Raw genomic sequence first — 263,921 nt, forward strand, 5'->3', positions numbered from 1 at the left:
GAGTTGGACGCGACTGAGCGACTTCACTTTCACTTTTTACTTCCATAAATTGGAGAAGGAAATGGCAATCCACTCCAGTGTTCTTGCCTGGAGAAAACCCCAGGGACGGGGGAGCCTGGTGGGCTGCCATCTATGGGGTCACACAAAGTCGGACACGAATGAAGCGACTTAGCAGCAGCAGCAGCAGCAGCAGCAGCAGCTGGGTCTTAGCTGTGGCATACAAACTCTTAGTTGAGGCATATGAGATTTAGTTCCCCGACCAAGGATCCAACCAGGCTTCCTGCATCGGAAGCACAGAGTCTCAGCCACTGGACCACCAGGGAAGTCCCCTAGCTCCACACTTTTCAAGATAATACAGTCACATGACGGGCAGTGGGATGGGTATCCTCACTAGAAAGCTAGGTGTAGGGAAGGGTGGAATTTGCCCACAGTCATGCAGTAGGTTTGCATTAGAGATAGCAAATGTGGTACCCCTTCCAGCCTCTAGACCCAACACTCTCTTAGTCCCAGTGAGTGATCCCTTAATTGTCCTATATATTTGGGTCCAGCTTGGGTTGTGTGCTAAGTCACTTCAGTTGTGTCCAACTCTTTGAGACCCTTTGAACTGTAGCCTGCCCGGTTCCTCTTTCCATGGGATTAACAAGCAAGAACACTGGAGTGGGTTGCCATGTCCTCTTCCAGGGGATCTTCCTGACCCAGGGATCAAACCCGTGTCTCCTGCATTTCAGGCAGATTCTTTACTATTAATGTCACCTGGGAAGCCCCCCAGTTTGGGTTAGAGCAGGCTTTTTATTTATTTCAAATGATCTAGAAGAAGCAAGTATGTGGGTTATGCTGGGCACTGTGTACTGAGTGCAGGAAAGGGAAAGACCACTAGATAACCTTCATTGATTGATGGGGTCCCATGTGTGAGCCCCCAGAGGATGAAGTCGCCGGGATCATCTTCCAGGCTAACACAGCACATGTACGCCTGTGACCTCATTTTAATCCTCTAGGGTCTGTATTATTATCTTCCCCATTTAGAAAAGAGGAAAGTTAAGCACAGAATGGTGACTATGTGACATAACTCATAGTGGTAGAGCCAGGACTGGGGACTTGTCTTTCAAACACACCTATATTACTACTGGAATACACATATATATTCTCTGGTGAAGGACAAGGAAGCCTGGAGAGCCGCAGTCCATGGGGTCGAAAAGAGTCGGACGTGATGGAGTGGCTCAACAACAACAACAAAATATTACTACTACTGAAAGGTAAAATAGCATTGCTGAAAGTGTGAAAAACGGAAATTATAACTACAAAAACAAAATGGCAACAAAAAGTTGCTGGGTTTTTTTTAAGATTTTTTTTTTAACGTGGACCATTTTTAAAGTCTTTATTGAATTTGTTACTTCAATAATATTGCCTCCGTTTTATGTTTTGGTTTGTTTGGCAACAAGGCAGGTGAGATCTTAGCTCCCCAGCCAGGGATCGAATCTGCACCCTCTGCCCTGAAATGTGAAGACTTAACCACTGGACCACTAAGGAAGTCCCCAATATGGCAGCAGAAAGTGTGAAAAGAAAAACTTGGGTGTCAAAAATAAAATCCTAAAAACAATCTTGTTAGGTGACCAAGGGCACATCATATCTCTCTGAAACTTAGTTGTTTCATTCTTACAGAAAGAGAATTGTAATAACAATAAGAATCAGCACAGCAACAGCAGCTAATGTATACTATACACCACCCTAACCTAACAACCATTTCCAAGTCTGAGCTTCCCCTGTGGGCTTGCATTCAAATATACATATTTAATATGACTATAATCAAAGGAAACATACAATTTTATTTCTTGATTTTTCACCTGACATTGTCTCATAAGCTTTTCCCACGTGGTTACATACATGCACTCAGCAATCACTTTTTCTGTGACTGCCTTCACCCATGTTAATTAACTCCTTTCACGGGTACTGGACATTTACTGCCACCAACTTTTCACTATTTTGGTTAAAAGGCAGGCCTCTTTCAGCTTCATGGAGATTCCCCAAAGTCAGAGACTGTCCAAGGACTTCAGACTCTGATCTCCTACCCTTCTAAGCTCTTCACTCAGCCCCCCTGCCTTCTGTTCTGGTGCCTGGCTCTGCCCTGGCCTCTCTCAAGGCCTGAGGCAGAGCTGAGGCCCTGCTCAACAATGTTCTGTAAAGGCTTTGAGCCTCTAAGTGGCCTCAGAACAGGCTCAGAGAGGCTCAGAGGAAAAGGGACTGAAGAGTGCTTCCTTGATGACACCCCAGCTCTCCCTGAGAATACATGCATTTATATTGCAAACCTCTAACTCAGAAAATTCTTCTAAAATCTAAGCCAAAGTCCCCTTTGTCTTCTTTCTTCATAGGACATAAACTGTTTTTGACCACAGACCTATGAGAATTTTTCCAAAAAGCCAAAAAGACATAACACTGTCTTTACAATTTCACAAGCTTAAGGGTTCTTGAACTCCTTAAGCTTGTGTGTGTCAGGTTAAGGCTACAGCTTGTGTGCACACTCACTCAGTCATGCCCAGCTCTTTGTGAGTCCATGGACTACAGCCCGCCTACAGCTCCTCTGTCCATAGGATTTCCCAGGCAAGAATACTGGAGTGGGTTGCCATTTGCTATTCCAGGGGATCATCCCCACCCGAGGATTGAACCCAAGTCTCCTGTGTCTCTTGCATTGGCAGGCAGATTCTCTACCACTGAGGCACCAAGGATACAGCTTAGGGTGACATTGTCTTTCCACCTCTCTTGGCTGCCTTCCATTGCCTTCACTGGATACAGTGAGACCTTGGGTCAGTCATGTAAACTCCCTGAGCCTCAGTTTCCTCATCAGAAAAATGGGAGAGATTATAACCTGTACTTAGCAGGAGTATTGGGAGATGCCCTTTGTGAAAGAGTGGGATAGGCTATAAGGCACCTGGAAGGACTTTCGAAAACAATCGAATTGTCCCCCTGGATTCCGATTTTCAATGCTTTTCCTATTCATGTGGGGTGGGATTTGTCCCACTCTGCCTCCATCAGGACCCTCAGATCTAACTTCATCCACCAGCACCAGGCCAGGTGAGACTCCTACGGCACTCACTGCGGACACACGAGGCCCCTCCTCTCTTCTGCACCCCTCAGCCTCCCACCCAGAATCAAGGGCGCCCACCCACCCAGCCAGCCTGCCTTCTCCCATGCCCCAGCGTGCGCGCGCAGCGGGGCACCCACCAGGCGGCCCCCCGCACAGCACCTCGCGCGGGCGCCGCAGCTGGAACTCCCGGTCCCAGCGCAGCCGGGAGGGTCTGGCCTCCCGCCGCCCCCCGGGGGCCGCAGGTAGCGGAGCAGGGAGGTGGGGGTGGGGGCGCGGGAGCGCCGGCGGGGCGGGGCCCGCGGGGTGGGGGCGGGGGCCTGGCTACAGGGGACAGAGCGCGCGAGGCGCGTGGAGCCAGCTGCAGCCGCAGCCGGAGCCGGAGCCCGAGCCCGAGCCGGCGCCGCCATGCCCCTGGCCTTCTGCGGCAGCGAGAACCACTCGGCCGCCTACCGGGTGGACCAGGGCGTCCTCAACAACGGTTGCTTCGTGGACGCGCTCAACGTGGTGCCGCACGTCTTCCTGCTCTTCATCACCTTCCCCATCCTGTTCATCGGTGAGCGCTCTGGGCGAGCGGCGGAGGAGGGGAGGGCGGAGGCCGGGAGGGAGGCGGAGGCGCTGCGTCCTGCCGCTGTCGGTGTCCCCTTGCGGGCGGGCGATCGCCGCTCGCCTCCCTCCGGGTGCTCTGTACGATGCCCCTCGGTCCCTGCGCTCGCATACCCGCGCAGCCCTCACTACTGGGATGTCCCTGAAACCGCGCCAACCACAACGGACGCTCCTGACCCAGGGGACCCCCAAGTTTTGCCACCGCGGGGCTAGAGCCGGAATGGAGAAAGGGGAAGGCAGGGGGTCTCTTTCCGTGCTGGAAAGGTCGGGAGGGGGTCGGGCTATACTCTCAGAGGAGCTATGCAGGGAGCCGGGTCACCCCTCCCCCAGGGCACCCTCCTCGTCAGCCGCCACTGGGGCCAGGGAGGAGAGCAGCCTGCGCCTCGGAGGCTGGGATGGAGGCCCTGCGAGCCCTCGGGCTGAGCCGGACAGTGGTGGTCAGCAGCCTCCGGAGATCCTGGGATCCCACTCGCCCTGAGCGAGAAGAGGCTCTGCTTCCCCAGCCAACCCCATCCGGGCGCGCGTGTGCCTAGAGTGCAACTTCTCAGGCTCCGTGCAGAGCCCATCCGACTTAGCAGCGACCCGGGAGGCCCCCGGCGGCCTGTTTGAAAACCCCCTGCAGAGCTGGGTGGAACCTCCCGGGAGGTTTTCAGTGCCTCTTTCCTGAGGTTCCTTAATGTCTCTCCAAGACCTCGAGTTTCTCAAACTGGCTAGCTCTGTCAACTCACTCTGTCAACCCTGCTTCCCCCCTAAACCTGTTAATTCCTTCTAATTAAGAAAAAAATAAAGCAAATCTTAACATTCATACACAACTTTTGGGAAGAAAGGAATAATTGTCACAGAATTAAAAAGAGGATGCTGCAGAAGCAAAAAGTTGTTAGTTACTGACAAAGACAATTAGGAAGGAAGCTATGCTCACAGATACATCAACAATTGTACCAGCATTTACACTGTTGCTCTCATCCAGATGGTTTATTTACGCTGTAGTTTGTCACATGAAAAGCCAGATATAAAATGGGTACCTACACATGTGGGCCTCCATGGGTCTGGGCTTCATGCAAAGACATTTAGTTCAAGTGAACAGACTAGGGCATTGTCCTGGGTACACCCCTCATCCCCACCATGGGCCCAGTGCCTAAGCACCTTCCTGGGGTTCCTGAAACCTCCTCCAGGTGAGCCAGGCTTCCCGCCTCTTCTTGTGTCTCCTTGCAGGATGGGGCAGTCAGAGTTCCAAGGTGCACATTCACCACAGCACATGGCTCCACTTCCCTGGGCACAACCTGCGCTGGATCCTGACCTTCATGCTGCTCTTTGTCCTGGTGTGTGAGATCGCAGAGGGCATCCTGTCTGATGGGTGAGTGACTTGCAGAGAACCGAAGAGAGCGGGTCTCTTCCAGGGTGCCTCCCGAAAGGCCCAAGGAGACCCCAGCTCACCTGTATTCCATGAGCTGATACGGTTTCATTTGCTAATAAATTCAACAACTGTTTACCTAACATATGTGTGCCGGGCTCTCTGTGCCAGGCACTGGGCACTGAGAGTCATGCCCTACCCATATCTGCACACCAAGACCCAGTGAAATAATCCTAGAATTTATTAGAGTACCGTAGCTCCTGTAGTTATACTCAGCCTCTCCCACAGACTGCTGGAGTTACCTTCTCAGGGCAAAAAATCACTCTTGCTTGAGATCTTTCCTTGGCTCCCAGTTGTTTTCAAGGTCCCAAGTGCTTAGCCTGGCACCCAGGTTCCTCACAGTTGGCCCTCCCTGTCTCGAGCCTCATTCCCAAAGGCCTTCTCCCCATGCCCACCTTTCCCAGGGCCTCACAGCATACTCTCCACACCTCTGCCACTGCACAGGTCATACTCTATGTTCTCATCTGTATCTATTTGCAAACTCTTTCCCCCTTAGCTAGAAAGGCCTCAGAGTTGGAAGCTGCGTTTTACTCATCTTTGTATTCACCGTGCAAGGCACATGAGAAAGTTCCATAGACTCTTAGTGACTCCTTAAGAGAATAAATGAAATAATCTTGCAAGTACTCTGGGAGGATAAAGGAAGGCAGATTGGGCAAGCTTCATGGTTGAGGGGCCTTCTGAGCCGAATCTGGAAGGATGACTAGGGTTCTGAGGAGCAGAGGAATTCCAGAGAGGGTGGGAACAGTGAGGCAGTGCAGCGGGGCTAGTGTGAAACACCAGAGCTGTGAAGGCTGAGGCTTGGACACTGAGGGCATCTCCAGGAAGGTTTCCAATGCCAGGCTGAGTGTTTGAGTTGAATTTTGCAGGCAGTTTAGAAGCGATGTAATCAGCACAGCACTTGGAGGTGAGAACTTGAGGGCAGGGTGGCAGCAGTGAGTAGCTGGAGGTAGAAACAGCACCTAGGAGGTGACGGCGGTAGTCTAGGTGAGAGATGACTGCAGCTGAAAGTGGTGTGTCAGCAGTGGGGGGTGCAGACAAGGAGGAGGTGAGCAGCCATTGCATTAAGGAAGAAAGACTCCCTGGGTGAAGTGGTGGTGGAAGGTGGTGAGCATTTGGCTTAAATAGCTGAGGTCCAACCCTTCTGAGCTGGGGTTAGACTATGCCCAGATTCCGCTCCTGCCAACCCTGGCTCCTGGAGTTGGATGGCAGGGGGAGGGGATCGGGGATCCCCACCCTCATCGATACACATACTCTCTCACCCTCTGTTCCCACTGCATCCTGGCTTCAGAGATAATCTCTGTGATAACTGCTTGCCTTGGGCTTCCTCCGAAGCCCAAGGGATGAGCAGGACAAGAATGCATACTGCCACATAACTAGCAGGTGAAAAGTCTGCCTCCTGCCTTCCATCCCAGCACCCTTTCCAAAACAGTGCAAATGCCAGAGAGGGGAGGGCTGCCTTGTGAGCCCTGGGGCCAGAAGATACTCACTGGGCTATAATGAACAAAGCAATGGAAAGGAAAACATCATTTCTGTAGAGAAGGTAGACTTCGGTCTTCACCAGCATATCTGCTATGCCATGTACCAACTGTGGGGCTTTGGACGAGCCACTCAGCCTTCCTGGGCCTCACTTTCTCTACCTGTGAAATGAGCTTCATGATCCTTGCCTGACCTGCTTCATAGGAGAGTCCAGGATGATATTAGAGCATGGAGAGGGTGCAGAGTGCAGAGTGGCAGAGCCCTGGGCAGAGAGCGCACTCCCAGGATGTGGGAGACTGGAAAGAATCAGGCTGGGGACTCCTTCCTGCTGGCTGTTCAGCAGTCCCTCCTGTGTGGGCAGCACCTGTATCCCAAACCTCTCTATGCTCAGTGCAAATCGCCATCAGCTCCCCAAAGGGTGGGTCAGCTCCTCAGATGGGCACTTGTCGCCTGGTGTCTACTGGCTTCCATCTGTAGCCTCCACCCCTGGGCAGGCAAGCATGAAAGAGGGACATGGGAAGGGAGTCAGACTGGAGGAGAAGCCACAGTCCCTGCCTTCTGACACCCCCAATCCACCCACCCTGGGTTTACAGACTTGCTGGGAAGTCTACAGGGCAGATAAGAGAGGGGGTGTTAAAGCAGTGGTCTTCAAGTATAAGCCTCTTTTGGGCTTCCCAGGTGGTGTTAGTGGTAAAGAACCTGCCTGCTAATGCAGGAGACACAAGAAACATGGGTTCGATCCCTGGGTAGGGAAGATCCCCTGAAGGAGGGCATGGCAACCCATTCCAGTATGCTTGCCTGGAAAATCTCATGGACAGAGAAGCCTGGCAGACCACAGTCCATGGGGATACAAAGAGCCAGACATGAATGAAGTGGCTTAGCACATATGCAAGGCCTCTTATACTGATGAATTAAGGTATAGGGCTAACCTATAGGGCTTCTTGTCTTCCTTTAAGGATTATTTCTCTGTGGTGCTCTGAATTTAGAACAGCCAAAGGTTTTTAGGTTATTTAGAAAAATTTTTTCTTAACATAGAATGTTTTCCCAGACCAGCATAAACTGGAAAAAGCCCTGTAGAAACTTTTACCTAATTTGTTACCTAAGTCAGTATGTATTATTCAATAAAGCAGCCAAAAATCTGTTTAAGTCATGTCATAAAATACTTATTTCAATTATGGTTATTCATTCTCATTTTATCTTATAAAATATTTATTATTTCTACCTTCTGCAAATAGAAGACTGTATTTAAACTTATGAAATAACATTTTAGATGTCACTTAAAATCTATGCAGGAGTACAGAGTTTTTAAAAATTCTTTCTTTTTAAAAAATGTTCTATGTATTTCTTTTAAAAATATTTATTTGATATATATTTGTCTGTGCTGGGTCTTAGTTGCAGCATGGGGTCTCTAGTTCCCTGACCAGGGATCAAGCCCAGGCTCCCTGCACTGGGAGTGTGGTGTTTAGCCACTGAGCTGCCAAGGAAGTCACTTCAGAGTTATTTCAAGGAGTACAGAGGCAAGAGTTTTGAAGGCCCCCTGGGCAGAGTGTTGACTGTTCCCAGCGTCCCCACTAGTGACTGCCTTGTACCTCCTATAACAGTGTGAGGACCTTGTGCTGAGACTATCCACTAATCAAGGCTTGAAGAATCTCAACATTTACAGTCTCATTTACCAAGAAATTCAGAGGCCACTTTTTTTAGTTGGTGTGGTGGCTTAGTGGTGGCATCAGGACCCCAGCTTCTCTGCATTCTGGTTTCAGGGTAGACGCTTTGCAGCTGTGACTGCCAAGGCCAGCTTCCCTCTGCCAGATTCTGTAAGCATGAACCCAGGGAGAGAAGACCATGAATTTCAGAGCCTGGACACCAAACCCTCGTAGCATCTCCGTGTGATCGCCTGGGCCCCTTATTTGATAGACGTGTTTGGGGTACTGCCAACATATAGCGGCCAACATATAGCGGCCACGCGTGTGTTCTGGAGGCCACACTGCATGCTGCGCCCTAAACACGAGACCTGGGCTGCTCTGTCAGGGTATGGCGCAGCTCACCCGCATCTCCTCTCTCCTTCTCTCTTGCCCTCCCCTCAGGGTGACCGAGTCCCGCCATCTCCACCTGTACATGCCGGCCGGGATGGCGTTCATGGCTGCCGTTACCTCTGTGGTCTACTATCACAACATCGAGACCTCCAACTTCCCCAAGCTGCTGATCGGTAGGGGAGCGGGAGGGGTGAGAGGGGGAGGGAGTAGGGACTTCCATTTGTTCCTGAGCCAGGCGCTGTTCTAGGTGCTAGAGGTTCAGAAGTGGAGAAAAATCCCTGCCATTGTGGAGCCTCCAGTCTGGTGGACGAGACCTACAAAGACAGTAGACAGACAAGTAGTGATGATGCTAAGAAGAACACAAAGTATGCTAAGGGGCAGAGAGGGAAGGCCATGTTGCTGTCTGTATAGGATGCTTGGAGGAGGCCTCTGGCAAGAGTGGGCACGCAGACTTTGGGGGGTAGATGTTTGCCGAGGTCCAGCCCCGGTGGATCCAGGGAATTCGAAGCGGAGACTGCGTCGGTGTCTGAGGAATTAATTGCTTAATTAAAGATATGGAGGGAGATTAGAAAGAAATAGTGTAGTAGGAAAATAAGTAGAGAAAAGAGGCTGAATAACTTGGTTTATGCGGAGAACCAATAAAACTCTGAGACAAGGAGTTTGCACCACCTACGTAGGCCACCAGCGCCCGCTTGAATAGCGGAGGGTGCCCTGCCTTGGGCTCTCTCTTGCGTGGGTCTTAGAAGCCAGGGCAAGTAAGTAGACATGGCAAGCCTCCACACTCCAGATGGGAATTCAGCCAGAAAAGAAGAGAACAAGAAAGAACAACACGGGGGAAACCAGTCTTTCCAGGAACTGGTCCATTTCTTTATTTTGCAGGTCCACTTTTATACTTTTAGTTATACATAGAGATAAATGCAAGAAACAGAGTCACACAGGGTCAGCTGCTCTGACCCTTATCAGCATATCTTTGTTCTTACAAGGGTCTTACATTTGTTCACGATATCTTCTGGTCTGGAAACCGATCAACATTTTATGGCCCCACCTGTCTTTCTATGGATAAAGGTTAATCGATCAGAAAACTTGTTTCCCCTTAAGATCTATTTAGTCTTAAGATAGTGATAAAGTTACATTTTTACAAAGCAAGGACGCAATGATTTATAACAAAGAAAGAGGAGTACAGTGATCTATTACAAAAGAGAAAATTCATTAACTCAAAAAGTCTAGTATTGCTAATATCAAAACTACTATATTTCTTTTTCCACATTCCAATTACATTGATTAACATACTCCCAGGTGCCTAAGGATATGGAGGCCTGGCGGCAATCATTAACTCAGCAGTGAAACCCCCCACCAACATAATTTCTAACTAACTCGCTAATACTATACTAATAATTTTCTAACTTCTCAAAAGAATCTGTTTTTAGAAAGTTTAAAGCATCTCGTGCCTCTCACAGTTGGGAGGCTGTAAACAATCACGTGTGGCCGGATAATCCTGTCAGGCAGGCTAGAGAGCCATCAGAGGAGTTTTTGGACCATGCCCAGGAGATTTATTAACTGGAGTCCTAAGTTAACTCCTTTACAGAGAGAGGTGGTGGGGGATAGCCCCCCATAATGTCAGAAGTATAGGTGAAAGGCATAATGCAGCAAGGCAGGCAAACTCTGGTTTTTGGGGCAGACGCATGAGCAGATTTAGCGAGGCTCCCTTGAGGCCTGACTCACCTTTGCCTGTTTGGCCCCTTAACCTCATGACCTTTGCCACAGGAGGGACTCCTCATGCCGGCTCCCAGCAGATGTTACATACAAATGGTAAAGCAAGTTCAAAGCCCTTCTGATGGGAGCACACTTGGCAAAGAAGCTGGTGTGGGCCAAGGCAAACGCGGGGAGAATGGTTGAAGGTTAGGTCGGGGGCCAGGAGAGAAACAGAAGACTCCAGGCTCTGGGCCCGGGCACCTGCGTGAGCAGTGTGTTAGTGACCACCATGGCAAAGGAGCAGGAATTGGGGTGTTTAAGCCACACTGAGTTGAAACAGCCAGCTCAGGTATCAGGCAGGCAGATAAACAAGTTGGGCACTCAGGGGAGGTCCAGGGCAGTCATGGCTTTGTAGGTGGCATGTAAAACTTGAGCCCAGATGTGGTAAGCTTTAGCAAAGAGAAGGGCCCCAGGACCAGAGCCTGCAGTTTGCCAACACTTAGGAGTGCCCGCTTAGACCTTCTGACACCGTGTGGCTGGGGTCCCAGGCAGAAACAACAGTGATGACTGTTGACCTTTACTGAGGCTGCACTGTGTGCCAGGCTCAATGCTGGGCTTCCTCCATGCATCATCTCACTTAACCCTCACTTCACTCTCCCTCTTGTACTGTTGCTATCCCCATTTTACAGATGTGAACACTGAACTCAGAGAGGTTACACATAATGACAGCGAACACTCATTTAGCACCTTCTATGTGTCAGGCACAATCCTATCCATTTTACATGTGTTAACGCCATTAAATCCTTACAACAACTCTATGAGGGAGGTACCATTATTACTCTTTTGCAGATCAGGAGACCAAGACTCAGAATAATTTAAGTGGTTTGCTCTAGTCTCCCCAGCTAGTCAAGGGGTAAAACCCAGGTTAGAACCCAGGAGTCTGGGACCCAAGCAGGCTGTTAAAAAGAATGAAGCTGTGTGTCTAAAAGTCCTCAGACTGTGTTGGACCCGAGGTATAAATCCACAGATCTTCCTCTGTGTGGGGCTCCATCTGCATGTCTAAGGCCGGGCTGTACATCTTACTGTTAAGCTGTGGTCAGACTGTGTGTCATTAAGTCAGACCATGAGTTTCAGAAGTCACAGCATTAATTGACATCTGGAGTCTGGAACCCGCTATGATAAGCCAAAGACAGCCTGGTGTCATGAGTGGGAAGGGGGTGCTTCCCAAGCCTGGCTCAGGCCTACCTTCCTGGTAAGGTGGGAGCTGCACTCCCATCAGGATCGTCCAAGAGACGTCCTCACCCCAGCGGCCCCCGTGTGAGTGTGGTTGGGGGACTGAGGGGCAGCAGGTGGAGAGATGTTAAACACAAGCTTCAGAGAGCCTCCCACACCAGTGTCTGAAGCAGCTTCTCATGCACAGAGACCCCTCCTTAATCGCCAGGCCTGGCTGACCAGCGACCTGGAAACACCCTATCTGGGCATCTGGCAAGTTCATTTTGTCATTCTCCAGAAAGCATATAATATTCTCTCCCTAAAGCACAAATTGGGCTTCCCCTGGCTCAGCAGTAAAGAATCTGCCCGCCCGTGCAGGAGACAGTTTCAGTGTCTGGGTTGAGAAGATCCCCTGGAGAAGGGACTGGCAACCCACTCCAGTATTCTCCCCTGGGAAATTCCATGGACAGAGGGGCCTGGCAGGCTACAGTCCACGGGGTCGAAAGAGTCGAATACGACTTAGTGTCTCAACAACAACAATGAAGCACAAATTACCACCCTTGGACGGACCAGTCCTTCTCCAAGGAACAAGGACTAACTCCCTCCATTCCCCTTAGGTAGAGTTTTGCTCTCCGCGGAGCTGGAAGTTCTAGAACAGGGGAAAGTGAAGAGGATGCACCCATGGGCTGCAGGGCAGTGAGTATTAGAGAAAGAACTGTCCTTCTGTGGAGGCTACTGTCTGGTTACAGGTCTGGAGTCCTGCAGAAAGTGAACCGTGATGCAGCTTACAGTGTCCCGAGAAGTAACCTTGTTCATGGACCTGGGTGAGATCAGGAGGTGTTCTATGAGAAAGTCATGTTTGAGTTGAAAACCGAAGGATAGGTAGGACCTAGTTGGGGAAAGGGACAGGGAAATGCTTCAGACAGAAGGCGTGGCATGTGCAAAGGCCCAGAGGCAGAAGAAAGAAAGCACATTAGGAAATCTGGGGTGGGGGAGGGAAGGAGTGCCGGAGTGCAGAGGGCGGAAGGGAGCTGAGCTGTGAAGGCTAGAGTGGCAGGTGGGGCAGGACCTTGAAGGCCACAGCACAGGCGTTAGTCTTTATCTCAAGGTCAATGGGAAGCCGTTGAGGATATGTATCATAAAACTTACCTTAATCACTTTTCAATGTATACTTCAGTGGCAATCAATACATTCACCTTGTTGGGTAACTATCACCACCATCCATCTCCAAAACTCTTTCATTTTCCCATTAAGCAATAACTGTGCACATTAAACAATAACTACCCTCAACCCTTCAAAGCTGGCATTCTACTTTCTGTCTCTGTGAATCTGACTACTTTAAGCTCCTCATTTAAGTTAAATCGTACACTATTTTGTCCATTCGTGACTGGTTCATTTAACTTTGTTTTATATTCTCAAGATTCACTCATTTGTAGCACATGTCAGAAAGTTCTTCCTTTTTAAGGCTGAATGACATTCCATTGTGTGTGTGTGTGTGTGTGTGTGTGTGTATATGTTCCATTGTGTATATATACATCCTGTTGTATATATATATTATATATATACCATATTTTGTTAATACATTCATCCATAAGCAGTTGGGTTGCTTCCACCTTTTGGCTACTACAAATTATGCTGTTATGAGCATGGGTGGGTTGAGATCATATTTCATTAAATGTATTGGTCTGTGGAGGGCGAGAGGGGAAGTGGGGAAGCCCTGAGAAAGCTCTAAAGGTAGTCCAGGGGAGACACGATGGTGGCAACCCAGGTGGCCACCCGGATGGACAGAAGTGGGTGGATTCAAGACAATTAGAAAGTAAAATAGAGTTTGGTAATAGGTAGGATGTGGGGGAGAGGGAGCGGAGAGAGAAGGAAGGAGCGGAGGTAATGAGAATTCAGAGGGTTTCTTTTATTATTTTACTTTTTAAACTTTTTATTTTCTATTGGAGTATAGTTGATTAACAGTGTTGTGGTAGGTTCCGGGGAATTCAGAATTTAAAGCTCAGCAGCAGCCCCCATGCTGTTTTTTCCCCTCTCCCGTTCTCTCAGACAAGCCCTAAGCTTTCACCGAGCGCTGCTGTATCTGGCCACAGGCTGAGGGCTCAGCACTGTAGGGTAGGGTTGTGGGCTTAGTCCTGGGTCCACCACTAACTCCCTGTGTGACCTTGGACAAGACGCTCAGGCTCTCTGAGCCTCAGTCTCCCCATCTGGACAGGAATAGTAAGTCCCTGGCTAAGTCCTAGGGTTCTTATAAAGATCAAATCAGTTCATATCTGTTAAGCATTAGAGGCTAGACCAATCTGAGATGTATTTACAAGTCTGGTCCCAGTAGGAAACCCTCACGAAGGCCTCCAGAGCTTCTGGTGCCTGGGATAGAGCTGTTGGGAGAGTATGGGTGTGGAGGAAGAGGTATGGCATCCAGCTAGGGGATTCCTTGTGACCCAGAGACCAGACTAAGCTGAGAGACACCATCCAGACTTGAGAGCTGGGACCAGAAGCAGACGCTCCTGCCCCCTATCCTGATGTTCTCACTCGGGGACCTGAGACAGGTGGCATTCGCCCCTCCCCAATTCAGTGTCTTAACCTAGTTCCCAGCACAGAGCCAGGCTGAGACAGACTGCAGCTTTTGTCCCCAAGAGATGCCCTGGCATTCATGTCCAGGCCCACCCAGGGATGAAAGGCAGGGTGATGGTCTTCTTCCCTCTCTGTGATTCCTCTAGAGAAGAGCTCTAGGTATTCAGGCTGACCTTATATCATATGTAAGATCCCATATGTCATATATTGTAAACCATATGACTCTAGGGACTAAGGGGGAAGGACTTCCTGTGCTAAAGCACTCCCTAAAGGGGGACTTAATTACTGCTCTCTTTTGTCATCACCAGTAAGCCAAAACTGGCTGGTTTATTGGTGGATTTGAATGGGGTAGATAGGAATTTAGAGGATAGACTCCACCGATGGCTTCTGATTATTTGTGGTCCCAGGTCTGAAGTCTGGAGATAATAAACATATTAACACCTGATATCCAAAGAGCACCCAGTGTGTGCCAGGCTCACTGTGCTAAATGCTTTCCATACGTTGCTCACAACAGCCTTTGAGGTAGTAATATTATTATTCCCATTTGTGGATGAGGAAACTGAAGCCTAGATGAGTTAAATGACTTTCCCAGGATCATGTAGCTATTAAGTCACAGAATCTGAGCCCAAGCATATCTGGCTGCAGGCCCAGCTCTAACCACAATACGCACTGCCTCACAGGACTGTGACTCACTTTTTTGTATCCCCTACTCCCCAGGCTCCCTGAGGAGCATCACTGTGCCCTACTGGGCTCTGGGCAAGGTGGGCCAGGGACCTAGGCCTCCACCTTCCCTCTGTCATTAGCTTACAGTGAGCTTGGGCAGGTCCCCTCCTCTCTCTCGGCCTCAGCTTTCTCATCTGTAAAATTAAAGGACTAGATTGAAGGACCTTTAAGATATTCCCAGACTGGGGATTCCACAAGGAAGCCATTATAAGGTGGAGCCTACATGTATTAGGCATTAGGCTAGCCCACTTATGCCACTTAATGTCTGTGTGACCTTAGATGAGTTACTAAACCTTTCTGATTCCTATATCTGTTTAATTGAGGGTGATGGCAGGACTTTGCTCACACGGCTTTTGTAGAAATAAATGAGATAAATATGTTTAAAGTGCTTATTTGACACAGTGCCTATAACTTAGCTAAATTCAAGAAATAGTTTCACTATTTTTCTTCTTCTTTATTATAAAGGAAAATTTGGCTGACCACCTTGACTTGTAGGATTATAATTATTTCTGAACATGCCTGTCATGAATGTTTTAATGTAGGCACATTGCTTCTCTGGTAGCTCAGAAAGTAAATAATCTACCTGCCATGCAAGAGACCTGGGTTCAATCCCTGGGTGAGGATGATCCCCTGGAGCAGGGCATGGCAACCCGCTCCAGTGTTCTTGCCTGGAGAATTCCATGGACAGAGGAGCCTGGTGGGCCACAGTCCATAGGGTCACAAAGAGTCAGACATGAATGAATGACTAACACCTTCACTTTCGCTGTCTCAAAATTGTATACTCTTATATTCATGCACACAGACATCTCTCACACTGAGTGTGCTTGGCCACAGGCACACCTCCTCCCTGACACACTTTTCTGTCCTCTTGCACACACTTGTGCACACGTGAGTGCACACGCATGCACGTACGTGCACACACACCCTCCGTGCTCTCTCGCCTCTCCCTGGCAGCCCTGCTAGTCTACTGGACGCTGGCCTTCATCACCAAGACCATCAAGTTTGCCAAGTTCTACGACCACGACATCGGCTTCTCGCAGCTGCGCTTCTGCCTCACGGGGCTGCTGGTGATCCTCTACGGGATGCTTCTCCTCGTGGAGATCAACGTCATCAGGGTGAGGGTAAGCAGGCCCCCCTGGGCTGCCACCCACCTGCCAACACACCTGGGCCAGGGCGGTGCTGCTGACCAGGGTCCTGCCCCTGGATGTGGGCCACCACCTTGCTTCTTAGACAGGTCCTAGAAGGAGTCAGCTTCTTTTACCTGTCCTCAAAAGGAGAGTTGAGGCCAGTGAGGGATGTTTCAGGAGGAACGTTCCATCCAGCCCAGCAGCCCTCCACCCCAGGCTCTCAGGGGGAGAGGAGGTGACAGCCAAGGCTATAGGGTTCTGGGTTTAACAGAGAGGAAATGAAACTTCAGGTTCTGGCTTCTCTGAGTTTGATTTTTTTTTCTTTTTGAGGTGGCTGGGGGGGGGCTTGTTTTATTTTAATGTATTCATATAATTACACATGAATTAGTAAATGTGGTAAGTGTGGCTGTATACATATCTTTTGAGTTTTGGGGTTTTTGTTTTTGTTTTTTTATCATTTCGGCTTGCTCCCTTTCCCCCTCTGTGATTCACACCTTCCCCTCTCTCAACCCGTCCCTCCCCAGGTAACCCAGATTAACATTCTAGTATGTGTCCTTCCATTCTTTTTATTAATATATTGTGCTACATACTTGCATCTGTTAAGGATATCTCCTTAACATAAAGAGGTATTGTTTCTTTCGATGTTTGTTTTATAAAAATGGGATCATATTATATATAGTTTTTACATCTTGCTTTTCTCATCTATCAGGTATCTCTTAGGACTCCCTCCAAGTCTAGTACAGTTAATTTAGTTTTCTTAATGGCTGCCTAATATTCCATCATGTAACTGAGCCATTACCTATTGATGAGCATTCACTTTGTTGCCAAATTTTTGCCATCGCAAATAATGGCATATTAAACATACTTGTATCTATGTAAAGCTGCTTCTGTTTCTATGGGAGGGAATCCAGGGAGCAGAGTTGCTGGCTCCGAGGGCCTGAGTATTTGAAATTGTAATTGATGTTGCAGATTGCCTTTCAGGAATGCTGTGATCTACCAGCAATGAATTAGGAAGCCCTGTCCCTTCCTCCAACCAGCAATGGGCTACAGCCATGTCTAACTTGGGCCAGTCTGAAGAGTGTAAAGTGCTACTTTAATTCGCATTTCTCTGACTCCTCTGCTTTTAGTTGGTGATTTGCAGGGTACACAGGCTTTCATATTCTCTGCCTTCACTGACCCTCGCAGCATCGCCATGGTACAAGTAAAATCCCCTTTTAAGATGAGACGTTAGATGAGGTTTGTCCAAAGATACCTTGCTAGTAAGTGGGGGGGGGGGGTGCAGAATTCGAACCCAGGTCTGCATGGCTCCACATTCTGCAAACCCTAATGAACATGGTGGTTTCTTCAGGTTTGTAGGAGAGAGAAGATGGCATGTGGCAGACTCCTGCTCTTGCCCAACCCAACCCAGCCCAGGGGATTCAAAGTAGGACCTCGGCAAAGAGTTATGAGTCAGGAGGCCCTGGCACTGGTGGTCAAGAGGGGTTTGGGGGGTCTTTTTCCCTGGAAGAGGCAAATGATGGCCCGGCCTGTTAGAAGTCAAGGTGGGATGACACAACCCCAGGTCTCTGCTGGGACAAAGTAGAGGTGATGAGAAGTTGCACTTACCCTTCCCTGGTGTCCCGTGTGCCCACAGAGGTACATCTTCTTCAAGACACCAAGGGAGGTGAAGCCCCCAGAGGACCTGCAGGACCTGGGGGTGCGCTTCCTACAGCCCTTTGTGAACCTGCTGTCCAAAGGCACCTACTGGTGGATGAACGCCTTCATCAAGACTGCCCACAAGAAGCCCATCGATCTCCGAGCCATTGGGAAGCTGCCCATCGCCATGCGGGCCCTCACTAACTACCAGCGGCTCTGCGAGGCCTTTGATGCCCAGGCGGTCAGTGGGGGCATGGTTACACTGTCCGTTCCCTGCCCTCTGGTTTAGCGTCACAGACAGGGAGCTCAGAAAGCATCAGGTCAAACCCCTGATGGGACAGTGGGGAAACTGAGTACCGTGAGGGAAAGAGGCTTGCCCTAAGTCACACAGGGAACCAGGGAGAAGTCCAAGACCAAAGACCCATAGGACAGTTGCAGCTGGAATGGTCCTCATGGTTTAGATCACCCAGTCTAACACTTTCATTTTTCATGTGGGGAAATTGAGGCTCTAAAGGGAGGTAACCCTACTGGATTTCTCATGTCTTGTGGTCTTTCTTTTGGAGTTCAGTGACTATACAGCTGGGGATGGTCACCCATTTGGAAAGCAAGGGCATCAGTGACCTAATCCTTGCAGTAACTCTGTGTTAGGCCAGAAGGCATCTCCTCAAACCACTGATGAGGAAACTGAGGCCCTGAGAAAGGCCATGACCTCCCCAGAGCTAGCCTACCTCTGGCCAGTGGCAGAGCCGGTCGCCTGACTCCCAGTCCGGTGCTTGTTCACTGCCTCTGCCCTAGCATTTCAGAGGAAAACACCAGGACAGACACGGTGGCATTGGACTGACATATGCCATGCCCTCGTCAGAGCACTATGCTCACCGCACAGTCCCTGCCCAGCCACGTGACCTTGATCCATCACCTGGCCTCAGATTCCCTATCTGGACCACGTTAGGTCTCTATTTGGACCCACACAACCATGCACTTGGTGGCTCCATAATTTCTTCCCTGAGTCCACCTTTTTGCAGCAGATGTGTCCACTGGGTTTCTCTAGGCAGCAGGAGCCAGGGGTTCCCTGGGAGGCTGGGCCCTGCTGTGAATGGGCCCTCAGCCACTCTGACTCTGTCTCTCTGGGCAGCGGAAGGACATGCAAAGCACACAAGGTGCCCGGGCCATCTGGCAGGCCCTCTGTTGTGCCTTCGGGAGGTGCCTGGTCCTCAGCAGCACGTTCCGCATCTTGGCTGACCTGCTGGGCTTCGCTGGGCCACTGTGCATCTTTGGAATCGTGGACCACCTTGGGAAGGAGAATGGTGTCTTCCAGCCCAAGGTAGGCTCCCAGGGGGAGAGCAGGGCGCCCTCGGCAAGGTTTTCACTCACTAGTGAGAACAGGCAAGAGGTTGATGAGTGTGAGAGTGGCTGCACAGGGCAGTTCCTCACCATGCAGAGCGCTTAGCAATATCTGTCTCTAGGAGATGTCTGCACCTGGTCAGCAGAAATGCTAGAAGGTAAGCTTGTGCCTCTAGAGAATGTATGGTGCCCTACGCTTTTGACTTAGCAACTAAACAGCAGCATACCGTAATCACCATAATACTTCTCTCGGTTATGTCATCATTCAGAAAGTTGCAGGAGGTATCTAAAGCTTTTAATTTGTTAGTTTTTAATTCATGCTGTCTTAAGACTCTTGATGACTTTAATGGGATCTCTCTTCTCCGGTTTTATATGCGCACAGAACTTGAGGCTCTGCAGGACCACTTTGGTGGCTGCTGTTGTGGGGAGAATAGGAAACCTCCATCTGTGGGGCTTTTTCTCCCTCCACTCCAAATTTTGTTAAAAGCTGCCCCAGTTTTATTAACATGTTAGAACTTCCCATTAAAATTTCTTTTAAAAAAAAGAATCCCGTGTCTTAAAAGTAATTGAAACCCACTGGACTAGATGATACCCAATGGCCTTTCCGGCTCTAAAGATGCTACAAACTGAAATTTGTCAGGCAACAGAGACAGAAAATGTTTCTGGGGTTTGCTTCCCTTCTTTGGGGCAATAGCACTCACTCTGGGGGTAAGGGTGGAGGGCCTAACTCTTTCATGTTTCTTTGCGGCTGCTGAGCTTTGTTGTTGTTCAGTTGCTCAGTCACGTCCAACTCTTTGGGACCCCCACAGACTGCAGCACGCTGGTACTTCCCTGTCCTTCACTATCTCCCAGAGTCTGCTCAAACTCATGTCCATTGAGTCGATGATGCCAGGTTTAGATGGCCACAAAATGGAAAACTTTTCGCCTCTAATAAGATTCAGAGTCTTATTTCCCCAGCAGGAACATCATTATAACCTTTTAACCACAAATAGACAGTCCAAAAATGATGCAGGTAATTACTGGTTAGGAATCTGATTACTAATTTACGACTTCCCCTTGTGTAGTATTATCCATCTCGTGGCTTCCAAAACTGCAGATACCATTTAATTCCCAGGAGGTGCATATGAATTTTTTTCCAGAGACATAATTAATCAGCTGAGCACTTTTGGCCAGGAATATGAGACACTCTTAAGTCTGTCTGATTTACTCAGCAAACAATTATTGAGCCGTACCATGTGCCAGACCTGGGTAAGACTGTGAGAGTATAGAGACAATGGTTATGATGAGGAAGATTAATAATAACAACCACTGACTGAGTGCTTAATACATATCCGTGTGTTATCTCTTTGAATCCCTAAAACAGCCTTTAAGGGTAAGTTATTTTTTTTGTTTGTAACAGCATTTTGAGATATAATTGACAAACCATACAACTTATAAGGTAGGTATCTTTAATCCCCATTTTATAGATGAAGAACTTGGGACTCAAAGAGGTTAAGTAACTTTCCCTAGGGTCTCTCAGCTAGTTAGTGACAGAGTTAGGATTTGAAATCAAGTGTCTTTTACTCCGTAGTCTGGGCACTTACAATCATGATGTTAAATTGTTATCAAGTCTTCATCTCTGGCCTCAAGGAATAAGGAACCAAATGGAAGAGAGAGAAATCTAAATAAAATATTTTAAGTGTGCTAAGTCACTTCAGTCATATCCAACTCTTTGCGACCCTGTGGACTGTAGACCACCAGGCTCCTCTGTCCATGGGATTCTCCGGGCCAAGAATACTGGAGTGGGTTGCCATGCCCTCCTCCAGGGGATCTTCCCAACCCAGGATCTAACCTGTGTCTCTTTTGTCTCCTGCACTGGCAGGCCAGTTCTTTACCACTAGTGCCACTTGTGTGTTAAATACTGCTACTTGGAAGTAGACACAAGGAACTATGGGAAAAGGAGTAATTAACTCAGCCAGTGATCATGACAGCTTCGAAAAGGAGAAGATATTTGAATGGGGCCTTGACAGATGAGTAGGAGTTACCTAGGCTGAGATGGGTAGATTTCTTATTCATTTAAGGATGTGAGAACTATTAACTTGGAAATAAATTTCATGAAAACTTTACAGTACTTCACAATTTTTTCACTTTTAAAAATGTTTATATAATGCATCAATTTCTTTAAAAGACTAACATGAGAAAGCCTTAAAAAAAAAGAAAAAAGATTATTAGGACTCTTTTTGCTTATATAGACTTCAGGGGCTCTTGAGACCTTCTCTGGCTTTTGAGCTGCTGAACTTTATTTGGCCCAAATGGCGGGGAAGAGACTGTTTCTTTTGTAAAAAAAAAAAAAAAAAAGTGTCACCTTCAGCTTCAGTCTAACCATAAATGAAAAAAAAAAAAAATGAAATGTTACTTACTCAGTCGTGTCTGACTCTTTGTAATCCCATGGATTGTAGCCCGCCAGGCTCCTCTGTCCATGGGATTCTCCAGGCAAGAATACTGGAGTGGGTAGCCATGTCCTTCTCCAGGAGATCTTCCTGACCCAGGGATCAAACCCAGGTCTCCTGCAGTGCAGGCAGATTCTTTATATCTGAGCCACCAGGGAAGCCCATGGGGGATTCCCAGATACTCCACCCTGATAAGCGTGCAGCAGTATGGAGCCGGTTGTTAGCACTAGGGGACAGTGACACCAGCCAGAGCCCTTATCAGCTTGCCCACATCTTCTTCATCCTGTGTTTCCCTGAACTCTTACACCAGTCCCCTAAGAACTCTGGGGCCAGATGTATCAGAGAAATGGTAAGAACAACACTTAGAATACTAGTTCATTTGAGCGTTAGCTTTGCCTTCTCTCTCTGTTTGTACACAATCCCTGGGATTTGCTGCCCTCTCATTGGAATGCTCTTGTCTCAGTTACTTGCCAGCACATAAATCGCCGAGACAGATGGCCCTGCCTCAGTGGCAGCAGATCTTATCAAATTTAATGTTTGTTCCCGGCAGCCCAAATGCAATCAGCAAATTACAGACTTAGAAACGAGAGTTGAAAGTAAATATCGTCTCCAGTGTCAGCAACAGAGAGTCCTCAGTCGTGTGGTTGCCTGGGATATGCCTTAACTCTCATGTAGTGGGGGAAAGTGAAGTGAAATTGCTCAGTCGTGTCCAGCTCTTTGCGACCCCATGGACTGTAGCCTACCAGGTTCCTCCGTCCATGGGATTTTCCAGGCAAGAATACTGGAGTGGGTTGCCATTTCCTTCTTCAGGAGGTCTTCCCGACCCAGGGATGGAACTCGGGTCTCCCGCATTGTAGGCAGACGCTTTACTGTCTGAGCCACCAGGGAAGGTATAGTGGGGGAAAGGGGTCATTTATTGAAGTTATTTGGTTCACCACCACCCCCTGCCTCCCAGTGGCTCTCACCCAGAGAGACAGGTGCTATCCTGGTCTTCATGAACAGAGGAGGAAGCTCCCTAGCTGTGTTTAACAACCCTCTCCCTGAGAGAGCCCTTCTTCCCGTTCAGCCTGGATCCATCCTGCTGCAGTCGGCGCAGCCGGGCACTCACTGTTTACTCTGTTATCAGTGGCTGGCCTGTCATCTCTTCCCTTGCCAGGATACTCACAGTTGGCAACAAATCTTGCCGCCCTTGGCATCCTCAAGGACAGGCATTTCTTATTTCTTCTTTTATTACTGAAGTGTCATATGGCCTGCTAGGTCCTCAACACTCCTGTCCCCACTGTCACTCCCCAGGGAGCGCTGAGACCTAGGCCCTGCAAAACCCCTGGTGGATCTCTTTCCAGCCCCCTCTCTCACCCAGCCCCCACCCACAATCTGTCACCTGCCATGGATGCCTCTGATCTGGCTGGAGGGCAAGGGAATTGGATTCATAAAGCATTGCTGGCATCTGAAACCAGCCAGCACTGCTCTAGGCTGTCAGCTGAGCAGAGGAAGAAAGAACAGTTTGGGTTTGATCTCAGGGCCAAAGCTCCACACGGCCTCTAAACCTCCACACGGCCTCTAAACCTCCGTGGGGATCGTGTGTAGGTTAGCGTGTGTTTGTTTCTGAATGAGTTCTCTTGGGACCTGCTTATGAGTCTTTGTGTGTGTCTTTCTGTTGTCCCGGTGTCTCTTGGTATGCCTGCTTCTGTGTGTATCTGGGTCCCCATCTGGACACCCATATTTGTGGCTGTCACTCTGGGTACTTTGAGAACTTATACACATTTCTGTGACTGTGATGGGCTGGTCTCTTTATGACAGTGTCCATGTGGCTGCTCTGGTCTGGCATGCCTCACTAACTCCCTCTGAACTGCGAAGACATGTCTTTGATGTCACCTCCTCCAGGAAGCCTTCCTCTGATTGAATTAGATGCTCCTCTTCTGTGCTCATGTAATATCCTATGTTTGCACCATCAAAACACCCATTTTCTTTTTCTTCAACTTGACCCTGAGTCCCCTAAGACAAGATCTGCATTGGCTGACCTCTGTGTGCCCAGCCCCATGCCTGATACCCCAGAAGCACAAGAGAAATTATTTTTCAATGAAAAATGCAGACATTACCATATACTGAGTGCTTATAGTTACTACAACCCACTCCAGCGTTCTTGCGTGGAGAATCCCAGGGATGGGGGAACCTGGTGGGCTGCCGTCTATGGGGTCGCACAGAGTCAGACACGACTAGAGTGACTTAGCAGCAGCAGCAGCAGCATACTTACTACAAATCTTTATTTTTCCACACCATGTAGCATATGGGATCTTAGTTCCCCAGCCAAGGATCAAGGCAATGCTCCCTGCGTTGGGAGTGTGGAGTGTTAATACTGAACCGCTGGGGGAAGTCCTAAGAAAAATTTTTTACTTACATTGTTACACTGAATTGTCATAACATCTCTCTGAAGTAGAAACCCTTAATAGCTTCATCTTACATGTAAATAAACTGAAGCTCTGAGAGGTTGAGGAACTTACTAAAAACACAGTCACTAACATAATGAGTCAGAACTTGAACTCAGATATGGGCTAACATCAAACTCTAAACCACCGTGTCAAATGGTTGTGGATGGATGGGTGGGTGTCTTGGTCTATAAGGGGTCAAAGACAGTTATCAACATTTTCACCAGGGCCTTCCAGAGCTGGAACCTTACATTCTGCATGCCTTGATTGGCTCAACTGTAAAATAGGGAAATGGATAGCTTCTATAAAAATTAGATGGGAGATAAAGATCATATGCATCGATTACTTTAAAATATATTTATTGAGTGCTACTATGAAAATCCCTGGAAACAAACACAATTTCTTCCCTGAGAGCGTGTGAAAATGTGAGACAAGGGCATCTGATCTTCCAAAGCATTTTCCACTCATCAAATGTCAAGCTGTAAGTCCTCGGCCTTTCTCTCCAGCTGTCAAGGTGCTGGGCAATGCCAGTGCCCTGACAGCCATCTGAAGCTTCCCTGGGCTTGCCATCCACGAGCAGTATCCCTGGCCTCTTTGGCTAGTCTAGTACCTACTTCTTAATCAAAAGGTAGCTACTCTGGCCTCTATCTCTTTTATTCTGTCTCTTTGAAGAGAGATTAAAAAAAATGACCCAATGACTTACACCTGCAGGCAGATTTTCATTTTAACAGGTCACAAAACTCTTGACCCAAATAAATATGATTTCTGACCCTAGGGGGTGTGCATTTTGGGGAAAGGGAGCAAGGCTTTAGCTTTAGACCAAAAATTCCAACAAATTGTAAAAAGAGAATTTGTTGCTTTGTGGAAAATGTACAGATATTGATGAGTGCATTTAACAAAGAACACACACGCATCAGTAGCCTAAACAATGAGATCGGTTGATTTTTCTAGCCCTCATTCTGCAGCCTATGTGCTTTCTGATCATTGTGATATAGAGAATGTGAGCCGTTCCATGCTGCTTAAGAGCTTTCATATTGATTGGTGTTCTTGGGTACATACTGTTTCCCATGAGTATTGTTATATACTTACCCACCCCTTGTGGTTACACATTTACATGGATTTTTGCCTGTTCTAACCCAGAGACAGTACATCTTTGCACATACAGCTATTTCATTATGTTAAATTATTTCCTTTGGGATAAATCCCCACCATGTCCTTTGTGGCTTTAAAATAATGGACTCCATTCTCCAGAGCTGGGTCTCTACAGAGGCTGGTAGAACAGAAGAATTCCAAGGCATGTTAAACAGGACCAGGTTTTCCCCTAGAGCAGATGCCTTCATTTTGGACCCAGAACGAGCCAAGTGGCCAGGTTTCAGTCCCTGCAAGGCCACAAGCTTGCAGCTGACAGTAGGAGACTCAGAGTTAACAGGTTGGATGGTGCTCAGGCAGTGGGTCTATGGGAGCGTTTTTGGCATCACGTGGTTTCATGTTCACATCTTTTCCTTTATCAGCATGTGACCCTGGGCCAGCCACTTAACCATGATGACGCTTCATTTCCTCATGCATAAAACTGGTCTAATAATGGTGTGCTTCTCATTGGGTGTTGTGAGCATTGCACCTGGTGAACCAGGGCGCTGCCCCTTGCTTCCCTGTAAGATCAGGTCTCAAACTCCGCAGCCCAATTTTAAGGTCCATTTTGCTGCTCCCAACAACCCCCTTCCTTCTCCCTCCCCCTCTGCCTTTCCCCCTTGTGCTTTAACAAGTGAGCCAGAATCAGGGCTTCAGGTTTCAGCAGGACCCTCTTTCTAAGAGGCCTCCGTTTTCTCTATGATTGTTTCCTGCTGACCCCACAAGGGAGCAACCCTGTCCCACAGAGGAAGGGCAATATAGTTGTAACCAGAACTAGCTCCATGGGCCTGTGAGAGCTGGTGGAAGGGCACTGTTAAACCAAGACACACAATCTTTCCTACTGCCAGAAAGGTCTGTGTCCAGGATGCAGGGATTTCTGACTCTAGAAAAGGCCTCCGCTTAGAATCTTGACCCTTTCAGCCTGATCCTGGTGTGGACACGCCCTCAGGCTCCTTCTCATCATTTTGTTCCCACCGCTCTTTACCCTGCAGCAGCAGCTCCCACAACCTTCCAAATCACTTGCAGAGTTCAGGGCAGAGTCTCAGAAAGGGGTGAGCTGTGTCTTCATGGAAACATTGATGTGGAACAATGGACTTAATCAAGATCAAAGTTTTCCTGGGAGCTGTTGACGCTGAATTTAGAAACAGACATGCTGTTGTTCTCTGGTATCTTTAGCAACAAAATCAAACCATTTGGTTTTTTTCCCCCACTGCTTATCATCTGAGATCTTGCTGGAGGTTCAGAAAGACTTCCATTTGAAAGGAGGTCCCAGGAGCCCACAAGACTGGGGTGCTTGGGTCTGAAATGGTCCATTACAGGCGATGTGGTCCCATTCCTCCCTGGGAGCACTCCTCCCATGTTTTCTGCTGGTCTTTCTGCCCAGAAATTTCTACAGTGCAGGCTGTTGGTGAGTGTGAGACAAAACCTCAGCTGATTCCACTTTTGTAGCAGAGCATACATCTTGTGCGATCTGTTTTAGTGGTTCTAGTTTTGACTGCTTTATGATTTGCTCTATTTATTCTTGCCCCCATTCAGAGTGAAATCCCCTGGCCTCATGTCCACAAAGCTGAGAATCATATTTATGGACATAAGGTTAGAACTGGGTCACATTCTGTTTACCTAAGTGGGTTGATGGAGAGAGTATAGGCAACCCTCCCTATAGTTACGAGAATGTTTAGCCTGATTTTTCCACTCATAAACAGTTGCACAAGGCTCACAAGCATGGAGAGTCCTGTCACAATGGCCTCTGTGGCCCATAACAGGTATTAATGGCAGTCATTTTGCTGGCAATGACAGCTACCTCTGAATTTCTCTTTCCAACAGACACGGTTTCTCGGAGTTTACTTTGTCTCATCCCAAGAGTTCCTTGCTAATGCCTATGTCTTAGCTGTGCTCCTGTTCCTTGCCCTGCTACTGCAAAGGACATTTCTGCAAGCATCTTACTATGTCGCCATTGAAACTGGAATTAACTTGAGAGGAGCAATACAGGTACTTGAATGTTTATCTTTTCACTATGCAATAAGGACCACATTATGTGTCCTCATGAACACTCAAGAATGATTTTGCTGTGAATGTGTTGTTTTGTTGCCTTTTGACAGTGTTTTGAAACTAACCATTGACAAGGCAGTGTGACATGGTGGAAAAGTGCCTTGGGCTGGCTGTGGAACTGTTGTAGTTCCAGCCCTTGTTCTGCCTTGGACTAGATCTGAGATGTCAGCTGCCTAGCCTTGAAGTGGGACAGACATCACTAATCAATCACAGAACTTTTTCCTGCTGAATGCAAGTGAGGCCTCATAATCCTTCTATAAATACTGTTTCAGGGCTCTGCTACTGGACAGTCTTCTTTGGCTACAAAAAAAGCATCTTTGACATACCAGGATTAGACAGACTGAGTAGCTCAGATGGTAAGGAATCTGCTTGCAATGCAGGAGACCCAGGTTTCAATCCCTGGATTGGGAAGATCCCCTGGAGAAGGGAGTGACAATCCACTCCAGTATTCTTGCCTGGAGAATTCCATGGACATAAGAGCCTGGTGGGCTACAGTCCATGGGGTCACAAAGAGCTGGACACAACTGAGCGATTTCAGACCAGACCAAGATCAATTTGAGCTCTTAAGTCTCAGGCCATGATGAGAGGGACATATCTGGCCTGGTAGATCCCTGGGTCTAGGTTCTTGCTACTGCCTGCTGTGACTTCCTCCTCAGAGTCTGTTGGAAGGCTGATCAAGGTCAGGAAGGATTCAGGGACCCTTTAGGCAAGGTAGTGATGAGCCACAGTGTTTTCATTAGAATTTTAGTTCCACTGTTAGAATGGAGAGACCCAGTGTGATAGTTGCTTAAACAGGATGGAAGTTTGTCTTTCCCGTTTGGTCAGGACTGATACAGTCATCAGAGATCTTGGCTCCTTCTGTACTGGTGTGCTGCCAGCCTTCTCACATGACTGTCCCATGGTTTAATGTGACTATGGATATCGCCACTATTGTGTCTCCATTTAAACCAACAATAATAAAGGTGGGACAATAGGAGGGAAGGCTGCCTTCTTTTCAAATCATGATGCAGAGATCTTCACCCATCCCGTTGGGGAGCAGTTGGCCCCATGGCTATACCTAGAGAGGCTAGAAACTGTGGCTGTATTCTTGACAGGCATTTATACCCTGCTACAAATTCTTATAAAAGAAGAGAATGGATAATGAGGGACAGCTAGCAGATTCTGCCATACCCAGCAATTCCTATGAAGTCAGTAGAACACTAAGAGGTTGTGGCTAAATCCCAAAGCTGCCTCATTCTTCAGAAATGTTCCTCAAAGTCATTTACATCGACTGGTCCTCTGGGAGCCAGGATAAGAAGCACTGCCGAAAAGGCACTAAGGAGAAGGGTATAGCCTCGGCTGGGGACAGTGTCAAGGTCCAAACTCTGGTGTTCTTGGTATAGTCCATGTGGATGGCGCCCCCTGGAGTTGTGCAGTACACAACTTGTGAAGCTATTCATGACGACACTCCATCTCCAATGCTTTTTTGTTGAAAAGCAGAGCCATTTCCTCATGAAGGTCTCCATGTGAAAATAATGGAAAGATCCCAGAAAAATCCAAGACCCCTAAGACTCATAGGGGTTCAGATCTAGGAGAACCAAGCTATTGCAAGTTCAGAAAACCTTTCTAAAATCCCAACCTCTGTTCAGAGCCTTCCAGTGATAAGCAGGCACATACCACTACAAACAACAGCCAGTTTTGTAGCCGAGCAGTTTTGTAATTAAATCTACTTTCTATTTCTGTCATAAATCGCACTCTAACCTAATATTTTCCAATTATGCTAAAAGAGCCAAATATGGCTTTTTAATGTATTAGCATGTAATTGTTTTTATTATACTGTCTGAATATTTTGCATGAATAAGAAAGATTAATTCATTATGTCCCCCAAAGAAAATGCTGGCATTAATTATGGGAACAGATCAGAAAAAAATTCTTCCTTTGAAAGATTTACAGAAATCATAGATAAAGATTTATGTCTTCGTGAGTTTGAGAACAACCACAGTTCTTGCACAGAAGGTTATAAAGCAAAATTCCTGTATTATATATAATTTTTGACATATATCAGGTTTTCATTGTGTAATTCTGTGGATGCTTGTCTTTACTTAATAATGCTTTCTTTGTTAGTTTGCTTATGCTCCTACTTCACTGAAACTAGATTTATTATTATTCTTTAAAAATCGATTGCATATAACTTAAGATAAGCCTAGATCTGCCAAAAAATGTCATCGCCATTATTTTAACCCTCAACCATGGTGTACATAAACTCAAAAAAGACAGAAGAAGTTCATGCTTTAAGCAGACCTGTCCCATGAAAAAGCCTGGCTTTACACAAAAGATGAATTAAGGGCTGGGAATCCACCTTACAACAGAATGCACAATAGAATTTCCTTCAAGAGCAGACATCCCCAGGTCATGAAGACAGAAATGCATTTTTCCTTGTTTCAGGACACATAGCCTGAAAATTGCCATCTTTCTGGGAGGCACAATTGCTCTGCACATAGAGCTTTTAGGTTCAGAGCTCATGGGAAGCCATTACCGTGGCAGTTCCTCATGTGCCCTGGAGAGACAGAACAAGGTCCTCGGGCGTGGCTGGACTCGAGATAGTGCTGGGCTGATCGACATACACATTTGTCTCACATAAGACCTTCCCAGGCTGAACCCTTGTGTTTATTTTAAGGCTCAATTAAGACAGGATTTAGCTCCAGAGCAAACCCCTTTCCCCATTGGAGAAACCACATTAAAACAGATGGCTGCCACCTTTCATCATTTTTATGGCTCTCAAGTATGTTCTCCACTGGCCTCCAGTAAATCAAGAATACAACTGGGCATGAAAATCTGCTTTTAAGATTTAAAAGCCAGTTAAGTCCTGTCTCCAAGGGAAAGGTCTTGCTTGCTGGGGATTCCTCATGGGAATGCTGCCTCTCTGACTTGCTTGGACTGTAGTCAAAGCCCTTTACCTCTCTGAGCCTTAGCTTCTCCACTTATAAAACTGGAACAGTCTCACGGTGCCCTTTACAGGGCTGCTCTGGGGCTCCATGGGGGGATGCCTGAAAAGCCCCTGGCACTTTAGAGACACCTGGCATCTGGAGAGGTGATTAGGGGGTTGGTGATGACAAATGTGAAACACCCTACTCTCATTTCCAGACCAAGATTTACAATAAAATTATGCACCTGTCCACCTCCAACCTATCCATGGGGGAAATGACAGCCGGGCAGATCTGTAACCTGGTAGCCATCGACACCAACCAGCTCATGTGGTTTTTCTTCTTGTGCCCAAACCTCTGGGCCATGCCAGTACAGGTAAGCGATATGTGCTTTGTTGGGAGTTGGGAGACACAAAATTGGAGTCTGCTGGTGCATGCCCGGTGGCTAAGAGCCTGCCATTCCATTCCATGTTTGCCTATACCTTTCACCTCCTTGGGATCTGCATGGGTGTATCCATGTATCCTGGGTGTCTACACTGCCTCACACTCTCCAAGGGGTCTAGGTGTCTCTCTTGATAATCAAAGAAGGCAATGGTTACTAAGACTTTAAAAGTGCAGCCAACCTTAAAAAAAAAAAAACTGAAGGATAATCATGTGTAGAGCACTTTCACATTAAAGTTGTGTTATAGCAAAGTACTTACTTACATTGAAAAGTGTTCATGATGTGTTTTTAAGTGTGTTTTAGTCATGTATCTAAAAGCATGATGTGTTTTTAGTATTCACAGTGTGCTTCCTGCTAAATTGGAATACACATATGTATGCGTTTGCACAGATCCACACAGGAAAAAAAGAACTAAAGGGCCTTGTGGGGGCTTACAAATGATTTTTTAAAGAAATGAATTCTTTTTATTTTTTTCACTTAAATTTATTTATTTTTTATTTTGCAATATTGTATTGGTTTTGCCATACATCAACATGAATCCGCCACAGGTATACACGTGTTCCCCATCCTGAACCCCCCTTCCACCTCCCTCCCCGTACCATCCCTCTGGGTCATCTCAGTGCACCAGCCTCAAGCATCCAGTATCATGCATCGAACCTGGACTGGCGATTCATTTCATATATGATATTATACATGTTTCAATGCCATTCTCCCAAATTCTTTGTAAAATCTTATTTATTTTTAGCTGTGCTGAGTCTTTGTTGCTGAGCGGGCTTTTCTCTAGTTGCGGTGAGTGAGGCCTACTGTTCACTGCATTGCACAGGCTTCTTATTCTGATGGCTTCTCTTGTGGGCTATCGTAGTTGTGGCGTGAGGGTTTGGTGGTTGCAGCTCCCCGGGCCTAGAGCGCAGGCTCAATAGTTGTGGTGCACGGGCTTAGTTGCTCCACAGCACGTGGGATCTTCCCAGATCAGTGATTGAACCCATGTCTCCTACATTGGCAGGTGTGTTCTTTATCACTGAGACACCAGGGAAGCCCTGCAAATTTTTAATTTATTCATTTATAAATTCTCCAATAAGCCTGTTTTAATTTTGGAAATCTTAAACATGGCATTTTCTAAAGCGAGACAACTTTTGAGATTGGCTCTGCAGGAGGCGCACTCTCCTCCAATAGAATGAGTCCTTGGCGTGATTTACTGACTCCTGGCCTCATCTGCTCCTTCTCCCATCCTGAGCTCTTCCACCACAGAGTCTGTGACCCCTGTCCTGTGCCTGGGGGTGAATCTTCATTCTGGCGCTCAGGTCAAAAGCCAAAATCCCAGATCCATTCCCAGAGAGTCTGCAGGCCCCCTGGGTTCAAGACACATAACCTATCCTGAACCTTAGTTTCTTCATCTGCGAAAAAGGGGACAATTCCTACTCTCTGGAGTTGCTCTGATGATTCAGTTAGATAATGTAAGCAAAGCAGCAAGCAGGGAGCCCGACATAGAGTGTTGTTTAGTCGCTCACTCATGTCCAGCTCCTTTGCAACCCCATGGACTGTAGCTCGCCAGGCTCCTATCTGTGGAATTTCCCAGGCAAGAATATTAGCATGGGTTGCTGTTTCTTTCTCCAGGGAATCTTCCTGACCCAGGGATCGAACCCACGTCTCCTGCTTAGCAGGTGGATTCTTTATCACTGAGCCACCTGGGAAACTCAAAGTTTTCATTTAAGAGACACTAAAGGAAAATAGAAGAGGCTTGTATAGGGAGGCAGCTAGACAAGACTGGAAGAAGTGTGTTAGTCACTCAGTCATGTGACCCCATGGACTCTATCCCACCAGGCTCCTCTGTCCATGGAATTCTCCAGGCAAGAATACTGGAGTGGGTTGCCATTTCCTTCTAGACAAGATTGGATGTAGGGCAGAAAATCTGATGGTCCTTTTTATGGTAACAGGCTTATATGCTATCCCCCACTTACTCATTCCCAGACCCCTGTGCACCCTCTGCTCTGCTAAGATTTACAATTTTGTCTCTTCTCATTTTACTTGTTTTCCCTTGAACAGCTCATTTCAGGAGATTTTGTCCACTGCTACAAACTGCTACAAACTGCTACAAACCTGTTACTATTAGTAATAGTTTTTATTGCATATGGACCATTGCTAACAATACTAATACTAACTAACAGCTAATAACCCCTGTGCCTGGCCTGTCCAGCCTCTCTCACTTGTGTAACTAACCCTCACAACATAGTGGGAGGAAAGTTAGGTAGGAATCTTTACCTCCACTGATTACTTGCTGCTGCTGCTGCTGTTTAGTTGCATCAGGCGTGTCCGACTCTGTGTGACCCTATGGACTGTAGCCTGGCAGGCTTCACTGTCCATGGAGGAGTGGGTTGCCATGTCCTTCCTCCTCCAGGGGATCGTCCCAATCCAGGGATTGAACCCAAGTCTCCTGCATTGCAGGCAGAGTCTTTACTGTTGAGCCACCAAGGAAGGCCCCACTGATTACTTATCTATACTTATTTATCATGAAGTATCATTTGATTTTCTAGGTTTTTTACATTTATTATCTAACATTTATTTATTCATTTGGCTGCACTGGGTCTTAATTGCGGCACATGGGATCTTCAGTATTCATTGTAGCATGCAAACCCTTAGTTACAACCTATGGGCTGTAGTCCCCAAACCAGAGATAAAACCCAGGCCCCCTGCATTTATCTTAGCCACCAGACCACCAAGGAAGACCTTGATTTTTTTTTTTAATTCCTCAAAGACTGTACCTTTGCACTTAGAGCTTTGACCAGCCCTCCAGACCCAGTATTACCACCAGAACTAATATAATCCCTTCAACCAGCTCAGGATTCCATATGCAGCCTGGTTATCCACAGGGCACACGAGGCTTTTGATGGTGTTGAAGAGAGCTCAGGAGCCCCATTCCTTCATCCCCAAAGGCTCTCCCTGATTGGAATCTTTTTTTGATTACATATGCCTTTTAAATATCACTTTCATTGAGATATCATTCACCCATTTAAAGTGCACAGTTCAGTGGGTTTTAGCATGTTCACAGAATTATGCAACATCATCATAATTTTAGAACACTTTCATTACCCCAAAAAAGAAACCCATACCCATTGGATGAGTCACTCTTCATGCTTGCCCCCAGCTCTACACCGTCACTGATCTACGTATACTTCTTTTATATAATTTTTATTGGTGTATAGTTGATGTACAATGTTGTGTTAGTTTCAAGCATACAGCAAAGTGAATCAGTTATATGTACACCTATATCCACGCTTTTTTAGATTCTTTTCCCATATAGGTCATTACTTTTGAAAACGTAATGAAACTTCTCCTCAGAAAAACGAAAGTCCATTCACATGTTTTGCCTACAATTTCGGGGGCTTTGTGGGCCCCCTGAAGCTTATGGACAACTATGTTAAGGAACTTGCCCATAGTGGGGACCTCTGTGCCACCTCATTGCATGAGCATTGGAAACCCGGAGAGGGCAAGGGCCTTACCTTGGGCAACCCAGCAAGCTGGTAGCAACACCATACCCAGGTATATCCTTTCTATGGTTCCCTAGTGACAGGGTTCCCATGAGGCTTGTTTGTTTATTTTAATAAGGAGGATCAGCCACCTTTTCTCCAGCTGTATGCCAGGTATTATATATGTGCTTATCATATATGCTCATTTAATCTTCACAACCTGGAGAAGGGCCTGGTAACCCACTCCAGAATTCTTGCCTGGAGAATCCCGTGGACAGAGCAGCCTGGAGAGCTTCAGTCCATAGGGTTACAAGGAGTCGGACGTGACTAAAGTGACTTAGCATGCAATCTTCCCAACAGTTCTGCTAAGTGGGCAGTTAAAATCACCACTTTAAAAATGAAGAAGCTGAGACTCAAGATTTCACAGCCAGTAAGTGCTGGGACTGCATTCAAACTCAGGGCTCCCGACTCTTGGACTGTGATCGCCCCACTACTACACGAGATTGCTCTCCTGGCCTGTGGCTAGGAGATAAAATAGTCTTTTTATTCCCCACACTCACTTTGCGCACTCCAAATTCCTGATTTCTGGTGTGTTCTTCCACGTGGTCCATTCAGACCCCTGCAGAAGAACAGAGCAGACAGAGGGTCTGGGGAGCATGACATGGGGTGGGCGAAGTATGAGGATGAGCCCGGCGGCAGCAGTGGTCACATCCCCAGCAGCTGCCAGCCTTGGAGGTGGTGGTGGGTACAGATACCTACACCCAGCTGGGGCCCTGGGAGTGCTCTGGGAGTGCCCTAAGAGCTTTTGTGGTGTCCATCTTTAACCCAAGCTGCTGAACGACACCCTGATTGCCTCCAAATGAGGATGCCAAGGATAATTTTCCAGAATGATGTTGGAAGTGGGTTCTAGCAAGAGTAGGAATGTTCCCTAATGTGCTCCTCTGCCCGCCTGTGCCAGCACTTAACATCAGTTAAACACTGGGAGGTAGGTGGTGAAGGGGTCATTTACTAGCCCCTAAGAACCTGCTAATGGAGGAGGCTTTCTGTAATTAATAGATATTACAGGATCAGCCACCCACTCCTCTGTCCTTGAGATGGTGCAGGAGCTTTGTGCCAATTTGATGAGGGCTCAGGCAGTGCAGGGCCAACCTAACCTTTTTTTTTCTTTTTAATTAAGGAAGACAGCACATCTGTTCTTCTAGAATAAGCCCTGAATTTAGAAGTGTCTGCCTTTGAAGGCAACCTGCGAAATTGTCATCTTGAGGCTTTGGGGGCTGGCAAGAGTAATTTACACTTCTCATCCATATTCAGAAGCCGGCTGTCACTTACATAAAGCGAGAAGCAGAATGAATTCTCTTTTTAGAGAATACCTACCAGATTCATTAAAGATTAAAGACAGCAGGAACATTAGACTAAAAAGTAAACTCTCAGACCCTGGACTGGTCTTGTCGGGCATGGATGCAGTTCTTTTCCCCTTTCCTCAGGTATCACTTTTTTCCAATAGCATGAAATATCAACTTGATAAGCAGCAAACTGCACAAAAGGTACCGTCACTCTTTGTGCAGCCTCAGCTCTGAGACGGACTTGCATCTGGAAGGTAGACCTGGAGAGAGTGAACGCCTCAGTCAAGCTTATAGATAAATGTAGTTAGTTGCCAGTCCAGAGACTCTCTGATTGTGTGCGAACCCATCATATTAATCCCTCCTTCTGAAATCACACTGTCACACCTCCTCTTCTTTCTCCCAGGAAACTTTGGAAGGCTGGACACCAAGGCATGTCCCACTTTAGGGTAGTGGGGTTGGGGAGGGTGGAGTGCAGACTTTGTCAGTACCCCCTGGCAGGGGCTTCCCTGGTGACTCAGTGATAAAGAATCTGCCTGTCAGTGTAGGAGATGCAGGTTCCATCCCTGGGTTGGGAAGAGTCTCTAGAGAAGGAAATGGCACCCCACTCCAGTATTCTTGCCTGGAAAATTCCATGGACAAGGGAGCTTGGCGGGCTACGGTCCACGGGGTCGCAAAGAGTCAGACATGACTTAGTGACTGAATAACAGCAACATGACCTGGCAGGGCAGCCCTCAGGTCAAAGGGAACTCATCTCCATGACCCTCCCTCAGATCATCGTGGGTGTGATTCTCCTTTACTATATCCTCGGGATCAGTGCCTTAATTGGAGCGGCTGTCATCATCGTGCTGGCCCCTGTCCAGTACTTCGTGGCCACCAAGCTCTCCCAGGCCCAGCGGAGCACGCTGGTAAGTATCCACAGTGTGCATGTGGCCGCCTCCCCATCCTTCCTCCACTCGTCTCCCCTCGTGTTGGTGGGTCTCCTCACTCTTCCCCCGCGTGCCGCCAAACAGCCCCTCACACATCCACACTGTGACTGGCCTTAAGCAGGTCACGTCAGCTGTCCAGACTTCAGTTTCTTTGTGAAATAGGGTTCATGCAGGGACATTCCTGTGGGGACAGAAGCGGGGCATCGTCTGTAAGACGGCGAGGGCATTGACTCAGCTCCTTCCTCTTGGGTGGGATGGGGGCAAAGGAAACCCTCCTCTGACTTGGGGACTTCTGGCAGGAGTACTCCAATGAGAGGCTGAAGCAGACCAACGAGATGCTCCGTGGCATCAAGCTGCTCAAGCTGTATGCCTGGGAGAACATCTTCCGCACGCGGGTCGAGATGACCCGCAAGAAGGAGATGACCAGCCTCAGGGCCTTTGCCGTCTGCACCTCCGTCTCCAGTGAGTACCCTCCGCCTCTGCCAACCAGCCAGCACTGTGTGCTGCTGCCTACATGCCAGGATAGGGTGTCAGGGCTGGAAGAGGAAGTAGGGGTGCAGAAGCAGGAGACTTTGGGACCATCCCATCCAGGGATGATCAAACTGTCTCTTAGAGCTGCCAGAAAGCAGTGTTCTCAGCCATTGATCCAGCAACTGTATTGATAGCCTGCCACGTGCAGGACACTGGGCTGGCCCTCAAGATACAGTGATGAGAAAGACAGATGTGGTCTTTGATGTCTTACTAAGCTGATATGTTATTGAGAGGCATCAATAAGTGAATAAATAACAGCAGTTTTGAATTCTTCCAAGTGTGAGGACTTTTTTTCAATAAGTCAGGCTGAACTGCCACTGCCCTAAGGGAGCTACAAGGAAGCTTTTGTCTCCCTGGAGCCATAGGAGTGAGAAGTTTTCTCTTTAAAGAACAAAAGCTCAAACTTGAGGTACTTACAGGTATAGGGACTGAATTTACATTAGCCAAGTGGTTTGGGAAGCCCAAATCCAGAAAATAGAGAAAAAAACCCAAAACGCATAAAACTGTTATGGTCCCAGAAGATAGACATATTAAAACCATTTTCCAGAGAACATAGGACTCCAGTGGCAAACATTCCTGTTAAATAATGAGTTAATAATAAAGAAATTAAAATCCACCAGAAAAGATGTACCATCAGAGTGAAAGTCAGCAAATGCAAAAAATAGAATTAGTTCTGCAGTACTTAGAGATGATAGAATAGTTTGAAAGAGATAATAAAATATATGTGTTAAAATAACTAAAGAGCTAAAGGAGGGCACAAGGCAAAACAGTGACAAGAAAGACAAAAGAACTTCTCAAAATTAGAAATTCACTTATTGAATTCAGATGGTCCCTTGTCAGAGTGAGCATATAGAGGTCAGGCAGTGGATGGAGTCCTGGCCTAAGTTTATCTCCACAGTTGGTCTGGTAGCTCCACGGACTCACCTCTTTGCAGTTACTGCCCAAGTACATAATCAGGATGTAGATACTTAGCAGCTAGAAGACCCCATACTGATTCCCTGATCTGCCCAGTTTAAGAGCCATTTTGGTAGGAAGGGCTGAGGGGAAGCCCCCAAAGAAAAAATTATAAGGGCAAGAACTCAGTGTACAGGTTAAATGAATTCACATAACTGAAGAGGGGATTTGTGAATAAAGATATATCTGTGGAAATTACACAGAATGTGGCAGGGATAAGTAAATGGGAAATGTTTTTGCAAGTTGGGAGAACCATTTTACAGATGGGAAATTGAGGCCCAGAGTGGGTATCTCCCTGAGGTCACTTCTGAGGTTAATAGCATGGCTCAGACTAGATTCTCTGGAATCTCTGAGACTCTCAGAGCTGAGCACCTAAATGAGGTGAAGAAAACTTAGGACACAATGGAACACCGTTTTCAGGCTGTGGTCTCTGAATGGAAGAGAAGCAACCTAGAATGGGCTTTGATGGGAATGGGAAACAAAGAAAGAAATTAGGAGAGAGAGACACTACCACCCCCTCCGCCAGCTGAAGCTGGTTCTTTTGGTGTGCCAGGAAGAGACATATGTGTGGGCATGCCAGCAGTGGGCAGCAGTGGAGGGTGCACTGTGTTTCCCAGAGAGGCACGGGGGAATGAGATGGGATTCGGGTCATCTGTGTGTTCCTGGCAGTCCACTGCCTAGAGAGAGGGTCTGGCGGGGCAAAGTGGCCTGCATTCAACCTGAAGGTTCTCACAGGGCAGGGCTTGCACTGACACCTCCTTGTGTCCGCCCAGACAGCACAGGACGGATGGTACCCTGGTCCATGCAGCAGTGACCAGGCCATCCACCATCATGGCACCAGCCATGGCATCTTTCTGCAGGAAATCCTAAGAGCTGATTTTCACAGAATGGAGAGATGAGCATGGCAGGCTTCCTGGACTCCTCACGAGACACTCCAGGTTCCTCTGCCATGACCCCGTGGCCTCCTCCTGGACTGAGCACTTGATCAGTTCAGTTCATTTGCTCAGTCATGTCCAACTCTTTGTAACCCCATGGACTGCAGCCCTCTAGGCTTCCCTGTCCATCACCAGCTCCCGGAGCTTACTCAAACTCATGTCCATCGAGTCAGTGATGCCATCTAGCCATCTCATCCTCTGTCGTCCCCTTCTCTTCCCGCCTTCAATCTTTCCCAACATCAGGGTCTTTTCAAATGAGTCAGTTCTTCTCATCAGGTGGCCAGAGTATTGGAGTTTCAGCTTCATCATCAGTCCTTCCAATGAATATTCAGGACTGATTTCCTTTAGGATGGACTGGTTGGATCTCCTTGCAGTCCAAGGGACTCTTGTGAGCACTTGATAGAACAGGAGAAATTGGGAAGAAGCCTCTGGAGAGCTCAGGGAAACCAGTGTCCACAACCCCAGGCCTTCTTCAGCCTGTCTATCAGCTCTGCCTACCCCTGGGCCTGGCCATGGTAACAGTAACCCACACTGTGTTCTGCTCCATGAGTTACAGACACCTGGCTTCCAGACACCCCATCGGGAGGAACAGCTGTTGAGGCAGAGGAGGGCTTCTCCCTCCAACAAGAATGTGGCAGGGTGGAGTGGGGCAGGCTCACTGTTGCTACAGTGGGAGAGAGAGAAGGGAAGCAGTAAGGAAACTGGGGGCACCAAGTCCCCAAGATTCCCGGCAGCAAGGTAGAGGCAGCCTCGTACTGTATAGACAGGGGCATGTGGGAGCTCCTTTGCATCTAGGAAATGTATGCTAATTTCCTGTGATCTGAACTGCATCATGCTGGGACATGGCTTCCTATGTAAACAGCATTATAAGATGCCTAGGTTTCCGGGCTAGCCCAATGAAGCCTGTCTAATAAATGCTCTTTGTCCTATGGGCCCCCTCAGGGCTTGGGGCAGGAGGACCTAGGGCAAGGAGACTGCTTATTGTCCAGAGCTGAGATGACTCTGGAAGGAATCAGGGGCTCTGGAGCTATGCAGGGGTCTGCCCAGGGCCCCTAGCCTGTCCAGTACTTGGTGACTTAGAAAGATAAACAGAGCAGCCGAGGCTGGTCCATGGGAGAAGGCAGAGAGGGGGACAGGAAAAGCCCTCGGAGAGAGAGAGCTTGGAAAGCCAAGTGCTGCTCGCTGGGTGCTCATCCTTCCTGGGATGGGTTTCTCTGTGTTGGTTGATGGTGGGATGGGGAGAGACAGGTTAGGGGCCCTGCCAGGCTGCAGTTATTGGCTTTGAGTGTGTTTTCATTTACGTCCTCCTGGACTTCCTGCCTTCTGCTCTCTGTCACCTGGAATTAGGACACAGGTGATTAGGCTTGAGGTAATGGGGCATCTTTCATTCTTGCTTCTGGCACCAACCATGGGGTCCTGGTGCCGCAACGGAGCCCTGGAGTCACATTTCCTGATGGGGCCCATCGGTGGTGCTGCCTGCTGGGTTTTCAGTCTGGTCATCGTACACCAGGCAGTCAGACTGTCAGGCAGACAAGGTTACCTCTGACACTCTATCTGATGGTCTCAATGTCAGCATCACTGAGATCTTCTGTGTGTGGAGCCCTGAGCTGGTGCAGGGCAGGTCAGCACAGGGGGGTGACAAGGAAATGAGTACCGTTTCCCTGCTATCAAAATCCAGAATGGGTATTTCCTCTTGAAGAAAAACAGGTGTGAGTTACTCAGATGGCACTGAGCGAGCCCTGCCCTGTGTTAAGCACCCAAGAGGCCAAAAGATGTGCTCTTCTCACGGAGTTTATACTCTGCTGAGAAGTCAGGGCTCACGTACATGAGACAGTGTGGCTGGGAGTTCTCAACCACAGGAGCTGCTCTGCACTGGCTGCTCAGCGAGCCTGACTGCACTAACCCTCACAACTCCGTGAGTTGTGTGCCCCTGTTGTCCCATTTTACAGCAGGAAAGACTGAGGCTCAGGAAAGTGAAAGGACTCTCTGAGGTCCTCAGCCAATAAATGGCAGAGAATAGAGAAGAAGGAAGCCCATGTGGACAGGGAGTGCACACAAAGCTTCATGTAGGAGGAGGTTTGGCTGCAGCTGGCACAGGCCAGTTTTTAGTAAGTAGAAGACCAAGTGAGGAAAAGCGGGGGTGAGTGCTGTGCCCACTCCTCTTAGAAGTCAGTCCCACCCTTGTTTTCTTGCAGTACCCACATAGCTCTAGGTGTCCAGTCCACCCATGAATTGGAGAACAAGCTCTGCAGAGGTGACAGAGGGTCCCAGGCCCTAACCATCATCCAGCTGACATGCTGCTCATTCATTCTGTCCTTTGTGCAGCTCTCATTCCAGAGCCTTCTCTCTCTTCCAGACTCTACTGAGGCCCTGGGCATTAGAGAGGAGCTGCCTGGCCTTTGCCCTCCGCGTCTTGTGGGAGACCATGACATGAACACGGGCCATGCCTGTGGTCAGTTCTAAATCCCCCGGGTTTGCTTTCATGGTGCTCTCCTGGCCCTGGCCTCGTTTATTTCGTTCCCATATCTAACAGATACTGACTGAGCACCTACTATGTGTCAGGGCCTGGAGGATGCCAGGTGGTGAGAAGGAGTACCAGTCCCTGCTGCAGGCTGCTAACAGTGTAGCAGGGAAGCCAGATGTGCAGCTGTGCCAGGAGTGACAGGAGCAGAAAGGGGAATCCATCGGAATGGCACCCAACCTAGTCTTAGGGGTGGTGCGTGTCAAGGAAGGCTTGCAGTAGGTGAAACCCACTGCTGATGCCCAAAGAATCGTATGTGAGCCGAGTAAGGGAAGAATGTTCCAGGCCCAAAGGCTGAAAAGTGAAAAGGATGACGGTGTGTTCAAGACTGAAATACACTGCCGTGAGCAAAGACCACAGGGCCAGATAGGGCTGCATCTTGTGCGCCGGGTTTCCTCCTGAGGCAGGGAGGCGTTGAAGGAGCTTAAACGAAAGGGGTTTGCTGTCTTTTCCAGTGTCTGTGGTCAGGGGCCTTCCCTCTTCCCACACTCAGGTGGTTCACGTTGGATAAATGTGACTGGCCTCATACTGTGTGCTGAAAAACAAAAAACCACCCCCGCCAAACCCAGCTCTGCCACTCACGGAGCACCCAGCACCTGCCCCTCCTGGAAACCCAGGGCCTGGCTATTCTTGGCAAGCCGTAAGCTCCCTCTTTCCCCCTGGGTGGAGGCCCCAGACAGCCCGTGTCTGGAGACAAGGTGACCTCCAGACTTCCGCAGCTTCTCAGGACTTCTTCAGCATCTGCTTTTCCTCTGCCAGCTGGTGCAGCCCCAGTGGGCTGCTGATGCATATCCTGGCCTGCCTGGGGAGGGGGGTGCTGGGTGGCCGGGGCGGGGGGGGGGGGGGGGGGGGGAGCGGTGTCCGGGGAGCTGGAGGCAGGACTCAGCTGGCTGTGAGCCTCCCGCCTCCCTTCCACCACCTCCAGCGCCGGACACACCGTGAACCTGCTTTCCTTCCCTCTCTTGTCTTCAGACTGGCTATCAGACTGAATAGCGCTCTTCCAGGTGCAGCCTGCTTCACTGTGAGCCGGCAGCTTCTCCCCTGGCCCTGGGGAGGGGGAGGGGGTGAACTTAACCAGAGGCACAAATGGCTCACTGTGACTCCCCGACGCGTGGCTTCTGAAATATTTATCAGTGCTTTGGAGATGAAAAGCTCCTGTTGTTACATTGTGGGGGCTGGCACCCGCGGGCCGGGCAGCATTCCTTGGCCAAAGCCAGCGGGGAGCGGGCTGTCCGAGCCCTGCTTTGTGTTCAGCGGATGTGTTATTTTGTTTTGTTTGAGGGTCGACACTGTTGTTCACTACTGTGCCCCTCAGTAGTGAGGGGTTGTGTTGGTTGCCTGGAATACAATGCCTGGAACAGAGGAGACCCTCAATTTCTGAATGAATATTTCTTAAAGGAGGAGGGGGTTATTAAAACAATATCTGTCCTTAACTCTGTGCTGTTACAGAAAGGCTTTCCCTTTTGAAGGTGGCCTTTCAGGCCTGCCTACACTCAACTAAACTTTTCCATAACAGCATCACACTCACACCTCGTTTCGTAATCTTCTGCTTTCACTTCGTGTTATTTAACAGTATTTCCTACTCCCCAACATTCAAGGTTTGAGCACTGTCATGTTTTTCTTCTTTAAATTTTTTCCTAGATCACATCAAAGTGAGTCAGCCCACCCCATGCCAAAGTCAGAGAGAAATCTATTGTTGGTCTTATTTCCCACTCCTCCTATAGGTCCTTATGTGGTTCAGGGAAATGGAGGCAAGGCCTCAGGTCTTCTAGCCATGACAGCTTGAAGGGATGCCCAGCTCCCTTCCCGCCCCACCCCATCATACCTTCATCCCAGGCCCAGGGGCTCTGCTGAGTGCAGAGAGATGCCAGACCTTGTAGCATGCCTGCAGCTAACACCTCCCAGTCTCTAGCACCGACACCCCTGGTTCCAGCTGTGTTCACCCCAGGTCCTAATGGGCTGATCTTGCAGCTGGTGAGTCTATTCACCCAACCCCCACCCCTGAGAGTGACCCAGAGCTCCCTGTAAGAAGACCATCCTTCCAAAAGAGAGTGAGGACAATGGGAAATGACATTTTCATTCTTAGCGTCTCTATACAATAGCCAGAATGGGACAGAAGCTAATTATATATCACTTGTGTTCTCTGTGTTGCTGCATCAGCTTTGGAATGCTGCTTTTCAGATTTATGTATAGCTGATCTCATTCCCGAAAGGAGTTCAGGCAGCTACAAGAATGAGGACAATAAAGTAGAAATATATATATGTAAATTAAAAAATCACGACCAAGGAAAACACGGAGTAGAACAAAATGTCAATTATCACACATTTCCTGACTGTAAAGTCTGCCTGGAGTTGCTGTCCCTTGTTTACTAAAACAGCCGCTCCTGTTAGATGTTTCCAGTTTACTTCGTTTCAGGGCTCTTTGCTGTGGTTGCGGTTTTCATTTTGCTGTGACAGATAGTGCTGCGGCTAACACCGTCTTACTGAGAGCTTTGTGCTTCTCTTGAGTGATTATTCGGGATAAATTCCCAGGAGAGAGATTACAGGATCAGAAGGTCTGAACTTCTGTGCAGTTCTAGCTACGAAGCACCAGAATGCTTTCTGAGCAAGCCATACCGGTTTATAATCTCACTTCCTGGCCTGTTCTTCAGCTGGGAGTTGGGCCCCCGCATGTGTGGGCGGGGTCTTGGCCTGGGGCAGGGTGGGGTGCACAAGTTCCTGTTGACAGGATGGGCAGGAGAGGAACAGAAGGTGCCGTCTGCCCTGAGGGAGCTCCGAGGGCGAGGCTACCTGTCTTTCGAGCTGTATGGTGATGGTCCAGGGCCCAGGCCCGATGGGCATCGTCCTCTCCCTCCCTCTCCCCAGCCAGTGATGACCGTGCTGTGTCCTGCGTGCCAGATCTGGGTTCCCTGTGCTGTGGGGAAACCAACACTGCTTATATCCTGCCCCCTGCAGTGTAAGAGGGCCATGGGGGAGGGCTGTGGCATTGTGGTGGGCACCAGGAGACCGTGGAGCCTTCATCCGGGAAGAGCAGTCAAAGCACCGTTATGTATGATATTAGTGTTGATACAAAGCCCTGTGGTCAAAGAGATGGGCAGTGCACCAAGGGCTCCAGTCTTATCTTCTCCATGAGACAGGGAGCCCTCCAATGGGCCCGTAGGTCAGGAATTCCCCAAAGATGGGAACAGTGTCTTTCCTATTTGCTTGAGAGCCCCACAGGGGCATGCTCCCTGTCTCCCACCCTATAAGGTGCCTCCTGGGAGCATAGTTCCGTACCTCCTTCCTCAGACGGGGAGCCCCGTGATGGCAGGGGCCACATTCTGCCTCTCCCTTGGGGTGCCACATCTCCAACACACACAGCGGATGTTCTCGCTGGTGCTGGACTCTTGGAGTAAGTAGACAGTCAGCTTGGAATGGTGTTGAACATCTGGAATTCTTCAGAGTGTCAGACGCGTTGCCATTCATTGAACAGGGGCCATGTGCATAGGCTTAGCCCTTGGCCTCTGGCTCCTGGCCCCTTCTGCTTTCATCTGGCTAATTGCAGCACCAGACTCTTGGCTGGTCTGGAAGAGGCTCCAGGAAGGAAGGGGGAGGAGGTGGGAAGATGGCAGCTAGAATGGGCATCTCTTACTCCAAGAGGGGTGCTCTCTCCGAAAGTTTGGGCCAGGGGTCAGGGATGCCTTGGGCATCTCACAGATTGGGCCAGAGGAGCAGGGCTAAGCTAGCCGCCTGGGGGGTGCAGTACTTAGGTAGCACTAAGGCTTCATGAAGCCTATTCCCTTCATTACATGCTATCACCTTGGAGAATGCCTGAGTGTGGGAACAAGTCGGTACAAGTTAACAAACTCAGGGGGAAGAAACTGAGGTCCAGGGAGGTAAACGATCAGCCCAGGATTACACAGGTTAGAAAAAAATGAGGACTCCACCCTTCTCTGACTTTAAGTCCAGACCACTTTGCTCTTTGGGGTCCCTGTGAAGAGTCTGAGGACTGCTCTATAAACAGAACAACAAAGGGGCCTCCGTTGCAGGAAACCTACTGCCCCACCTAGGCATGGACTCTCAGCCTTAGAGCTAAGGCAGTCCCTGCTTCGAGCTGGGAAAAGTCAAAGTGAAAGTGAAGTTGCTCAGTCGTGTCCGACTCTTTGCAACCCCATGGACTGTAGCCTATCAGGCTCCTCCGTCCATGGGATTTTCCAGGCAAGAGTGCTGGAGTGGAGTGCCATTTCCTTCTCCAGGGGATCTTCCCGACCCAGGAATCGAACCCGGGTCTCCTTCATTGAAGGCAGACGCTTTACCGTCTGAGCCTCCAGGGAAGCTTTGAGCTGTCCTCAGTCACTAATACCTCAGTGTGAACGAGTTTGAAATCCTTCCTAAGAGCTATGCGAGAGTGAAAGTGTTAGTTGCTCAGTCGTGTCCGACACTTTGCGACCCCATGGACAGTAGCCCATCAGGTTCCTCTGTCCATGAGGATTCTCCAAGCAAGAATATTGGCATGGGTTGCCATTTCCTCCTCCGGGGGATCTTCCTGACCCTGGGATTGTACCCAAGGTCTCTCACATTGCAGGCAGATTCCTTACCATCTGAGCCACCAGGGAAGTTCTAAGAGCCGTGGGAAACTGGGAATCCTCTAAGCCTCAGTCCAAGGAGGTTCAGGGACCAGAGACAGAGGAAGGAGAAGCAACTCGGTGCCCCCAGAAATGCATGCTGCTGACCTCACGTTTGACCACAGGCCGCCAACTCTCCAATCCTTCCCCTGCCATTTTCTCGTAAGGCTTTCTTTACACTGTCCACATGGAGCAAAGTAAGAGCATTTCATGCTTTCTTTAGAGGCTTATATGACTCAAGGACAGGGGATAAGCATCTTGAGGGCACATGGTAAGGAGCTAGAGGTGCCACAGGGCTAAGATTTCTGCCCTTCCCATGCCCCAGCTCCATCCTACTGACTGGGTAAGGACCTCCGGTCCAACCTGGGCAGCTTCACCTCCAGCTGCCTTCTTCATCCTGCTAAACTCCTTCTGTGCTTCTTTCGCAGTTTTCATGAACACGGCCATCCCCATTGCAGCTGTCCTCATCGTAAGTGGATCCTTTCTCCATCTCCCATTGTTGAGGGGAGGGCAGTGGAGATTTCTGGAGTGAGAGATTCCCAGGGTTTTGCCTTTCTGCACAGGGGCTTCAGAAGCTAGGTTCAGCAGGGGCACTGAGAATAGGGTCATGGATGGCAAGTCTGTCTGTATATGGAGCTGGTCCCTTCTCCACACCCCATCTAGGCAGACAAGACCTCTGCCTCCCAGCCTGGAAGACCTGATGCTTAGTCTCGAGAGCAATTAAACTTTCTTTAAAAAATTGCCACCAAACTTCTTCATTATAAAAGTGAGACACGTTTTTGTAGAAATGTTGGGGAACTCAGAAGGGAAAAGGCAAAGAGAACTTAAATCACCCATAATCCCACTGGCAACAACTTCAATGTGTTTCTTTCCAGTCTTTCCTTGAGTCACTGAATACAGCATTTTTACAAAAATAGGATTGTGCTTCACATGCAGTTTTGCAGCCTTTTTAAAATTTAAGACTATGACACGAACAATTCTCCATGTCATTAAATATCACAGTGGTGGTTTTCTAAAGCAATTTTGGCCAAAGCTGTGTGGGAGCTGAGTAGTGGGGGCCAGCAGCACGCCCCTCCAAAAAGGCCACACGCCCACAGAGCCTTCTCTCAGGACTCCCATCCTTGGCTTCTGTGACCGCTGCAGTTCTTTAAAAAGATGCATTTCTTTCCCCCGGGGCCGGAGTCCCTGAACTGTGTCAAGTTCACAGCCTGTCAGTCACGCTTGGGAATTCACTTTCAACATGATTTATTGGGCTGGTTCCCAGCCTGGCTCTTGAGGAACTCTGGGTAACAGAGGCTGCCGAGCCAAGCCAGGTAGCCAGAGGCTGGGGGGCACAGCTGAGGAGGTGGTTTTGTAATCGGCATGTTTACATTTTCCGGCTGAGGACTGTTGTCTGAGAGTGGGCAGAGCTGACCTAAACTGAGGGCTCCTGGTGTTCCTGGAATGAAGGAGGCAGGGCCAGGAGGGACGGTTCCATGAGATGACTCTGAGGATGACAGCATCTCCAGCCAGAAGTTCCTCTGGATCCCTTGCTCCCCGCTTCTGGTTTCCTTCCCTGGGGACTGAGGGCCGCCAGTGTGGGAGGGGCCTGTGCCCTGAACCCCACTCTGCTCCATCTCATTTGTGCCTCTGTCCACAGACCTTCGTGGGCCACGTCAGCTTCTTCAGAGAGGCCGACTTCTCCCCGTCGGTGGCCTTCGCCTCCCTCTCGCTCTTCCACATCCTGGTCACGCCGCTGTTCCTGCTGTCCAGCGTGGTCCGGTCCACAGTCAAGGCTCTGGTCAGGTGAGAGGAGGGGCCCGGCCAGGGCGACAGGCTGCTCACGTGTCGGGCCCAGGCTCGCTCCGGCGACCACGGCAACCATGGCTGTTTGGTCCCGGGACACACCTGCCCGTTGCTGTGGGCTTCGCTGAAGCTGGTTGTGGTTGCTCGGGGGACATTGTCCATGTGTAGCTCCCCTCTACACCATCCCCAAGGAGGACTAGCCAAATTTCTTATGTCCTCCAAGGAGAGGGAACTCAAGGTCACCTTCAAGACAACTCCATAAAAAAAAATCGACATTGAGCTGAACTTGGTATATCCTCATAAATCCTAACCATTGCTCCAAGTTCTGCCTTCCAGAGCCACTCAGAATGAACGTCATCCCTCTCCCACGTGATGACAGCCCCGCAGAAGTTAGAAGGCATCCCTGAAATCTTTGTCTTCCCCAAGCTGAACACCTGAGGTCTCTCCATGGGACTCAGCACCTTCACAGTCCCAGTCAGTGAAGAGGCTTTCCCCAAGCACCTGCACCCCCTGTCTCCAACTGGCCTGCACGCTGGGAGGCCCCACTTCAGGCTCAAGAGCCCAGTGGTGACTCTGCCACTCTCCCAGAGGCATCACCTTCTTGGAAGTGAAAGCCTGGAGGTAGAAGGCTGAGGCTCTGGCTGGGGAATGCCACAGCTGGAGTGTGAAGATCTCCCGAGGCCTCTGAACTAGCTTTGTAAAAGCAAGGGCCAGGCGTGCCTCTGGGGGGAGCTGGCTATGTCCTTCCTTATCACCAGTGGGACCAGACAGGAACAAACGTCCTCCGTACTCAAACCCCTCCAGCCTTGAGGGAAGTGACATCCCTCTCCTGGCAGGTCCGAGGCAGCTGGCAGGAGGGGTGGCTGTTGGAATGAAGTAGCTGATGGAAAGAGGGTTGAGGATGGAGGGGCATAAGACAGCAGAGCTGTGGTCATAGGAGAATCTCACTAGGGAGTAGCTGGCTGGAAAGGGATTAGCTCCCATTTCCAGGGTCAACTGTGTTGACTCACTTTTAGTGACATTGTGAAACTACTAACGGTCAACCCTCCTCCCCCACCCTTACCCCAGCCAATGATTCTGTGTAGAACCCATATATTCAAAGGTGTTATAGCTATGGGGAATCTCTTGCCTGACCCAGAAGCATTTCTATATAAATACTCCTCATCTCACCTTAGGATAGCTACAACCTTTTTAAAGAAGGAGACCAGACTCTGGGCTGAAAGTGGGAACATGACACAGCCTGAAGCTTTACCCTAAGTCAGCTCCATCTCCCACTCCTTGCCCCCGCACCACCCTACCAAGCTGTGTTGGAATGGGGACAGAAGGAGAAGCAGGCAGAGGCTGGCATTCTGCTCCTTGTATGGGGAGGGAGTGCATGCTCAGAACAGAAATAGGGGTGGGGTGGCCCCAGGCTACTGCAAATTTAAGCAAAAGTTGGGATTGTCTGAACAGTTCTCAAGATTCCCCAGACACCTTGCCCATCCCTAGGGATAAGAGAGAATGAATCAAGTGAAGCTTCTGGAACCTCCTCTGAGTTCATAAGGAAATCCTTGGGGTGGAGAATAACATTTTCTTCCTTGAGTTGGGAATAATACCTCTTATACACCTCCCCCAGCAAGATCAAATTATTTAATGGGGATTCAATTATGTGCTTATAAAGCATTTAACAGTGTCCACTGTGTAGCCTTCCAGGCTCCTCTGTCCATGGAATTCTCCAGGAAAGCGTACTGGAGTGGTTAGCCATTCCCTTCTCCAGTGGATCTTCCTGATCCCAGGATTGAACATGGGTCTCTTGCATTGCAAGCAGGTTCTCTACTGTCTGAGCCACCAGGGAAGCCCCAACTCAATGGTTAATAGCCAATCCTAATCCTAACTAACCTGTCAGAACTCTAATAGTAACCAATAAAGCCCAAAACCAACTATCCTTCAGTCTAATAACCAGACTAACCAACTAATGTTAAACTAACCCTAAAACTAGTCTGCTGCTGCTGCTAAGTCGCTTCAGTCGTGTCCGACTCTGTGCGACCCCATAGACGGCAGTCCATGAGGCTCCCCTGTCCCTGGGATTCTCCAGGCAAGAACACTGGAGTGGGTTGCCATTTCCCTCTCCAATGCATGAAAGTGAAAAGTGAAAGTGAAGTTGCTCAGTCATGTCCGATTCTTAGCGACCCCATGGACTGCGGCCCACCAGGCTCCTCCATCCATGGGATTTTCCAGGCAAGAGTGCTGGAGTGGGGTGCCATTGCCTTCTCCGTAAAACTAGTCAGTCCCTCCTAATCCACGCCCTAACCTACTCCAGCTGACTAGTCAACGCTAATAACCCTAGTAATTCCTATTGCCCCCACGGAATGGCCCTGGTCTGTCCCCTCCCGTGTGGGCTTTGTGGGGCCACAGCTGGAACCTGAAGTCTTCTCAGAACTGCCGTCTCAGGCCTCGCCCTCCTCCCTCTCCCCTCCCCTCTGCCCCCTCGGGCAGGGTGAGGGGTGTCTGCGCTTCCTCTGCAGCGTGCAAAAGCTGAGCGAGTTCCTGTCCAGTGCAGAGATCCGTGAGGAGCAGTGTGCTCCGCGAGAACCTGCGCCCCAGGGCCAGGTCAGCAAGTACCAGGCGGTGGTGAGTGCCCCCCTGCCCTGCACCCCCATCCCGGTGTATTTCTCCAACGCCTGCAGCTCGAGCCCTGCTGTTGTCCTGCCTCAGCTTCCTTGCACAGCTCCCAGCCCCTGGGCCCTCACCTCCTCTAATCAACTCCAGCCCCTCAAGGTTGTGAACCGCAAGCGTCCAGCCCGGGAGGATTGTAGGGGCCTCACGAACCCACTGCAGAGCCTGGCCCCTGGCACAGATGGGGATGCTGACAACTGCTGTGTCCAGGTGAGTCCTAGACCCTGCAACTCCATGCCCAGCCACCCAGCACCATCTCCACAAGGAAGCACAACATCTGAAGGACCAGACCCCGGTGTCCTGAGCCCTCTGCCCCGAATGGAGGTCACCCTGCAAGTCTGTAGTGTCCATAGGAGTCCTGAGACCGGGGCCAGTGCTTCAATCTCCACCAGCTGGGGGAACCTGTGGCCATCCTCTGGGGAGGGTGCCTCAGGTAGAGGTCTGCATGAGAAGGCCATGCCCCCACTCCCCTGCCTTGGAGGTGGACTGGAATCAGTGTGGTTTTCTTAATCTTTGCTTTCATGGGGGAGGGGAGGCAAGACTATTCACACCAAACTCAGCTGCCTTTCTGCTCTCTTCTGGTTGGTGGGGTGCCCCTCGTGAAGATCATTGGAGGCTTCTTCACGTGGACCCCTGATGGAATCCCCACACTGTCCAACATCACCATCCGCATCCCCCGAGGTATGGCCCAGCTCACCCTTCCATCATGATCTAGGCGTGTCCCCCTCCCCATGTTCCACTGAATGACAAGGAGAGAAAAAGAAAAATCAGGACCAATTGAGCAGCTGCTGTGTGTGTACTCTTGGTGGGTGCTCTGGGTATGAAGGCTAGAGAGGAGCTGGGCTCCTTCCTCGGGGAGTCCAGGTGCTTGGTGGGAGAGCAGCAAGGACAGGGCAAGACAGCGGGGCCTTGAGGTCAAACCATCTGTTGCAGACAGAGTGGGTGCTTCACAAAAGGAAAGGTGGTCCCCCGTAGCCAGGGAAGGCGTTGTGAAAGAGCTGGGGACTCCAAGAATGAGCAGGGTCCTTCAGGCTGTGGGCAGGGTGGACGGTCCGGCAGAAGCAGCAGCTTGAGCAAAGCATGGGAAGGGGAAGGATAGGGTGGACTTTGGGGGGGACCAGGAGGCACTGAGCTCACATTGGAGAGCACTGGAGAGAGACATAGGCCCTCAGGAAAGGGCAGGGAACTAGCAGTAGGAGGACGTGGGGAGCCAGAGATAGGGTGTGGGTTTCCAGAAGGAAAGGCTCAAAGGAGGAAAGGACTCCCTGGCGATTCTAGGTAGGAGAAGAGCAAGTGGGGGCCCCGGAGTTGGGTGTGTCTGTCTGTCTTTCTGGGTGGTAGTTGTTCAGACTCCCTCTGGCCTCTGCTCCCCCTGCTGCCCTCCCTCCCTGCAGGCCAGCTGACCATGATCGTGGGGCAGGTGGGCTGCGGCAAGTCCTCGCTCCTCCTCGCCACCCTGGGGGAGATGCAGAAGCTCTCGGGGGCCGTCTTCTGGAACAGGTACTGTGTGCACCTTCCGGGCTCAGACAGTGGAAAGACAGCGGGCAGGTGGGCAGCCCTCCTTGCAGCCGTTCTCAGTGCGGGGTGCGTCATGCCTGTGTTGAGTGTGTTCCACAAGCACTCAGTGAAACCAGTTACTTTCTACTCTTGTTACCATCATTAGCATTAGCCTTCACATTGTGCCAAGGACTTCCCTGGTGGCTCAGATGGCAACGAATCTGCCTGCAAAGCAGGCACCTGGGTTCGATCCCTGGGTCGGGAAGATCCCCTGGAGAAGGAAATGGCAACCCACTCCAGTGTTCTTGCCTGGGAAATACCATGGACAGAAGAGCTTGGCGGGCTACAGTCCCTGGGGTCTGAGTGATTAACACTTTCACTATGTGCCAGGTACTTTGCTAAGTCCTCTGCACACACTATTTATTTCATTTAATTCTTAACAAAAACCACAAAGGTGAGTACTGTTAACAGATCTCATTTTGGACAGAAGGGCCAAACTATTTGCCCTAATTCACCTACCCAATTAGTGGCAAAGCTGGAATTCAAACTCAGTTCTGTTTGACTCCAAACTCCATGTTCACTCAGCTGCACTGCCTCCCAGCGTGGGGATCCATAACACGAACGTTGGTTTCTGGCTTGGTCATCAGCAAAGCCGATACAGACCAGTCAGTGCGTATTTCAAAGAACCAGAGATAAATCAGGCAAATGTGGGATTCTGGGCAAAGATTACTATCTCAATTAAAGAGCTGAACCCCAGCCTGAGTCAATCGTGAATCTATTATTTATGGCTATCTATTTCCCAAAAGCACTTGAAACTAGTTGATTAAAGATACATATATGATAAAAGCTTTTTTAAAAGTAAGAAAAGAAGAGCCAAGAAATGAAGAGGGTGGGAAAGCTGTTCAGAAACCTGGGCAGAACATGGCTACGGCAGTCAACAGGTAACCTGGGTTGGAGTCTACCACCCTCTGCCCCCCAACATCTCCCTGCCCCTAAGTATCCAAGAGAAAGAGGGATCTGATCAAGGTTTCAGAAATAAAAGTCGAGACCAATTCAACAGAGGACAAACTTTCCCTAGCAATCATTTCTAGGGGCAAATTAGCATTCAAGATGTCAGGGTTTTTCACCAACTTGAGAGCAGGCTGAGCAGAGAGAAAGGCCTTGGAACAGGCACCCCCATTTCCTGCTTTTCCAAAATGCCCCTGAACAGTGCACCCAACAAATGGCAAGTTTCCTTCCTCAACAGGTCTATGGGCTGGCAATGAGCTCCTTGGGTTTCCTGTAACTTCAGTCTCAGGAACCTTAATTCCACTGGGAATGTGGTGTGTCTGGGGGCACAGGGTCTCTGCCTCCATTTCCCATCTTATTCAGGTGTTTCTCAACACAGCCTGACTGGAAAGGTCCAGGCATTGGATTGCCAGACCCTGGTGCCAACTGCCTCTCAGGACTTTGGAGGGAGGAGCCCTGCCATCGGCTGCCTGTGTATATCTGTGACAGGAAGACAGGAAACCCCAGTGAACTGTGAGCCAAACAAAACTACTGATGTCACTGCGCACCCGCCATGCGGAGGCCCTTTTCTAGGTGCACTGCACACACGAGCTCATTGGATCCTCCGGCTGGGTGCTATTACCCCATTTCACAGAAGTAAGAACTGAGGACAGCGAGGTGGGGTGACATGCTCAGCGTGTGGACCAGAGTCCCAAGCCTGGACTCTTTCCCTCAAGCCTGCCTGCTGCCTTGGGCTGGGGTCCCTTGGGTTTTAGCTCCAGAGATTATTCTCCAATTTCCATGTAGAGGGCAAGCTGGATCTAGGCCCTCTCTCAGGGCAGGGTGGGATTTCCTGGATGGGATTACACTGCTCAGAGACTGGGGTCACTCCTGGATTCCCATTTCTGCATCCGGCTCAGCCTCTGTGATCCTGTCCCCTTTGTCCCACTTTCTTCATCTCCTCCCCACCCACCTCACCCTCGCGTGCCCTTTTACACGAGCATCAGACCTCTCTCTCCTCTGCAGAGGCCTCAGCCTCAGCTCCCACCTCCTCTCCAAGCTCTCAGGGTCTGACTGCTCCTCCTTTCTCTTTGGAAGCCTCTGCCCCAGCCCTAGGGGGTCTCTCCAGGGAGTTGGAGCAGCTCTTTTGTGCAAGATTACTGCGTAAGGCACTTTATTTCCTTCATTGTCTTGGTCAGTCTTCACCAAACTCTATGAGGCAGGCGTTCTCAATATCCCGATCTAACAGATGAGAACACTGAGGAGAAGCAGGTTGCCCTGGGCCACCCAGCTCTTAAATGGCAGAAGTGGAATGCACACTTCAGTGCTCAAGTGCATGGGCTTTCCACTGTGTGCTGAGAGAGAAGGGGCTGGAGAGCAACATGAAGAAGCAGCCAGCCTGACGGTCAAGGCCAGCGGCTGCTCGGGCTGTGATGCCCTGCCCCCCGACCCCCGCAGAACCACCACATCTCTGCTCACAGCTCTGTCTGCATGGACACTCACTCTCCCCAGCAGGCAGCTTGGGCCCCACCTCCTGGTTCTGTTTGAGGCTCAGGGAGGATCTCGTGTCTCCAGAAGCTCCTTTGCCCTCTGCCATGGCTCGGTTTCCCTCCCAAGCACAGCGAGCACGTCAGGGTAGCCTGCAGCCCACCCTGAGAAGCTGTGAGAATTCGTTCATGACTCAGCTTGTGCTCTGGTTTCTCTGCGTTGGTCTATTTACTCGCCCCATACTTATCGAGGGCCTGCTGTACGCCAGACCCCAGGCACAGCAATAGGAATGCAAGGATCGTGAAGATGTGGCCCTGCTTCCAAAGGAGGGGAACAGATATCCAGTGCCATGGTGCCACCTCGTGCCACCATCAAGCACAGAGGAAGAGGTCAAGGAGAAAAGACTCATGTGGACATGGTGTCTGAGTTTTGAGGGACCCTTGTGGCTTCATCAGATGTAAGAGACAGGGTGGGAGGGGAAGGTGTTCCAGGCAGGGGTATCGGGGTGGGCAAAGGCATGCTGATGTGAGAGGATGTGGTTCTGGTGCCCAGAGCAGTGGGTGTGGGGGGCGCTGGTGAAGGTCAGAGCTGAAAATGTAGGCTGAGCTGAGGTCAGACACCCTGTGTACCAGGCCCAGGAAATAAGATTTAGTCTGAAGGCTGTAGAGGAAAGGTACTGATGATACAGGATGAGGGATGGGAGAGAGAGAGGCCACAGGAAGGGAGACCAGCCCCAAGCTCATTATAACTGGAAGAAGGAGTAGCCTGGCCAGACATGGCTCATTGGCTTCATATGCTCTCAGAATCCTGGCTTGTACACAGCTCTGCCTGGCCCACCTACCCTGGGCAGGGAGTTAAGTGTAGGGGCTGTATGTTGAGGGCCCTTCTCCATTACTTGCAGGAGCTCCATGCCTCAGACCTTGGGCCCTAGGTCTACAGGGAGATGATACACTTGCAAAATGAACCAAGAGCAAAATAGCATTTGATCCAGCAGCCCCTCCCAAGGGCCTGCATGTTTGCAGCCGGAGGTGAGGGCAATGCCAGGTTGCTCCCATATTTTTTTTTAATCCATACCAGGGCGGAGACCTGGTAACCAGGCAGCCAGAAAGAGTCCCAGGAGGCCCAAGGCAGGGATTTGGGGGAGTAGGAGGCACACAACAGAGAATGCTCTGGGAGAAGGGTTTGTGTGTGCACCATTCATTTATTCCTTCCTTGAAAATGATGAGCAGCACGGCTGAGCGCATAGGATCAAAAGTTCAGGAGGCAGGCTGCCCGAGTTCAAATCTGGACTCCATCCTTGGGGAAATTCTGTGACCTTTCTGCACCAGTTTCCCCTTATTACCCACGGAGTTAATGTGAGGCTTAACCTGGCACATACCAAGTGCCCTATAAATATTAGTGTAAATATTATTCTTTGACAATGTACTTCTGTGCCAGGAAAAAAATTCCCCTATTGCTCTTTAATTATACCCCAGCCTGTCTCCCAGGAGAGACTGCAGTGAGCTCCCTGGGGACAAAGATCATATCTTATTTGTCTCTCTGTATTTACAGTGCCTTTGCTAAATGAATTCATTTGCTAAATGAATGAACTGGGAACAGTTTATGACCTTTAGGAGACTGCCATTAAATACGTCTTTATGTCTCTCTCCTTCCCACACACCTTGGCCCAGGCTGTTTCCCTCACCCGTAATTCTACCACCCAACTTCTCCACCAACATTTAGAATGTACAAATCCTCTTTGTGTGGCCTCATATCGCATGCTTGTGTGTCTGCCTCCTCCAGGACACTGAGCTCCTTGGAGGTGGGGCCGGAGGGTTAGTCCAATGCGGTGCCCACATGGGATGTGTATTTTGTGAGCCACTCTGTGTAAGCTACAAAGGAGAAGACCTGGCCCCACCCTCAGGGGGCTCACCAGTCTTAGGTGGACAGAAGCCTGTGGGGCTTCTGTCAGGAGTTCAGGGGTAACTCCCTGAATTCCAGGCTGAAGAATTACTGTGGCCACCCTGAGCAGATCCCATACATCAGCTGTTGGGCTCCAGGTCTCTGGGAAAACTGTGCAATTTCAAAATTCTCTCTGATGATACTCACCTGCCCCAGCCCAGCTCTGTGCTCTGATGCACCATTAACCTGGAATTTGCAAACTCTCTCCTTGATCATTAAGAGGAAAACATTCTTTTTTTGTTTTTTTTAAAAGAGGAAAACATTCTGATAAGCGGTCGAAATTAGCAGATAGAGTCTAGTGAAGTTCTTTCCTTGGAAATACAGAAGAGGGCCATTAATGTCCACAGTAGATTGATTTTAGATGTCCCCTGGGAGCCAGCAGGAAGCAGGGATCCGAGAAAAACTTAGGGGTGGGAGAAAAATCCCAGCTCCCCACCAGGAACTGGCCTCACTGGAACTCCCTGCTGCTGCTGCCACCCGCTAGGGTGTGGGCCCAGGCCCTGCTTGCTCTCAGACACTCTCAGAACATTGCTGCCTTGTGGTGGTTGGGTGTGAAGGCTGCTTCCTGAGAAGCCTGATTCCCCAGGGGTGAAAAACAACTCCTCTTAGATTTCCCTGGTGGTCCAATGGTTAAGACTCTGTCTTCCAATACAGAGGGTGTGGGTTCAATCCCTGGTCAGGGAACTTAAGATCCTACATGCTGCAGGGTGTGGCCAAAATGCAAAAAAAAAAAAAAAAGGCTCCTCTCAGCATAGCCTTTGATCCATCTGTTCATACAGTCCCTGGAGACTTTGGGGAGTTGGGTCAGGAGCTCAAGGACACCCCAAGTTTCCTGGAGAAGGCAGTTGTGGAGAGACGGTGGGCAGACAGAAGGGGCGCTGTGTGAGCGTGACAAGCCTGCCTTGAGAACGGGATGATCTCTGGTTGTGGTTCTCCCTCTGCCGCTCAACAGCTGTGTGACGTTGAGCAGGCTATTTCTCTGGTCTGAGTCTTAGTTTCCTCATCTGAACAATAGCAAAAAACCCTTTCCTCCCTCAGAGATTTGGCATTAGGACCCAATGACCTCAATTGGAAAGGGCACTGTGGGTGAAAGGTTACATTTCAGAGCAGCAATACGTTTCTCTGAGGCAGGATGTATGGACCGTGAGTCCTAACTTGCCCTTCCAACCTCAGTCCCCACAGCTTTCCTCTTTGTTTATTGTTGGGGGTCTTAAATGAGTGTTGGGGCCTTTGGATTCCACCTCTGCCTGCACCTTTGAAACCAAGCACTGAGCTGAAAGGATGGTCTCCCCACACCCCTACTCCATCCCTCATTCTCAGACCCCATCCTCATCTTCCCCTCCAACCAACTCTGAGCTGTGTCGTTAATACATTCTCCCGGTGTCACAGTGAAGTTCCGACCATGAGCTCAATTTTATAGATAAGGAAACAAGGCTACCTTAGTAAAGGGACTTGCCTAAGATTTCACAACCGGTGGGTAGAGAAGCCCCTCGGATACAGACTTTATAGCCCGTGTTCCTTCCCTTTCTCCCACTGCCTGCACTCATGTCAGCTCCTCCTCCAGCCTGGGACTCCCTTCTTCCGCTCCCAGTCCCAATCCTTCTCTCTTTGAGGTTCCCTTCACCTGTAACTTCTATGAGCCCTTCCTCACTTTCTCAGATTTCTTCCTCCTCCAAACTACTTGCAAAATATGCATTTGGACTTACCTGGTGGTCCAGTGGTTAACACTTTGCCTTCCAATGCAGGGAGTCCTTGGTCCTTTGACCCTTGGTCAGGAAGCTAAGATCTCATGTGCCTCGCAGCCAAAAAGCCAAAACAGAAGCAATATTGTAACAAATTCAAAAAAAGACTTTAAAATAGCCCACATCAAAAAATAATCTTTTAAAAAATATATTTTTCTCTGATTCTAAAAGAAGGTACATTGAATATGAGAAGAAGCAAGTGTAAAGAGGGCAAAAACCACCTAATATGAACACATACAATATCCCACCTCCCAGAAGTTTCCAGTCTTTTTTCTGCATTATTTGCATATGTGTTTGTATACTTTTCTCCCAAAGCTCTATAGCACCTTCTTGCTCCTACTTTCCTTTTGGCCTCTATAGCTTTCTGACTTCTGTACGTGTCGGATTCACTCTGCCAGTCCATGAGCCTTTTGAGGGCAGGCTCTGTGCCATGATTCAGGTTGGTGTGCACACAGGGACCCAGCTCACAGCTCGTTGCAGAGAAGGAGGTGGGTCAGAGAACTGGAGAGATTATCTTCTTAGCTCAGTGTTTGGTCCTGAAATTGCAGGCAGAGGAGGAACACTCCTTTAAGAGCCCAGCGATCAATGGGAGGAAGTGCATGCCATGTGTATCCTTCTTTACTTTTCAGATTAAGACATATATATACAATGAGGAGGCTCATTCTAGGAAGGCTGGAACTATGCTGGAAAGAGGAGACGATGAACCTGGATTCACACCACAGCCTCCCTTCTCCCTAGCTCTGAACTTTGGGTACATTAGGCAAACTCTAAGCCTTGGTTTTTTTCTAAGATGGAAAACCTCTTTATAGAGTTGTTGTGAGGATGAAACCATGGATACAAACAACTGTACACAATGCCTCATGTTGAGTGCCAGCCCCCCTCCCTTCCTTCCTCCCAAATAATTAAAGATGTCTGTTATCAACCTCCATTTATAACAGATCTCCCATATGCTAAGCCCTGTGGGGGCTAAAAAAGATGCTCTTCCTGCCTTAAAATCCCACTGGGGATAAAGGACTTACACAGGAACTTATTAGAGGGGAAAGTAGTCCATTATAAGGGCTAATTGAGCAGCCCAGATAATGATGGCAAATTGAGTTAGAGCCGAAGGAGCTCCCTGTGTTCCCGGGGTCCTTGGGGAGGCCACAGATGTGCTTCCCTCTGGATAAATAACAGCGTTTGCAACTCTGAAAGCAGTCAAGGTGGAAGACTGCAGAGACAAGCTTCTCTGGGCTGTGGACGCAGAGTTGGAATTTGGAAGCTTGAGTTTTTTATCCGTTTCATGTTACCAGCTTGTCCATAAATCACAGCAATCTGATGATTAAGCAATACGAGTTAGGTTGAATTGAGAGAATGAAGTGAAACTAATAAAGATCAAAGAATAAGATCATAGGGAGTTGGTGATTATATATCCATCAAGGTCTCAATTAAGTTCTGCCTGCTGCTGCTGCTGCTGCTGCTAAGTTGCTTCAGTCGTGTCCGACTGTGCGACCCCATAGACGGCAGCCCACCAGGCTCCACCGTCCCTGGGACTCTCCAGGCAAGAACACTGGAGTGGGTTGCCATTTCCTTCTCCAATGCATGAAAAGAAAAGTGAAAGTGAAGTCGCTCAGTTGTGTCCGACTCTTAGCGACGCCATGGACTGCAGCCTACCAGGCTCCTCCGTCCATGGGATTTTCCAGGCAAGAGTACTGGAGTGGGGTGCCCCAGAAGACAAAAGAGAATTTCATCTGTCTTCTTCCCATCCCTGTTTCTATCCATCCTGATAGAGCTATGGCCTGGGTAGTCATAGTGAGGCAATATAACATAGACATTAACAGCATGGAGCTTTGGAACAGCATGGAGCTTTGGAATCAGACAGGTCTATTTCCTCTGCTATTTGCTGGATGTGTGACTTTGGACAAGTTACCCAGACTCTCAAAAGTCACCTTGCCTTTAAAGAGACATTCCTTGTCTATAAAGAGACCTCTTCCATATGGTTTTTTTGAACTTTAAAATAGATGATAGTATTGCAGTGCTAAATTCCAGTAGATGGTGAAGGCCAGGGAAGCCTGGTGTCTTGCAGTCCATGGGGTCACAAAGAGTCGGACACGACCGAGCAACTGAACTGAATTGATTGCAGGGTTTATCACTGTGCTTGTCAAGATTATAATAAATGTTAGCTGATTTTATTAAAGTAAGATCTGCATGAAAACAGGACAGATTGATTTTCCCCAAATGTGCATGTCAGATGTACACACTTCGTTGGCAGAAGGCTGCTTCTGGAAGGTTGAAAGGTGGCCTGGGGCAAGAGAAAGAGCACTAGTAAAGTTGGCACCAAAATTCAGGTCACTTCACACAGTGTTTTTCAAAAAAATTTTTTTACTATAACTCACAGTATGAAATGCATTTTATATCACAGTCTGCTACATTTATGCATTGATATGCAAGAAAAAATTTTACACAAAGAATATACAACTTGACCACATATGGTACAAACTGGTTTTGGGGTGGGGGAGTTGTATGTTTGTCTGTTTTAGCGCAGTTGCAGATTACTTATTTCAGACCCTATATTGGGTCCCAATCCACAGTTTGAAAACACTGTATGAAATGATTATGACCTTGGGAAAGTCACTTTCCCTCTCTGAGCTTTAGTTTTCCCAACTAAAAGCCCATCCTGACACCAAGCCAGCCTCGCTGCTGCTGGGAGTGGTGCCAGGAGCACTGATGAAGCCCTTGCTGCTTGGAGGAAGCCCATCCAGGGGCTGTGGGAGGGACAGAAATTGAGAAGCTGCTTGGGGACACTGAGGATGGGTGGGAGGGGTGGGGATTGTGGAGGCTGCTTCTCCCCAAAGACACAATGTGATCTAAATAAAGGTAGTGGGCAGGGGAGAAGTAACTGGTGGTGTTCTTTCCCATTTGTGCCCCAGCAGCCTTCCTGACAGCGAGACGGGAGAAGACCCCAGGTACAGCCTTGGGACTGGGTTGGAAGTGGGTCCCCAATAAAGGGAAGGGGCTTGGGGGGATTTCCTGGTGGTTCAGTGGCTAAGACTCCACGCTTCCACTGCAAGCGACACAGGTTCAACCCCTGATCAGGGAACGAAGATCCCAAATGCCATGCCATGTGACCAGTTTTACAAAAGGAAGAAGAGGGAATACAGGGGAGGAAAACCGTTTTTAAAAAAATGGGGAGGGGAAGGGCTAGGCAGGGTGTGTGGGGCAGGGAGGGGTGCTGAGTATAGATTCCGGGCTGTATAGTCCACATATACTTAGAGACATGAAGCCCTATAATACGTGAGGCATACATTCTCAAAGAGGGGAAAATCTGGTGCTGGAGAGGAAAAACTTAGATATTCCAGTGTTTTGTGGCTCTCCAAAGGGCCACAGTATATGAGCAGACATACACTAGATCTGTGGTTTTAAAACTTCATAGTGGATAGAGTCAGAAAGTGGATTAGTGGGAAGGGAGGAAGGTGATGACTGCTAATGGGTATGGCTTCTTTTAGGGGTGATGGAGATGTTGTCAATTTAGACAGCAACGGTGGTTGCACAGACTTGTGAATATAATTATTTTTTAAAATCCACTGAATTGGGAAATGAATGTGGCAGGGAAAGGACAATTAGAAAAAAAATATGTCTAAAATGGCCCTGGGGTGATCAAGAAAAAAAAAGTTGAGAAACAAAGCTATAAGGAGAGGAGGTGGTTATCCCCCAGGCCAGACAGAAGCTTCAGCCTTGTTGCTTTCTGTTCTGTGTGCTTTGTGTTCTGGTTGTCTGAAACATCCAAGTGAAATAGATTAATGTGGCCCTAAGACCTTCAGAGCCCTCCCTAAGCACACTTCTTTCAAGACAATCGAGACACACTGGAGGAGGTGGGAAGTCAGGACTGGGAAGGTTGACTTGACCTTGTAAGTCAGTGTAAGCGTCTGGCCTTCACTCTCCAACTCCACAGAGGTCTCACGTCCCCACTTTTTCTCCGCCGTGTCTCCTGCCTTGGTGAGTGCCAGGGACTGATGGCAGCCCAGCCTCTCTAGCCATAGTGACCGTAACTGTTGGGCCAAAAAGCCGACCTCACGGTATGTGGCAAGTGAGAACATGTGGACGAGAGCAACAGGACAGAATATTTGACCCGGAGCAGCTGGGGCCCGTCCAGGCCACATGGCCACCGCAGCTGACCCTGTCCCTCTGGGGGAATCTCCTAGGCCCCACGGCTGTCTTCTGGGAATCACACTTGGAGCCCTTCTCAGCCCTGCAGGTGCCACCCTGAGTTGCATCAGCTGTGGGTTCCCGCCCCCGGACTCGCAGGCACCCATGGTGGCCTGTCCCACCTGGGCTGGCCGCTGTCAGAGTGCACGCCCTGCGCCAGCTGTCTGTGCAGCCCTGTCAGCCCACGAGCTCGGCCAGTGCATCCGAGCCCTGACTCCGAGGCTGGGTCTGCAGGAGCCACGAGTTGGGCCTCAGACTCCCCTGACATAGGAAGATCCCCACCACCGTGAGCCTACACCCAAGGTGCCTTCCCTCCACTCTCCCTTGTAATTTCACACACCCTGATTGTATTCAGGCAGTGGAGGCTCCCCAGGAGGACCTGTGGCATTTGTGGCTGCAAACTCCGTCTCAGGGGTTATTAAGGCCCTTGCGCTGGGTCTGAAGGAGCTGAGAATGTCTATAGAGTGCTCGGTCCATGCGTGTGAACCCTGATTGTATGTTTTTCCCTCCCTGCTGCAGCCCCGAGCGGGAGACGGTGGCCGACGCGGACGTCAGGTACTGTGACCCCGAGCACTGCCCCCTGGGGCAGACTTCCTCAGAGGGGCTGTGAGGCCTGAGGAGCCACAGAGCTCAGGCAGGCAGCCCCTCAGGTCCAACCCAGCCGCAGAGGAGGCCAGGGAGGGGGCTGTGCTTCACAGGGTGGCTGGGAGAGCACTGCTGCTTCCAGGCATCAAGCCCTTCACACCAGATCATTTTTATCCCTGTGGTCATCTTTTCCTTTTCCTTTTTTTCTTTCTTTGTCTTCAGAAACCATACCACACTAAGCATGATTTCCTTAACAGTGCTCTTTTTAAAATTTCCATTTGAAGAGTTAGCTGCTAACATCAAAGTTGAGTGGTTTGAGGGCTACCCAAGGAAGGAGATCAGGGTTCAAGTGTTCACTTAGTTGGCTTCTCCCAGGCTCTGAGTAGACCTGGGAAAGGGAGCAAACTGCAGAGGTGGGACAGGGAGGGGTGAGGTCCCTTATCCCCCAGTCAGCTAAGGCCCAGCACCCAAGCCTGCCTCAGGCCTTGGGGGATGGAGAGGCCACCAGAAGCCACACACAGAGCAGATTTCAGCCAGCTGCACCTCCTCATCTTCGCGGCGCCCTCACCCCCTAGCCCCAGTTTTATCCATCAGCTTGATAACCACCTCTGACAGTGGCCCCCTGAGAATGCCTCCCCTCCTCCTGCCCTGCTTTTTCCAGGAAGAGAGGCCCAGTGGCCTATGCTTCTCAGAAGCCGTGGTTGCTAAATGCCACCGTGGAGGAGAACATCACCTTTGAGAGTCCCTTCAACAAGCAACGGTAAAAGCCTCCCAGAGGGAGTCAGGCTGAGGGAGGGGAGAAACTGGTGATGCTTTAGTCTCCCTCCCCAGCCCCTAAGCACAGCCAGCTGCCTGCTCCTCCGTCCATCTCCCTCACCCTGCCGTCCTGTTCTCCAGCCCGCTGATCGAGATTCCAGCCTGTTCCATATGGTCCATCTGGAAATGATCCAGATGTTCTGGACTTCGGGGCAGTCCACCTCCCATGGTTGAGAGGGTAGGAGGGGAGGGAGGTGCGGGCACACTGGTGCCCCCTCTTGAGGTTGGTGAAAAGGCTCCCCCAGCGCTCTGCCCTCTCCATTCTTATGATTCCCCGCCCCCAGCTCTGCAGCTCACACACAAATCCCTCCAGGGCTAATGACCGCTGACATCCATGGACCTCTTTCCAGAGGCTCTCGGTATTCATGATTTCTTCTAATGCTCACACCAGTCCCAGTAGGCAGGTACTATTATTATCCCCATTTTATAGACGAGGAAACCAAGACTCAGGAAGGCTAGGTAACTTGCCCAAGACCACCCAGCCAGGAAGTGACAGAAATGGGTTTCAAATCCATCTTCTAACGCCCAAGTGCCTGTCACCAAGACACTCTGATGCCTCCACGCACCCTGGCTGGCACCCACCCAGACTGAGAGCTGACCAGGGGAGTGTGAGGGGAGCAGGCTGGGCAAATATTTGAGCAGCCATCATCATTTGCTGCCTCAACAAAGCAGCAGTGATTTTTCCCTGGCAGTGCCCCAAGTGTGGGCTCTGGCTCTAGCTTTTCCCACCGCACAGGGGCCACAGGCCCTCTCTTGTCACTTACATGGCTATTTGCTCCCATCCAATTTCATCCTTCAAATATTTAACTTGCCCCAAGATGGTGTCAGATGCTGCCCTCAGCTCTTTTTGAGCTCACGTGGTGTTTGCTCACACCCATCAGGAGGCCCATTAAAGCCATCGCTCATCCTGGCACAGCTGCCCGGAGGGTAATGACCCTCTACAAAAGCTCAGGCCCACCTCCGGCCAGGCTGCTCAGCTGTGTCCCCACCCCGCCCCACTGCAGGTACAAGATGGTCATTGAAGCCTGCTCCCTACAGCCAGACATCGACATCTTGCCCCATGGAGACCAGACCCAGATTGGGGAACGGGTTAGTAGCAACCTCCAGGGGAGTTACTCAAAGCTGGGGCCCTTGGCCTCCCCTGCTCCTCACCCATCACCATCACCATGCCCCGAGATCATTAGGGAGAACAGGGAATGCGAAATGAAAGAGGGGTAAGGCTGCAGAGTGCCTGCCATGGGATCAAAATGATCTCCTTGAGCCCTAGACTGGTGGCTGTCGTGGACAAGTTTCCAGTCTTGCTGGGTGCAGAGGTCAGCTTAGTACTTTCTCAGGCTGGGGAGGACTTGACCTCTCTACAGACACCCCGAGTATGTACTGAGAGCCCACCCAGCACTGCACCGGGCTCAGGGTTATTCTTCCTGTTTCATCCTCAGATGGGGTCCCTCCTCCATAAGCTTAGATGAATAGGATTCTCCCATGGCTTTCCTCCTGCTGTGTGATTTAAATCCCCCCTTCCTACGGCTTCCCTGATAGCTCAGTTGGTAAAGAGTCCACCTACAATGCAGGAAACCCTGGTTCAATTCCTGGGTCAGGAAGATCCACTGGAGAAGGGATAGGCAACCCATACCATTTATTCTTGGGCTTCCCTTGTGGCTCAGCTGGTAAAGAATCCACCTGCAATGCAGGAGACCTGGTTTTGATCTCTGGGTTGGGAAGATCACTACCCACTCCAGTATTCTGGCCTGGAGAATTTCATGGTCTGTATAGTCGATGGGGTAGCAAAGAGTTGGGCATGACTGAGAGACTCACTTTCCTCTGTCCTGGTTTTCATGGGTCAGATGGTCCCTAGCACCTACATGGTGAATTGTCAAAGGCTGGGGATCATTCTCCCCACTTCTGAATGAATTCAGTGAACGTGCACAAGTTCCTCCTCCCTACCAGATGAGGAGGGTGCAAAGAGGTGATTGAAGCCAAACGCTCACATCAAGTAGGGGCCTGGACAGTCTCTGCTGAAGGGCTGTGCAGGCCTGACCTTTCCTCCCTTTTGGCGGCAGGGCATCAACCTGTCCGGTGGTCAGCGCCAGAGAATCAGCGTGGCCCGAGCCCTCTACCAACACACCAACGTCGTCTTCTTGGTGAGTGCATCAGCCCGCAACTTCCTTGAGGTACTTGTGTCTGGCTGCCCCCTTGGCTCAGACAGACAGACAGACAGGCAAACATACACACACACACCCCATCACCAAACAACATCCCTCTCCAGGAGCAAACTTCTTCTGCCATAGATATTACCTACTGATCTTTTTAAAATTTTTTATTTATTTATTTTAATTGAAGGCTAATTACTTTATAATACTGTAGTGGTTTTTGCCATACATTGACATGAATCAGCCATGGGTGTACATGTGTTCCCCATCCCGAACCCCCCTCCCACCTCCCTCCCTCCCTGCTGATCTTATTCATGGAAAAACTGAGACAAGATTAGTCCAACTGATCAATATGGACTTCACACAGCTCTGCAGTAGCCACGAGGGGAAATGAGGAGTAATTATAGGCCCCTGCTTTGTAGAACATCCCCAACCTATTAATACTTATTTAGCCCAAATATAAGAATCACAAATACATGGAAAGTGAGTTGCCATTTCCTGTTTCAAGCCCAGAGCAGACATTGCTAATTGATCTCAGTTTTCTCTCCCATGAAAACTTAACTTGGCCTCAGAATCCTTCTTAACACAGCACTCCAGGTAACCTCTAATAATCAAACTTGGCTGTACCCACCCTCCTTCATGCCAAGTTCTGTGTAGTGTGCCTTAGTTGATACTGAAGACTTCCAAGACATAGCCCTTGGCTTCAGAGGTTTAGAATCTAATTAGGGAAACAGAGCTCGCCAGTACTCAAGAGCCTCAGCCCACTGGAAAGCCAAGCTGTGTGACAGACTGTGAAGGGCCTCGTCTAGGGAGACAATTGTGAGGACAAGAGTAATCAGGGAGGGCTTCATAGAAGAGAGCATTAAAAGAGTGAGTCAGTCAAACAGAAGGAAAAAGGGAGCCATTTGGATAGACCGCTGGCAGAAGGACTCTCACTTCTCTGATCCTGGCTTTATTCTCCACCCCGCCACCTCCCCACTAAACTCACTGCATAATGGAAAGGTTCACACCGTTTGTTACCGTCTGACACAAGCATAGCATTTCACAAAGTACTAGCTTACTCATGATCCCTTGTGAGCTTTAAACAACCTTGTTAGAAATAAAGTGGATACTTTAATTTATTTCAGCTAACTTTTAAGCTCTACTCTGTACTAGGCACGGGCACAGGGGATATCAGTTCTTCAGGGCCCCACGGTCCAGGGTAGACAAATAGCTATCAGATCTGACTTCCTGCAGGGTATCACTGGAACAGAGGGAGGGAAGACTAGGCTCAGGCATCAGGAAAGGACACAGGAAGAGCTGGTGCTTAGGGGAAGTGCTGAAGGATGAAAGATAGTTCACCTGACAGACAAAAGGCAGATCAGCACTCCAGGCAGAGGGAAAAGCTTGGGCAAAGGCCTGGAATGGCAGACTCCCCAGAAATCAGAGCGTAGGGAGCTTTTACAAGACAGATAGGAAGTGAGGCTGGAAAGGAAGACTGAGCAGGTGGGAGAGGGTCTGGATTAGGGTGCTAAGGAATTCGGACCTAACAGACTATGGGGAGTCACTGGAGGTTCAGGAGTCAGGAAGTGCTTGTATTTAGACCTGTTTGAGAGTGATGACTGATGGCTGAAGTCCAGAGAGGTTAGGTATGCTGTCCAAGGCCACACAGTGAAGCGGTATCAGTCACTAAACCAGAGCAGGTACATCCACAGTTTTACATCCACTGCTACCCACCCCCACGCTCGCCCCTGTTTTCTCCCATCTACCCAGGACGACCCCTTCTCAGCTCTCGATGTCCATCTGAGTGACCATCTGATGCAGGCCGGGATCCTTGAGCTGCTCCGAGATGATAGGAGGACAGTGGTCCTAGTGACCCACAAGCTACAGTACCTACCGCATGCAGACTGGGTGAGGGGCCAGCAGCGGTCAAACTGTGGAGGGCTATGGTGGGAGAGGCAGTTGGGTGTCTCCAAAGGACTCCATCAGCTGTCTGAGCAGCAATTGCTGAGGGCCGCAGAGCAGAAGAGAGCAGCACTGGGTGGCTTCACTCAGGCTGGGCCCATCAGGGAGGCCTGGCATAGTCCACGTGTTGGGCGTCACCTAGAGTTGCATCCTGACCGGGGGCCCCGTGGGTGCACACAAGGTCAGCACCAAGAAGTCTCAGAAAGAAGTAGACACTCAGTTCCTACTTCCATTTCCTACCCAGTTTGATGACTCATTCCCCTGTCCTTGGGGAGTGCCCATGTGGACAGGAGAGCCATCTTCCTGCCCACTAGTGCATCAGATTCAAGTTAGGATCAAATGGGAAATATGGAAACAAACCTTGACAGTAGTAATAGAAACGTCACTGTTATCAGTAAAATGAAATATCACATCAGTTAAATCCCCATATTCCTCAACATGAAGACAGTAGTTATTTTTCAAATAATTGGAAAGCATTTAATTCTTAAAATGGAAATCATGTGACTTTTGAAACTGAGGCCTTGCCTGACTCGTACATAAAGTTGCCTGTGGAAATGAGGCCCTTCCTAAGCTTCAGGTCTGTGTTAAATGCCCCTGATAATTCCCCTCAAATAATTCTTCCTTCTTCATGTAGTAAGGTCTTCCCCTCTACTATGAATAAAAAGGAAAAAGATCCAGACTTTTCAGAAAAGCTATTAAAGCAGAAAAAATGCAGGGGGCAGGGGGTGAGGGGGAAGTTCCAGATTTTAAAAATAGCTATTAGAGGAGGTACAAGTTTGTGTCTGAGTTTCTGCAGTGACCCTGGTGAGACAATTCAGGACAATCCTTAGTCCAGAGAAGGCAAACACAGGAGTGCCTGGTTCCTTAAGTGAACAGGACTTCGGGGCATCAGCCCTTGAACCCCAGCATGGGGTGAGTGGGAGTGAGAAGAGCAGGTTGGGTTTCTGAATTAATGATGGGTCTACGTGAGTATAAAGCATTGAAGGTTTCAAATACATTTTATTGATCTCAGAGAGGCCTCACACATTTAGACCAACAGGTGCTTTGCCAAACACTGGTGGAACCTGTCAGGCCTGATGTGAGGAGGAGTTGAGGGTAATGAGCTGTTAGCCCATTAAGTGCATGCAAACAGCTGTCATTGCTGGAGTCCTTGGGGACAAGCAGACAACTTGACCAGGATGCATTAATTTGCTCTGCAAACCCTCCTATCAACCACGGGGCAACCATTGAGAACTACCCCTGAGATGTACCAGATTCTAAATCCTGGAGTGTCCTGCTGAGGGCAGTGGGTGAGCTGGAGCCATCTGTGGTGGGGAAGGGGTGTGTGCACATCTGTTGTGAGCACATCTGTTGTGAGCACATCCGTCTCCAACCCCTCGGTCAGGCAGGGGTATGACCTCCACTCCCCCACCTCAGCCAGCCCCCCACTGAGTTTGTTTCTGCCTTTTTAGATCATCGCAATGAAGGATGGCACCATCCAGAGGGAGGGCACCCTCAAGGACTTCCAGAGGTCTGAGTGCCAGCTCTTTGAGCACTGGAAGACCCTGATGAACCGGCAAGACCAAGAGCTGGAGAAGGTGGGTGTAGCCTGGGGGTCAGGCAGCCTGGCCCCTGAGGATAAGGTTCCACTAGAACCTGAATTCATAAAGGCCTTCCTGCCCTCATTGGCCCTAGGAAGCCCCCCACAAACACACACAAAGGACAGATGTGGGAGCTGGGCATGAAATTGCTCCGACTAGACAGCCACTACCTGTGCCAGCTACCCAAGGCAGAGTCAGGCCAATGCCTTCCCCATGTCCTGAAATAGGCAGATACCATCTAGTTACAAAGCTTCAGATAACCAACTCAGACCAGCTAAACAAAGAGAAAAAGGGGGTGAGGAGTTAGGGATTTACTGGCTCAGGAAACTAGAACGTCCAGTGATGCTATAGCTTCAGGTGGAGCTGGATCCAGGTGATCAAGCCATATCATCGGGAATCTAATTCTCCCCACCCCTTGGCTCTGCTTCTCTCACACAGGCTTCATTCCCATGGAGGCAGTGAGGGCCATCGGCATCTCAGGCTTCCATTCTTCCAGGTCAGCAGCTCTGCCAGAAAGACAGTGCCTGTTTTATGATAGTTCAGCAAAAGTCCCAGGGCTGACTCCTATTGGTCCCATCCTGAGCAAATCACTGTGGTCAGGGATGTGGAATGTGAAGACTGACCAATCCTGGGTCACATGCCCACTCTGGGAGTCAGAGAGAATGATTAGCCCACCTGAATCACAGAGGCAGAATAAGGGAGAGGTGGTCTCCCACAGGGATACTGGGATGCTAGTAGCTGATAAAGGGGAAGGAGTAAATTCTGGCAGGCAAACGTGTCCATCTGGACCGCCCTCCAGGCAGGGGCAGCTCGATAACTGCCAGTGGTCATTACCAGGGGCAGTTCCCCTCTACCCCCCTCCCTTTTCCCCTCTGCACACCCTGAGGACATTAGCCAGGCCCCATCTATCTTTCAGGAAACCGTCATGGAGAGAAAAGCTACGGAGCCACCCCAGGGCCTGCCCCGGGCCATGTCCTCAAGAGATGGGCTCCTGCAGGATGAGGAAGAGGAGGAAGGTACAGGCCACGGGACTGGAGTGGAATCATGGCCTGAGGTCTGCTCCACCACGAGGAGACTAAGAGTTGGGGTTCCGGGAGTGGGGAGATGGTGTGCCTCTGATGCACACCTTCCCCCCTGTGCACCTCAGTCTCCCCATCTGTAAGCGGGGCTGATCCAACCCCTGTTCTCTTCAGAGGGGTGTGCAAGGTGACTCCATAAGGGGGTTCTTCCACCTGCAGAGGAGGCGGCCGAGAGCGAGGAGGAGGACAACCTGTCATCGGTGCTGCACCAGCGCGCCAAGATCCCGTGGCGGGCCTGTGCCAACTACCTGTCCTCGGCCGGCACCCTGCTCCTCTCGCTGCTCGTCTTCTCCCAGCTGCTCAAGCACATGGTCCTGGTGGCCATCGACTACTGGCTGGCCAAGTGGACTGACAGTGCCCTGACCCTGAGCCCCATGGCCAGGAACTGCTCCCTCAGCCAGGTGGGTCCCGCAGCCCCAGAGCTGGGGCCAGGGGCCGGGGAGGGCTGAGCACGGGCCACCCCCACAGGATGCCAGCCTCATTCTCTGCCAGGCCCAGGAGTGTCCCCTCAACCAGACCGGCTACGCCATGGTGTTCACGGTGCTCTGCAGCCTGGGCATCGTGCTGTGCCTCATCACGTCTGTCACAGTGGAATGGACGGGGCTGAAGGTGGCCAAGAGGTTGCACCGCAGCCTGCTGAACCAGATCATCCTGGCTCCCATGAGGTAGCCCTCTCCCCTGGCTGTGCCTGGCTGTGGGCGAGTCATTGTTCTCTGGGCCTTAGCTCTCCCATCTGTAAAATGGGCATATATCAATACATACGATCTCTATTAATAGCAGGTCGCTAGATGTGACTCAAGGACATGGGATGGGAAAAGCCCCCTCCTTGGTGCAGAAAACAGGGTAACTGTTATCTACTCAGCTAGACAGGGTGCTAGAAATGTCACACAGCTCATCTAATTCTCACAACAGCCCTTCAAAGGGTCTGCAGGCGCTGCATGAATGCTTCCCCCTTCTAGGCAGGTACCACCCCCAGTTCAGCTCTCCCCTTCCCTGCCTCTCCTTCCTCATTCAGCCATCCTGCAGATTCTGACCCCAGGGACACACAGGGTAGTTATTCTAATCCTCTGTAATGGGATCAATCAAAACCCCAAAGGCTGCTTGGTGTGAAAGACAGTTAAAGCTGTCACAGCCCGATTGGCTGCCAACTCAGTTTACAAACCCAGCAGGCAAACCAGCTATCTGATCCCTCCTCATCATCCAGTCACAATCTCCTCTCTTCAGTTTCATGATCAGTCTGTGGCCCACAGACACAGCCTCCAAGTTTACTTATCCTCTGTTTGTCCCAGGTCTATGGTTCTGAAATTCTCTGGCTGGGGTTGGGCCGGTTCCGGGTCGCAGCCAGAGTGCTGACAGCTGGCGTGGCCTCGCAGGGTCAGCCAGCTGACAGGCTGTCCCCAGGGCCCATCCTCTGCCCTCCCTGCCCCATCCCCTCCCCTAGGAGAGTCTCTGGAGAGAACTCTACGACCCCAGGAGGACAGCTGCTGAGTGAGGCGGGCCCAGTGAGAAGCAGAGAAGGGTGGCAGTGGTCACACATGGGCTGGAGGGTCAGCGAGGCTGTGAAGGGGCCAGCACCCCTTTGGGCGGCCGCGGGAATTCTCAGGGACACAGGCCAGACACAGGCAATCGCCCTGGGAAGGCAGACCTGGGGATGACTCCAGAGATATGGAAACAAAAAAATAACTACCCTCTTTCAGTAAACAGGAAGGAAATCAATACACGGATGAGTAACTGCCCTCTGATCTCCTCTTAGGTTTTTCGAGACCACTCCCCTTGGAAGCATCCTGAACAGATTTTCGTCTGATTGTAACACCATCGACCAGGTACACAAGATTGCGATGATGTATGTCCCCAGTCCAAAGAGAAGCCAGGTCCCCAGGAGCTTCTCCTGTCTGACACTGGCTTCCCCAGATCAGCTGATCAGAGCCTTGGGCTAAGAACCTAGTGGGCTCCATCTGATTACAATGCTGCCTCAGGACCTGGGGCCTCCCCTGGGAGACTCTCCTAATGAGGCTGAAAGAAACCACATCCCTTTGGCTTCTGGCCAAGCCCACTCTGGCTCACAGGAAGGTTCCAGCATACTCTGCACCAAGGTGACTGATTTTCTGGAGAACAAACATTTTGATTCTGCCTATGTCCTTTATTCTTCATCGTACTAACTGGTGAAAAAGCAAAGTCCTAATGCCTGGCGTCAGGGAGCCCACAGTGTAGCTGCAGGGATAAGACATGAACCAGTAGTAAAGGAAGAGCAAAACCTGGCAGCAGGTAACACGCTGAAGATAACCAAATACCAAAACGCATGTCCCAGAACTTCCCTGGTCCAGTGGAAGAATTCGTCTTCCAATGCAGCAGCAGCTGCTGCTGCTGCTAAGTTGCTTCAGTCGTGTCCGATTCTGTGCGACCCCATAAACGGCAGCCCATCAGGCTCCACCATCCCCGGGATTCTTCAGGCAAGAACACTGGAGTGGGTTGCCATTTAATTCTCCAATGCATGAAAGTGAAAAGTGAAAGTGAAGTCGCTGAGTCTCAGCCCCATGGACTGCAGCCCACCAGGCTCCTCCATCCATGGGATTTTCCAGGCAAGAGTACTGGAGCAGATGAGGGTTCAATTCCTGGTGGGGGAGCTAAGATCCCACATGCTGCAAAGCAACTAAGCCCACGTGCCGCAACGGCTAAGCCCAGAGGGCCTCAGCTAGAGAGCCTGCATGCCACAAACTACAGAGCGCAAGAGCTCTGGAACCCGCGGGCTGCTCCCACATATAACCAAGATCCCACATGCCGCAACTAAGACTCAGTGCAGACATACATAAATAAATATATATTTTTTAAAAGCGTTAAAAAAAAAAATTCACCTCCCTTTCTCACCCTGCCTTCCTGCAGCACATCCCGTCCACGCTGGAGTGCCTGAGCCGCTCCACCCTGCTCTGTGTCTCAGCTCTGGCCGTCATCTCCTATGTCACCCCGGTGTTCCTCGTGGCCCTCCTGCCCCTGGCTGTCGTGTGCTACTTCATCCAGAAGTACTTCCGAGTGGCATCCAGGTGATGGCAGCACTTGCCAGGGGGGTGAGGGATAGGAGCTGCTTTGTAATAGTCACTTCAGCTCTGTTATCAGAATCATCATAGAAGTGGTAGAGTCATGTCCCCTTCCCCAAAATGAAAATAGAAATATTCATATTCCACTATCCTAATATAAGCATCTGGCAGCACACACACTGCAGTTACTATCTGCACTATTTCCTGGGGTGATATGCTCAGGAATGGGATTGCTAGCTCAGGGTGTATACATGCGACTATGCCCTTCATTCATTTTGCCAAAATGCTGCCCAGAAGGATTGTATGATTCTAGTGTCCAGGCTGATTGCTGATGCACATCAGAGGGCACTTGATGTGATGGGTCTGATGGCAATCAGATCTCCCAACTCACGTGGGTCCAGAGGAAGGATAGAAAAATCCTTGACTGGAGGGAGCCTCTCACCGCCTTTCTCATTGATCACATTCGCCTTCATGGGCCGTGGAACCATGCATGGCTCTTTCCTACTCAAAATTTTCTAAGAACATTTTCTAAGAAGTTCTTTCTGGGAGCGATTCTATTAAGCTCACAGATTCAAAGATTTGTAGGGGCAGTTTTTAAGAGCCTCTAGGCCAGTGTTTCTCAAACTGCCAACCACAACCTATCAGTGGGTCATGATATCAGTATCATAGATCATAACCAGTTTTTCAATGAAATAGAAAATATATAGAAAATATCAGACTGTATTCGCATATAGTAACAGTAAGCTTTGCTTGATGAAACCTTTGTTTTGGCTGTGTATGGGTGTGTGTGGGGGGGAGGTGTGCATGTGTGTGTACTGATTTGTAATATAAAATGTGTTTGTTACTGGGGTTGTGGTCAGAAAGGTTAAGGATGTCTCTCAAGTACACAGAGTTTGTTAGAAATGAGTCAAAATACTGATTGGGTATAATAATAATAATTAAATTTAGATACATTTTGGCTACAATTACCTTGCCCGCAAGGATCAAGATCTGTATAAATGGCTTTTTGCCTGGTTGATCTGGAATCCCTTGGTACCCACGAAGAACAAAGTGCATTGATATCCACAAAATTGCAGAGGCTTTTTAAACACTATACAAGCTGTTCTACAAAGTTCATTTCTTCTGCCAGAGACACCACCCTGTTCCACTGGCATCCACTCTGGCCGTGGGTGTGGTTTGTCCAGGAAAGCTGCTTCCTGCATTCCAACCTCGCCTCCAGGGCACTAATACACTTGTCAAGGTGCAGCTGTGGGGAGCAGGAGCAAATTCTGTTGCCATGGAAACCACTGGCCTTTCCCTCTCAAGGAGCTCTTTAGCTCCTGGCCTGTGATGTGCCAGCACCTGTGGTGGTTATTGGGGAGTTTGGTCCTCCTGTTCCCTTGCCTGGCTGTTAAGGTTGTTCACCTCTGAAAGGGAACCAACACTGCCTGCAGAGCCTCACCACGGAGTGAGGCGCTGCAGCAAAGCCAGCGGACAGATGCAGACATGAGGTGGATGACATGCAGGCTAATGGTAACCCTTCAACATGCTCTGCTTAAGCATCTGCATGAACGAGATGGGGTGGTACCCTCCTCTTCCCTCTTCACAGGTGAGAAACTGAGGCCCAGAGGGGTGAAGCCATTTGGCCCCACAATAGTAGGGGTGGAGCTACGATTCAGACCCAGGCTGAGCCCCGAGCTACCCTCTTAACCATTTGGCTCTGCTCCCCACTTCCCCCACAGGGACCTGCAGCAGCTGGACGACACCACCCAGCTCCCGCTGCTCTCTCACTTCGCTGAAACTGTGGAAGGCCTCACCACCATCCGGGCCTTCAGGTACCAGATTCACCCTGGAGGGTAGGGGGGTGGGGATGGACCCAGAGTCACGGGTCATGGGATTTGATTCTCAGGGCTCCGCTTAGGAAAGCCCAGAACACATGTCTGCCAGCCCCTCATCAGGCCCTGAGGCCGGTTCACACGAGGGGTCAGGTCCACTGGGCTCCAGCTGCATGATCCAGAGGGGAGACTCTCAGACCTGGAGCCAAGCCCAGGGCCTCTGTGAACTAAGGTAAAACGTGAAAAGAGACAAGGCCAAGACAGTTCCTCATAAATCTATGCTGGAAAGGCCCTCACAGGGTGTGGGCCAGCCCTGAGGCCATCTTTCATTGAGACACTACTGTGAGCCAAACACAGGTAGGCTGAGTACTTTCCATGCCAGTACTCATTCATTCTGCCCTGCAATCTGACATGGAAAGCTTGATGATTCCCATTTCTCAGGTTAGAAAATTGAGGTTCTCTGTAAGGTTCCACAAAGTCCAGATTTGAAGCTGGCTTGTTCATTCAACAAACATTTACTGAGTGTTCACCCAGCCCCTTGCCAGGCACTGAAAAGATGGAAATAATTCAGATGAGCCCATACCCTGGAGGCATTTACAGTCTAAGCTTTGAGCAGGCCAGGACAAACCCATGTGCCAAGTACTCTGAAAGAAAGGCTATGGTAGCATAGCAGGGAGGCAGTCATGGAAGCCTTCACTGAGGAAGTGGCATTAGTGCTGGGACTCAAAGAGTAAATAAGAGTTCACCAGGCTACAGAAACTCCCCTCAAACATCAGTGCCCTGCCATCCTCTTGATACTCTGAGTTGTGATGTTCAGCTTGACAGGGGCACCTGAGGCTCCCTCGGGAGTGGGGGTTAGGGCTGTTGCTCCCCACCTTAGTCTCTGTCTGAAAAATTAGAGCATCTCTCCTCTGGAGAGACATCTGACCCAGATTCTGGGCCCTGGTCTCTAAGCCTCAGAGAGTGACTCTAGGTTATTTTTAGAATGACACAGCTGCATGGGGCATGACAATAACCATGCGACACGGGCCTTGTGTCCAGGAATCCTAGGGCTCAAGGAGTGGGTCTGAGAAGGCTTGTATCTCCTCCCTCCAACCCCCAAAGTCCAGCTGCCCGGACTCCTGGTGCCACACCACAGCCCCAGTTCACTCCTTGGGGATCTGGGGCCAATGGGAAGTGCTCTTTGGGGTCTCATCCAAGTAAAGCAAAGCTGAACTCTGCCCTGGCCTTGGCCCTTCTCCCTGGACTTCCCCTGCCTCTGTGTGAGCCTGTGCTGTCTTCCCCACGGATATTCCCTGGAACCTGGCCTGACTCCAGGGTTTCCTCCCAGCTTTGTCCTCTTCTTCAGTCTGAACTCCCCAGTTCTTCCACCCTTTGGATCCCTCAACACTGCCAGGCCAACCTCTACTCTAACTTTTGGTGATGCTCCTCTTAGAATTGGTATCCTGGAGGCCTTCAGGCTGGGCCTGGGGCAGAGAGATTGTGACTTTCCTCGAGTGGACTAGACCCCCTCGACAGGATCTGCGTGGATGCCAGCATCCTGCAACTCACCTCAACCAAGCCTGTGGTCCGCTAGAGAAACTGCTCCCCCAGAGGCCTACTCCACCCTGCACTGACACAGTGGATGGTTTTTAAAATTGAATGAAGAACTTTTAAAAATCATCCCTGAAGGTGTTGAATTCATTGGCTTTTGCCCAGCAGCCTGCCCTGCCAAGAGCAAACTAGTGTTTATTTATTGATTGTACACTTCCTGTGTGCCAGGCATGTGTGTGGATTATAACATTTAATCCTCACAAGAACCTTGTGGCATAGGTCGGAGAAGCCCCGTTCTACAGATGAGGCTGAGTAACCAGCGCGAGGTCACACAGACAGTGAGAGCTGGTTCCGGGCTTGGGACCCAGGTCTGGCTGACCCTCTGGTTTTCCTAGAAGCCCTACTTTTTCTCCCCTCAAAAGTTTCAAGGATGCCCAACACTGAGTGATTGTTTCAGCTCACGAAGGAACTATTACTAGCCCCATGAGAAAAACTTAGTTTCAGTCCTGAAACATAGCCAGTAATAGTAATACTCAGACTCTAGCCTGGTTCTGCATGACCCCAAATCTGGGGCTCTTTCCACATTCTTTACATCATCACACACCTATCACAGAAGCCCCATCTCACTTGCACCTTCATGCACACCCACCCCTCAGGCCAGTCACACACGCTTCAGACTCTCCAGTTACACAAGCACTCACACGTACACATCTCCAACATGCACTCACTCACTCAAGCCCTCAGACATGTGGTTTCACAGTCCCGAAGGACACATCACCCCGCCACACACACATCTACCCTGTGGTTGGGCAATCACACCCTCTCACACCCCAGATATTCACTTTGCTCTCCTCTGACACATGGTTCTGATGCAGACCCTTCACCCAGAAATAATCAAAGCAGAACAAACATCTTCTGGGAGTGAAAAGCAAATGCCCACCAAGATCCATCTTGAGTCCCTCTGAGTCCCCTCAGTTGTTTCCCTGAGACCATGTTGAGATGGTTTTCCTTCATTCACCATCAAACAAGCACAGCTGGCCCCTCCTGTAGGCCTGGCCCAAGGTCTGAAGAGGTGGCCAAGGAGAGTGATACCAGGAGCCCAGGCTGGTCAGAGAGAAGAGGCAGGTCCATACAGAGTAACACAAGGGAGAATATGAGGAGGGCACGAGAACAGGGAAGAAGTCTCCAGAGTTCCTTGCACAGAAAGATCCCATCTGTCTTAGAGGGATAGGAGAAGGTTTGTTCATTCAACAAATATTTATTGACAGTGCCAGGTGCTGGGGATAGGGTTTCCCAGGTGGCTCTTGTGGAAAAGAACCTGCCTGCCAATGCAGGAGACATAAGAGATGTGGGTTTGATCCCTGGGTTGGGAAGATCCCTGGAGGAGGAAATGGCAACCCACTCCAGTATCTTTGCCTGGAGAATCCCACGGACAGGGGAGCCTTGAGGGCCACAGTTCATAGGGTCATGAAGAGTTAGACACGACTCAGCCACTGAGCACACACAAGTGCTGGAGATACATTTGTGACCAAAACAGACAAGGTCTCTATCCTCATGGAGTTTATAGTCTAGTGAGGGAGGTCGATGATAAACAGCTAGAGAAATTAATGAGCAGAGATTATGAAACAAACAGGCTGCAGAGATGGAGAACAACAGGCCAGGAAAGGCCACTCTGAAGAGATGTCATTTAAGGTAAAGCCTGAAGGTTGAGAGGAATCAGCCTTGGGTAGACCAGAGGAGAAAGCATTCCAGGCAAAAGGAACAGCATGATAAAAGGCCTTGGGTGGGGAGGAACTTGGCACTGTCACAAAACTGAAAAAAAGGCAAGCAATGTAATAAATTACTTTGCTGTCATTTCTGTGGCTGCAACACAGTGAGCAAGGGGATTTGTGGCATGGAAGCAGGCTGGTGAGGTTGGCAGGGGCTGGTTCCCATAGGCAAGGAGGAGGTTCTTTATCCTAAAAAGTCTTTCATATTCTTAGCATCGGAGAGGTAGGATGCGATTCATGATTTGGGAAGCTTATGCTGGCTGCTGTGTGGAGAGTGGACTGTAGAGAGATGGCAGGTAGACCTGTTAGGGAGCTGATGCTATAGTCCAGGTGAGTTTGTGGTGGGCAGGAAGCAGGCGAGAGGCAGGCAGAGAGGCAAGGGCAGTACTGGAGGTAGTCATAAGAGGACTGAGGGATTGGATGTGAATCAGATGATTGGATGTGAATCAGGTTTCTGGCCTGAGCAACGGGCTGGGTGGAGGAGCCCTTTAGTGTAAGAGGGAAGCCCTACAGAGGAGAACTGGTCTTGGAGTGAAAACAAGAGTCTGAAGGAGGTGGCGCTCTTGACAGGTATGAATAAGAAGGGAGCTGGGAAGGCATTCCAGAGAGGAGTGGCGTACATCAGGTGGCAGAGGTGGCATGTTTCAGGGCTGCAGGCCAGGAGGGCCCCAGGGGCTGCGTGGACCAAGATGATTCCCCCTCACCCTCCTGATGCTCCCTGCAGGTATGAGACCCGGTTCCAGCAGAAGCTCCTTGAATATACAGACTCCAACAACATCGCCTCCCTCTTCCTCACGGCCGCCAACAGGTGGCTAGAAGTCCGCATGGCAAGTGCCTCTCCCTACCCCCCAGCCTGGGACAGGGGGCTCTGATAGCGCTGTGCTGCCAGAGCAAGGGCCAAACAGAGGCCGGAGGGCAGGAAGGAAGGATGGATGCCGACTCAGGAGCACACCCGGGGGTGGGTGTCGAGCCTCCTGCGTCTCCCAACCCTGGGGGTCCTCCCTGTGTCTGCCCTTAGCCTCCTCTTCCCTCTCTCACTGCCTGGAGGCTTGTGTGTCTGAGAAAGAACAGTTGTGCATTGAGCTGTGACAGGTGTGTGTGTCTGCGGTGGGCCATATGGCACGTGGGGCCAGCTGGTGAGCTGTGCGTGTTGGGCAAGGGGGTGGGGGAGCACTGCTGCGTGCACACGATGTCTCCCGGGGCTCCAGCCCTCACGCCCTCCTGCGTGTCTGACTGTGTATGTGCAGTGTGGGGCTGGGGTTGAGTCTCAGCTGAGCTGCTCTCTGTCCTAAGGGAGCGAGTGTGGGTTGGGGCGGGGCATGCTGTGGCTGAAGCGCCCACCGAGGGCCCAGGCCAGCCCCGCTCCCTCTGCAGGAGTACATTGGTGCGTGTGTGGTCCTCATCGCGGCGGTGACCTCCATCTCCAACTCCCTGCACAAGGAGCTCTCTGCTGGCCTGGTGGGCCTGGGCCTCACCTATGCCCTAATGGTGAGTGGTGACAGGCGGGGCAGGAGAGGGGGTAGACAGCAGCAGACATCAGGGCACCCCCTCCCCCCAACTGAGACGCTCCTGGGCTTTCCCCCACCCCCTGGCTACACCGAGTCTGATGCCAGAGGGACCGTGTGGGTAGGAGGGCTCCCTGCAGGTCCCCACCCCTTCATCCAGGCCTGGGCTCCAGATGGGTGTTGGGTGAGGATCCACGTTCACTGTGACCCCCAGGGAAGGTACCCTGGGCTGTAAGAAGAGCCATCCCAGGGCCCAGGGACAGGGCCAGGGGATCACCAATGGGACCAGGTGACTGGCTTACTCCCCGCAGGTGTCCAACTACCTCAACTGGATGGTGAGGAACCTGGCGGACATGGAGCTCCAGCTGGGGGCCGTGAAACGCATCCACGGGCTGCTGAAAACCGAAGCGGAGAGCTACGAGGGACTGCTGGGTGAGGGGCGCGGGAGGACTCCCGGAGAAATGGCCCAGCGTGGATGTGTGTTTGGGTTGAGGAGGCACGAGGAACCTGGGGGTGGGGGGAGGCACTCCCAGATACCAGCTGTGGCCCATGCCTGGCAGCTGAGCCCCCCCACACTGGTCCCCAGCACCATCGCTGATCCCCAAGAACTGGCCGGACCAAGGCAAGATCCAGATCCAGAACCTGAGTGTACGCTATGACAGCTCCCTGAAGCCGGTGCTGAAGCACGTCAACGCCCTCATCTCCCCCGGACAGAAGGTAGGGGTGGGGAGAGCTGGACAGCACACCTAGGGTCACCTTCTGACCATCAGGGCCCTCCAGACCTCACACCCATCCAGACCCCCAGTCTCCCAGCCCTGGGCCTCTCCCCTTCTCCTCCTGCTGCCCCCACTCACCCACCACGGAGATGGACACCACAGACTCTGCGGGCTCAGAGGCGCTTTGTCAGGGCCCCCTGAAACGGCCAGGGGCTCTCCCAGGACACTGGTCCCCGAACTTCAGGGCAGAGTCCTGGGGCAGAGAGCGAGGGCCTGTCCTGGGGAGGGAGCCCCCCGTCTGGCACTCTGATCTGACTTTGATTGACCCCCTCCGCCTCTCCTCCTGTCTCTCTCACTCCATCATTGTCGGTGGCTGCCCGTCTTACTCTCCCTGACCTTTCAATATACTCTGTCCCTGCCTCTTGGGTCCTTCTGTATCGCCATCTCTGTCTCTGGGTTGGTCCCTGATGGTGCTTTCTGTAGGGATCCATGGGCAGGAAGCCATGGGGTAAGGGATGAGTCCAGTTTAAGGGGAGGCACACCTTGCACACCACACTCGGCCACCCCTGTGCCCTTCCGGCACACCCCGCTGAGAGTGCCCCCAACTCCCCTGAGGCCCTGTACCCAACACAGCCACAGCCACACGCAGCCAGGCAAGCTGGAGCCCCCTCTGGAGCCACTGCAGGAAACAAGCCCGAACCCGGGACCAGCCCTGGCTGAAGAGACACTCCCATGCCCGCACAGCCCAGAGCCAGCCCTCACGGCTCCCAGCCACCCCAGAGCCCACAGCATGGCCATTTCTCTCCTTCCAGATTGGCATCTGCGGCCGCACAGGCAGTGGGAAGTCCTCCTTCTCTCTCGCCTTCTTCCGCATGGTGGACATGTTCGAAGGTGAGCCATGTGACAGGCATCCCACAGCCACCAGGAGGCCCAGCCATCGCTACCTTCCTCTGCATCCTCATTGGGACCCATGTCCCAGGCGGACCCTGTCCGCAGCGCCATCATCTCCCCGCTCCCTGGTGCCCCGCCTGTGACACTGTCTGCACACAGGGCGAATCATCATCGATGGCATCGACATCGCCAAACTGCCGCTGCACACCCTGCGCTCGCGCCTCTCCATCATCCTGCAGGACCCCGTCCTCTTTAGCGGCACCATCCGGTGAGCCCCTACCCCACTGCCAGGCCCACCCCGGCCCCAGGCCCAGCTCCACTCCTCTAGATCTGGGCAGAGAGAGGAGGGAATGGCAAGGCCAGGGGCAGCCCTGCTCCAGCTCTGGCATGAAGGGTTGGCACTGGTTCTATAGAGCTGCACCTCCATGCCTTTCTCTTTCCTGCTGGGCCCAGGTAGGGGTCTCCCACTCCTCAGGCTTGGGATGCTTTCCTTCCCGCTCCCACAGCCAGCAGCTTGCTGCCCCCTCCCAGCCAAGCCCCCAAGTCAATCGGGTCCCTCACTGCTCCCTTTTCCAGCCTTGCCCACTGCACGTACCCTGGGAATGGAGCCAGGACCCTGCTCCCCTCCCAAAGGGTTTTGTGTGTCACTCTCCAGATTTAACCTGGACCCAGAGCGGAAGTGCTCCGACAGCACGCTGTGGGAGGCCCTGGAGATAGCCCAGCTGAAGCTGGTGGTGAAGGCGCTACCAGGAGGCCTTGGTAACTACTCCTGGCTGAGCACTGGCCAGGCACTCACGGACACCTGTAAGGGCTAGGGACGGACGACTCACACCCACATCTTAACTTCACCCAGAGTTTAGAGTCTAGGGTCTGGCAGGACCCCAGAAACCATTGAATTCTACCTGTTACCATACAGAAGCTCAGAGAGGTCATGTGACTTGTCCCAGGTCACACAACTGGTCAGTTCAGGATCTGGCCCCTCCTGCAGGGCACAGGGGGGACAGTAAGGGTCACTGTGACACAAAGCTTGCAAGTCCCTGATACCATGCCCTGCCCTCCCGACCCACCTGTTTGCTCTGTTCCACCCTGAGGAAGGAGAGACCGACTCAGGGATCACAGGCACAGCTTATTCATCAAGGCTACTGAGAAGAGTCTGTCCCCAACCCGGCGGGTGGGTGGAGGTGGGGGTGGGGCGGTCAGCAGAGCCTTGGTGTACCTGCTGCAACCCCTGGGGCAGTGGAGGCCGGCCAAGCCTTGGCTTCAGAAAACTACCCCACCATGGCCCACACATATGCCTGATGTACACACTCTGCTCACACCCCCTCCCAGTACTGCCCAGGGCCACAGCCACGCATAACTGCAGGGCATGCTCTTCTCTTTGTAACTCCTGGAATTCCCGTGTTGTGTAAAGTGCAGCCACCCTGCACACACCTCTACCCATGATAAACACCTACATGTTAGCCGCTGTACACACGTTCCCACACAAGCCACTCCATCCACTCAACTCACAACACAGGGTTAACTCAGAGTTCCCCGGGGCTATTTTCAGATGCCATCATCACGGAAGGCGGGGAGAACTTCAGCCAGGGCCAGAGGCAGCTGTTCTGCCTGGCCCGGGCCTTCGTGAGGAAGACCAGTATCTTCATCATGGATGAAGCCACGGCTTCCATCGACATGGCCACGGTCGGTGCTGGGCACACCCATGGGGCCAGGGCCTTGCAGAGGGTTTCCAGGGGGTGTTAGGAAGAAGTTCAGAAAGTAGTCCTGAAGTTCAGGTTGCCTTTAGCATCAAGGATCATTTGGGGCAGAAAAGGCAAAGACTGAGGGACCCTGATTTCAGCTAGTCTACAGTTCAGTCGCTCAGTCGTGTCCGACTCTTTGCGACCCCATGAATCGCAGCATGCCAGGCCTCCCTGTCCATCACCAACTCCTGGAGTTCACTCAAACTCAGGTCCATCGAGTCGGTGATGGCATCCAGCCATCTCATCCTCTGTCGTTCCCTTCTGCTCCTGCCCCCAATCCCTCCCAGCATCAGAGTCTTTTCCAATGAGTCAACTCTTCTCATGAGGTGGCCAAAGTACTGGAGTTTCAGCTTCAGCATCATTCCTTCCAAAGAAATCCCAGGGCTGATCTCCTTCAGAATGGACTGGTTGGATCTCCTTGCAGTTAGTCTTAGGGCATGTTTATAACACACATATTCACAAGCTGCACAGGGACCCACAGACTTCACACCGATCCCCCACCAGACAGCACACCCAGACACACTCATAGCCTGCATGTACGCACACATGCACACACACAGCTGAACTCCCAACAGGCAGAGCCCAGCCCCTGAATGCTGGGAAGCAGGTTGGTCCTGCAGGGACTAGAGCCCCAGGGAGCAGGCACGGCTGGGTTTGGGGTCACATGGGAACTGGGCCAGTAGCCAGGCCAGACCCCACCCCCTGGGCAGGTAAGCCAACAGCTGCTGCTCCCACCCGGCAGGAAAACATCCTCCAGAAAGTGGTGATGACGGCTTTCGCAGACCGCACCGTGGTCACCATCGCGGTAAGGGGCCCACTGATGGGGTGCAGGGGGGACACCCAGAGAGAGGGCTAGCCTCCTGAGGCTATCATCAGCGGGGCAGCCTCTGGGCTCACCTGCACCTGGTAATCAAAAGAGCGCCCTAGGCAGTGCAGGGCAAGCAGTCTGGCAGGCTTGCAAGGAGTCTGGATTGCAGGATTTGAAGTGTAGGAGGGTTTGCACCCACACTTCCCTTAGACTTGCCCTCTTTCTCCAGGTCCCAGGGTCCACCCCTGCCCCAAGGCCCTGTGAGCTAGGCTAGGGTTACTTCTCCAGAGCAAATGGGAGATGCAAGTGTTGGGGATCTCTGAGCAGATCTGAGACCTGGTGAGGGAGAAGGTGGCATTAGTGGATGGAGGGTTTGGAGTCCCACCTTGGGAAAGGGCAGTCACCATGGAGACAGGACATTCTGGCCACATGCCTGCTCCTCCAAGATGCAGGAGGGATGCCTCAGTGGCCCCAGCCCTGCCTGCACCACCCTGACAGCCCCTCCTGCCTCGCCCAGCACCGCGTGCACACCATCCTGAGTGCAGACCTGGTGATTGTCCTGAAGCGCGGTGCCATCCTTGAGTTCGACAAGCCAGAGAAGCTGCTCAGCCGGAAAGACAGTGTCTTTGCCTCTTTTGTCCATGCTGACAAGTGACCTACCACAGCCCAAGTGCCATCCCTGCCGCACCCTCCTGCCTGGGTTTTCTAACTGTAAATCACTTGTAAATAAAGAGATTGGTTATTTCCTACTGGAGGCCAGAGGTCGTGGGTCTGGCGGGCAGGGACTGGGGTGGGCCATGGGTCCCATGGATCCAGTCTGACTTTAGCATCAAGTAGACCTGAGGGAGCTGTGTGAGTGTGGCTGAAAGCACTTTCCTCATCTGTGAAATGAGGGCTGTCTTCATCTGCTAGGTTGTGTTCTGCCATAGTAAAACACCATAGCCCGGGTGGCTTAAACAGCAGAAATTTACTTTGACAGTGCTAGAGAGTGGAGGGGAAGGCAATGGCACCCCACTCCAGTACTCTTGCCTGGAAAATCCCATGGACAGTGGAGCCTGGTAGGCTGCAGCCCATGGGGTCGCTAAGAGTCGGATACGACTGAGCTACTTCACTTTCACTTTTCCTTTCATGCATTGGAGAAGGAAATGGCAACCCACTCCAGTGTTCTTACCTGGAGAATCACAGGGACAGGGGAGCCTGGTGGGCTGCCGTCTATGGAGTCGCACAGAGTTGGACACGACTGAAGCGACTTAGCAGCAGCAGCAGCAGCAGCAGAGAGTGGAAGTCCAAGATCAAAGTGTCACAGGCTTGGTTTCTCCCGAGGGCTCTCTCCTTCTAGCTGCATCTTCACATGGCCTTTCCTCTGTGTGCACACCCCTGGTCTCTCGTTCTTCTTATTAGGATACTAGACATATTGGATGAGGCTGTACTCCTGTGACTTCATTTAATCTGATTACCTCTTCACTGGCCCTACCACACTGGAGGCTCCAACATATGAATTTTGGGGGGATGTAAGTCAGTCCATAACAAGGTTATAGTATTTTTGTGATTATAACATCAGATAAAGTGGCAGATCTCCATACAGTCTGGTCCCTTTTCCTTCTTACTTTAATTCTTGGGTTAAAATTGTGGGTCCCCAGGTACCCTGGATCAGTGCATTTTGATTACAAATGACAAGAACCCAACTCAGAGTGGCTTTTAAAGAACTGGAATTTCTTATCCTATGTGACTGAGAAGACCAGGAGGTGTACTACTTCAAGCATGGCTGGATCCAGGTGTTTGCCACCAGGGCCGATGGATTCCGTCTTCCTGTCTCTCGCCCATGACGGATGGCTACTAGCACCTGCAGCGTACATCCTACCCCCTCTGAAAAGGAGAGGGGCCTGAATCACATGTCCCCCACTCCATCCCACACACAGGGACATTCAGAAGTTGGGGAAGGGTGGCCCATCAGAGGGAAAGCACAGTACCTATACCACAAGTCAGCCAGGTAGTGACTGGGAGATGCTGGGCCCAGACACTGGGGAGACTACAATAGTTGTCCTCAGACTCCACAGGCATCATGAGACAGGAGTGCACACCTGTTCCGGCATGAAGTGCCCATTTCCATATCGCTTTATTATCATTTTATGTTTCCTTTAGTACTAGCTGTACTGAGTCCTGGGGTGCAGACACAGGTGTCTTGGACCTGCAGCCTTGTCAGTTGCCAGGGGGTCAGTGTCAGACAATGTAAGGGAAACCCACCAGTCATTGGAGAGGGGCCCAGGACAGACTCTTCTGGCTGTTGTAGGAGCCAGAGGAGCTCAGAAGGAAGAGCTCTGTCAGGCCCGGCAGGGTGCCTGGGAGAGGCAGGATTGAAGTTGATCATGGGAAGGGTAGGAATTCTATGTAAGCAGAGAGTTAAAGCAAAAGGCCCAAGAGGGGAAGGGAGAACAAGATCAGAGAGCCTTGAATGCCAAGATCAACCCAAGGTCTGGGACAGGCCTATGCACAATAGGAAAATGAAGAAGGTTTCTGAGTGAGAAAGAGACCTGACAAATGCAGTGCTGGGGGGAGATAAGTATGAGGAGCTGAAGGATGGAGCACAGCAGGAGGCTGAGCCCTTCAGGTGGGGAGCAAGCCTTCCTGCAAAGGGAATAGCTGAGGCCTCGGGGCCACCCATGTGAGGCAAGTCCTAGCCTTTCCAGCTCTGAGATGACTTAGAGATACCTCTGGGGGCCCAGCAACTCCCTCCGCTGGGAAGGAGCAGAGTAGAGCCTGAGGAGGGAAAAAAGGGTTCCCAATCCTCGTGTCTATGACCTCCCCACCTCACCGAGGGATTAAAGGAAAGTAGCATAGACACGACTGAAGCGACTTAGCAGCAGCAGCAGCAGCATAGGCACCGGGGCACATCACAGCTCACACTGATGTCTTGCAGAGATGCCCAATGTCATCTTAACCTAAATCTCTCTATAGCACCCCTGATGGTCCACCAACCATGATATGGACACCCCACAGATGAGGGTCATCTCTGGTTATTAGAACTGACTTTTCCATACATGCATGATGATTCCCTGGTGGCTCAGACAGTAAAGAACCCGCCTGCAATGGGTTGGGAAGATCCCCTAGAGAAGGGAATGGCAACCCACTCCAGTATTCTTGCCTGGAAAATCTCATGGACAGAGAAGCCTTGTGGGCTACAGTCTATGGGGTCACAAAAGAGGTGGACATGACTGAGTGACTAACACTTTCTTTCACTTTCTTTTCCATACATGAAATCAAAGCCTGCCTCTGTTCCACTCCATGTCTATACCAATTCTATATTTTGAGCCACACAAAATAACTAGTCCATCCTCCTTGGACACCAGGGTTTTCTGCAATAGAACACAAACTCCCTGGGAAGGCTCTCCAAGTCTTCTTTTCTGATGGCTGAACAGCTGTAGTTGCCCCAGAGGATTCCTGTGTACCTCTGTCTCCTTGAGCTCCCCTCTCTGCTCATCCTGTTTTCCCCTCCCCATCCTAACCATTGCATCTCTGGTCAGTTCAGTCACTCAGTCATGTCTGACTTTGCAACCCCACGGACTGCAGCACACCAGGCCTCCCTGTCCATCACCAACTCCCGGAGCTTGCTCAAACTCATGTCCATCAAGTTCGTGATGCCATCCAACCATCTTATTCTCTGTTGTCCCCTTCTCCTCCTGCCTTCATCTGCATCTCTGGTAACACAGCCCAAATCATGCTTACCATGAGTAGTAGAGGGGGCCCAAGCCACAGAACAACCCGAGGTAGATGCCTGCAGTAGAAACACCATTCCTCTTCAGGCCAAGAGCTTGAGCCCTCCCTACACCCCACACACACAGTGCCCAAAACAGCCCTTTGACACAGCTCCTCAGACCTAGGTGCCTCCCATAACCTAACGCAGACAAAATCATGTACCTCAGGAGGTATAAAGCAAACACCAGTAGCTTAAGCCCGTGCGTGCTCAGCCGTGTCTTTACAACCCCATAACTGTGGCCCGCCAGGCTCCTCTGTCCATGAGATTTTCCAGATAAGGATACTGGAGTGGTTTGCCATTTCCTTCTCCAGGGGATCTTTCCGACTCAGGGATCGAATCTGCGTCTTCTGTATCTCCTGGATTGGCAGGCTGATTCTTTACTGCTGAGCCATCCGGGAAGGCACTGGTAGCTAAAACTCCCTTTAAAATGCAGGGGTGGTTTTACAAGGATGGGTCATGACTGAAGAAGATGCAACCACCCAGGCATCTGGGCTTAAGCATCCAGCATTCCCTTTAGTGGGTGTTAAACTGTGTTTCTACACCTACTAAGGTACTTTTTTTTTCTAAGGTACTTTTTTCCGGGGAGGAAATCCGTAGCTTTTATCAGATTCCCAAAGAATTCGTGACTCAGAAAATACTAAAAAGCATCGCCAAGGAGAAGTGGTCTGTCGAGAAGTCCTCTGGCCGCCTAATCTGCCCCCCGCCCCAGTACCAGGTTGGTGACACAGCTCCTGTATCTCCTATCCCGGGGAACCCACAAAGCCAGATACTGTGCCAGATACTGGCACAACCGAGGATGGGAAAATTGGAGTATGAGAGCCAGGACAACAGGGCATCTGTCCCCAGAATGGGAGATCGGGTCGCGACTCCCTTCACGCCCCTCACCCGGCCCTGATTTCATAGTGTGAGGGCTGGGAGGAACCTCTTCGGACCATCTGATTGGGCAAAGTCCCCAAGCCAGACCGCGAGCTCCGGAGAAGGCAGGCGGGGGAGGTGAATGGCGAGGGGCGGGGCCTGCGCCGTTGCCCGCCCGCCCTCCAGCCCAGGAATAGGTCGGGCTCCCCCTGGCGGCCCCCGGCCCCTACTCCAGGCCCCGGGCGCCCGGTGTCCTCAATCCTCTACCCCGCCTAGCACTGGTCAGTCTCCGCGGGCCGACTGACGGACAGACGGGCCGCAGAGCGACCCGCCGCGGGCGCCCGGGCAGCAGGAGGGGGCGGGGAGAGGACTGCGGCTTGAGGAGCAGGAGCAGGTGCCGTGGCGACGGGCGGGCGGGGCAGGGACGGAGCGGCGGGCGGGGGCGCGGCGCCGGCGTGCGTGCGGCGGGCGCGGGGCCGGGAGGCCGCGACTCCGAGTCGAGCCCCGCCGCGTCGCGCCGGGGCGAGGGGATCTGGAGTGGGGCCGGGTGGACTGGCGACTCTGGAGGGCGCGGGATCCCAAGGAGACAGAGAGGACGAGAGCTGGAGGGGGATCGCAAATTGGCGAGAGCGCTTCGTCGGGTTGGGTAGGAAAAGAGGGAGCGTACCTGGAGGGGAGACCGTGTGAAACTGGAGCTTGGAGGGGAGCCCAGGGCGGGCATGGGCGAGACGGGAGACACGGTGCAGGTTGTGTGAGGTCTGGTCAGTCGGTAAGATCCGGAGGTGTGACTTTCCCAGCTGGGAGAGGTGGGTTGAGAAGGAAGGCTCGGTGAGGAGAAGGGGCCCTAGGAAGACGCCTAGGGGTCGCCAGCGGGTGGAGGAGAGTTGGGATCCAGCGCCAGGTGGCGAACAGGCAGAGCGGAGGTGATTGAGTAGGCAGTGGGGCAGGTGGGCTGAGGTGAGAGGCTGGTATAAGGAAGTGAAGCAGGGGCTAGCTAGAGGTGAGGATGAGTCGAGTCTAGCTGGAGAGGCATCTCAGAAGTAAGACTAGTGCAGACAGAGTGGTCCCAGGGCGGGAACCCCACACTAGGGAGAAGGCTCAGTCAGGGGTTGTCTCCCTCCTCCATGGGGAAGGCCTCTACCTGGTGGTCCCTGGAGCCATGCTGTCCCGCAAAGGCATCATCCCCGAGGAGTATGTGCTCACGCGATTAGCGGAGGACCCCGCAGAGCCCCGGTACCGTGCCCGTGAGCGGAAAGCCCGCTTCGTGTCCAAGAACGGCAACTGCAACGTGGCCCACAAGAACATCCGGGAGCAAGGCCGCTTCCTACAGGACGTGTTCACTACGCTGGTGGATCTCAAGTGGCCATACACGCTGCTCATCTTCACCATGTCCTTCCTGTGCAGCTGGCTGCTCTTTGCCATGGTCTGGTGGCTCATCGCCTTCGCCCACGGTGACCTGGCCCCTGGCGAGGGTGCCACTGTGCCCTGCGTCACCAGCATCCACTCCTTTTCGTCTGCCTTCCTTTTCTCCATTGAGGTCCAGGTGACCATTGGTTTCGGCGGGCGCATGGTGACCGAGGAGTGCCCTCTGGCCATCCTGATCCTCATTGTGCAGAACATCGTGGGGCTCATGATCAACGCCATCATGCTGGGCTGCATCTTCATGAAGACGGCTCAGGCCCACCGGCGGGCCGAGACCCTCATCTTCAGCAAGCATGCAGTCATCGCCCTGCGCCACGGCCGCCTCTGCTTCATGCTGCGCGTGGGCGACCTCCGCAAGAGCATGATCATCAGTGCCACCATCCACATGCAGGTGGTGCGCAAGACCACCAGCCCTGAGGGTGAGGTGGTCCCCCTCCACCAGGTGGACATCCCCATGGAGAATGGTGTGGGGGGCAATAGCATCTTCCTGGTGGCCCCGCTCATCATCTATCACGTCATTGATGCCAACAGCCCGCTCTATGACCTGGCACCCTGCGACCTGCACCACCACCAGGACCTTGAGATCATCGTCATCCTAGAAGGTGTGGTGGAAACCACGGGCATCACCACCCAGGCCCGCACCTCCTACCTGGCTGATGAGATCCTGTGGGGCCAGCGCTTTGTACCCATTGTGGCCGAGGAGGATGGCCGCTACTCCGTGGACTACTCCAAGTTTGGCAACACTATCAAAGTGCCCACGCCACTCTGCACAGCCCGCCAGCTTGAGGAGGACCCCAGCCTGCTAGATGTCCTGACCCTCGCCCGCGGGCCCTTACGCAAGCGCAGCGTGGCCGTGGCCAAGGCCAAGCCCAAGTTCAGCATCTCTCCAGACTCTCTGTCCTGAGCTTTGCTCCCTTGGGCTCCCTCTTTATGTGTGCGCACGCCAGTGTGGCATGGTATGTAGAGCGGACATGGTGTGGGCCCCTCGGCCAGGCCAGGACCTGGTGTGAGGCCGGGCCCTCCAGCTCAGCCTCCCTGCCTGCTGCTCGCCCAGGGTGTTACAAAGCACTTGTCACTACTCTATTTCTGGCCTCAGCAGGAGCCTGCACTGGGTTATTTTTGTCCCTGCTCCTCCCAGCCCCAACTCAGGACTGGCTTGTCCCCTTCCCCTGCCCCAGACTGACAGCTGTGGAATGGGTCAGGCCCTAAAGTTGGGTCTTCATCTAGTCCTGGGCCGCCACGACTGACTGGCCGCAAGGTGGGCAAGGTGGCTGGGGAGAACAGGCGCCAAATTGGAGGCCTGCTGCCCTGTTTCTGTGGCCCCAAGAGATGCCTGTGGTGAGGCCCCAGCCCCTACTTGGTCCCTGAAAAAGTGATGGCTGAAAGGGTGGGCCTGGTCTGCTAGGGAGGGCAGGTGATGAGGGAGCACAGTCGAGCTGGAGGGTTGGAGATGTGGAGCCCCTGCCCCCCAGGCAGGCTCTGCAGAGAGGAGACGGCACCGAGGGGCTTAGCTTTCTGAGCCCTGCTCAGGCTCGGGGAGGAGCGATAGGCCTCTTGCCTCTGACCTCAAAGCTTCTTTAACGGGGCTCCATGGCCCAGGGCTGCTGCACCTGCCTGTTCCCATTCTGTCCCCCACCCTGGGAGGCTGTGGACTGAAAGAGGCTGAGAGAGACGGGGGTCCTGGGCCCACCACAGGCCTGGCTCCCCACCAGTGGCTGCCACTCACTTCGTCAAGAGGGTGGCCTTAGAGAGCCTTTGGATTGCTAGGAAAGGAAATGTTGGAAAGCACAGGATGGTGGGGGTGGGTGAGGTCCCTGAGGCAAAAAGGCCATTGATTGTGACCGGCTTGACCCCAAGCCAGACTCTTGGAGCAGTGCTACGCGTACTTGCCCAGAATTCTGCCTTCTTTGTCGTCAATAAAGCCTACCCCTTTGTGACCTAAACTCTGGGCTGTTCTTGCTGGTGGGCAGGGAGGGCAGGGGCTGGTCGCTGCCAGCCCACATTTCAGAGGCTCTGCTAGCTGGGAGGCCAGGAAAGGGACCTGGGGTTGGGCATCTTCTGCTGTTCAGGGACACTTCCCTTCTCTGCCTCCGGTAGCCCAGCCCTGCCAGCCTGTCTGACCATCTCGATTGGGGACTCATCAGGCTTACAGCCCTGAGCTCTGCCTCCACTCCCAGGGATCTGCTGGAAGGCTGAGGTGCTCAAGGAAAGAGGCGGGGATGTCATGGGCCTTAGTGGGGCGACTGGAGTATTAGCTCTCAAAACAAGTGCTTTCGTTCACACCCTGACATGAGTCCTCAGGCTTCACCTGACCTAACTTCTCTGTGCTTCAGTTGTTTCATCTATAAAGTGGGGCTACCAATAGTACCCACCTCATAGAATTGCTTTGGGAGTAAATGAAGAGCACATGTCAAATGCTTGAGTGCCTCGTCCATAGTAAGTGAAGTGAAGTGAAGTCGCTCAGTCATGTCCAACTCTTTGCGACCCCACAGACTGTACCCTACCAGGCTCCTCTGTCCGTGGGATTTTCCAGGCAATACTGGAGTGGATTGCCATTTCCTTCTCCAAGGGATCTTCCCAACCCAGGGATCGAACCCAGGTCTCCCGCATTGTAGACAGATGCTTTTACCGTCTGAGCCACCAGGGAAGTTCATAGTAAGTACTCAATAAGTGTAAACTGTTGAGACTGCTGGTTAATCAGCTACATGATGAGGCAACTGAGCAAGTGAACGCCATGAGAGAAGGTGCTATTATATGTCCCCTAGTGAGGAGTTTCTCTGCCTGGACTTACCTTCAACACTGTGTCCCCACCCAGCTCAGACCCTGATGACAGGGGCTGTGGCAGCACCTATTACCTGAGCTTCTTTCTCTATCTCAACCCTCTGGAGTCCATCTACCATGTGGTCACCAGAGTGGTCTTATTAAAAGACTTCATTCTCTCCAATGTCAAGTGCCTCCAGTTGTTCCCCATTCCCTTCTGGTCAAGGCTAGACCCATAACCAGTCATTTCAGGCTTTGCCTGACTTCTAGTCATTTCAGCCTACTGTTCTCTGGCCAGGACACTATGTAACCACCTACCACACTGGCAGCCTCAATATCCCCTCCCTGCATACAACATTGATCTTCCTACCTCTGAGCTTTAGATGATGTTATTCCCTTTGCCTGGACTGTCCAGGCCTCATCTCTCCCTGTGGAAATCTATAAAAGTCCAAGCCACCATGATGCCTCCTTGAAGCCTCCTGTGATTCCTCTAGAAAGTGATGGTCCTGTCCCTTCCTCTGTGCTTGTGGGCATTCTACTTTTGCCAGTGTTTGTGGGTCTGTCTCCGCATTCCCAAGTCCATGGCTCCTTGAGATCAGGGACTGTGCCTCACTGAGCACTGTGACTATCTCTGAGTAAGTGCTGAATGAGTGAATGATGAATAATGTACAGGACAAGTCAAGGTCAATGGTGCAGTGTGAGGCCCGTAGAGGGCTTTGGTTGCATCAGTGAGAGTTTGTCCCAGCTATTCCAGAGACAGGGCTGAAGGACTATGGAGCTGCTGGTTCAGGCTCTAAGATGCCCCATCCCTGCTGCTGCTGCTGCTAAGTCGCTTCAGTCGTGTCCGACTCTGTGGGATCCCATAGACGGCAGCCCACTAGGCTCCCCCGTCCCAGGGATTCTCCAGGCAAGAACACTGGAGTGGGTTGCCATTTCCTTCTCCAAGCCCCATCCCTGTACCCACAGAAACACACCTCGCCCCCCATCCGAAAGCTGATTTTTTGCGGTGCTGACTTGTTTCTGGCTTAGAGGAAGGAGATGAGAAAGCTGTTCAAAGTTGGCCCAGGGTTCTGGGGACAGTACCTGGTTCTTAGTCTAAAGACTCAGCTTACCTGTCTTTAAGACCAGAGGAGGAGGTGAGACTCACTAATGAGAAGCGTCTGGGCAGCACCTTCCTTGGGGACCATTCAGAGAAACCTTCCTCCACTCCATACACCTTTAAACAGCTGGCGATAGCGAAATGGCAGAACTGAGGGCTTAGCGCCACCTGCTGGCCACAGACAAGACCTCCTTGATCCCAGAAAATCAGAATCACTGCTGCTGCTAAGTCACTTCAGTCGTGTCCGACTCTGTACGACCCCATAGACGGCAGCCCACCAGGCTCCCTGTCCCTCGGATCCTCCAGGCAAGAACACTGGAGTGGGGTGCCATTGCCTTCTCCTAGTCCTAGGCTCTTCACCCTGTGAGATCCCTAGCATTTAGGCTTAACTCAGGGAAAAGCTGAAAAGCTCCAGGCATGGAAAGAGCATCTACAGCAGACCTCCTTTGACCACCCCACAGAGGTTCTTGTCCACCAACAGTGCTCCCATTCTTTGGGGCCACCCATCTCTTTAAGGCACTTGTCTAACTACAGACAGAAGAGCTCCCCTAACGTCCCCTCAGCCTAGCAGGAAATTCTGTGAGAATTGTTTCTGAGTTTCTGCCTCCCGGGCATCATGTGGAAACAGATGGAGCAGTCTAAGCTCGTCCACACCCCATGTGCAGATCCCCCAGAAAGGATGCGTCTCATGTCACTGTGGCCCAGGGCTGAGGAAGGCGCTCCTCTCCCAATTTGCAGATGAGGAAATGGGATTGGACTTGGGGGTCACTTGCTAAGATCATACAGCTAGTAAGTAAGACAGGCCCAAGATTTGGGCCTGAGTCTGTCTCACACCAAAGCTCTCTCCCTTCCCACCGCTGCACGATCCCAATGACCTGAGCATCACCTTTTACTAGGGGTGCCACCTTGTTCTCGGTTGTCAAAAACCACCACCGGCAGACAAGTGTCTCTAGACCAAGAACAAGAAGGAAAGCGTAACTCAGGAAGGTCCCAGATTTGAGACTGATGCCGACTCATCTGTGTCAGCCCAGATCATGTCCAAACACCAAAGGAGCCAGAGGGACTGCTACTGAGTCCAAGCTCATATTGCTCGCCACATGAGAGGCCAATAAATCAAGAGACGAGTTGTTGGGGCAAGGAATAGCGACTTTATTTAGAAAATCAGTAGCCCAGGAAGATGGTGGACTCATGCTCCTCAAAACCATCTTGCCTGAGTTAGAATTCAGGCAATGGGAGGAAGTAAAAATCAAACATCTTTACTGGTTCTGGTCATCCTCCAGAGGAGATGTGTTCATTGCTTCCTTTCTGCAGTCATTCACAGGTCATCAGGATGTTTCCTTTGAGCTAAACAAAGGTATTTTAGCTCAATACTTGTTACCTCGAAGGCAGGCTTCCCAGGGATGGGTCATTATGTATAATTCAACCTTATAGGCAACAGCCCTTTATTGGTTAATTTGTAATAGAATACAAAGTTTCTTCCCTATTGGTGGGGAAGAGACTTTTTCCCGCTGATGTCTATGAAGAACACTCCATCTTCTGCCTTCTTCATGTGGACTGGGGTCCCTACCTTGCAGGCTCCCCCAACTCCAGCCAGTCAGGTGGCAGTGCAGACTGACGCTGCACATCTCCCATCCCTGTCTCCAACTCACACAGGTGTGACATGTGTCCTGGGTCTCAGTCCTGAGCTCAGCAGAGAAGGGAAGCCAAGCCACCCTCTTCCAGTAGTGGAACTGAACTGCTAGGCTGGAGAAACTAGCCTGCTTAGACATTCTGAAAAACTGCTCAGGCCTAATGTCTCTGGGTTTGGTATCTCCAGCCAGTCACCACACAGCCCACCTGTGGCCCACCTAGGTGGCCCTCTGGTCTTTCTGCTGGGGAGGACTCAGCCAGTTTCTACGAACCCACTCTCCTCGTGTATCATCCTCTCAGCTCTGTCCTGCTCTTGAGTTCCTCTCCAACATCTTTTCTTAGGGAGAACTTTCCTAGAGTGCTTGCTGTAAAGAGTAGCTCTGGCTCCCCATTCATCTCTGGGTTCACCTCTGAGGTCACCCCAGGGCCAGTGTCAGACACCTTATTGTACAAAGACATGCAGAAGACCTGGAGGAAGAAGACATGATTGCTGCTGACCCCGGATTAGGGTAGGCTTGAATAACAACAGATCTGTTCCAACTTGAAAGGAGTTGGGGAAAGGCCAAACAATGGGGTTAGAGTCAGAACTGGGTTCCAGAGGGTGGGCTTATTGCATTAGAACCCAGAGTATTGGTGTCTCGCTGTATTCTGCTGACTATACCAGCTGTCCTGCTGTAACTCACTGTATGCATTGCTGAACCCAGAGTAGGGGAGGCGTGAACTAAGAGGCTGGAAGAAGACGCAAAGAGCCATAGGAACTGCAGTCACGTTTATTCTCTCCTGACTGGCACAGCACCCATGGCAGCAGCCATAACATAACTTTAGCATAGCTGTAATGTAACCTTAATGCAGGCTCCAGGGCTTTTCAGGCGGAGCTTATATATACTTACAGGACAAAGCAGCCTGTGGCCAAGAAGTACCTCGTGACATGCATGCACAGTGCTATAAGTGATCTCAGTTCTCACATAATCATTTACCAAACGTGGGGCAAGAGCGAGAGGCTGTGGAACAAGACAGAGCCTGACGACAGCCACCGCCAATTGCTCTTTCCCTACAATTGGCATCTTCTCTGCCAGGTACACCTGCCTGGGGCATTGTATATCTTCATCTACCTACACCCTACTCTATTTCTACTCTGGAGTGATGTGAAAGGCAGGCCACCTAAACTGGCCACCTTGGGTACAGGAGTGTAAACTTCTGTCTTTCCCCTGTCTTTAGGTCCTTCCAGGCATTGATGCCAATAATTGAAGCAGTGATACCAAGTGCATATGCAACCGCACAATTCATTACAGAACCCTGCTTCTACGTACTCTTACTTCACTTGACCAATTCCAGTTTTTCTCATTATGCCATTGTTATTGGGGAAGGGAAGATAAATAAATACAGGGAACTCCAGTACTTTGGCCACCTCATGAGAAGAGTTGACTCATTGGAAAAGACTGATGCTGGGAGGGATTGAGGGCAGGAGGAGAATGGGACGACAGAGGATGAGATGGCTGGATGGCATCACTGACTCAATGGACGTGAGTCTGAGTGAATTCCGGGAGTTGGTGATGGACAGGGAAGCCTGGCATGCTGCGATTCATGGGGTTGCAAAGAGTTGGACATGACTGAGTGACTGAACTGAACTGAACTGAAATCAGAGGGAAAGAAGTACAGTTCTGACTGAAACTTTGACACAGATCCGCTATCTGTGAAGGGAGGAAGAAGGGATAAGCGAGGGAGAGCATAGCTTTCAAGTAAGCTTGAAAACTATAGCAGATGCCTGAGATGCCATAGCTGGAACATGGTGGCTAAGTACCCTCTTCATAGCAGGCTCTCTCTTGAAGGGAGTCTCAACAGCACATCTCCATGGCAACTACACTTTTGGGTCAAAATCCAGCTTCCAGAAGAAATGTATCAGTCAGCTTTTGCTGTATAACAAGCCATTCTATTGCTTTATTTTTCAAGTGGCTTTGAAAAATAAGTCTCATGCACTCAAGAGTCAGTTCTGTTGGCACTGATGATCTTAGCTAGATTTGCTGATGCATTGAGGAAGCGGTCATCTGATCCAGTTCCAGCTTTGAGGGTCTCTTATCCTCCAGAAGTCTCTGATTACAGTGTCTCTCGCCCTCCAGCTTCCCCAGTGGCTCAAGCAGTAAAGAATCCACCTGGAATGCAGGAGACTTGGGTTCGATCTCTGAGTTGGGAAGAGCCCCTGGAGAAGAAAATGGCAACCCATTCCAGTGTTCTTGCTTGGAAAATTCCATGGACAGAGGAGCCTGGCAGTCTATAGAGCTGGACAACACGAGCACAGACCCTCTCTCCTCATCGTCCTGGCAGGCACCATTTCCAGCATTTTCCTGACCTAGGTTAAATCAGGAGAGGAAGTCCTATGAATCAGTCGGCCAGCTTTAGACAAACAGCCTTTTTCCTTGATGAATGGATTGGTCTGCTTTTCCAAAAGCGTTTATAATGAGATATACTAGCTATTGCACAGATTCTGCATTGGCAGGCCTGTAAATAATTGGGGGCAGTTTTATTACCCAAAAGCATTTAACTAATGCATTTAAACTGGCCTCAACCACAGTTTGAGTTGTTTTATTTGCTATATTGAGTTGTTTTATTCCCTATTTTGGACCATAGGGAATAACAGGTTTGGAAACATGTTTTAGATTGGAAACATCCTCACTAGGGTTGGAAATTCTTAGTTAAACCAGTATAATTTGGGTAGTAAGTTATCCCATTGAGTTATTAACAAAATATGCGGAAATGGTGGGGAAGGAAATCTCCTCTCTGAGCCAAGGACTCTATATGCGACAGCAATACTGCAGCTCATATATCATTCACGGGCCTGGTGTGAACAACGAGGTCAGGCCTGATTCAGTGAGCCGGTTCATCAGGAGGAGGCAGAGGGGCTTTACAGTGCATCTTCCCAGAGTCCCAGGCCACTACATGGAGACCAGATGAGACAGTTTGTCCCCAACACATCAAAAAGAGCCATACATCATAAACATACTTAGAACACCCCAGCATCAGTCCTGAGGGCTCTCCAACACCATGCGCTGGCCATGAGTTCTGAACTCCCAGAGCCTACTCCAAAACACAGGGCTAAACTTTGCTTTGGAGCCCCTTACCTTTTCTTAAGAAAAAAACATAAAAAAAGTATGCAGTGATCAGTCCAATGATTAATACACCCATTCCGATATAGAACCAGTCAGTTTTCTTCTCAGATTCTGCAGAAAGAAGGAAGAAAACGTTAAGAGGAAGCCTACTGGCAGGGGCCAAAGAGACCACATGGCTGCTTCTAGGCTCTGCATGGTTGCATGTCATCTTCTGTCAGAGACAGTACCACCAACCTTCTGCCACGTCTTTGCCCTCCTCCATCCTATCACTTACACCTCCAGACGTCAAACAGCCTGTTTAGCACTTATCAGAAATACAGCAATATCAAACACCACATACGGTATGCACATGCTGTGCACATGTTTAAAGCTTCCACACCACTATCCCATCCCGTATCACCTGTATACTGCTAGAGACGGGATGTCACTCTCCCCTCAAAATCTGAATGCTGAAATCTTAATGCCCAGTATGACAGCATTAGGAGACAGGGCTTTGGGGAGCTGATTAGGTCATGAGGGTGGGGCACTCAGGAGTGAGATCAGTGCCCTATAAAGGAGGATCCTGAGAGATCCCTCACCCCTTCCACCTTGTGAGGACAGGATGAGAAGTCTGAAACCTGCAAAAGGGCTCTCACCCAACCATGCTGGCCACTAATCTTGGGACTCCAGCCTCCAGAACTGTGAGAAATGAAGTTCTGTTGCTTATAAGCCGCCCGCATGCATGTGTGTGCATGCTCAGTCATGCTGAGCACTCCAGTCATGGCTGACTCTTTGCAATCCCATGCACTGTAGCCTGTCAGGCTCTTCTTGCCCATGAGATTTCCTAGGGAAAAATACTGAAGTGGGTTGCCATTTCCTTCTCCAGGGGATCTCCCCAACCCAGGGATTGAACCCGCATCTCCTTCTTTGGCAGGTGGATTCTTTACCACTGTACCACCTGAGGAGGCTCTTATAAGCCACCTAGTCTGTGGCAATTTGTTACAGCAGTCCACATGGACTAACAGGGCTTACCTGGTAACTGGTGATAATAAAGAATCTGCCTGCCAATCTACTTCCATATTCTTACCTAGGAAATCCCACGGACAGAAGAGCCTGGCGAGTTACAGTGCATGGGGTCACAAGGAGTTGGATACAACTTAGCGACTAACCAACAGCAATGGGCCAAGATATATATATATATCACCCAGCCCAGACAAATCCCTGATACCAAACACACAAAGCATATTTCAATTCCATATTCCCCTGTTTCTGAGATACCCTAAACACATCTGTGCACACACTACCCACACAATCCCTGGTCTTTACTTCCAAGAACAATTTTTCTCTCCCTTCAGGATCATCTCAAGCCCCACCTGGCACACCCCGACCACATCCCTCAGGGCCACCAGTCAGCCTCTGCCTTCATTACCTCTCTCAGCTCTATGCAGATGCATTGGAGGGTCATCCCCACCTAGGACCAGAGCCATGAGCATAGAGGCCAGGTCGCCTAGTGGACCATCTGTCCACCTATTAGACCATCTGTCCACCTATTAGACCATCTGTCCACCTAGTGGACCATCTGTCCACCTATTAGACCATCTGTCCACCTATTAGACCATCTGTCCACCTAGCGGACCATCTGTCCACCTATTAGATCATCAGTCTACCTATTAGATCATCAGTCTACCTATTAGACCATCTGTCCACCTATTGGACCATCTGTTCACCTATTAGACCATCTGTCCACCTATTAAACCATCTGTCCACCTATTAGATCATCAGTCTACCTATTAGATCATCAGTCTACCTATTAGACCATCTGTCCACCTATTGGACCATCTGTCCACCTATTAGACCATCTGTCCACCTACTGGACCATCTGTTCACCTATTAGACCATCTGTCCACCTATTAGATCATCAGTCCACTTATTAGACCATCTGTCCACCTATTAGACCATCTGTCCACCTATTGGACCATCTGTTCACCTATTGGACCATCTGTTCACCTATTAAACCATCTGTCCACCTATTAGATCATCAGTCCACTTATTAGACCATCTGTCCACCTATTAGACCATCTGTCCACCTATTGGACCATCTGTCCACCTAGTGGACCATCTGTCCTGGCTTAGGGACCTAATTTGGACTGCCGACTCTGGGGCTGAGCTAAATCAGACCAATCTTTCTCCCCCTCCCTATATAACCAAAGTTTATATGATACTCCCCTCAAGAGGAAGAGTAAGGGAGATGTCCAGGAAGATGCTTACCTGGATGTAGAATCAAGCGGAAGTTGAAACTCTGGATTGTGGGCAAGGATACATGCCATACCACACACTGATAGATGGTCCCATTGTCTTCCAGAGATGGCTTCAGCCTCAGGTGGCTAGTGATATTAAATGTACCATCCTCATTCTTGACCATGTGGTCAGTGGTGATGTTCTTAGAAAATTCCCGGAAGTGGGGATCACTCTGGGTCCACTTTTTCCACGTGATGTTAATATGCTCTGGGTAGAACCCACTTGATGTACATAAAATATGTTTGTCCCCGCTATCTTTCACCATGACTTGTTCAGACAAGTTGCTGACTGGCTGAGCTGCCAGGGGAGAGAAATCATTCTTTGAGGGTAGGTAGAGATTTGCTTATCATCAGCTCAATGTCAGACCCATGGCAAGCCTTCAAGAAAGCGAAGTAAACTGAATGGTATTCTGCTTAGACTAAGTGTTCTGGGTACGTTGGTCCCAGTGCCAGCGGGGGACTGATATGCTGTGACCCTGAATCTCAGGCAGTTTTATAAAGCAGAGTTTCTTAAGCCCCTCTGTGTCATAGATACCTTTGGGAATCTGAAGAATCCCTTGGAATAAACACTGATGTGGGCAGAGACTGCTAATTGCTGCCAGTCTCCATTCTTCCATGACACCTCCAAGTTAAAGCTGCTTCTCCCACCCTCCTCTGCAGCTGGGTATAGTCATGTGACCTAAGGGTCTGAAAGTTTGATTGTAATCAGAAGTGGTGAGAACAACTTCTAAGAAGTATCCTGAAATAACAAGGGTGTCTTAAAGAAAAGAACAGTGTCTCTCCCCCTCCCCTTCCTTCTTTCTACAGAATGGCTGGAATAGCATGTCATGGCTGGGGACAGAGAAGCTGTTTCTAAACACAAGGTGGAAATGCAGGTTGAGGACAGCAAAGTGACAAGATAAAAGGATCCTGGGTCCCAGATGATCAGAGCACTGCCATATCTGCCCTGGGTTGGCTACATTTTTGTGAAAGGAAAATAAGCCGCCTTCTTAAAAGCACTACTGACCTCTGGCTTCCCCTCTCACATGTAAAGATCTTGAAAGTCATCATTTCTATCCTTGCAACAGGAAAGAAAACTGAGCTGAACAAACTGAAAATCCACGGCTTTCTTTAGATTCATGGAAGAATTGAGGTGACAAGGCAAACCACCACCCTGTAAACCAGAGACACACACAGGCAGATTGAGAGAATCACAGCCAAGATCATAAAACCTTAGGCAGAATGTACTAGAGCAATAAACTGGTTGACATACATAAGCACTAACTCTGACAAAATGCTAAAGGATACATGTGGACTAGGTTGAGAGTAAAAATCTCCTAGAGGCCCAGCCTTAGAGGGGGCCATACACTTTCATGAGTTGTACCTCCAAGAATCGCACCAGGCTCTCACTGTGAAGATCCAAGAAAAATCCCCTCCTGTTTTGAGCAGGGAAGAGAAGAAAGGTAACTATTTCAAAATATACCCAGGACTCCCTGCTGGTCCAGGGTTTAAGAATCCACCTGCCAATGTAGGGGACACAGGCTTGATCCCTGGTCTGAGAAGATTCCACATGCTGCAGAGCAACTAAGCCCATGTTCCACAACTACTGCAGCCTGTGCGCCCTGGAGCCTGTGTTCTGCAGCAAGAGAAGCTGCCGTAATAAGCAGCCCGCACACCACAGCCTGGGAGTAGCCCCTACTTGCTGCAACTAGGGAAAGCCGGTGTACAGCAACAAAGACCCAGAGCAGTCAGAACTAAGTAATTAAATAAAATTAAATAAATACACACACACACACACACACACACACACACACACACACACACCCAGTGCATTCTCCACAATAAAGGATGCTCTCAAGGGAAAAGAATTTGCCAAAGTCTTATCTGGCTTCCCTGGTGGCTCAGAGGTTAAAGCGTCTGCCTCCAATGCGGGAGACCCGGGTTCAATCCCTGGGTTGGGAAGATCCTCTGGAGAAGCAAATGGCAATCCACTCCAGTATTCTTGCCTAGAGAATCCCATGGACTTCCGTCCATGGGGTCGCAAAGAGTCGGACACGACTGAGCAACTTCAACTTCACTTCAACTTATCTGACCTGGGATAGTGATGTTTAGCCAGCTCCAGCCCCCTCTAGCCTTCCTGTCTCACCTAGAAACACTTGTGAAGGTGAGACAGTCTAGGGCTCAGGCAACTCAAAGAATGAGATTTAATCAGAAAATTATCAACAGCTTCCCCTCTACGACACCTTACCACTACATCAACAGAGCCCTAGAATGATAACAGCAGATTACAGCTGAGAGAGCTGTTAAACACAGGCTCGATTTCAGAAGGAGTTCATGAGGAAACTCAAAGAAAACAAGGCAAGGGGCGGGAGGAAGACACCAGAAGGAACTGAAGTCTCTGACAGGCATAGCATTAACATTAAACAGAGTGCAACTCCTAGCCAAAGAAACCCAGATCCTCATACCAAAAGCCTATTCACCTCAGTTCCTATTATCTGATACGTAAGATCTAGTTTTCAACAAAAAATTACAAGGCATGCCAAAAAGTATGAAAAGACAAAGCAAGCATCAGACCCAAACTCTGGTATGACACAGATTTTGGAATTATCAGATAGGGACTTTTAAATAATGATTAGGCACATGTGCCCTAGAGCCCATGCTCCACACTGAGAGGCCACTGCAATGAGAGGCATCCCCTATTTGCCACAACTAGAGAGAAGTCCGTGGAGCGATGAAAACCAAGCACAGCCAAAAACAAATAATTAAATAAAACTATTTTTGAAAACATAGTAGCCTTCAGAGCAAAGAAAATTATCAGGAGGAAAAAACTAAGGAAATCTGAATAAACTATGTAAGTAAGTGTTAGTCACTCAGTCATGCCCTACTCTTTCCGACCCCATGGACTGCAGCCCACCAGGCTCCTGTGTCCATGAGATATTCCAGGCAAGGATACTGGAGTGGGTTGCCATTTCCTTCTCCAGCGGATCTTCCTGACCCAGGGATCCAACCCAGGTCTCCCACACTGCAGGTAGATTCTTTACCGACTGAGCTACAAGCGAATAAACTATGGACTTTAATAAATAATAATGTATCAATATTGGTTCATTAATTATACAAATACAGCATAAATGCAAGATGTTAATAGGGCAAGTGGGGTGCGGAGGCAAGAGTAATATGGGAACTCTGTACTATCTTTGCAATTTCTCCATAAATCTAAACCTCTTCTAAAAAAATAAAGTCTATTTATTTATTTAATTTTTGAAAGACAAAAAAATACTTTTATTTTAGGCTATCAGTTGCAGAGGAATTCTAATATATATCCCTACCTCCAAAATTGATATGTACAAAACATTCCAAGTCTTCAGTGAAATTGTGGAGGGCTCACAGATACTGTCCCCCAGTTATACTGAATTGTACCCCCTCCCAAATTCACGTGTTGAAGTTCTAAATCTATTCCCTCAGACTGTGACTATATTTAGAGATAGAGTTTTTTTTTAATTAATTGGAAGCTAATTACTTTACAATATTGTAGTGGTTTTTGCCATACAATAACATGAATCAGCCACGGGTGTACGTGTGTTTCCCATCCTAAACCCCCCTCCAACCTCCCTCCCCAATCCCATCCCTCAGGTTCATCCCAGTGCACCGGCCCTGAGCACCTTATCTCATGCATCAAACCTGGACTGGCGATCTATTTCACATGTGGTAATATACCTATTTCAATGCTATTCTCTCAAATCATCCCACCCTCGCCTTCTCCCAGAATCCAAAAGTCTGCTCTTTACATCTCTGACTCTTTTGCTGTCTCGTATATAGGGTCATTGTTACCATCTTTCTAAATTCCATATATATGCGTTAATATACTGTACTGGTGTTTTTCTTTCTGATTTACTTCACTCTGTATAATAGGCTCATTTCATCCATCTCATTAGAACTGGCTGAAATGCATTCTTTTTAACAGCTGAGTAATACTCCATTGTGTATATGTACCACAGCATTCTTATCCATTCGTCTGCTGATGGGCATCTAGGTTGCTTCCATGTCCTGGCTATTGTAAACAGTGCTGCGATGAACACTGGGGCACACGTGTCTCTTTCAGTTCTGGTTTCCTCAGTGTGCATGCCCAGCAGTGGGACTGCTGGGTCATATAAGCACATGCGCCGTGAGCTGGGGCAAACCCAGTGTGGTCCATACACTGCAAGCACTCCCCACACATGCCAGTGACATTTGTTTCCAGTGTTCCTCCCCACAGCACAACTGAACAAGTGAGCCTAAATAAGTGACCACCTTCACCCCTGTGTCAGGGCAGAAATTAGACACTAAAGAGACTTGCAAACAGAAGAAGCCAAAATAAACAAAGAAGAGGGAACCGTTTTGGAAGTGACAGGTGTAACAGATTAAAACCCTGTAGTGAGCATTGACTAAGCATTGGAAGGGGCCTATAAACCTTGAGAAGAAGTATAAGCTGGAACAAGGAACTATCTGAAACTGAACTGACCCCACACTGCCCTCAACAGCTCCAGAGAAATTCCTAGATATATTTTACTATTATCATTTTTTAATTTTTTATAAGTTCTTTATTACTCCTTTAATTTTCATTTTTATAATCTATTATTACCTTGCAAAAAAAGGACCCTATTTTAAAGCAAATTTCATATATATTTTTTATAATTTTTGTGATTTTGTTTTATATTTTTAATAATTGTATTTTTGAGAGTCTAACTTCTAGATTTTTAATATTTGCTTTTTGGTATTTGTTATCAATTTTGTACCTTTAAGAATCTAATCTTCAGTTCCCATTTTTACTTAGGCGTGTGATTACTGGCTTGATTGCTCTCTCCCCTTTTGACTCTTTTTTTCCTCCCCAGGTCACCTCTATCTCCTCCCTCCCTCTTCTCTTCTCTAGTTAACACTGTGAATCTCTTTGGGTGTTTCCGGCTGTGGAGAACACTTAGGGAACTGATCAGAGACTAGACTGGTCTCTCTCCTTTTGACTCCCTCTCCTCTCCTCCTGATCACCTCTGTCTCCTTCCTCCCTCTTCTCTTCTCTGTGTAACTCCATGAACCTCTGAGTGTTCCAGACTGTGGAGAGCAAACAGGGACTTGATTACTGGCTAGCTTGCTCTCTCCCCCTTTTGATACCCCCTCTTCTCCTCCTGGTCTCCTCTATCTCCCTCCTCCCTCTTCTCTCCTTCATGTAACTCTGTGAACCTCTCTGGGTATCCCCCACGGTGGAAAATCTTCTCACATTAACCTAGATGTTTATCATCGGTGCTGTATGGATGGAGAAGTCTTGAGGCTACTGTAAGAATAAGACTGAAAGCCAGAGGCAGGAGGCTTAAATCCAAAACCTGAGAACACCAGAAAACTCCTGACTCCAGGGAACATTAATCGACAAAAGCTCATCCAAAAGCCTCCATACCTACACTGAAACCAAGCTTCACCCTAGAGCCAACAAGTTTCAGAGCAAGACATACCAAGAAAATTCTCCAACAAAACAAAAAAATAACCCTGAGCACAAAAAAACAGGTGGCCAAAAGTCACACCAAACCCATAGACACCTCAAAACTCACTACTGGACATGTCATTGCACTCCAGAGAGAAGAGATCCATCTCCACCCACCAGAACATCGACGCAAGCTTCCCTAACCAGGAAACCTTGACAAGCCACTCATCCAGCCCCACCCTCAGGGAGGACCCTCCACAATAAAAAGGAACCACAAACTTTCAGCATACAGAAAGGCCACCCCAAACACAGCAATCTAAGCAAGATGAAAAGCCAGAGAAATATTCAGCAGGTAAAGGAACATAATAAATGCTCAGCAAACCAAACAAAAGAGGAGGAGACAGGGGGTCTACCTGAAAAAGAATTCAGAATAATGATAGTAAAGATGATCCAAAATCTCAAAAACAAAAATGGAGGTACAGATAAACAGACTGGAGACAAGGATTGAGAATATGCAAGAAAAGTTTAACAAGGACTTAGAAGATATAAAAAAGAGTCAATCAATAATGAATAATGCAATAACTGAGATCAAAAGCACTCTGGAGGAAACCAACAGTAGAATAACTGAGGCAGAAGATAGGATAAATGAGGTGGAAGATAGAAAGGTGGAAATAAATGAAGCAGAGAGGAAAAAAGAAAAAAGAATTAAAAGAAATGAGGACAACATGAGAGACCTCTGGAACAATGTTAAATGCCCCAACATTCAAATCATAGGAGTCCCAGAAGAAGACAAAAAGAAAAGGCCAAAAAAAAAAAAAGAAAAGGCCAAGAGAAAATACTTGAGGAGGTAATAGTTGAAAGCTTCCCTAAACTGGGGAAGGAAATAGCCATCCAAGTCCAAGAAACCAGAGCATCCCAAACAGGATAAAGCCAAGGTGAAACACCCCAAGACATATTAATCAAGTTAACGAAGATCAAACGCAAAGAGCAAATATTAAAAGCAGCAGGGGAAAAGCAACAAATAACACACAAGGGGATTCCCATAAGGATAACAGCTGATCTTTCAATAGAAACTCTTCAGGCTAGAAGGGAATGGCAGGACATCCTTAAAGTGATGAAAGAGAAAAACCTACAACCCAGATTACTGTACCCAGCAAGGATCTCATTCAAATATGAAGGAGAAATCAAAAGCTTTACAGACAAGCAAAAGCTGAGAGATAGGGTTTTTACTGAGGTTGTTGGTAAGTTGAAAGAGATCATTAGGTTGACCCCTAATCTGACTCATGTCTTTTTAGAAGATTAGGATGCACAAGCACAGGAAAAAGACAACCAGCTACAAGCCAAAGAAAGAGGCCTCGGAAGAAACCAACCCTGCTGTCGCCTTGACCTCAGACTTCTAGACTCCAGAATTGTGCGAAAATTAATTTCTGCTATATAAGCCACCCAGTCAGTAGTGTTTTGCTATGGCAGCCCCCAGCCCATCCACAGAGAATCCAACCTACTTATAATAGCAGAAAGAGGAGTTCAAAAAGGTGTTTAGGGAAGAATGTTGCTGTTGTTAAGTCTTGACTGAGCACCTGCCTTAAAACAGCACTGGCCGAGCATTTTCATACATGATCTTATGTAATCCTCGGAACACTGTGAGGCAGGTAAGACTTGTTACCTCATTTTGAGTGGGAAAATTCACAGGCAAAGATATTAAATGGCTGATCAGTCACTCAGTTTGGAAGCAGCAAAGTCAGACAGAACAGGATTCAGACCCATGAAACCAGAGTGCCTTCTCTCTCCTTCCCCAGCTACCTTTCAGAGGTATCTCTTCAGTGAAGGCTAACTCTAGACATACCAGGGAAATTATCTAATTACTGTGAATATCTTTTACTGCTACTTTAAATGGACCAAGCTCTATTCTGAGCATTTTACCTGCATTTAAAAATTTTTTTTAATTGGAGTATAATTGCTTTACAATAATTTCTGCCGCGTAACAGTGTGAATCAGCTCTAAGTACACATCTACTCCCTCCCTCTTGAGCCCCTTCATCCCACACCCCCATTCCACCCTTCTAGGGCATCTCGGAACACTGGGCTGAGCTCCCTCTGCTGCACAACAACTTCTTGCTAGCTATCTTACCTGCATTTTTCCGAGCCACTTCCCTACAGTCAATTCTCTCATAAAAAACACTATTACATGTGTTTATAGAGTTTCAGCGTGATTAGAAACTTGCCCAAAGTTGTTAAGAAGTCCATGGAAGTCCTGGACTCAAACCTATGCCTATTTGACTCCTAGGCCCATGCTCTAAATCTCTGCTCCACTCAGCCCACCCACATCTCCACCGCAAGCCCCATCACCATGAGAATCACAGGGCACTTCCCTCAGACACTCACCTACAACCTCCAGCCAGACAGTCCCCTGAGCCTTCTGAGGAGTAACCACCAGCTCACAGCGGTACTCCCCTGCATCCTCCAGCCGGACACCAGGCAGCTGCAGTGAGGCGTCTCCCATCTCCAGACTCCGTAGAGACACACAGGCTCCACGTTGGGATGCCTCCCTGTGGTTCCCGAAATACTCAAACAGTTTGGTGTAGGTTTCAGACTTTTGAGTCTTCTGAAACCAGGTGATACCCATACTTTTGATGTCCAGCTGTGCTGAACCAGCGATCTTGCAAAAGATAGTCACATTTTCATTCAAGAAAACCATCTGAGTCCTCTCTGCCATCTCCACTTGCAGTAAACCTGTGGCAACAAGAGAAGGTTATGGAAGACCCTTGAAAGAAACATAGTCCTGGTACTCTAAAACACAATCATGTGACTGGAAACATCTTCCCCTTTTGGGGGGGGGGCAGGTCCAGGGGGGTGGCAGGTCCAGGGGTGCATCCTCAGATACAAAACCCCTTAGTTCATGGCCCCTCACTAACCCACATAAAATCCTGGAACTTTGTTTTTTCCTTCCCCCAACCAACCCCACCCCCACCCCATCCACCCAGCCAATCCACCAAGATCCAAAATAAAGCAGTTTCCTTTCCACCAACCTGGCCTCTTCACTGGCTTTTGAGGGACCAACAGATGGAGCCCACTTTCGGTTACACCCATGCACTCCCAGTAAAGACTTTAGTGAAGTCAAGATATGCAGGTGGAGTCTATTTCCTTTTCTTTTTAAAGGGAATTTAAGGGACTCTCAGCTAGAATGATCCATGGCCCAATTCCTTCTCCCCTGTTGAAGAGGTTTCTGTTGAGTGTTTTCTGTTTTGGGGCACCACCGGTGGCATGCGGGATCTTAGTTCCCTCCCAACAGAAATTGAACCCCTGCCTCCTGCAGTGCAAGTAGAGTCTCAACCACTGGACAACCAGGAAAGTCCCGGAGTAGTCTCATTTCACATTTTTAATTTTTTTCCTCAGTTCCAGCAACTAGCATGATGCAAGGGAGAAAGAAGTTTACAGAACACCAGGGCACAAACTTGAGGAAACACTTGTTTTCGGGCTCCTACACGAGGGGACTCTGCACAAAGCAGGGATTCTGTATGTAATTGTTCAACAAATCAAGCAGCATTTTCCGAAAGCTACCTGGGGGTTATTCGCGCCCCTATATTGAAAAGCAGAGATACTACTTTGCCAACAAAGGTCCGTCTAGTCAAGGCTATGGTTTTTCCAGTGGTCGTGTATGGATGTGAGAGTTGGACTGTGAAGAAAGCCGAGCGCCAAAGAACTGATGCTTTTGAACTGTGGTGTTGGAGAAGACTCTTGAGAGTCCCTTGGACTACAAGGAGATCCAACCAGTCCATCCTAAGAGAGATCAGTCCCGGAGTGTTCATTGGAAGGACTGATGCTAAAGCTGAAACTCCAATACTTTGGCCACCTGATGCGAAGAGTTGACTCATTGGAAAAGACCCTGATGCTGGGAAAGATTGAGGGCAGGAGGAGAAGGGGACGACAGAGGATTAGATGGCTGGATGGCATCACCAATTCGATGGACATGAGTTTGAGTGAATTCCGGGAGTTGGTGATGGACAGGGGGGCCTGGCGTGCTGCGATTCACAGGATCTCAAAGAGTCGGACACGACTGAGCGACTGAACTGAACTGAACCCAGCCGACTCCGATCTCACGGCCTAGCGACCGCTACCCCTTCTCCCTCTTTCCTTCTCTCCCGCATCCTACCTGCGATGAGCTGGAAGTGCTCCAGCACCAACACCGACATCCGAACCCAGAGCAGCCACACGGAGCCCCACCGCACGCGTCCAGCAGCCCTCTTCGACATTGCAGTAGCCTAGCTTTACCGGCGGCCTCGAACTTCCTCTTTGTTCCTTTTTCCTCTTAAGAGTGAGCAGTGCCTAAGAAGTGGGTGGAAAGTGTATTCTCTCGCGTCCAGACCGAACTACAGGCGTATTTAACTAAGGGCGCACGTTCACCTCCTTAGGTCTCTGGGACCCTTCTGCAGAACTCTGCGATGTCTTCTTGGTCACGCCGGGGGGCGGGTGACGGGACCCGCCCGGGCCCCGCCCGCGCCCCGCCCGGGCCCCGCCCGCGCCCCGCCCGCGCCCCGCCCGCGCCCCGCCCGGGCCCCGCCCGCGCCCCGCCCGCGCCCCGCCCGCGCCCCGCCCGCGCCCCGCCCGCGCCCCGCCCGCGCCCCGCCCGCGCCCCGCCCGCGCCCCGCCCGCGCCCCGCCCGGGGGGCGGGGGGCGGGGGGCGGGACCCGCCCGGGCCCCGCTCGCGGCCGCCCGGGAGGGGGGGGGCGGGGCCCGCCCGGGCCCGCCCGCGGCCGCCCGGGAGGGGGGGGCGGGACCCGCCTGGGCCCCGCCCGCGGCCGCCCGGGAGGGGGGGCGGGGCCCGCCCGGGCCCGCCCTAGGGTGGCATGATAAACTTGCTGTTGCTTCTGAGTCACTTCAATTGTGTCCGACTCTGTGCGACCCCATATACGGCAGCCCACCAGGCTCCCCTGTCCCTGGGATTCTCCAGGCAAGAACACTGGAGTGGGTTGGTGTCCGACCCTCAGCGACCCCATGGACTGCAGCCTACCAGGCTCCTCCGTCCATGGGATTTTCCAGGCAAGAGTACTGGAGTGGGGTGCCATTGCCTTCTCCCTAGGGGATGCCATCTCTGGGGCCGAGTTCACCCCTTGCCTTCCAGCTCTGGCTGTTGCCCACCTGCCTCTGCCTCCGGTGGGGAATGGGCCTGTCAGCAGCCGGCTAACTCTCCTCTGGTGTTTGCTCAGTCCTTTGTTCTGTGAGCGGGCCTGTCAGTAGCTTATGTTAGAGCTTTTCACGGGAAAGTTCTCACTCTCTCTCTTTCCTCTTTTTTTTTTCCTCTCTGGCTATCCCTTGGTTTGGATTGCTATCTCATGTTAGCTCCCTCAGATTGCCCTCGCATTCAGGCCTGCTCCTTACCCTAAGCAATGTAGCCTGAGCCTCCCTATTCAGCCCCTCTTGCTGGTGGCGCACACGAGCGTCTGTGCTACTTCTCTGCTGGGAGTTGCAGTTAGGCCTGTAATCTGTGGGTTTTATTTATTTATTTTTTCCTCCTGGTTCTGATGCTCTCTGAGCTTCCAAAACTCCCCACAGACCCACCTGTGAGAGGGTGTCCTCGTGTTTGGAAACTTCACCTCTTTTATGACGCCCTCCCTGGGAGGGTCTCCATCCCTAACTCTTTTATCTCTGTTTTTATCTTTTATATTTTGTCCTACCTCCTTTTGAAGACAATGGGCTGCCTTTCTGGGTGCCTGGTGTCCTCCGCCAGCGTTCAGAAGTTTTTTGTGGTATTTGCACAGCGTTCAAATGAACTTTCAATGAATTTGTGGTAGAGAAAGTGGTCTCCCCTTCCTATTCCTCCGCCATCTTAGGACCGCTGCCTGCAATGTTGAGTTTTAAGTCAGCTTTTTCACTCTCCTCTTTCACCCTCATCAAGAGGCTCTTAAGTTCCTCTTTACTTCTTGCCATTAGAGTGGTATATCTGCGTATCTGAGGTTGCTATTTCTCCCAACAATCTTGATCCTGGTATTACTGACATCATTAAATAACATCCTCTATGGAAATGTATGATAAATCCCTATACCTACCCCAAATAATGCACACAGTTGTGACATATACATATCACCCTGTAGAAAATTGGAGAAATTGCCTCAAAAAGTAAACAGAATAAAATTGGCAGCTTTCACTATTTTTATTAGCATTTAAAGATTAATCAAATTTACATTAAATGTCTACTTATGTTATCATCTTCTCCAATTTCACATATTTTGAATTCCTGCAAACACACAAGAAAACATATCTTCTGTTTGCTAGTCTTTCATTCAACCCCAAAGCACACAGCAGACGCTTCACAAATGTTTCTAAAACAAATGAGTTTAACATCGTAAAAAAAATTATACTCCAATAAAAATAAAAGAATAAGGCATATTATACTATGCACGGATCCATTGATTATGAAAAGAAAGGGGAGAATGACTTTGTTCAGACCCCTTTGACAGAGCAGAGGCTGCGCATCCTCAACTCCTCTTGACAGCTAGGATTTGCCTCACTCAGCCTTCCTGAAGGGTTTTCTGATGACTGACTCACATAGCCTGGCCCCATTTTCTCCCACTTTCTCTCTCTGAAACCAGGTTTCCACTGGGAGAACTTGCTCTCTCTGCTGCTCCAAGCAGGGCCATTTGTGCAAAGATTTGTCTCTTATGCGGTAGTCCAGCACAGCTTGTAATGGGATGTATAAGGCTGTATATAATTCTGGAGTTTATTGTAAGAAATCTCAGTTTCTCATAAACCTAGCTTTTGCTAGTAATAAAGTTATTGTTTTATCATAAATAAATAAGTTAGTTTTATCATGAATAAATAAAAGAAATGAGCTTACATTCTTAGACATCTCATGTTGAGACATGGTCCTCAAATGCTGGTTAATATTGAGGCCATTTATATAAGACAATCCTGTCCAATGTGTTTTTGGAAGTCACATACAACTTGGAACCATATTTAAATTCAATAAAAACATCCAACAAGAAATAAAAACACTGAAGAAGAGACATGCATACGAGGACAAAATAACAGAGACTGCTATTTGTCAGTCCACTATTTTCTCCTTCTTCATTAAAAAAGTCACCAATTTTTTCCCTGAGTACTGGGATCACCAGAATAAAAGACTACATTTCCAAGCTTCTCTTGGAGCACACTGTGGCCATATGACAAAGTTCTGACCCAAGTAATATAAGTGGAAGTTCAGTTCAGTTCAGTCGCTCAGTCATGTCCGACTTTTTGCAACCCCACGGACTGCAGCATGCCAGGCTTCCCTGTCCATCACCAACTCCTGGAGCTTCCTCAAACTCATGCCCATTGAGTCGGTGATGCCATCCAACTATTTTATCCTCTGTCATCCCCTTCTCCTCCTGCCTTCAGTCTTTCCCAGCATCAGGGTCTTTTCCAATGAGTCAGTTCTTCACATCAGGTGGCCAAAGTATTGGAGTTTCAGCTTCAGCATCAGTCCTTCCAGTGAATATCCAGGACTGATTTCCTTTAGGATTGACTTGTTTGGTCTCATTGCAGTCCAAGGGACTCTCAAGAGTCTTCTCTAATACCACAGTTCAAAAGCATCAATTCTTTGGCCCTCAGCTTTCTTTATAGTCCAGCTCTCACAACCGTATATGACTACTGGAAAAACCATAGCTTTGACCAGATGGACCTTTTTCGGCAAAGTAATGTCTCTGCTATTCAATGTGCTGTCTACATGGTCATAGCTTTTCTTCCAAGGAGCAAGCGTCTTTTAATTTCATGGCTGCAGTCACCAACTGCAGTGATTTTGGAGCCGCAAAATATAAAGTCTCTTACTGTTTCCATTGGTTCCCCCATCTATTTGCCATGAAGTGATGGGACTGGATGCCATGATCTTAGTTTTCTGATTGTTGAGTTTTAAGCCAACTTTTTCACTCTCCTCTTTCACTTTCATCAAGAGGCTCTTTAGTTCTTCTTTACTTTCTGCCATAAGGGTGGTGTCATCTGCATATCTGAGGTTATTGATATTTTTCCCGGCAATCTTGATTTCAGCTTGTGCTTCATCCAGCCCAGCATTTCTCATAATGTACTCTGCATATAAGTTAAATAAGCAGGGTGACAATATATAGCCTTGACGTACTCCTTTTCCTGTTTGGAACCAGTCTGTTTTTCCATGTCCAGGTCTAACTGTTGCTTCCTGACCTGCATACAGGTTTCTCAAGAGGCAGGTCAGGTGATCTGGTATTCCCATCTCTTTCAGAACTTTCCACAGTTTATTGTGATCCACACAGCCAAAGGCTCTGGCATAGTCAATAAAGCAGAAATAGATGTTTTTCTGGAACTCTCTTGCTTTTTCGATGATCCAGCGGATGATGGCAATTTGATCTCTGGTTCCTCTGCCTTTTCTAAAACCAGCTTGAACATCTGGAAGTTCATGGTTCACATATTGCTGAAGCCTGGCTTGGAGAATTCTGAGTATTATTTTACTAACATGTGAGATGAGTGCAATAAATGGAAGTGTTTTGTGTTATTTTTGAGAAATGTCCTTAACGGGAGGGATATGCTCTTTACCCTTTCATCCCTCTGCTGGAAGGAATGCAGATGTAATAGCTAGAGCATAAGCAGACATCTTAGACCACAGCGTAGAAGTCACTCACTTGGGACAATGCGACAGCAAAACAGAGGGGTGCTGGGTCCCTCATGAATTGTGAAACTTCCCTACCAGACCTAGGATGACACCCCAGAAGGTGTTCTTATTTTCAGCAGAATTTAATCTTAATCACTACAAATGGTGGTGGAGTTACTTTTGTTTAAAGTAGACTGAGGCTTTAAGACGTGTCTCGGTTTTTTAAAATCTTCGAAAAGCTAACACCGAAGGATATACATAGACGTGTTATATGATGTTTTTCCAGGCAGAAGTAAAGTCCCTATGTAGAATTTATGGAGAGACAAATTTGAACTCAGCATAAGAAAAACTTCTCCAACAAAAGAACGGTCATTGTAAGTCACCCCACAGGCAACCATTCACTGAACTCTGACAGGTATGGTCTGAATGTAATGGATTCAGGTGACTGAAGCACAGTCCTTAGCCTCAAAAGGCTATTCTAGACACTGCCTGTCAAAATAACTGAGACATAGGACCTTTGTAAAAAAAAAAAAATTCAACCTAAAATATTGTATAGCATCCCTTATATGCAGAATCTTTTAAAAAAAAAATGATACAGATGAACTTATTTACAAAACAGAAACAGACTCACAGACTTAGAGAATGAACTTAATGGTTGCAGGGGTGAAGGATAGGGGAAGAAGGGATAGTTAGGGAATTTGGGATCAAGAAGTACACACTGCTATATTTAAAATGGATAACCAACAAGGACCTACAGTATAGCACAAGGAACTCTGCTCAGTGTTATGTGATAGGCTGAATGGGAAGGGAGTATGTGGGAGAACAGATACATGTATGTGTATAACTGAGTCCCTTTGATGACACATGAAACTATCACAACATTGTTAATTGGCTATACCCCAACGTAAAAGAAAAAGTTAAAAAGAACGAGAATATCCAACCTATTGAGGACTGATATTTTGTAAAATACAATAAAAATGAATTCTTAGAAAAATGAAATCAAAAGACATAAAAATTAAGCCTCCAATTTTTACTATAAAACAAATGTAAAATTATTTTCAAAGGCACAACTAATTTCAGTTTCTATGTTTACCCCTCATTGTTGGGTGACACTGGTGTATAGACAGCATCAGTTACAGAACATACTTTGAAAAATAATGGTCTAGACAAATGCAAGTTGAGGGCCATTCTATAAAAGAACTGGCCTGTACTTTCCAAAAGTGTCAACATCATGAAAGACAAAGAAAGGTTGAAGAGCTATTTTAGATTAAGGGAAATGAAAGAGATGTGAGAAGTAAATGCAAAGCTTGATTCTGGATTAAATCCTAGATTACCAAAAAAAAAAAAAAAAAAATTGACCATGAAGGACAGTATTGAGACAATTGGTGAAATCTGAATATGGACCAGATGTTAGATCAATACTTTGTAATGTCAACTGAAAAAAATACATAATCAAAAAATTGAGAATTGTGTTTTATTCATTGGTCTTACTGAGGACTAAAGCCCAGGAGAGAGCCTCTTGGAATAGCAAAAGATTCCCATTAACTAAAGAAAACCATACATCTCAAGTAATGAATTTAGAGCTTTTCTATGTATGGAAAGATTCAAGAGTCTGGGCTCTTTGAAATCAAGTCTTTGATAAGCACTCAACTCGCTAAGGCTGGTATCCTGTTTATCTCCTTCCTGAGTTCCTCGCGGGATACACAGCTGCACAGAGAGCAGCTATGGAGGCTGATGATGGTGGTAATGCAACATTCTTTATTTACAGAAGTGGCAGACCACATTCTTTGTCCACAGGAAATTTCCTGAATTTGAATAAGATGATAATTTGACCACTTTTAAAAGATGGTTATTATAAAAGAATGTCCTTGTTCTTAGGAGATGCTAACTCACAGATTTAGGGTAAAGGATCACAGTGTCTGAAACTTCTGAAATGCTTCAGTGAAAAATCAGAATTGTAGAGAAATAGAGAGCTTGACGGCAAATGTGGCAAGCTGCTAACAACTGGTATATCTAGGGGAAGGGCATTCTAGAATTAGCTGACCTATTGTTGCAACTTTTTTGGATAGGCTTTTTTTTTTTTTTCAAAGTTAACAGACACACCCATGTATACAACTAACTGCAATGTATGATCCTGAATTGGCTCTTTAGCCTAGCAAAAGTGTATTAGTGGGATAATTGGCAAAATTTAAGATTAGTTAATAAAATATTAATGTTGACTTCCTGATTTTACGAACTCTGTTTAAGGTGTTAACATTTGAAGAAGCTAGGTGAAGGGCATATAATATTTTTGCAAGTTTTTTGCCAAACCTGAAATGATTTCAAATGGAAAAGTTGGGAAATTTTAGTAAAATTAGTAAAATCTCATAATCTAAACTTTAGAGGTTTTTCTCAAGACTCTAGGAGGGGGAAAAAAATCATATAGTTGGAGAATAACAGAGCCAAAGTCCTAACACCCAGACCCCAGAACTTTCCACTACCCCATAATCAGAGATTCTTTGTCACTGTTCTTGAATTTAAGTGGAAATGTTTCCTACATGTTACAAGCACTAGTGTGTGCATGCAGGTAGCTGAAAGTGAAGGTTGCTCTGTCAAGTCCGACTCTTTGAGACCCATGGACTATACAGTCCATGGAATTCTCCAGGCCAGAATACTGGAGTAGGTAGCTGTTCCCTTCTCCAGGAGATCTTCCCAACCCAGGGATCTCCCACATTGCAGGCAGATTCTTTACCAGCTGAACCACCAGGGAAGCTGGTAACTGAAGTAACATTTAAATGCTTATAGAACCTTCATAACATCAGTCAGCCTTCCTCCCCAGCGTAGATTCTGTAATGTTGGTTGATTTCCACATAATTTACCAGCAGTTCCCAAACTGGTCTGCACATTAGAATCACCTGAAGATCTTTCAAAAATTTCAAAGCCCAGATCGCACTCCAGAAGAATGAAATCACAATCTCTGGAGATGAGACCCAGGATCAATCTTTTCTGAAGCTCTTAGGTGATTTCAATATTGAAGACAAGAGCCTAGAAACTACTGTGATTTTCACTTCAGTCCTGTCCCTGGAAGCATATATGTGAGTGGTAAGTCATTTCAGTCGTGTTTGATTCTTTACAATCCTGTGGACTATAGCCCACCAGGCTCCTCTGTCCATGGGATGCTCCAGACAAGAATGCTGGAGAGGGTTACCATGCCTTCCTCCAGGGGACTCTTCCCGATCCAGGAATCAAACCCACATCTCTTATGTCCCCTGCACTGGCAGGCAGACTCTTTACCACTAGTGCCCAGATGATGTCCACTTCCATCCTATCACTGGATAAAAGTCTACTAAGAAATATAGGAGAAGAGGTCCCCTCCAGGGAAACAATTTCTAAGACCCTGAGGTTCCATGACTCTGCAACTTTAATGTTTTGCAAATAATTCATTCTTTCAATGTTGTCAAATTTCTTTTTCCCCAGAAAATTACAACAAATACTACATATTTTTCTGATTTTACATTTAATATAATTAAATATAAACCTATACAAATGATGACAAGAATAATATTTTCTGACAAATATTTCTCTGGAAGAATTCTTACAACATATAGCCAAAAAACAAATTCAAATATAGCAAACTTTTATAAAGTCTCTGTGTCTTCCTAATTATCAAATTAAAATCAAAGTATTTATTTGTAGTCTTAAAAATAGCCCAAAATATCTAAATAAGCCAAGAAGAATTACATCTGAAGACACTTCAAACTAATAAAATTTCTTCCCAAAGTTTAAGATCAATAGAACATTTTTGGCCACATACTTATAAAAGGTTATTTTTTTAACAGTTAACTTTTCAAAACTTCAAAATCCCCCCAAATTAATTGTAACAAATAAAAGGTCTTTATAATCTTGACCTTAAATAGGATATATAAACCATTATTATTAAATGGTTTTTAGAATATAATAAATATTGATAAAATACAGGTTATACAATATTGGTCTCCTTCACGAGATGAAAAGGCAACAATGAAAAAAAATGTTTTTTTATGTTTTAATTCCAGAAGACAGTTTTTTTCAAAAGACACAAAGTAACTAATGGTCTTCTCTCCAGACCTGTTTTAGGCACAAGCTTACACATAAACACATATTCCTTCCAAAACTATGAACTTTCAGTTAGAGGCTATATAAATGAGTACACATACAGATACTTTGAAAATTGCAAGGGCTTGGAACTTTCATATGCTAATAGATCCTGGATTAACCACCTCAGAGAAAGAAATACCTTCAGTGGGAAGGGGGCTCCTTCAGCCTCCAGGGCCCATCCATTCTTAGGCCCTTAAACTGGATTGACAGGGGAAAACTGAACTACCTGTAAGTCACCAAAGCCATCGCAAATGAATGAAGGTCACTCTGGTCATTAACTGCCTTCAAACTGTTGTCCTTAAAAGATTTAGCCTCTATTTTATCTTTAATATAATTTTTTTGAAAATTAATCCTGTTTTAATAAAATCATCTCCAAATTTTAATTAGTGATACAACAGACTCCCTTAGAGAAAAGATTAATAGTTTGGAATTACAAGGGAAGAGGAGAATTTATTTGAAATACTGGATAATAAGTGCCATGCAGATGGTGGCCATGAAACCTCAAGATTTTAACAATGGTACTACAACTTTCTGTATCCCTCTAAGCTTTCTCTAATGATTAAGGAGGTGCATTGGAAATACAGTAGTGGAAAAGTCAACAAGCGTTAGCATTAGTTGCTCAGTCGTGCCCGACTCTTTGCGACCCCATGGACTATAGCCCACCACGCTCTTCTGTCCATGAGATTTTCCAGGCAAGGATACTGGAGTGGGTTGCCATTTCCTTCTCCAGGGGATCTTCCCAACCTGGGGATTGAACCCGGGTCTCCTGCACTGCAGGGAGATTCTTTACTGACTGAGCTACAAGGGAAGCCCGGAAAAGTCAATACAACAGCAGAGAAATGGTAGAGTACTTAGAGAGGCAAGAACTCAATTAAAACTCAGATTGTCCAGGCAAAAGTAATAATGAAACAATACACTATGCTACTTCTCATCTAATCAGTGAGTGCACGTGCTAAATCACTTCAGTTGTGTCCAACTCTTTGTGACCCTATGGACTGTAGCCCACCAGACTCCTCTGTCCATGGGATTCTCCAGACATGAATATTGGTTGCTGTGCCCTCCTCTAGGACATCTTCCCAACCCAGGGATCAAACCCATATCTCTTAAGTCTCCTGCACAGGCAGGTGGGCTCTACCACTAGCGCCACCTGGGAAGCCCCTCTCTTCATATCAGAGACTGTCAAATTTATGTCCCGGTCTTCCTGTTCCCCAAAATACTTATTTTCCTTTACTAACAACTGTAAGATGGAAAATGTCTGTTGGGATGCACAAAGTATTTTCATAAACACTATTATTATTTAAGGAGGGTATCAAAAAGCTAAAGAACTGGACAAGGGACATTTACAGTAGTCTGAACGGATGCTTTTGCTCCATAACCTGTTTCATTCTGTTAAAGGGAGGGAGTCAGGACATCTCTACTCATGAGTCAGAAACTTTCTTCAGAGTTAGAAGCACTCTCTGCAGTGCTCAGAAACCACTCTAGGAAGATTGCCTTGTTGCCTAATGAGCCCTAGAAAACCTGACTTTTCTGCAAACATGGTTTTCTTTTCCCCAAGATCAATTCTTGACTCTGAATGAAACAGAGATGTGTATGTGTTTTCAGAGAATGAAACACATCAAAGGAAACAAGAAATGAATACAGGATTAGGACTGAGTTTTAGTCAGGGAAAAAGTTAAAAATACACATTCTAAGATAACCTTACTCAGTGCTAGAGAACAAGAAGGAAAAAAATGCTTCAATACTACCATTAAAAATGTTTAAAACATCAAGGGACATGGCAAATATGTCTCAAAAAGGAAATAATCAGTAAAATATCACTATTCGAATAAGGAAATATTTATGAAGTAACAACACCAAGAAAAGAAAGGATAAAGTTCAAAAGTAAAGCAAACTTAAATCACTTTAACAAATGTAGTGTAACAGTGGACAGCACAATGGGTAAAGTCACATGGAACAAAACAAATATAGAATGGCAAAGGCTGAACACATGTTTCTTACTCCATACACAGGGAATCTAAAGTAAGGATAAGGATTTAATTAAAAGGCACATATTCTCATATCACTAAAAAAGAGCACTTTAAACGAACTAAAATTTAAAAGTAACATTTTAATACAATGATTCACGGGAGGTGGCAAAGAATACTAATAGATGGAATTTTACTTTTTCTCCCTTATTTTTAAAACACTCAGACAAGGAAACTTTAAAATTAGAACTTTAAAATCACATGAAAAATAAATTATTCATTAAAAATTTCAGAGTAGCAAAATTTTAAGAATTGTAAAATGAAATTTTTTTTTTGCAAGCGAATAGGATTTATTAAGAAGGAAAGTACAAAGCTCTCAACATAGATACTGAGAGGGGGTAAACAGTCCCTTAAAATGAAATATCTTAACAATTAATTGCAAGATATATTTTCATAATCCTGGACAGTCTTAGTAAACATACTCATCACTAAGGATAAAACAAAAGTAGGAGGAATTCCCTGATGGTCCAGTGGTTAGGACTCAACACTTTCAAGCTGTGAGCCTGGGTTTCATCCTGGTTGGGGAACTAATATGCCACAAATTGTGTGACATGGCCAAAAAAAAAACGGGAAGGAAGAAGATTTGCACAGCTAAAGTCATTATCTATTGCTTATAGTAGATTGTAAACAAATTATAAACAAAACAAATCTTATTTTTAAAGTTATTTAAAAACAAACAAACAAAGAAAACCCTTGTTTAAAGGCAGGCAGAGCTTGGAAGGCAGCTGGAACGGTGAGCCTGTAAGAAAAATACACAGTCAAGGGCTGGCTGACCAAGCTGGTACATGGCATTCGTCATCCAGACTATGACTAATGTCAATTGAAATACAAAATAAATTTGTGAACATTACAGACATCTGTAAGCATGAAAAGTTTTATTTGGAGGGGCTCCAAAATCACTGCAGATGGTGATTCCAGCCAAGAAATTAAAAGACGCTAGCTCCTTGGAAGAAAAGTTATGACCAACCTAGACAGCATATTAAAAGCCTCTGCTTTTTACTTTGACAACAAAGGTCTATCTAGTCAAAGCTATGGTTTTTCCAGTAGTCATGTATGGATGTGATAGCTGGACTATAAAGAAAGCTGAGCACCGAAGAATTGATGCTTTTGAACTGTGGTGTTGGAGAAAACTCTTGACAGTCCCTTGGACTGCAAGGAGATCAAGCCAGTCAATCCTAAAGGAAATCAGTCCTGAATATTCACTGGAAGGACTGATGCTAAAGCTGAAGCACCAATACTTTGGCCACCTGATGTGAAGAACTGACTCACTGGAAAAGACCCTAATGCTGGGAAAGACTGAAGGCAGGAGGAGAAGGGAACGACAGAGGATGAGATGGTTGGATGGTATCACTGACTCGATGGACATGAGTTTGAGCAAGTTCTGGGAGCTGGTGATGAACAGGAAAGCCTGGCATGCTGCAGTCCATGGGGTTGCAAAGAGTCAGACATGACTGAGCAACGGAACTGAACTGAACTGAAACATGAAATGTAAGTTTTTTCTACATAATTCTAATAGGAAATATTCGGGGGGAAATCCTAAATTTCTAAAATGTAATAAAAGGTTTTATTGGTTTTGCTTTGTATTTGTCTCAATAAACAGGTTGGTAGTGCTGGTAACCATAAGTCCAAATTTTCAATTTGGTGTCTTCACCACTTGCTGCTGCTGCTTGCTCTGGCTCAATTCTTGAATTCTTTAAGCATGGTTACTAATTCATAACAACTATACAATCATAAAAAAGAATGAAATAATGCCATTTGTAGCAACATGGAAGGACACGGAGATTGTCATACTGAGTGAAGTTAATCAGATAAAGACAAATGATGTCACTTATATGTGGAATCTAAAATAAACAAATAAACTTATTTATAAAACAGAAACAGACTAACAGACATAGAAAACAAACTTATGGTTACCAGGGGGTGAGTGCATAGGGAGATAAATTGGGAGGCTGAGATTGACATATACCCACTGCTGCTGCTGCTACTGCTGCTAAGTCGCTTCAGTCGTGTCTGACTCTGTGCGACTCCATAGACGGCAGCCCACCAGGGTCCCCCGTCCCTGGGATTCTCCAGGCAAGAACACTGGAGTGGGTTGCCATTGCCTTCTCCGATATACCCACTACTATACATAAAATAGATAACTAATAAGGACCTACTGTACAGTGCAGGGAACTCTACTCAACACTCTGTTATGGCCTATATGGGAAAATAATCTAAAAAAGAGTAGATACATATATAAGTATAACTGATTCACTTTGCTGTACACATGAAATTAACACAATATTATAAATTAATTATACTCCAACAAAAAAAATTTAATGGAAAACAACAAATAAATTATAGCAGCACTATTTATAATAGCCAAGCAATCCAAGTGTCCATTAACAAATGAATGGATAATGAAGATGTGGCATATGGAATGGAATGGAATATTACTCAGTCGTAAAAAAGAATGAAATATTGCCATTGGCAGCAACATGGATGAACCAGGAGATTATCATACTAAGTGAAATAAATCAGAGAAAGATAAATATATAACTCATATTTGGAATCTAAAAAATTATACAAATAAACTTATTTACAAAATAGAAACAGACTTACAGACAGAAAACAAACATGGTTATCAAAGGAGAATAGAGGAATGGAGGGATAAATCAGGAATATGGGTTAACAGATACATAACACTATATATAAAACAAATAAACAACAAGGATTTACTGTATACCACAGGGAATTATATTCAATATCTTGTGAAAACCTATAATGAAAAAGAATCTGAAAAAGCATATGTATATGTGTATATATATATACATATATATAAATCAGTTTGCTATATACTTGAAACTAACACAATACTGTAAATCAACTATAGTTCAACATAAAATTTAAAAAAACTAAAAGCTGGAAAAAATTGCCATTTATTAGATCTAAGTTGTTGGATTTTCATTAACTAATTGATTAATTAAAACAGTATGGAAAGACTGAAGTCCTGCTAATGATATTATTTTAAGAAAAAACAAAAAGCAAAGAAAAGATCTGATTTCCTTCAAATCTCATACCTTGAAAACAAGCTGTCCTTACAGTCTTCCATTTTATCATCTACAGGAACTCTGCATTTTACTGAATACACCTTAGTCTCTCAATTCCAACAAAACAAATGCATTAAAGTATCAAGTTGACGTACTTGGTTAAGGGTAAAGATGATCTTCTCTAGCAGCTTTTTCAGGAGACACAAATCTTGCATGAAAATTATAAAAGTCATCATCTAACTCTGCCTCTTTTTCAATTTCTTCTTTATTTACTGTACAGCTATAAAAGAGAAATTAAACTTTAGGCACTAACAAAAACTAGACTTGTCAATGTGCTTAGTCACTCAGTTGTGTCCGACTCTTTACAACCCATGGACTATAGCCCACCAGGCTCCTCTGGTTCATGGAATTCTCCAGGCAAGAATATTGGAGTGGGTTGCCATGGCCTTCTCCAGGGGATCTTCCTGACCCAGAGATTGAACCCATGTGTCCTGCGTTGCAGGCAGCTTCTTTACCATTGAGCCACCAGGACTCAGTGGTAGACTTGTCAATATTTCTCCCTAAAAAAACATTTTGGCCGTCCCTGATGGCTCAGTGGTAAAGAATTCATCTGCCAATGCAGGAGACATGGATTCCATCCCTGCCCAGGAAGATCCCACATGCTGCAGAGCAACTAAGCCCACAAACCACAACTATTGCGCCTGTGCTCCAGAGCCCAGAAACTACTGAGCCCATGTGCTGCCACCAGTGAAGCCCAGGCACCCTAGAGCCCACTGCTCAGCAACAAGAGAAGCCACCACAGTGAGAAGCCCACGGGCAGCGACTAGAGAGTGGCCTCCTTTGCTGCAACTAGAGAAAACCCAACACAGCAATGAGGACCCAAACTGGCCAAAGGATAAATAAATAAATATTTAAACACACACACATTTCTCATCACCTCTTTTATTAGCTTGACTATCTTAAAAAAAAGTCACATCATCACAAATTTTTTCTTTTTCTTTTTCCTCATGTGAAAAACAGACCTGCTCTTAGATTTACGGTAATACAAATATGTCCAATCAGCATGAAAAAATGCTGTTGTAAACAAATCTTGGTTAAACAAACAAACAAAAAAGAGCCATCTCTCAAAAAGATCTTTTACCACTACTTCTAAACTTCTAAATTTCAGTTTCCTTCAGGGAGAGTCAAATATTATAGAGGACTATTGTCTTTGAAAATATAGCTTTAATTATATATAGCTAAGTATGCTATAGGGCTTCCCAGTGGCTCAGTGGTACAGAATCCGTCTGCCAATGCAGGAGGCACAGGTTTGATCCCTGGGTCAGGAAGATTCTCCTAGAGAAGGAAATGGAAACCCACTCCAGTATTCTTGCCTGGTTAATTCCATAGACAGAGGAGAATAGTGGGTCACAGTCCATGGGATCGCAAAAGAGTTGGACATGATTTAACAACTAAATAAAAACAAGTATACTATAAAATGCTTCATGGAAATTCATATGTGAAACAAAATTCCAAATTACTTATACATACTACTAAGTCAACTAAGCCAAAGACTTTTTAATATCTAAAGAATATAAAAATGAATGGGGTAAATCGAACAGAGGACCAATACTTTGTAAGAGAGCTGGAAAGAATAGGATTAGCAACTCTTTAAGAAACAACCCTCAGTAATAAATGCCCAACACTCATATCAACTGGAATTCCTTATGTCCATAAATAATCTTAGGCTAACAATTCTATTTTTAATAAATTATAATTTATTGGAAACTAAGGTATGTCTACATTAACATCTGTCCCTTATCTACTCGTGCCAAAAAAGCATTTTGAAAAAGTTCTCTATGCTCTCCTCCAATTAATTTTATTTGAATATATTTGATATATGACATTGTGTAAATTTAAGATGTAGAACATGTTATTGTTTAGTTGCTAAGTCATGTCCAACTCTTTGCAACCCCATGGACTGTAGTCCACCAGACTACTCTGTCCATGGGATTCCACCAAAGTGGGTTGCCATTTTTCTTCTTCAGTAAAACGTGTTACTTTGATATATTTAATGTATTGCAATATGACTGCTAGGTTTCCCAGGTGGTGTTAGTGGTAAAGAACCTACATGCCAATGCAACCATAATAGACACGGTCTCCATCCCTGGTTCAGGAAGATCCCCTGGAGAAAGGCATGGCAACCCACTCCAATAGTTCTTGCCTGGAGCATCCTATGGACAGAGGAGCCTGGCAGGCTGCAGTCCATAGGGCTGCACAGAGTTGGACATGACTGAAGCGACTTGGCACATATGCAATACGACTGCTGTTGTATTGATATTTGTCACATAAAAGTACAATATCATTGTCTCCATTACTTTCTGATTTGACCCCAGTCCCCCATCTAAAAAGTTTTATTCTATGTGAATCCCTGTCTTATCACAATACCAGTTACATATAAAGTCATCAACAAAAGGATACCCCAGACCATTTAAAAATATTTCCTATAATTTAAACAATAGAGATAAGAATTCTTCACCATCTCTAGAAAAATAGCATTACTCTGCTGAGTGATTTTTGTGGGGTTTAAGATACATATAAGTAGAACTTTTCTAGATTGCTATAGTCAGTTCTAGGATCCATGATTTAAGGGGAAAAAATCTGAAGTGTTTGGAGGAGTATGCAATGATTATTTTAAAATTTATAAAATGAGAACTGTTTTTAAAATTATTATTAATGTTAAGAGAAGCAATTAAAATTTTGAAGTATTACTGTGGATTTGTTCACTTAGCAGCTGTAAGCATGCTACAATAGGGGTAGGAAATTAAATATTATTTCCCAACCTCCCTTGCAGCTAGGATTCCATATATGATTGGTTCAAATAATTGGTTGCACTCACTTGAAACTTTTACTCAGAGCTGAGTTCCATGGGGAGAGAAGCAGGACATGAAGTATCCACTTGTGCTGATCTAAAGTGTGTTAGTGGTGGTGTTCTGGAACTGGTAACTTCATGGCTTCCTAATCCAGTGGGTGGCTTCCTGATTTAGCAAACAGCTTCTCAATTGTTCCTAAAGCAGCAGCTTCTTCGGCAGCCTAGTCTTGTGATGCAGTTCCTAGAAGCTCAGCCTAAGTTCCATTCTTTCAGCCCTCCCAAAGATGCTGTGAGCTATCTATACACCCCTCCCACATTAATTCCATTCTGTTTGACAGCTGAAGAGGATTCAATGACCTGCAATGAACAATCTTAACCTATACAGAATTTGGTAACTAGACGTAAGGTATAGCAAGTAAAGAGATATTAAGAATAGAACTTGCTTAGTTGAGGAGGTCAGGTTTGGGGCAGTGATATCTCATGCAAACTCAGGATAAGGTATCAGAGAAAATGGTAATAGAATTTCAGAATGCTAGCACGTGTAGGCTCTTTCAGCAAAGTCCAACAAGACAGATGTGACTTAGGCTAAGGATGGTCAGGTCTAGAGAGATGGAAGGGAATGTAGCTTTGCTGAGAGAACTGCCATCTATCTACCAAATAAATTGATAAAGTCCCAAATCTGGAGCCCTGAAGAACTAAAAAAGGCAACTACTGTACTACCATACTCCAGACTGAAACAATTATAAATAAAGGTTCTGAGGAAGCTGCTAAAGCTTTCACAACCTTTCCAAGAACCTTCCCTTAAGGATTTTCTGCCAAGTAATGGGAACCATCCTAAAGAAAAACATCAGAGTAAGACTGTTATTATCCCACCCCAGCCTACAGTTCAAAACAATACTAAGTAGGTCCCACTCATTTAAGACCCAAAGGGAGAGAAAGAACATAGAGGCCAGCAAGTAAAAGATGAGGTTCTTTGTTAAAAGTAATCGTGATAAGATCTTTGTGCTTTCTCATGGTAATAATTAAAGAAAACTGACCAGAGACCTACTAAGTTTTTAGGGAACTGTTTTGCCAAAAAGTAGAAGAAAACAAAATACAAATAAAAACCCTAAGCCCAAGCTGAAACAGCTGTAACTTTCTAAAACAATTCCCAAGGCCCTAAACCCATAATAACAGGAAGAAAAGTGTGAAAGCTGTCCACTTTTCAAGAAGGGGACACTTTCCAAAGGCCACTTGTGTCCTTGAAGGTTACTGGGCAATAAAAACATCCTAGAGGGCAATGCCAAGGGCCCCTGAGGACATAAGATGAGGGAGTTCCTCCCAGAAAGGTGAAGCAGGGGTTGCCTGATAGAAAAGCCAAAGAATGTATTTATGGACAGAGCAGAGAGCTATTAGCACCTTGCTAGTTTTGCCACAGAGTATTTTTTTTTTTAATTTCCATGGATGTATGACTGCTATGTTTCCTGTTTTCCTCTTTTCTAAAAGGTTGATTTTGCTGCAGTTACCCTGTACCTATTTCATTATGCATATGGGGCTCAGGGGGCAGACAAGCTGCTTTTTAGTTTGCAAGTGGTGGGAACGTAAGAAACCACATTCTATCCTCATGAAGGGGACTATACTCAGATATCATACGCTTTGTGTTACAGTTATTAATGGATTCGATTTTGGTGGTTTCCTTTTGTGGTAGGGGAAGTCAGCGTTCTCTGTTTCAGAAGAATGTACACAGATATTTAGGTCACCAAAAGGCTGATTAAGTTTTCAGAGCTGTAGTTGCCCATCAAATATTCCCCTTTCCCTTCTGAAACAGAATTTTTCCCTACCTAAAGAATCCTAATTTTTAGCTGGCCTCACTTACACTGGATTTCTCAGCTTCCCTAGCAGCTAGATGGCAATGTGACACAGCTCTGGCCAACGAGATATAAATTCAAATGCTCTGGGAAAGCTGAATCCAGGACGCTGACTCAGCTGGGGAAATTTCCTTTGGTTGCCCTTTGCCCACTGCTTCCAAAAGCCACTTTGGACAATGAAAATGAAATAACTTGAGAATAAAAACCATGCAACGAGGAGAGCAGAGCAGAAAGATGGGAACCTGGACACTACCTACTTACAGATTTCTTATATATAAAAGGCAAAAACTCTTCTTTAGTTAAACCAGCATTCTCTTTGGCTTTTCTGTTACATGTAGCAAAACCTGATCTTCAATGATAGAGCATAATGCAAAAATATTGTAAATGAAAAATGACCTTAAGGGGTAGGAGAAGCTGTTTGTTAGAAGAATTTCTATCAGTTAGTATTGCTGAAAGTTAAAAGTTTCAGGAAAAAGTTACCAGCAAACACTGGGGAATACTATGGTATTCTCAGGAGAAGAATCATTAATATCAAAGAGACTTTTATTGAGAGAGGGGATGATAAGCACCCATAAGAGTATCTATCTTTATGAATAAGTGAAAGCAATTTATTTTAAAAGCAATGGATGTAACTTTCTCACTTAAATAGTTACTAATAATTTCATTAAATTATGGCATAGGCTGCTTAATTAAATAACTAAAGGAGAACAAGGGGAAAAGAAGGGAGGTATGAAAATGACAGCAGGTATTGAGTTTGTTTCCTTCCTGGTTCTGATAGGCTTCAATCCTTAAATATCTGTGTTAAAAGAAATATGTTCCCATTTAAAAAGTATCTTCCTTTATTCCACATATGCTTTAAAATATTTATTGAGCAGAGGAGAAGGAAGGGAGGCAAAAAGATGACACAGATGATGATTCAACAATTTTCTTCCAAGTTCTGGTGGACTTCAAACTTTAAATGTCTGTACAAAAGAAAAATATATGCCCTTATTTTAAAGGTATCTTCCTTTACTCTAAATATTATTTTATACACAGACATATTGAGTATTTGTTTCTTAACTATGCTTAACCACAGATCACAATCTAAAAACCTGTTCTCTGATAATATCAATAATTGATTAGGAAGAATTATGAGTAATATTGAAAAAAATCATTTTACCATGTATATGGCTATCAAATTACATAGCTTTTGAAATGTACTAGTATATAAAGATTTTAGAGGCATTTTCATTTTTCTATAATACAAATTGCTCTGTTTCTACACATAAAGAGAAAGTAACACAGATATTAGTGATTTGAATATGTATTTGTAACAAAAGTAAATTTCTATTTATTCCATTTTTTAAAATTTTCTCAAACAAACAAAATTACATACGTGGCTAAATCTTTGATTCTCCACCAGGTGCTGATGGGGAAATCTGTTGTAATTTTTTTTGTTCCATCTGCTGTACAACCTAGTGAATGGAAAAAGAATGTCTTAAAAGTAAGTATTATTTTCTCTGCTATGGATGACCTTTGCCAAAGGACAACTAACTAAAAATTGTTTTCCAAAATGAGATATTCACATTCTAAAATTTAGGGCAACTACTATCAGCAATTATATGCCAATAAAATGAACAACTTGGAAGAAATGGACAAATTCTTAGAAAAGTACAACTTTCCAAAACTGAACCAGGAAGAAATAGAAAATCTTAACAGACCCATCACAAGCACAGAAATTGAAACTGTAATCAGAAATCTTTCAGCAAACAAAAGCCCAGGTCCAGATAGCTTTACAGTTGAATTCTACCAAAAATTTAGAGAAGAGCTAACATCTATCCTACTCAAACTCTTCCCGAAAATTGCAGAGGAAGGTAAACTTCCAAACTCATTCTATGAGACCACCATCACCCTAATACCAAAACCTGACAAAGATGCCACAAAAAAAGAAAACTATAGGCCAATATCACTGATGAACATAGATGCAAAAATCCTTAACAAAATTCTAGCAATCAGAATCCAACAACACATTAAAAAGATCATACACCATGACCAAGTGGGCTTTATCCCAGGGATGCAAGGATTCTTCAATATCTGCAAATCAATCAATGTAATAAACCTCATTAACAAATTGAAAAATAAAAGCCATATGATCATCTCAATAGATACAGAGAAAGCCTTTGACAAAATCCAACATCCACTTATGATAAAAACTCTCCAGAAAGCAGGAATAGAAGGAACATACCTCAACATAATAAAAGCTATATATGACAAACCCACAGCAAATATTATCCTCACTAGTGAAAAACTGAAAGCATTTCCCCTAAAGTCAGGAATAAGACAAAGGTGCCCACTTTCACCACCACTATTCAAAACAGTTTTAAAAGTTTTGGCCACAGCAATCAGAGCAGAAAAAGAAATAAAAGGAATCCAAATTGGAAAAGAAGAATAAAACTCTCACTGTTTGCAGATGACATGATCCTCTACATAGAAAACCCTGAAGACTCCACCAGAAAATTACTAATCAATGAATATAGTAAAGTTGCAGGATATAAAATCAACACACAGATATCCCTTGCATTCCTATACACTAATAATGAGAAAATAGAAAGAAAAATTAAGGAAAAAATTCCATTCACCATTGCAATGAAAAGAATAAAATACTTAGGAATATATCTACCTAAAGAAATGAAAGACCTATATAACCTATAGTTATATAGAAAACTATAAAACACTGGTGAAAGAAATCAGAGAGGACACTAATAGATGGAGAAATATACCATGTTCATGGATCAGAAGAATCAGTATAGTGAAAATGAGTATACTACCCAAAGCAATCTATAGATTCAATGCAATCCCTATCAAGCTACCAACAGTATTTTTCAGAGAACTAGAGCAAATAATTTCACAGTTTGTATGGAAATACAAAAAACCTCGAATAGCCAAAGCAATCCTGAGAAAGAAGAATGGAACTGGAGGAATCAACCTGCCTGACTTCAGGCTCTACTGCAAAGCCAGTCATCAAGACAGTATGGTACTGGCACAAAGACAGACATATAGATCAATGGAACAAAATAGAAAGCCCAGAGATAAATCCACACACCTATGGACACCTTATCTTTGACAAAGGGACAAGAATATACAATGGAGAAAAGACAATCTCTTTAACAAGTGGTACTGGGAAAACTGGTCAACCACTTGTAAAAGAATGAAACTAGAACACTTTCTAACACCATACACAAAAACAAACTCAAAATAGATTAAAGATCTAAACATAAGACCAGAAACTATAAAACTCCTAGAGGAGAACATCGGCAAAACACTCTCCGACGTAAATCACAGCAGGATCCTCCGTGACCCACCTCCAAGAATATTGGAAATAAAAGCAAAAGTAAACAAATGGGACCTAATTAAAATTAAAAGCTTCTGCACAAAAAAGGAAACTATAAGTAAGGTGAAAAGACAGCCTTCAGAATGGGAGAAAATAATAGCAAATGAAGCAACTGACAAACAACTAATCTCAAAAATATGCAAGCAACTCCTGCAGCTCAATTTCAGAAAAATAAACGACCCAATCAAAAAATGGGCCAAAGAACTAAACAGACATTTCTCCAGAGAAGACATACAGATGGCTAACAAACACATGAAAAGATGCTCAACATCACTCATTATCAGAGAAATGCAAATCAAAACCACAATGAGGTACCATTTCACGCCAGTCAGAATGGCTGTTATCTAGAAGTCTACAAGCAATAAATGCTGGAGAGGGTATGGAGAAAAGGGAACCCTCTTACACTGTTGGTGGGAATGCAAACTAGTACAGCCACTATGGAGAACAGTGTGGAGATTCCTTAAAAAACTGGAAATTGCCTTATGACCCAGCAATCCCACTACTGGGCATACACACTGAGGAAACCAGAACTGAAAGAGACACGTGTACCCCAATGTTCATCGCAGCACTGTTTATAATAGCCAGGACATGGAAGCAACCTAGATGTCCATCAGCAGATGAATGGATAAGAAAGCTGTGGTACACTTCACACCAGTCAGAATGGCTGCGATCCAAAAATCTGCAAGCAATAAATGCTGGAGAGGGTGTGGAGAAAAGGGAACCCTCCTACACTGTTGGTGGGAATGCAAACTAGTACAGCCACTATGGAGAACAGTGTGGAGATTCCTTAAAAAATTGCAAATAGAACTACCTTATGACCCAGCAATCCCACTTCTGGGCATACACACCGAGGAAACCAGAATTGAAAGAGACACATGTACCCCAATGTTCATCGCAGCACTGTTTATAATAGCCAGGACATGGAAACAACCTAGATGTCCATCAGCAGATGAATGGATAAGAAAGCTGTGGTACATATACACAATGGAGTATTACTCAGCGGTTAAAAAGAATTCATTTGAATCAGTTCTGATGAGATGGATGAAACTGGAGCCGATTATACAGAGTGAAGTAAGCCAGAAAGAAAAACACCAATACAGTATACTAACACATATATATGGAATTTAGGAAGATGGCAATGACGACCCTGTATGCAAGACAGGGAAAGAGACACAGATGTGTATAACGGACTTTTGGACTCAGAGGGAGAGGGAGAGGGTGGGATGATTTGGGAGAATGACATTCTAACATGTATACTATCATGTGAATTGAATCGCCAGTCTATGTCTGACGCAGGATGCAGCATGCTTGGGGCTGGTGCATGGGGATGACCCAGAAAGATGTTATGGGGAGGGAGGTGGGAGGGGGGTTCATGTTTGGGAATGCATGTAAGAATTAAAGATTTTAAAATGTAAAAAATAAAAAACTAAAAAAAAAAAAAAAAAGAAAGCTGTGGTACATATACACAGTGGAGTATTACTCAGCCACTAAAAAGAATACATTTGAATCCATTCTAATGAGGTGGATGAAACTGGAGTCTATTATACAGAGTGAAGTAAGCCAGAAAGAAAAACACCAATACAGTATACTAACGTATATACAGGGAATTTAGAAAGATGGTAACGATAACCCTGTATGTGAGACAGCAAAAGAGATACAGATGTATAGAACAGTCTTTTGTACTCTATGGGAGAGGAAGAGGGTGGGATGATTTAGGAGAATGGCATTGAAACATGTATAATATCATATATGAAAAAAATCACCAGTCCAGGTTCAATGCAGGAGACAGGATGCTTGGGGCTGGTGTACTGGGATGACCCAGAGGGATGGTATGGGGAGGGAGGTGGGAGGGCGGTTCAGGATGGGGAATACGTGTACACCCGTGGCAGATTTGTGTTGCTGTATGGCAAAACCAATACAATATTGTAAAGTAATTAGTCTCCAATTAAAATAAATAAATTTATATTAAAAAAATAATAAAATTTAGGGCAGTCAACAATGCCATTTAAAAAATAATAAAATTTAAAATATAACATCTAATTTAAATATTATAGTACAAAAACAGAGGTATGTAGCAAAGACCCTAGAATCCTTTTTAATGCCACAATCCTTTTACAAAATACCACCTGATGGTATTCCAGCTTCTGAGCCTCAAGTTGTTCATGCTGACGTTGTAGGTCTTCTTTTTGTTTCTGAAGCTCATCTGCCTTTTCCTTAAGTTTACTTTCTTGTACAGAGATAAGATTTTCATATTCCTTCAGTTCTTCCTCTGTGAAGAACTGTTGCTGGTCCAATGTCTAAAAGACAAAAAAAATGAGAAAAGAATAACCTTAGAAATAAAACAAAAAGCTCTGATTCAGTTTTCAAATTCTGTCGTTAACAAAGTACAAAAGAATATCTATAGTATTATATCTTTGGGGTAAGAAAGAAGGGGAAAAAGAAAATATATACCTATATTTTATCTGGGCAAAAAGTATGACAGGAAGGAAAACTCCAGAAACTACTGAGACTGGTTATTGGTCCATGAATCAAGGTAAATTGGAAGTGGTCAAACAGGAGATGGCCAAAGGAGACATCGACATTTTAGGAATCAGTGAACTAAAATGGACTGGAATGGACAAATTTAATTCAGATGACCATTATATCTACTATTGTGGGCAAGAATCCTTTAGAAGAAATGGAGTATCCTCATTGTCAACAAAAGAGTTTGAAATGCAGTACTTGGGTGCAATCTCAAAAATGACAAGAATGATCTCTGTTCGTTTCCAAGGCAAACCATTCAATATCACGGTAATCTAAGTCTATCCCCCAAGCAGTAATGCTGAAGAAGCTGAAGTTGAATGATTCTATGAAGACCTACAAGACCTTCTAGAACTAACACCCAGAAAAGATGTCCTTCTCATCACAGGAGACTGGAATGCAAAAGTAGGAAGTCAAGAGATACCTGGAATAATAGGAATATTTGGCCTTGGAGTACAAAATGAAGCAGGGCAAAGGCTAACAGAGTTTTGCCAAGAGAATGCACTGGTCATAGCAAATACCCTCTTCCAACAGCATAAGAGAAGACTCTACATATGGACATTACCAGATGATCAATACCAAAATCAGATTGATTATATTCCTCAAAGCCAAAGATGGAGAAGTTCTATACACTCAGCAAAAACAAGACTGGGAGCTGACTGTGGCTCAGATTATGAACTCCTTATTGCCAAATTCAGACTGAAATTGAAGAAAGTAGGGAAAACCACTAGACCATTCAGGTATGACCTAAAGCAAATCCCTTATGATTATACAGTGGAAGTGGCAAATAGATTCAAGGGATTAGATTGCCTGAAAAACTATGGGCAGAGGTTTGTGACATTGTACAGGAGGCAGGGATCAAGACCATCTCCAAAAAAAGAAATGTAAAAAGGCAAAATGATTGTCTGAGGAGGCCTTACAAATAGCTGAGAAAAGAAGAGAACCTAAAGGCAAAGGAGAAAAGGAAAGATATACCCATTGGAATGCAGAGTTCCAAAGAACAGCAAGGACAGGTAAGAAAGCATTCCTCAGTGATCAGTGCAAAGAAATAGATGAAAACAATAGAATGTGAAAGACTAGAGATCTCTTCAAGAAAATTAGAGATACCAAGGGAACACTTCATGCAAAGATGGGCACAATAAAGGACAGAAATGGTATGGACCTAACATAAGGAGAAGATATTAAGACGAGGTGGCAACAATACACAAAACAACTATACAAAAAAGATCTTCATACCCCAGATAAACAAAATGGTGTGATCATTCACCTAGAGCCAGGCATCCTGAAATGCGAAGACAAGTGGGCCTTAAGAAGCATCACTACAAACAAAGCTAGTGGAGGTGATGGAATTCCAATTGAGCTATTTCAAATCCTAAAAGAGGATGCTGTTAAAGAGCCGCACTCAATATGTCAGCAAATTTGGAAAACTCAGCAGTGTCCACAGGACTGGAAAAGATCAGTTTTCATTCCAATCCCAAAGAAAGGCAATGCCAAGGAATGTTCAAATTATCACACAATTGCACTCATCTCACAGGCTAGCAAAGTAATGCTCAAAATTCTCCAAGTGAGGCTTCAACAGTATGTGAACTGTGAACTTCCAGATGTTCAAGCTAGATTTAGAAAAGGCAGAGGAACCAGAGATCAAATTGCCAACATCCACAGGATCATTGAAAAAGCAAGAGAGTTCCAGAAAAACATCTATTTCTGCTTTATTGATCATGCTAAAGCCTTTGACTATGTGGATCACAATAAACTGTGGAAAATTCTGAAAGAGATGGAAATACCAGACCAACTTACCTGCCTCCTGAGAAATCTGTATGCAGGTCAAGAAGCAACAGTTAGAACTGGACAGGGAACAACAGATGGGTTTCAAATTGGGAAAGGATTACATAAAGGCTGTATATTTTCACCCTGCTTATTTAACTTATATGCAGAGTACATTATGTGAAATACCAGGCTGGATGAAGCACAAGCTGGAATCAAGACTGACAGGAGAAATATCAATAACCTCAGATTTGCAGATGACACCAGTTTTATGGCAGAAAGTGAAGAACTAAAGAGCCTCTTGGTGAAAGTGAAAGAGGAGAGTGAGAAAGTTGGCTTAAAGCTCAACATTCAGAAAACTAAGATCATGGCATCCAGTCCTATCACTTCATGGCAAATAGATGGGTAAACAGTGGAAACAGTGGTTAACTTTATTTGGGGGGGGGGGGCTCCAAAATAACTGCAAATGGTGACTGCAGCCATGAAATTAAATGACGCTTACTCCTTGGAAGGAAAGTTATGATCAACCTAGACAGCATATTAAAAACAGAGACATTACTTTGCCAATAAAGGTCCATCTAGTCAAGGCTATGGTTTTTCCAGTAGTCATGTATGGATGTGAGAGTTGGACTATAAAGAAAGCTGAGGGCTGAAGAACTGATGTTTTTGAACTGTGGTGTTGGAGAAGACTCCTGAGAGTCCCTTGGACTGCAAGGAGATCCAACCAGTCAATCCTAAAGAAAATAGGTCCTGAACGTTCATTGGAAGGACTGATGCTGAAGTTGAAACTCCAATACTTTGGCCATCTGATGAGAAGAACTGACTCAGTGGAAAAGACTCTGATGCTGGGAAAGACCGAAGGCAGGAGGAGAAGGGGACAACAGAGGACAAGATCGCTGGATGGCATCACCAACTCGATGGACATGAGTCTGAGGAAGCTCCAGAAATTGGTGATGAACAGGGAAGCCTGGCATGCTGCAGTCCATGGGGCTGCAAAGAGTCGGATAGGACTGAGCAACTGAACTGAAGTGAATGAGATTGGTCACCTACAGAATAAACAGAGAACTGGGTGGTAAGGACAAAGAAAATGTGAGAAAGAAAATAATACTTCTTTGAATAAATCTTTTTTGCACAGATGTGATTGCTGGTAATATGTCAATGTTTCACATGTTCAATAAATAAATAAAATCCATAAAGACAGAAAACTTCTCCATATTGAATACAAATAGAAACAAATAAATAATACTTTTAAGTGAACAAAATACTTCACAGAATGGGGAGGGGAAAAAAAGAACTAATCCAAGAAACTTGTGATCACAGTATTTGGACTATATGCGCTTAGGCTAAAACCATGACAAAAAATGTAAACAAATATTAAAGTCTGGTTTTTCAGAGATATTGATTAGCAATTCTGAAACTTTTTGTAAATCCTATGATTGAAGAAATAAGTAAATATTATTCCCATCAAAATTTGAGGATCTATTTTATAAAATAAACCTGAACACAGAAAAACTTTATATAAAAATGTGTTAATAGCAGCACTATCTTTTTAAGTAACAATAAAAGACTGGAAATAACCTAAATGTCTAACCCTCAGAAAACCGTTAAGTACCTCCAAAGTTATTAAAACAGTGCTTACCAATGCTTTTGAAATGATGTTGAATGATTCTCTTTTAAGGATTCTGGCAGTGGATTAGACAAGTTACTTTTCATATTACCAAAGGTAAAATAGTAATTTTACATTGGTAAACTTGGATGACACCACCTTAACCAAATAATCAAAGTTAACCTAGCCAGTTATAGAAATAATCAGTAGCATATGCTTCTTGATGCACTTAACATCACTTCAGTGATATTCCTACCAAAAGTAGGAATCATAAAGAAACAGCAGACAAATTCAGACTGAGGGTCATTCCACATAATAACTGGTCCGCACTTTTAAAAAATATCAGTTACTTCATGCAAATAGAGGGAGAAAAAGAGGGAGATAGTGACAGATTTCCTCCTCTTGGGCTCTAAAATCACTACAGATAGTGAATGCAGCCATGAAATTGAAGACGTTTGCTTCTTGGCAGGAAGGTTATAACAAACCTAGATAGTGTGTTGAAAAGGATAGACATTACTCCTCTGACAAAGGTCTGTATAGTCAAGGCTATGGTCTTCCCGGTGGTCACATACGGCTGTGAGAGCTGGACCGTAAAGAAGGTGGAGCACCAAAGAATTGATACCTTTGAACTGTGGTGCTGGAGGAGACTCCTAAGAATCCCTTGGACAGCAAGGAGATCAAACTAGTCAATCTTAAGAGAAATCAACCCTGAATATTCGTTGGCAGAACTGATGCTGAAGCTGAAACTCCAGTATTTTGGTCATCTGATGGGAACAACTGACTCATTGGAAAAGTCCCTGATGCTTGGAAAGATTGAGGGCAGAAGGATAAGAGGATATTGGAGGATGAGATGGCTGGATGGCATCACCAATGCAATGAACATGAACTTGGGCAAACTTCGGGAGATGGTGAGGGACACAGAGGCCTGGCATGCTGCAGTCCATGGGGTCGCAAAGTCGGACACAACTGGGCGACTGAACAACTTTTTAGAAATATCAATGCTATGAGATACAGAGACTCAGAAACTTTCAGATTCACTAGAAAGACAGTACAACTAAATCCAATGCATGATCTTGGATTTTCCTTTGTAAAGGACAATAAGGGAAAATTGACAAAAATCTCAGTAAAATCTAGAGATGAGAGAATAGTATTGTGTGTAACACTGATAGTCTTACTGTGATCATATAAGATAAATCTTTGCAGAAAAAACACCCTCAAGTATTTAAGGTTAAAGCAGCATCATGTGTAACTCTCAAAAAAAAAAAAAGGTGTTCAGGAATTCCTTGTTTATTCTTGTAGATTTTTTTGTAAATCTGAAATTAAGTCAAAGTGGAAAAGGTATGTAATTATCTATTGATCCAGTTCACCACAAGCACTCAATCCCTTGAGTGCCTGTTGTTCAAATATCTGAGCATTCTTCTTCTTCACCAATGTCCAGAAATAGCTGAAATGTTAGATAAAAACTTAAAACAAAAAAGAAGCTGATTTATTTAATTTGAAACTAAAATGACCAATTGTCCCAATTTGTCTAAGACCATCCAGGTTAAAACACTGAAAAGTTACACATCCTGGGAAATTCCTCAATCCAACGCAAACCAGGACAGTTGGCCACCTTATTTCAAACTAACCAAAAAGGCAATTTTATTTTATATAGGAAAAGACAGTGTTCTCTTCTCAGTCTACTTTGGCTAGTACCTCTCAACCATTTTTTTCAAGACGTGTCTGCACTCACTTATACACAGTAAACTATGATATAAATTCAAATACCTTTGGTGGGGAGCAAATTGGCAGCTATGTTTAGAAACTAAAACCTTCTCATAAAACTTGAGAAAAATTCTATTCCTAGGAATTAATCTTAGGGAAATCATCACAGATGCCCCAAAATGCATGAACAAATGGATAGTTATCACAATTTTATTTATCACAGCAAAAAAAAAAATAGTCTAAACCTGGAAAAATGGCTATAAAAATTATGCTATCACACAACTGCATACTAAGTTGTCATTTTTTAAATGATGATTTTGAGACATGGCTTTGGAAATTTTTCATGAACTATCACTAAATTTTACAACATAGAATTTCACAAAGTCATTTATATAGTATAAAGCCATTTAAAACATATATAGATATGAATTTTTATATATATGTAAACTAAAAATGGGACAGACACTATTTATACACTGTATGCTATATATATGCATAATACTAAATACACAAAGGATTTCCAAACTTGCATAACACAATGCATAATTTGTGTCTACTTCTGGATGGTACAATTACATGTAACTTCCACTTCACTCTTCAAATGTATCCATATTTTTAATTTTCAAGAATGAACATTATTTTACACTTAAGTACAATTTTAAAAAGACTTCTAATTACATGCAATGTGATTACTAGTAGAGATCAGCTGCCACAGCTTTTCAAGAAATCGAGTTCATTATTTTACAGTGACATTTTATGTGAAAAGCCAAGATGGTAAAACTATCCATGCAAACATAATGGCAAATAAAAGTTAAAAGGGAATAAACTGATATAAATTTCTTGAACCATACATCCCATTTCAAGTAGGTTGTCTTACCTCCCAGCTATCTGGCTCTAAGAATTCCTTTTTTTCTGTAGCTTTTAAAAATTCCTCTAGTGTCACCAATCGGTCTTTGTTAGTATCAACCTGATTAAAGGAAAATGTATAGTAAAGTAAAATAACTCTTTCTCATTATTTAGACACTAGAAATTCTTCTAATAGATGCTGCTATATAAACATACAGCAATTAGCATTAGCCTAACATCCATAGAAGCTGAGGGAAAAAAAAACAAAGCAACACTCAATACCATACTAGAATCAGAAAATAGATAACTTTCTCTTCCTTATAATTCAAATTTGAAAATACCTGAAATCCCCAAAGATCACCAAGTTTGAGTCTGCAGATATGACTGATTAGACTAATATTATTTTCCTTCCTCTTTTTTCCTTTTGAAGCTAAGGGCTTGGGCAACAATCTTTCCAGCAAGAGGACTTTTTTAGGCAAGAATAAAGGAGTTTAAGTTAAATACTCACAGCATTTTTTTCCTAAAAACAAACAACTAGCTAAATCAAAGATGAAGTTGACAACCTTTCTAAATCCTTTTCAGTGGCTCTTATAGACTATGGCAAATTCAGTTACAAAATTGAACTCTATGATGGCCAAAGAAATTCATTTGTTATGTAAGATGCCAGCACTCAACAGAAATCCTAGTTTACCATGAAAAGCTCAAATATCAGGTGAAAATCACTGAAGCAATGCAGTGGGCTTGGGGAATTCCCTGGTGGTCTAGCAGTTAGGACTCCACACTTTCACTGCTAAGGGTCTGGGTTCAAGCCATGGTCAGGGAACTAAGATCCCACAAGCTAATCACACAAGCTGTGTAGTACAGACAAAAACAAAAACCGTGGGCTTAAGTTATCCTGTCTATGATGGCTCTTTCAGAGTTTTTAGCTTAATAACATGAACAAGAAATAAATATTTGTTGTTATAAACCATTAAGGCATTGAGTTTTTAATTTCTTAGCAAAAATTAATTTTTTACTTCTAAAGAATGTTTTATAGCATTCTTTTATATGCAGAGCATCTTAATCTTTAAACATTTTAAAGTAGTTACAAAATAATTTTATTTACACTAAGGGAATCTACTGACAATTATGAATCAATAATGCAAAGTACAATTGTATATCTATTCTGTATATTTGTTTTCCATTTAAAAATAAGATTTATTGCAAGAACTTGAATAATCCGCAGAAAGTAACAGGTAAACATTTCAAACATACCTCATTCATTACATGTTCCCTCATTCTAAGCCTTTCTTCCTCCATTTCTACCATATCATCCTCTTCATTTTTGGGGTCATATACTTTCTCCAACTAAAAAGAAAATTTTAAAACCAACATAAAAGAAAGGAAGGTAATAGAAGGAAAAAAGAGAGAGCAAAGCCACTGAATACTTAATGAACTCATTTACCTCTTTAGTAAATAGGGCTTCTAATTCTTGTTCATCTAGGAAGCCATCACTATTGACATCTAAAGTTTAAAAGTTACAAACGCAAAAACTGATTTTAATGCCTTAGAAAATAGACAGTTAAAGTATAACTAATTACAAATGGTTTGCAAAAATATTACTTCGATAAAGCATCAACATGCTACAGAAAAAGGTTTCTTTCTTTTTGTGAAGCCTCCGATCAGTCCAACTGATAACAATTCACTACTTACTCATAATTCACCATAGTTATTGAGAAAAATATATGTTAACCAATTTTTGCCAAAATATAAAGCAATGTACTTTAAGACTATATTTTAATATTACAGCCTAATGTCTGTTAGATGCCACCTAGCTAGTCACAGAAATACCTTCACTTTACAGAGAAACTTGCAGTAAGTCATATGATGATTCAAAAATAAAAGCAAGTATAAAGACAGCTACTGCTATTTTATACTGCAGACCAGTAATAAAGACTATAATACTACCCTTGAGAAAAACTCTAAATATTTACTACCAATAGGACTCAATTAGAAAAGTTTAGCAGAAATCAATTAAGACTAAAGCATCTATTATTTTTCAGACAGAAGCTATTAATATTAATATTTGTATCAACTCTGTTACCATGTAATTTGAAAAATGTCTTGGGGTCGAAGTCATTAGGATCCAATCCATCAGCCTCTTCCCACACTTCTTTAAGCTGGTCTTTGCTTCCCTGTGAATCAATTAAAAAAAACACACACATAAGACAAACTGTAATCCATATATAGAGACTCAGATGCAAAATTGAAAAACTATAAAAAATTAACTCAAGATTTTAAGAACTAATAACATGATAAAATTCTATCTGGCACAAAGAAGTATCTTCATTTAATTGTGATTTTATATATATTTTGTTTTGTTTTAACTAATTAATTTATTCTTAATTGAAGGATAATTGCTTTACAAAATTGTGTTGGTTTTTGCCATACATCAACATGAATCAGCCATAGGTAAATTCACAGTCCTTACTGGATGATTAACTTTAGGATGATTTTCATGCTTTTTCTTCATTTCTGCAAATTTCGATTCTTCTTCTTTTCTCTTTTCTTCACTCAGTGTTTTTAAATATTCTCTCCTTTCATGTTCCTTCATCATTTCATACTTTTTAAATTCTTCATGTCGAGCCTTATCATAGTGTTCCAGATCACTTGTAGCCTATAAAGCAATATTTAAATTAAATAAGAAGATGCGCTTAAAAATATAAATAAAAGCTTCTTCCATATAGCACACTGTCTAACAGAAGGTAACATAGGAGGGCTAAAACATACTCAACTTTTGTTTTAAATTCTACCCTTCTAATTTAGTCATTTATTGTCAGAGATGGGCTTCCCAGGCAGTTCAGTGGTAAAGAATCCATCTGCTGATGTAGGAGACGCAGGTTCATGCTCTGGGAAGATCCCCTGGAGAAGAAAACGTCAACCCACTCCAGTATTCTTGCCTGGGAAATCCCATGGACAGAGGAGACTGGAGGGCTACAGTCCATAGGCTCAAAAAGGAGTTGGACATGACTTAGCAACTAAAGCAATCAACACTATCAGAGGTGTAGGCATTCAAAGAAGCTAGAAGTTCAAAGCTAGTTTCAACCTTAGGAAGTTCCGCATAAGCAAGTAATATATAAACTTACTTTAAAAAGAAGAAAAAGGAAGAGACTGTATCAAATCTGTACCATATAGAGAACTAGAATCATTTCTAACAACTTAACTAAACGCAAGAATACCCAGACTAGAACATCTAGTCTGCTAACTCCATACAGTACAACACCGGAGGTCTATGAACTGCTATCTAAAATTCCTGAGGCCAGATGTATTTCAAAATCTTCAAGATTTTAGAAAAGATATATGGCATATATGCAATATTTTGTAACACCCTTGAAGAGTATAAATAGATTAGCACTTCCTTATCAAAATCTAGGAGTACTCATATTAAGTAAGCTAGGAAAAAAACTATAAATAGCCTTACTAGAATTCAAGCCAGGTTTCCATTTTTATAGTATGTTGGATTTTGGAATTGTTGGCAAGGGATTACAGATCTGTATGTCCACATTATTATCTGTCCTAATAAGAGTTACACTCTCTCCCTTTAAAGATATACAAAAGTTATACCACCATTTCATGGAATTTGTCAAATTACAAAATCTCAAATGTACAATAAAAATAATACATTTTGACAATTATTCTCACCGCTTTGATTAGCATATCTAAATCTGTAGATTCAAACTTGTTAGGATTCAGGTGGTTTAGATGATCAAATTGTTTGAGAAGAGCATGGTGGTCTATACCTGTATCTGAAAGAAAATGAGAAAACTGTAAACAATAAGTTACTAGAAGTTAGAATCATAAATTAATATAAATGATACATAAGAATAAAAATTCATATTTTATAAGAAAATTCCGCATTTTAGATTAAAGGTTAATTATTTTTTTAAGAATATTGTATACATTGTTATTCTAGGCAAAGATAATATCCTTGAATCTGGAATGGAATACAATTTAATGTGTGCATTTTAATGTTATTTCGAGAAAGACTAGTTGACTCAGTGTAACTTACAGTAAAAACTTTTTTCTTCTTAATTTATTTTTTATTGAAGGATAATTGCTTTATAGAATTTTGTTGTTTTCTGTCAAACTTCAACATGAATCAGACATAGGAATACATATATCCCCCCCTTTTGAACCTCCCTCCCGTCTCCCTTCCCATCCCACCTCTCTAGGTTGATACAGAGCCCCTGTTTGACTTTCCTGAGCCATACAGCAAATTCCCATTGGCTATCTATTTTACCTATGGTAATGTAAGTTTCCATGTTATACTTTCCATACATCTCACCCTCTCTTCCCCTCTCCCCATGTCCCAAATATCCATCAACAGGGTTCTGGTAAATAAATTTTATGATATATCTATATAATGGAAATATATGCAGCTGCTAAAAAAAAAAAAAGATGGTCTCTGCATATTAATACAGAAAGATCTCCAAAATTATTAAAGGAACAATACATGGCAGAAAATGTATATTGCATATATCTTTTGCATAAAATGAGAGGAAAAATGTGAACTTCTATTTGTATTTGCTTATGTATGAGTAAAGACACTCAGGAAGGATGGTATTAGGGGGCAGTGGAAACTAATAATGTACAAAACTATCCAGGAACTTTCTATACTCTTGTTTTAAGCCATATGAATCTATTGCCTACCTTAAAAATTACACCCCCTCCAATCCCTATGGCTCAGCTGGTAAAGAATTCACCCACAATGCAGGAGACTTGGGTTCGATCCCTGGGTTGGGAAGATCCCTGGAGAAGGGAAAGGCTACCCACTCAAGTATTCTGGCCTGGAGAACTCCATGGCTGGTATAGTCCATGGGTCACAAACAGTCAGAAACAATTGAGCAACTTTCATTTTCAAACTAAGCCCTTCTTCAAATTATCAGAAATTTTAACTCATAAATTGTGAATCAAGGAGAAAATATGTATAACTTTTCTAAGGATATAAGACAGTTTACTTTAGGTAATGAAATCTAGCCCCTGTTTTGGAATAAAGAAAACATTGCCAAGATTAAGGAGATGGAAGTTGTCTAAATGCAAAGAAATCTCAAACCACCTTAGGCCTGGCTTCAAGGACAGAACTGCCTCGTGTGTCTGACTACATGAAGTAGGATGGTATGAGTTAATTTACCTCTCACTGATGTCCTTAGGATAATGAGCAGAGAGTTCACCCTCTACACTGAAGTGAAGTGAAGAAGTGAAGTGAAGTCGCTCAGTCATGTCTGACTCTTTGCGACCCCATGGACTGTAGCCTACCAGGCTTCTCCATCCACGGGATTTTCCAGGCAAGAGTATTGGAGTGGGTTGCCATTTCCTTCCCCAGAGGATCTTCCTGACCCAGGCATCGAACCCGGTCTCCCACCTTGTAGGAAGATGCTTTACCACCTGAGCCACAAGGGGTCCCCAACCTCCAGGACATAATGCCTGATGATCTGAGGTGGAATGAACGAATGAATGAAAGCCGCTCAGTCCTGTCCAACTCTTTATAACCCCACGGACTATAGAGCCCATGGAATTCTCCAGGCCAGAATACTGGAGTGGGTAGCCTTTCATTTCTCCAGGGATCTGAGGTGGAGGCAATGTAATAATAACAGAAATATGGTATACAGTAAATGTAATGCACTTGAATCATCCTGAAACCATCCCCACCACCACCAGTCTATGGAAAAATTGTCTTCCACGAAACTGGTCCTTGGTACCAAAAAGTTTGGGAACCACTGCTCTACACAATTTCTCCAATATGATCCATTGACCAGAGGTACATGTTTAAAATGCATATTACTTATCCCCAGAATCAGCATATATAGAGGTGAGATTCAGTAATTTGTATTTTTAAACTAGCTCCCCAGGTGATTTTTATGCAACTGGAGTTTATACTCTGTCCTTAGTAAATATTCAGATATTTACTGATGACAATGAACCGCCCAGATAACCAACCTATACAGGCATATTATACAGGAGCCAGCTGGAAGGGTATCTCACTTGCCAAATCTGGCCCCTGGGTTTTGATTCATAATTAGAAAGGCCATTCCAAGACAATAAAGGAATTCACTTATGTTGTCAACTTTGCTTTTATGGTTTTATTTTCTACACTTAAACCTTTGATTTACATAAGCACTTATCCTGATATATATGAGATATAAATCCAACTATACCTTTTTCCAAATGGGTATCCAACTCTATTAAGACCACTTATCTCACTAATGAGATACCACCTTTAATACAAACTAAATTCCATATGCATTTAATTTTATTTCCGGAATTTTTATTTTGTTTCACTGGTCCTTCTACTTACATGACAAAATCATAGAGTTCTAATGTCTGATGTTCAGTGATATGTTTTGATATCTAATATATCAAGTTCTTCTTCTTTGTTCTTCCTAAGAGGCATATTGCTTTACTTGCTTGTTTCCCTTTTCATATGAATTTTAAAATTAACTTGGCCAGTACCAGGGGAAAAATGTACATCTTTTTTATTTGCTGCTGCTAAGTCGCTTCAGTCATGTCCAACTCTGTGCGACCCCACAGACGGCAGCCCAGCAGGCTCCACCATCCCTGGGATTCTCCAGGCAAGAACACTGGAGTGGGTTGCCATTTCCTTCTCCAATGCATGAAAGTGAAAAGTGAAAGTAAAGTCGCTCAGTCATGTCTGACTCTTAGCGACCCCATGGACTGCAGCCTACCAGGCTCCTCCGTCCATGGGATTTTCCAGGCAAGAGTACTGGAGTGGGGTGCCATTGCCTTCTCCGATCTTTTTTATTTGGATCATGTTAAATTTATAAATTAACCTAGGAAGAATTGACATGTTTATAATGCTGAGTTTTGTGTCAGAAAAATGCTATGTCTTCCTTGTTTTTTCAAGTCTACTTTTGTGTCTTTCAGAAACATTTTCAAGTTTTTATCTGTCTTTCACATCTCTTAATAGGTTTATTTTGGGTATTTTGTTTTTGTTGGTATTGTGAATAGTTTTCTCTTCCACTACATCTCCTAACTGGCTGTTGTTTGCACATACGAAAAAACATTGATTTCTATATATTGCTTGTGTGCATGCTAAGTTGTTTCAGTTGGATCTGACTCTTTGAGACCCTATGGACCATAGACCACCAGGCTTCTCTGTTCATGGGATTCTCCAGGCAAGAATACTGGACTGGGTTGCCATTTCTTCCTCCAGGGTATCTTCCCTACACAGGGATTAAATCTGTGTCTGTTACATCTCCTGCATTGGCAGGAGGGTTCTTTACAATTAGCACCACCTGGGAAGCCCTCTGTATATTGTTTACCTTGCTGAATTTTCCTGTTGTATATACTAAGTTTTTCAGACAGTTATTGAGTTTTCTAAGTGCCTATTATCTGCAAATAGAGATTATTTTATTGTCTACTTTCTATTTACTTTACCTCCAATTTTTTCATTTGTATAATTGCTTTGATTAGTACCTCCAAAACAATATTAATTAGTAGCTGACACAGCGAGCATTGTTTTGTTTCTGATTTTAGTTAAAATACATATTTGTGTTTCTCCAATAAGTATGTGTAGCTGAGCTGGACATATGTGATCATGTTACAGAAGTATCTATTGATTACTATTTTATGGCTTTAAAAAAATTAATTAGATGTGTTAATTCTTGTCAAATGCCTTTTCTGAATATATGGAGGTGATCGTATGAACTTTCTTTGAGATAGCTTCACATTTCAAAAACTCTGCTTCTTAGCTGTGTAATCTCCTCATAGTCTAAAATTAGAATATGGGAGGATAAATAGGCAGAGCCAGAGGAGTTTTAGGGCAGTGAAACTACTCTGTATGATACTATGATGGTAGATACATGTCATCATAAATTTACCTGGACCCATAAACTGTACAACACCAAGAGTGAAATATAAACTATGGATCTGGAGCTATCATGATGTGTCAGTGTAGGTTCATCAGTTGTTGGGAGATGTTGGTATTGGGGTAGGCTGTGAACGTTTGGGGACAGGGGGTATATGGGAAATATCCATATCTTCCCCTCAGTCTTGCTATGAACCTTATATTCTACCAAAAATAATTATCTTAATTTTTTTTAAAAAATTGAGGAGAATTCCCTAGTGGTCCAGTGTTTTAGAGTCCACACTTTCAATGCAGGGAGCCCAAGTTCGATCCTTGGTCAGGGAACTAGATCCCACGTGCCGCAATGAAATTCAAAGATACCCCATGCCACAACTGAGACCAGGCACAGCCAAAGAAATGCATAAATTGATAAATACAATTTTTTAAAAAATACAAACTTGAAAGATTTATCCCAATTAATTATTTGTCCTTTGACTTTGCAAGTTCTTTTGTCACCAAAAAATTTTTTCTTCCTGTATCTACACATATAATAATTTATAATATTAGATTTCCTAAAAAGTTAATCTTGCATTCCTAAAATAAATCCACTTGCTATGACAGAGTATTCTTTTAGTATCTAATAATTTTGGTTTTGGCATCAATACATGATAAGAGTGTGGAAGTTTCCTTCTTCATCTATGCTCTGGAATACTTTAAGTAGCACTGACAATCTGCCCTCTAATGGTTTAGTGGAATTGCCTTTGGTATTGTCTGAATCTGGTGTTTTTGTGGAGCTAGCTCTGACAATTTTTCTATTTCATCTATGGAAATTGTTCTAATTAGTTTCTCTCCCCTTCTTTCTTTTGGTCTTCTTTGATGTTATTTTTCCTCTTTAAAGCAATGGCTTAATTTATTATTTTTCATTCTTTCTTTTTTGATATAATTTTTTAAGGACAATCATTTTGATTTTTGAATGACATTTTAAAAATTAAGAGAAGCCAAATCAATTCTAACATTAAATTTTGACTAAAGGAACATGGTCTCTAAACTGACCTCAAAACCAAATGTTGGAATTTTCTGACCTTTTCTTTAGCACTTACCTTGAAAAGAATCTAATTTAGCTTTAATCAGCATTCTTAACCTTGCCACTTCTTGCCTTTTCAGTTCATCAAGTTTTGTCCTCACGTGGTGACTTACTAAATCCAGTTCTTTGCTTAGCCTCCCACTCTGTTAACAAAAATGATAAATTAATGTTATCTATTCCATTTCACTTTTAGATAAGATACAATATATCTAAAATAGGGTTATGATAACATAGTGATAAATGCTTTGACTAATTGAGATAAATTTGAAATGACAAACAACATTTCTTTCAGAAGAAATTCAGTTTGTAACTCTAAATTAAGGCATCTAAAAGCCATAATTAAAGCAAAAACAAGAAACTCAAAAAGTAACTTAAATTGTAAAATGGTACAGCCACTTTGGAAAACAATTTGATAATTCCTCAAAAAGTTAAACACTGAGTTACCATATGATCCTGCAAATCCATTCCTAGATATATACCTAAAGAATAGAAACATATGTTCACATAAAGTCTTAAATATGAATGTTCACAGCAGCATTTTTCACACTAGCCAAAAAAGTAGAAATAACCCAAATGTCCATCAACTGATAAACTGATAAAATATGGAATAGCCATATAATGGAATATACCAATACATGCTACAATATGCTGAACACTGAAACCACTATGCTAAGTCAAAGGAGCCAGGCAAAAAAGGCCAAATTTTGTATAATTCCACCTATATGAAATGTCCAGAACAGGCAAAACCACAGAGATAGAAAGTAGATTAATGTTGGCCAGGGGCTGAGGAGAGGAAAGAGGGAGAGGTTGCTTAATGGATACAGGGTTTCATTTTAGAGGAAACAAAATCGTTCTAAAATTAGATAGTAGTGATGGTTATATAACTCTGTACATATATCAAAACCACGGCATTGTACACTTTAAAGTGGAAAATTTTATGGCATGTTAATTATATTTTGATAAGCTTTTTAAAGTAATATAGCTTCTTTAAGCTTTAGTCATTCCATATATTAAAAACTTATTAGAATTCATCTTTTTTAGGTTGTCTCCTTTGATTACTTTTTTCATAGATGAATATATACATGCTTCAAAATTTAAGAAACAAAATAGTTAGTGGTTTACTTTCTCTTGTTATAAATGCATTTGCAATCATAAACTGCAAGTCTAACTAGCAATCAGGCACACAAACCCTTCAGGATTGAGTCAAGGGGGCCTGCTGAGGAAAGGAAGGTAAAGAAACTCCACAAGGGAGACCAAGAAAGAATGTTCAGCGTGGGGAAAGGGGACCAAGAGCATAGTCTGTTACAGAAGCAAAAAGAGTAGTATATATCAAGGAGAGACGGTCACTATTATTGATAAAACAATAGTTCTCAAGGAGAAGCACCAACGTCACTTGGGAACCTCAGAGCCGCAGGCCCTAGACTTACTGAATCATAAAGTCGGGAGGTGGGGCCCAGAAATCCGTTTTAACAATTTAAAATTTTGAGAACCACTGAGATAAAGTAAAGGAGTCCGGTAAGAAGAGGAATAGAATGTGTGCATTAGACCTGGCAATTAAGAAGTCATGACATCCTTCACAAAAGCACACTCAGGGAGGTGGCCCAGGCAATGTCATGATCCTCCCAGTTAGCAATGCTTGGTAAGGGAAGAAAGGTAGTATGAGTCTCCTTTCAAAACGCTTAGCTGAAAAGGAAAGGACAACTTCTAACTTTTTTTCCAGTTTTTCCTGAAAAAAGAGGAATTGCCTGGCTGTTTGTAATGATTCTGTTGGGTTGGGTTTTGTTGTCTAGTTTTACTCTTTTCTTTTTCATTAAATAACTGTTTAACTTACTCCATTTTGTCTCTGCCTCTTACCCGATATAACCCCATAAAGAAAAGGACCTGACTGTGAAAGGGAGACTGTTATAAAAGTATTCCCATACCAAATAAGACAAGCTAGTTGCCTTCTTTTCCCTGGTTATCTCTATATAGTAACTCCCATTATCCACATTTTTGTTAGCCCTCAAATAATGCTCTTAGTCCTAACTGAAGTATTATAGATAAGAGACACTGAAAGCTCTATATTAGATATCATTCATCCCAGGAAATTAGTTCCATAGCTCAAATAAATTTTTCAAGGAAACACAGGATTATTCAGGGAATTGTGGGTATTATCTAAGGGAAATAAGTCAGGCAGAGAAAGAAAAAATGCTGCCTGACATATGTGGAATCTAAAAAAACAGAACAAACCAACTAGACCCAACGAAAAACAGACATATACAGACAATAAATTGGTGGTTGCCAGAGTGGAGGGAGGTTGGGGAAGAAATGAAATGGGTGAAGGGGATCAAGAGGTACAAACTCCCAGATATAAAATAAATAAGCCATTATAGTATATAATATACTATATGGGGTGTGCAGTCAATAATATTGTATTAATTTTGTGTGGTGACAGATGGTTACTAGACCTATTGTGGTCATTATTTCCCAAAGTATACAAATGTCAAATCACCATGTCCTAAACATTAAACTAATATAATACCATATGTCAAATATATGTCCATTAAAAAAAAAAGTAATTCTAAAATAAAATAAAGATAATTCAAGGGAATTATTGGCATAAGGCTGTTACCATTCTCCCAGAAAAGTTCACAGCTTCCAAGAGGAAAGCTGTGAACTAAAAGCCACACACAGGCTCTGATAGTAGCCACAACCTTACGTAGGTCAGACTTTCAAAAGGGGCCCAGACCAGGGACAGAAACTAAAATAAGAAGGGTGCTTGATCCAGAATGTTTCCTTCAAATGAAGTTCTCTAATTCCGATTCTAGAAACAGCTGAGATAAATTTTTAGGAAAGTTAAAAACAGATAAAAAAATAACATTAAAAAGCCAATAAAACTATCTTGAGAGATATAACTGAAAGTTTAAAATTAAATCATTGGATTTTTTTTTTTTTTTTTTACTTCTGACTCTAAGATAAACCAAATTAAATGGATTCATTACCCTTCAAGGATGGGCTTCCCTAGTGGCTCAGATGGTAAAGAATCTCCCTGCAAGGCAAGAGACCTGGGTTCAGTCCCTGGATCAGGAAGATCCCGTGGAGAAGGAATGGCAATCCACTCCAGTATTCTTGCCTGGAGAGCCCCATGAACAGAGGAGTCTGGTGGGCTGTTGTCCATGGGGTCACAAAGAGTCGGACACAACTGAGAGACTACACTTTCACTTTCACCCTTCAAGGATGGGCTTGAAAAGAAATCTCTCATGTCAGATCTTGTTTTTTACAACCTCTTTTCTTTATTATGAGTACTAAGGAGAGGTCTAGGACTAAGATAATGTCTAATAAATGGGTTTCTTAGGACAGAGGCAAATTAAACCTCCCCTATTGAGATAAGATATGGGCCATTACATCTTCTATTAATCTGGATCTGATTAAACACCAGAACCAAACTTATTCTAAACCTTTGAATAGCTTCCTGCTGGCCTCCCATCATGTTTCGAGTCTCTTACCATGATGTACAAGACCCTCTGTCATCTAGCCCATGATTCCTTCCAACCTCATCTTTAGGCCAATCATGGCCTCCACTTCCCAGGCTAGCTTCCAGAAACATTTCCTACTCCTAGGTTCCTATATATCTCCTGCACCTTGGCCTGGAATGCCTCCCAGTCTTTCTCCTTTTCTCAGCCACATCTTTAAGCAATAGTCATAATCTCTAAGAAGATGATCCATCTTCCCTCACTGCTTTATACTGAATTAGGTGTCCAATCTTATATCTCCAAAATGCATTATACACTTATCGTATATTCATTGTAGTAATCTTTTTCTTGGTATTAGTCTCCCTTGAGTTCTTTAAGGGCTACAAATGAGACCTATCTTTGTAATCCCAATACTTAGCTCAGTGTCTGGCATGCTTAAATATTTCCCAAACAATTATTTAATTACATTTACCTTTATTTCCTCTATGTCTGCTTTCTGGAGCTTTTCTCTGAAATGACTATCTGTTTCCAGCACATCAATCACTTGCTTGAGGTATTCATCGTAATAAAGTCCAGTATCCTTCAAATTAAGAAACAAACAATAACTCTTCTGAAAGTTTTTCCTTCCCTGTATCTAAAGATCTCAATCCTAAAAAACAAAACAAACAAAAAAAGGTCTAGAAAAATGGTATTGAGACAAACCTACTTTGACAGTTTGGGCAGTCAAAGTTAAAAAACTATTTTTCAAATGAAGAACGTTGTATCAGAACCAATGTCAAGTTTTTCCTATGTAAAAGCCAATTTTCTATATTGCTTAGACAATGTAGACTTAACCAATAATATTAAAATTATTGACTTTACCCCATTGTCACCTGTCTCCTTCACTGTTATCTGTCTCTTCTCTGAATATAATGTTCTCTTGGCTGGTTATCTCCATCTTGGAAACGTATTATAGTTAATTCTCTTATATACTATCTAATATACTAGTTAGATATATATATCTAGTATAACTACATTAAATAAATTTTGTCTAATATTAAACAACAACATATACTTATTCATTATACTTTTTACTACTTTTTGAAAAATAGTTCCTAAATTTCCAATTTTATAAGTAATAAATTTATTTAAAATTCTTCCCACAAGGTTATCTTTGTCATTTCACTTACTGGTGGTTCTATCTTTGCACTGTCCACAGGCTGAGCAGCTTTTACTTTTGTCTTGTCTATGTCTATAGGCACAGCTTCAAGAGCAGTAAGTGCACATGTAACCAAGAAAAAACAACACTGTGGAAGGATAGTCCTCCACTTCATCTGAAATAAAGGTACAATTATATTAAGGTTCTGAAAAAACATTTCCAAACTATATATATATATATATATATATATATACCACATCACCACATTAATACCACATTAATAATACCACAATTAGTAATATAATATACTCAATTTTAGGGAACTTAATTCTAGGAATTCTAGAATTCTAAGAAAGGGGTTAAGAATAGATTATAACACCAAAAATAATGCTTAAAGTAGATCACTAAGGAAAATCAGGAAAGAAATGCTTTTCCACTAAGATTAAAACGACAAGTAAACAAAATTTTAAAGTTTAAACTGCTTATATAAGAAAACATTTGGTTAATTTAAAAAGCTTCAAATAAAGATGGTAATGAGGAACTCAATTAAAAAAAAAATAGCCCAAGTTTAAGAAAGGGAGAAGGGAAAACTATATATTTTTTCTCAATTAAAATACTAAAGAGCCAAAATTATTTCTGGATATGATATTTAAATTAGCTTTGATCTAATTTTGAAAGTAATTTGCTCTATGAACATAAATTGATTTAAAAAGACAAATAACTGGCTACAAATATTCTCTTAACCTTACCAGACATTATTTTATCATAGCCAATGTTGTTCATTATTCAGTCATTAAATCATATCCAACTCTTTGCGACCCCAGCAGCATGCCAGGTTTCCCTGTCCTTCACTATCTCCTGGAGTTTGATCAAACTCATGTCCATTAAGTCGGTGATGCCATCCAACCATCTCATCCTCTGTTGCCCTCTTCTCCTCCCACATATGACAAAGTTCTTTTTGGTCAACAATTTTTCAAATAAATAGGTCAATAAAATATCAAGCAGGATGCAACAGGGTTGAAGCAAAAGAGTAACAACTAGTGCTGGTCGCACAATATTATTCAAATCTTGGGGATCCCTGGTGTTCCAGTAGTTAAGAATCCGCCTTGCAAGGCAGGAGACATCAGTTCAATCCCTGGTCCAGGAAGATCCCACATGCCACTGGGCAACTAAGCCTATGTGCCACAACTACTGAGCCCAGGTGCTGCAACGACTGAAGCCTGTATGCCTAGAGCCTGTGCCCCGCAACCAGACAGCCGCAACAGTGAGAAGTCCAAGCACAGCTAGAGAGCAACCCCTGCCCTCCACAGACAGAGAAAGCCTGCACATAGCAACCAAGAGCCAGTGCAGCCAAAAATAGATAAAAAAATCTTTGAAAAAAAATTGTTCAAATCTTACTTATTAATTTTCTACTTCATAAGGATATTTGTAGCTCCAGAGGATCTACTATAAGAATTAGAATGAATGAAAAGCTCACACTTAATTTTTTGATATACACAGACTGATAATAGGATCCAAGTCAAAAATAATGGCCTGACCGTCAATCTGGAATATGCATTATTTAGTTCAGAGACTTCCAAACTTAGCTTTTTGGAATGGACTTTTTTTTTAAGTAACATGTCTTTATCCACAGAACACAGTTTGGAAGGATACACTGCCTCATTTTCACCACAACCCTAGGTAGTATATAGCAGTGACTCATTTTACAGATGAAATTTTTAATGGAAATGATTCACTCACACAGCATTGTCTTGAATTAACATAATCACTAGAATTCACATTTTAGTGCTATTTCTAGTATATCAGAATTTTTAGCATCATTATTGAGATACAATTCACTTGCCATAAAATTCTCCCATCTAAGGTACAGGATTTGTCTATTCTATAAAGATGCTACTCAAAGTTTAGTTCTCAAACTTAGAGGATAAAATCATCTGGGAGCTTGTTGGAAATGCAAATTCTCAGGTTGCATCCAAGACTTCTAGAGTCAGACTCTCTGGGGTAGGACCCTGGCATCTGATTTAACAAACATTCCAAGTGATCCTTACATATGTATCTCAAGTCCAAGACTCACTCTTCTCTAGGACACTAGTCCTTCAACAGGACTGTTGTGAGTAAATGTCACTTATAATGAAATGTTTGGGACATACTGGCTCAATGAAGTTTAATATGTTCCCATCTTCGTAAGACTTTGAGGATTTGTGACGGGCTACTCGGCATTAGGAATCTCTAACAGAAGGATGATTTGTTTTTCCACAGAATCTTTTCCTGGCCGTGAATCACCTCCTCTTCTCACAACGATTTTTTATGATAACAAAGGTTTATTTCTCATTCATGCTTCATGCCCACTATAGGTATATGTTTTGCCTTTGTTCTTTTGAGATATAATTTACATGCTATAAAACTTACCCTTTCCAATCACACAATTCAGTGGTTTTTAGTATATTCCCAAGGCTGTGCGATTATCAACATAATCCAATTTTAGAACATTTTCATCATGTCAGAAAGAAACCACATACCTATTAGCAGTCACTCCCATTTCCCCTATTCTCTCAGTCTGTGGCAACCGCAAATCTGCTTTCAGTCTATATAGATTTGCTACTCTGGACATTTTATATAAAGGGAATCATATAACATATGGCCTTTTCTATATCTGGCTTTTTTCGTTTAGCATTATGCTAAATGTTGTAACATGTTGTAACATGAATCAGCACTTCATTTTTTTTTTTTTTTACAGCTGAATAGATAGTCTACTGTATGGATATTCTACATTTTGTTTATCAGTCCATCAGTTGATGAAAATTTGGGTTATTTCTGCTTTCTTTTTTTTTTTACTAAAGATTACAATAAATGGTCTCCTTTTTTGTTGTTGCTTTAAAATTTTATTTATTTATTTATTGGTCACACTCAGTATTTGCTGCTACAAGTGGGCTTTCTCTAGTTGCAGGGAGTGGGGGCTACTCTTCATTGAGATGCACAGGCTTCTCATTGTGGTGGCTTCCCTTGCTGCAGGGCACAGGTTCTAGGCTCCAAGGCTCAGTAGTTGTGGCTCTCAGGCCCTAGAGCATGGGCTTAGTAGTTGTGGCACACAGGTTTAGCTGCTCCACAGCACGTGGAATCTTCCCAGACCAGGAATCAAGCTTGTATCTCCTGTACTGGCAGGCAGCTTCTTAGCTACTGCACCACCAGGGAAGTCCTACTTCTACTTTTTTTGGCTAGTATGAATGATACTACTATGAATATTTATGTTCCAGTTACTGTGTTTGACACAACAACTTGAATTCTTTTTGTTGTATATCTAGGAGGAGAATTGCTAGATCAATTCTGTAACTCCATTTATAATTTCTTGAGGAGCTGCCAAACTGTTTTCCATGGCAGCTATATCTTTTCCCACTACCACGAGTACTATACAAGGCCTCCAATTTCTACATCCTCGCGAACACATGCTATTTATTGTCTCTCTTTTATTACAGCCAACCTACTGGGTGTGAAGCAGTATCTTATTGTGAGTTTGATTTGCATTTTATTGGCTACTGATGTTGACCATCTTTTCAAGTATTTATTAGCTATACCTTTTACCTTTTAAAAAATTAATTTAAGAAGTTTGAGTTAGTTTTTTTTTAATTCTGAATTGAAATTTTTGTTTACCTTTGCAAGTCCCCTATGCCACTGTAAACAGGCTGACCAATCTAATGACTACTAGACAACACTAGAGTTTTAAGTGTAATCACGACTGAAAGCCCAAGTTAACTGCTCAAGTCAATTTTGATGTCTTCTACATATACTTCTGGGGCTTAATTGAGTCTCAATGGCCCCTAACATGGTACACATATAGTTAGAAAATGAACAATTGCTAAAATGATTTGGGCATGCGTGCTAAGTTGCTTCAGTCATGTCCGACTCTTTGTGACCCTATGGATTGTAGACCACTAGGCTCCTCTGTCCATGGGATTCTCCAGGCAAGAATACTGGAGTAGGTCGCAATGTCCTCCTCCAGGGACTCTTCCCAACCCAGTGATAGAACCTGCATCTCCTGCAGCCCCCGCACTGCAGCCAGATCCTTTACTGCTAAGCCATCAGGGAAGCTCCAAATGATTTGAATAGTCTCTACAATGTGCATGTGGAAAGTCAGCTCAGTGATATACCTCCATAACTTTATTTTGCAAACCCCACCAAGAACTGTGACTACTATCACTTGATACAGTCAATCCAGAGTTTAAAAGACCCTTTCACACAGACTCCTTCCTCCACCCTGGGTTCATCTCCAATGTTCCTCAGGCTCTCCTTTTCCCACCATATAACACATACATTAATAAACAGTTCTGCTTAGCAACTGGAAGCTATGTTGCATGCTGTTAAATATGCCCTTTTTTATAGTGTTCACCTTTACTTCAATACACAATAGAAGCCTGAGAGTAATAAAAATAAACCTTAGTTAAATACAGTCTTGGAAGTGGAATCGCTTCACCAATCTGTCATTTCTACTCTCTCACTCTTTTTTCAAGTCTATCATAAAATGAAGAGAGTCATGGAGGAACGTGTTTGTGTATATGAAAATGTCTGTGTGCATGCGTCCTGATAGCATCTCAAAGTGACAGTCTCTGAGCATCTGCTCTAAAATAGTGGATGAGTTTATGGTGCATAAACATTTAACTGAGTCCTATGCTTATTATAAATAACAACAGAAACCATCTATTGAGTGTCTACTACGTACTTCCCTGGTGACTCAGCTGGTAAAGAATCCTCCTGCAAAGTGGGAGACCTGGGTTTGATCCCTGGGTTGGGAAGCTCCCCTGGAGAAAGGAACGGCTACCCACTCCAGTATTCTGGCCTGGAGAATTTCATGGACTGTTATAGTCCATGGGGTCACAAAGAGTCAGACATGACTGAGCAAATTTCACACACACACACACACACACACACACACACTATGTACTAATCAGTATGCTAAATATTTTTATTACATTAATTCTTACAATGGCCCTGTGAAATAAATACTATTATTCTCATTTTAAAGTACAGGAATCTGAAACATATCAGTTAAAAAATTTGAACTGGGTCACATGGCAGCGAGTGGTAGATCCAGAGTTTGGACCTGGGAATGACTGACTCCAAAGCCTATGTCTGCTTTTAAGCAGTGATTCTCAAAGTGTGGTGGTCCCTGAGCTAGCAGCAGCAGCACCACTTGGGAATTTGTTAGAAATGCTAATTATCAGGGCTTACTCCAGATCATCTAAATCAAAGAATCTTTGAGGGAGGTGGGGGGGTGAGGGGTGCAAAGTCTATTTTAACAAGCTCTATAGGTGGTTCTGAAGCAGCTAACATTTGAAAACATACTGTTTCCCTTAGCTCTGTTATTCACAAACCTCCTCTGCAATGAGAGACAAAGAGAATGCTTATCTGAAAAGTAAATTTGGATCCTCAAGGAAAAGAAAAATGGATGATACTACCACGTGTAAAATAGACAGCTAGTGGGAAGATGCTCTCTAATACAGGGAGGTCAGCTTGGTGCTCTGTGATGATCTAGAGGGATGAGACGGGGGAGGTGGGAGGCTCAAGGGAAAGGGAATGCGTGCATGCTAAGTCACTTCAGTCGTGTCTCTTTGCAACCCCATGAATGATAGCCCACCAGGCTCCTCTGTCCATGGAATTTTCCAGGCAAGAATATTGGAGTGGTTTGCCATTTCCTTCTCCAGGGGATCTTCATGACCCAGGGATCAAACCCACATCTCTTAAGTCTCCTGCACTGGCAGGCAGGTTATTTACCACTAGCAGGAAGTAGAAGGCTCAAAAAGGAGGGGATATATGTATACGTATAACTGATCCACTTTGTAGTACAGCAGAAACTAACACAATATTATAAAGCAATTATACTCTAATTTTTTTAAAAGGTGTTATACCTAAGAAGAGTAAGGCAAATTAAATTTAGGGGTATACACTATCCACTTGCTATGTGATCATAGGTCGGTCAATTAATTTTCCCCGCTTGTTTCCTCATTTTTTAAAATAACGAATTTTTTAAAGGAGAATTCAACTAGACCTCAGTATTATTTACACTCTTAGATTCTATTATTAGTTAATTCCATTGAATAAAGTGTAGATCTTTTCTGCTACACTATCAGAAATATTAATAAAATTGTTTGTATTCACACCAATTGTAAGAAATGATTAAGCTATATGATTTATAAATGCCTTTAAACCAAACACTGCTTATTCAGCCAGCTGAAAATGACCTTGGTAGATCAAATAGATTTAGGTGGTGGGATACAAAGAACACAAAAATCAACTACCAATAAAATTTCCTGTCTAGATAGAGTAAAAATGAAGTAAAGCCAGGAAAGCCTCACACTATGGATAGAGTGTGAGACATTGTACACTTTTTAAAGAGTGAATTTTAAGATATGTGAATCATACTTCAACTTTTTTTAAAGTAATGAAAAATAGAGCAAAAAACCTGAGCTTATAAAAGAGATGTGAACATTAAAAAAGGAACAATTACAATTTGCAAGCATAATTTACTATAAAAGTATGTATGTTTTAAAATTAGCTAAGCTCTATAACTTTTCATAATTATCCAGTTTTTACATTCTTAATCACTTTTGTCTAGATAAAATGACTATTATCCTACTAGAAAAGTGAAAATCTTGCACTATAATTTTGGATTTATCTGTTTTTCCTTATAATTCTGTCCATTTTCCTTTAAATATTTTGAGGCTGTGTTTTTAAATGTACACAAACAAGATTGGACGTGAGTCTCAGTGAACTCTGGGAGTTGGTGATGGACAGGGAGGCCTGGCGTGCTGCGATTCATGGAGTCGCAGAGAGTCGGACACGACTGAGTGACTGAACTGAACTGAAACAAGATTTTCTAGGTTTCTGGTAGATTTAATCTTTTTCACACTTGAGTGACCTTTATATCCTAATTTGCCTTAAGGTCTATTTTGATAGTTTTTAAACCAGTTTTCTTTTGATTAGTGTATAGATACACATACATACCCCCACATACACATTCTCACATGCTTTCTTAAAATTCAGCCTAACAATCTTTCCAACTAGAATATTTTCTCTATTTATATTTAATCAAAGTACTGACAATGTACTTAATTCCTCAGTTTAACATCTCAGAAATCAGTGTTTTTCAGTTAATAGAACATTAAAAAGTGGTTGACTGAGTGGCAGTAGCGACATAATCTTTACTGCCAATACAGACATGAACTTTATTATAGCTATTCCTACCGCCATTACTTTAGACTGAGCTTTTGCATTTTTGGTCTCTCACAAATTGAATTTAATTGCCATTTAATACATCTTCAAAAGGACTAAATTATGATTTGGCATTAAAATGAAAGGCTATTTGGGGGAGTTCCCCGGTGGCCTGGTTTGACCAGTCAATCCTAAAAGAAATCAGTCCTGAATATCCTTTGGAAGGACTGATGCTAAAGCTGACGATCCAATTCTTTGGTCACTTGATGCAAAGAGTCAGCTCATGGGAAAAGACCCTGACGGTGCGAAAGATTGAAGGCAGGAGAAGAAGGGGACGACAGAGGATGAGATGGTTGGATGGCATCACCAATTCAATGGACATGAGTTTGAGCAAAATCTGGGAGATAGTGAAGGACAGGGAAGCCTGGCATGCTGCAGACCATGCCTTCACAAAGAGGACACGACTAAGCAACTGAACAACAACGACAACTGGTGGCCTAGTGGTTAGGATTTTGGGCTCTCACTGCCCAGCGTCAATCCCTGTTCAGGAAACAAGATGCCACAAGCCTTCTGGCCAAAAAAAAAAAAAGAAAGAAAGAAAGAAAAAGCTATTTTGTAAACATAGAAATGAAGTAGTTGATACTAGCAAAGCAAATATTTGATGTTAAAGGAATAACTGCAACTTTACACTTTCTTGTAAAGGAACATCTAAGTGTTTCACCTGACTACAGACAGGAAGATACCCACAAATAGACAAAACTACCTTACATTTTGAGATATAACAAGATTATTTATAAACAGCCAAACAACGCAAATGAAGGCAGCAGAAACTATGTATCCAACAAAAAAAATTATATAGAATATTAACACTGATTTGCTGGATTCATGAATCGCTAAGGCAAATGTCAACTTGTCAGAGACTTCCAACCAACACTGAACAGAAGCCACATAACTTCCAAGTAATTTTGAGGAAAAAACAACAAAGATGAATTCAGTCAACAGGAAATGCTGAAAAAATCCTGATGCTCTTTTACAGGCCTCAAAATGATACAGTAATGCTAAAAGTGCTAAAGAGACTGACACTCCAAGAATGAGCTGCACAGGAAATTGCATATTACTGTAACACTGGCATAGGCATCTATGGCCAAAAGTTCTTGCCATATTAAATTTTAAACTACAAAAGAATTTCTCAAAAATGTTACATGTGAAAGAGGGATTATGGCTAGGAAAGGAAGGTTAACTAAAGCTGGCTTGAATGTCCAAGAGCCTTTAGTAGCCTTTCAAGGGTGTGAATTTAGTTCTGGATGCATTCTGAGGCTGCATACCTGAATATTTGAAGAATAGGTTACCTGAAAGGTATCCCAACTGGATGTTATTTCTGATGCCATGTCTAGACAAACTGTAACCCATCAGTGGTAAATAAACCACTGATGGAGGGACTGGGGAAAGAAGATGAATCTGACAACTTCCCATCATCATCTTTTGAAAAGCGCCAGCATCAAAGCTTATAAGATGATGATCATCTTCAGGAATGCACTAGCATCAAAGCTTGCAAAATGAAGGTCAGAGGCTTGGAAGAAAATTCCAGGCAAATGGTTTTAAAGAAACTCCTAGAATTAAATCACCATCACTCTCCACAGTAGAGAGGAAAATGTCATGTGGGAAAACACAAACATTCACAATTCTGAATCAAGGAAGCATTTCAGAAGACTTAGGTTATGAATGTGAAAGAGTCTTAGAAATACCTTAACTGATTTATTTAGCTTCTTTAAATTTCTTAATGTGTCTGCAAATGCGATGTAAGAAAAATCTGTATGTTTAAATATATCTTAAAAAGCACTTTCGGTAAACACAGAATGAAATTCTAAGTGATAAAGAACTCGGTTTTATGGGCAATATGTATTTTCTATGGTATAAAATGGTGTGTCTTAATATCAGTGTGTTAGGGGAAGCACACTGACTGAAACTGCCCACCCTGGCCAGGCACCATAGTAACCATTTGCATGAGCTGTTTTAGGACAGGAGGTCCTAGTAACAAACACAAAACTAATAAGCCACCACCAATCAGAAGAGTTCAGGAAAGGTCAAAATGAGATACCACGTGTCCGACCACCTCCCAGAATCCTTCTTGCTGGCATCCATCTTGGCTAAGCAATGCGCGTGTCACCAAGGACTCTGAGTCAGAATGACCGGCCAAAGACAACCCGGAAACTAACCCCATCACCATAAAACCCAAGACTCAGAGCCATGTGGCAGAGCAGTTCTCCTGGGTTCCCTTACCCTACTACTCTCCCCTTGGGCTCCCTTTCCAATAAAATCTCTTGCTTTGTCAGCTCAAGTGTCTCCTCAGGCAATTCATTTCCGAGTGCTAGATAAGAGCCCACTTTCCGGCCCTGCAAGAGGTTCTCCTTCCTGCAACAAATGGAGTCTTAGAGTCAATGAAACACCACCTTTTGGGGGGCTTTCTATGTACCCTGCCTCTTTACTATTTATTTCCTTTCCTTTCTTGCCTGTATTTAAATTTTGTTTTTGACTGATGAAGAATTTTTTTAAATATACTTTTCCCTTCTATTAATTTTGAATCTTTTAGTGTTTATTTCATAAATAATTAGGACAATTAACTTACTGGAGCCTAAAGCTAATTAAAACATTTACTCCTTAATAAGGCCTCAATAAAAGTTAACTGTTGTCATAATAAAAGAAATGAACATTTTTCTAGCTCATTAGGTATAAAAGTAATGTTATAAAAATCTCTTTAAATGCCAAGATAATGTCAAATGTGTCAGAGACAAGTTTCCAGATTTTCGTGAATCCAGTAATATATAAATGTCCATACAAAAGAAGGAAAGATGAGTGATAAAGAGAGGCAATGGAGAAAAAGGGTAACTAATTTATTGATACTTTTCTTCCACTATCAGATCAGTAAGAATGGCCCTCTCCTTTCTTTTATCAACCTCTTTGTCCATAAGAACTGAGACCTAAAGAGAAAATACTGGGCTAAATGAGGTTGACACAGTAGACTGATCCAAACCAGGATAGGCTGAAATTAACACTCTAAAGAAGGATAATGTAAAATTCTAAATCAGGAAGTGATCTCAAGACAGCATGGAAAGCATGGATCCCAAAGGCATTAGAGACTTAAGCAAAAGCACAAAATAAACAAAGTTCTTAAGCCTCTCCTAACATTCAGTAGATACAAAATAATTCCCCTCAATTTCCAAGTCCTAAAAATAAGCTTCTCTATCCTTCCCTGTCTCCACCAAAATAAAATTCCCATTCATACACAAAGGCACATTTCTCAACTACTGATTCTTACCAGTAATTATCTGGATTAAGTCTACCTGGGGTGGGTGTGGGTGTGAGTGGGTAGGGGTGTGTATGTGTCTGTGTGTGTGTGTTTCCTGTTTTGCTTATAGGGACAAATATCCTGGTAGTGGTTAACAAGAATGGTCGTGGGTAAGAAGGGTGAAGAATACAGAAAACTGAAACTAGTTTGTCTTGCTTTCCTTTCAACAGTCTCTCTTCCTTCCTCATTTATTGGTTTCTCCCTCCAACCTGCTTCTTTTACTCCTATTGCTTTTAAATTTAAGACTGAATTGAAGTATGTTTTCTTTACTCTGTTATCTGTTATTTATTAATTTAACAAACACTTACTAAGTAGCTACTATATTCCAGATACTATGCTGGATACAAAGGTAAGTGAGATAGACACAGTCTCTACCCTCATAGGGTTTTCAATCCAATGTGGAAGGCAGCCTATTAAGTAAACAACTGCAATTTGAAAAAAAGCCGCTTACAAAACAACACATAGCATTATGCTTTCTATTAACTGAAAAAATTTTAAGGCATTAAAATTGTATTCAGCAAATAAGATATTTTCAGTGAGTTGACTTACAATGCTAAATGCTCCTTATAATCTTTCTAATATCCCTAAATGATGGACTGAATCTTTAAGTTCTTCCCTCACCAATTTCCAGTCCCTAAATTTCAGTTTCCTTTTCTCAAAATTTTATTTCAATTCACTTTCTTTACAGATAAAATGGCAATTGAATCATTTCATGTGACAAGTATAGGGCATATTTGGGCTTCCCTGGTGGCTCAGAGGGTAAAGTGTCTGATTGCAATGCAGGAGACCTGGGTTCAATCCCTGGGTCGGGAATATCCTCTGGAGGAAGAAATGGCAACCCACTCCAGTACTCTTGCCTGGAGAATTCTATGGACAGAGGAGCCTGGTGGGCGACAGTCCATGGGGTCGCAAAGAGTCAGACACAACTGAGAGATTTCGCTTCACTTCACTTCTATCCATAAACTTCTAGAAGGAAATAAAATATTGGTATACCTAAGTAAATTAGGCAAGGGAGAGCAGTTAAGTAAAAGGAAATTTCAAGACAGTTAACAGTTGAGTGGTTAAAAACACACACACACACAAAACCACAACATCTTTTAACCAACAAAGGCAACAATGTTCCTTGCATGACAACATTGAACTTAAAAGTATCTTAAGGTGGATAACAATTTTCAACATAAATTTACTTACTGATGACTTATTATGTGATACTCTTTGGATAACTTATCTGTCTTTTTAGTACTTTGCATTAAGCAAGTGGCTCAATAAATGTTAGCTATATAACAAACATCTACTATTGAATATTTATGGGTAATTTTTTTTAAATAACCAGAACAAATACCCAATTAAGACAGAAAGCCTTCTACAATGAATCCTGGGATAAACATAAAAAAAAGAAAAACAATTTGTTAGATGAAAGTTATTTCCTTCTGGAGATAATGGCCAGACTTAAAACTCTGACACGACAAATTACTGAAGCTTCTTTGAGTGCTTATCACAGCACACAGATCTCAGGGATGAAAGAGGAAAAGATTCATATTATGCAAACACTTCTACTTGCCAGTCAATATCCAAATCTTCCCTTCCTCTGCAATAACAAAAGCCCAATTTTATTCAAGGCAACCATGCATTCAGCTACATCTCCCTGCTTCCCTGGCTTGGGATAATCTTTTGGTTATTATTATAACCAAAGGATAACTCCTTTCATTCAGAATAATCTCCTTTAAGGGAGAGGTTGCATCTTTCTTTGTCTTTGTCTTGCTACCTGGAACTTTGCTTTGATGGATACAGCTCTGGCAGCTATTTTGGACTATGAGGACCAGGGCCACATTTTAGGGATAACAGATCAAAGAACTGGAAAAAGTTTAAGTCCCTGGCAACTTTATGAAGCTACCAGCCTAGATTGCCTACTTTAAGAATTACTTCACATAAGGAAATAAATATTTTATGTTTAAGCCACCACTAAGTCTGTTTTCATTTTTGCTTTCTTAACTGATCGTGCAAGTGTGCTAAGTTGCTTCAGTCGTGTCTGACTCTTTGCAACCCTATGGACTGTAGCCTGCCAGGCTCCTCTGTCCACGGGATTTTTCCAGGCAAGAATATTGGAGTGGGTTGCCATGCCCTCCTCCAGGGGATCTTCCCGACCTAGAGATCAAACCCATGTCTCTTACATCTCCTGCATTGGCAGGAGGGTTCTTTACCACTGAGCCACCTGGGAAGCCCTCTTAACTGATCACTTACCTTCAAACAGGTAAAGAATTTCTATCTCCCTTTTACAGATGAGGCAACTGAGATCCAGAGAGGTAAGATGACTTGCACAATATCAAATTAGTGAAGAGGTGGGTCTGGCTCCTGTCTCAATGCTTTTTCACTAAAAACTGACTCTTCGCAGGTTCTAAATATAAAAAAATAAATAAACATAAATATAAACATAAATTTAGGCTTATTACAGTGGTAGTGGCACATTATAGTGTATATATTTGTCAAATTCTGTGAAAATAAAAGGTGCCAACATTTCTATACTGTGGAAGGAGTCTATATCATATCCCTGTGGGGAAGGAAAAGAAATATATTATCCAAATAGAATCAAAGACCCAAATAAGCAAAGATATTTATTTATATGCCAAGGTTTTATCATATTTCTCTTCTTTTAAATAGTTAAGAAAAGTTCAAACTAAAAGCTTATTTTTTCCTCTTCAATGAGACTTCAATATACATTCTAAGTTTCCCCATTTACTCCTTAACTGGATTTTTTTCTTAAAATCTTTACCTAGAATCCTTTTTTACTCTTATTACCACTTTTAAAAATTAAGCTTGGCCTATGCCTTAAACACAGAGATCAGTAATAAAGCACAATATCTCAAATTCTTTTTTGAAACCCACCACCCAACTGTAAAATATAAGGCAGTTATATTGCAAACTCACCAGTGAATATAATCAATTATTTCTAAGCAGTATATAAAGAAAATAAGGAAATAAAATATCTTCAGATTTTAAGAACACATATTTATTTCTTTTCATGGTACTATAGTTAACATAAAATTATCTAAGCAGGAGAGTGATCATATGCAACTTATGTTGGAAAGGCACATGACTTTTATTAGATGGTAAAAATAAACTGCAGATTGAATCCTAACCCCTCCCATTTACTGCCAAGCTACTTGACTCTCTGAGTCTCGATTTTCCTATCCAAAAATCAGACTAATACTTCTTCATAAGCTTTTGACTGGATGAAAATAAGAATGGATACAGTGGAACTAGCACGGTACATGGCAACAGTAAATGCTTCATAAACAGTAATGCCCTTCCTGTCTTGAAAATTTAATATCTATATATTTAAATAATAAAAATCAGTGTTGTAAACACCCAAAGTCATTGAACTTAAACAGCAATAAGCTAGTTTGACATACAACCTTAAAATGTCATTTTTTTTGGAAAGGCCACCTTAGCGCTCTCCTTAGAGCATTGCCACAGCCAAAGTCTTGATGCAGGTCAATGAAAAAAATACAGCCCACAAAAGAAGAATATAATCTGTTCCTCTCTGACATTAAAATAAAGCTTCTGGAGGAGACCCAGGTTTCTTCCTTCAAGTCAGGAAACTTGGGTTGCTTCAACCTACTGTCAGTGTCAGAATTCCGACAGAGAAAAGGAGTGGGGTGGAGAAAAATAGATGGTTTCTAAATTTCTCCATGGCAGCAGTGAAAAGGGCAAAAGGCAGCCTACTGCTCAACTCCATTTTTCCATTTGAAGGTGACAGTCAATAGGAAAGTGAGATTCAGAATAAAATACCAGATGTATGACCAGCTGAGCTGTATTCTAACCCTTCCCTGTATCAAGATATCAGTATAGATCTTAGTGTCTTTGATGCTCGTATCTGTAGAAAAGGACACCAATCAAGAAAACCAGTATTTGCCTTTTTTCTCAATCTTAACAGATGGCTATTTAGTATTAATTTTTTTAAAATCAACTCTTTTTAAAAACTGAAGTATAACTAATTTACAATGTTGTGTTACTTTCAGGTACACAACAAAGTGATTCAGGTATACATATATATATATATTCTTTTCAGATTATTTTATATTATAGGTTATTAAGATATTAAATATAGTTCCCTGTGATATACAGCAGGTCCTTGCTGCTTATCTGTTTTATTATTAATAATGTGTGTATATTAATCTCAAACTCCTAATTTATCTCTCTCCAACCCCTACAGCATGCTTGATAATGAGTTTCTGAAGAGCAAATACCATTGCTCATATGTATATTCAATAAACATAAAAGCAACAGCAAAATTTTTAAATTTATTAAAATTATAGTGTCTTCATTATTTACACATACTGTACTTCAGAGCCTCTTGAAAGTGAAAGAGGAGACTGAAAAAGCTGGCTTAAAGTTCAACATTCAGAAAACAAAGATCATGGCATCCAGTCCCATCACTTCATGGCAAATAGATGGAGAAAGAGTGGAAACAGTAGCTGACTTTATTTTTGGGGGCTCCAAAATCACTGCAGATGGTGACTGCAGCCATGAAATTGAGATGCTTACTCCCTGGAAGAAAAGTTATGACCAACCTAGACAGCATATTAAAAAGCACAGACATTACTTTGCCAACAAAAGTCCATCTCATCAAGGCTATGGTTTTTCCAGTGGTCATGTATGGATGTGAGAATTGGACTGTAAAGAAAGCTGAGTACCAAAGAATTGATGCTTTTCAACTGTGGTGTTGGAGGAGACTCTTGAGAGTTCCTTGGACTGCAAGGAGATCCAACCAGTCCATCCTAAAGGAGATCAGTTCTGAGTGTTCATTGGAAGGACTGATGCTGAAGCTGAAACTCCAATACTTTGGCCACCTGATGCAAAGAGCTGACTCATTTGAAAAGACCCTGATGGTGGGAACGACTGAAGGTGGGAGGAGAAGGGGACAACAGAGGATGAGACGGTTGGATGGCATCACCAACTCATGGACATGAGTTTGAGTAAACTCCAGGAGTTGGTGATGGACAGGGAGGCCTGGTGTGCTACAGTCTACGAGGTGGCAGAGTCAGACACGACTGAGCGACTGAACTGAACTGAACTGTACTTCAGATAACTAAAATACAGTATGTCAAAAAGTTCTGCCAAAAAATAAAAGAAATGCAGCTGCTATTTAATTTTTCATTAGGTTGCTTTAGATTTTTAAAATCAGAGCATGCTGGAACCAGAAATGATCTTAGAAGTGGTTTGGTTCAGATCCTACTTTTATAAAAGGTTTAAGGCACAGGGAAGTTAACTGACTTGGCCAAGATCACCTGGCAGAGCCAGGATTGGAATCTGGCCTTTAGAATTAATTCTAATGAAATACACTTTTTACCAGATTGTGGTGATTTTAGAAAATTTAGATTAGTCATTAAAGTTATCAAGGTCTTTGCTTGAATAAATTATTTTAAATTGTTAGAAGCCTGTTTTTTAAAGTCTATAAACTAACTGCATGTCTTAAGCATAACAGTTTCCCCATTTTAGACCTTCAATTATTTTTTAAAAAGTTAATCATCTATCATGTCAAATATAGTCAACTCAATTACTCACAATACTTAGAGGATTATTTACTTTAAGAATTATTTTTGATACATTTTTAAATCTTACACTTGATTCCTCCAGCTAGCCAGTACTTAAAAGGGTATTTCGCACACTTCAGTCACCCAAACAGTCCTTAGAAAGTGGAAAACGCTTAGAAAGTGTGTATTCTAAATAACACAAAAATTAGTTTGGTATGTCTGCTGCTGCTGCTGCTGCTGCTAAGTCGCTTCAGTCGTGTCCAACTCTGTGCGACCCCATAGACAGCAGCCCACCAGGCTCCCCCATCCCTGGGATTCTCCAGGCAAGGACACTGCAGTGGGTTGCCATTTCCTTCTCCAATGCATGAAAGTGAAAAGTGAAAGTGAAGTCGCTCAGTCGTGTCCGACTCTTCGCGACTCCATGGACTGCAGCCCACCAGGCTCCTCCGTCCATGGGATTTTCCAGGCAAGAGTACTGAAGTGGGGTGCCACTGCCTTCTCCGTTGGTATGTCTAGGAGGTATATAATATGTCCCAAAATAAAAAGACACCGGTATTGAGCATGCTCATACTGATACTCTATATTAGTGCCCATAATCAATTACCACTGTTTTGAAGCGTACCTTTATTGTCTTAATTGTGCAAGTCATTTTAACTGGTATTTACAGAGCACAAACCAACTTGGCAAAAAGCATACTGAAAAGGTATATACAAAATGTGTGGTATAAACAATAAATACCTCGGGAAATGTAAATACAACATGGACTCCACCCTTGCAAAACAGATAAAACTAGAATAGATGGAGAACAACATGGATAACTACAAGGAGACAAACGAATTTTTCACTCATCTTGGAAAGCTGGAGCAGATCATGGGGAGTTTCAAGACCAAGATGAGAAACAGAAGTTCCTGTGTTCACCTTAATAACATGAGGGATATTATTTGATATTTCATTTCTAATTCTAAATTTCCATGTTTTTTCTTAAACTTTGGACTCTACTGAGGAAGAATTGTTGAAATATCTGTTTGTTCAACATTTGTTGAACTTAGTTTTCAAATTTTATAAAACAAGAAATACAACTTGGCTTAAACCTGAACGAATCCAAGGCACTATCTATGAGGGACAAGATGTAAGAATCTGGAGACTGCCTCACACTATTCAACCAAATTTATGAGGGAGGATCTTAAGAAACAAGTAATTTAAGTGGGCTGTTAAAAAAAAAATACTATAAGCTACCTGATCCAAATCTATTATACCATTAACCATGTTACTTTTCGTGCATTCCTTAAAGCAACCATCTCATCAATTCAGTTCTTATAAGGAAAGTCCACAATTTCCTTCAAACAAAATTGACAATCAGATATAACTGCATTTAACCTCTCTTCTCCCTCCTCCTCCCTTTTCTAACCAAAGTAATACATAGTTTGGTGTTCATATTCACCCATGGGTTTAATAGCTTTAATAAAAGGCTTAGATGGCAGCATTCTTATTCAATTGTGTAAATGGACACTATCCAGTTTAGGAGTTTAGTAGACACTTTGAGACTTTCAAGAGGTTTATGTCTCCAAGAAACGAGAATGGTTCAATGGTTCAAGTTCATATTTCCTCTCATGCTTAACTTTATAAAAATAACTGTCATCCAAAACCACTGCCCAGAACTATCCACAACAATAAACTAAACAAACGTTTAGTCACTCGGTTACCATTTAGCAGGTGCAACAAGAAAGTACCGTCTTTCTCAAACTCCATACCACCATCTCACATCTAAAGATTTGTCGCTTAGGGAAAACAATACCACCACTGGCACGAACTTTCTCCTTTCCTGATGTCAGCGGCTGCCAGCTTAACAGAACCGGCAGAAGAGCAGGATTCACCGGCCTAGCTCAGCTCGGCGTCGCGGGATGTGGTAAGCATCAGCTTGGAAGTGGTAGGTGTACCCTGTTCACCAGTGAGCACCTCCCTCGCCCATCGCCCTGCCAAGGCCAGGCTGGAGCCCACCCCGGGACTCGGTCCTGCACTTACCGCCCCTCGCCTGCTCTTCGCCAAAAGCCTGAAAGCACCAGTGCCCTGCAGCGGGTGGAACGGAGAAAAGGACCCCGCGCCTCCAGCTAGAGCTGGAACCTGCCCACTGTGCCCGTCCATAGTGGAGCTCCCACCATCCTCACTGCTGGGGCAAGGCAGGCGAACTGAGCTTTATCTCAGGACCCGCTCCAGCCTCCCGATCCTCACCCACCTCGAGGCCGCCAGCTTTACGAAGCCGGGTCTCCAAGAGCGAGGCTCCGCCTGCTGAATGCTTGCAGGGAACAGGCTGGCCTCTAAAGCCCCCAGCCGCCGGCTCTGCTCTGTACTTCTACCCACGGCGCGCTCCCGCCTCCTTGCTGCCATGGCGACAGCCCGAGTCCCCGGCAGCCGCTGATTGGTCCCACTGGGAGAGTGGAAGGCGCCGATTGGCTAGGGAGGAGACCAGGCTGCGCCGGAGGGCTAGGAGGCGGGCGGTGTGGAGCTCTAAGGCGTAGGAGCCTCGGGGAGGGTGAGCCAAGAGGGACGTGGCGCTCTGCGACGCGGACTAGGAAGCCGCGCCCCTTCCTTCTCGGGCTTTCATGGAGAATCCTGTGGAGCAGGATTTGGGTGGGTGAGGTGCTTACCCGGGACCAGGACCAAAAAACAGGTGTCTCCTCGCCCTCGGCCGCCGGTGCGCGCTGGCAGCTCCCAGACTGGTCAGGCGGTCAGGCGATTTTCGCCCGCAGGCCTTCTTTGGGTCTAATACCCCGGCCTCCTCCTTGGCGGGAATCTTACCCGTATTTGTAACCTCACCTACCCCGGTTTTGTTATGCCGTGGGCCACTGGGGCTTGATTGCTTTTTGTTTCACCTTCTCTCACACCCGCCTGCAGTATCTTTCTTTTCTCCACACCCTCCTTCTTATTGAACTGAGACATCTGCTCCACATCCATCATTTTAAAGATGGGGAAACTGATCCTCAAAGATACTCGTGGCTCGAGGATTAGAGAAACTTTTGGAGCCTCCAGGCTGGTTTCGATTGAGCCTGCTAAGTAATGGCATCTTTCTCTGAAGCTATTTTCTGGCTTGTGAAAATGGTGTTCATCTCAGAGTTGTTAGTGAAGATTAGATAAGATTCCAGAAAACCAGTATAGAACCTGCTGCATATGTTAGTAATGTTAGCTGCTTTTTATCAGGAAATGATACAGGATAGTAGCTAAATCACCTATTTGGAGCCCAACTGCCCACAAGAAACCAATTCCTTGACTCACTTAAGCGCTCTGTGCCTCACTTTCCTTGTCTGTAAAATGAGAATAATAATAGTATCCTCCTCTTTACAGCATAAGTAAATAGAAAAGTGACAGGCACATAGTAAGTGCTCAATAAATGTTAGTACTTCTCACTTTAGTGGCTGAGCCAGGACTGTAATTCAGCTCTCTAGATCCCAAGACCAACGATCTCTACTCTTACACAACTCTCATCTGTACACGAAGAACAGTGCCTAAAAATTCAGCTTTTTTTAAGGTTCAGGAGGAAGTGCTTGTCTCTTTTCTTAAAATCTCAAACTATCTCCCTTACTGTCATGAAAGTCCTAGTATGTTGTGACTGCCTCCACTGAAGTTTTAATAGCAGAGGCGAATGTAAGGAAAATAATCATAGTTCTGATGGAGAGATTGAAGAATGAAAGCACTAGAGTAAGAAAGGATGTTCAAGAAGTTATGGTGTAGGAACACTAAATCTCTATCTGAAAAATATAAATACTAATATGAGGGTATTGGTAATATTAATATATCATTAGTAACCAATGTTAGTGTTAGATTAGGAGACAAGCCACCTCCCATCTCTGTGGAAAATACTAAATTGTAAATACATCAAAAGCAGGAAGTATCTTCCACATTTTTATTACCCATTATCTACCACAGGGCCAAACACACTGTGCTTGATCTAAGCCCTAACATTTGAGATAAACCCTTTAAGGGAAAGCCCTGAAAGAGCTGGTAATTTTCTACACTATTATCAAGATAAATATTTATTATTATTATCTAGTAACCCAATGGAAAATAAGAAATTGGATTAGTCCAACAACACAATGGAAAGAGAAAGAACCATATCTGGGTAACTGAGATGTGAGCAATATTCTCAGCAATATTCTGGGGTGAAGGAAGAAGAAAATAGGAAGACAGGGCAAACAGATGAAACAGCAAGATTCAGGATTAGGAGAGATCACTAAGGAAGATATTTCAGTATGTCATGTGCCTGTAAAGCAGGCAACAGCATCTATACCAGTAAAGATGCTTTTGTGGTGGAGAAAAATAAGAACGTTAATCATGAACCCTGAAACTATGGGCTGAGGGACTTATAAGGAAATGTTACTTTATTTAATAGGTAAAACTCCAAACTTGGGGCTTTGGCACTAATGGAAAATCTCCTGTTGGGGAGGAGGATGGAAGAACACACTACTGCACTGTTCAAGGAAGAAAACAAGGCTTTGGAGTCAAAACTAGGTCCCAACCCTGCCTAAATTAAAAACCCGATTCTATCTTTATTAGTTGGGTGTCCTCTGCCAAGTGATTTAACCTCTGTCAATAGCATAGCTTCCTTATTTATAACATGGAGGCAATAATAGTTCCCACTTCATAAATGTGTGAGGATTAAATGAGCTCATATTTGTAAAGCAAAGGGGTGCTTGGCGCATAGTAAGTCCATAGCCCATATATTAATGTTGGATAAAATACTGATATCAGTTTCTCTATCTGCAACCTGGGATCATAATAGTGAACTTACTATAAGGGTTCAAATGATGTATGTAAACTGTTAGAGAAGAGCAGATCTTCTCTGCCCCTCCACCTCTACAAGCCTCCAACCTGTTACCTCTGAACTCCTTTCTGATTCACACTGCCACTGCCATCAAAGGGCTATTGCTCAACCTGGTCTAAGCAAGGATAAAATATCATTGCATGATTTTTCTTGACTCAGGTGAAAAGCCCAAAATGAGTTTACTGGAAGCCAGGAGAAAATGAAAGGGAAACAACTCCAGAGAACCAGCCGATGTGAAGCCTACCCCCCTACTTTGGGTCCTCCAGGAAAAACACAAAAACGAAAAGGTGTCAGGGGGATTCTGGCTTTTCAATACTTCTACTTTCCGCTTCTCACTTTTTCTAGGGTCCCACAGGGATATAACCTGGCCAAGTTCCTCACGGCGTTTAGAATGGAAGAGAGGGAGGCAGTAATACTTATAAGAGAAGGTAAGTAATCTGAAAGAAGAAAACAACAGTACACTCTACAAGGGCACCAAGACTTAGTAGTTTTTTGCGGTCTAGGTCAGTGATCAGCAAACTATGGCCCTTGGGCCAAATTACCCAACTGCCTGTAAGGTATAGTTCGGGCCTCAGCAGAAAAGAAGCAGAGACGACCTCAACGGAAGTAGGTTACCTTTATTCAGGCAAGGAGGAGTGACGGTCAGCCTAACGACCAGGCTGAGTGCAAGAGGGATCAGGGAGGCTTCATATTTAAAGGGAGGTTTGTGGAAGCGATAAGGGAAACGTTAGTCAGGTGGAATGTTTCGGGTATTCTTATTTGAGATGGCATTTGTAGTTGGGCAGGGGATGATCAGTCCCCTGGGCAGGGGATGATCAGTTAGATACAACCAGCCTGGAGCATCAGGGTGAGACCTAAAGTTTGGTTTTGTTTTCTCTAAAGTTAGATGATTCAGCAAGGGCCTTTGACACTGTTGTTTTCTTTTCTAGGCCCAAAGACTCCTTCATTCCAGACCCTGAAATCATAAAAAATGGGGGAAAGGGCGCCATATCTCTCTGGCTACTACCTGTTCGATAGGGGTGACAGTTTTGGGTCTGGAATGGAGGATCATCCTAGGGCCCAGGGTCTCCTTTTCCTGAGCTTGGGATGAAGCTCTTGAGAAGAATGGTCTTGACCTGGTCTCAAGAGATCGCCCGAGTCAGTTCTTGGAGAAACCTTTGAAAGAGATTGAAGAGACAGGGTCCAAATAAGAGGAATAAAATGATAGGTACTAATGGTCCCAGGAAAGGGAGCAACCAAGGGAGGGCCTGTTGGAACAGGTTTTGGGGACTGTAAAGGTTTTGTAACTCTTTTCTGTAGCATTCAATTCTGTCTCTAAGTTCTTTGACTCTTCTATGAACTATGCCCCTTTTCATTAACAAAATAGCAGCAGTCCTCTCCTAGGAAAAGGCAGGTCCCTCCCTTTTCTGCAGTGAGAAGGTCCAGGGCTCACCTATTTTGTAGGGCCATAGAAGCTAATGAATTAATTTGTCTTTGAATTGAAATGAAAGACTCCACTACCTTCTCCATGTCTTCATTAAGTTCTTGGGACAGCTTGTAGTAGAAATGGGCCGAGGTCGAGATGCCCCCAATCCCGGTGGCTAGGGCTGCTGCTGTACCAATCAGGAGGGAGGCTGTGACAGCGCGTCTTTTCCTGTGGGAAAGTTCCCCTTGGGGGTAGACTATTTGTTCTACCTCTTCTTCTTGAGGAATGTTAGACCCGGGGTCAGGAAGACCAAGATGCAAGGACCAAGGGGGTCCAGGGGGAGACATGAATATGATAGGTCCCTCAGAGAATGAAGACTCGGATCAGTGCAATTATTTGTGCTGTTCCAGAGAACCCAAGTGGAACAGAAAGAGGGACCAGAGTTTGTAAGACCAGTGTAGTTGGGACTAAAGTAGTTGATACAGGTTAGGTTTGAAGAGGCTGAGAGCAGGACATTGTCAGAGACTGGCCCAATGAGTTGTGTAGTTTTTTGTTGGGAAAGGGAGGTTGAGGTAAGGGAATTGCTGTGTGTGGTGAGGGAGACAGTGACATGCATATCCAACACTGGGATGTGTGTTATGTGTAAAAAGAAGAGTTGAGAAGGCGGGTAAGGTGTTGGTTGCCAGAGGGAGGTTTTAGGAGAGGCCATAATTGGGAAAGGAGGTCTAGGCATTTATAAGGTTCAAGGGTCACCTGTAACCAGGAAATTATGTTCTTTATGACTTGTTCTTGTTTCTTTTCCCGATCTTGGTCTAGTACCCCCCACACTGCCTGAGTACCCCCAGTGGGTAATGGGATAGAAGCATATGTTTCTTCCATTTGGCTTATGGCAGGTGCTCACGAAACTCCTCTTTTGTACTTTAGCAATGAGTAGGGATTTGGACATCCCCCCCACCGAGGTTCGTGGTGCATGGTCTTGGAGCCGTATTATACCATGAGGAGTGAACATAAGAATAAATGTGTGAGCAGGGGCAGGGAGTAGCCAGAAGCCTGGGGAGTGCAGAAGGATAAGGAACAAGGGGCTGTTAGTTAGGCAGAGCGGAGGAAGTAGCACCCTAGGGGCAGAACACGGCTAACAACGTAGGCGATACCGACAAAAAGATAAAGGATAGGTGACCAGTCCTGAGGCGAGACAGTTACTAGGCCTATAGCAAGGACTAAAATTAAGAGTGCAGTTATAGTTAGAGAGATGGAGAGAGGCCAGTCAGGGCGAGAGGCAGAAGACCCCAAGTTGGTGGTTGCTTGAATCTGAGGAGGAACAGTGTTCATTAGGATGTAGAATGATGTAGAGAATGAGAGTAAAGAAATCAGTTTCATCTGGAGTCAGGTTGTAGAAGGTTCCCTGAAGCCTTGAGACACCAGTTGAGACATCAGTTTGGTCAGGTCTTTGAAGGAGGTTCCTGTCGAGGCGCTGGCCCAGAGGTCTTGTAGTAGTTGGGTCAGGAACAGTTGTAGGTTGAAGAGAGTCCAGGTCATGCAGTGTCTTCTTGGATGGTTGAAAGGTTGTCGCCGGGTGAATTTTAAGGAGGTGGGTCCTGTGAGGGAGACCTGATAGGGGTCAATTAAGGAGGGCAGCACAGGATTGGAGGTAACCCATTTTAAGCGAGAGAGGTGTACCCAGGAGGTGACCTTTTCAAGTTTAGCTGCAGTTGGAGTAAGGGCAATGATTTTGAATAGTCCCTGCCACTTTGGGGTTAGGTCACCCTGGGGCTTATCAGACAGATAGACCATGTTCCCAGTTTGTAAAGGGGGCAGGGAGGCTTGGGGGTCAGGGGCAGGTAAGTTGTGGTTGATGTATTTCCAGAGGGCATTGAGGAGTTCCGCCAGCAGAGGGGAATGTAGGAAGCTCGGTATGGGTGGAGGTTCAGGGGACAGTGCAGAAGGGAGCATGGGGCTTCCATACATTACCGCAAAGGGGCTTGGCCCTAGGGGCTTTCTGGGCAAAGCCCGTACTCTTGAGGAGAACAATCGGCAAAAGTTTAGTCCAATCCAAATGTACCTTGAAGGTTAGTTTGGTAAGAGTTTCTTTGATTATTCCATTCATCCTTTCTACCTTTCCTGGGGACTGGGGATGACATGGAATGTGAAATTTCCAGGGTATCTGTAAGAATTGGAAAGTTGTTAGGTGACCTTGGATGTAAATTCCAGGCCATTATCAGACTGTAGGGATGAAGGCAGGCCAAATCTGGGGATAATTTCTGTAAGGAGTATTTGGGCCATGGTGTGGGCTCTTTTGTTTGTAGTGGGAATGCTTCTACCCATCCTGAAAAGGTATCCACAAGGACCAGGAGGTATCTGACTCTCCAAACGGGGGGCATATGAGTAAAGTCTCTCTGCCATTCCTATGCTGGGAGGCTGCCTCACATTTGATGGGTTGGAAAGGATGTTGCTTTAAGGTTGGAATTGGGATTAGTATGTTGACATGTTTGACAGGAGCAGGTAAGGTTATCTAAATATTGTTGGTCAGCAGTGGATATGGGGAAGTAGTTACAGAGGAACTGTTGGAGTGTCTTAGATGAGGAATGAAAGAGTGAGTATAGATAAGAGAGGATTTCTCTGGTGGTGGGAGGGTCGGGTGGAGTCAGGGCTAAGATGACAGGGTACTGGAGGGAAGGATGGGACAGGGCTATCTCCTTTGCCTTCTGGTCTGCAGCATTGTTGTAGGCTGATATGAGACTTCCCTTTTGATGTCCCCTACAGTGGAGGATGGCAGCTTTGTTTGGTAAGAGGTTTGCCTCTAGAAGTTTGTGGATCAGGTCTGAATTAATAATGGGGGATCCCTTTTGGGTTAGGAAACCTCTTTCTCTCCATATTAGGATGTTTGAATGAAGTATGTTATAGGCATATTTGGAGTCTGTGTGGATGTTAACCCTTCGATTTTTAGCCAGAGTCAAAGCTCTGGTGAGAACTATTGGTTCTGCCTGTTGGGAGGTGGTGTGCGGTGGCAGAGGTGAAGCTTCAATTGTCTGGGTCCCATGATTATGAGAAGTTCTCCTGGATGATGACATATCGTGCCACGAAGGGTGAGGATTTTTGAGAGCTGCCATCAACGAACCAGTGTGGGGTGTCTGGGTCTAGGATGGGCTGACCTGTTAAATGTTGGAAGGGGTTTTGGGTAAGATCTACTGTTAGGCTGCAGCTATGTAGAAGGGGGTCTGTTGTAGAGGATATGGGTAACAAGCTGGTGGGGTTAATGGGAAAGCAGGGGGAGAATGAGAGCTGAGGGTCAAGGAGAAAAGGCATGTTGGACCTGTGCCCTGGTAGGGGGAAGGGAGAGGAAAGCCGGATGTGATAGTAAGTCTTGGAAGGTGTGTGGCGAACAGACTGTTAAAGAGGCATGCCTAGAGAGTTTATTTGCTTCAGTACAAGGGCTGCAATAGCAGCCATGGCCTGTATACAAGGAGGCCACCCCTTGGTCACCATGTCCAGCTGTTTGGATAGATAGGCTATAGGAGCCCAGGTGTCTCCGGCCTGCTGACATAGAAGTCCCAGGGCCTGTCCTTGGTTGGAATGGGAAAAGAGAAAGAATGGTCTGGTGTGATCTTGCAGGTAGAGAGTTGGCACTCAGAGGAGGCTCGGGGTTAGCTGGCAAACAGGATTGGCCAGCAAGGAGGGCTTAAAGAGGGGCTCATCCAGATGTCCTTCAGTTGCTTCACAAAGTAGCTTTGTAAAGAGGGAGAAGTTAGGGATCCAGATATGGAAAAAGTTTAGGAGGCCAAGGATAGACAGGAGTTCCCTTTTTGTTTTTGGAAGTGGACAGTTAATTAAGGCCTGGATTCTATATGGGTGAATAGTTCTTTGTTGGTGGGATATGGAGAGCCCCAGGTAGGTGACTTTTGTCTGGGTTATTTGGGCTCTGGATTGGGACACCCAATAACCCCAGGATCCCAGGGCCCCAAGGAGTTTGCCAATATGTTGGAGGCAGAGTTTTTGGATTGGGCTACAAAGGAGGAGGTCATCTACATATTGGAGGAGATGACTCGGAGCTAGGTTGAGTGTCTGTAGGTCCTTTTGTAAAGCCTGTCCAAAAAAGTGGGGACTGTCTCTGAACCTCTGGGGGAGAACTGTCCATGTTAGTTGTTGGGAAACATGAGTCTCGGGGTCTTTCCAGGTGAAGGTGAAAAGGCGTTGGGAGAGAGCATGGAGGGAGATGGTGAAAAAGGTATCTTTGAGATCTAATACCGTGAAGTGGGTTGCAGTCAGAGGTATGGCAGACAGAAGGGTGTAAGGGTTAGGGACTGCTGGGAGTGTCGGTGTGATGGCCTCATTGATTTTTCACAGATCCTGGACCAGTCTCCAAGAGTTTGATCCCTTCCTTACTGCCAAAATAAGGGTGTTGTGTGGTGAATGGGTAGGAGTTAAGATACAGGCTTGAAGAAGATGGTCTATGATAAGCTTAAGTCCCTTGTGGACCTCAGGGGTGAGAGAGTACTGTTGTTGGGTGATTATAGTTGAGGGGTCCTAGGGTAATGTGGACTGGGGGATGATGTTTGGCTATAGATTGGTGATCAGTGTCCCAGATTTGGCGGTCTAAGGTGGGTAGATCCAAGGGAATGTCAGGGGTGAGGGATAGGGATGGTCCAGGTGCCATCTGCATGCAGAATATAGAGCCTGTATCGAAGTGGGGTATGGTAATAAAGACCCCCATTTTGGATAACAAATCTCTCCCTAGAAGTGCCATCAGGCACTGAGGCATTATGAGGAATGAGTGTATGAGGGTCAGTTTTCCAAATTGACAGAGTAATGGAGGGCTGATTTTTGGCCTTAAGGGAACTCCAGAGACCCCCTTGATTGTGAGTTCTGAGTCTTGAGTTGGGCCAGAGTAGGAAGTTAAGAGAGAGAAAGCAGCTCCAGTGTCTACTATAAAGGAGGTCTTTTTTCCGGCCACTACCCTATCTACCCGAAGTTCCGAGCTCATGTCTGGGACACAGGCTGGGGAACTGGAATCTGGGCCCTGTCATTGGAACAACTCTCATAGGGTTGGGCTGGGGTTTTGGGGAGAAGTGGGGGTCTCCCCAGGGATGCCAGGGTGACCCTGTGGACATTCCACTCTCCAGGTCTTGGAGGTGGGGACCTTCCCAGGGGTGTCAAGGCATCCCTGGGGACAGTCCATATTCCAATGTCTCCACTGACTACGGGTTGGGCATGCTTTTGTCGGGGGCTGTGGGTTTGGGCATGCCTTTGCCCAGTGTCCCAACTGGTTGCATCAGAACCAGGGGGGCATCTTAACCCCCGTTCTGGGATGACTTGGGCCAGGCTGATCTTTTCCCTTAATTGCTGCCGCCAAAAAGGCATATTTAGCTTTTCTTTCACGGTCTTTTTCTCTCTTAGGCTCCTCCTCTCTATTATTGAACACCTTGAAGGCTACTTCTAGAAGGTCTCTTTGGGGGGTCTCAGGGCCCTTCTCTAGTTGTTGAAGCTTGCATCTAATGTCAGGGGCTAACTGACTGATAAATTGAACAGAAAGGTAGAGGAACCCAGCAGGGGTGGTAACATCTAAGTTGGTATACTTCTGGACTGCCTCTGTGAGGCATGCCAAGAATAAGGCTGGATTTTTGTCTGCCCCTTGGGTGATTTCCTTGACTTTATCATAATTGACATGGATATGAGTATTTTTCTGCATTCCTTTTAGAAGGCAGGTGATCATATGATTGAGTCTCCTGAAACCTGGGTCACCGGGCTGGTGGGTCCAGTGGGGATCTAACTGAGGCATCACCTCATCAGCAACTGGGATATCCCAGTCTTGGCTTTGTAAGTGATCGGCATGGGCTTTCGCTGCTTGACAGATACGGTCTTTCTCATGTGGGGCGAGAATGGCATTTAGGATATAATGTACGTCACTCCATGTGAGGTTATAGGCCTGCAAGAGTCTCAAGAATTTTTTTCTATATCTGGTAGGATTTTCAGAAAATGATCCTAACTTTTCTTCTATCTGACTCATGTCTGACAATGAAAATGGCACATGGGTGGGTAGGGGGGGTCCAAAGATGGCAGAGGAATAGGATGGGGAGACCAATTCCTCACCCCCCAAATTCATTAAAAGAACATTTGAACGCTGAGCCAAGTCCACAAAACAACTTCTGAATGCTGGCATAGGACATCAGGCACCCAGAAAGGCAGCCCATTGTCTTTGAAAGGCGGTAGGATATATTTTGAAAACAGAGACAAAAGAGTTAGGGATGGAGAACAGTCCCAGGAAGGGAGTCCTAAAAGAGAAGAAGTTTCCAAACGCCAGGAGACCCTCTCACCGGGTCTGTGGGGAGTTTTGGAATCCCAGAGTGCAACATAACCGGGAGGAAAACTAAATAAATAAAACCCACAGATTACGTGCCTAATGGCAACTCCCAGCAGAGAAGTAGCCCAGACTCTCATATCCGCCACCAGCAAGCAGGGGCTGAACAGGGAGGCGTGAGCTGCACTGCTTAGGGTAACCAGGCCTGAATGCCCTGAGGGCAATCTAAGGGAACTGACATGAGATAGCAACCCAAACTGTGGGATAGCCAGAGAGAGAGAAAAAAGAGAGAGAGAGAACTATCCTGCAAAAAAGCCCTAACCTAAGTCACTACCGAGCCACTCACAGAACAAAGGACTGAGCAAATACCAGAGGAGAACTAGTCGCTACAGACCGGCCCATCCCCTGCCAGAGGCAGGGAGGTGGGGTGGGCATGGGGGGGCAGCTGGAGCCAGAAAGGGGCAATCTCGGCCCCAGAGACGGCATCCTCTACCAAACTGCAAGCAGGCCCCTCGTTGCTAACCAAGATTTCTTGGGATTCTGGACGGCTGACATCCGCCCAGAGTGGGGGTCGCAGCCAGAGATCAGCTCCCCAGAGGAGACACACAGCACATCCGAGACGGGCACGCCCACTGCCACCCAGGAAACTGAGCAGCTGGGACCAGGGAGGTGATAAGACGCACTGTACCTGGGGAGAGTGCGCTTGCCAAGCACCTGGTCACCTGAGCTGCTTGAACCTGGGAAGGGCACAAAATGCAGGCCCAACTGAGTCTGTGCCTTTGTGGAGTACCTGAGAACCTGAACCTGAGTGACTCGGACCTGGGAAGTGCAGGCAACCCAGGGCCTACCTCAGACAGTTCCGCAGCAGAGCAACATAGAGCCTGAGAAGTGTAGACTGGGAAAGCACACACGCCATGAGCGGGGACAAACCCAGTGAGGCCGAGACACTGCAAGCACTCCCCACACATGCCAGTGTTATTTGTTTGCAGTGTTCCTCCCTCCCCACAGCACGACTGAACAAGTGAGCCTAAATAAGTGACCACCTTCGCCTTCTGTGTCAGGGTGGAAATTAGACACTGAAGAGACCAGCAAACAGAAGAAGCTAAAATAAACAGAGGGAACTACTTTGAAAGTGACAGGTGCAACAGGTTAAAACCTTGAAGTTAGCACCAACTACTTTGGAAGGGGCCTATAGATCTTGAGAAGTATAAGCCAGATCAAGGAACTATCTGAAACTGAACTGACCCCACACTGCCCACAACAGCTCCAGAGAAATTCCTAGATATATTTTTACTATTATCATTTTTTTAATTAAATTTTTTTTTATTTTTAAGTTTTCTATTACTCCTTTAATTTTCATTTTCATAAAGAAATAGAGGAAAACAACAGAATGGGAAAGACTAGAGATCTCTTCAAGAAAATTAGAGATACCAAGGGAACATTTCGTGCAAAGATGGGCTCAATAAAGGACAGAAATGGTATGGACCTAACAGAAGCAGAAGATATTAAGAAGAGATGCCAAGAATACACAGAAGAACTGTACAAAAAGGATCTTCATGACCCGGATAATCACGATGGTGTGATCACTCATCTAGAGCCAGCCATCCTGGAATGTGAAGTGGGCCTTAGAAAGCATCACTACGAACAAAGCTAGTGGAGGTGATGGAATTCCGGTAGAGCTATTTCAAATCCTGAAAGATGATCCTGTGAAAGTGATGTACTCAATATGGCAGCAAATTTGGAAAACTCAGCAGTGGCCACAGGACTGGAAAAGGTCAGTTTTCATTTCAATCCGAAAGAAAGGCAATGCCAAAGAATGCTCAAACAACCGCACAATTGCACTCATCTCACACTCTAGTAAAGTAATGCTCAAAATTCTCCAAGTCAGGCTTCAGCAATACGTGAACCATGAACTTCCTGATGTTCAAGCTGGTTTTCAAAAAGGCAGAGGAACCAGAGATCAAATTGCCATCATCCACTGGATCATCGAAAAAGCAAGAGAGTTCCAGAAAAACATCTATTTCTGCTTTATTGACTATTCCAAAACCTTTGACTGTGTGGATCACAATAAACTGTGGAAAATTCTGAAAGAGATGGGAGTACCAGACCACCTAACCTGCCTCTTGAGAAATCTGTATGCAGGTCAGGAAGCAACATTTAGAACTGGACATGGAACAACAGACTGGTTCCAAATAGGAAAAGGAGTACGTCAAGGCTGTATATTGTCACACTGCTTATTTAACTTATATGCAGATTATATCATGAGAAATGCTGAGCTGGAAGAAGCACAAGCTGGAATCAAGATTGCTGGAAGAAATATCAATAACCTCAGAGATGGAGATGACACCACCCTTATGGCAGAAAGTGAAGAGGAACTCAAAAGCCTCTTGATGAAAGTAAAAGACATCCTGGAATGTGAAAATGAGTGAAAAGGTTAGCTTAAAGCTCAACATTCAGAAAACAAAGATCATGGCATCTGGTCCCATCACTTCATGGCAAATAGATGGGAAAACAGTGGAAACTGTCAGACTTTATTTTTTGGGGCTCCAAAATTACTGCAGATGGTGATTGCAGCCATGAAATTAAAAGACGCTTACTCCTTGGAAGGAAAGTTATGACCAACCTAGATAGCATATTCAAAAGCAGAGACATTACTTTGCCAACTAAGGTCTGTCTAGTCAAGGCTATGGTTTTTCCAGTAGTCATGTATGGATGTGAGAGTTGGACTGTGAAGAAGGCTGAGCGCCAAAGAATTGCTGCTTTTGAACTGTGGTGTTGGAGAAGACTCTTCAGAGTCCCTTGGACTGCAAGGAGATCCAACCAGTCCATTCTGAAGGAGATCAACCCTGGGATTTCTTTGGAAGGACTGATGCTAAAGCTGAAACTCCAGTTCTTTGGCCACCTCTTGCAAAGAGTTGACTCATTGGAAAAGACTTTGATGCTGGGAGGGATTGAGGGCAGGAGGAGAAGGGGACGACAGAGGATGAGATGGCTGGATGGCATCACTGACTCAATGGATGTGAGTCTGAGTGAACTCCAGGAGTTGGTGATGGACAGGGAGGCCTGGCTTGCTGCAATTCATGGGGTCGCAAAGAGTTGGACACGACTGAATGCCTGAAATGAACTGAACTGAAGTGAAAGTCAAATGTGCCAAATTCAGGCCATCGGTCTTGATTGTCTAATTAGTATTGAGGCCAGATCTGTATACAGAGTTGTTTTAAGTGGTTAGCTTTGAGTTCGGTAAGAGCGATTTGAGATTTTTGAGAATGTAGGCCAGAGGGGAATCTTTTGAGACAGATTGGCCAGACTCCGTAATTGAAAGGCAAGCAGAGGCTCCTATTGAGAGTTCGAGTCATCACCAGTAGTCGCAATAGGAGTTTTGAGAAGAGAGCCCTGTGTCGAAGTGGAGCATCCTCCACCGTCACCTACTGAGTGGCCCTAGACCGGAGGTCCTCAAGACCCGGAAAGGACTGAGTTCTAGGGCGCCTCTAAAACACGGTCCAGATCTTATCTTAATCTAGGGGCTGGCTTGAGTGGAGTGTTGCATGTAGAGTGGTCTAATGTCAAGAGTTCCCTATTCCGCAGGTCGTCAGAGAGAGAGAGAGAAAAGGGGGGTAGAGCCGAGGCCTGGGGGTACACAAAGTAATGGTAAAGCCTTAGAACAAGGTTTTGGCACCAAGAATGTAAGGTATAGTTCAGGTCGAGGCAAAAAAGGAGAGAGGACCTCAACGGAAGTAGGTTACCTTTATTCAGGCAAGGAGGGGAGACAGTCAGCCTAACAACCAGGCTGAGTGCAAGAGGGATCAGGGAGGTTTCATATTTAAAGGGAGGTTTGTGGAAATGATAAGGGAAACATTAGTCAGGTGGGATGTTTTGGGTATTCTTTAGTTGAGATGGCGTTTGTAGTTGGGCAGGGGGTGATAAGTCCTCTGGGCAGGAGGTGATAAGTCTCTGGCAGATGTAGAGGATGGAAGGTTTCTGGACAGGGGGTGATAAGTTCCCTGGACAGGGAGTGATAAGTCTCAGATAGATAAAACCGGCCTGGAGCATCAGGGCAACACCTAAAGTTCTGTTTTGTTTTCTCTGAAGTTAGATGATTCAGCAAGGGCCTTTCACACTGTTGTTTTCTTTTCTAGGCCCAAAGACTCCTTCACTGCCTGTTTTTTATAAATAGTTTTATTGAAACACAGCGATTCTCAGCAGCCACACTCACCTGCCTATGTCGTGTCTCTGATTACTTTTGTACTACAAGAGTAGGGTTCAGTGGTTATAATGTAGAATGTATGGCTCTCAAAGCCAATATATTTACTACCTGACTCTTTACAGAAAAAAAAAAAAAAATTGCTAACCTCTGATCCTGACAATTCACCCAGAGTTATTGTCAATATCCTGAGTGCAAAAATTTTCACCTTCATCAAATCCCCTAATCCATTGCTTCTCAAATTTAAATGAACATACAGGTTACCTAGGGGGTCTTGTTAAAAATGCAGATTCTGATTCAGTAGGTCTACAGTGAGGGCTGAGGTGCCGCATTTCTCAGAAATACCAAGGTGATATCAGTATTGCTAGTCCCTAGATCAAAATGTTCACCACAATATCTAGTTAAATGTCCATCACCACACCTAGATAAGATTTTTTTTCTTGTGATGAGACTTAAGATTTACTCTCTCAGCAACTTTTAAATATGAAATACAGTATTTTAAACTATATAAACAATTGACTGTATAGCACAGAAAATTCTACACAATAGTCTATAATTACCTATATGGAAAAAAAATCTTAAAAAAAAGTGGATATATGTATATGTATAACTGATTCACTTTGCTGTTCACTTGCAACTAGCACATTATAAATCAACTATACTCCAATGAAGGAGTACAAATAAATAAAGTAAAAGTAAAAATAAAGTAAAGTAAAAATAAAATTTAAAAAAGTAAAAATAAAGTAAAAGTAAAAATTAAAAAAAAGAAAAAAATAATAAATCAACTATACTCCAATGAAAATAAAAATAAGCTATAGTCACCATGCTTTACTTGACATCTCCAGGATTTATTTCATGATTGGAAGTTTGTACCTTTTGACTACCTTCACCCATTTCACCTGATCTTGATCCACATTGCCTCTGGCAACCACCAATATGTTCTCTGTATCTGTGAGTTCCTGTTTTCATGTTTGTTTTTTAGATTCCATATATAATGAGATCTTATAGTATTTGTCTTCTGTGTCTGACTTATTTCACTTAGCATAATGTTCTCAGGGTTCATGCATGTTGTCACAAATGGAGGAATTTTCTTTTTTGTGGCTAAATAATATTCTGTTGTTTTATATGTTTATTTTATTTATCCATTCATTCATTGATGGACATGTAGATTGTTTCCATGTCTTGGTTATTGTAAATAATGCTGCAGCGAACTCAGGGGTGCAGATAACTTTTTCAAGTTAGTGTTTTCATTTCCTTTGGATAAATACCCAGAAGTAGAATTGCTGGATTGTATGGTAATTTGTGTGGGGGTTTGTAACATTGTTCAGGAGGCAGTGATCAAAACCATCCCCAAGAAAAAGAAATGCAAGAAGGCAAAATGGTTGTCTGAGGAGGCCTTGCAAATAGCTGAAAAAAGAAGAGAAGTGAAAGGCAAAGGAGACAAAGAACAATATACCCATCTGAATTCAGAGTTCCAAAGAATACCAAGGAGAGATAAGAAAGCCTTCCTAAGTGAACAGTGCAAAGAAATAGAGGAAAACAATAGAATGGGAAAGACTAGAGATCTCTTCAAGAAAATTAGAAATACCAAGGGAACATTTCATGCAAATATGAGCACAGTAAAGGACAGAAATGATACGGACCTAACAGAAACAGAAGATATTAAGAAGAGATGCCAAGAATACACAGAAGAAATATACAAAAAAAGATCTTCAGGACCCAGATAACCACAATGTTGTGATCACTCACCTAGAGCCAGACATCTTGGAGTACGAAGTCAAGTGGGCCTTAAGAAGCATCATTATGAACAAAGAGGGTCAAGGTAATGGAATTCCAGTTGAGCTGTTTCAAATCCTGAAAAATGATGCTGTAAAGTGCTGCATTCAATATGCAAGCAAATTTGGAAAACTCAGCAGTGACCACAGGACTGGAAAAGGTCAGTTTTCATTCCAATCCCATAAGAAAGGCAATACCAAAGAATGTTCAAACTACCGCATAATTACACTTATTTCACATGCTAGCAAAGTAATGCTCAAAATTCTCCAAGCTAGGCTTCAACAGTACGTGAACTGAGAACTTCCAGATGTTCAAGCTGCTTTTAGAAAAGGCAGAGGAACCAGAGATCAAATTGCCAATGTCTGTTGGATCATAGAAAAAGCAAGAGAATTCCAGAAGAACATCTACTTCTGCTTCATTGACTACACTAAAGCCTTTGACTGTGTGGATCACAAAAAGCTGTCGGAAACACTTAAAGAGATGGGAATACCAGACCACTTTACCTGCCTCCTGCAAAACCTGTATGCAGGTCCAGAAGCAACGGTTAGAACCAAACCTGAAAAAACAGACTGGTTCCAAATTGGGAAAGGAGTATGTCAAGGCTGTATATTGTCACCCTGCTTGTTTAACTTATATGCAGAGTACATAATGAGAAACGCTGGACTGGAAGAAGCACAAGCTGGAATCAAGATTGCTGAGAGAAATATCAATAACCTCAGAGATGCAGATGACACCACCCTATGGCAGAAAGTGAAGAGGAACTAAAGAGCCTCTAATGAAAGTGAAAGAGGAGAGTGAAGATGTTGGCTTAAAGCTCAACATTCAGAAAGCTAAGAACCTGGCATCTGGTCCCATCACTTCATGGGAAATAGATGGAGAAACAGTGGAAACAGTGGCAGACTTTATTTTAGGGGGCTCCAAAATCACTGTAGATGGTGATTGCAGCCATGAGATTAAAAGATGCTTACTCCTTGGAAGGAAAGTTATGACCAACCTAGACAGCATATTCAAAAGCAGAGACATTACTTTGCCAACAAAGGTCTGTCTAGTCAAGGCTATGGTTTTTCCAGTGGTCATGTATGGATGTGAAGAAAGCTGAGTGCCAAAGAATTGATGCTTTTGAATTGTGGTGTTAAGAAGTCTCTTGAGGGTCCCCTGGACTGCAAGGAGATCAAATCAATCAATCCTAAAGGAACTCAACCCTGAATATTCATTGGAAGGACTGATGCTGAAACTGAAGCTCCGATACTTTGGCCACCTGATATGAAGAGACAACTCATTGGAAAAGACCCTGATGCTGGGAAAGACAGAAGGCAAGAGGAGAAAGGGACAACAGAGAATGAGATGTTTGGATGGCATCACCAACTCAATGGACATGAGTTTGAGCAAGCTCCAGGAGATGATGAAGGACAGGGAAGCCTGGTGTGCTGCCGTCCATGGGGTCACAAATAGTTGGACATGACTGAGCAACTGAACAACAAAGTGGTGTTTCTAGTTTTCATTTTTTGAGGAACTTCCACATCATTTTCCATAGTGACTGTAATAATTTACATCCCCACCAACAGTGCACTGAAGTGAAAGTGAAAGTGTTAGTCACTCAGTCATGTCCAACTCTTTGTGAGCCTGTGGATTGTAGCCCTCCAGGCTCCTCTGTCTATGAGATTCTCCAGGCAAGAATACTGGAGTGGGTTGCCATTCCAGTGCCATTCCCCTTCTCCAGGAGACATTCCTGACCCAGGAACTGAATCCAGGTCTCCTGTATTGCAGGCAGATCCTTAACAATCTGAGCCTACAAAGAAGCCCTAGGTACACTAGGGTTCCCTCTTTTCCATATCCTTACCAATGCTTCTTTTTCTCTTTTTAACTGAAATATAGTTGATTTACAATGTTGTTAATCCCTGCTTTATAGCAAAGTGCTGAAATTATAAATACATATATATTCTTTATACACACATATATATATCCTTTTCCTCTATGATTTATCATAAGATACTGAACCAGCACTTATTTCTTATCTTTTTGATAACACCCTTTCTAGTAGATGTGAGATGATCTCATTGTGATTTTGATTTGCATTTCCCTGAAGATTAGTGATGCTGAGCACCTTTTCATATAGCTGTTGGCCATTTGAATATCTTCTTTAGAAAAATATTTACTCAAGTCCTTTGCCCATTTTTAAATTGGATTATTTGATTCTTTGCTATTGAGTTGTATGAGTTGTTTATATATTTGGATATGAACCATTTATCAGATTTAGGATTTGCAAACATTTTCTCCCATTCCATATGTTGCCTTTTTGTTACTGTTTTTCTTTTTTGACCCTGCCACATGGCCTGTGGTTTCTTAGTTTCCTGACCAGAGGTAGAACCTCTACCCCTTGCAGTCAAAGCAAGGAGTCTTAACCCCGCAACCACTAGGGAAGTCCCTGCAAATGCTTTTTAATTTGACATAGTCCAACTTATTTATTGTTGCTTTTATTACCTTTGTTTTTAAAAAAAAATCATCAATAAGATTGATGTTCAGGAAGTTACCACCTATGTTGAAGTTCTTCTAGGAGTTTTGTTGTTTCAGGTCTTACATTCATGTCTTTAATCCATTTTGAGTTCATTTTTGGTTATGGTGTGAAACAGTGGGCTAGTTTTATTGTTTTGCATGTGGCTGTCCGGTTTTTCTGACCATTTATTAAAAAAAACTGTCCTTTCCCCAATGCATATTCTTGTCTCCTTTGTAAAATTTATTTCTTGGCTCTCTATTTTCTTCCATTGATTTGTTATGTCTATTTTGTACTAATATACTGTTTTGATTGCTATAACATTGTAATATAATTTGAAATCAGGACGTGTGATGGCTTCAGCTTTGTTCTTCTTTCTCAAGATTGTTTTGGCTACTCAAAGTCTTTCGTGGTGGTGGTTGTTCAGTTGCTAAGTTATGTCTGACTCTTTGCAACCCGATGGACTGCAGCATGGCAGCCTTCCCTGTCCTTCCCTGTCTTCCAGGGTTTGCTCAAACTCATGTCCAGTGAGTCAGTGATGCCATCCAACAATCTCATCCTCTGTCATCCCCTTCTCCTCTTACCCTCAGTCTTTCCCACCATCAGGTTCTTTTCCAATGAATCAGCTCTTTGAATCAGGTGACAAAAGTATTGGAGCTTCAACTTCAGCATCAGTCCCTCAAATAAATATTCAGGGTTGATCTCCTTTAGGATTGACTGGTTTGATTTCCTTGGCTTCCCTGGTACTCATGATAAAGAATCTGCCTGCAATGCAAAGGCCTGGGTTTGATTCCTGAGTCAGGAAGATTTTCTGGAGAAGGGAATGGCTATCCACTTCTGTATTCTAGCCTGAAAAACTCCATGGATAGAAGCCTAGCAGGCTACAGTTCATCGAGTTGCAAAGTCAGACAAAACTGAGCGACTAACACTTTCACTTTCACTTTTGCGGTTACATAGAGATTTTAGGATTGTTTGTTTTGTTCTATGAAAAATGACATTAGAATTTCATTAGAAATTGTATTCAATCTGTACATTGCTTTGGGTAGTTTGAACATTTTAATGATATTAATTTTTCTAATTTATGAGCACAGAATATCTTTGCATTTATTTGCATTTGTATTTCTAATTTGTTTCATCAGTGTCTTATAGTTGTCAGTAAAAAGATCTTTAATCTCATTGGTTTAGTTATGCCTAGGTAATTCATTCCTTTTGATGCAACTGTAAATGGGATTGTTTTCTTAATTTCTTTTTCCCACCAGTTTTGTTTTCAATTCTCTTATTATTTCTCTTGTTATCCAGCTTAATTTCTCTGGTTCATCAACTCCTTTGCCTTTCTTTCCCTCTGTTGCTTTCACCTGACAAAAACGCAATTCTGGATGAACCCAAATTATGCCTTCTCTTTATCTGTACCAACATAGCTCTACATAGCAGGAGAAATATCAATAAACGTTCCTCTGGAAAAGGAAATGGCAACCCACTCCAGTATTTGTACCTGGAGAATCCAATGGTTAGAGGAGCCTGGCAGGCTATGGTCCATAAGGTTGCAAAGAGTCAGACACAACTGAAGTGACTTAGCATGGACATCTCTAAATTCATAGTCACTGACCTTAGACAGACCCTCCCCATTGCTCCTCAGTCCTCCAGTTTCCTTACCATGCTCTCTCTTCCACACTCTCAAAGTCCATTCCACACTTCCCCTTGCTGCTGACACCTCACATTCTTCCTTCCCACTCATTATCCGCTGATCCTGTCAGATTTGTTGAGAACCTCCTTGTCCGGATTAAAGAACCCCTGTTTTAAAGCAGGTTTTTTCAACAGTACTGTTTATGCTGCTACTGCTAAGTCGCTTCAGTCGTGTCCGACTCTGTGCGACCCCATAGACGGCAGCCCACCAGGCTCCCCCGTCCCTGGGATTCTCCAGGCAAGAACACTGGAGTAGTTTGCCATTTCCTTCTCTAATGCATGAAAGTGAAAAGTGAAAGTGAAGTCGCTCAGTCATGCCCAACTCTTAGCGACCCCATGGACTCCAGCCTATCAGGCTCCTCCATCCATGGGATTTTCCAGGCAAGAGTACTGGAGTGGGTTGCCATTGCACTATTTATAGTTTGGGCCAAATATGTTTTTGTTATGGAAGATTGTCCTAAGTGTTATAGGATGTTAGCAGCTTTCCTGGTATCTACTCAAGATGCCAGTAATACCCCAGGTATCAAACAAAAATATCTCCAGACATTGCCAGGTATCTGAGTAGTAAAATCTCCCCTAATCACAACCACTGGTTTAAAGCAACAGAAATCAATTCCAGCTAACTTCAAGAAAAAGAGGGACTTCCCTGGTATTCCAGTGGTTAAGAATCCATCTGCCAATGCAGGGGACATGGGTTCAGAGGTTCAACCCCTGGTCCAAGAAGATTCCACATGCCACGGGGCAGCTAAGCCCATGTGCCACAAGTACTGAGTCCCGTGTGCCTACAGCCTGTGGTCTGCAAAAGAAGCTCTCATACTGCAACTAGAGAACAGCCTCCTCACCCAACGACTAGAGAAAACCCATGTGCAGCAACAAAGACCCAGCACAGCCAAAAATAAATTTTAAAATTAATTTAATAAATGGGAATGTATTGGAAATATAGAACAGTAATTCATAGACTGAATGGGAAAAGAATCCCAGGGTTAGGAGATTATGGGTTTTCTTTCTAGAGGTGACAGTTAGATTGTATCCTTCTGTATTTTGGTGTTCCTAATTAAGTTTCAAATTCTCACTAAGAGAAATCTAAGTCCTGTTAGGTCAAGTATTCACTCCTGTGGCCTAGGGAATAGAGTCTATAACCAGAATCAAGCTATGGAGGGCTGTTCAGCAGAAAAAAGAATAGCTGTCACACACCTCTCATATTCTGTATCTTTATTCACCTAAAATAATGGAAAACCTGATGACAGAGGCTTCAATGAATTGAAGTTTAATATTCTATCATAAAAGTAAGTCTGGAGATAGGTAGTTGTTGGCATTGCTTCAGTTGCTAAACAGTATCATCATAGTCTTTTTCCCTTTCTGAGCTCTGGCTTTTCATCTTCAAGTTTATGGAAAGTTGAAAGATGGCTCTCATACTTCCTGACATCATGACCACATTCAAAAGTAGGAAAAACACAAGGGTGGAGGAAGCAACAGAAGGGCCTTATGTGAGAAGTTCCCTCTCCTTTTATCTGCAAAGGAAAAGCTTTCACTGAAGTCCCCTCAGCAAAAACCCTTAAGATTTATTGACCAGAAATAGGTTATACGGTCATTCTCTTACCTTCAAGACATGATGGGAGAGTTAGTATCTGGCAGAAAGGAATGTAATAGTCATGACTGACTTAGACCATTGTTAATCCCCCTGATCTGGGCTTGTTGGTGCCAAATTTTGAGTTCTGTTAGCAATAGAAGAGGGTCTAAGCTGTTAGTTAGCCATTGGTATCAGTTCAGTTCAGTTGCTCAATCGTGTCCGACTCTTTGTGACCTCATGAATTGCAGCACGCCAGGCCTCCCTGTCCATCACAAACTCCCAGAGTTCACCCAAACTCATGCGCATCAAATCGGTGATGCCATCCAGCCATCTCATCCTCTGTCGTCCCCTTCTCGTCCTGCCCCCAATCTCTCCCAGCATCAGAGTCTTCTCCAATGAGTCAACTCTTTGCATGAGGTGGCCAAAGTACTGGAGTTTCAGCTTTAGCATCAGTCCTTCCAAAGAACACCCAGGACTGATCTCCTTTAGAATGGACTGGTTGGATCTCCTTGCAGTCCAAAGGACTCTCAAGAGTCTTCTCCAACACCACAGTTCAAAGGCATCAATTCTTCAGTGCTCAGCTTTCTTCACAGTCCAACTCTCACATCCATACATGACTACTGGAAAAACCATAGCCTTGACTAGACGGACCTTTGTTGGCAAAGTAATGTCTCTGCTTTTGAATATGCTATCTAGGTTGGTCATAACCTTCCTTCCAAGGAGTAAACGTCTTTTAATTTCCTGGCTGCAATCACCATCTGCAGTGATTTTGGAGCCCCCCAAAATAAAGTCTAACACTGTTTCCACTGTTTCCCCATCTATTTCCCATGAAGTGATGGGACCAGATACCATGATCTTCGTTTTCTGAATGTTGAGCTTTAAGCCAACTTTTTCACTCTCCTCTTTCATTTTCATCAAGAGGTTTTTTAGTTCCTCTTCACTTTCTGCCATAAGGGTGGTGTCATCTGCATATCAGGATAGTACTTGCTAAATTTTCTCAACGTTAAATCCACAAACCTACATGATTCTGTAACTATTTCCTCTTTTTTCCATTCTGTAACAACAAAGTTCAGGTCAGTCACTCAGTTGTGTCTGGCTCTGTGACACCATGAACTGCCGCATGCCCTGTCCATCACCAACTCCCGGAGTCCACCCAAACCCATGTCCATTGAGTTGGTGATGCCATCCAACCATCTCATCCTCTGTCGTCCCCTTCTTCTCCTGCTCTCAATCTTTCCCAGCATCAGGGTCTTTTCAAATGAGTCAGCTCTTAGCATCAGGTGGACAAAGTATTGGAATTTCAGCTTCAACATCAGTCCTACCAAGGAACACCCAGGACTGATCTCCCTTACGATGGACTGGTTGGATCTCCTTGCAGTCCAAGTGACTTTCAAGAGTCTTCTCCAACACCACACTTCAAAAGCATCAATTCTTCAGCACTCAGCTTTCTTTTATAGTCCAACTCTCACACCCATACATGACTACTGGAAAAGCCATAGCCTTGACGAGACAGACCTCCGTTGGCAAAGTAATGTCTCTGCTTTTTAATATGTTGTCTAGGTTGGTCATAACTTTTCTTCCAAGGAGTAAGCGTCTTTTAATTTCATGGCTGCAGTTACCATCTGCAGTGATTTTGAAGGCCCCAAGAATAAAGTCAGCCACTGTCTCCACTGTTTCCCCATCTATTTGCCATGAAGTGATGGGACTGGATGCCATGATCTTAGTTTTCTGAATGGTGAGCTTTAAGCCAACTTTCTCACTCTCCTCTTTCACTTTCATCAAGAGGCTCTTTAGTTCTTCACTTTCTGCCATAAGGGTGGTGTCATCTGCATCTCTGAGGTTGTTGATATTTCCCCCGGAAATTTTGATTCCAGCTTGTGCTTCTTCCAGCTCAGCGTTTCTCATTATGTACTCTGCATATAAGTTAAATAAACAGGGTGACAATATACAGCCTTGACATACTCCTTTTCCTATTTGGAACCAGTCTATTGTTCCATGTCCAGTTCTAACTGTTGCTTCCTGACCTGCATATAGGTTTCTCAAGAGGTAGATCAGGTGGTCTGGTATTCGCATCTCTTTCAGAATTTTCCACAGTTTTTTGTGATCCACACAGTCAAAGGCTTTGGCATAGTCAAGCAGTAGATGTTTTTCTGGAACTCTCTTGCTTTTTCGATGATCCTGTGGATGTTGGCAATTTGATCTCTGGTTCCTCTGCCTTTTCTAAAAGCATCTTGAACATCTGGAAGTTCATGGTTTACTGAACCATGGCTTGCTGAAGCCTGGCTTGGAGAATTTTGAGCATTACTTTACTAGAGTGTGAGATGAGTGCAATTGTGCGGTAGTTTGAGCATTCTTTGGCATTGCCTTTCTTGGGGAATGGAATGGAAACTGACCTTTTCCAGTCTTGTGGCCACTGCTGAGTTTTCCAAATTTGCTGGCATATTGAGTGCAGCACTTTCACAGCATTATCTTTCAGGATTTGAAATAGCTCAACTGGAGTTTCATCACCTCCACTAGCTTTGTTCATAGTGATGCTTCCTAAGGCCCACTGACTTCACATTCCAGGATGTCTTGCTCTAGGTAAGTGATCACACCATTGTGATTATCTGGTAACAACAAAGGCAATCCCTTTACCTGTACTCTGAATCCTGTTCCATTCCCTCAGTTCTCGAAGACTTCACTTTTTTTTTTTCACTTGGTTATCCCCTTTCTTTCCTGTATCATTCATCTTCCCTAGCTATTGAATCATATTACAAGCATGCAAACATGCTCTAGGAATGTTTTCCATCTTTAAAGATTCCTTCCTTATGGGTAGATAAAGAGATATGATAAAGCAAGTATGAAGTGAAGTCGCTCAGTCATATCCAACTCTTTGTGACCCATGAACTGTAGCCTACCAGGCTTCTCCATCCATGGGATTTTCCAGGCAAGAGTACTGGAGTGGGTTGCCATTTCCTTCTCCAGGAGATCTTCCCAACCCAGGGACTGAACCCAGATCTCCTGCAATGTAGGCAGACGCTTAACCATCTGAGCCAGCAGGGATGTTAATTATAGAGCTCAGTGAGACTGAGCAACATACTTTCAACTTTTCTGTATGTTTAAAACTTTGATAATAAAATATTTGAAATAAAATCCTTCCCTTAACTCCCAGTCACCTTCCAACTTGTTCCTCTGCTTATTACTTATTCAGATTCCTTTTAAAAGTTCTTTTCTCTGCTTGCTTCCCTCTCTTTACTCTCAGCTTATACCAATTTGGCTTCCATCTCCACCACTCCTCTGAGATGGCTCTTATTAAGCTTGCCTTTGAATGGACTCTTTTCTGTCCTCATCTTATTCAACTGTTCAGCATTATTCTTTGCTGCTGACCTGTCTCTCCTTGAAACAATTTGTGCTCTTGGCATCTGACACCACTTGTTCTGGTTTTCTTTCTTTCTATGTACGCCTTTTTTGGTCTCCTTTGCCAACTTCTTCTCCATTGTTTTTTAGTTACTAAGTCACATCCCACTCTTTTGTGACCACATGGACTGTAGCCCACCAGGCTTCTCTGTCTGTGAGATTTCCCAGGCAAGAATTCTGGAGTGAGTTGCCATTTCCTTCTCCAGGAGATCTTCCCCATGCAGGGATCAAAGCCACGTCTCCTGCACTGGTAGGCAGACTCCTTCCTGCTGAGCCACCAGGGATCTTCTCTATTACCCAATTTCTAAGAGTTGGAATGTTCCAAGTGTTGGTTCTAGGACTACTTCTCTGTCTACAGCCAATTTCCCCACACAGGCACTTTTTACATTTTCTGTTGGATACTTCTTCATTGAGTAGGATTTCCCAGGCACTCTAGGATGTTGTACAGTCCTAGGCCCTGCACACTGAATGCCAGCAGTATTCCTATTGTCCCTTTAGTCAGTGTGTCAACCCAAGTTGCCTCCTAACAGTCCCCAGGGAAGTGATACTTCTCAGAGTTAAAAACTATTTTGTCTGTTAATAGGTGATACCAACCAGTCTGTGACCTTAAATGTCATATATGTGCTAATTTTCAAATATCTCTGGCCCAAACATCTCTTTTGAACTCTCAACTGCCTCCAATTATGTGCAGAACATTTCTGTTTGAGTGGTCTGTTTAGAAGCTCAATAAGTATTTGATGAGTGAATGATCTAATTATTGTCTTAGTCCCTCCCTCCTATTGAAAACTAAATTCTTGATCTTTTCCTACCTGTTGTTCCCTGTGGGGACATGGAGATGTTTTTACTCAAATCCCTCTTCAAGAAAGGACTGGCTGGCTGCCCAGCTATGAAGCATGTGGTTAGCTGACACCTTCCAGTTCTTACCTGCTTCAGGGTCCACCTCACCTTTAGAGCCAACATTATATGCCATATAACTGATGGCATGCTCTTCTTGGGGAGATTCCCAGCCAATGAATGGGCAAAGTGGTAATAAAAGGACCTAAAGCAGTGTTAGACACCAAGCAGTCTAACACAGAACTCTACTAACTAGCCGCCTTTGCTCTGGTACTTGCCATTGGGCTGGCAAAGACTTTGTCAGGTTTCATCACCGCTTGCAACTTTCCCTGTACCATTCTGCCCCCGCTTCTTTTCCTTTTACAAGTGCTGTTTCCTAAGACACTTGTGGCACACCTAACTCCGTTTCAGCTTCTGCTTTCCAGAGAACCTATTCAGCACTCTTTTACATTTCAGTAAATGGAATGTCCCTCGTTGCTTAAGCCAAACCCTGTGAGTCATTTTTGATTCTTAATGCTCCTTCATACTATATAACTCATCAGCAAGTTCTGTTGACTCTACTCTGACATACATAATCTACTTTTCTCTCTCCTCCCACCAACCCAGTCCAAGTCATCATCATTTCTCACTAGAATACTGCTGCTGCTAAGTCACTTCCGTTGTGTCCGACTCTGTGCGACCCCATAGATAGCAGCCCACCAGGCTCCCCTGTCCCTGGGATTCTCCAGGCAAGAACACTGGAGTGGGTTGCCATTTCCTTCTCCAGTTCATGAAAGAAAAGTGAAAGTGAAGTCGCTCAGTCGTGTCTGACTCTTAGCGACCCCATGGACTGCAGCCTACCAGGCTCCTCCGTCCAGCAAATAGCTACAAAAGTCATGTCTGAAACTCACTCTGATCTCCTATATCCTGTTCTCCACACAGTAGATGTGGGGGAGCTGTGGGTGAGATGGGGGATGATCTTTAAAACATAGCCTGGCTTTGCTTGAAAACAATGGCTTCTAATCCAAACTCCATCCAGTATCTGTCAAGACTCTTCATGAGGTCTCCTAGCTTTCTGTTCAACTTTATTTCTCACTAATATCCTTCTCAGTCACTGTACTCTAGCCATGTTTAGTGTTGTTCTGAGAAGCCATTCCTAGGCGAAGCCTTTGCCCAAGCTATACCCACTTCATAGACCACTCTTTCCTCTACGTTTTACATAGTCAGATCCTTCTCCTTCACTAGTACTCAAGTGCCATTGCCTCAGAAAAGCCCACTCTGACCACTCAACCTAAAGTAATTTTCCTCTCCTCCTTCCCATTATTCTTCCTAATAGTATACATATACTGCTGCTGCTGCTGCTGCTAAGTCGCTTCAGTCGTGTCCGACTCTGTGCGACCCCATAGACGGCAGCCCACCAGCCTCCCCCATCCCTGGGATTCTCCAGGCAAGAACACTGGAGTGGGTTGCCATTTCCTTCTCCAATGCATGAAAGTGAAAAGTGAAAGTGAAGTCACTCAGTGGTGTCCAACTCTTAGCGACCCCATGAACTGCAGCCTACCAGGCTCCTCCATCCATGGGATTTTCCAGGCAAGAGTACTGGAGTGGGGTGCCATTGCCTTCTCTGGTATACATGTACATATGTATGAAATTCATTTGTATATAGGTATACATATATTTGGGCTTCCCTGGTGGCTCAGTTGGTAAAGAATCCTCCTGCAATGTGAGAGACCTGGGTTCGATCACTGGGTTGGGAAGATCCCCTGGAGAAGGGAAAGGCTACCTAAGCCAGTATTCTAGCCTGGAGAATTCCATAGACTGTATAGTCCATGAGGTCGCAAAGAGCGACTTTCACTCACTCATACATATATATGGACTTTTTTCTTTAATTGTTTTTTTTTTAATTTTATTAATTTATTTTTGGCTGTGCTGGGTTTTCATTGCTGTTCAACTTTTCTCTAGTTGTGGCAAGCGGGGGCTACTCTCCAGTTGTGGTGTGAGAGCTTCTCATTACGGTAGCTTCTCTTGTTGCCGAGCATAGGCTCTGAGGTGTGTGGGCTTCAGCAGTTGCAGCGCATGGGCTCAGCCGCTGTGGCTTCTGGGCTCTAGTTCACAGGCTCAATAGCTGTGAAGCACCACGGGGTCAGTTGCTCAGAGGCATGCAGAATCCTCCCAGATCAGGGATCAAACCCATGTCTCCTGCATTGGCAGGTGAATTCTTTACCACTGAACCACCAAGGAAGCCCTTCCTTAATTGTTTTTTGTCTGTCTTTCTCACTTGGCCAGAAAATCTGTGAGAATATGGACAATATTTTGTTTATCACCATTTACCCAGAGTCTGATATGTATAATAGGCAATCAATACATATTTGTTGAATGAACAAATAAGTGAATAAAAGGAAAATTACCAAATTATCTTAGGTATTCTAAGGATGTTTTTCTCAGTATTTTGACAAAGGGATTTGATTTTTGTTTTTATCTTTTTAAAATAGTTTATTTATTTATTTGTTTGCACCGAGTCTTAGTTGTGGCATTCAGGATCTTTAATTGTGATGTATGGGATCTAGTTCCCTGACTAGGAATCAAACCTGGGACCCCCTACATTGGGAGTATGGAGTCTTAGTCACTGGACCACCAGAGAAATCCCTGCTTTTATCTTTTTTCCTTTAAAAAGAGAATGGAAATTGTATCTTCTGCCTGCTGATATTAGTGATCATCACATAGGAGACACATATTAATAAGAATAAATCAAACAGTAAAAACAGTATCTAGATCCATGTTACAATGGCAATAATTTCAAAACTCAGTTCAGTTCAGTTCAGTTCAGATCAGTTCAGTCACAGTCGTGTCCAACTCTTTGTGACCCCATGAATCGCATCACACCAGGCCTCCCTGTCCATCACCAACTCCCAGAGTTTACCCAAACTCATGTCCATCCAGTCGGTGATGCCATCCAGCCATCTCATCCTCTGTTGTCCCCTTCTGCTCCTGCCCCCAAACCCTCCTAGCATCAGAGTCTTTTCCAATGAGTCAGCTCTTCGCATGAGGTGGCCAAAGAACTGGAGTTTCAGCTTTAGCGTCATTCCTTCCAAAGAAATCCCAGGGTTGATCTCCTTCAGAATGGACTGGTTGGATCTCCTTGCAGTCCAAGTTTTACTTTAAAAATTAAACTATCTCTACTGAGAAAGTTTTATAATATCCTAAGAATAATAATTTTACTCCCACTCAGCAATACTTGGGTTTCCCTGGTGGCTCAGACAGTAAAGAATCTACCTGCAAAGACCTGGGTTCGATCCCTGTGTCAGGAAGATCCATTGGAGAAGAGAAAGGCTACCCACTCCAGTATTCTTGCCTGGAGAATCCCATGGACCGAGGAGCCTGGTGGGCTACAGTCCATGAGGTCGCAAAGAGTCAAACATGACTGAGTGACTAGCACTAGCAATCCTTAAAAAAAGGAAAGAACAAACTAGAAACAAAGTAGTATAAAGTATGTGTTCCATAGATTATCAGAATTTAGTGAGAAAAAAATTCAGTCATGCTGCAGTAAGGAACATTATCTAGTAGTGTGTGCTACATTCATAAGTTTTGTTTCTGTTCAGCAAAAAACTAAAATGTGCAATGACTATAGTTATATTAATCTTATTCCCAATCACTAGATTTTTATTTTTATTTCAGGAAGTTAAAAAATAAGAACCTCTTGTTCCCCCTAAGGAATAGACAGAATTCCAGAAAGCAGAGTCGCTTTAGAGATCTCCTATAAAACTTCACTATGATAGACGTTTACCTGAAATACTTGCAAAGCTGCGTTTGTACTTTTACTCACTTTAAATAGATCTGACTCACAGTGTTTACACACCCTTATCTAACTTTTATGATTCTTTTTAAAAAATATTTATTTGCACCAGCTCTTAGCTGTGGGACACAGGACCTTCAGTCTTTGATGTGGCATGTGGGATCTTTATTTGTGGCATGTGAACTCTTAGCTGCAGCATGTGGGATCTAGTTCCCTGACCAGGGATCGAACCTGGGCCCCCTGCATTGGGAGCATGGAGTCTTAGCCACTGGACCACCAGGGAGGTCCCTCTAACTTTTATGATCCTTTTAATGTAGACATTTTCTAATGACATCATGAACTTTCCCAAGCAACTCACCCTTTTGTGGTGCCATACAAATTTTATCTTTCCACATCCCATCCTAGGCTGCAGTCCTGAATGAGGTTAATATATTGGACATGATACAAAGAAATCAGCAAATGACTGCAGTAGTATGAAGGCATTAGTTGACATTCCAAAGTGGTAAGGCAATTCATGATGTAAAGGGTGTGGCCAGACAAATTCAAAAATGTAGAAGATTGTTAGTATAGTTCCTGCTATCACAAAAGAGGGGTAAAACTTGATGCTTAAAGGGGTGGACAAACTGAAATTACTAAAGGGTAGTGCAGAATAATTATTCACAAGAGGAGAAGGATGAGTCCTTATTTGGGAAACCAGTAATGTCAGAAGGAGATGGAACAGTCCTTTATTCCTTTAAAAATGATATCATAGAAAACTAGAAAAGTTTTAGGACTAAGGTTACCAACTGGTGCCCAGGGGTACAATTAGACCTATAGACACATTGTATTGGCCTGCCTATAGAGTTGGGGTTTTTCCCCACTAGTTACCAAATCACAAGTTTCCATAATAAAAATTAGGATGTCTGGCTTCTCTTGAAAATGTTGGTGTTCTGACAATCCTTAGCTTGCATTCCTACATGGCAGCAACTGGCTGGAGCAAAATAACAGCTTCTCTGTTTGGACAAGGCAGATAGTTGTTACAATCCCCACTTAGTCAGCTTCACTTACATCATCCACCTAGCACTTGCAGGCATTTAAGTGTGTGACACTGATTTGGGGAATTCCATATAATAAAGAGATGAATCAATGTTGTAGGAGGGGAATCTATGACATAAGATATACAGACCTTGGAAAATTCATTGCGACAAGAGTAGAAGCAGCAGAATGTTTATATCCTGCCATTTTAATCCCAATAGTATTCTTTCTAAACCTGCAACTCTAACCTCAGAACAATTGCCTCCATCATGCAGTCTATGAATCAATCAAGGAACTAAACTGGATCAATGAAATTCAATTTATAAGATATTTACTTTCCTCCCAAATTTACTAATATTGGCCTGATTTTTATTATATGCTATTGTCAGGTGTCCTTTGTGTCGAACATCTTTGGGTCAAGTTTAGAACAGATCTCATTGTCCTCAAGTGTAATAAACCATTATGTCTCCAAAAGATAATACATTTCAAAGCATCACCAACTATTTGTCCTTGGGGTATCCTATTCTCCTTACTGCCTGCATGCCCTTGGCACAGACTGCTTTTCTTGTAATGTTTTTCTCTCTCACTAAACTCCTAGTCATTTTTCAAAAAAATAGTGGATAAATCACTCCCCCTAGCTACACCCTCCTAGCATTAAAAAATAATTCCCCCATTAGGCTCTCAGAGAATTTTTTTTTTTTAGGCAAGGAATATGACTTTGTTTGGAAAGCCAGCTATCAAGAAGATGGCAGACTGATGTCTCAAAATAACCATTTTATCAGCGTCTGGATGCCAGGTGCTTTTATAGGACATAAAGGAAGAAGACAACAGAGGATGAGACGGCTGGATGGCATCACTGATGTGATGGACATAAGTTTGAGCAAGCTCTGGGAGTTGGTGATGAACAGGGAAGCCTGGCGTGCTGCAGATCATGGAGTTGGAAAGAGTCAGACAGGACTGAGCAACTGAACCAAACTGAAAGAAGAGGCAGTAAGGAAGTAAAGTAAAAAGGTCATCAATTTTGCAAATATCTTCCAGAATGGCAAGCTTTGGGGAGGGGATGTGTTAATCTCCTCTTTCTTGCATAGGCTCTCATAGAATTTTAAATTTTTAAATTTATCTATTTTTGGCTGTGCTGGGTCTTTGTTGCTGCATGGCTTTTGTCTAGTTGCAGCAAGCAGTGCTCCTATCTGGTTGTGGTACACAGGCTTCTCATTGCAGTGGCTTCTCGTTGCACAACACAGGCTCTAGGGTACACAGGCTTCAGTAGTTGTGGCACATGGGCTCAGTAGTTTCAGCTTCTGGGCTCTAGAGCACAAACTCAATTGTTGTGGTGCATGGGCTTAGTTGCTCTGTGGCATATGGGATCTTCCCAGACCAGGGTTTAAATCTGTGTCTCCTGCATTGGCAAAAAAAATCAAATCTCTTATGCTTATACAGTGGAAGTGAGAAATATATTTAAGGGACTAGATCTGATAGACAGAGTGTCTGAAAAACTATAGATGGAGGTTTGTGACATTGTACAGGAGACAGATCAAGACCATCCCCATGGAAAAGAAATGCAAAAAAGCAAAATGGCTGTCTGGGGAGGCCTTACAAATAGCTGTGAAAAGTAGGGAAGCGAAAAGCAAAGGAGAAAAGGAAAGATATACCCATTTGAATGCAGAGTTCCAACGAATAGCAAGGAGAGATAAGAAAGTCTTCCTAAGTGATCAGTGCAAAGAAATAGAGGAAAACAACAGAATGGGAAAGACCAGAGATATCTTCAAGAATATTAGAGATACCAAGGGAACATTTCATGCAAGGATGGGCACAATAAAGGACAGAAATGGTACAGACCTAACGGAAGCAGAAGATATTAAAAAGAGGTGGCAAGAATACACAGAAGAACTGAACAAAAAAGATCTTCATGACCTAGATAATCACGATGGTGTGATCACTTACCTAGAGCCAGACATCCTGGAATGTGAAGTCAGTGGGCCTTAGGAAGCATCACTATGAACAAAGCTAGTAGAGGTGATGGAATTCCAGTTGAGCTGTTTCAAATCCTGAAAGATAATGCTATGAAAGTGCTGCACTCAATATGCCAGCAAATTTGGAAAACTCAGCAGTGGCCACAAGACTGGAAAAGGTCAGTTTCCATTCCAATCCCCAAGAAAGGCAATGACAAAGAATGCTCAAACTACCACACAATTGCACTCATCTCACACTCTAGTAAAGTAATGCTCAAAATTCTCCAAGCCGGGCTTCAGCAAGCCATGGTTCAGTGAACCATGAACTTCCAGATGTTCAAGATGCTTTTAGAAAAGGCAGAGGAACCAGAGATCAAATTGCCAACATCCACAGGATCATCGAAAAAGCAAGAGAGTTCCAGAAAAACATCTACTTCTGCTTTATTGACTTTGCCAAAGCCTTTGACTGTGTGGCTCACAATAAACTGTAGAAAATTCTGAAAGAGATGCGAATACCAGACCACCTGATCTACCTCTTGAGAAACCTATATGCAGGTCAGGAAGCAACAGTTAGAACTGGACATGGAACAATAGACTGGTTCCAAATAGGAAAATGAGTACATCAAGGCTGTATACTGTCACCTTGCTTATTTAACTTATATGCAGAGTATATCATGAGAAATGCTGAGCTGGAAGAAGCACAAGCTGGAATCAAGATTGCTGGGAGAAATATCAATAACCTCAGAGATGCAGATGACACCACCCTTATGGCAGAAAGTAAGAACTAAAGAGCCTCTTGATAAAAGTGAAAGAGGAGAGTGAGAAAGTTGGCTTAAAGCTCAACATTCAGAAAACGAAGATCATGGCATCCGGTCCCATCACTTCATGGCAAATAGATGGGGAAACAGTGGAGACAGTGGCTGACTTTATTCTTGAGGTCTCCAAAATCACTGCAGATGGTAACTGCAGCCATGAAATTAAAAGACGCTTACTCCTTGGAAGAAAAGTTATAACCAACCTAAACATATTAAAAAGCAGAGACATTACTTTGCCAACGGAGGTCTGTCACGTCAAGGCTATGGCTTTTCCAGTAGTCATGTACAGATATGAGAGTTGAACTATAAAGAAAGCTGAGTGCTGGAGAATTGATGCTTTTGAAGTGTGGTGTTGGAGAAGACTCTTGAGAGTCCCTTGGACTGAAAGGAGATCCAACTGGTCCGTCCTAAAGGAGATCAGTCCTGAGTGTTCATTGGAAGGACTGATGTTGAAGCTGAAGCTCTAGTAATTTGTCCACCTGATGCAAAGAGCTGACTCATTTGAAAAGACCCGGATGCTGGGAAAGATTGAGGGCAGGAGGAGAAGGGGACGACAGAGGATGAGATGTTTAGATGGCATCACTGACTCAATGGACATAAATTTGGGTAAACTCTGGGAGTTGGTGATGGACAGAGAGGCTCGGCGTGCTGCAGTCCATGGGGTCGGAAAGAGTCGGACACGACTTATCAACTGAACTGCACCAAACTCCTGCATTGGCAGGCAGATTCACTACCATGGAGCCACCAGGGAAGATCACTCTCATAGAATTTTGAAGATATCTTTATTAAAGAACTTATACCCTTTCTTTTAGAATTTCAGTGGTTTTTTTTTAATGTATTAATCTTTGGGGGTAGAATTAAAGACTGAGTTACTTAGAAGCAGTATTTTAGTGTCTCCAGAACCTAGCAATCTAAAGACATTTAATAAATATGTGTTGAATGAATGGTCATAAGCAGGTATAGAAGTCTACTAGGTCAAGTGTTATGGGATGAGGCCATAATGTGACATGCTATTATGTAATAAAAATTTGCCATAACGGGATGAGGCAGAATATGACATCATGAGAAAAAAATCTGTGAGAATTTATCTGTTGACAATAGTCTGGAAACGTTGACTACGACAGGAAGAGGAGCTGGACCATGCATTTAGCTCACTAGGGTGATGCAAGCCTCTCTGGAATCCTGCCATGCCCAGATAAGCATTAACACTTATATAGTGCCTGGAGCCTAGTAAGCCTGCAATAAATACTTGTTGAATAAATTAATCTGGGAATGATCTACCATATTCTGGGCTCTGGGTCATCATAAATCAGATTTTTGTTCTATTGATAACCTGGGTTAGTCAAGGGTGGTTTGGTTTCTGTGTCAAGCTGGACGGCATGTAACTGTGTTTTGAGTTGGGCTGATCTCTTCACTGAGGACATGGTGGTCTATCTATGTCAACACAACTCTGGGTACTACCTTATATTAAGATGGTACCAGCTGTGATTCTGAGTGGATTGTAAACTAGTTTCTGAACTGATATGCTAGGATTGGTCAGCAGGTCTAATCTTGGATGTGAGGAGGGAAGAAAAGAAGGACAGAAGAAAGGAAGGAAGGCAGAGTGGAGTGCATAAACAAACAAGCAACTGTAAAAAAGTTTGTCAGATGTACACACTGCTATATTTAAAATGGATAACCAATAAGGACCACGGTACAGCACATGGCAGCCTGGATGGGAGGGGAGTTTGGGGAAGAATGGATACATGTATATGTATGGCTGGGTCCCTTTGCTGTTCACTGAAACTATCACAACATTGTTTTCTGTTAATCAGCTATGTGCTGTGCTGTGCTTAGTCACTCAGTCATGTCTGACTGTGACACACGGACTGTAGTTCTCCAGGTTCCTTTGTCCATGGGGATTCTCCAGGCAAGAATACTGGAGTGGGTAGCCTTTCCCTTCTCCAGGGGATCTTCCCAACCCAGGGATGGAACCCAGGTCTCCTGCATTGCAAGTGGATACTTTACCATCTGAGCCACCAGGGAAGCCCAAGAATACTGGAGTAGGTAGCCTATCCCTTCTCCAGGGGATCTTCCCAAGCCAGGAATCGAACTGGGGTCTCTTGCATTGCAGGCGGATTCTTTACCAGCTGAGCTACCAGAACAGCCCATTAATCAGCTGTGAAAGTGAAAGTAAAAGTCGCTCAGTCCTGTCCGACTCTTTGCAACCCCACCAACTATAGAATTCATGGAATTCTCCAGGCCAGAATACTGTAGTGGGTAGCCTTTCCCTTCTCCAGGGGATCCTCTTAACCCAGGGATCAAACCCAGGTCTCCCACATTACAGGAGGATTCTTTACCAGCTGAGCCACAAAGGAAGCCCATTAATCAGCTATACCCCAATATAAACTAAAAAATTAAAAAAAAAAAAAAAAGCTTGTCATGCCATCAAGTAGTCTTCCAGCTGAATTCTCCATAAGAAAAGAAACAAGTAAAATAAACTAATTAATTAAAATTTTAAAAAGAAAATAAAAAAGAAAAGGAACAAGTCTCTCACGAAAGGGCCTACCTTATTATCCTCGCTATGCTCAGTCACTAGCTAGGGAATCATGGACTTGTGAATTGCCAAGTACCGCAGCAGAGGTCTACAATCAATTATGCTTCCTGTAGTGAGAGACCCAAGAGGCACTTTCTCATCGTTGCCGTAGTCCACCCATTGTACCATGCAGACCCACTTGCCTGTTCAGGTTCAGGGTCGCCTCCTCCATGCTGCCATGGATCTCTCTTCTTGAGGGAAACTTCCTTCCTGTGGGAAGTGTGTTGGAAGAACTACAGCATGTATTCCTGCATTTGATCTCAAGGCCTCAGCTAGTACTCATCCTCTCCTTCCTCCATTTTGAGTTCTAAATTCCCCTCACCCTCAGCTACCACCTCAGCAGGTCTGCATGGCTTTCCTGATCCTGCAACTCAAACTTCTATGTCTGAGGATCCTGAACCCATTGATAATCATACCCCTCTCAGTCCAGGTTGCTACAGGTAGCCATTCATAGTTATAATGGAGCAAAAAGATTCCAGGAGGTGCTCAAGGTGATAGAAGAGGCCTGATACACTCAACTTGCCCCAAAATGGCTGACTGGTCTCTTGGAGGAATAATGTCATAAAAGCAAGCAGTTCAAGACAGGGTGAACTTCACTATAGCCCTCGTCCTTTTCACAGCTTCTTTTCAAACTCAGGTAGCATAAATCAAAGTGCTGTGGTCTGAATGATATATCGTGCCCTCCCCCCACCCCTGGAATTTATATGTTAAAAACCTCACACCCAATGATAATATTTTCGGAGCTGGAAACGTTGAGAAGTGCTTAGGGTGGAATGAGTCCTTAGGAAAGCGACTCCACAGGGATCCCTGGCGCCTTCCACCATGTGAGGACATAGGGAGAAGGTGCCTGCTAATGAATCAGGAACAGGGCCCTCACCAGAAAGTGACCTTGTTGGCACTTGATCTTGGACTTTCCAGCCTCTAGAACTGTGAGCAATAAATTTCTGTTGTTTGTAAGCTGCCTAGTCTGTGGTATTTTGTTAAAACAGCCTGGGTGCACAGGCAAATAAAATTAATTTTTAAGTTTTGTCCTGCATTATACCCTTTAATATTCTGGAAGTAACTGACTCTCTAATAATGTTTAGTACAGTTGTTCTGTCTTGAATCCATGAGATAAAGCTATTTTATGGTAATACTGTGATGTTATTTACATTATCATCCATGGAGTCATCATTGCTAAATCAATCAATCAATGAAAAGGTCTTTAAACTTCCTTTGGTTCCATTTCCAATGTGCTAAGTGTTCAGAAACCTGGAGACCAAAAAACCAGAGGACTTCTGCTTTAGGACAAAAGCTTTTTATTTTTCCCTCTTGAAAAACAAAAAAAAAAACATTCACAGTTTTATTTCGCTATTACTATTGCTCATAGAATGCTGCTACTGCTAAGTCGCTTCAGTCGTGTCTGACTCTGTGTGACCCCATAGACGGCAGCCCACCAGGTTCCACCGTCCCTGGGATTCTCCAGGCAAGAACACCAACCATTTATGTTGACTACCTTTAACCACAGCAAGTGATTTCTTTTGTACAGATAAAACCAGGGGATGGGTAAATAAGAACTGCTTCTTGTACAGGAGCATTTTAGCAGATAAGCAAAGCTCATCTGAGCACATATAATACAACTTTCTACAACCACATACATCCCATTTCAGCTTCTTAAAGTGGCAAAGTGAACATGTTTATTATCATGACCCAAGTTATAACCTCTCTACAGCACATAAAAATAAGCAAAACTATGTATATTTAAAACTATGCTTAGTAATAATCAACAATCCAGTATTCTACATTACTGAGAAGTTATCTAAGTATTCAGTGATTATCTATTAATTTATCTAATACCAGTCCAATGTTTTTGTTTGTTTGCTTTTTGTGTGTGTTTTGTTTTGGGCTGCATCTCACGGCTTTCGGGATCTTCGTTCCCTGACCAGGAAACAAACCTGTGCTCTCTGCAGAGGAAGCACTCTGGAGTCCTGACCACTGGAATTCCCAGTCCAATGTTTTAAGCTAAAAAGAACTTAAACATTAACTTCAGGTTACTACCAAACATACATACTACAAAATGTAATTACTATTGAAATGAAAATGTTGTCGGTGTGATGATTCAATTTCTTTGATTACAAATTTACATTTCACAGTCTCAAATATCATTTATGCCCTTCAGGCAAAGACCACCAGGAACACTCCTGTAGTTGAGCAAGTCTGGTTTATAACTCACTGAAGCAGAAGAGAATATATACCATAGGGAACTGTGGGGCAACTCAGTAAGAGTGTAAGAAAGGACTTACAGTACTAAAGATTTGGTTGGGTGATTTCAGAGAAGGTACAGGAAGAGAGGGTTTACTCTAGGTGAAAGTGGGGACAAACTAGGATTATCTCAATATCTCTTATTCCTAGGGAGGGCACACTAAGCCTAGAGCTATCATTGGTAAAGCGGTATCAGTTACTCATACTAGCTGGTACAGGGAGATATTTGGTATTTTACAGCTTGGACAATATTCTTGTTTTGTCTGCGTTCAGACATTATTGGAATGGGCTTGTTATTGTACTAATCCATCCTGGTCACAGGGTGGTCTTGTCTGTTGTTGACGTTCTGTGAAATTATTCATGTCCACCAGGAGCACATTAAGACCTAGCTGTGAGTGCCAAGCCAGCCTGCATTGGCAGGCGATTCTTAACCTATAGATTTAAATCTACAATTTCAGCTGCAAGCCAAGAGTAAAAACAGAAACCAAAAAACTTACTAGTTTGGATGTCAAAAAGCTGTTTCCCTTCCTGATCAAAAGTTGTTCTCCTTCCTAGTTTACATGGTCTTAAGATGGACAAAGAGATAAACAAATATGACTAACAAAATTTGGGGAATAACTTAGCCATAAGCAATCCAGAAACAAAAATAAATCACAGAACTAATAGTGACTACAAGATACTAGAGAAACATGTGTTACCTAACTCAAGTTTGGCTGCTTGCCACTCAAAAGCCAATTCTGAAGAGACAAATGTTGGTTGGAAAAGAAAGATTGCTTTATTCAGGAGGCCAGCAACCTGGGAAGAAGGCGGACTCATATCCAAGAACCAACTGTCAAGATTCTGCTTGACCATGAACATTTTTAAAGAGATAAAGGGGGATTTAATCACAGTTAATCATTTAGGGAGGGGTCAGAGTCTTTTATCGTCCACTGTGTGCAGATTTTTTTCTGGCTGGTTAGTGGTGAGGTAACAGGGCAGTGCCCCAGGAATCTTGTACTCACTAGGTGGGAGCCTTAGCTCCTGCTGAAGAAGCCGAATATATTGTCATATATATTCCTTGAGGAAGAACCAGGATGATGCTTTTTTATTACACTATTGTTTCTTGACTGCTCCTCATTTGTTTCTTCACTCCCTCCCCTCCCTGATAAGCAACTCTTTGAATCTTCCCTTTGGTACTCAGGGAAGATCTAAGAGGCTGAAGCCTCTTAAAAACAAGAAATGGGGACACAGAAAGGATTTGTACCTGGGAGAGCTCCTTAGTGTCCATATCAGTTCCGCATAGTGGCAGCAAAGTTAATGTTCTTTTGCCACTTGGCATTCATCTCTAGAAGCCAAAAAAATAAGTGTCTGAGTTTAAGACACCCATGAGGTTCCTTTTCCAGCAATGTAATACACCTGGCCCTTTGATGTTAATGCACTGGACATCATGGTGGATAACCTCCATAGCCTGTGGCACAGGTTCAAATCCCTTGTTGAGGAAGTAAGATCTTGCAAGCCAAGTAGCATGCCAGTTCAGTTCAGTTCAGTTGCTCAGTCGTGTCCAATTCTCCGACCGCATGGACTGCAGCACACCAGGCTTCCTTGTCCATCACCAACTCCCAGAGTTCACTCAGATTCATGTCCACTAAGTCAGTGATGCCATCCAGCCATATCATCCTCTGTTGTCCCCTTCTCCTCCTGCCCCCAATCCCTCCCAGCATCAAAGTCTTTTCTAATGAGTCAACTTTTCACATGAGGTGGCCAAAGTACTGGAGTTTCAGCTTTAGCATCATTCCTTCCAAAGAAATCCCAGGGCTGATCTCCTTCAGAATGGACTCCTTGCAGTCCAAGGGACTCTCAAGAGTCTTCTCCAACACCACAGTTCAAAAGCATCAATTCTTCGGCGCTCAGCTTTCTTTATAGTCCAACTCTCACATCCATACATGACTACTGGAAAAACTATAGCTTGCCCCATCCTCCCCCCAAAAATTTGTATATGATATTACCATATTTATCATATACCATACATGATATACTATATTTCTTAGACCCTGAGGAAGGGAAGCATATCTTACTGTCTGCAATAATATGACTTTGTGCTATTCCTGTCTTCATTAGCTTGATTTTGTTATTCTTCTGTGTTCATTAGCATCACTTAATTTCCAAGAGTCTCCCATCCAGACGAATGGCTTGCTTGTTCATTATAGTAACTTCTTGAAAGAACCATCAATACTTTGATGGAAAGCATCAATAGTTTGCCCCTTAAGATTCTTTGAATTCCTCCCCTCAAAATTCTCCTCTTGGCTGTTTCTACCATTCCTTGACTGTTATATCATGACCCTTACCTAATTGTAATTAAGCACTTATTTTGAAAGACTCACCCTAAATCAAACCTCCAATTCTCCATAAAGTCTGTCCTTGCTTTCTCCCTTCAAAATACTGCCAAAGCTTTTTGGAGTGGTGTTCTCCTTTATGCAATAAGCTCTACTTGTCTTACCACAGATTGTATTGGTGGTATATGGGGAGCCACGTGTGAAATGCACATATAAAATCCATCAGGAATACTGAAAAGACTCATTTAGTAAATGCAAAACTGACTTCCTCCACAGTGGAGCAGGGAAACTGAGTGAACCTCTACCCAACAAAATTAATGAACAAAACAACAAAGGTCAACAATCCTACATGCAGCAACTAAGACCTTGTGCAGCCAAATTAATAAATAAATAAATTTTTAAAAATCTATATATATAAAAAAAAAACCTATACACCAGGGCTTCCCTGATGGCCCAGTGGTAAAGAATGCACCTGCTAATGCAGGAGACATGGGTTCAATCCTTTGTCCAGGAAGATCCTCAGGTTGCAGAACAACTAAGCTCACATGCCACAATGAGTGACCCAGCACTCCAGGGCCCGGGAGCCTCAACTGCCGAAGCCCACGTACCACGACTGCTGATGTCCTTGCACCCTAGAGCCTGTGCTCCAGAGCAAGAGAAGCCACCACAGTGAGAAGCCCATGCACGCAACTAGAGAGTAGCCCCCACTTGCCACACCTAGAGAAAATCCTGAGCAGCAACAAAGACCCATCACAGCCAAATAAATTAAGTTACAAAAAATACCTATACACCAAAGCAAACTCTTTACAAAAGCCTTGAAGATTTTCTAATAGTTGCCACCTCGCTTCTGAGTCTCACCAGCTTCTCTGTTCTGCTTCCTGTGCCAGGCACCTTCCTCTGCAGTAAAGTCTTGCACTTACACTTCCCTGCCAAGCTTGCTCATGCTTCCTTCCCTTTCCTTAAATGTATCATTTTGCCCAAGATTCTCTCCACTCTTCTTTCAATGCATGTTCTTTAGAGTTTTCAAGGCTGATTTCAAAATCAATCCTTTACAGGAAGTCATCCTTGATTGACTCATCCCAAAGCCCTCCTCTGTATTCCTCTTGGTAATTTCTCACCTTATCAAGCCCAGCCTTCATACAATTCTTAGTCTTCTTGGCCTCTTGGCAGCGTTTGATGCTTTTGGACAGTCCCCTCTTGGCATTCTCTCCTCCACTGGCTTCCTTAATAGGGCATTCTTCTTCCTTCCCTGACCTTTCTCCTGTTTCCTAGCCTGCGTTCTGTCACCTAAACGGAGAGGTTCTCCAGTGATTTGCTTGAGTTGAGCAGACTTGTTTATCTGCAGTGCCCGGCACCTCACTCAACCTCTTTTGTGTTATTTGTACTATCTCCAGTGTTCACCACACTCATCTGGCAAAGAAAGACAAAGAGCAAACATGGACGTCCACTCTGTACTGAGACTTGCCTTGAGAAATGCCCCAGGGAGCCCTTGTTAGGGCTGCAGCGTGGTGTGCATTAGCCAGTGGGGAAAGCACACCTTTGTAGGGGAAGAAAAACTTTCCTAGGGTCTCTGGCTGGGTCTGAAAATTAAACTGAAAAAGGCAGACTAATAGGAGAAAAGCAAACTAACTTATTTGATATTTGTGTGTCACAGGAGCCTGCATAAAGAAATGAAGGTTTAAGGAAACAGAGCTGAGTATTTTATGCTAGGTTTGATGGAGCAAGGACCGTCATGGAGGGATGTGATAGATTAAGGAGTATGAGGTAAGTAAATTGGGAAAAACTTAGCAAGGCCTGTTTGTTAGGATGCTTCTTGGCGTCCCTTTGTCTTCAGGTAAGGATGCTCCTTCCCCCTGAATATAAGGAAGGTAACTCTCACATGAGTGTTTTATGACATTTCAGGGGGAAAGGATGAGGGGAGGGTCAGAGTGACCTTCCTACTTCTGTCATTTTCTCAAAACTCCTTCAGTTTAAAGTATTCAGGATGCTAAGGTGCCATATTTTGCGGTAGTGTGTCCAGCATCCCATCGCCTTCCATGGGTTCGACTTGCCAGTACTTCTCTAGCATAAGAAGTGGGTGTAGCCAAAAGAACAAATGTCCCCTCTCAGCACTTGCTTTATAGTCCTTTCTTAAGGAGACAGCAAAGCATGGACTTGGGAGAAGACTACATGGATTCTGCCACTTACTAGCTGTGTGATCTTGGGCAAGTTACTTTTCTGTCCTCCAGTTTCCTCATCTATAAAATGGGGATAACAGCAGTGATGATATCTCATAGAGTTGTTACAAGGATTAGATGACTTAATATTTATTTGGAAAGTACTTAAAACAATGCCTAGCACATATTAAGTGTTATAGAAATATTATACAAAGATACATGAATAATTTTGCTACCTAGTTAATCCATTTTCGAGTAATATGTTCAGGTACACTAATGCTAAGTATAAAGTGAAGTGAAAGTGTTAGTCGCTCAGTCATGTCCGACTCTCTGTGACCCCATGGACTGTAGCTCGCCAGGGTCCTCTGTCCATGGGATTCTCCAGGCAAGAATACTGGAGTGGGTTGCCATTCCCTTCTTCAGGGGATCTTCCTGACCCAGGGATTGAACCCGAGTCTCCTGCATTGCAGGCAGATTCTTTACCACCTGAGTCACCAGGGAAGGCCTGGTGCTAAGTATTATGAGAATGTTAAAACTTTCTCAAAGGAAAAGGAGTAGGGAGGGACAAGGTATATCTACAAAAAAATGGATGGGTATTTTTAAAGATTATTTTTTTATTTGGCTGGGCTGGATCTTAGTTTCAGCGCTCAGTGTCTTTGGATCTTCGTTGCGGTACACAGAATCTTTAGTTGTGGCATACGGGATGTAGGTTTCTCACCAGGGATCAAGCCCAGGCCTCCTGCAATGGGAGCCTGGAGTCTTAGCCGCTGAACCACCAGGGGAGTCCTAATGGGTTTTTCTCCACCACCACCCCCCGCCCCATTTTCTGGTTGTGAGTAACGTTTGTTGAGAACACCTGACATCCCTGCTCACATATCTGTGCAGAGGACATCCCTGCTCACATATCTGTGCAGAGGACATCCCTGCTCACATATCTGTGCAGAGGACATCCCTGCTCGCATATCTGTGCGGAGGACATCCCTGCTTACATATCTGTGCGGAGGACATCCCTGCTCACATATCTGTGCAGAGGATATCCCTGCTCACATATCTGTGCAGAGGACTTGTTCGGTTCCATTGCAAGATCTTCCATAGCCTGCTTTGTCCTCCTGAAAGTAACCTTCCTTTCAGTTCCTCTCCCTAATGCTGCAGACCTGCTCCTTTGCCCCAGCCCTGCCCTCTGTGCCCCTGAACTAGGGAGAGAATCTCCTAGATGCAGAATGCCTGCCTGGCTAACCACACAGATGCACCAGACGTGGCCTTGGCCTTCCGGTCACTCACAGACCAAGAGGATCAGTACTGTGAAGTCTTGAAACTAGCCATTTTGGTAGTATATGAAAACTTAATTTGCTTTCATGTGGTTCTCTAGCATAATTTACATCCACTCCTCTAACCATAATCAGTCAGTTATGACTTACATTAACTTACCCAGAAAAACACCCACTTCCTGAGAGGAAATTATGTTATACCAACGTCTTCTGTGGTTTTTTTGCCCAGTGCATTTTTATTTTAATTGCTGAGAAAGAAGTTCACCTCTGAAAAGAATTTTAAGTCACTTGACTTTGTAGAAAATGTCCTGAGCTGGAAGTCAGGCATTTTGAATTATAATCCTTGTTCTCCCCTTTCAGCACCAAGAGTGAGCTGCTTCACCTTTTCAGGTCCCCACTTACTGAAACATTCAGTGGTAAAGAAAACAGCAACTGTTTTTTGATGCTCTTACGAAATCAAGCTTCTTCTGTATCAGTGAAGCACTGGGACTGGATACCAACTAGTCTAATCTCTCATTTTACAGAGGATTAAACTGAGGCTTGATACTTGATAAAGTGGCTTACCAAGGTCAGACATCTAGCTAAGATCAAAGACAAGACTGTGTGATGAAGAACTGTGTTTTGTTCTTTGCTAGACCTCAAGCCATTGTGTGCCTACTGGTTATTATGTAGCAGACAAGAATATGCTTAGATTAAAACAGTTTTCTTCTTTTATCTAGACAGTTTCCTTCGAAGGAAATAAAGTCCTTGCATTCATTGTGGTGTACTTTGAAGGATTACAGCTTTTATCTTATGTTGTTGATTGTAATAATTAAAACTTTGAATAGCTTTAAACATTATTTGTGGGATACAGAAAAAATTAAAAGTAAAAGTTTCTTTAAGATGAAAAATGTTTAATTTTGTAACTCAACAAGATGCTTAGCCTGCAGAAAAAAGAGAATGTTAATCTTTATTTGGATATAAGGATTATAACAGGATTTCCCTTGTGAGAAGAAAAAAACATAGGGACAAGTTTTAGAAACTTGAAGGTTTTTGATAGTTAACACAGTGGCAATTAATTTTCCTCGGATTTCTTGCAATTTATTCTTGTATAATAACATTCATCTAAAGATTATACATGAGTTTTAATCTTGTCTATACTTAAGTTTTATATAACCGCTTTTTAATTTTTTATTGAAGTATAGTTGATTTACAATGTTGTGCTAACTTCTGCTGTACAGCAAACTGACTCAGACATATATATACATTCTTTATTATATTCTATTCCTTTATGGTTTATCCATAACCTGTTTATTTCTCTTAGTTTTCAGATAAGCAAATCAAAAATTTCAAAAGCAAGATACTCTCAAAAGCCCTGCATTGCCTGTTTCTTACTTTATTTAACAAACTCACGCCTGGATGTGACTTGATTCAAATTTAGCCTTGCCTGTTATAGGAGTGATGATTTCATCATGCAGCCTGCAAGTTCAGGATTTGCCAGATAAACTGAGATCTCCTAACTCCTAAGCAATCACCTACCACCATCTTTTCAACCCTTTCTCAGGTTCTCTTCCCATTCCCTCAAATAATTTTACTTCAGCTTCCCCTGGTTTGCCTTTGGGCTTCCTGTGGGACCCCTGTGCAAGCACCTTTTTCTCTCTCTCAGCTTCAGTCCATCTCAGGCAGGATACCTGGCTAAAACAGCCTGAGCTAGTGCCCTGCCCTGGATTAGAGAGAGGGAGATTTAGACACCTATTATTGCCCAGTGTATGAGGCAAGGTATGCCCATAACTCTATGAGGAAACAAGAAGAGGAGGCAAGTCAAAGACTTGCTCCAGGGACTTCCCTGGTGGTCCAGTGGCAAGACTCCACGCTCCCAATGCAGGAAGCCTGGGTCCAATCCCTGATCAGGTAACTAGATCCCACATGCCACAATTAAGAGTTTGCATGCCACAACTAAAGAGTCCTCATGCTGCCCGAGACCTGATGCAGCCAGATGGATAAAAACATTTGAAGACAACGACAACAAAGGCTTTCTCCAGTCCCTAGATGTAGAGTACTTGGGCAGCAAGCATTAGGTTCCGGGTTGGAAACTTACAACCCCCAAAGGAAAGAGAAGATGATAAATACTGTTTCTGAATTCTTGTAGAAAGCAGAAGTGCACTGCAAGTGGGGATGTGTTTTCAGCAGCTTTGTTACTCAGTGTGATCGAGGAACCAGTAGAATCAGCATCACCCGGGAGCATCTCAGGCCCCACCTCAGGTCTTCCAAACCCACATCTGCATTTTAATAAGACCTCAAGGTGATTGGTATGCACACTGTCTAAGGTGAGTCTGGCTCCATCTGACCTTTTCTATGAAAGGCCTCAGAATGTCCAGGGCTGAGAGACAGACTTGGGCACCTCAACATGTACCAGAGTCAAGTGCTAATCTAGTCATCCACAGAGAAACTCACTGCCACAGGGCTTACATACTTGAAGGCTGAGTGCCTGCTCATTTCTCCCTATTGGCAAACTTAACCCAGGTGGCTAGATCCTCATCAAGTTACTGGGAGAACCTGGGATACTTACTCTCCCCTCCTAAATTGTTCAGTGTTCCTCCAAATACATTATTTCCAACCTAAGAACCTTTCAGTCTCCTTCTTTCACTTGCGAAAAACAATTGTACTTTGCCTCATTTTCTCAAGCTTGGGGGACATCTCTGAGTAACTCCCAAATAATTTTGATACTTATAAGTCAGTTACACAACCTCATTAAATCCTTATAACAGCCAAATATTCAATAGGTACTATTATCCGCATTTCACAAATGCAGAAACTGAGGCTCAGAGATTTTAAGCAACAGATTCAAGGTCACACATCAGAATCCTAGCTGACTCCAAAGTCAGTGGCTTTAGCACCTGCAACATACACAACCACCTCTTTAGCCTTTTCCTCAGACAAGCTCCATAGCTGCTTTGCAAGCTGTTATTTACAGACATGTGGCTTGTTTTCCTGCTCCTTCGTGTGGTTCATACGTCAAGTGTCAACCTCTTCATTATGATTACTATCATTGGCATCATCATCAATTAACTTTAGTTGAAAGCTGTTGTGGTGCCGGGCTCTATACTTTTAATTCCCTGTCTGCAGTCTCTACCTGTACACACTTCCTTTTAAGCAACCACATTGCTAGGAATATTTTCTTCTGAAAGTGTGACAAAGCATGCAGATGCCGAGGCACCTGTTTTAGTGCTGGAAACTGGAGGAAAAAAAAGACATTTTGTGAGTTATTCACTGTGTACAAAATCTGAGCAATTGATAATCTTCTTTCACACTTCATGTTTGATGACTTCAAAGGTCAAGATAAATCCTTTCAACCAGAGGAAAAATAAATCCATAGGAGTTTAATCTGTGGTTTACCACTGTTCATTGTCGAACTCGTATGCTTTTATTCTGTTCTGATTTCTTTTTTAATTTTTATTGGAGTATAGTTGATTTCCAATGTTGTGTTATTTTCAGGTATACAGCAAAGTGAATTATACACACACGTATGTGTGCGTGCTCAGTTGTGAAGTTGTGTCCAGCTCTCTGTGGCCCCATGGCGTGTAGCCCACCAGGCTCCTCTGTCCATTGGATTTTCCAGGCAAGAATACTGGAGTGGGTTGTCATTTCCTTTTCCAGGAGACTTTCCCAACCCAGGGATCTAACCTGTATCTCCTGTGGCTTCTGCATTTGCAGGCACATTCTGCATGTGTTCAGTCTGTTTTACATTCTTTTCACATATAGGCCATTATAAGTGTTGACTTACATGTGAAATGTATTGGGTAGAGTTGCCTGGGCTGTATTTTAATTTTTTTTTTCCTAAGACTGTGGAAAATTCTGAAAGAGATGGGAATACCAGACCACCTGACCTGCCTCTTGAGAAATCTGTATGCAGATCAGGAAGCAACAGTTAGAACTGGACATGGAACAACAGACTGGTTCCAAATAGGAAAAGGAGTATGTCAAGGCTGTATGTTGTCACCCTGCTTATTTAACTTGTATGCAGAGTACATCATGAGAAACACTGGGCTGGACAAAGCACAAGCTAGAATCAAGATTGCTGGGAGAAATATCAATAACCTCAGATATGCAGATGACACTACCCTTATGGCAGAAAGTGAAGAGGAACTAAAAAGCCTCTTGATGAAAGTGAAAGAGGAGAGTGAAAAAGTTGGCTTAAAGCTCAACAGTCAGAAAACGAAGATCAAGACATCTGGTCCTATCACTTTATGGGAAATAGATGGGGAAACAGTGGAAACAGTGTCAGACTTTATTTTGGGGGCTCCAAAATCACTGCAGATGGTGATTGCAGCCAGGAAATGAAAAGACGCTTACTCCTTGGAAGCAAAGTTATGACCAACCTAGACAGCATATTCAAAAGCAGAGACATTACTTTGCCAACAAAGGTCCGTCTAGTCAAGGCTATTGTTTTTCCAGTAGTCATGTATGTATGTGAGAGTTGGACTGTGAAGAAAGCTGAGCGCCAAAATATTGATGCTTTTGAACTGTGGTGTTGGAGAAGGCTCTTGAGAGTCCCTTGGACTGCAAGGAGATCCAATCAGTCCATTCTAAAGGAGATTAGTCCTGGGTGTTCGTTGGAAGGACTGATGCTAAAGCTGAAACTCCAATACTTTAGCCACCTCATGCAAAGAGTTGACTCATTGGAAAAGACCCTGATGCTGGGAGGGATTGGGGGCAGGAGGAGAAGGGGATGACAGAGGATGAGATGGCTGGATGGCATCACTGACTCGATGGACCTGAGTTTGTGAACTCTGGGAGCTGGTGATGGACAGGGAGGCCTGGCATGCTGCAATTCATGGGGTTGCAAAGAGTCGGACACGACTGAGCCACTGAACTGAACTGAAGACATTTTATTTTATTTTTATTCTCTCTTTTTTTAACTGAAATATAGTAGCCTCCTAGGTGGTTTAGTGGTAAAGAATCCATCTGCCAAGCAAGAGATGTGAGTTCAATCCCTGGGCCGGGAAGATCCCCTGGAAAAGGAAATGGTAACCCACTCCAGTATTCTCACCTGGGAAGTCCCATGGACAGAGGAGCCTGGTGGGCTACAGTCCATGGGGTCCCAGAAGAGTCACCCACAACTTGGCAACTAATAAACAACAACAACAATCCAAATGTAGGGGAAAAGTTTGGTGGGTGTACAAGTGAAACAAAACTGGCTAATGTGTTGATAATTGTTGAAGCTAGGTGATGAGTACCTAGGGATTCATTATACTATTCTCTCTACTTTGGTATATCTGAAATTTTTCAGTTAAAGAATGAAAAAAAATCCTCATAGGTCCCATGAATATTAGAAAATATATGTGAAAGTGCTGTAGTTTGGAATAATACCATTTTCAAGCACTTATTGTGTGCCTTAAGCCACAGAACACTTTATGTACATTATTTCATTTAAGTATCAGAACAGTTGCATGAATGAGGTAATTGTTATTATCTGCATTTTAGAGATGAGGAAAAAGACATAGAATCTAAGCAAATCACCCAAGGTCACATAGCTAATAAGTACCAAAATCAGATTCAAACCTTAGCTGACCTCCAGAGCCCATGCTCCATTGCCTCTCATCTGATGAGCATTTCAGTAATAACCAATAAGAGCTGCCATTTTTTGTGTTCCATCTAAAGCCTCCTCGACATTATCTCTGACTTTTTCACTTTTTCCCTTTTCTTCCTTATGCCCACTGTTTAAAAGTATCTGTCCTAAACAGTGGAGAAACAAAATAATTTCCTTGACATCATTAGTTAACAATTCAGGAGTATTGATCAAGAATATTATATTTCTCAGAGAGGAAAAGGTCAGTAAGGCTTGAAGAAGTAAGAAAAAACCCTTTTGGACTTGGAGCTTCAGCATCCCACAGACCCACTTTGAGAAGCTGAGAAATCTCTGGACTTTCTCCCCCAGAGAAAGCACACGTATACATATACACACAAAATTTGCATTCCATATCAAGAAGCTTGTGAATTCCCTGAAAGCCATCTATGAATCCCTGGCCTAGGTAAGCGAGGGGAGAATATTCCAGGCAGAAGTCACAGTACTATTAGTTACAGGAACGTGAGGTGAACCATCTGCTGGATCGCTTAGTGCTTGTAAGGAAATAGGAAATCAGACCAGAAGGGCAGAGAGGTAACCAGGCAAAGAGGACACTGGAGAGTCCACTGTTCTTACCCTTGGATCCCACCCCTGGGAATTTATCTTAAGGAAAAATTCATCTAATGATTATTTACAACACTCAAACACCTACATAAGACAGTATTGCAATACAATCTAATACTGTAGCTAAGAAAAAACTGGAAACAACCTAAATTTTGATAATGGAAAGATATTAAAAATTAGGGTGCTTCAAATTGCTAGAATAATGTTTAGCCATTGAACACAGTAATTCTAAATCCTTTGCATAAGTAAGTGTCTAGAAAAATTGGCCAAGATTTTAAAATAGGCAGAAGAGATTACTGTACTGGCGTGCTTTCTGTGGAATGCTAGGCATTATCTAGTGAATCAGCTGAGGATACATAGATTCTATAGGGATGGGCACTTCCGATTGTCTTTCTTCTAACTAGGCTATTTTACAGTTCTTTGGGAAGTTAAATTATAGAAAACTGATAGTGATGCAAAAGATCTTTGTTCACAAAAATGCACATGAATTTTGTTAATAGAAATATAATTAATTTCCACTCTGTAAGCAGATGACCCAAAACATTATATTGCCCTATAAGATATTAATCAGATTTGCATCTCTTAGCAAATTTATTCCAGCATTCCTAATTGCTTCTGTTTATCTACTCTTCAAATTCTGCTTTGAATTGGTCTTAATATCTTACTGATCATGTTGATTAACTAGGTGAAAAATCCTTAGCATCTGTGTTAGTTATTTATTGCTTCATAACAAATAACCCCCAAACTTAGTGGCAATAAGTGGTGTGTGCTAATTTGTTTCAGTCTTGTCCGACCCTTTGTGACACAATGAACTGAAGCCCATCAGGCTCCTCTGTCTCCGGAATCCTCCAGGAAAGAATATTGGAGTGGGTAGCCATGCCCTCCTCCAGGGGATTTTCCTGACCCAGGGATTGAACCTGTGTCTCATTTCTCCTGCATAGGCAGGTGGATTCTTTACCACTAGCATCACCTGGGAAGCCCAGTGGCTAAAAAGCAAACATTTGTTATGTCATAATTTCTATGAAGCACAAGCTGGAATCAAGATTGCTGGGAAAAATATCAATAACCTCAAATATGGAGATGACATCATTGTTATGGCAGAAAGAGAAGAAGAACTAAAGAGTCTCTTGAAGAAAGTGAAAGAGGAGAGTGAAAAAGTTGGCTTAAAACTCAACATTCAGAAAACTAAGATCATGGCATCCAGTCCCATCACTTCATGGCAAATAGATGGGGGAACCGATGGAAACAGTGAGAGACTTTATATTTGGGGGCTCCAAAATAACTGCAGATGGTGACTGCAGCCATGAAATTAAAAAATGCTTGCTCCTTGGAAGAAAAGCTATGACCACCTAGATACTATATTGAAAAGCAGAGACGTTACTTTGCCAGCAAAGGCCCATCTAGTCAAAGCTATGGTTTTTCCAGTAGTCATGTATGGATGTGAGAGCTGGACTATAAAGAAAGCTGAGCACCAAAGAATTGATGCTTTTGAAGTGTGGTGTTGGATAAGACTCTTGAGAGTCCCTTGGACTGCAACAAGACCAAGCCAGTCAATCCTAAAGGAAATCACTCCTGAGTATTCATTGGAAGGACTGATGCTGAAGCTGAAACTCCAATACTTTGGCCACCTGATGTGAAGAACTGACTCATTTGAAAAGACCCTGATGCTGGGAAAGGCTGAAGGCAGGAGAAGGGGATAACAGAGGATAAGATAGTTGGATGGCATCACCGACTCAATGGGCATGAGTTTGAGTAAGCTCCGGGAGTTGGTGATGGACAGGGAAGCCTGGCATGCTGCAGTCCATGGGGTAGCAGAGTCGGACATGACAGAGCGAATGAACTGAACTGAACTGAATTTCTGTGAGCTAAGAATCTGCAAGTAACTTAGTTGGGTGTGGGTCAGGGTATCTCATGAGACTTCAGTCTTCTCAAGGCTTGACTGAGAAAGGATCCAATTCCAAGCTCATTCATGCAGTTTTTGACAGGTCCCAGAAGATCTACTTCTAAACTCGTTCACATGGGCACCTTCACAGTGCTGTCTCATGATATGGCAGCTGGCTCCTCTCGGAACTGAGGAATCCAAGACAGACACACACACAGAGAACACGCCATGTGAAAGCCACAGTCTTTTTATAACCTGATGTGACATCGTCATTTCTGTCATATTCTATTCCTATGAGGCTTCCAGCTAAAATTTGTTTCCAGCTGAAGATATTTGATAATAAACAGATACAAGAAGAGGTTTTTTTCTCCCTAAACTCCCTTTGTCTGCCTAAAAGCAGAGCCTCCCAATAGAAGCTCAGCTGTCATACATCCTCTTCTAAGGAAGAAGACTAACCAGGGAAGGTTGACCCTATCACCAGAGAGGGCTGACAGCACCAGGATAAGAGATTACCTAAACAGACATTTGATAGATTTTCTTTTCTTGGACTCCAAAATCACTGCAGATGGTGACTGCAGCCATGAAATTAAAAAATGCTTGAAAAAAAAAAAAAAATAAAAAAAAAAAGAAAAAAAAATAAAAAATAAAAAATGCTTGCTCCTTGGAAGGAAAGCTATGACAAACTTAGTTGTGTTGTTGTGCTTAGTTGCTCAGTCATGTCTGACTCTTTGAGACTGCATGGACTGTAGCCCACCAAGCTCCTCTGTCTGTGGGATTTTTCAAACAAAAATACCAGAATCAGTTGCATTTTTTTTTTTAATTGGCATGCTGTGCAGCTTGCAGTATTTTAGCTTCCCAGCCAGGAACGGAACCCGAGCCCCCTGCAGTGGAAGCACAGAGTACTAACCACTGGAATGCAAGGGAATTCCCTGCTTCCCCTATTAAGATGGTATATAAGCTCCAAATTCTAACTGCCTCCTTGAGTCACATTTTCCTGTGTGCCCCTGCAAATATATGTGATTTAGAATTTGTCTTTTCTCCTGTTAATATGTCTTTTATCAGTTTAATTCACAGGCTCCCAATCACTAAATCTAAGGGAATGCAGGAAAAGTTTTTCCTTCCTGACATGTAGAAGCCAGTCAATAAGAGCAGCCAAGCTCAAGGTGAGGGGACTATACAAGGTGATGACAAGTAGGAGGCAGAAATCATCGGGGTCATTTTAGAAGCTGCATCACAACATGTTTGCATAAAAGTCAGGCTTTTAAGTCTGAAAATAATACTGTAGCACAAAGAAAAGATTTATGATATAAAGTCACACAAAAAGAACAGACTATGAAAATGGGTATATACCATTATTTCAAACATTGAAATAATACTATGCCTATGGACAGTACTGGCAGAGAAACAGAGAAAAAGAAATATCTAAGAATATAACAGCTATGTGAGAGTGGAGTTTAAAATCTGGGGCTCTTTTTCATTCTTTCATTAATTCTTTTTTTTTCTTTAAAATTATTTCAAATATTATTTTGTTTTCAACTCAAAAGCAAAAATCAAAAGAAGGCTTGATCTTATCAGGATAGAAAATATGAAGTCCTAAATTGATCAAACAGGAATGCATCAGGATGAAAGCAAGATTTCTTTAAGTGAGTAAAAAAGAAACTGTGTATTTCAGGAAAGCAATCAAAGGGTAGTCACTTGAGATTTGAATGTGAAAAAAAGAAAATGAAAAGAGAGTTCACTGTACTATTGGAATCTTTATTCTTAGCAAAGTTTGAGGCCGAATGATAGGCAGATTGGAATAATTGAGAGGAAGGAGGTCCCCTGGGGAACTGCCTCAGTCTTAGAGAGCCCAGGCTCTGAGCCTCAGCACATCTGTGATCACCTGTGACACATTCTCCCACCAAAGCTGCAGAAGAAATCCAAGCCAGGAGATGGAAATCTTAATTATTCAAGCTGTGAAAACAGCAAGTCCTTTGAAATCTTTAATTGATTTGCATACCACTGGGTTCAGTGAGTTTAAGATACATAGCCACCACTGCTGCTCCAAAGCCAGTTTTGATAAAGGAATTGGCTTCAGTTTCTGTTGCATTTTCTCTAAATTAATAAACTGAGGTAAATTTAGAGCCAGGGGGACTAAGAACTCTAAACTCTTTTTGAATAAGTGAGTGGCATGTTTGGTCTGCTCCCTAGCCAACACATTAGTAATGGATAGAGTGCTAGTTCATGGTTAACAGCTGTTTTTCTGAGAGATGGAGAGAGAAAAGGCCTGAGCTGTAGCATTTGCTGGGATAATACTCCTAGTAGGGGTATGTTTGCAAAGTCATTGAATGAAGAACTGGGGAGAGATATGCAGTTATTACACACTGTTGTATAGGACTTTTACCCTACAAAATCAGCCAATATAAATAATTTCAAGAATGTAGGTTATGGCAATATGTAGCAGAATAAGGAAGTGGTGAGTTTTGATTATTTTTTGGTCTTTGTTCTTGATGTAATTATTTAATTGTAATTGTATATAAGTTAATTTTTAATAATGCATTGTTTAACAGCTGGCTCACAAAATTCCTGAAAATTGAACAGCTGGCTCTTTTGAACTGTTATTAATATAGAACAGTTCTGACATAACACTAAAGGCCAAAAGTTTGCTCTCTATCAGTGAAGTAATAGTGAAAGGTAAGTGGTTATTGCCAACAAAAATTATTGGCCTCAAAATTAGGAATTTGCAGAACACAGTTTTTTTTATTATAAATATTTGATATTTTTATTGTGATATAATTGACATTTAACATTATATAGCTTTCAGGTGCATCAGTGATTTGCTGTATGTACTGCAAAATGATCACCACAATTTAGTAAACATCTGTCACTGCACACAGTTACAATTTCTTTATGAGAACTTTTAAAATTTAGTAACTTCCAAATATACAATGCAATATTATAAGCTATAATCACCATGTTTTTGTTTTTTTTTTTTTACTTTACAATATTGTATTGGTTTTGCCATACATCAACATGAATCCACCACGGGTGTACACATGTTCCCCACCCTGAACCCCCCTCCCCCCTCCCTCCCTGTACCATCCCTCTGGGTCATCCCAGTGCACCAGCCCCAAGCATCCTGTATCCTGCATCGAACCTGGACTGGCGATTAGTTTCTTATATGATATTATACATGTTTCAATGCCATTCTCCCAAATCATCCCACCCTCTCCCACAGAGTCCAAAAGGCTGTTCTATACATCTGTGTCTCTTTTGCTGAGAAGACAGTTTTATCACCAGATTTTTTAAAATTAAGAATTAGTTTCCCAAGTATAAATGCAAATGTATGTGTTGATCTGAGACTTCAATTTGGAGGAACTAGTGAGTGGAGACATGAATGACTTTAGAAAAAGGTAATTTCTGCTAGAATCTAACAACCAAATGGCTCTAAAATACAGCCCATCAAGAAATCTAAATAGGAAGTTTATAGAAAAGAGCTAGAAAGGCCCTTCATCACATAATAAAAAGACTCATCTTTCAAGAGAATGAGAAGACAAGCCACAGACTGGAAGAAAATATTTGGAAGAGACATATCTGATATAGGAATGTTACTCACGCTGTTTCCCATCTTGCAAGATGGCGGGTGAAAAGGCTGAGAAGCCAGATACTAAGGAGAAAAAACCTGAAGCCAAGAAGGCTGATGCTGGCAAGAAGGCTAAAAAGGTGGAAAAGGTGAAGAAGGTTAAGAAGGGGAAGCCCCACTGCAGCCGAAATCCTGTCCTGGTCAGAGGAATTGGCAGATATTCCCGATCAGCCATGTACTCCAGAAAGGCCTTGTACAAGAGAAAATATTCAGCACCTAAATCCAAGGTCGAAAAGAAAAAGAAGGTTCGTGCCCTTGCTACTGTCACAAAACCAGTTGGTGGCGACAAGAACGGTGGTACCCGAGTGGTCAAACTTCGCAAAATGCCTAGGTATTACCCTACGGAAGATGTGCCTCAGAAACTGTTGAGTCATGGCAAAAAACCCTTCAGTAAGCAAGTGAGGAAGCTGCGTGCCAGCATCACTCCTGGGACCATTCTGATCATCCTCACTGGGCGCCACAGAGGCAAGAGGGTCGTTTTCCTGAAGCAGCTGGGCAGTGGCTTGCTACTTGTGACTGGGCCTCTATCCCTCAATCGAGTTCCTCTGCGTAGAACACACCAGAAATTTGTCATTGCCACCTCCACCAAAATCGATATCAGTGGTGTGAAAATTCCAGAATATCTCACTGACACTTACTTCAAGAAGAAGAAGCTGCGTAAACCCAGACACCAGGAGGGTGAGATCTTCGACACAGAGAGAGAGAAATACGAGATCACAGAGCAGCGCAAGGTTGACCAGAAAGGTGTGGACTCGCAAATTCTGTGAAGAATCAAAGCTGTCCCTCAGCTCCAGGGCTACCTCCGCTCTGTGTTTGCTCTCACAAATGGAATTTATCCTCACAAAGTAGTATTCTGAACTTCTTGCAAAGAACCTAATTAAATAACTTGTCATTTCAAAAAAAAAAAAAAAGGAATGTTACTCACAATATACAAAGAACTCTTTAAACTCAACAGTGAGAAAACAAACAATCTAATTGAAAAATGAGCAAAAGACCTGAGAAGATACATAGATGGCAAATACGCATGTGAAAAGATGCTCAACGTCATATGTCATTGTGAAGTGGAAGTCGCTCAGTTGTGTCCTGCTGTTTGCAACCCCGTGGACTATACAGTCCATGGAATTCTCCAGGCAAGAATACTGGAGTGGGTAGCCTTTCCCTTCTTCAGGGGATCTTCCCAATCCAGAGACTGAACCCAGGTCTCCCACATTGCAGGGGGATTCTTTACCAGCTGAGCCATACTACTAAGTCACTTCAGTCGTGTCCGACTCTGTGCAACCCCATAGATGGCAGTCCATCAGGCTCCATCGTCCCTGGGATTCTCCAGGCAAGAACACTGGAGTGGGTTGCCATTTCCTTCTCCAATGCATGAAAGTGAAAAGTGAAAATGAAGTCACTCAGTTGTCTCCAACTCAGCGACCCCATGGACTGCAGCCCACCAGGCTCCTCCATCCGTGGGATTTTCCAGGCAAGAGTACTGGAGCGGGGTGCCATTGCCCTAACATCAGTGAGATACTATACTATACACCTGTTAGAACAGCGAAAATCCAAAACACTAATAACACCAAGTTCTGAAAAGGATGTGGAGCAATAGGAACTCTCATTTATTGTGGTGGAAATGCAAAATGTTAAGTCACTTTTGGGAAGACCATTAGAAAATTAAATGTACTCATCATATGATCCAGCAATTGAACTCCTTATCAAAATGAGTTGAAAACTTATGTTTGTACAAAACCCTATATGCGGACATTTCTAGCAATATCGTCATTTTATTCATAATTGGCAAAACTTGGCAGCAACCAAGATATCTTTCAATAAATACATGAATGAATAAACTGTGGTACATCCAGACAGTGGAATGTTATTCAGCACTAAAAAGAAATGATCTATCAAGCTATGAAAAAATAAAGAGATATCTTAAAAGCTTATCAGTTTGTGGGAAAAAAAAGCTAATCTGAAAAGGCTACATACAGTGTGGTTCCAACTATGTGACATTCTGAAAAAGGCAAAACTATGGACAGAGTGAAAAGATCAGTGGTTGTCGGAGGTTAGGAGGGTGGAAGGGATGAATCAGCAGAGCACAGAGTATCTTTTGGGCAGTGAAACTACTCTGTAGGATACTATAATGGTAGATACATGTCATCATAAATTTGTCCAAATTCACAGAATGGACAAGAGTGAACTAGAGTGTAAACTGTGGAATTTAGGTGATGATGATGTGTCAGCATGTATCAGTTGTAACCAACGTATCACTCTCGTGGGAGATGATGATAGTGGGGGAGGCTATGCCTGTGTGGGGGCAGGTGATATAGTGTAATGGAACTCCGTATCTTGTGCTCACTTTTGCTGTGAACCTAGAAGTGTTCTAAAAAAAAAAAAAAGGCTATTTAAAAGAAGAACTCATCTAGACTCATAATAGACATCCAATTAGAATCATTGAAATGTTATCTCCTACCATCTGATTAGCAAAAACCAGAAAGTTTGATAACAGACTGTTGGTGAGTCTGTGGGAAAACAGACACTTGCTTACTCCACTGATAAGACTGTCAATTTCTATAACCCCAGTGGAGGACAGCCTGGCAATAACTCTCAAAATTACAAGTGCGTGAACCCTTTGACACAACAGTTTCATTTTGGGGAACTTACTCTAAGGCTCTGCTCCTCCATGTGTGAAATGACGATGGACAAAGGTATCCATTGCAATAATTTTTGTGGTGGCAAAGATTGAAAAGAGATAACGTGCTCATCATTAAATAAAGTTCAAATAAGACTTCCCTAGGAATGCAGAAGCTTCTTAGGTACTAAAGCAGAAATATTTCCTAGATGGATTAATAGAAAAGGAAGAGCAAAACTGAGTGGTTATCTGTTTTAAGTTGAAAAACGAAACACTAGGAGATACATTCACATTCCTATATATTATCAACATAAAAAATATCTCTGGAAAGATATGCAATTAATAATAGTAGTTACCTATTGGGAAAGTGTGGGGATTGAACAGATAAGGGAGGGACAGAAAGAAGACTTCTCTGTATTTTTTTTAAATCATGTGAATATACTTAATATGCAATAAAGTAAATATATAAGCACAGACTCAGAAAAAATATATACATAGCCCATGCCCAAGCCGTAAATATATATGCCACCCCTAATAAAGTGGAAAACATCTCAAATATCAGTTTTTGTTTGAATTTTATAGTTGGAATTTTGGATGATTTTGACAGACATATGCATGTATACCTATGGACACCTGTACATACACACATACACACATATATATAGGTTTAGAAAAGAAAAAAACATCCTTTGACATCCAGGAACTGACCTGGTACTACCAACTGCTGGACCTTGGAGTTAGTAATACTATGAGCTGGGCTGACACTCACAGCTAGGTCTTAATGTTCTCCTGTTAGACATGAACTATTTCATAGAACATCAACATCAGACAAGGCCACTCTATGACCATGATGGATTAATACAAAAACAGGACCTCTCCATAACCAAGTCTGAACACAAACAAAACATGAACACTATCCAAGCCATAAAACACCACACATCCTCCTAGCCTGGCTAATGGATGCTGCTGTTGTTCAGTCGCTCAGTTGTGTCTGACTCTTTGCGACCCCATGGACTGCAGCACAGACTTCCCTCTCCATCACCATCTCCCGGAGCTTGCTCAGTGATGCCATCCAACCATCTCGTCCTCTGTTGCCCCCTCTCCTCCTGCCTGAACCTCTAGGCAAAGTAGGGTATTTCTTTTTCACTGATATAATTTCAAACAACAACATTTTGGATACTCTATGATGTTAGAAAACAAGGTTTTTCAGTAAGAAAACAGTGGTCACTCCAGAACGGGATCGTTATAACACTTTGTAGTTACAGCGTGTTCTTGGGAGAAACTATGGTTCTTGCCAACTTTGCAGCAAGCTTTATCTGTGTCTGTCCTCTCAACCCCCACCTTGCCTGTCAGCTTGATGAGCTGCAGGACAGACTTACTTTCTCAGATTCCATCTGTGCCTCTGACTACTCATTTTCTCACAAGTAGCTTGACCTCTCATACTTCAGTTACTTCCACTGTAAACTGAGGATACTGACTATATAGGGTTGAGAATTAGACAAGATAATGTTTGTAAAGAGTCTAACATGTTACATGGATATAGTGTATACTCAAAAAAAAAAAAATCATCTGTCTCCACATACTTAGTGGCTGAACAACAACCACAGAGGTAGACTTCATCGGTCAGATAAGTTGTTAACTCCTGGTCTAGGATATAAAAACAGACACTGTCTAATGAGAGTCTGTTAGATTTCATCCTGCCATATGATACTCTGTTTATTGAGCACCTGTACTGTTGCCAGCAGTGAGGAGAGAAACTTCATTACACAAGGAAAAGTTCAGCCCTTTGTCAGAGCCATCAATGCAATCTGAAAGGTGAAGAATGCAGGATTCTTTTTTTTTTCTTTCAATTTTACTGAGATATAACTGATATATAACACTTACTCATTTTCATTTCAGTTCAGTTACTCAGTCCTGTCTGATTCTTTGTGACCTCATGGACTGCAACACGCCAGGGCTCCCTGTCCATCACCAACTCCCAAACTCATGTCCATTGAGTCGGTGATGCCATCCAACCATCTCATCCTCCATTGTCCCCTTCTCCTGCCTTCAATCTTTCCCAGCATCAGGGTCTTTTCAAATGAGTCAGCTCTTTGCATCAAGTGGCCAAAGTACTGGAATTTCAGCCGCAACATCAGTCCTTCCAAAGAACACTCAGGACTAATCTCCTTTAGGACGGACTGGTTGGACCTCCTTGCAGTCCAAGGGACTCTCAAGAATCTTCACCAACACCACAGTTCAAAACCATCAATACCTCGGCGCTCAGCTTTCTTTATAGTCCAACTCTCACATACATGACTACAGGAAAAACCACAGCCTTGATGAAATGGATCTTTGTTGGCAAAGTAATGTCTCTGCTTTTAAACACACTGTCTAGGTTGGTCACAACTTTTCTTCCAAGGAGTAAGCGTCTTTTAATTTCATGGCTGCAGTCACAATCTGCAGTGATTTTGAAGCCCCAAAAAACAAAGTCTGTCACTGTTTCCAGTTTTCCCATCTATTTGCCATGAAGTGATGGGACCAGATGCCATGATCTTCGTTTTCTGAATGTTGAGCTTTAAGCCAACTTTCTCACTCTCCTCCTTCACTTTCACCAAGACGCTCTTTAGTTCTTCACTTTCTGCCATAAGGGTGGTGTCATCTGCATCTCTGGGGTTATTGACATTTCTCCCGGCAATCTTGATTCCAGCTTGTGCATCATCCAGCCCAGCATTTCTCATGATGTACTCTGCATATAAGTTAAATAAGCAGGGTGACAATATACAGCTTTGATGTACTCCTTTTCCTATTTGGAACCAGTCTGTTGTTCCATGTCCAGTTCTAACTGTTGCTTCCTGACCTGTATACAAGTTTCTCAAGAAGCAGATCAGATGGTCTGGTATTCCCATGTCTTTCAGAATTTTCCACAGTTTATTGTGATCCACACAGTCAAAGGCTTTGGCATAGTCAATAGGCACAGTAAATGTTTTTCTGGAACTCTCTTGCTTTTTCCATGATCCAGCGAATGTTGGCAATTTGATCTGTTTCCTCTGCCTTTTCTAAAACCAGCTTGAATATCTGGAAATTCACTGTTCACGTATTGTTGAAGCCTGGCTTGGAGAATTTTGAGTATTACTTTACTGACGTGTGAGATGATCATGAACTCCTTACTGCAAAATTCAGACTTAAATTGAAGAAAATAAGGGGAAACACTAGATCATTCAGGTATGACCTAAATCAAATCCCTTATGATTATACAGTGGAAGTGACAAATAGATTCAAGGGATTAGATCTGATAGAGTGCCTGATGAACTATGGATGGAGGTTCATGATATTGTACAGAAGACAGGGATCAAGACCATCCCCAAGAAAAAGAAATGCAAAAAAGCAAAATGGCTGTCTGAGGAGGTCTTACAAATAGCTGTGAAAAGAAGAGAAGTGAAAAGCAAAGGAGAAAAGGAAAGATATATGCATTTGAATGCAGAGTTCCAAAGAATAGCATGGAGAGATAAGAAAGTCTTCCTCAGTGATCAGTGCAAAGAAATAGAGGAAAATAATAGAAGAGGAAAGACTAGAGATCTCTTCAAGAAAATGAGAGACGCCAAGGGAATATTTCATGAAAAGATGGGCTCAATAAAGGACAGAAATGGTATGGACCTAACAGAAGCAGAAGATATTAAGAAGAGGTGGCAAGAATACACAGAAGCACTGTACAAAAAAGATCTTCATGACCCAGATAATCACAATGGTGTGATCACTCACCTAGAGCCAGACATCCTGGAATGCGAAGTCAAGCGGGTCTTAGGAAGCTTCACTATGAACAAAGCTAGTGGAAGTGATTGAATTCCAGTTAAGCTATTTCAAATCCTAAAAGGTGATGCTGTGAAAGTGCTGCACTCAACATGCCAGCAAATTTGGAAAACTCAGCAGTGGCCACAGGACTGGAAAATGTCAGTTTTCATTCCAGTCCCTAAGAAAGGCAATGCCAAAGAATGTCCAATTCCTATTTATTTTAGGTGTACAGTATAAACATCAGTATTCTGATTAATAACAGTATAGCATAACTCCGGTTCCAATAGCTACTAGAATTTACATTATATGCTGTTTTAAGTGGGGTTTCCCAGGCGGCTCAGTGGTAAAGAATCCACCTGCCAATGCAAGAGATGCAGGAGACGCAGGTCCCTGGAGGGTGAAATGGCAACCCGCTCCAGTATTCTCGCCTGAAAAAAAATCCCATAAACAGAGGAACCCTGGGGTCCATGGGGTCTCAAAGAGTCAGACAAGACTGAGCACGCACACATGCTGTTGTAATTGGTAATAATATGTTGTTTAAAAAAAAAGAGAGAGCTAGGGAGAAAAGAAAAGAGGAGGGAAGGAGGAGAAAGGAGGGAGGGAGACTATAAACACAAGCCCAGAGATGGATTTTCTTTGTGATGCGCCAGGAGGCAAAGCACTTCTGAGCTGGAGATAAACTTGTATCTGATCTTACCTGTAACATTTCTGAACCACTTTATCTTAAGCATCTTCTAAGATTTGATCTTTTTCTTTTTGTCCTGAACTGTACATAATTAAATCTGGATGACCTACGACCAAGCAATCCCACTGCTGGGCATACACACTGAGGAAACCAGAATGGAAAGAGACATGTGTACCCCAGTGTTCATTGCAGCACTGTTTACAATAGCCAGGACATGGAAGCAACCTAGATGTCCATCTTATCCAATGGACATCTATTGGATGTCCATCTAAAACATCTACTTCTGCCATCCATCTAGATGAATGGATAAGAAAGGTCTGGTACATATACACAGTAGAATATTACTCAGCTATTTAAAAAATGCATTTGAATTGGTTCTAATGAGGTGGATGTAACTGGAGCCTATTATACAGAGTGAAGTAAGTCAGAAATAAAAACACCAATACAGTATATTAATGCATATATGTGGAATTTAGAAAGATGGTAACAATGACCCTATGTGTGAGACAGCAAAAGAGACACAGATGTAAAGAACAGACTTTTGGGACTTGGTGGGAGAAGACGAGGGTTGGATGATTTGAGAGAAGAACATTGCAACATGTATATTATTTTATGTGAAATAGATCGCCAGTCCAGGTTCGATGCATGAGACAGGGTGCTGAGGACTGGTGCACTGGGATGACCCTGAGGGATGGGGTGGGGAGGGAAGTGGAAGGGGGGTTCAGAATGGGGAACACATGTACAACCCATGGCTGATTCATGTCAATGTATGGCAAAAACCACTACAATATTGTAAAGTAATTAGCCACCAATTAAAATAAATAAATTAATTAAAAATAAATAAATAAATCTGGATAACTGACCATCCAGTTCTCTAATACTAGTTGCATTCAAATGTAGCCAGTAAAAAGTACAAAATACATCAAGACCATTTAGGTATGAGTGTCAGATACCTCTTTGAAGAAAACTCATCAAGCACACACACAAAAAAACCTTCTTTCAGCCTTAAAAATATTTGTATCTTTTGACTTAATAAAAATATATCTGAAGGAAAGAATTACAACTATGCAAACACTTTTGTGACAAAATATTTACCAAACATTATTTATAATGGTGGAACATTGGTAACAATCTAAAGATACAACAGTAGATGATTTATTAATTATGGTACTTCAACTGCATGGGCTATTATGCAGCCATCTTTTAAAGTTTTATTTCTGATTAATTTATAAGCCCCTAGAAAAATGCTTATATAAAATTGCTATTTAAAATGCAGAAAGTAGGACTTCTCTGGTGGTCCAGTGACTAAGACTCTGTGCTCCCAACGCAGGGGGAACAGCCCTATGAACTGTACCCTGCTGGGCTCCTCTGTCCATGGGATTTCCCAGGCAAGAATACTGGAGTGGGTTGCCATTTTCTTCCCCAGGGGATTTTCCTGACCCAGGGATCAAACCAGTGTCTTAGGCATTGCAAACAGTCTCTTGCATTGCAGGCAGATTCTTTACCACTGAGCCACCAGGAGGGCTGAGATTATGTCCCTCATTCTTTCCACATTTTGGTATTTTTGCAACTTTTTTGTGATGAGCACACTATATTTTCCTCTTGCTGTTTCTTCATCTATTTTTTATTATCCTTACATAACTCTTAGAGCCCTGAGCAACAGCACCCTCAAGGAGTTGTACTGTGGAGGAGCGAGTACAATACTAAAGATATGGAGGCTAGAACTCACCATCCTAAGAACTCAAGCAGGATGCATCCAAAGCTAACTAATGTCAGACATTGTTTTTCACATGAGATTTTAATTTGCTTAGAATTTTTTAAAGTTACTGTAATTCCAACTCCCAGAGGGATTTAGAAGGGAAGTCTAGATAATAAATATGTAGCAGGCTTATAAAACAATACATCTAGATTGGAAGTGTACAAGAACAGGATGCTCCAGGAGGAGTATCTCCAGGAAAGCATGGAGATCATGAGGTGTCTGATATGTGTGGTTCCATAAAGTCCTATAATAAGAAGCTGTTGTAGTATATGGCAAGAATTAACAATTGATATAGAGAAAATTGAGCAAATTAAAAAAGATAATTATTAAATCTGGAAAAAAGAAATATGTATCAGAAAATAAACATAATTTATGTATAATTCATGCTTCAATTATCAATTATACTTAGGCATGTTGGATTAACTAAACTTGTCTGCATAATTATATTGGAACGGTGGGAGGAGTGGAAGAAGAGAATAGTTGAAGAATGCTAAATCTCTGTCTGCTGCAATTGCAAACTAATGTAATAACAATAATAAGTGAAACAGATAAACCAAGAAATAACAGCCTTAGCATATTATTTAGGACTATGGAGTTGAGGACCAGAAGACCAACTGAAATAGATGGGGAAAAGAGTTGGTCTAATGAGCAGGACTGGGGCAGAAAGGGTTGGGATAGGAATGAGGACATTAAACCCTTTTAGAATCACATTATTTGACTTTTTAACTTCATACAGCCATTAAAAATGGTTTTATTTTTATTTTTTTCAATTAACCACAGAACCACAATGAGATATTACCTCATACTTACTGAGATGGCTACTATAAAATGAACAAAAGCAATTAGAAAATAACAAGTGTAGCTGAAGATGTGGAGAAATAACAATCCTTGTGCCCTATTGTACACTGTTGGTAGGAATGTAACATGGAGCAGCCACTATGGAAAACAGTATAGCAGTTCCTCAAAAAAATTAAAAATAGAATTACCATACGATCCAGAAATTCTGCTTCTGGATATATAACCCCAAAGAATTTAAACCAAGGTCTCAAAGAGATATTTGTATATGCATGTTCACAGCAGCAGTATTCACAACAGCCAAATGGGGGAAGCAACCCAAGTGTCCATAAATGGGTAAATAAAAAGTGCTATATACATACAATTGTATGTTATTCAGCCTTAAAAGGCAAAGAAATTCTGATACACGTTACAACATGGATGAATCCTGATGACATTATACCAAGTGAAATAAGCCAGTCACAAAAAGATAAACACTTCTGTATCATTACACTTATATGAGGTTCCCCACATAATCAAATTCACAGAGACAGAAAGCAGAAAGGTGGTTGACAGGAGCTGAAAGGAAGGGGAATGGTTAGTTGTCGTTTAGTGAGGGTAAATTTCAGCTTTGCAAGATGAAAAGAGCTCTGGAGATTGATTGTACAACAGTGTGAACATACTTAATGCCATGAACTATATACTTTAAAATGGTAAGGTAGTAAATGACATGTTATGTGTATTTAGCTGCAATTAAATTTTTTTTTAATTAACCAAAGTAGTTGGAATTCAGACTGCATAGGATTAAGACATGTGCTCTGCTGTTATACTCTCCTGTGGAGTGTAATAATCTTTAGCTGAGCTCTGGAATGCAACTGCACATAGTAAGACAACAAGAAATTATAAACATAACCCAAGAGCATGCAATATATTGTCCTTTTAAATGATGAATAGGCTTAGAGTCAGTTCAGTTGCTCAGTCATGTCTGACTGTTTGTGACCCCATGGGCTGCAGCATGCCAGGCTTCCCTGTCCATCACCAGCTCCCAGAGCTTGCTCAAACTCATGTCCATTGAGTTGATGATGCTATCCAACCGCCTCATCCTCTGTTGTCCCCTTCTCCTCCTGCCTTCAATCTTTCCCAGCATCAGGGTCTTTTCCAATGAGTCAGTTGTTCACATCAGGTGGCCAAAATATTGGAGTTTCAGCTTCAACATCAGTCCTTCCAATGAATATTCAGGACTGATTTCCTTTAGGATGGACTGGTTTGGTCTCATTGCAGTCCAAGGGACTCTCAAGAGTCTTCTCCAACACCACACTTCAAAAGCATCAATTCTTTGGCACTCAGCTTTCTTTATGGTCCAGCTCTCACATCCATACATGACTACTGGAAAAACCATAGCTTTGACTAGACGGACCTTTGTCAGCAAAGTAATGTCTCTGTTTTTTAATATGCTGTCTAGGTTTGTCATAGCTTTTCTTCGAAAGAGCAAGCATCTTTGAATTTCATGGCTGCAGTACCATCTGCAGTTATTTTGGAACCCAAGAAAATAAAGTCTGTCATGATTTCCATTGTTTCCCGTCTATTTGCCATGAAATGATGGGACCAGAGCCATGATCTTAGTTTTTCGGATGTTGAGTTTTAAGGCAGCTTTTTCGCTCTCCTCTTTCACTTCCATTAGGAGGCTCTTTAATTCCTCTTCTCTTTCTGCCATAAGGGTGGTGTCATCTGCGTATCTGAAGTTATTGATATTTCTCCCAGCAATCTTAACTCCAGCTTGTGCTTCATCCAGCCCAGCATTTTGTACGATGAACTCTGCATATAAGTTGAGTAAGCAAGCTTACAACATCTGACCAAATTTAGAATGTACAAGGAAGTAGTTTTAGTCATCCTAACTAATACCTGGAAACTAGCTTGACATCAAGCTAACATCAGTGTCAAATTAATTGATGGACACGTTCAATATTCATTCAACAAATGTTACTTGACCACTGACAATGTGCAGGCACTGTGCTGGACACTGAAACTATCTTGTAATTCATGAGCCAACTTAAGAAAGAGAGTTTAAGTCAGGAAGAGCAAGGTCTGAGTGCCTATGTGGTACCAAGCACTCTGCCAGCTTTATATACATCATCTCCACTAAGTTACACTCCATGATATACATTAGCTATCAAACTATAAGCCAATCAGTTTTATGCAGTAAGCATCCTGAATGTCTATGATATTTTTTCCAGTCAACATACAATGGATTTATCTACTACTGAAGAACACATATCTAAGTATGCCCCATCTTTCAAACCACATTTACCTTAATGCCTTTCTGGTTTTCAGGTTGACAGTTTCTGCTTCAATAACTTTTCTTTGTAATCCCACCACAGTTCAGTTCAGTTCAGTTCACTCGCATCCGACTCTTTGCAACCCCATGAATCACAGCATGCCAGGCCTCCCTGTCCATCACCAATTCCCACCACAGCTCCTCCTTAATTCCCATAGCTGGATGTTTTCACACTTTTGTGCTTTATAGTTTTGAATCTCCTTTTCGTATTGCCCCTGAGTTGCAGGGATCAGAGGTTGATGTGTTCACTACAAGTGTCTAATCTCGCAGAGACAAACTAATTGTTCCATTTTGCCCCAGAACTGAACTGGTTCTCAGGTCATGACTCAGCTTTAAAACTGAGAAAGTACTTGGTAAACTCGCTTTCAGCCAAGTGAAGTCCCATATTCTGGGAACCCCTTAGTCCTGAAGTTGGTCATCCTAACTCAGTTTTCTCTTCCCATCATCTGTCTTGATCTTGTGTGTGTGTGTGTGTGTGTGTGTGTATTTATATAAAGTCAAGGGCTCAGCAGAGCAGGAGAGAACTGTGCTGCCAGATGTTCAGAGTGCTCAGTTAAAGCAAGAAGCTATTAATAAAATAAAAATAAGGCATTAGCTTTCATGATCTTACATAAGGAACACAGTATTTAACCCAATTAATCTCATATTAATTAATGCCATATTTAACTGCAAATTGAGATTTGGGTGAGTCAGAAGGGGAGAAGTAAAAAAAATAAATAAATAAATAAAATAAAAATAAGAGTCAAGCTTTTCATCACTTACTGTGATATTATAAACAAGAGACTAAAACCAAAGTTCTGACTCCCTCTCCTTGCATTTTCCCCAGTGGAACATGACAGGTCAGGTAGATCAGCACAGATATGGGGAGTGAGGAGTAAGGGGGTTTATAGGATGGCTAGGAGTGGAAAAGTACTGAGTCATAGTGGGCAAGTACTAGTACTGAGTCAGACGGGAGAAAGTCTCTTCATCGCCTCTCCCTCCCATTTCTCTCACCAATAAGGAAACCTAAGCAAAGGCGCAAGGAAAATCTTGGAGAAAAAATCTCCAAGTGATAGCTCCTTGTCTAGAAATGCAGATATGTAAAACCATGGACAGCTCGTCCTTGACTAAAACTCCCTTCAGAGGCTGCAGTGTCCTGCCTGTGCAAGTCTAGTAGGGGGCAGTATTCCCCTCAAGACTTGCCAAGTAAGGCCTTTGTAATTGCCTACAGCTGGGCCTGGGAAAAAAAAAATACCTGCAAGTTTTTGGCCAAGAGCTGGAATATTAGTATATCTTTCTCTCTCTCTATAACCCAATAAAAAAATGGACAAAGATTATTATCAAATGGTCCACACACACGAAAAGAAAGTCAGAAAGTGAAAGTGAAGTCGCTCAGTCGTGTCCGACTCTTTGCAACCTTGTGGACTGCAGCCCACCAGGCTCCTCTGTCCATGGGATTCTCCAGGCAAGGATACTGGAGTGGGTTACCATTTCCTTCTCCAGAGGATCTTCCTGACCCAGGAATCGAACCCAGATCTCCTGCACTGCAGGCAGACACAGGCAAATGCTTTAACCTCTGAGCCACCAGGAAGCCTTAAAAAATAAAAAAGTTAAATAATTCTTAAATACATGGAATGATATTTAATCTCATAAAAGTGATGCAAATAAAACCTTCCCTGAGATAATAATTTTTCACTTAACACACTGTGATGGTAAAGAAATGGGGAAACAGATACGCCTATTATAGGAAGGCATATATACTGATAACCACTGCCTCTACTTAGAGCAATTTCACACCTTCAATCAAAATTACAGATTCAGGTATCTTTGACCAGTAAATACATTCTAGGAATTTATCCTGCATACAGGCCATACCTGTGGAAGATGACATATACACGAGTCTTTCCTTGCCATTTATTGTTTATGATAGCAAAAGGTTGGAAAAAATGTAACAGTTAGGGACTGGTAAAACGCAAATGTAATACATCCATACACAGAAATACTGCACAGCCATTCCAAAGATACGTTTTTTAACTGATTTTTAGTTTTTGGCTGCACTGGATCTTTGCCGCTGCACGGGCCTTCTCTAGTTATGGTGATCAGGCGCTACTCTGTAAGCTGTGGAGCATGGGCCATAGGGCAGGTGGGCTCAGTAGTTGTGGCCCACGGGCTTAGTTGCCCTGAGCGTGTGGAATCTTCCCAGACCAGGGACTGAACCAGTGTCCCCTGCATTTGTAGGCAATTAACCACTGGACCACCAGGGAAATCCTATCATTATGTTTCAAAAGCAAATATGAAACTGTATGTACCATATACACAGTTTGTGTGATAATACAGAGGAAATAACATGTATTTTCTGTTTAGATATAGAAAGATACATAAGAAATTAATAGCAGTGGTTTTCTGGGAGAGAACTAGGTAGCTGGCAACAATAATGGAAAGAGCCATTTCACCATATACTATTTTACACCTTTTGAATCATTTTGAATGTAAATCAGAATTTAAGGGACCTCTTTGATGGTCCAGTGGCTAAGACTCCACACTCCCAATGCAGGGGGCCTGGGTTTGATCCCTGGTTAGGGAGCTATATCCTGCATGCCTCAACTAAAGATACCATATGCCACAACTAAGACCCAGCACAGTCAAGTAAACAAATAAATTTTTGGAGAAGGAAGTGGCAAACCACTCTAATATTTTTGCCTGGGAAATCTCATGGACAAAGGAGCCTGGCAGGCTACAGTCCATGGCATCTCAAAGAGTCAGACACAATTTAGCAACTGAGCAACAACAACAACACAGAATCAGGCAGATTGTGATTTGGGGAAATAGTTCTTGATGGAAATGTGGCATAAAATGGAGAGCGAAGTGACCTAGCAATATGGAATATACAGTTTTGTAAGAAATTAAAATTTGTGTATAGAATAATAGTTGCAAATATTCAAACAATAAAATCCATGGCTAATGGGGAAAAAAAAGAATTCAAACAACAACAACCAGCAAACCAACCACAAAAACATGGGCTCTAGTGTCAAACTGCCTAGTTTAAACCTTTCTCCATCACTTAACAGTTGTGTGTGACCTTAGGCAAATTACTTAACCTTATTTTTCTTTCCACATCTACAAAATAGGTATAATGATAGCACTTATTTCAAAGAGTTGTTGTGAGAATTAAAGTTGATCAGGGGGTCAAATATTAGATCAGTGGCAGAGACTCTAGAGCCAAACTTCAGGGCTCAAATGCCAGCTCCACTCCTCCTATGTTGCGTGACCTTGGGCAAGTTACTCAGCCCCACTTTTTCTCAGTTTCTTCATTTGCAAATGGGGATAATAATCAGATTGTGTGAAGATTAAATTAGATAATACTTATAAAGTACTTACAACTGTACTTGGAATATATTAAGTGCTATGTATGTATTTGTTGAGTATTAAATATTTATTTAACACAAATATTAGTTATTACAATTAGCTATTATCCATCATTGTTGGATTAAACCCTTCTTAGGTTACTTTTCAGAATTATCTTACCTACACTCAACCTTGCTCCTCTCCTAACTATAATTCTGCAAATACACTGCATCTGTTACATGCTCATATTCTGATTCTGGAATGCCATTTCCAACCATGACTGACTGAAGAATGCTAACCTTTCCTTCAAAATCCAGTTCAAAGGTCTTTTCCTCCCTGAAGGTGGTGGGTCTCTCCTATGAACTGCCCCATCACAGATCTCTAGTCTGACGTTTCCCACTTGGCTGAATCACCTCCTGCCCCAGACCAGCAGGCAGAGCAGGCAACAATTCATGCCAGTGGGGATAAATGGGTAAATGGAATACTGACAGTTTCAAAGGAACTCAAAAAGGTGAAAGTTTTCTGTTGTGACACATATCAACTTCATTATTATGCCCCAAAGTCTCTGACTGAGCAAAAAGAAAGAGCTGTTCAGGGACATTTAAAGGAAAGTAGAAATAGAATACTTTGGAAACTAGAAGATACTTTTTATTTTTCTTTCTTTCTTTTTTATTTATTTTTTTAATTTTATTTTTTACTTTACAATACTGTATTGGTTTTGCCATACATTGACATGAATCCACCACAGGTGTACATGAGTTCCCAACCCTGAACCCCCCTCCCACCACCCTCCCAACATCATCTCTCTGGGTCATCCCAGTGCACCAGCCCCAAGCATCCTGTATCCTGTATCGAACCTAGACTAGCAATTCATTTCTTACATGATAATATACATGTTTTAATGCCATTCTCCCAAATCATCCCACGCTCTCCCTCTCCCACTAGAAGGTACTTTTTTAGGTGACTTTTTAGGGGGACTTGGGGCAGGTTCTGGTTTGTGTTTTGCCTTTGATCAACGTGGACCTGGCTCCCCCTGCTGGATTTAAAGTAAAATATGAATGGACTTGGAGAGTACTGGTGAAATGTCAGACAAATACTGTATGATATTGCTTACACATAGAATCTAAAAAATAAAACAAACTAGTGAATATAGCCAAAAAGTAAATAAAGTCACAGATATAGATAACAAGAGAAGAGGGAAGGGCAAAATAGGGCTGGGGATTAAGAGATACAAACTACTATGTATCAAATAAGTAAAATACAAGGGTATATTGTACAGCACAGAGAATATAGCCAATATTTTATAATAACTATAAATGAAGCATATAATCTTTTAAAAATTGTGAATCACTATGTTGTATACCTGAACCTTGTATGATATTGTACATCAACTGTGAAGCGAAGTCGCTTGGTTGTGTCTGACTCTTTGTGACCCCGTGAACTGTAGCCTACCAGGCTCCTCTGTCCATGGGATTCTCCAGGCAAGAATACTGGAGCCGGTTGCCATTTCTTTCTCCAGGGGACCTTCCTGATCCAGGGATCGAACCCGGCTCTCCCGAATTGTAGGCAGATGCTTTAACCTCTGAGCCACCAGGGACACCCACCAGGGAAGCACCAGGGAAGTACATCAACTGTACTTCGATTTAAAAAATCAATTCATTTACGTAAATGAAGGCAAAGGAAACAAAACTTGTAGCATATTTAGAGTAGTATCTAGAGCTTTCATCAAGGTTCTTATTACAGATGACATAGTTGTAGCTATGACATTCCAGCATTCTCATAATGACTGGCTATATAACAATTCCAGTTACCTCATGCAACTAGGGCAAGAGGTGTGGCTTTGAAATCTAAGCCCAGGACTGCAGGTCAGGAAGTCCTGAGTGTATATCCTGCTTTGACAACAACTGCAAAAAGTGGCCTCTGGCAAATAATTTAGCTTGGTTTTTTTTTTTTTTATTGCACTGTTAATTTTTATTTTACTGTCTGAGTGATGGGCATAAGAATGCTAGTATCGTCTTGTTACCATTGAAGCACTTGAATGATATCAGTTGTCAGTTGAATACAAGATGTCTCCTATGTGCACAGCAACACTCAGGGCCCTGAGGAATGCGAGAGCAGTCCAGTGTTCCTCTCCTCAAGGATCTGTGTGTCCTAAGGGAACACGGAGGCTCTGTATGGTGCTTCGAAAGGTGTCTGACATACAGCAAGTCCTTGAGAAACAGACATTCACTTCCTCTTCCACCCTTAAATCTGGCTCCTGCTCAGAGCGAGATCCCTCATTCCAGGCCTGATAGAACATTTTTTGAGATGGATTCCGCCCATCTAGATTGTTTAGATCGAGTAGATTGTCAACGCCACGAGAACAGGAACTGGGTCTTATTCACGCTGCATTCCTAGTACCAGGACAATGGCTGGCACATGAAGTGTGCTCAGTACATTTTGTGGAGTGAATGATTTTCCAGGGAAACTCATTCTATTTTTGGCTTACCCTCATTATTAAAGAAATGAGCTGAAATCTGCCTCCCTGTCACTTGCCTTCACTAGTTCTTATCTTCCCTAATCTAAATAGTTCTCAATAAATGTAAGCTCTCTTTCTACCTCCTCTTCTTGCCTTTCTGTCATCACTGCCCTCATGAATATCACAAGAGACTGTTTAGAGCCCTTGCTAAAATCTAGATACTACTGGCTATACCTCCAGTGTTCCTCTAATCCATTAGCCAAATAATTTAAAACTCACAATGTAATTGAGGAAATTCATTCTGAAACATGAAACAAAGAGGAATCAAAGCCCTTAAATGTGATGAGTGATTGTGGTCAGAGAGGAGTAAATTTGGGAGTCTGGAAAATGAAACTATCCTTAAGTATTAAAGTGTGAGAAGAGATTCTCTGCAGTTTTGGTGCTGAAACGTTTATTCATTCATCTTAAGACCTAGATGAAGCAAACAACACGGTATGTCCTCTTACACGTTCACTCTTTGGTGGAGGAGACAGTTAACTAGCAGGAGAATTAATAAAATGAACTTAAAAGGTGGTGCTATGAAGAAAAAGGCGGCATGCTGGGAGAAAAAAAAAAAAAAGGTGAGGTAGGTAGGGGACAAACATCAGCTTTAGAAAGAACAGGGATCAGAAAGCCTCTCTGAGGAGCCATCAAGAAGGAGCTTGAAGGACTTCCCAGGTGGGTGGTCCAGTGGTTGAGACTTTGCCTTCAATGCAGGGTGTGTGGGTTCGATCCTTGGTCAGGGAGCTGAGAGCCCACATGCCTCCTGGCCAAAAAACCAAAACATAAAACGAAAGCAATATTGTAACGAATTCAATAGAGGCTTTAAAAATGGTCCACAGTTAAAAAAAAAAACATGAAGCTTGAGAAAAAGCAAGGGTGGGAGGGATTGAAAGCTTAAATTAGACAGATATTAGAAGCAGTCAAGTATAAGAAAAGAAACAAACATGAATTCCAAGAAAAACTTGTATGTAAGCAAATATCTAGTTCAAAATCTTTTGTTTGTTATTGCAGATATTTGAGCATGCCAATAGTTTATATGCTCCCAAAACAATTTGAAGAAAATTATAGAAATATAACAGGAAATTATACAGAAATTAGGATGAGGGTAAAAAGTAAAGACAAACAGGAGAAGAAAAATAAAGTCAATTGTTAGAACGGACAGACAAAAGTGCATATTATGCAGTTCTAAACAGTGGCTAGCTCTGGGCTGTATATTTGTTGTTTTTTTTTTTTTAATTGTCAAACACATTTAAAGTAAGCCTTGCCTTAAAATAGTTTCTTTTTCTTTTTTTTTTTTCAGTGTTTTATTTTTTTAAATTTTAAAATCTTTAATTCTTACATGCGTTCCCAAACATGAACCCCCCTCCCACCTCCCTCCCCATAACATCTCTCTGGGTGACCCAGCAATGTTATGGGCTGTATATTTGATTCAGAGTTTCCAGGAACAAAGCAATAGGGAAATATGAACAATTATGAAATTCAGTGTGCCGGTAATAAAAATTAAAAAAAATGAAGTAGTTCTTAACAGAATTATAACTTCCTGGTATTAGAATCAGAGAGAAATGTTCCTTCATCATGAGTCACTCTATGACATAATGGGCAAAGTCCTTGAAAAAGCCCCACAATAAACACAACAGCAAGATTCTTAGGGCCATTTCTCAGGACTAGCTTCAGAACATAAAACCAAAGAACAACTAAGTAAAAGCATGTCTATAGGAGACCAGAGGCAATCCAGCTACACAGCTTATAGTAGCTGCTGTGCCTCAGGGATAACATTTAGAATGTCTAGAGAAATGGATGGATTACTTATCTTTCAAGTTATCCTCAATGAATATTACTTCTTTTACCTGAACTTTTGATGAAAAATGTGTAGTAGAGAATTTGAAGTAATTTCTCTGGCAAGAAACTAGAAGAATGGAAATGATCTTGCTGCGAATTAGAAATTGTTTTGAAAATCAGTGGAGCTGACTAACATCTTTTCAGAGAAGTAACGGGTCTAACAGTGCGTGCGATAGCTTGAAAAAATGCCATCCTCTTGCCATTTGGAAGTGGACCTAACGTGTTCCTCAAAAATAGATCTGGACCCACATAATCACATGGACAGAGGAGGGGATGGGAACCCACTCCAGTATTATTGTCTAGAGAATCCCATGAACAGAGGAGCCTGGTGGGCTACAGTCCATAAGGTCGAAAAGAGTCAGACACAACTGAAGCAACTTAGCATGCATGCATTCACATGGACAGATAATGCCTCAGGCTCCAGAGTTCTTCCACTCACATGTGGTCAAGATCATCTTAGCCTCCATTAGTCAAGAGAAAACCTTAGTAAATTAGTTAAGAAATTTTACTTTCCAGATAGCTGCATAGTTTATGTGCTGATAAATTTTTTGGCAATAAATCAATTAAATGCTGGAAGATAGCTACCAAAAACAGTACTCAAGCCATGCTTTCTGACAGTAATTATATAGAAAAAATCAGAGCCTGCTTAGGGGTAAAAATACAGTATCTTCAGCTTAAAGGTGAATAATTATCTTTCCTTTCTTAAAAAGAAAAAAAAAAAAGCCATGCACTAAGCTCACTTAAAAATGGTTTTAGAGGAGGGAGGAGCTTCTCTGAAGGGTCAGTGGTGAAGACTATGTTCACGGGGTACAAGTTCCATCCCTGGTCCAGGAACTAAGATCCTGCATGCCATTCAACATGACAAAGAAAAAAGTGGTTTTAGTTCTTAATGAGCATTTTTAAAGAAAAAAGGGACGCTTTCTGCTTAAACCAATAGTTATCTGATCTGTTGGCTTGACAGAGACTGTCTAGCTTGTTGCTGTAGCCCACCAGACTCCCCTGTCTATGACATTCTCCAGCCAAGACTATTGGACTGGAGTTGATTGCCATGCCCTCCTCCAGGGGATCCTCTGGACCCAGGATCGAACCCCCGTCCCTTACCTCTCCTGCAATGGCAGGCGAGTTCTTCACCACTAGCACCATCTGGGAAACCCTTAGGGCAACTAAATTTCCCAGCATCCCTTGAAGTTAAGTTTAGGCAAGAGAATTCTGGCCAGTTGAACTGGATGTATTTCACCTTCAGGATGATGCAAGAAACCTCAGAGTGACTTTGGATGCAGTGTATCAAAGATGACAGACCTTTCCGTCAGTCTGAGTCACTTAACACCGAAGCCCTTATTGAGCTTATGTGAGAGAGAAATAACTTTATATTGTGTCAAGCCACCGAGATTTCAAAGTTGACTGTTAACAACAGCTGGTGTATAGTCAATGCGGCATTTAAATCAAATCATGAATATGCTGCTACCTCTCTGTACCTCAGTTTCCTTGACTGTAAAATGGAGATATTAATAGCATTTACCTATTAAATTTGATCCAACAATTGAATATGTTAATGCATGTTAATGTTTCAAACTGTGTCTAGCACATAGTAAACATTCAATTCATGTTAACTATTATGGTTATTATTATTACAAATTTTCCTGGTACTATTAAAATGCAAGTTCCATATAACTCAGATTTCCTTTGACCATCCAGATTGTTGTAACAAATGATGTCACGTTTATGTTACCATCTGCACTGTGCTGATCTATGCCCCCATCACTGCGGGGTTTCAGTACATTTCTTGGTCCCCTTGGATTGTCCTATACATGCTCTGAAATCATTCTCCTCTGATCTCCATTTTGTTGTCTGCTAAACACTGTTGAAGTTACTGGCAAGGAGGGGTGACAGAATGAGGAAGGCTTGCTGTCATTGTGTGGTGATCCTGTGGAAGGCACTGCCTCTCATTTGTCCCAAAGCTGTAAACTCTCAAAATGCCAAAACAGACTCCCATCCATTTGTTTCTTTTTAAAAATTTTATTAAAGTTTCTTTAATTTGTAAACTCTGTGAAATAACACACTGCATTTCAGGAAATGTCAGAAGCACATTTAATGAGTTGTTCGCAAATATCACAGAACAAGTTTTAATTTATTTAATTTTCCATTGTCAATCAATGTCAATCATTCAGCCCACACCACCGAATCCATGAATTCTCAGTCAGTTGCCAGGGCCTCTTTTTAACCCACTTTTGTCCATACAGTAGGTCAACACAGTATACCCAGAAACTGCTTTTAGGTTTGGCTCACAGGAATTTTTAACCTGAGGCCCACAGACCTCCCTACCCAGGTGAAATAATCCCCAGGATATCCATGGACACAAATCAGGAGGCCTGTGATCTTGGATGAGAAAAAAAAAATCACTTTTTAACTTTTACTAATCTCTAATAGAAATTTAGCAATTCCTTTCATCACTAATAAAGGCAACGTTATAGTATAATTAGCAGTATCTGTGACTTTATCACCAATAGCTATACCAATAGATATTTCTATGTCATATTATAGCAGTTAAAAGTATTTTGAAAGATCACTTATGCTCACACTACTATGAAATTACAGTAGTCACTAGAGTTGCCAGTGTCATCCCATTTGTCTTATTTCATACGTCAATAAGGATGTATATTATTATAGCAAGGGCTGGTTAATATTCTGAGAACTATATTTTAATTTAATTGGCTTCCAGATGTTTATATGTAAAAACATTTTTCTGGGAAAGGAGTCTATAGACTTCACGTGACTGCCAAAAGTGTCTACAGTACAAAAAAGAATTTTAACTCCACACTCCCATGTCTTTTTTTTTTTTTTACTTTTTTTTTTGTATTGAGTTAGCCAATTAACAGTGCTACAATGTTGCAAGTGAGCAATAAAGGGACTCATACATAAACATATATCCATTCTCCCCCAAACTCTCCTCCCATCCAGGCTGCCACATAACTTTGAGCAGAGTTCCCTGTGCTATACAGGAGGACCTTGTTGGTTATCCATTTTAAATATAGCTCAATGTATACATGTTGATTCCAAACTCCCTAACTATCCCTTCCCCTCGTTCCTCACCCCCTGGCAACTATAAATTGGTTCTCTAAGTCTGTGAGTCTGTTTCTGTTCTATAAATGGGTTCATTTGTATTATTTCTTTTTAGATTCCTCATATAAGCAATCATCATATAATATTTCACCTCTGACTTAGTGTGACAATCTCTAGATCCATCCATGTTGCCCCATGCCTTTTTCCTTACTCACTCTCCTCTAGTCTCAAAGAGGACTGTGCTGGTAACAGACACTCAGACACATTGAAATGTCATGCCCTAGGACAGCGTGGTAGGTAACTGAGTTTGGGCGCTTGAGTCAACTTGTTCTGCTCCAGCATTTATTAACTGTGTGACCCAGGGCAAGTTACTTAATCTCTCTGTGCTTTATGTCTACAAAATGAGAATTATAATTGCTTCCTCCTCATAGGGTTACTGTGAAGAGTAAATGAGTTGATCCATTAAGTCTCTTAGAGTCTACCACATAGTAAGCTCTCAGAAAATGTTAGCTGCTCTTTCAAGTGCCTGTCACGGCTGTTTCTTTATGATATTTTTAGGGAAAGGAGAAGAGGAGAGAAAAGAATAGGTTAGCCATTCCTCTTGTGAGTCATAGCCTACACATAAAATAACATGTATGATGCACAAAATTGATATCTTTTTTAAAGCACACGAAGGAAACTGTTGATAGTTCTTCCTTGAAAAGTTTCCAATTTAATTTTATACTCTATAGGTTACTCCCAACTGAATTCTTTTTTTTCCAACGGAATCTTTTTTAATGCTTCAGAGGCAGTACAAATGCTCCCTGCCTTTGATTTACAAAGCAGAGCTTATATTTAGACAATATTAAGGTTGGTACAAAAGTAATTGTGGTTTTGCATTGTTGAATGTTGCTATTTGATATTGGAATACATTCTTAAACAAATGTGGCTATGTTATGCATCATATTAATGTACATTTCTTGCTTTATTTATTTTTTTGCTAATGACATTACTTGCTGTGTATTTTATATTTATTTTAGACTATGGAAATGATGTTAGACAAAAAGCAAATTCAAGCGATTTTAGACAAAAAGAAATAAGATGTTAGACAAAAAGCAAATAAGCGATTTGCTTATTTGAATTCAAAATGGGTTGTAAAGCAGCAGTGACAACTTACAACATCAACAATCCATTTGGCCCAGGAACTGCTGATGAACGTACAGTGCAGAGGTGGTTCAAGAAGTTTTGCAAAGGAGATGAAAGGCTTGAAGATGAGGAGAAAAGTGGCCAGCTATTGGAATTCGACAACAACCAACTGAGAACATCATCTAAGCTGATCCTCTTGTGACTACGCGAGAAATTGCTGAAGAACTCAAGCTCAAGCATTCTAAGGTCGTTTGGCATTTGAAGCAAATTGGTAAGCTCAGTAAGCGGGTGCCTCATGAGCTGACCAAAAAAAAAAAAAAAAGTCGTTTTGAAGTGTTGTCTTCTCTTATTCTATGCAACAACAATGAACCATTTCTCAATTGAATTGTGATGTGCAATGAAAACTGGACTTTATTTGGCAAATTCTGATAACCAGCTCAGTGGCTGGACCAAGAAGAAGCTCCAAATCACTTCCCAAAGCCAAAATTGCACCAAAAAATGTTATGGTCACTGTTTGGTGGTCTGATCCATCCCAGCTTTCTGAATCCTGGTGAAACCATTATATCTGAGATATATGCGCAACAGATCGATGAGATGCACTGAAAAGTGCAATGCCTACAGCCAGCATCGGTCAACAGAAAAGGCCCAATTCTTCTCCATGACAACGCCTGACCACATGACAGCCAAGGCTTCAAAAGTTGGACAAATTGGGCTACGAAGTTTTATCTCATCCACCATATTCACCTGAATATGGTGACCTGACCTCTCACCAACTGACTACCACTTCTTCAAGCAACGTTTTGCAGGGAAAATGCTTCCACAACCAGCAGGAGGCAGAAAATGCTTTTCAAGAGTTCCTCCAATTCCTGAGGCACAGATTTTTCCACTACAGGAATAAAACAACTTATTTCTCATTGGCAAACATGTGTTGATTGAAATGGTTCTTATTTTGATTAATAAAGATCTGTTTGAGCCTCATTATGATTTAAAATTCATGGTTCAAAACCGCAATTACATTTGCACCAACCTAATGTTAGTCTTTCAAAATTCATGCTCATTTCTAAGCCCTTTAAGAGGTGAATATCGGCTATGTCATTTTAACTGGAGAGAAGATACTAAAAATAAATGGAAATAGATTCATTCATTTATGCATCTAACAATTATTACATTCCTGCTCTGTGTCAGGCACTGCTCTAAATGCTAAGGAATTGGTGATACAAAGTCCCCACTGTCATTGAGCTTACATTCTAGTGTGGACAGTGAAAAGTATTAGGAGGTGATCAGTGCTTCACAGAGCATTAAAATAAAGTGATGTTATATGCATAAGAACCAGGCGGTGATTTTAGTCTGTGTAGTCAGGGATATTCTCCTTAATGAGGTGTTAAGCAGAGCTCTGAAGAACAAAACAGAGCTAGCCAGCAAGGAGACAGCATTCCAGGCAAAGGGAATAGTGCAAATTCACTGGAGCAGGACTGAGGTTACCTATTCTTATCTCTTTAGGAATGTAGAGAAGGCTGATATTGCTTCCCAGGTGGTGCTAGGGGTAAAGAACCCACCTGCCAATGCAGGAGACATAAGAGACATAGGTTCAATCCCTGGATCGGCAAGATCCCCTGGAGGAGGAAATGGTAACCCACTTCAGTATTCTTGCCTGGAGAATCCCATGGAGAAAGGAGCCTGACAGGCTACAGTTCATGGGATCGCAAAGAGTTGGACACGACTGAACACAAAAGCATGTTGCTGGAACAATAAGTGTGCAAGGGGTGGAGCCATTCAGGAGAGGTAAACAGATCAGATAGTGTGAGGTTTTGCAAGTAAAGGCAAGGTTTATTTTCAGTGCAATGGGAAGCTACTGCAGAGTTTTAGTCAGAGGCAAGGTGATCTGATGTGCCATTTTAAATCACTCTGAGATAGGGAAGGAGGGTTGAAAAATAAATAAAATAGACTCCCAGTTACTCATGAAGAATGGATTTAGTGGGGCAAAACTAGATATGGGAAGGCTGGTTAGATGGTGGTTTAGACCAGGATTACAGCAGAGAGATGGCAAAGAGGGTCAGCTTATCCATGAGAGTATATTTTGGAGGTAATGCCAGGAGTATTTACTGATTGGGATGTGAAGAAATGAGAGGAATCAAGGATAACTCCTGAGCTTTTAGCCTATATAACTCTATTGATGGTGCCAAATAGAGGTGGATAAATCCTGGGAGGATGAGAGGAAAACAAATGTGATGTAATTAGTTGCACTCTCTCATTTTGTGCTCATCTTAATTTTGAGTTGCCTATCAAGTATCCAAATGGAGATATCAAATATACAGTAAATACAAGTTTAAAGTTCAGGGGATAAGGCAGGGGCTGGAAACATAAGTTTAAGAATCACTGGCCTAAGAATAGTATTTAAAACCAAAAGAGTTGAAGTGTCTAGGGGCACTCCTAACTTTGATAAAGGGAAAGGAGCTGATAAAAGACTAAAGCAAAAAGACAGAAGGAAAACAAGAGGAACCTGGCATCATGGAAGCTTTGAGAACTAAGTGCTTCCAGGAGGGAGTGATAACTACTGTCAGGAAATGCTGAGTGGTTCCGTCTTTGGCCAGATGTATGCCAGTGGTGACTTGGTAGATGTTTCAGTATATGGAAGGGATGAAAGTCCAGCGGGATGAGAAAATAAAAGTCAGCAAATATAGATAGTTCTTTTGAGGCGCTGAAATCGGGCGGAAGCTGGAGTTGGTGTATGATCAAGGGAGAGAGGAAAGTTATGTGTACAAGGGGATTACATGAGGAGGGTTGGGTAGAGAAGTTGTGAAAAGGGAAAACATACATCTAAACTTTATTTTCTGCCCTCAGGGAGTTTATGGTCTTATCTGGGAGACGTTGAGGATAGCATTGGTCAAAAGGTCAAAGGATAGCTTTGGATTAAATACGATAGTATCCATTAACGCTAAGCATGATGCCTAACAGTAAGAACTCAACAGATGAGAGGAAGCTATAATTATAAAACAACTTGAAAACACTCTAAGACACGAGGTAGTTAAGGATTAAACTGGGTAAGTAATTAAATGTTAGGATTCCAGAAAATGGAGAGATTACTGTCAGCCACAATGATGGAATTCCCCAATGAAAAATCAGAATCTACCATATGATAGTGGCTTTAAAAAAATCTGTTACTATATGTATGTGTACAAATTTGCAAAGCTCTACAGACTTAGAACATTTTCAGCCACCTACTTAATTGCCTTTATTGGAAATATTTAAATTTCATGTATCCCCAAATACCCTGAGGCTTTTTGAGGCCCCTGCACCTGTGCTTATGCTTTCTCCTCTGCCTGAAACCCCATTCCCCACCTTTACCTTTCTGACTTCTGCTCCTCAGGGCTACTTCCCCTGGGAAGCCTCCCTTGCCCTGTCCTCCCCTCCAGCCGGGCTGGGAGGTCCTGTGTTGGGACCTTGTGTGCAATTTTACCATAGCTTGTACCACAGTGTATTGACATGTTGTATTTGTGTACCTGCTGTGTTTTTTTTCTGTTGCTTTGGGGTTTACCTGACCGCAAGCTTTCCAAGGGCAGTGTCAAGATTGTATTCACCCTTGTTTCCCTCGCACCCAGCCCAACTTCTGGCTGGTCTCAATCAATGTCTATTGAAACAAACTGAATTTACTATTAGGACTAAGGTGGAATATCCTGGACACAAGTCCCTGAAGGACCGATAACTAACTTCACCCCACGTAATGTTATAACAGGTTTATAGCGTGAGAACCATTCAGGACCCCATCCTTCATCAGTCCCTCTGAGTCTGCACAACTCCACATACTTTTTGAGCTGTTTTATATCACTTCCCAATAAATTTTTTCAAAAATCCTATTCTTTTATTATTCAACTTCTAATCAAAATGTATTAACATCCAGTGCAGTCTAACTATACTTCATGTTGTTAAAGTTGCAAAGTTGCTAAGCTCTCTTTATTTTTTTCTCCCCTAATTTGAAAGGAATACATGCTCATAGCAACAAAGCTAATCCGTATGAAAGGAATATACATTAAGAAGGAAGGCTCCATCCTGTTTGCTGATCCACAGCCTGCCAGGTCCTCTTCACAGAGACAGCCACTACTACAAATTTCTTGTGTATCCTTCCAGAGGTACACTATGCTATTACAACACACTCCATTTTTTAAAACATAAGTGCTAGCATTGCACAGATTATTTGTAACCTAGCGTTTTCCTTTAACAGAATGTACTGGAGATTATCCCATATTGGAGATATTTCCTTACTAGTACATATTTTCAACAGCTCCACAGTATCCTAGCTCCCATTTTACGACATGTCAAATCTATTTGACCCATTCCCTATTGATGGAAATTTAGGTGGATCTCACTCTTTTCCTATGATGTGATTATTATAGATTAACTTGTGCTACCCCCAAAATTCATATGTTGAAGTTCTAACCCTTAGTATCTCAGTATGTGACCTTATTTGGAGATAGAGTCATTATAGTGAAGTTAGAATGAGGTCATTAGGGTGGGTCCTAATCCAGTATGACTGATGTCCTTATAAGAAGAGGAAATTTGGATGGAGACACCTAGGAAGGAAGAGATCTAAAGCCACAGGAAGAAGATAGTCATCTACAAGCCAAGGAGACCTAGAACATATCCTTCCCTCACAGCTATCAGATGGAACCAACCCTGACAGCACCTCGATCTCAGACTTCTGGCCTCTAGGACTGTGAGACAATAAATTTATTGTTTAAACCACTCAGTTTGTAGTACTTTGTTGTGGCAGCCCTGGCAAACTAATTACAACGATGCTTTGATGAATATCTTTGTACACGTATTTATAGAAGCAAATTTATCATCTTTTAATCACGGCATTTTATCTCCTGGTCAATTTCTTTCACTGAATCAGTGATATCCCCTAAGTCCACCTCATCTGCTCACAGAATGGCCAACAGCAGACCCTTGAACACGTGAAGTTCTTTCATACCTCTGTGTCTTTGCACATATCCTTTGCCTAGAATGCCCTTCCTCTTGAGATGTTCCTGAAAAATTCCAATACAGTCACTTCAAGTGCTGCCTCCTCTGTGAAACCTTTAATCAGCCTCTGAGATGGCACCCTATGATTTCCACCTCCTAGTAGTCAAGCCTTTGTGTATTCCCCATCTTTGTGTATTGCCCTTCTTTTTATTGTGGACTGGACTTACTGCCTCACTTTTAATAAATAGAGTATGGCAAAAGTGATGGGACATCAATTAGATTACAAAAAGACCTTGGCTTCTGTCCAGAGGTAATTGCTCTCACACATGCCTGTTCTCTCTTCCTCTTTCTTGGTCGCTAACACTGAGGGGAGCCTGATGTCATACTGTGAGGAAGCAGCTTTGTGGCAATGTTCTTGTTTCAAGAGATCAAGTCCCTTTAATAACCACATGAGTGGAAATGGAAGTGGATCTCCTCTCATTCAAGCCTTTAGATGAAACTGGACAGATAGCTTGACTACAACCTCATGAGAAAAGCCTTGAGGCAAAAGTCCCACCTAAGTCATACCTGGATTCCTGACCAAAGAAATTATGAGATAGCAAAGCTTTGTTGCTATGAACTGCTAAGCTTTGGGATAATTTGATAAGCAGCAGTAAATAAATAGTCTACTTTCCATCCTCCTGTCTTTTCCCCAAGTTCCTTAGACATATTTCCAGTAATCCTCTTAGCACACTACAACGTATTTGTTTTGAAATATTTTCCCCCTAATTGCCTAACTCCAAGGACAGGAATCCTGGCTCAGTTAGCTTTATATTTACTGTGTCTTACACAAAGTTAAAGATACCATCATCACTTCCCTAGACTGTTGCAATAACCTCCAAACTGAGCTGTCCAAATCCCCTCTAGCCTCTGTCAAATCTATTCACTACCCAGCACTAAGAACCTTTTTAAAATGCAATTTGGGTTATCTGAGAGCTTAAAATCCTTCTCCTCATTCTTAGGATAAGGACCTAAATTTGTAATACAGCTGCCCAGGCCTGGCAGGGTCTACCTGCCTCACCACCACATCCAAAGCCACTTCCGCATTGTTCCCAGCACAACAGCAACACTGGTCTTTCAGTTCCTCAGTTGAACCATGCTTCTTCCTCCCTTGCTATCTTTGCTCAAACTGTTCCCTCTGTCTGGGATGCTTTTCCCCCCTCCCCCTCAATTTCTACTCATTCTTTAAATCTGAGCTCAATACCTTTCTGCCTTCCCTTCTAAAGCAAAGAACCCTGTAGTTTTCCTCCATATCACTTTTCACAATTGAGATTAAATGACTTTAATTAAATGTTTAATATTTGTCTTCTGTGTTGGACTCTGAGTTCTATGAGGGCAGGGACACCTTGTCTTGTTCACGACTGTATCCCCAGCACAGACCATGGTGTCTGACCTATTGAAAATAAGGGCTTGGTAATTTTTTCCCTATATTTTTTTGCTGAATGAAACACAGAACAAACACTTCCTATTCTTTACACAACTTGAAATCTTTTAATCATCTACACATTTAATCTTTTGAGTGTCATCCCTCTATGCAAACAAATAGAGGAAAACAAAAGAATGGAAAAGACTAGCGATCTCTAGATACCAAGGGAATATTTCATGCAAAGTGAAGTCGCTCAGTCGTTTCCGACTCTTTGCGACCCTGTGGACTGTAGCCCACCAGGCTCCTCAGTCCATGGGATTCTCCAGGCAAGAATACTGGAGTGGGTTGCCATTTTTTGGACACAATAAAGGACAGAAATGGCAAGGACTGAACAGAAGTAGAAGAGATTAAGAAAAGGTGGTAAGGATACACAGAAGAACTAAACAAAAAAGGTCTTAATGACCCAGATAACCACGATGGTGTGGTCTCTCACCTAAAGCCAGACATCCTGGAGTGTGAGGTCAACTGAGCCTTAGGAAATTTTACTATGAACAAAGCTAATGGAGGTGAGGAAATTCCAGCTGAGCTATTTCAAATCCTATAAGATGATACTGTGAAAGTGCTGCACCCAGTATGTCAGCAAATTTGGAAAACTCAGCAGTGGCCACAGGAGTGGAAAAGGTCAGTTGCCATTCCAGTCCCAAAGAAAGGCAAAGCCAAAGAACATTCAAACTACTGCACAGTTCAGCATGCCAGGCTTTCTTATCCATCACCAACTCCTGAAGCCTGCTCACACTCATGTCCATCGAATAAGTGATGCCATCCAACCATCTCATCCTCTGTCATCTTCTCTTCCTGCCTTCAATCTTTCCCACCATCAGGGATTTTTGCAATGAGTCAGTTCTTCACATCAGGTCACCAAAGTATTGGAGTTTCAACTTCAGCATCAGTTCTTCCAATGAATATTCAGGACTGATTTCCTTTAGGATTGACTGTTTGGATCTCCTTGCAATCCAAGGGACTCTCATGAGTCTTCTCCAACACCACACTTCAAAAGCATCTATTCTTTGGTGCTCAGCTTTTTTCACAGTCCAACTCTCACATCCATACATGACCACTGGAAAAACCATAGCATTGACTGGATGGACCTTTGTTGGCAAAGTAATGTCTCTGCTTTTTAATATGTTGTCTGGATTGGTCATACCTTTTCTTTCAAGGAGTAAGTGTCTTTTAATTTCATGGCTGTAGTCACCATTTGCAGTTATTTTGGAGCCCAAGATAATAAAGTCTTTCACTGTTTCCATTGTTTCCCCGTCTATTTGCCATAAAGTGATAGGACTGGATGCGATGATCTTCGTTTTCTGAATGTTCAGTTTTAAGCCAACTTTTTCACTCTCCACTTTCACTTTCATCAAGGGGATCTTTAGTTTTTCTTCAGTGACTTTCTGCCATAAGGGTGGTGTCATCTGCATATCTGAGGTTATTGATATTTCTCCCAGCAATCTTGATTCCAGCTTGTGCTTCATCCAGCCTGGCATTTTGCATGATGTACTCTGCATATAACTTAAATAAGCAGGATGACAATATACATCCTTGATGTACTCCTTTTCTGATTTGGAACAAGTCCGTTGTTCCATGTTCAGTTCTAACTGTTGCTTCTTGACCTGCATACAGATTTCTCAGGAGGCAGGTAAGGTGGTCGGGTATTCCCATCTCTTTTATTGTGATCCACACAGTCAAAGGCTTTGGCATAGCCAATAAAGCAGAAGTAGATGTTTTTCTGGAACTCTCTTGCTTTTTTGATAATCCAACAGATGTTGGCAATTTGATCTCTGGTTCCTCTGCCTTTTCTAAATCCAGGTTGAACATCTGGAAATGCACGGTTCACATACTGTTGAAGCCTCACTTGGAGAACTGTTCCATGTCCAGTTCTAACTGTTGCTTCTTAACCTGCACTACTGTACAATTGCACTCATTTCACATGCTAGCAAGGTATTGCTCAAAATCCTTCAAGCTAGGCTTCAACAGTTCATGAACCGAGAATTTCCAGATGCTCAAGGTGGATTTAGAAAAGGCAGAGGAATCAGATTAAATTGCCAACATCTACTGGATAATAGAAAAAGGGAATTGCAGAAAAACATCTACTTCTGCTTAACTTCCTATGCTAAAGCCTTTAACTGTGTGGATCACAACAAACTGTGGAAAATTCTCAAAGAGATGGGAATACCAGGCCACCTTATCTGCCTTCTGAAAAACCTGTATGCAGGTCAAGAAGCAACAGTTAGAACTGGACATGGAACAATGGACTTATTCAAAATTGGGAAAGGCTGTATATTGTCACCCTGCTTATTTAACTTCTATTCAGAGTACATCATACTAAATGCCCAGCTGGATGAAGCACAAGCTGGAATCAAGATTTCTAGGAGAAATATCAACACCCTAAGATACAGATAATTTCACTCTAATGGCAGAAAGGGAAGAGGAACTAAAGAGCCTCTTGATGAGGGGTGAAACAGGAGAGTGAAAAAGCGGCTTAAAACTCAACATTCAAAGAACTAAGATCATGGCATCTGGTCTCACCACTGCATGGCAAATAGATGCAGAAAAAGTGGAAACAGTGACAGATTTTATTCTTTTGAGCTCCAAAATCACAGCAGATGGTGAATGAAGCCATGAAATCAAAAGACACTTGCTCCTTGAAAGAAAAGTGATGACTAAACTAGACAGCATATTAAAAAGCAGAGACATTACTTTGCCAATAAAGGTCCATCTAGTCAAGGCTGTGGTTTTTCCAGTAGTCATGTATGGATGTGAGAGCTGGACTATAAAGAAAGCTGAGCACTGAAGAACTGATGCTTTCGAACGGTGGTTTTGGAGAAGACTCTTGAGAGTCCCTTGGATTGCAAGGAGATCCAACCAGTCAATCCTAAAGGAAATCAGTCCTGAATATTCACTGGAAGAACTGATGCTGAAGCTGAAACTCCAACACTTTGGTGACCTGATGTGAAGAACTGACTCACTGGAAAAGACCCTGACTGTGGGAAAGATTGAAGGAGGGAGGAGAAGGGGATGACAGAGAATGAGATGGTTGGATGGCATCACTGACTCAATGGACATGAGTTTGTGATGGGAGTTGGTGATGGACAGGGAGGCCTGGCATGCTGCAGTCCATGGAGTCGCAAAGAGTCAGACACAACTGAGCAACTGAACTGAACTGAACTGGAACTGTCATGACACCTCTGGGTGTGTCACTTCACTTAGTGACTGAGGATCAAGGTCTAGTCATGTCTGCCATCTTGGTCCCATTTGATTCTGATCGGTTTATGTTGTGTCCTCGGGCTATGTCATTCTTTCAAAAGTTGTGCCCTGCCCCTTTCCCTCCTGTTACAGCATCACTGACTTAATGGACATGAGTTTGAGCAAACTCCAGGAGACAGTGAAGGACTGGGTAGCCTGGCGTGCTAAAGTCCACAGGGTCGCAAGGAGTTGGACATGACTTAGTGACTAAACAACAGATTATTGAGTAACTGTGTAACCCTGGACAAATTATTTATGTCCTCTGTTCCTCAAATTCCTCAGCTATAAAATAAGGATATCATAATGGTACCATTTTATAAGCTTGTTGGAGGGATTCTTGTAATTTCCTCTCCATGACTTATAAAGCACTAAGAACAGGGGCTGGCCTTCAAAAATGCTCAATAAATGTCAGTATTTTTCAGTTCAGTCGCACAGTTGTGTCTGACTCTTTGCGACCCCATGAATCGCAGCACGCCAGGCTTCCCTGTCCATCACCAACTCCCGGAGTTCACTCAGACTCAAGTCCATCGAGTCCGTGATGCCATCCAGCCATCTCATCCTGGGTCGCCCCCTTCTCCTCCTGCCCCCAATCTCTCCCAGCATCAGTCTTTTCCAATAAGTCAATTCTTCGCATGTGGTGTCCAAAGTACTGGAGCTTCAGCTTTAGCATCATTCCTTCCAAAAAAATCCCAGAGTGATCTCCTTCAGAATGGACTGGTTGGATCTCCTTGCAGTCCAAGGGACCCTCAAGAGTCTTCTCCAACACCACAGTTCAAAAGCATCAATTCTTCAGCGCTCAGCCTTCTTCACAGTCCAACTCTCACATCAATACATGACCACAGGAAAAACCATAGCCTTGACTAGACGGACCTTAGTCGGTAATGTCTCTGCTTTTGAATATACTATCTAGGTTGGTCACAACTTTTCTTCCAAGGAGTAAGCGTCTTTTAATTTCATGGCTGCAGTCACCATCTGCAGTGATTTTGGAGCCCCAAAAAATAAAGTCTGACACTGTTTCTGTTTCCTCATCTATTTCCCATGAAGTGATGGGACCAGACGCCATGATCTTCATTTTCTGAATGTTGAGCTTCAAGCCAACTTTTTCACTCTCCTCTTTCACTTTCATCAAGAGGCTTTTTAGCTCCTCTTCACTTTCTGCCATAAGGGTGGTGTCATCTGCATATCTGAGGTTATTGATATTTCTCCTGGCAATCTTGATTCCAGCTTGTGTTTCTTCCAGTCCAGCATTTCTCATGATGTACTCTGCATATAAGTTAAATAAGCAGGGTGACAATATACAGCCTTGACGTACTCCTTTTCCTATTTGGAACCAGTCTGTGGTTCCATGTCCAGTGCTAACTGTTGCTTCCTGACCTGCATACAGATTTCTCAAGAGGCAGGTTAGGTGGTCTGGTATTCCCATCTCTTTCAGAATTTTCCACAGTTTATTGTGATCCACACAGTCAAAGGCTTTGGCATAGTCAATAAAGCAGAAATAGATGTTTTTCTGGAATTCTCTTGCTTTTTCGATGATCCAGTGGATGTTGGCAATTTGATTTCTGGTTCCTCTGCCTTTTCTAAAACCAGCTTGAACATCAGGATTTTTACCTGCGGCAAAACAGGGTTGTCCATTTCTCATTTAGTACTGAAAGAAGTCTAGGGATATTTATGGTGCTGTGATGTTCTCGGTTAGGATTGGAAGTTTAGGATTGGAAGTTTAAGGAGGCTAGGATTGGAACACTTAAAAATATAATGCCTCCTCATCAATTCTTTCCTCTACCTTTAAATCTTAATATTGAAGCCAGTGGGAGAAGGGAAAGAGGAGAAATGGTGCCAGTTATGTCCTATTTGGTTCCAAAAGATAGCAGCATCTGTTTGCACTTTCTCCTAGAAGTTTGTTTCTATTGTTCACACAGGCATCTTCATATGCCTATTGTCAGAGATGAGATAAACAAAGAGAGGGCTACCATTTCAGATTCTTGACACTTGGCAGTTTGTGAATGCTGCCAAGTGTGAAGAGAACCATCAAGCTGCGTTTCTTCTTCTGATTGATCAGGGCCTATGAAGGAAGTACTGGCTATTCAAGAGCCATAATAAAATAGTAGTAAAATAATGAAGTCTGAATTGCAACAAGGAGCTCACTCAAGCAAGGGCCCTCTGCTGCTGGGACCCAGAGAAAATATTTCTCATAAGAAAAATATAAGAAAGATACAAAAAAGTCAAACAGATAACCTTCCCTCAAAA

General features: G+C 44.2%; 4 protein-coding genes, 1 long non-coding RNA gene, 1 other non-coding gene and 1 pseudogene across 9 annotated transcripts; 4 read left to right on the forward strand and 3 right to left on the reverse strand.

Moving 5' to 3' along the window:
- Positions 1–3,408: 3,408 nt before the first annotated feature.
- Positions 3,409–84,547, forward strand: ABCC8 (ATP binding cassette subfamily C member 8). 2 transcript variants are annotated; one of them, XM_069555463.1, is made up of 39 exons: positions 3,409–3,632; positions 4,895–5,036; positions 8,654–8,775; positions 15,758–15,924; positions 17,564–17,806; positions 18,698–18,886; positions 26,714–26,878; positions 30,062–30,217; positions 35,861–35,995; positions 36,316–36,478; positions 45,989–46,029; positions 47,200–47,345; positions 49,850–49,955; positions 50,094–50,210; positions 50,606–50,681; positions 51,395–51,500; positions 60,562–60,597; positions 62,357–62,392; positions 63,084–63,182; positions 64,243–64,327; positions 65,296–65,376; positions 67,138–67,275; positions 68,781–68,906; positions 69,826–69,925; positions 70,148–70,389; positions 70,481–70,653; positions 71,742–71,811; positions 72,869–73,026; positions 74,742–74,834; positions 78,861–78,963; positions 79,511–79,624; positions 79,953–80,073; positions 80,228–80,358; positions 81,170–81,248; positions 81,408–81,516; positions 81,904–82,007; positions 82,798–82,931; positions 83,733–83,795; positions 84,316–84,547. In XM_069555463.1, exons 1-39 carry the CDS (start codon positions 3,485–3,487, stop codon positions 84,451–84,453), a joined length of 4,755 nt encoding a protein of 1,584 aa, XP_069411564.1. In that variant the 5' UTR covers positions 3,409–3,484; the 3' UTR covers positions 84,454–84,547. The 2 variants fall into 2 exon arrangements, with proteins under 2 accessions (XP_069411564.1, XP_069411565.1); XM_069555464.1 differs by having other exon boundaries at positions 60,565–60,597.
- A 4,305-nt stretch (positions 84,548–88,852) lies between these two features.
- Positions 88,853–91,772, forward strand: KCNJ11 (potassium inwardly rectifying channel subfamily J member 11). Its single transcript, XM_069555465.1, has one exon. The coding sequence runs from the start codon at positions 89,567–89,569 to the stop codon at positions 90,731–90,733; it is 1,167 nt and encodes a 388-aa protein (XP_069411566.1). The 5' UTR covers positions 88,853–89,566; the 3' UTR covers positions 90,734–91,772.
- Positions 91,773–94,813: 3,041 nt separating this feature from the next.
- Positions 94,814–129,423, reverse strand: NCR3LG1 (natural killer cell cytotoxicity receptor 3 ligand 1). 2 transcript variants are annotated; one of them, XM_069554245.1, is made up of 8 exons: positions 126,759–129,190; positions 124,036–124,160; positions 111,794–111,958; positions 110,272–110,444; positions 108,504–108,851; positions 100,669–100,995; positions 98,434–98,532; positions 94,814–97,664 (listed from the first exon to the last, which is right to left on the reverse strand). In XM_069554245.1, exons 4-8 carry the CDS (start codon positions 110,369–110,371, stop codon positions 97,330–97,332), a joined length of 1,209 nt encoding a protein of 402 aa, XP_069410346.1. In that variant the 5' UTR covers positions 110,372–110,444; positions 111,794–111,958; positions 124,036–124,160; positions 126,759–129,190; the 3' UTR covers positions 94,814–97,329. The 2 variants fall into 2 exon arrangements, with proteins under 2 accessions (XP_069410346.1, XP_069410348.1); XM_069554247.1 differs by having other exon boundaries at positions 96,068–97,467; positions 126,759–129,423.
- Positions 129,424–129,427: 4 nt separating this feature from the next.
- On the reverse strand, positions 129,428–172,511 carry NUCB2 (nucleobindin 2). Of its 2 annotated transcripts, none has more exons than XM_069554242.1 (14): positions 172,222–172,511; positions 166,696–166,849; positions 153,937–154,080; positions 153,240–153,347; positions 149,332–149,458; positions 144,070–144,173; positions 142,859–143,044; positions 142,472–142,562; positions 141,833–141,891; positions 141,643–141,735; positions 140,420–140,509; positions 134,075–134,245; positions 129,954–130,032; positions 129,428–129,540 (listed from the first exon to the last, which is right to left on the reverse strand). In XM_069554242.1, the coding sequence occupies exons 3-13, from the start codon at positions 154,078–154,080 to the stop codon at positions 129,958–129,960; spliced, it is 1,248 nt and encodes a 415-aa protein (XP_069410343.1). In that variant the 5' UTR covers positions 166,696–166,849; positions 172,222–172,511; the 3' UTR covers positions 129,428–129,540; positions 129,954–129,957. The 2 variants fall into 2 exon arrangements, with proteins under 2 accessions (XP_069410343.1, XP_069410344.1); XM_069554243.1 differs by having other exon boundaries at positions 172,011–172,376.
- LOC138420808 (uncharacterized) lies at positions 172,503–224,961 on the forward strand. The gene is made up of 5 exons (XR_011249319.1): positions 172,503–172,616; positions 175,150–175,232; positions 214,788–214,897; positions 218,686–218,863; positions 223,510–224,961. It is a non-coding gene; the product is annotated as an uncharacterized lncRNA (long non-coding RNA).
- On the reverse strand, positions 202,435–202,507 carry TRNAW-CCA (transfer RNA tryptophan (anticodon CCA)). Its single transcript has one exon. It is a non-coding gene; the product is annotated as a tRNA-Trp (tRNA).
- A 3,093-nt stretch (positions 224,962–228,054) lies between the features above and the next one.
- On the forward strand, positions 228,055–229,115 carry LOC138420422 (large ribosomal subunit protein eL6 pseudogene; annotated as a pseudogene).
- The last annotated feature ends 34,806 nt before the right edge of the window (positions 229,116–263,921 follow it).

The sequence above is a fragment of the Ovis canadensis genome, chromosome 15 (assembly GCF_042477335.2).
Source record: "Ovis canadensis isolate MfBH-ARS-UI-01 breed Bighorn chromosome 15, ARS-UI_OviCan_v2, whole genome shotgun sequence".
NCBI lineage: Eukaryota > Metazoa > Chordata > Mammalia > Artiodactyla > Bovidae > Ovis > Ovis canadensis.

What these genes read in the sequence shown, in the direction of transcription:
- NUCB2 (XM_069554242.1), bottom strand. Translation starts at nt 154,080, where the DNA reads ATGAAGTGGAGGACTATCCTTCCACAGTGTTGTTTTTTCTTGGTTACA. An exon ending in AAGCCCTATTTACTAAAGAG is followed by an intron (nt 141,736 to 141,832) that starts GTAAATGAGTTC and finishes TTTTCTTTTTAG; the next exon opens with TTGGAGAAAGTATATGACCC. An exon ending in AGAAGCTGGAATACCATCAG is followed by an intron (nt 130,033 to 134,074) that starts GTGGTATTTTGT and finishes TCCATTCACTAG; the next exon opens with GTTGTACAGCAGATGGAACA.
- KCNJ11 (XM_069555465.1), top strand. Translation starts at nt 89,567, where the DNA reads ATGCTGTCCCGCAAAGGCATCATCCCCGAGGAGTATGTGCTCACGCGA.
- ABCC8 (XM_069555463.1), top strand. Translation starts at nt 3,485, where the DNA reads ATGCCCCTGGCCTTCTGCGGCAGCGAGAACCACTCGGCCGCCTACCGG. An exon ending in AGTCCCTTCAACAAGCAACG is followed by an intron (nt 63,183 to 64,242) that starts GTAAAAGCCTCC and finishes GCCCCACTGCAG; the next exon opens with GTACAAGATGGTCATTGAAG. An exon ending in GGATGAGGAAGAGGAGGAAG is followed by an intron (nt 69,926 to 70,147) that starts GTACAGGCCACG and finishes TTCCACCTGCAG; the next exon opens with AGGAGGCGGCCGAGAGCGAG.
- NCR3LG1 (XM_069554245.1), bottom strand. Translation starts at nt 110,371, where the DNA reads ATGTCGAAGAGGGCTGCTGGACGCGTGCGGTGGGGCTCCGTGTGGCTG. An exon ending in GCACTTCCAGCTCATCGCAG is followed by an intron (nt 108,852 to 110,271) that starts GTAGGATGCGGG and finishes TTGTTGCCACAG; the next exon opens with GTTTACTGCAAGTGGAGATG. An exon ending in TGTCTGGCTGGAGGTTGTAG is followed by an intron (nt 100,996 to 108,503) that starts GTGAGTGTCTGA and finishes CTCCCCTGGCAG; the next exon opens with CTCAGCCAGTCAGCAACTTG.